This window comes from Lissotriton helveticus, chromosome 8 (genome assembly GCF_964261635.1).
Source record: "Lissotriton helveticus chromosome 8, aLisHel1.1, whole genome shotgun sequence".
NCBI classification, from domain to species: Eukaryota; Metazoa; Chordata; class Amphibia; order Caudata; family Salamandridae; genus Lissotriton; species Lissotriton helveticus.
This window is the reverse complement of record NC_136069.1, coordinates 607,357,935-607,579,631: the sequence shown is the minus strand read 5'-3', so window position 1 is coordinate 607,579,631 and position 221,697 is coordinate 607,357,935. Positions and strand designations below refer to the sequence as shown.

Below are 221,697 nucleotides of genomic sequence, written 5' to 3'. Positions count from 1 at the left end.
TATTTGATCAATTGTTTGCGGTTTATTTACGATTGATATAAATACTTTTAATTATTTAAAATGATGAACTAAGCAACTAAACTATAACTATTGGTGTTACAAGAAAATACTCTGACCCGGCATAACACTTAAAACTCTATCGCCATTTCTTTGTGATATATGTTTTCTCCAGTTTAATAAATTAAAGGTCCGCCTTTTTAAAATGCTAGAGGCTTTACTTCTGCGTTATTGACATCTCCATTTCAGTTTTTCCTTAGGTGAAGATGGGCATGCGTCTGTCAGAGGGTGATGAAATGATTTAAACAAAACTTGTCGAGCCACAACCCGAAACTCATGGCCCACTTATCAAAGCCTTGAAGTGAAATTACGAGTTACATAATGAGGAGTCGACGGTTAGATTGATTTGTTTTGTTTAGGTTGAGCACTGCTAAAACCGTTATCGGATTTTCGGAACCGGTAATTAATGTCTTCCTTCCTTTCCCACCTAGCTACAGAAGGTGACGCGAACAAAAATTCTTGCTATGATCGAGTAGTGATTGTTGAAATTCCTAGATTATTCAGTCAATGGCAATACTATTGCTCCGAAGCTATCCTTTATTATGAGAAGGAAATATTTTCTTACCCCCAGCATGGCCGACGTGCAGACACTTAAACATCCCAATTTTCTAGGTCGCGGTCTAGTGTTTGATGTATGTGTACCAAGTCCTTGTCCTGGGCTGGCACTGTCACTAGGGCTCCATGGCGGAACAGGGAGCACTGATGATTCGGAGCCTGTTGGCGAATTGCGGTAAGTTCAACCCTGCCCTCAAGATTTGAAGAGCTTTATCCTTTTGCCATAATCATTCCCTGTAATTACACGAATCATTTTGAAGTGCATGAATACTACCCACCAGCCTGTCCTAATAGCAAAAAAGAAATGTCACAAAACGTTTTGCCCGTGTCATCCAGTGGCAGGAAGAATCATTTGGGTTTCTGATGTCTTTTATGTTTATTCGCACTCCTGGTATATTTGTTGGATTTGCCCCAGCTTTTCCTCACGTGTTTTCAGATGATGAGTTGTAACCAGACGACTATTTCCTCCTTAGGTCGATCAGCGACTACCGTTAAGTTGATTAATATAAACACTCTACATCAAGCACTATGAAAGGTGTAAGCTAGAGAGAACTTATATTGAGAGTTCACGAATATAGCTTTTGTACGGTGGAGAACTTTTCTCAAGCTTTATTAATCTGCAAATATAAAGTAATATACAGAAGAGAGTGGTGTCAGATTCCCTCGTACACGCAACTGCTATAACATGGGTACATAGCTGCAAACGTTTCACATTGCTTATGTGTGACATATTAATGGTTTCAGTGTACTTATGAGTGACATTCAACGACCAAATAAATGTGTGACACTTTGAATGACACTTTCTCGCAAGCAAAATCTACCAATGAAGTCCGTGGAAACAGATCCATATGACAAATTACACCTATTTGAGCAACAAGAAACTCTAAAAAGATGTTTAAACTTTTGCAAAGCCCCTGAAGTTTGAAGCAGACATATTAACTCCCTGCACTAATTTATGGTGAGTCAAAAATGCCACTAGATAAAACTCGATCTTTCTCCAGCTGGAACATCAATCAGTTAACTATGACATTTTTATTGATGCCTGAAAACTGTTGGACATGCAAGTAACTCTGCAGCAGTTTAGGTGCTTTTAAACCCAAAAGTTATTTCTGAGCACAGCACCGCAGCTCAGCGCAGGTACAGCTGAACCACACGTAACAAAAGGATGTCTGTGACTAAAGCAGCAACTCACTGAGCTATCCACATAAAATACAGTCCTGTGATATGATCGTGTTCTAGTCAAAGATTGGTGGAAGGCTTGTTCACTATTAAATATGTACTTTATTAGGAGCTCCAGAAACACCGTTGGTGTTCCCTATCCAGCCAGCAGACAACTGACAGGCAAGGAACACAGCTATGTCAAGGAGCATAGCACTGCTAGAATTTACAATGGAATGTAATATTTAAAGCACCAGTTACAACAATATACATCTTATGAGAATACAACATATCCTCTCTCCTTTAAATAACAATAGAATAATTAGATAGATAATAATAAATACATTAGTATGTGAGAATTAATAACGTCATATTAACTCAAAAGTCTCCACATACATAGTCTTGAAAATACATAGGAGAACATGACGTTCTTTGTGAAACATAACTATTGGCAACTAAGGTCTCCACATACATAGTCTTGGGGATACCTGGGAGTACATCTGTTTCTTTGTGAAACACCTCTATTGGTAACATCTGTAGGAAGGTAGATCCCTGACTATGGTTGCCCCCAACTTTTTGCCTGGTGTTTTGCTGGTTTTCTGACTTAGTTGACCTGGGACCCTGCTATTCAGGGCCCCAGGCCTACTGCTCTCTCTGTAAAATGGATTCCATGTACCTTAGGTACATATCTAAATTGGATACTGAGTCACCTTATCAGTCCCTGTACAGTGTACTTTAGGTACCCAGGGCATAGGTGTACCCAGGGCCTACCAGGGGCTGCAGCATGTATTATGCCACCCCTGGCTGGCCATCCAAATCTGACACAACTGGCTGCTTGACAGCTGGGGCAAGGTGGTGTAATCACCCTTTGCTTTAGATATAGTATACCTATATCTAACCCTAAAATGGACACACAGATCTCCTATCAGTCACTCCTATGGCAGGCCTTAACAATCCTGAAGGCAGAGTGCTTGGAATCGTGTGAGATGGTGCTCTGGCATGAGCTGAGCCTGTCTGCGGCTTTCGGGATCCATCCCTTAGCCGTTTCCATGATATCGCATACCATATACTCTTAAGTGCATTATAATCCTCGCGGTTATGTGCCAACTCTGGTATCGCTTTATCAAAACATGTCGAGTAAGGTGTCATACGAATTGGAATACTAACCCCTCGCCAATTCTGGCGACGGGGTTAGCATTCCACCCTTCTAGAGGGACACGACATGCATGTAACCTATAACCCGGTTAAAAGTCAGACAGAGCCTTAGCATCCACAAAATGGATGCTGCCACCGAGACACAAGTCTGCCCTCCTGCTGCTGGGAGTCCTCCCAGAGCAGGAGATAAGGACAAAGGGTTTCCTGCCAGGGGCGGTGCCAGCACCGTCCCAGACAGGGTTTTGTGTATTGTAGGTAGGCAGGGCTTTAGAGGAAGGTGACTGCACGTGGCACCCCGGTGCTCACTGTGCATAGGCTGGCTGGAACCAGTTCCAGGGTCACTCCAGACCCTGTGCTGGGGAAAAGCCCGCCAAGGAAGTGGGTGTAACCACCCCCCTCCTGGTCCCACCCATAGGGCAGGACCTAGTCGCGTGCCAGCCCCCTTTTACAGGATAAAGGTAGGAACTGGCCCCCTTCCAAATCAGATCATCTTTGAATCCTGAAACTACTTTCTGCGAAAGGAACTCAAGACTTCTTCCTAAGATTTCTCCCTTGTGACTAAGGAGTAGTCACCCTGCATCCGCAGGCACCATCTAAGAACACTGCGGTCTGCTGCAAGTCCTTCCTCCGGAATCCGACTGCCCAGCTCGACGAGAACCGGCTTCCCTGGCACCTCTGACCTCTACCCACCTCTACAGCCCAGCTGAGAACCGTGGGTGCGACGAGACCTCAAGGGACCGGCCATCTGCAAGACTGCACGACTTCTTTTCAGCAAGCCCGCCGAGTAATCTACTGGTGAGTGCTTTGGGGTCCGAGAAGCCCCGACTCTGAGCAGCTCCAGCTCCGAAGTACAGCCCCCCAGCATCTCCACGATCTGCGTGGGGCCCTTCTGCTTTCCGCTGCTCACCGCGTTGTTTGGCTACTAGCCCGGTGGCTTGTGGCCTTCCTGGCGACGCCCGACGACATTTCTGCTGCTGGTCTGGTTGCTCCAGACTGGCCCTTGCTCCCTCCCAGAAGAGGAGCACCCTGGACCCTCCTGGTCCACTCAAGACGCCATTTTGAGTCCACCGCGTGGGCTTGAATTAGCCAAGGCTTGTTGCCCAATCCTGGGTAACTTCGACGCCAACGACTTCATCCTTCGTGGGACAGCTCGCACCTCCATCCTGGTCGCCGACAACGCCTCCTGGTCCGAGAGACTGCAGAGCCCAGCAGCGCCCACTCACCTGACTGCGGTGACTTCGCCCGGTGCCATCCTGGTGCCCACTTAATCACTGGCTAGTGATTCAAGAACTTGGTCCCCTCTGCTTTCAGGTTTTCTTCTTCCTTGATCCAGGCTTGGATCCATCGAACTTTCCTTCACTGGTCGCCTGCCAGCAACTTCTTCCTTCCAGGCTCCTGGTCCGGCAACGAGATCCCCGACGTCTTTTCAGACCTATGCAGCTGCAGCCCCTGGGCTAGGTAACTTCGGCACTCCGGTGTCCCAGCATAGCCTCACTATCCAAGGGTCAGGATCCACTGTCATTTTCTCCCTACCAGGTCGGGTTCGCCCGTGAACACTAACTTTGTGAATTCTAGCTTCCATAGACTTTGTCCCGCATCCCGCGTGAGAGTGCACACTCTGCACCCGAGTCCCCTGGGCCTCCTAGTAGTAATCTAACGATTCCCTAGTCCAGTCCTAGCGATTCCAAAGCCTATTAGAACTGTTACTTACCTGCTAGTAATTCGCATTCCACTTTTAGAGTATATGGTTTTTCGTGCCCCTCAGGCATTTGTGTATAACGTGCTAACTTAAGTATTTTCGTAAGAGTTTTGTTGTGTGCTTAGCTCCCTGTCTCATAAAGAGCCAGGGTAGTCTTGTTATAAATAAATACACTGTTTATTTTCATAACAACTTGTGTGGTGTCCTTTCACTGGGTGTTCAAGGGGTAATGTGATGGTAAAACAGCTGGCTTAACACGCCCTCTAGAGTCTTAGCCTTAGACTGCTCGTATCCATGCTACTAGGATAGCTGGTCTATAAGGTTGACTTACAACCAATCATCAATAAGGGTTGTTTGGACTGATATATAGTGATCACTAGAATAGTGAGCACTGCACATCAGGCCAACTTCTCACAACATCTCATAGGCCATAACTTTCTATCCCTTGAGTGATCGCTAAGCGGTCTTCTAATAACCTTCACAATTCATGTACAAATGAGGATTGAAATTACTAATAGTCTTAGAACTACTACCCTTCTCGTGATCATTGTTTTTCTTATATAGAGCAACTCTCCTCAAGTTCCAATTTTCACTGTTGAACAAAGTAGCATACCCTTTATGCACAGTTCTAACTCTGTATGGACCTCGAAATGTTGTGAAACCACCACAGACCCGTGAGCTGATCGACAGCGTTTTCGTCGCGCTACGCGTTATCTTGAAGTAAGTTTGCTAAACCACGCTCATTGCTGTTTACTGCTAACCCTTTAATTAGTCTCTTGTTTTACACTGGCGGTAATAGTTTGTGTCACACGTCCCATTTATTCACAGTAGTATCGAGCACCTTCTTTAGTTATGTTTTCTAAATCCCAACACCTATAGCACTGGTAATTTTCCCCCACGCGACTTTCGTTGACCACCCACTGATTCCCGCCATGTTTATCTTCCTCCGCAGCTCTCCGTGATCAAGGGCTTCACCGCCCGAAATGCATTGGGGAATGAGTTCAACATTAACCGGCTTAAGCTGTTTTCTCATATGCTGTTAAATATCAGTTAAGGACATTCAAAAGATCGAAAATGAACATATGAAAATAAAACAATTGAACATTGAATCACTCTTGTGATCACGATTGGTGTGCCATTTCGAAGGGGATGTATTCGCAGTACCTGCATACACAACCTGAGTGAAACCACCACTCACACAACCAGGTTTGACTTTTACTAAATCATTAGGTTTTATAGTCCCATCATGCGTTGAAATTTTCTCATGATCTACTTTATGTAATGTAATGTAAGGGACACTTTTATAGCGCTCCTATCACTCCAAGGAGTATCTTGGCGCTCACCCAGCCCAGATGAAGGGGTTGGAGGGAAAAGAGATAACTTGCACTTATGCACTACACATTACACCAGCGCCCTACAGGCAACATCAGATAGAGAGAAGACCCAGGTTTTTAATGCTTTCCTGAAATGCGTTTTTTGAGACCATGATCGTAAGGAGGGCGGGAGTTTATTCCAGGCCTTGGCGCCCAGTACAAAAAGGGATTTGCCACCTTTTGTTACCAGCTTGAATCGAGGGATTGTGAGCAGATTCAGACTGGCGGACCTCAAACAGCGTGTCGGGTGATATCTTTTGAACCCATTACACAGGTATTTAGGCCCTTGCTGATGAAATGCCCTGAAGGTAATTATAAGAATCTTAAAAAGAATCCTTTTACCGATTGGTAGCCAGTGGAGTGCATTAAGTGCTGCTGAAGCTGAAGACCTACGGGGCCAACGTAATACAAGGCGGGCCGCTGCATGTTGGACCATTTGTAACCTATGGAGAACGGCTTTGTTAGCTCCAGCATATAAACCATTACAATAATCCAACCTGGAATTTATTAGGGCCACTGCGACTGTTTTCCTGGCCGACAACGGAGAAGATCAAAAAACTTCCTCAAAGCCTTTATAATCTGGAAGCACGTCCCGGCTACGGCCACCGCTTGATGTTTGAAAGACAGTTGATCGTCGAACTTGATACCCAAGTTACGAGCAGATGTTATAGTGTTGGGGGGGAGCTTCTGCATCAGCAGGCCAACACATTTTTGGGGAAAACAGGTTATGATTCCCGAATTGCAAGATTTCTGTCTTTCCAGCATTACATTTTAAATGATTGTCAGTCATCCATTTAAATGTTGCTGCTAGACACTCCTTAAGGTCATCCTCGGCACCAGGCCGTTCCCTGTCCAACACCAGAATGAGCTGGGTGTCGTCAGCGTATGATATTGTGCTGATCTGAAATGACGCGATCAGTTTCACTAGGGGTACCATGTACAGATTAAAAAGTACAGGACTTAGACTCGAGCCCTGAGGGACCCCGGAACTGACGACCTTAGCTTCAGACTGGTATTGACCCAACACTGTGACTTGGCATCTATTGCTGAGGAAGTTCCTGAGCCATGCCAAGACCTGCCCTCCTACTCCTGCGGCAGCCAACCGGTTCACTAAGATGTTATGTGAGACCGTATCAAAGGCTGCCGACAGGTCGAGTAGGATTAAGACAGCCTTGTTTCCCTGGTCCATGGCCGTTCGGAGGGTCTCTGCTGTAAATAGCAGGGCCGTCTCGGTAGAGTGCTTTGACCGAAACCCTGACTGGTTGGGGTGTAGAATATTGTTTTCCTCCAAAAAGCTCGTCAGTTGACTATTGACGAACTTTTCCACCAGTTTGAACAGCACAGGAAGCAGGGAAATAGGGCGCAGGTTGGATAGGGTGGTAGGGTCAGCTAGTGCCTTTTTCTGTAGAGGCTAGATTTGCTAGAACCATAAGGTCTTTCATCCATGCCGGAATTAATTTGGTACTCGCACAACATCCCCTCATGACTACAAAGGGAACCTTCCCAGAGACAGAATTTTCAGTTGTACGATAAGCCCACACCAAATCATTTACCATCCTTCTCACATCACCTTTATTCGCAACAGCCATCTGGATGACACCATTAACCATGCGGTTGGCTTTCCACAATTCCATTTCCCTGTGGGTTATAAAGAGATGTCCTTTCATGTATAACCCCACAAGATTTTAAGTAAGTAGTCATTTCTGTTGAAATAAGTTGTGTGCCATTGTCAGTGATTAACTTAACAGGATAACCCTCTTCTCTGAAGATTTCACTAAGCACATGAATGGTATACTTTGTGGTAATTTCCTGTACAAATTTTACAATTAACCATTTAGATGTCACGTCAACCATAACTACACCAAACTTTAAATCCAAACTTAAAGAAGCAAAGGGGCCTATAAAACCAAAACAAACAGTGTGCCATGGTAAGCCTGGATTATCAATTTTACCCATTTCCAACTGACTACCAACCCTCAATCTCTTCTCGCTCTCAACGCAACGCTAGAACTTACAATGGAATGTAATATTTAAAGCACCAGATACAATATACATCTCGTGAGAATACAACAGATGGTATGCACTCTTAGCAGCAGGCATATTAATCATCTGCACTACTTTACGGTGAGTCAACTAAAAAATGCAGTAGACAAAATTCTGATCTCTCCGACCGTTTTTTGACTTACCAACTCAGAGCCACTGTCAGTGCTGGGAAAAATGCCTGCTGTCTCGGGCTGGCACTGTCCCTACAGTCAGTGAAGACACACTCCCTACAGACAGCTGCTCAGACAGTCGCTATGATGTGGCCCCTGGAGTCAGTTGCCAGTCTGGAGTGGCACAGTGGGAGAATCAGTGCTTAATTTGTAAAACAAAAAAATGGTGCCAGAGCTCTCGCTGGGAGGCCACTGCATCTTGTACCACACATTGCCATTGCCAATGATAGTAACAACACAACTACTAACCATCACACTCTTACAAGTGTGACCGTACGGACCCAAAGCTATAAGAATGACTTGGATGGCCGGTAATAGTAATTTTTAATGTATATTAAATTAATGATTAACTGTTGTTGTGATCATCTCTAAATTAGGCACACTGCGCCACCTTGTGGCAGACTGTCACAAGCCCCGGTGTTGACAATTAAGTTCTGATGCTGAGCACTGGAAACCACTGGCTCAAATTAAGCACTGGAGATTATGCTCCTCTCTCTTCTGCTGTAGAAGTCAGGCAAGAGCTCATGGCCTGGCACCACTGTCCTTGACCTTTTTAAAAAGAAAAACCAAAGGTGGTGATGGACGGAGCGTTGACAATACAAACACTCACCCCGAGTCAACTGATCTGGGTTTAATCCATCACCGTTCTTTATCTCACTCCGCCACCCCAGTTCAGACATGGCCATATGCAAATCAGTCTGACCCTGTGCCTCATGGGAACAGTCCAGCCCGAACTGCCAAGCCATGTCTTCCCTGGACCGGAATCAAGCTTCCCAGGACCGGTTTCTGGAATTACAGCTGGGCTTGCTTGACTCCAGTGGCAAAGTGAGCAAGGGACTCACGTCTGAGCATACCCTGCCAACTTAGGGCGAACAAAGAAAAACCAAAGGTGGTGATGGACGGAGCGTTGACAATACAAACACTCACCCCCAGTCAACTGATCTGGGTTTAATCCATCACCGTTCTTTAGCTCACTCCGCCACCCCAGTTCAGACATGGCCATATGCAAATCAGTCTGACCCTGTGCCTCATGGGAACAGTCCAGCCCGAACTGCCAAGCCATGTCTTCCCTGGACCGGAATCAAGCTTCCCAGGACCGGTTTCTGCCATTACACCCATCTTCAGCCGGGCTTGGCTGAGTGAGCTAAAGAATGGTGATGGCTGGGGGTGAGTGTTTGATTTGCTCAAGCGCTCCGTCCATCATCCACTTTTGTATCGCTTTGTTCGCCCTAAGTGTGGCAGGGTATGCTCAGACGTGAGTCCCTTGCTCACTTGGCCACTGGATTCAAGATAGCCTGGCTGATGAGGATTATGAATCCGAAATCGGTCCCAGGATGCTTGTTTCCGGTCCAGGGAAGACATGGCTTGGCAGTTCGGGCTGGACTGTTCCCATGAGGCACAGGGTCAGACTGAATTGCATATGGCCATGTCTGAACTGGGGTGGCTGAGTGAGCCAAAGAATGGTGATGGATTAAACCCAGATCAGTTGACAACTTGTCAACCGCTCACAAACTATCTGGTTTCCTCCTTTTGCCGCTGTGATTCCATCCATGAATGTCGGGGTCCCACAGGGCTCAATACTGAGCCCAACTTTGATTCATTTGTATATGGCGAAATATGGAGCCAAAATAGTGTCATATGCTGATGACACCCAGCTGCTGTTTACGTGCGAGAAGGGTGTCGAATTCAACAGCAACTTAATTAACACTTGCCTCTCTGAAGTATTCTCCTGGCTGAGACACAATCAACTAAAGTGTAACTCTGAGAAGTTAGAGATTATTTTCTTTGGTCCACGTCCGTTTGAAGCTTGGCATACCTGATGGCCACAGGACATGTTTCCCCCCCTCGTCCTCTGTCACCAACGTGAAAAATGCAGGGGTCAAATTGAATTGGATGTGGCCCTTTCTATGAAGGCCCAAGTCCAAACGGTGGCTGGGGTCTGTTTTGGGGTGTTGAGAATGCTGCGGAATTTTCTCCCCCTGCTCTCAGTCCCCTATAGGAAAACAGTGGTCCAGGCCCTGGTTGTGTCCAGAGTGGACTATGTTAATTCCTTGTATCTCGGCCTTCCTGAGTACCGTCTGGGCCGATTACAGGTGATTCAGAATATGGCGGTGAGGGCCATTTTTCTGTCAGGGCCCAGGACTCGTACAACTCAGCTTCTGTCCTCTCTACACTGGCTTCCGGTGTGGAAAAGAATACATTTTAAAGCCTTGGTCTTGGTTTTTAAAACATTTCACAAAATAGGAGCCCCCTACCTTAGGAAAATATTTCAACCTTATATTCCACAGCGTACCCTGAGATCTTCTCAGCTTTTGATCTCAGCTCCGAAGGTCCTGCTCTTCCGGGTAGGGGGCAGATCTTTCCAAGCAGTGGCTTCTCGGCTGTGGAATAGCCTACCGTTCTCTCTTAGACAGATCCCTGACCTACTTACTTTTAGGAGGAGTCAAAAAACATGGCTCTTTCAGCTGTGTGCTTTGCTGTTTTCTTAGTGCCGTGACACTCCTGGGAGTAGCTGTGCGCTTTATAAATATTAGATAACATAACATACTCACAAACTTTCGTTCGAGGGCCAAAATTACAGTGTAGTTTGTGGCCGAGGGCCGCTCCAGTGGGGGTGGGGTTAGTTGGGGGCGGGGCTAGAGAAAAAAATCAAAATCTTTCCAAAACAAATCAAAGTGATACTGTAACCTTGTAACGACTATGAGTGATACTTTCTTGCAAGCAAAATCAAGCAAAATGAAACCTATAAATATCAGAGGAATACATACGATTTCCTTTACAGTCCTGTTTAGCATTACAAATGGGCCTTTGCAGACTATTAAAACAGCAACAAATAGTGTTTTTTCTTGTCGAAAGGTGGCTGCCCCACTGGCCGATGTGCATAGTCCTGCACTTTTTAAGTGTGCACCCACGCCAGCCCAGACCCAGGCTCTCAACGCCCATTAGGCTGAAAGGGCTTCAGCAACCCTCCCCCGCGTGTGTGGCAGCCCAGGCTGAGACAACTTCCCGGGCACACACACAGCCGCACCAGGGTACTTCACAGGTCTTTAAAAGGCCATTTACTTGTTAGTAAGGCTTTGTTGTTTTTCACCTCTTCTTAGCGCCCCTGCATCTCCACTCTGACTATCGCTGGAATCGCCCGGTCCCCATGGAGCAGGGTCTCTCGGAGTCCGCGCTTCTGCAACCGGCGGTGTTTGCTGAAACTCTTTATAAAAAAAATTAAATACATAGGTATGGTGTCTGTGATCCAGCGGGCTATAGGAAATATGTCATAAGCTACGCTACCCAACTCCACTATATATACTATCAATCAATAAACACACATAAGGCCCATAAATCTAACATGACATATTATAACCAACTGAATCATGTGACCTAATTAACCTATTCACAATATTATATACATTTATATACAACCATGGTAAATGAATTCATCATACTTTATAACCCTACAAGCTAATTAAGCCACTGTGGCGATAAGATCTAGCTATGAGTAACCTAACCCCATGAAATAACAAGACCAGCTTGTTTTCCAAAGTAAGATTTTTATTAGCTAATCATTTGGAAAATGTATTAGAATTTTTATTAAAGCATTTGTATTTGAATCATTGCAAATAGTTATAACTGTTTTATTTTGAATCAAAATTATTATTGCAAATTAAATATATCAGTTTAGCATTTTTCTAAACCTAAGTCCCTAACTAATGCTAACTATAAGAAAGAATTAAGGAATAAAGTCTTTGAGGGCTCTTACGTGTTCCAAGAGAAGTCCAACAGCATAACGCCCTCATCAAAAGTCCAAAAGGAGAAGCGAATAACTCTTTCACGGGGCAAGAGTTTTTATACCTTTCTACGCTAAACTAATCTAAGAAATTGTATATTTTTCTGCTGAAATCGGAGTCCCATTGGTCCAAAAGTGACAGGCGATGTGTCACCACATTTTAGAATCACAGTTCCGTCACGTTCTTAGAGACCATTGTCCCTAGTTTTCGAACAACGCAGCTTCCTCCAGTTCGCAACATTCTTTGCAAGTAATGTTTTTGGCTTCCTCAGATACGTAGATGTTTCAAGCCTTTTTGCCGGTTCCTGGCCTTGGCCTTGCTCGATTAAGAGACTGTCAGTTCAGCACGACAAATTTACATCATGACAGGAGGAAAACACTGCCAATATGGACTCACTCTAGCTCCAAGCAGATTTTTGAAAGCACGGAAATTCACTAGGCCCAAAGCCTTTTTCATTAACTATCATATAAACAAACACAAAAGAATAATTAATGCGAGAAATATAGTTTGTTCTGTTGCCACCCTCCATTACTAATAATTAACCCATTAGTCTAAATTACCTAGCAGTAATGCACAAATAAAGCAGCATTTTATATCTACCATTGTTCATTTTATCCAGCAGGTTTCTTTATGCACCTATAGAGAGTAGAGTGACACCACATAAACAGGGAAGCAAAATAAGCACATGCCATTTATTTTAAAACAGCTGCAGTTAATTTTCGACATGACAATAGACACGATTAATTTATTATTTTTACAAACAAGGAAATGCAACATAATGCACAATAATGAGCACACATGTTAGTTTCCCGCGTTTTCTTGTGTAGATGTAACTTAAAACTAGGTTGAATTAATACACACATAGCACAATTGTTAACCTTTTTATTTTTATTTATGGAAGTGTGACTTCACGAGTTGAAATGAAAAACATTTCTGAATCTCGCTCCATCAACTCCCTCATCTGGTGATTAACCAATCACCACACCACACCCAAAAATTTGGTAAATTTTTATCTCAAACGAAAATGGTTCAATTTCACTTTGTTAGTATTTTCTAAAGACTTGTTTCAGCAAAATCCTTGCAACTGTCATATTGAGTTCTACGTAACTCCTCAAGCTCGATTTCTCTCTTGTTCTTTTTTGATTTTGTAAATTCTTTTCTTTTCTCTCATATGCTTCTTTCTCTTGTGTAACATGCAACTGATCTTTGTCAAAACTATCACAAAAATTATCACAAACAAAGGTGTTAGAATCTTGCCAAGAACTGAACCACCAATTTCTTGAAACCAGGTTTTAATAGCTTGGAACCTTTTTGAAAGATTTTCTGAAAAATCATTTTCTTCTAAGGGGACTATTTCTCAGTGCATCTCTGAGATGTTCCTAATGTACATTTCAATATTCTTACTCTCGTCTGGAATATAGGTACAACAATGTTGTACATGTAAAATGCCACAGACTCCTCCCTCTTTTGCTAGGAGTATGTCTAAAGCAAGGCGATTTTGCATCACCATCGATCTGACCGCAATGACCTCCACATCCACTAACTGGAAACCACCCGCTGTGTCAGTGGACAATCTGTCAACAATTGTGGATAATTTTCTGATTCTTCCTGCATTCAGAGTTATACCTACAAAGGGTATCACTGCTTCAAAGATGTCTCCCAAAATTTCTGAGAAACTTTCTCTTTTATACCTGTTTGTATGGCTACTGATTTCAAAAGAACCTTCTGCATTTCTATCAACATGAAAAATTTTCGGGAAAACAAGACCAACAAAACATGTCCCGTACCAATGGTGCGGGAGATTATAATAAGCTTTATCTCCACAGATAAAATAGATCCCAGGAAAAATTGGATCTTTGCCACCTTTGAATCCCCAACCTCCCATGATTTGGTAAGTATCCTCACAATTGCTAGCTCCTACAAAATAATTATCAAAAAGAGTATTGTCTCTACTAATGCAAAGCTTGCCACTAATTGGTTTGTCTATGTGAATTGCAACATTATCAAAAGATTTGCCATTAAGCTTAGCATCCTCTTTCTGCCAAAACTTCGATTTGGTCTGTTTGTTATGTTATGTTATGTTAATGATTTGTTTGAGCGCGCAGCTGCCCCAGCCAAGGGGCGTCCCGGCGCTAACCGTATCATTGAACCAGAAAAGGAAACTGCAAGAGAAAAGGACCTAAGTCAGAGGAAAAAGAAAAGTCTTGATGGCTTTCCGAAAAGGGAGAAGCTCATCAATGCTACGGATAGATGCCGGCAGGGAATTCCACAGTTTGGCTGCCAACAGTCGAAAGGAACGACCTCCAACACGGCAGAGTCTGAACTTAGGCGTGTTTACCAGATGTTGGCCTAAGGAACGCAAGTTACGCAGGGGAATATACGGAGTTAGGAATGGACGAAGTAACTCAGGGCTAGTACCTTTCAAGATTTTAAACGCTAAGCAGAGTGTCTTAAACTGGATTCTAGCTTGAATCGGTAACCAGTGTAAGGCTCTGATCGTAGCTCTAGCTGAACATCTGCGGGGCAGTCCGACAAGAGCTCGGGCTGCTGAGTTCTGAATTCGCTGAAGACGCATAATCTCAGCTTTATTTGCGCCCAAAAAAAGCGCGCTGGCATAATCCAAGCGCGATAGAATTGTAGCCTGGATGATAAGCTGCCGAACAGGCGCTGAAAAAAACTTCAGAATAGGGCGAAGGCCCCTCAACACGCCCACACAAGTCGCTGCCACCTTCTTCGTATGGTACTGAAAATTAAGATCTGCATCCAGCCATACTCCCAAGTTCTTGACTACTGGCTTGGAAGCAGGCATAGTGCCTAAGGAGGCTGGCCACCACTGTTCGTTCCAAAGGGAGGTGGTTTTCCCTACCAGCATCACCTCGGTCTTAGTGGCATTTAGTTGGAGGCAATTTTCAGCCATCCATTGGGCAACAGCAGTCATCCCATCTCTGAACCTTGAGGCAGCGGCAGAGGGACCTTCAGCCAAGGTGACAATCAGCTGGGTATCGTCAGCGTACAAAACTAACGTTAGGCCCCACTCTCTAGCCACAGCCGCGAGAGGTTGAACATAGAGGTTGAACAATGTTGGGCTCAACGCAGAGCCCTGCGGAACCCCTTGGCCAATGGAATGGGCTTGAGACCGAAAAGGTGGCGCCGAGACCCGGAAGGATCTATCCGTCAAAAATGCACGGAACCATTCCAGGGCCTGATCCATGATCCCAAGAGCCTCCAGACGGTACAGCAAGATGTCATGAGACACCGTATCAAAGGCAGCGCTAAGATCTAATAGTATAAGCGCTGCACTCTGACCGGCGTCAAGGATAGATCTTAAGTACTCCGTGGAGGCCACCAAAGCTGACTCAGTGCTATACCCGATCTGAAGCCGTTTTGAGACGGGTCCAGAATGTTGTTAAGGGTCATATGGCGAGCCAGCATCTCGTTCACATGAGCCTCGGCTATTTTAGCCACCCATGGAAGCAAAGATATTGGCCTAAAATGCTCAGGCAGGGAGGGATCAAGTGTGAGCTTTTTAAGGATAGGAGAAACCAGAGCTTGCTTCCAAGCCCGAGGTACTATTGAAGTGGAAAAAGACAAATTAAGGATCTGCTGTAAAGGTTTCAGAACAAGATCCATAGAATCCAGAAACTGTGCCGGCCTCAAAGGATCAGATGGAGACCCTGATTTAACCTTATTACAGAGTCTCACAAGATCGTCACGCGAGAGCTCAGGTATCATGGTGAAAGTAGATATCCCCTCTCTAACCGTGACAGGACCTGGAGCAGAGAAATGCTGAGGGAAGGTGGCATAGATTTTCTGCACTTTATTCAAAAAGAAGAGAGCAAGGTCCTCGCATTGTTGTGTAGAGTTTACATGTGAAAGTAAGGTTCTGGTGTTTTTTAGCTCCTGAACAATCTTGAAGATGTATTTCGTGGGGTTCGAGCTATCCCTGATTTTTTCTGCGTAAAAATTTGCGCGTGTGGAGCATATCATTTTATGGTAGTGTTTTAATTTAGCCGAGTACACAGATTTAAGGTCATTGTCATAATCCCTTCTCCACAGACGTTCAGCTCTTTTACACTCCTTCCTGAGTATTCTAAGAGAATCTGAGAACCAGGTGTTAGAGATCGAATTTCGCCCTCTGGCCCATCTAGCTGGAATCAGAGCGTCAAGCCCACCTCTTATCCAGTCACAAAAGGCGGTGTATGCGGTCTCAGGATCAGCCAAATTTTCTACAATGGTCTCTCTCAGGTAGGTGTGAAAATCGTCTAGATTAAGCTTATGCCAAAGCCTTTTAAACTTCAAAGTTGTTTTATTAGATTTTGGGAGTTGTGACATCTTCCAACTGACTTTGATCAAATAATGATCAGTCCAGACCATGGGAAGAGGTTGATCAACCTGAACAGCAGGGATGTTAGAGAAAACCGGATCCAATAGATGCCCTGCGACATGAGTGGCGTCCCGTACCAGAAGGTCCAATTGGAACGCTGCTTTGACCATCTCATTTCTTTTATAAATCGCCCTTCTCTCCTCAACAAGATTCAGGAAAGTCTTTTCTTCAGCTCTCAATTTGCAAGTTAGGTTATTTCTATAAGCGTACTCATAAGTGAGCCCATTAGTGACTAAAAATAATTCCTTCATCTGTTTAGCTCTTTTATGTTTATTTAAAGCATCCTCTATTTTCAGGTTAGCAAAAATCTCATCATAGTTGGAATAATAATATTCCAAACGACCAGTTTGATAAAATAAACTAGCTATCACACTGCAGGTTATGCCATTAGTAAGAGGAAGCATATTGTATGTTACTCCCTCAGAAACAGAAGCAGGCAACTTTACGCAGATGTAGCAATCTTTGACACCCATGACCTTAACATACTCTCCCAATAGCCTTGAAAATGTATTGCTTGAAAAATCACCAACAGACCTGTCCTGATGAACATCTGGTCTGTGATCAATAACCTTGTTAGCTTTGTGTGTTGCACTATGTTTGTCTTGACTAACTGAAGCTTTGCTTGTCATATTGACCTTGTACCTCTCCTTATCGATCCCGAAAGGAAAGATAACAACTGAAACTAACCAGAGCAGAATTAATATGAGCACACATACCAGAGTCATCTTACAGCATTTCTTGAAAATGGAACATTTTGAAGTACCACGCGTCATTGCAAAAGGCATCTTTTTTTTTAAGTCTTATTTACGAAAAAAAAAGAAAACAAATGTTTCTAATTTTTTTTTTTAAACCTCTAAAACCTAACACCCCCATTTAAAAATGTTTTTTTTTAAACTCTCTAACAATTTTTCTTCGACCTTGCGTCACAAATTATTCTCCAACTAAATACAATTTCTTCGACCTTGTGTCACCTAACACAATTTCTTCGGCCTTACGCCAAGAACAGAGACCTAAACTTAATCCTAAATTTTTAACAGGTTAGTAACAGATTAGTACTTCAATCGTTGTCACTATTGTCCTCAATTTCTTCCTGACTGCTACTATTTATCTCAATTACAGGTGGGATTATTATATAAGCCCATTCAGGAGATTTGTATTTTTGATTCGGTTTCAAAACTCTTTTTGTCTTTCTAGAAATCACTTCTATTTTCTTTCCTTTCTCAGCTTTCCTTTCAGGATCCTCCTGACTCGTTATTTCATTCACCTGTTCCTTTGATCTCTTCACTAACCTCACTCTCAACCCTCCGTTTTCAGTTGGCCAGGTCTCTCCTTTTCTCAGGATTTTTCTTTTTGGCTCAGTCACATTACATTCTGTTTTCCACGATCTTTTCTTCACTTTTTCCCTCTGACACTCTTCATCACTCTCTCCAGAGTCACTGTCAGAAATTTCAATTGTTATTCCAGGATCTTTTCTAATCGGCAGTCTCACTCCGTTAGGAACAGTACTCTTTCTCCCATCACTGGTACTCGGTAATTCGTTCTCCTCCAATTCTTCAATCACCTTTAACTTCCCAGATCCGGATTTTTCGTTCCTTCTTTCAGAGCTTGTTTCCTGCTTTTCGATACTTTCTTGGTCTTGTTTCTCAACTTGATCAGATTTTTCTGATTCTTTTGTTTCTTTTCTTTTTCCTTGATCATGTTCTCTTATTTCACCTGTTTCTTTGTCTGCTTCTTCTACTGATTCTTTGTCTTGCAGATTTTCTTCATCTTCAGAATTTATTTCAATAATCTTCAAATCTTTTTCAATCAAATCTTCATTCACAGATGATTTTTCCAGATGTCGACCTCTCTGTCGATCTTCAGTATCTGAATTTCTCTCTACTTCCTCAGTTTTCAGGTGTAGGTATTGGAATAGTGTGACTTGGATGTATCCACCTTTTCAATCCTCTACACTTCACTGCATTTGTTGTTACAAGGATCACCTGCCTCGGTTTCTGCCACCTTGGGACCAAGCAGTTCCTTCTTCAGTGAACTTTTGTCCTCACCCAATCTCCAGGTCTCAGATCATGTGTCTGCACTTTGTCTTTTGATTGTACTTCGGTTCCCACCTGATTAGACACAGAAGTCACTACGTCAGACAGCCGTTTACAATATTCCAAAATCGCACTGTCATTTATGCTTAACAGTTTTCCTACTGGTACAAAAGCTTGTCTCATGACTCTGCCCATAATAATTTCGTGAGGACTCAGACCTGTCTTTTTATCTGGTGTACTTCTTAAAGTCATCAGAACAAGTGGAAGAGCATCTGTCCACTTTATCCCTGTATCCAAACACATTTTTCCAATTCTATTTTTGATAGTTCCATTAATTTGCTCAACTACCCCAGATGCCTCTGGTCTGTATGCACAATGTATTTTCTGCTCAATGTGTAATGCTTCACAGATCAATTTCATCAGTTTGTTATCAAAATGTCCCCCTCCATCACTTTCAATAATGACTGGGAAACCGTATCTTGGTATTATTTCTCGAAGAAGTAACTTTGCCACTGTAATTGAATCACAATGACGTGTCGGAAAAGCTTCTACCCATCTTGAAAACAAACATACAATCACCAAAACATATTTCAGACAATTGTGTATGGGCATTTCAATGAAATCCATCTGAAGTCTGGTGAAAGGACCACCCTCTCGACCTATGATTCCTGTTCCCACAACTGATTTCCTGTTTGGGTTCATTTGTTGGCAAGTCAAACACCTTTGGCAAAGAGATTCTGTAATCGTTCTAAATTTGGTATTAAACCAGATCTCTTTAAAAAGCCTAATCATAGAATCTCTTCCAATATGACCGGGGCCATGATACATTCTGGCCATATCAGCAATCATGCAATTTGGTAAAACTACTCTACCATCTTTGTAAGTCCAAACTCCATCTTCATCTCGTGGCCTACATTCTGCTTTCAACCATGTGTCTTTCTCTTCATCATCAGCTTCATTTTGCAAGTCCCTAATTTCCTGCCATGTCTCAACAACAGATGTTAGCATCAATGAATTTGAACCATAATCTTTGTTTTTTCCCCCGATTGAGTGCAAAATTATTTCTTGCGCAATATTTTGCGACTTCATCTGCATAAGCATTGCCTTTGGTGATAAAATCTTCACCTTTTCTGTGAGCTGCACACTTTATTTCAGCGATTTCTTTTGGCAACTGTATGCCATCAATTAATCTTTTAATGAATTCTGCATTTTTGATTGGTGAACCTGCTGATGTCATATAGCCTCTCTGAGACCAAAGTTGTCCATAATCATGCACAACTCCGTACCCATACTGGCTATCCGTAATTATGGTAACTCAAATCTTTTGCTATTTCACAAGCACGAATTAAAGCAATTAATTCAGCTACTTGTGCTGAACGAATTCCTTCAAGACATGAAGCTTCTTCAACATCTGCTACTGTGCATACTGAGTATGCTGCTCTCAAAACACCTCCTTCTGATCTTAGACAAGAACCATCCACAAAGAAGACGTGATCTGATTCAAGTAATGGTATATCTTTAATGTCCTGTCTTGGCTTGGTACAGTATTCCATGACATCCAAGCACTCATGCTCCACGTCATTTTCATCAATATTCTAAGTGTCAGGTAACAATGTGGAAGGATTTAAATTCACACATCTTGCTATTGACACATTGTCTGATCCTAGAATTATTTTCTCGTACTTTGTCAACCTGTTACTTGTCAGGTGCTGAGTTTTACTTCTCGTGAGAAGAATTTCAACTGAATGGGGAACATAGATCTTTACAGGAAATCCCATTATGATTCCCTCACTCTGTTCAAGGCTAACACTTGTAGCTGCAACTGCTTTTAAGCAACCTGGTAAGGCTTTTGCAACTGGATCAAGAACTGCTGAGAAGTATGCAATAGGTTTTCTCATGTTTCCATGTCTCTGAATTAACACAGACAAGGCACATCCTTCCCTTTCACTGCAATACAGTTCAAATCCTTTTTCATAATCTGGCATGCCCAGAGCTGGAGCTTCACACAGGCTTCTTTTTAATTTTTCAAAAGCTTCTAACTCAGTATCAGTAAGAACAATTGGATCTCTCACGTCTGACTTTGTCAGTCTCTGTAGTGGCTTCGCAATTACCGAAAATCCACTAATCCATTGACGACAGTAACCAACCATTCCTAGGAACATTCTTACCTGTCTTTGTGTTTTTGGAGGTTGCATTCCTTGAATCATCTTTATTCTCTCAATTGTCACTTGTCTCATTCCTTTCGCAATTCTATGACCAAGGTATTTTACTTCTTGTTTACAAAACTGCATTTTTGCAGGAGATACCTTATGTCCCTCTTCTGCCAATTTATTCAAAAGTATAATCGTGTCTGTCACACAATTATCTCTTGTTTTTGCTGCAATTAACAGACCGTCAATATACTGCACTAATGTCGATCTGCCAGGTAGAATTAAATCCTCCAAAGATCTTTTCAACAACTCATTAAAGATAGATGGACTCTCAGTATACCCTTGAGGGATTCTGCACCATGCGAGGGTCCTATTCTGGAACCGAAAAGCAAAGATTTCCTGGCTCTCTGGATGCAATGGAACAGTAAAGAACGCATTGCAAAGATCAATGACAGTATACCATTCTGCATCATGCAGAATCTGGTAAAGAATAACAGCTGAATTGGGCAACAAGGAATAACAATTTGATAAATTTTTCTCAAATCTTGAACAATCCTATATGTTCCGTTTGACTTTTTGATTCCCATAATCGGTGAGTTACAGGGGCTGTTTATAATCTCTTTTAAAACACCTTGTTTGATAAATTTTTCAATTACAGGAATAACACCCTCAATTGTTTCTGCCTTCATTTTGTACTGAGGAATGTTTGGAAATTCTATTCCCTGTTTCACTATAATTTTGACTGGATCAACATGTTTCATCACACCCATCTCATTTCCAGTCAAATCCCAAATTTCATCTTTGACTGTCTTTTTCAGTTCCTCTGGTAAGTTTTCTTTGTCAAAGGAAGGAAACAATTTCGTTTCTTCTGCCTCAACCATTAGCATAGTCATTCTGTATAAGCCATCTTCCTCCATGGTTTGTAATTGAATTCCATCAGGAGAGCAATATATTCTGCAATTCATTTTACACAATATCTCTCCCAAGTAAATTCACTGGACTACTATTACAAACTACAAATCTGTGTTTGTCTTTGAAATTGCCTATTTCTACATTTACAGGCTCAGTAAGGTCAGTCTTCATTTGTTGATTACTAACTCCGACTACTTGGATGGTATCCCCAGAGAGAGGTAGGTTTTCAATTTCCACTGATCTAACAGTAGAACGGGTAGCACCAGTGTCCACAAGAAAAGTGATTTCTACATCATTCACCTTTCCATTTACAAATGGACCAGACTGGTCAACCTCAAGAGTGGCTCCAATTACACACTCTTCCCCCTCTCTCGGGCACCGTCAGAAGCAGTCATCAGAATCACTTCCTTGGTTTCCTGTTAATAAAAATTGTCCTGATGTACTTTGTAAATTTTGTCTTTGATTTCTTATTACCTGATCACATCCGCTGAATCCAATATCTGGATTGTATTTTTGACCTCCCCCACAGTTAGGAAAAGGAGGCAGTGGAATCTGATTTTGTTGCTGGGTCAACTGCTGTTGTAGCTGTCGCTGAAGACTCAGATCGTTTAACTGACGTTGTAGCTGTAGCTGTTGCTGCAGATCAACATCATTCTGCATCTGCTGGTTTAATGGAGTATTTTTAAAATTTCTGGGTGGATTTTTACACTCATTCCTCCAATGTCCAATTTCACCGCAATTAAAACAAGGCATCTTTTGTTTTAATTCTTCAATCTTTTGATTAAACTTTGGCTTGTTAGAATTATTGAAATTATTTTTAAACTTTCCTTGACTCTGATTCTGATTTTGCACAAAATTTCCATTTTTATTGTCAAGGCTTGCAATCTGTTGCTCAGCCACTTTCACCTGTGCCCACATCGCTTTTTCCTTTAACTTTTTCTGTTTAGCCTCCAACTCATCACTGCAGTATTTTGCCTTTCTTAAAATATCATCAACTGAGTTTGATTGGAATCCGACAATGTTATTCCTGATCATTTCTCCAATTTCTGGTCTAAGACCATAAACAAATCTGTAAATAAAGTGGCTCATGTCTTTTTCATCTAATTTTTCATAGCCACTGTATTGTTTGAAAACCAACAATAATCTTTCATAAAATGAATGAACTGATTCTTTCGGTTCCTGATTTGTCCTGTCTATTTTAACCCAGTCAACCTCCTTTGGGGCAATTTTTTGTTTTAACCAGTAAATTACTTTTTCATAAAATTCCATGACTTCGGGTGCTGGAGTAGCTGTCTCTTTAACTCGATCTGTTTCAGCTTTTGGCCAACTCACAGCAATTTTGCATTCTGTCCAGAGATCTGATGGGACGACAATGTCGAAAAAGCCATCCAGATCAATCCACAGAACTTTTGAAACTTTAATAAACCTGTCTACCTGTCGGTACCATTCCACGGGCTTTTCTCTCAACCGAGGAAAATCGTTAGTAAAGAGCAGAATGTCCTGTCTTGTCCAGGGAACATGTACATACCCTCCACCTGCAATTTCTCTCATTGGATACTGTTTAGACAGATTATCCAACCTATCTAATCTCTCTTCTTCTTTCTTTTTGGTCCATTTCACTCTCCATTTACTCAATTCACCCAATTTCTTGATGTAAACAATCAAATCTTTAATGTGTGTAATTCTCCCTCCTGTATTGAAGTTCCCAATGTCCTTTTCTGTAAAATCTAATCTATAGTGCTTTCCCAGATTTTTCTGTTGGCTCAAATCAATTTCTAATTCTGCTGCCAGTTCTTCCAATTGATCGTATTTATTTTTTGTTTTCCATTGAATACTTTTACTGATGAACAGGAGTTCATCATCTCGATAATATTTTAAACTGTCTGGACCAATTGTGCCAATTATTAATTCTTCCAAATCTGCTTTTAATTTTGCAACATCAAGTTTTGGGTTTGATTCTCTTTTCTCAGGAGTCTCAGCATCTGACTCTGCACCCATTGGTGTCTGGTTAAAAGAACTTTGATTAAAAGTCAAGTCAGGCATCCTTGATTATTCATGATTAATTTCAGATAAATCTGAATAACATTTTTCGGCTATTTTCTGAATTTCTGTATTTAATGGAATTGTTAAACCTTTTTGTTTAATTTCTTTTTGATCGAAAACAGGTTGAACAGGACCAATCGTTACTGGAACTGTCACTGCTTACATGCTTTTAGTTATCTGCCTAATTAATTCTTCTTTCGATCGTAAATATTCGGAAGTATTTGCAACTTCTTCATTTCTGTCAGTTTTCATTAAGTTTCTAGGGGATTCCCTTTCCATTGGAAAACTTCTATTTTCAATAAAAGCACTAGAATTTGTTCTTGTCTCAAACTGTTCTGGAGTTCCAAATGATTCAGAATTATTTGGGTACAATTTTGGAGAATCATTTATTGGGGGTGCACTAGGAGTCGTTCCGGCTGAAACCGTTGGAGTGGACCATGAACGAGGCTGTCTCAAAGGGGCATTTTTATTATTTGTTGTATAAATTTCTTCTAAGACTGGATCTTCTGTTTCATTTTCTACAACAACATTATTTTTCTTTTCAGTTCTCTTTTCGCCTGGAGACCCTAAAACCATTTCCCTAATTAAATAGAGACCATCGCACATATCTCCCTGTCTCCACATACGCATTCTATCTTCATGTGTTTCTCGTCTGTAACTCGGTGTTTTTGGAGGTCTTTTTATTCCGTTCGCTTCTTTCTGAAGTTGAAACATTTCATCCTCCCATTCCACTAAAGCTTCAAATTGTGTTGGTCTAGGTCGTGGTACTAGAGCCGACATCTTTTCTCTTAAATTTCTCAAAACCTTTACATTAAATGAACCATCATCCGGCCAAGCTAATACGCCGTCATACTTCGTGTAATGTTTCCAAACATCAAACCACCGAACAGTATGGTAACCATATTCACCTTCCATATACGCTGCAGGTGTCTTGTACTTATGAAGTAATTTACCACCTCGCGTTTGAATTTTCTTGTCGGGTGAAATAAAAATTTTAAATTTTTGAAGTATCGAAGTCTTTTTCTCAACATGTTTATAATAATAAGTCATTTTTAAATCAAATTCGTTTAATCAAAATTTGATCGTAAATGTTTCCTGGTTGTTCCGTACTACCAGCCAATCCGTGCGCAAAACACACCAACAAGCCAATCAGGTTCGAACTACGTCACCACTCTACTCGACCAATAAAAACAAAGCTTCCCACAAAAGCCAATCAGCTTTTAGCTCGACAAAGTCACGTGAGCCAATCAGAGTACAGCTTGTGACGTATAGTACCCAATCTCTGTGCGGACCGTGTGACGTACACAGCCGCTGCGGTTTCTCGTGTCTCACTCTTAGTGCTCACCCCTCCTTCACAAAAACTTTTCACAGCGCCATTTTAAAGACGCTTTTCTCAATGAAATTCGATTAATCAACAACAAAAAGAACAAATCATTTGTCTGTTTCTCTAAATAAGACGATAGTTTTTACAAACACACGAGAAATTCTTTGCGTGGAATAGACGACGCTATTCTCACAGAATATACATTTGCCGATAAAGTAAACTTTTACTCTACCCTTCACACACGTAATAACGAATTCGCTTCCCTTTGAATGCACATAAAGTAGCAATTCAAAGTTTGACTAGAACGGAATTACAAAATCATTTACGCACTTTCAAACAGGAAAACCCTAAAACATACATAAATGAAAACTTCGGTATGGACTCTAACCAACCGTAGTAATCCAGAATCGCTAGTAAGAAAACAACGTTTATTTTCTTCTTTAGGACTCTAACCTTAGGAGAGAAAACAACGCTTATTTTTCTTCCTTAGGACTTTAACCTAATTTTAGAAGAGGAATTTTTCTTCCTCAGGACTCTAACCTTTGGAATGAAAAATAAACACTTACCCTTCACTCAAGTTTAGATATATTCTATTACTCTTTTCACAGTGAGTTTTAGAACGGGCACATTGTCCCTATACTCAAAGCTTCGATTTCATAGACAATCCTCACTATGCATACATTCTATCTGACACACCTATATCCCTAACACGTGCTGCACGACGACAACACTTGTGATACACGACGATACCACTATTCTGAAACAGATCAAATGTACTGTGTGACTTGTGACTTCACGCTGGCCACACTTCTCTGTACCGGTACAACTAGGATTTTTCACACTGCAGGAAAAAACCTTTCGACTACATATAACGTAAATGAACAAACTCAATATATGTTAATCATTGATCCTATGTAACTACCATGTAACATATCGGTTACCATAGCAACCATCAAATCTGCTACCAGGAAATTTGATCCAGCGGGCTATAGGAAATATGTCATAAGCTACGCTACCCAACTCCACTATATATACTATCAATCAATAAACACACATAAGGCCCATAAATCTAACATGACATATTATAACCAACTGAATCATGTGACCTAATTAACCTATTCACAATATTATATACATTTATATACAACCATGGTAAATGAATTCATCATACTTTATAACCCTACAAGCTAATTAAGCCACTGTGGCGATAAGATCTAGCTATGAGTAACCTAAACCCATGAAATAACAAGACCAGCTTGTTTTCCAAAGTAAGATTTTTATTAGCTACTCATTTGGAAAATGTATTAGAATTTTTATTAAAGCATTTTTATTTGAATCATTGCAAATAGTTATAACTGTTTTATTTTGAATCAAAATTATTATTGCAAATGAAATATATCAGTTTAGCATTTTTCTAAACCTAAGTCCCTAACTAATGCTAACTATAAGAAAGAATTAAGGAATAAAGTCTTTGAGGGTTCTTACGTGTTCCAAGAGAAGTCCAACAGCATAACGCCCTCATCAAAAGTCCAAAAGGAGAAGCGAATAACTCTTCCACGGGGCAAGAGTTTTTATACCTTTCTACGCTAAACTAATCTAAGAAATTGTATATTTATCTGCTGAAATCGGAGTCCCATTGGTCCAAAAGTGACAGGCGACGTGTCACCACATTTTAGAATCACAGTTCCGTCACGTTCTTAGAGACCATTGTCCCTAGTTTTCGAACAACGCAGCTTCCACCAGTTCGCAACATTCTTTGCAAGTAATGTTTTTGGCTTCCTCTGATACGTAGATGTTTCAAGCCTTTTTGCCGGTTCCTGGCCTTGGCCTTGCTCGATTAAGAGACTGTCAGTTCAGCACGACAAATTTACATCATGACAGGAGGAAAACACTGCCAATATGGACTCACTCTAGCTCCAAGCAGATTTTTGAAAGCACGGAAATTCACTAGGCCCAAAGCCTTTTTCATTAACTATCATATAAACAAACACAAAAGAATAATTAATGCGAGAAATATAGTTTGTTCTGTTGCCACCCTCCATTACTAATAATTAACCCATTAGTCTAAATTACCTAGCAGTAATGCACAAATAAAGCAGCATTTTATATCTACCATTCTTCATTTTATCCAGCAGGTTTCTTTATGCACCTATAGAGAGTAGAGTGACACCACATAAACAGGGAAGCAAAATAAGCACATGCCATTTATTTTAAAACAGCTGCAGTTAATTTTCGACATGACAATAGACACGATTAATTTATTATTTTTACAAACTAGGAAATGCAACATAATGCACAATAATGAGCACACATGTTAGTTTCCCGCGTTTTCTTGTGTAGATGTAACTTAAAACTAGGTTGAATTAATACACACATAGCACAATTGTTAACCTTTTTATTTTTATTTATGGAAGTGTGACTTCACGAGTTAAAATGAAAAACATTTCTGAATCTCGCTCCATCATCTGCAAGGTCCACGGGCCACCAAGGAAGGCTTGCCAGGCCGCTGGCGGCCCAGGTCCTTAGTATGAGTACCCGTGCTATATATGATATAGCCTATTCTCTGAGCTCAACTGCATCTCCTTTTTGGGATTGTACTACTGATTATCAAGGCCTTGAATATCATGATACAAAAATACCCCAGAATATCAAAGACCAAAATATCAAAAGGTAAGTGAATATAGAGGAAGCAAAGATTTAGTATTCCTAACTCCGTTATGTATGTACCTTGAAGATATATACACCGTCAGATACATATATGTGGAGTTGGGTATAGAAGGTCTATACTTACCTTTCAATATTTTGGAATTGAAATGTTGTCCTCTATATTTGTATACCTCGATATTCTCTCTCCGATATTCAAAGGCATACGATTTTCAGACATTTTGTTGTGGATCTTCAGTGTACTTTAGCCTGCTACAGCGGTATAGCACACTTGCTTCTGAAAGAAGGTATTTGCCGTAAGCGTGTCAACACTGCAAGAAAGAGTAACTTCTGAAAGTTCAGCTACTTTGATGATTGCTAAGAATTAAAAACATATGTTTATGCACCACCTATAAGCTTCAAAGGTTTTTATTCATACATGGGTATTTAAAACCATTGTATGTATATCTTTCTTAGAACATTACTGAAATGCTATAACTATAAAACTAATATGATCAATCCAACTAAATTAGCAATAAATTATATGTAAGGTGCTATTATATTTCTTTAATATTTCAGCATGACTAATGTTTTTCCGGTTACAATTCAATATACTTCCTATTCAATGAACTTTTTCTCTGTGAGGCTCGTTAATTTAAATATATGGCCGTTCAGAACGGTGTTATTCCCATTAAGGTATTCAATAATTGGTTGTACACATTTCCAGACGCCTAAAGAGTTAAGAAAACTGGTGACATATCTCTTCTTCCTGTCAAGAGAGCAGGGCATAAGCAGAATACATGCATGATGTTGATACCTGCCCTTGTTGGCGCCATCTAAATAGATTTCCGTTACTTGTTTTTTTCCATTTCGGGACGCAACACAAATTTGACCTATTTTAAAGTAAGAAAAAAATACCAGACACTATGATAAGGAAGAATGCAAGTCCCAAAATGCATGGGGACTCACTAGGCAGCAATCCTCCTCATTATAAATGCTGACGCTGCTTTGTCTGAGCTTGACCACACCTCCTTTTCAAACATTTTGTTATCTAAGTGTGATCGTTACAAAGAAGGTAAGTGTTAAGTGGTGCAGAGAATAAAGCTATTATCTAGCTGAAGAAATTTGACCAGGAACTTGTGAATAATGAATGGGCACTCACTCTCTGCTTCTGTCTCCAAATCGCATTTGATTACCTTCGAAGAGGGATGAAAGATTATGTGGACCTGACCCACCAAATATTCCTGCTTCTATATGTTCATTAATCTATCCGCCTTTCCGTTTGCCCATGCCACCAGTAATATTTGACTGTATGTGCATTTTTTGTCAGTGTACGTGCTGGTCCATATATTGTCTATGTTTACACGTGTATTGGTATCAAAAGGGCCTGTGGTCAGTTTGCAAGCGTGCTTCTGTATTTTTCTCTGTGTACATTCCTTTCTGTGTACCTGTTGTCTGTGTGCATTGCTGTTAGTATGTCTTTCAGTTGGTGAACTTGAATCATCATCATATACCTACTAGAAATCCAGAAAATTTCAGACTACAACTCAGACTCCGGTAAACTCTGCGTACTGGGGAACGCCATTGAACGCATCCACAGAACAGAACGTAATCTCCTAAATTTTTAGAAGAAACTGAGGGATAATGTTTAGTGGGCCTAAAACCTCGCGTCCCTATGAAATACAACTACCCTCATTCTGTCATGAGGACTTGTACAGCATGCTGGCCACGTCATCTTTCTACTTGACCATGAGGTGTCTTGATGATCTTTAGAAGCTTAAATGGGTACCTATATTTCTGGAAAGTTTAAAAAGTGAGCTCCTTCCAGGCCGCTTCATTCTGTCTCCGTTTAGTGTACCCAAGTACCAGAGGTCTAGACTTGGGGGGGGACACACCTTTTCTGAAGTCACAGCAAAAGGTATGGAACAAACTACTGATTAAACTACACAGGGAAACCGATGTCTTAAAATTTCGGAGGGTTCTTAAAGACTCACTTTTTTGCTCACTGTTCTAAATAGAGGTTGAATAATTCTTTATTTTCTATTTAGATTTTATGTACTAATAGGCAAAGCTGAAACCTTAACTTACATCCAGAACACCCTTGGGTAATCTCATGCTCTACAAAATTAATAATAATAATAAATTAATAGATTGGTAGGTTGCATTCTACAGACGTGGTGTATGGCAAGTGGTTCAATTGTACTAACCAACAAAGCATTCTATGTTCTTTTCCTCTCAAAGCGATGTGGGTTATTCTTAACAAGTAGCATGACATATTTCTGCTTAGTTAAGCATGTTTTGCTGCCCACATCATAAATAATCAATGTATTTTTGTTTGCTTTTCTTATGTTCTTGATATTTTTCCTTTAGATTTTGATAGCACGTTTGATAAAATCAGATCCGCACCACCTGACTTGTTTGCAGAGCTCGTAAGTACATAAATACGAATCCATTGTATGCATACATTTTAAAGGTTGTTTGTACCAATCTGTTTGCGAAGCATACAAGCAAATGCATTTTGTGCAATGGTTTCCTTGATTTGTCAACGTAATACCAAGGCATCTTATTGGTTTGATTTCATTGTGCGAATGTTTTCGCCTCAAAGGGCCAACTGATGGAGATAGTTGTAAAGATTATGGGTTAGGTTAGATTACGATTCCTGTGTTAAAACTGAAAAAAGTAAAAAATAAAATGTTATGTTATGTTATGTTATGTTATATGTTTATTTTTATAGCGCACGGCTACTCCAGGGGAGTGTCCCGGCGCTTTATCAGGCAGCTCAGAATAAAACAACATAACACCGATGCAAAAACAACAGAAACAAAGAAAAAGAAAACAAAAAGAAAAGGGACTCCTAAAGATTAAAAAGCCAAGTCTTCAGGCCTTACCTAAACAAGATCAGGTTTGAGGAGGAGCGTAATGCCAAAGGCAGAGTGTTCCACAACTGAGGGGCCCTCAAACTAAAGGAACGACCCCCAGTGCGTGCCTTCCTCACTCGTGGCACTATGGCCAGGAACAGAGACTCCGATCGCAGTGATCTAGTAGGACGGTAGAAGGTCAACCTGCACTACAGATACTTTGCTCCTGCGCCAAATAGCGCTTTATGTGCCAAGGTCAAAGCCTTGAACATAACTTATTTAGAGCCTTAGGGATACTGGCAACACAAGCTGGTAGTAACTTGCTTGACAAAAGATACAGAATTTTGTGAAGCTAACAAATATTTTTAAATGTATTCATTTGTTGACCGCAATAAAACGTTTTAAAAGTAAAGCAATGTGGTCAGAATAAGCAATATGGTCAGAATAATACGTACTCTAATAAACGAAAATCATCAATAGCCACAGATGCATCTCCATTTGTTTGTTTCACCTTACTTGTAGATGCCATGTTTACAAAACCATTAGTGTATACCCAGGGCAATACTCATACAAGCAATGGGTCTCATGGTCCTTAGTGCTCTGTTAAAGATTTAAGCCAGAGCCTTAATGCTGCTACCTCATTATTACAATCCGACCATGTGGTCTATGATGGTTTGTCATCACAGGCATTTAAAAAAGAGGCGAGCAGTACCCAATTCGGAATTTGTTTATCTGTGTCTTCATGCCCTTAGGTTGTAAGAGAACATCTAGTGCAGCTATGGGCCAGGAAACCGGCCATTGGTAAAGCCCTGTAAAGATGGCTATACCACAGTCTTTTATTTCATTCCAGTTTGTCTCCTTTTAGTGACCTAGGCCAAACCATTAAATCGCCTATCCTCATGTTTTCAGAGCACCAAGCCCCAACGTAGTATGCAGGTCAAAATATGTCCTATCCCTAAGGCTCTAAATAAGTTTTGTAACAGCTTCCCAAGACGTATGTGTATAGCTGCAGTTCACTACAGGCAACCCACCATTACTTATCTGCCAGCTGAATTTTATAAATGTTATGCTTCATTGCTCACACCGCAGTTTAAGCTCTTGTATGAGAGAGCACTTTTGGCTTCCACCCTTTTAGAATCCCAACACAAGGCCCTACTTGTCCCCCTCCCTAAACCTGATAGGGATCTGGCGGAACTGGGGGTCCTAGAGACCATTTGCACTGCTCAACATGAATAACAAAATCCTGAAAAGAGTTCTGGTGGCCCTGCCTAGCCCCTTTAGTTCTGACCCTGGTACACAAGGTTCAAAACGGATTTGTGCCCACACATAACACCTCCCTAAATCTCCGGCGTTTTTTCGGAATTCAGGCTTATGCACCACATTCCTGAGCTCGAGCCAAATGCCTGGTGCTGACCTTGCGAAGCCCTTCGATTCACTGGAATGGACATTTTTATTCATGACACTACATCAATACGGTTGTCGGAGCGCGTATCATAAGCTTGGTAAATTTTATATACTCGCAGCCCCTCACTAGGGTAGGGGCTGGTTCGCTAATATCTGAATAGATACTAATTGGCTGTGGCACCCGGCAGGGATGCCCTCTCTCTCACCTCTACTATTCTCTCTGGCGATTGACCCGCTAGCTGCGGAACTTCGCAGGAGGGGCACGGACTGGAGCATATGGCTGGGTGATGCCCTGCTCATAGTATCTCTGTATGCAGATGATTTGCTGTTGTACCTCTGAGATATTCACAATGTACCGGGTGCGATAGCCAAAATACTGCACCACTCCGCAGACTGCCAGGCCTTCGGTTAAATTGGAGGAAGTCCAGCTTGTTTCCTTTTGTGTCGGACTTCCGGATCCAGGCTTAGTCTTTAATGAAGTAGCGCTACCCTGGCAGTCCACCACATTCCGCTACCTGAGCATTCGCATATATCGCTCCTCGGACGATTTACTTGACGGAATCCTCATGCGATCTCAAATGGTGTTCTGTAAGAGGTTACCATTATCAGGGTTGGGTTGGATCGCATTATTAAAGATTGTGATCCTTCCTAGATTTGTGTACTATTTTTCAAATCTGACCATTTATGTTCCAGCTAAAATTGAACAAAAAATTTGTGAATTTATCTGGAGCAATGGGCACTGTAGGGTAGCATTTAAGAAACTGTATGCTCCTGTCATGTATTCCTATAGGTTCTGAATCGATCCCCCTATTCCTGACCCTATTCTGGTTAAACTAACTATCAAGTTAACTAACAATCAGCCCATGAGGCAAGAAAAGCCCCCATGATGCAGATACCGTTATCTGACGCAGTCACTCTACGGCACAGGAACGTGTTATCTGATTAGGTCATAACGCTTGAGATCTAATTAGACAAGTGACATTCCTCCAGCCCCTGATAAGGCATACGACGTTCTCATAACAAATCAAACCTATGACAACCTGGAAAATCCGTGCGGCCATTGTTTTGATTTCACAGAGAACTTCAGTAAAAGAATGTGCTAACGAGCAAGTCGTATGACATCTTTATTGACGTATCTATGTCCATCCTTACGTCAATCTCGGCACCTTTAAGGTATAAATATTGCCGATCTTGCCCTATGCAAACACACGCGTGGTGACGAGACGGAGCAGCCACCCTTGCCGAAGCCAAGAGCAGAGCAGACCCCGCTGGCAGCAGCCCCGCCTTCCTGACGCGCTGAGAGACGCGCTGCTATCTCCTGCCGAGTGACCCAGCACCGGCGCTTTCGGGCAGCCCTCGCAGGCGGCCTGGAATATCGAGAGCAGAGAAAGAGATACCATTCCTCATTCATCCTAAATTCCAGGTACAGAACTGAATAACCCCTCACAGAGAATTCCTTTAGTTATTCACTTGGCAAAAACAAACTTAACTTAAACTGTAACTTTCTATTCCCGCCCACGCATTAGACTTAGGTCAGGTACACGGGGTAGGCGTATTTAGAAACACCAGTTGAGTACGTTTAGTCAAATGTATATGTGTATGTAAATATATTTTAATCATTTTAAAACATCATATGGCTCAGAAACCATATCAATGTTTTTACAGTATTATTTTATACTATTGCTTTTAATGTATGCACTTTACTTAACTATAAGTATCGCAATAATATCGATCCATTTCTCTTGCATGAGAAAAGAGACTGATCAATAAATAACATCTTTTATTGAACACGCCCGTCTCTTCCTTTTCTCTACAATCTGATGAGACTAAGAATGCACGTACTGACTGAGTAAAATAATTGCCTTGTGCTCACACGACTCTTGAGATACACTCTTGATTAGGGGAGAGCAAAGTTGTCATGTTCTATGGTTGTCAGAAACTAAATCCCTTCTTGTCTAATCAGGGGAGTTAATTCTTTCCTGAACATTCGAGAAAGTTTCTAGCGAACTCTGAGCTACGCTGGCAAACCCAAAACTTAAGTCTAGTATCGACAGTAGTAGACCTAGTTAACGTCTGGCCTAGGCCTTTACTGCTGTAGGTATTATTCCAATGCGCAGAGCCTATTGGGAAGATAGGAACTACACTACACTCCTGTGGATCAGAGAGGGTTGGCCACACCAAACATGGAACTATACTACCTGGTGGCTCAGCTGCAATGGGTGGCCAAATGGCTCTCCAGCCTACAGTTGTCAGACACAGACACCACGTTGTCACCCTGGGTGATGCCTAATATACACCACCTATTTCATCCGATCACTAGAACTGCCGCACAGGGACCCCTATTACTAGATGTTGCGCACCGCTGCTACATACGGAGCCTATACTTGACGCATTCGGTGATCCCATATACCCCTGCGCTGCCCCTCCTAGGCACACCAGACATAGTGCCATCATGTCTGGGGCGGGCCTTACCACCTGGCATGCGTGTGGGCTGTTATCACTGGGCGACATGTATGGTGATGGGCTCTTGCTGTCCTATGAGGTCCTGGCGGGAGGCACAGACTTAACCCTGGGGCAATTTTTGCTTCATAATTCTTTACTGGCCACGCTGACACGTGCATTGGTGCGATCTGCCAACTGAACCAAAATCACACTTAGTAGTACAATATTTACAGGTTAAGTGGACGGGTAGTCACATTGTGCATTGGTTAACTGTATTTTTACTGGCACACATGACGCCTCCGCTGACATGCTTACGAGCCAAATGGGAGGAAGACCACGATCGTCCCTGGACCGGCAGGGAGTGGACATCGATTTTAGTAGGTCCCACACACATCCCACAGAATGCGAAATTCTGGCCCATACAATTTTATATCGTACACAGAGCATACCTAACACTCGACAAAATAAATCGATATTTTTATCGGACAGATGCTGCTTGCCCCAGATGTGCGATAGTTGGGGTGGATCTGCTCCATATGTTATGGCACTGCCCTGCTTTACACACCTACTGGCAGGATATCACATCCCGATTATCCTCCAGCATGGAACGCCCCGCATTTCACGCTTGAGAGGCATATGTGTTGGGTCTGTTCCCCGGACCCTAAAGACATAGGGTTATCTCCCGATTCCTCGACCTGGGCTTTATAACAGCTAAGCGACTTATTACCCTCTGATGGAAGACCCCAGTTCCTCCCCAATTAAGTCCTGGATACAATCAAACCTTGTGTGGGCGCAGGTGGAGAGTGCAGCACTACATAGGAGGGATACCTTAGGAGAGTGCAACTACACACTGGCACAACATTGAGATTCAATACTAATGGATTTCCAACTATCAACACAGACACCAGAATAGGGCACACATGATTGAGGCAAGGGCAGGAAATTGGGGGTTGGGAAGATTACCCAACTATTGCAAAGGCGTTAGGAACTAGTACCAATGTGTTACGGGTAGCCGATGTATGGGTGTGTGGCACTGCTCAGATGTCTATGATCAAATATGAGCGTCAGAGTTGCCGATTATGGATGAGGGAATGACAAGGTTGTATATCATTATGTCTGTAAACTCAAGATGATTACGCCGGTTGAAGTTGAAATTTTTCTTTTCACATAATCAAGAATTTTGCAATGTACACCCTGCCAAGCTGTTGTTTTTGATTCCTACACAGTATACATGTAAAATGCCTTGATGATCCGGTCGACACAGTGGGTAATTGTTTTTAGTAATCCTGGCTCCATTATATACTGAAATTATCATTTGTCAAATTCCACGTTGGAGATTTATACTTTTGGAATCCGAAGCAGGTGATGATTATTTGCCTACTGTAATGTCATGCGAGCTGTTAATGTAGGAGATGACTACAAAAATGCAATAAAGAGATTCAAACAAAAACATTATGTATCTGCCCAATCCAGACTGACTGCTTGGTACCATCTCTCTGTACTGTTTGATGGCTCGGACTTTCTAAAGTTCAGCAGTAGTTTGTACAATATATATATAGGACTTATCTCTAGGGGCCTGGTGCACTGCTCACACAAACTGGTCATAGTTTGCGACCAGTGTGGAATTTTGCGAAGCGACCTATGTACTAATAGGTTGGATTGCAACATTTTGAATTGTAGTGGGTCGCAATCAGACCTCCCTCATGAGGTAGGTCGCAAACTGCAACCCACGCTGATTGGCCACAATCACAGGAATGGTGGCCAGCATGGGTAAGCAGACCACATGTCTATGATTGTACTTAAATAGAGAAAGCTTTTTTAAAAATGCATCCCTTTTCCTTAAAGATAACTGGACTGCATTTAAAGAGTTGTCAGTTGTCCTCAGGACCACTGCCTACTTTCCCTAAAATTGTATTCAACAATCACAAATTGCCGGTGATCCAAAAGGGTTCCCTTCCATTCTGCGAATGGTATCCCCACCCCAAAGTGGGAGTCTGTAACTTTTGTTTGTGATGTGAGTTTGGTATTCAGAAGGGACTCCTACAACACGCCCGTTCAAGTAGTAATTATTTCCGGTCACAATCCCGATTTAACTGGCACATGCATCAATATTGCATTTTGCGATTCCTTAATTGCGATAAAAAAGGAATCGCAATTAAGGAATTGCAAACTGCAATGCATCAAGAAATTGCTAAAAAAATAGCGATTTCTTAAAATTCCTTAATTGCGATTCTCTAATTGAGAATCGCAATTAAGGAATACCTCCCCATCTAGGCCCATAGGAATGAATGGAAAGACATTCTTAATTTGCAATTCACCATTAGAAATTCGCAAATTAAGAATGCAATTTCAAGGGTGCAGGGGTGTCCAAAGGACACCCTGTTGCACCCCTGAAATCTGCTTAGAAGTTCATTTTGCACACACACATGCCCCAAGGGCATGTGTGTGTGTAAAATGGAACTTTGAAAAATGCACTTTAATGCATTTTTCAAAGTTTTCGCAAATTACCATGAAGGTCAACTTCATGGTAATTTGCTCCCCTTATTTGCGAAATCGCAAACTTTTAGAGTTTGCTGCATTGCATTTAAGGAATCTCAATTTGAGATTCCTTAAATGCAATCGCAATTTAAGAAATTGCAATTTTGCGATTTCTTAAATTGCGAAAATTACAAAAATGTTAATGCATCCCAAAAATGGGAATTGCATTTGCAAAAGGCCGAATTTTGCTATTCGCACCATTTGCAAATGCAATTTCCTTTGATGCATGTGCCCCTAAGAGTCAGTAAAACATGTGTTTATTGGAAAATCCATTTTTCTAGTTGCAAAGTCCAATAAAGAGTGTTTGTCACCACTAAAACGGATAGTACATCTCGGTTCTCAATTTTGTCAAGTGCAGCAGGAAGGGAAACACAGATGGAGCAAGTGAAGCTCACCCCACTGGTCCATACCATCTATATTAATCCTAGAACATTAAAGAAATTTAGTGGAGGCAATTTCAAATATGGGTTATCTCTTTGCGCGAACAGCACAAGCCTCTATAACAGATAGGAGAGGCAATAGGCCCAAAAGCAAGGGATGGATGAAAACCAGACCAAAGCCTTGATTCTGGGGAAAATTAACAACACACTAGGCACAATGGCTGAAGTAACAATTTTCCACGCTGACAAACTAGCGGTACAAATCACAATTTTACAGACAATAGCCACTTTAATCACAAGAATTGGTGGGAAACTGGGTCATTTGAACAACTTAATTGTAAGAGCACAGGAATCAGTGCGTGCGGATGAAGTGCCAAACTGTGCGCATGCAGTCCCTTAAGAGAAAAGCTTGCAAGCCTTCTGGAAATAATGACTATTTTGATTGAAGATCTGAAAAAGGAGTCAGCAAAGCGAAGAACTGTTTGTGGATTTATCCAATTTCAAGGCCAAATAAGGAGGCTCCTCGGGTAATGGGAATATTTGAAGCCCTTGAAGCACCAGTTGTGACCAACTCGGAGTGTGTAACCTGAGGTGGGGGTTGGAGGCAGCAGACAATCTGTCTGCAAAACTTTAGCCAACTGGGCTAATTGACAAGGATATGCTAAGTCACCAAGTTTCATACCCAAGGAATTTATAGCTGGCCCTCCCTCAAAAAGAGCTACAGAAGGTGGGGCGACAGCACTCTAGAGGCAGCAGGTGCACTGCTGCTGAAACAAAAAACATACAATTTAACAAAAGCAAAAGGCTAAATTGTATTACCTGCCAGCAGCAGCAGGAAACACAAGAGATACAAATTGTACTACGCTCCTGAAATTGGTACGAGGCAGGGATTGAGGGGGGTGGGGGGTAAAAGGGTAGGACAGCCTATTAACTGCGTTAGAAACGGACTGAATTCCAATTAATGTATTGTACAAACTGTCATCTCTAACAAAATATTGTTGTAAGAATGGATGTCCATCCAAGATTTATAAAAGATAGATGTATTCATAGCATAAGGATCCCATCCATAAGATGGGTCTGAACAACAGCAAATCCAGGCTCCAACTGCCTGTCCTAAGCTCATAACACAACATTCTTTACATGTACATTCTAAGGCACCTAGCAACAGCAGGATGCCACACATCTCCTATCCTTAAAACAAAGAAATAAAGAAAACCAGAAAAAGCAAAACTTATTTAACATAGTCACGTAGATAATGAGGAGAATGAGTAACTCTTGTAGACTTACGAGTCGAAGGTGAAAAATGTCGATGATCAGATGTCACAGTAGTAGAAGATCCCTTTTGACCACGTATATCTTCCTGTCGTGATGCATTCTGTCGCGAAGTTGAAGAGGAATCAATAAAACGATGTGCTAAATCTTTCCTAACCACCACTACCCTGTTCAAGTTCCAAATACGGTGGTCATCAGTCTTAACTGCGTTCTTGAAGATCTTAATAACTCTCATAGGTTTCAAAAACCTTGAAGAAGATTTTAAATTAGAGGGATTCTTTATGATAACCCAATCACCAATTTCAACCAGGGTTCTTTTTACACATTTCTTTACATCATGATGTTGTTTCCTTGGCTCAATCTTTTTTGACTCTGCTAAAGACCAATCACTGTTTTCATTCTCATTGAATAAATTAGGTTGCATATCATTTACCCAAGATGGTGTTACTAGTGTATTTGGACATCTGCCTCTAAAGAGTTCAAAAGGCATTTGTTTTGTTACAGCATGCGGTGAAAGTCTGTAAACCTTCATCTTTTCAAAAATTTCTGTGCCCCAATCAAGACCTGCAGATTTTGCAATGCCAATAGTTTCTTTACGGACTCGGTTGAATCTCTCAACCATGCCGTTGGTTTCTGGGTGGTACAAAGCAGATTTGTTGTGTAAAATACCATGTTTGAAAAGAAATGTTTCCATTTCTTTAGAAACCAGTTAAACCCCATTATCAGTGAGAATGGTATTAGGTATACCTTCTCTTTCAAAAATTTTCTCCAAAAAAGAGATGACATGTTTAGTTTCGATACCCCGCGTAATGGCTATCTCACGCCATCTTGAATAGGAATCAATGAGCACAAAAACATACCATTCAGAGCCTGAAGAAAACACAGGACCAAGGATGTCTAGACCAAGTTCCTTCCAAGGTGCATTTGGGCGCTCTCTTATGACCATGGGTTCAATTTTAGGTTTTGCCACCTTATCGCTTAACAAAAGGGGGTGGTGATGGACGGAGCATCTGAATCAATCAAACACTCACCCCCAGTCAAAAGATCTGGGTTTAATCCATCACCGTTCTTTAGCCCACTCTGCCACCCCAGTTCAGACATGGCTATATGCAAATCAGTCTGACCCTGTGCCTCATGGGAACAGTCCAGCACGAACTGCCAAGCCATGTCTTCCCTGGACCGGAAACAAGCTTCCGAGGACCGGTTTCTGGCATTCCAGCCGTCTTCAGCCCGGCTTGCTTGAATCCAGTGGCAAAGTGAGCAAGGGACTCACGTCTGAGCATACCCTGCCACACTTATGGTGGCCAAAAGCGGTACAAAAGGGGGTGGAATCCGAAACCGGTCCCAGGATGCTTGTTTCTGGTCCATGGAAGACATGGCTTGGTAGTTCGGGCTGGACTGTTCCCATGAGGCACAGGGTCAGACTGATTTGCATATAGCCATGTCTGAAATGGGGTGGCTGAGTGGGCTAAAGAATGGTGATGGATTAAACCCAGATCAGTTGACTGGGGGTGAGTGTTTGATTTGCTCAAACGCTCCGTCCATCATCCCCTTTTGTATCACCTTATTGCTTAAAGCACACTCAAATCAATCTCTGATCTTACGCTCCGCTTGTAGATCCATTCCTGGCCACCAATACAATAATCCCAGCCTTTCTTTGCATTTAGAAACTCCTAAGTGTCCCTGATGTTCTAATGAGATAAGCTCTTCTCTAACAGAACTTGGAGGAATAAGCCTCATTCCTCTTAAAAGTAAATCATCTTACACAGAAAGCTGATCTTTAACATGCCAATATTTATCAGCTCCCGTACCATCCTTTGGTTTTAAAGGCCAACCATTATTTACATTTTTCATAACTTGCAATAACACTGGATCTTCAAACTAATCCTTCTTCCACCTATCTTTTCCTACAATACACTCATCAATTGCACAAACTAACTCATCATCTTCATCAACCTCATCATCTAGAATATCCTCTTTAACCGGAACCAAACGGGACAAAGCGTCAGCAATCTTGTTGTCTACACCAGGTAGGTACTTCACATCAAAATCCTAATCCTGTAGTCCCACAACCCATTTCGTAATTCTGCCAGAGACTGCATCAATACCTTTCTTTCTTAAAATCTCGCACAAAGGTTTGTGATCAGTTCTAATCTCAAATTTACCTCCTCAAAGCAAATTCTTTAGCTTTTTCACCGCCCAATACTCAGCAAGAGCCTCCATTTCAATCACAGAATAGCGTAACTCGGCTCCTCTCAAACTTCTAGACAAAAACAAGATAACATTTTCCTGATCACCATCTCCTTGTAAAAGAACTGCTCCTAAGCCTTTAAGACTCGCATTAGTCACCAAAACAGACTCTTTCTCAGGATCAAAACTACTCAGTTTGTGGATAGAATTCAACTTTTCTTTAATTACACAAAATTCTCTTTCGCATTCATCATCCCAAACAAATTCAAAGCCCTTCCTAAGCAGAGTTCTCATGTGTGCACACAATGAGGCAAAACCATCAACAAATTTACTATAGTATTCTGCCATACCTAAGAAGCTCATCAACTCTTCCTTACTAGTCGGATAGTTCAATTTTAGAATAGCAGTAATCAAACTCTCCTTAGGCATAATTCCAGCAGCAGATATGGTATGTCCCAACTAATAAATGGATTCTCTTCTAAATTTGCACTTCTCAATTTTCACAGTTAGTTTCAACTCATTGAGTCTGAGTAAGACTTCCATAACTCTTTCATCGTGTTCCTTGTTCCTTCAAAACATTCTCTAATGCCCTCTGAAACACTGAAGCAGCCGAATCTAGGCCAAAAGGGAGTCTTACAAAAGGAGTCATGAATGCCGGTAAATCCTTGGATTCATCATCTAACCTAATCTGGTAATAGGCTGACCTCAAGTCTATCGTACTGAATACTTTGGCTCCTTTTAACAACATCAACATGTCAGAGATTTTGGGTAAGGGGTAGCGATCTACCACAACGTTCTTATTTAGTTTTCTGAGGTCCACACACAGACGGAGGGAGCCATCAAACTTCTTTGTGGCGACCACCGGAGCAAGCCAATGCGTTGCCTCCGCCTCCTCAATTATGCTATCTTCCTTCAGGCGTTGTAGTTCATTTTTAACTGGCTCCCTGACAGCTACAGGTGTATTACGAACTTTACAACAAGAGGGCTTTGCCTGATCATGCAAACGAATGTGGTGGATATAATCTTTTAAGCAACCCAATTTTTCCGAAAAAACCTGAGGAAACTTTGCTTTAAGCATGTCAGTAAATTCACCGTCAGAAGATCGATGAATAGTTGAAACAGAGATAAACTGAAAATTGTCTTTCAAAATTATGGGAGGTGAAGAATTCGGATCAAGCATGACCCCAAGATCCCTTTGGTTAAACCAACTTAAAATGCTATCACCCTTTTGTGATATGTAAATCTTAGCATTTGTCAATCTGTTTTTGTAATCAATAGACCGTGGAAATAGGCAAAAAGTTTGATTGGCTCACCGCCATAAGCAAATGGTCTAATGTCAGGTTTGTATATTTTTACCTTGTATTTTAAGTTTTGCAAATAAAATTCTTTGGACACAATAGTAATTTTAGCACAGAGTCAAAAAGAACTCTAGTAGCTTTGCCATCTACAAGAATTTCATCAAAAGGACAAGACTTAGATTCCTCACTACGAATTGCTTGAACAAGTATTTGACCACAGTCAACCTCTTCAGAGTCACCATCAATACCTTCAGGGTCATAAAAAACTTCATTAACTTTGCCTCTGTAAGACCTCCCTTTGCAAACAGCAGAAAAATGTCCCTTTCTTTTACACTTAGAACAAGTAGACTTCCACCCAGGACATTGTCTGTCGTTGGCAAAGTAACCTAACTTTCCACAACTAAAACATTTCACATTTGAAACATTAAATTTGGGAGGAACACTGGATTTGTTAGAAGAGTCACTATGAGTTACACTTTTCGTTACATCCTTATGATTTACATTTTCTTTGTTAGGAGTTTTAATAACATGTACAGTGCCTTTATCTTTATATTCACCATTTTTCTTAATGACTTCAACACATTTTATAGAATACTCAATTCTTTTAGCAATAGTGATGACATCATCTAAACTTGATTTGTCTTTCTGCAATAACTCCTCTCTAACACGTTCTATACTACAGCCTAACATGAATTGATCACGTATTCTTTCATCTATAGAAGCACCAAACTTGCAAGAGGAGGCTAATTTTCTGAGAGCGGTTATGTAGTTTTCAATAGTTTCCTCCTCCTCTTGGGTCCTACGTCCAAAATGATATCTTTCTAAAATGGTTGAAACTTTAGGCAGATAGTGTTTATCTAATTGAGCAATGCAAGTCTCATATTCATTTAGACTATTATCATTAAGGTCAGGAAGATGATCAAACACCTCCTGACCTTCTGATCCTAAACAGTATAACAATAACGCAGTTTTTCTCTCTGCGCTTAAGGAAGAACCAAATACTCTGGCGTATCTTTTGAATACTTTTTTCCATTTTTTCCCCCTTATGGGTGGATCGCTAGGAGAAGTAAAAAAAAATGGTGGAGCAGTTACATTCTGCATGTTACCTTAAATGCAAAAACAGTAAATAACCTTAAAAATGTCACAGTTCTAAATAAACTGTAATAGGAAATGCCTTTCACAAAGTAAAAAGAAAAATAAATATTAAAGAAAAAATATATATATACTGACCCCTAGCAAGCTCTAAAAAAGCAGGACTGAAAATGCACAATATAAAATTTGAAATTGAAATCAGTGACTTGTCTTAAAGAATTGTACATTTAAAGTACCATTAAAGCATAAAACCCATCATAAAGTAACAAATCATACATCTTTTGCAGAGTGTCACTGTCATCAGGTGTAAACAATCAAATGTGGATATGTATTGTTACCTTGAAAATCCACATTGAAATCCACATAACCCAACAAAATGAAGAAACGATAAAGATAGCTGATCGCGTTGCTAGGATACAGGTAATCAGAAACTTAAAATGGTCGCCACGTAGCAGACGTCATCACGTGAATGCCTGTGTAACGCGTCATACGCTGGAGAAGAAGAAGACGAAGTTACGTGATGAATAGACTGGATTGTGAAGGCGATTTTCACCCACCGCCGCAGCAATGATTGGACTCGATTTGCTGCTTTCCCCTGCTTATCGGAGCAACGGCCCCCCCTCCAGCTGGTCATTATGTGTGTGGGCGCCCTGAGAAGATTATGTCGATCCCGATGGCGGTGAGTGTCTCCTGCTGCCCATGCTGGGATTGTTTGCCTGCTGATTGATTAGCTACACTACCTTTTCCCAGTCGGATACCTTGATCCACCTACACCTGTGACGGAGAGATTGAGTGCATTTGTAATTTAAACTGGGCGGGCCTGGGTCGAGTATTGTGATGCTATTTCAGTGCAATCCGGTGCGGGACTCTCTACCTCTGGCTCGCCCCAACTTCCCCCCGGCCTCTTGTCTATACTGCGGCCCTCTCTCAGGCTGTCTGGCCTGCCACCCGTCCGGCTGCCGCTTTGGGGGCCTCTGCCACTTCCGTTTTGCCCTGTGGTCCTGCAACATGAGTCGGATCTCCTGGATCACTCCCCCCTCGCCCCCCTGCAGCATGGCACCAATGGCTCCAGTGCTCTGAATGTGCTGCTCATGGCTCCCGGAGGCCACACATCTTCCAGGGTGGTTGTATCCACACACAACCCACCGGCTGCCGTGGCAGCGCCTCACGGCCAACGCGTGATCGCAACAACACCTTCACCACCTTGCGCTCTCTGACGCCCTCCGTGCCGGATGACTACAAGCTCTCCTAGATGGCGACGTGCCTGCGGCTGGCCTCCAGCGTCATCTCTCACCTGGGCTCCCACCTTCTCTCCTGGATGTATTGACTTTTGTTCTGTCCTGACTGACACTTGGCTGCTGTTTTCGGACAGTTTCTCTGGACTCTAGCCCTCCTACCATGCCCTCGGCCTTAACCCTTTTCCCCGTGGATGATCCTCAAATGTTTCCTCCCTTTTGTGCTTCCCCTTCTCTCCATACCCTTGCATCCCTCCCACCCTCCCTTTGTGCTGTGACAGCATCCACATTTATGGAACTCTGCTCTTTGACTTATTGTAATAACTCTAATTAATGGTATTTGCTTTAGACCTGGCACCATATACCATTCCTATGTGATTTAGAGATTATTCAGTCATATCCCCTCCCTATGTATATAGAGATAACTCTAATCACTAGTGTATGCAGTAGACCTTTGTATTTTCTTCCACTCCTATGTGACCATTAGAGTATTTCCGGTCATATCCCTTCCTATGTATATAGAGATAACTCTAATGTCTAGTCTCAATGTGACTTTTAGAGTATATCCATGTGTATCCCTTCACTATGTATATAGAGATAACTCTAACGACTAGTCGCCTATGAGACTGTTAGAGTATATCCATGTGTATCCCTTCCCTATGTATATAGAGATAACTCTAATCACTTGAACATGCAGTAGTCCGCTTTGTTCTTTTCCATTCCTATGTGATTTTTAGAGTATATCCAGTTTTACCCCTTCCCTATATATATAGAGATAACTCTGATCACTAGTTTATGCAGGAGTCCGCTTTGCTCTCTAACATTCCTATGTGACTCTTAGAGTATATCCATGTGTATCCCCTCCCTAAGTAGATAGAGATATCACTAGTATATGCCTAGAGTTTATCCTTTTGCACCTTCTCCTTGTGTGACTATCTCTTGTACATTTGCAATTTTTTTCTGTTGTACCTGTTTTATAACACATGTAATCCTAAGTATAGCCAGGTGTATCCCTTCCCCCGTGTGAAGAGAACCCTATTCACTAGAACAAAAAGAAATGTGTTCCTTATGTAACGTAACTGATTCTATGTAAAGTGCTTTGATAACATGTAACGGAACTGGTGCTATGTAAAGCGCTCTGATAACCTAATCGGTTCAAGTTCGCGCTATATAAAACTCTAAAAATAAATAAAATAAATAATAATAGACGTCGGAGCTGCTCTGGAATGATGCAGGACGCGACCAAGGAGGAAGACAGTATGACGATGTCACGGACTCTACTGTAGAATTCCAGGAAGGTAGGGTTCTTGGAATGGAGATAGTTTCAAAGAAAAATAACTTTCTCATAGCAAACGCCGCGTGTGCCCCAAAACAAAAAAATGCTCGCACCGAGACCAACTCCCAACCCCAACTTCAGAAAAGATGAAAGGGGGCGAGTGTGCGGTGAAATCCTTGCCCAACAACAGTAAAGAGCTAACAATGATCCCGCACCGAGATTAACTCCCAACCCCTTCCATTAAGATGTACCTGGGGCGAGTGTGCGGCGAAGATCGTTTTTTAAAAACCAAAAATTTTATGACTTACTATGAATCATAACGAGGCACGGGACACAACGCAATGATTTGCAAGGCCAATTTGGTTCAATAAAAGTAAAAAAAATCAAAAAAATATCTTGCCTATTTGATGATAAATAATCCAAAGCAGGCAAGAGCAGTCAATGTTGAAAAAAAAATGAAATGAAGTGTAGCGGGTTGGAGTGTTCCACTTAAAGCAGGAAACAGTACCTTATCCAGGGAAGAAACTTCTGTTTCTTTTCTTGAAATGAAGGAAATCTTGTTTAAAATGATGATTTTGAGATCCTTAATGCCATCCCATCTCCTGTCGCCAAATCTAAGAATGGATGTCCATCCAAGATTTATAAAAGATAGATTTATTCATAGCATAAGGAACCCCTAAACCCGGAACTTGCCTAAACAATGGGGAATATAAGTGACAAGTCAAGCAGTGATCAAATATCTGGTAATGTTCTTACCTATGTTGCCAATTATTGGCGAGTAATCGGGCTACTGATTGGAAGCACAACACAGACCAAAGAAAACACAGGAATAAGTACTAAAGGGCACCAAAAATGCTAGGAGACTTCCTGAAATCTCAGAAGGTGCTCTAATAATAAAGATAAGCCACTCAAGGGAATGGCAATCATGGTCACCTAGAGCATTAAATATCTGCCATGTTGACCACTCTAAGAATAAGCTCATGGAATATAAGTGGCCTAATTGAATCTGAAAGAAAGAAAGAGGCAATAGGTCAACTGAGGCTTGCTGACATCATTTCATTACAATAAACTAGGGTCCTTCAGTCACCCCTCTGGCATGACTTCACAGCTTATCCCTGGCAATTGACTCGCAGGTAGGGAGGCATGCTTCAGGTGGAGTTTCGATCTATGTGAAAAATTAGCTGGTTATAATGACAACAGTAGCTGCCAAGGAGGAGGGATACTTTATCATCCTTTTTGTAACCCAAGTTAATAAACCAAATCCCAGTACTATCCTGTCACCCATTATAGGGAGTATTTACCTTTATCCAACTATGGGCAGAAGGGAGTTAACATTTGCATCACTCCTCCCAACATTAACAGAACTAAAACTATCTCATCCAGAAGCAATGTGGGTAATAATGAAAGACTTTAACGCCAACCTAATGTGCGCAGGGCTAAACGACACGCTCCAGGACCTTGAAGTAAAATCTGGGCTATACCGTTGATCCAATAAACCGGGAACAGCACTAGATGACGGATGTATGATGGTACAACGCGGTACATAACACCGCAGTACCATCACAACGCAGCTTTTACAACGCAAGCCGTTACCACGACTTGCGCTGTAGGGTGCTGGACTTAGGAATAGTATGATTTACTATTCCAAATCCAGCCTAGGTACAGTAGGGAAGGTGTTGGTATAGTAAATCACACTATTCCTTAGTCTAGAGCTCCCTCCAGCGCGAGTCGTGGTAACGACTGGTGTTCTAAAATCTGCGTTGTAATGGTACTGCGGTGTTCTGACCGCGTCGTAATGGTTGTTTCCCCTAGATGACACTTTAAATAAAATGTGTTATCAAAAGAGACTAGCTTAAATATGACCAATATTGTTAGGACTCTGATTAGATTTGTCATGGGCACCTCGTTGGTGAGTTCATGAAGCCCTCACCCACCAACCTGGTTGGTGGCATGCTTCATCATCAGGCCCACCCAGTGACACCTAATGTGTCCCGGGTGTGCTGCGACGCCTGATTACAGCGGAGCTGGTATTTTACTGAGAATGCAGTGTGAGGTGTAAAGTGAAGTGTGAGTTAAAACGGCTTTGCGAGGGTCCCAGTACCCGAGGGTAAATTACATTTTAATAACTGGGCCCCCGTCAGCGGTTAAAATAAGGCTTGGGGATGTTTAAGGGAGGCGAGTTACTACCTCCTACATCCATCAGTTGGTCGACATGTTTCAGCCAGTGCCTTAAACTAAATCTGGCTTTCCTCAGGACCTTTTTAAAATAGAGTATAGTGCAGGATAAAAAGGAGTGTAATCCAGGCTATGTGTTACACTCACTAAGGTGTTTCTCTAAGTGTGAGAGGGGATTCCCTTCTCATATATGCGCTAAGATTTTCCAGCCAATGCTTCCAGGAGTGAAGCGGTAAGAGGTTGACCAGCTTTTCTGGTCAGAGCCTGCCTTGTACCTGTTGCACCGTCCTCGTACTCCTGGAAGCATTGGCTGCAAAATCTAAGCGCATATATGAGAAGGGAATCCCCTCTCACACTTAGAGAAACACCTTAGTGAGTGTAACACATAGCCTGGATTACACTCCTTTTTATCCTGCACTACACTCTATTTTAAAAAGGTCCTGAGGAAAGCCAGATTTAGTTTAAGGCACTGGCTGAAACATGTCGACCAACTGATGGATGTAGGAGGTAGTAACTCGCCTACCTTAAACATCCCCAAGCCTTATTTTAACCGCTGACAGGGGCCCAGTTATTAAAATTTAATTGACCCTCGGGTACTGGGACCCTCGCCAAGCCGTTTTAACTCACACTTCACTTTACACCTCACACTGCACTCTCAGTAAAATACCAGCTCCGCTGTAATCCGGCGTCGCAGCACACCCGGGACACATTAGGTGTCACTAGGTGGGCCCGATGATGAAGCATGCCACCAACCAGGTTGGTGGGTGAGGGCTTCATGAACTCACCAACGAGGTGCCCATGACAAATCTAATCAGAGTCCTAACAATATTGGTCATATTTAAGCTAGTCTCTTTTGATAACACATATAAACTACGGGGACTCGGACTAGCTTTCTAGTCCTCTCTCTTGATACGCGCACACTTTAAATAAAATGCCAACATATACTAAATGTTAGGATTGAAATAAAGACTCTGGCTGCTGACACCCACTTTTCGTGTTTCGGGGTGGCTACACTGGTTTACATCTTGGTGTCTTTATCCCACTTCCAGTATATAAGTAAGTTTGAAGTTGTTCCAACTCTGGCAAGTGGCCATTCAATGCTAACATGTGAAGTCTTGGCCCTAAGAATTCGCTGACCGAAAGTACGCCGCAGTGAAAGGCAAGGGGATTTGGAACCTATCAAACGAATAAAATGCTTGCCGTGGCCCTAGTATTGAAGCTGTTGACAGAACAAGCAAAACCAATAACTAGGCAGCAGGACGTGCAGGCATGGAAGGAAAATGTGCAAAACATTTCGGCAGTAATGCTGTATGAATCAGGCATTCCCTCAATCTATCTTTCTCAACCAGTTGCCAAAGAAATATAAAAGCAGCTGATGAAGCTAAGATTTGGTTTAATCCCCTTTAAAGCATACTGGTATGGCCGGAGGAATCTTGAAGACTACAACAGGCAGGGCAGACTTTGTTCAAGGGGTAATGAATCCTTGTCCCACATCCTCTGCATTTGTGAAAAGCTACCCCTGTTAAGAAAGTTGTGGCTGCACTCAATATTGCGAATAATAAATACCAGGGCTTGTCAGGACGCTGTACAACAAAGCTTAAACGGCGAATCAACTCAGCTAGCTGCCCAGTTTCTGAAATTCCTTAAAGACACTTTAGCAGCTCTGCAGTTGACTCTGTCCCTGTTGAAGGACAGATAGCACTGCCATTACAGGCGAACCATGTTGACATGCTGCAAAATAGTTTTCACTTTACCTGGCTCTTAAGAGACGGGCTTCTTATTAGAGGCCAAACTTGTACCTTCGGCATTTAACAAACTGTCCTTTAGAAACAGCAGAACTTGGAGGTATGCAGCACTTTAACGACACTTGCCCGTCTGGGGGGCGGTTTTCTTTTCTAAGAACAGCTTTTTTAACTGTATATATGTACTTATTAACATATGAGTTGTATACATTAATCTCTGAAGAATCTTTGGCACCACTGTAATGATTGTAATTAATACATCAGTATAGAATGATCTATCTATTGGTCTCTTTGCAAACACACAGACTTCACCCTCTCTGTGACCAATGGTGTGATACCCCTTAGCCTTCCAAACCAATACATTGATTTCTCCAGCTACTGGTGCATACTCTCTTGCCTCCCTCACTCCTCCCATAGTTTTACATTGGAACACAAATAAGAACTGTAGGAGAAATAGTAATATAAACCCTTCCACAACTTTAGACTGGCTTTGCCCAGTAGCACAAATCCTCATTACTGCCTGTCCCTTTAGGAGAATGTCCCTCACTGTCATTTGGAACACTGCTTATGCCAACAGATCAGATTCTGAATCGTTTTCTTTTTGCCTCCGATTACTCCTCAGCAGTTTATTGTAGAGCAACATAATCTGTAATCGAAGTCTACCCTTTCTGTGGGGCATTTTAGGGATCTGAAGTTGTACTTTAGATGCACCCATTCCCGATAACAGGCTTATTTGAAGGGGCCTACATTTTAAATTAGAATTAACCCAAGTATACGGAAAGGCTTGGAGATGTATATACAGAAACGTAGGCAACAATGCAATTTTACATAGTAAAAGCCTCTCAATTACTCGTAAAGGCAATACAGTCCAGAGCTATTGAGCCATGTGAGGTCATCTGTACTCTACCCAGATTGAGTTGAAATTATATGTTGTGGTGATGTGCATCACTAATGCCCAAATATTAAAATATTGTGTGTTGCTATTTTAGCTGTAATTGATGCAGTTCTTTACCAAGATTTGGCATTGCTCCTACTGGAAACAGCCCAGATTAGTCTTTTAATTTGAAGGCCAGACATCGGATCACAATCTCAATTATTTTAACGTGATGGGACTTCCAGGGACATCAAATGTGGCCATCTTCCTAAAGAAAGGTTGTCGAACAGATAGTGAAATCAATCACTATTTAAATGCGATCCATTCAGATTTATAATCTATAAATATATTTTATTTAACCTGCTATCCAATGCTCCTTGACCTGCATTTGACACGCCTGTCATAGAGAGAGATGCACAATGTGGTCTTACAGACAACATAACACACAGCCATTGCAATCTGCTTCTGAGTTTAGAAACAAGGTATTTCACAACCTAGGCAAAGAGAAAACCCTGGTTATTCCTTCTATTGAACTAGAAGGAATCAAAACTTTTCAGCCAAGTTGTAATATGCACCACAGGCTTGTTGTACATCAGTTCAACCCTACTGATAAACCAAGGACCAATAAGTATGGATTTCATTGTCTGAAACATAGACTCCCACCTCCAGAGTCAAAGACATGTTTAGCATGAAGGGATGCCTCAGCTATGCGCTCTTTAGGATCTGTGGCTGCTCCAGGACGTTAAAAAGATGACACAAATTCCTGCCCGAACCACTATGATAGCCATATTCATTGAGGCAGGAGCAATGCCATACTTCTAAGGTTAATTATAGATTGTCTGATCAGGGTTCCCTTCATATATTGGTGTCCCCCCTCAGTGTGCACCATTCCTCTGCTGCCTTTCTAAACTCTTAGGGATTCTGAAAAATCAAAGCATCACACAAAGACCAAGTGTCACAAATGAGCTATGACCAATTAGCAAAAGAGTGGTACGGTTATCCTGTCTTTTCGAATCTAAAGGATCTATCTGGAGGAAAACCTATCCCTGTTCCATGGTCGGACTACTTTCTCATTCCTCTTATTTGGTCACCACCCCAATCAGCCTCCTGTACTCATTCAACCTACTCTAAAAATCGTCCCTGGTCTAAACTTTCAGTTGAACAATGGACAGCAATATTAGAGGAAACTATACCAGAGTCCTCGTCAGATGTGGATGTAGCCAATGATTATTTTAATAATTGGGTGCAGAATTCCCTAGACTCTCTTGTCCCAGTAAAAATATTAGAAATAAAAAGGGTGCCACCCACAAACCATGGTATTCCACCTCACTACGGGGTCTGAAACAAAATTGTAAAAAACTTGAGAGAGCTTGGAGAAGTTTCTCTCCAGACAAGAAAAAATTATACAGAGAAAGTATCCACCATTACAAAGCTGAAATTAGAGCTGCACAGGCAGAATATTACGAAAATAAAACGTTAGCTGCTTCCAACTCCCCCGTGAGATTTTCAGTATAGTTAAAACTCTCTCCAAAGTTCCTCTCCCTCCAGTCGCACCAAACACCCCAGGAGCTCAATGTGATAAGTTAGCGTAGTTTTTCTCCAATAAAATTGAAATGATTTATTCGTCATTTCCGGGCGCTAAAATGGATTTCTTAGCCCCTCCAGCCCCTGGTATCTTGGTCTCCCTGGATAAAATCCCGACAATGGAGATGTCTGTCCTAGAAAGCTTTCTATCTAAAGTGAAAAGTGGTTCACCCAATGATCCTGCCCCTTTAGGGAAACTAAAGTTGGTAGCAGGTGTGGCCCTCCCGGTGATATTAAACCTCATTAATACCTCACTCTCTTCGGGGGTAGTGCCCCCCATGTGGAAGGAAGCTATGGTAAAGGCTTTGTTAAAGAAACCAAGCCTTGATCCATTAGACTTGGGAAACTACCGACCCATTTTGCTGCTGCCCGGAATTAGTAAAATCACTGAGAAATCAAGTTTTATCATCTTATCTGGAGACTAATAATCTTCTCCACGTGACTCAGACTGGTTTCCGACCACAACAGGGAACAGAGACGGCCCTACTTTCAGTAGTGGAAGAGTCAAGAAAGATAGTAGATGCTGGCGGTACCGCAGTGGTACTTCTCCTTGACCTCAGCGCGGCCTTTGATACTGTAAATCATCAGATCTTAATTCATAGGCTTAGCAACTTAGGTATCTCTGGAACAGCTCTTGATTGGTTAATTTCCTTTTTGAATAACAGATCTTTTCAGGTATTTGATAATCAAGCCATTTCCAAACGAACATCCCTTCGCTGTGGAGTGCCGCAGGGATCCTCTTTAAGTCCCACCTTGTTTAATGCTTACAGCTGTACCCTAGCTGAGGCAGCTCTACCCTTTGGAGTCCATATAGTTACCTATGAGGATGATACGCAATTGGTGATTGGGCTCAACAAAGCGGAAAGTTCCCCTTTCTGTCTTTACCTCTGCTTGGAGGAAATCGCAAGATGGATGAGTGACTCTTTCCTAAAATTGAACGGGGAAAAGACTGAAATTATGATCCTGGGCAATCAGTCTCCTTACGATCTGACGGAAAGATGGCCTACTTCCATGGGTCCTTTACCCACGCCCAAAACCCAGTTAAAGAGTCTGGGTATTTGGATCGACCATGAATTGACATTTACGGTTGTAGTATGTAGCTAGTTTTGAATTTATGAGCACATTATAAATATATTGGTAAATAAAGCATGGTGTGGTAGCACACTGTAATTTACAGACTGCATAATTTTCTTTTCATGAAGTTTGAAAGATGAGACAAGTCATAAAACCTTTGGCGATACCCAACATGAGAAATGCACAGATAGAATTGCACTGAAAATAAGTTTCTTTGCTTGAGAGGAGAGGGCTCCTCACTCTGGATGTTGAAATAGTAAGACTGACTCAAGGAAATGAGGATGATCAATGCAGTGGAAGCCATCATGTCCTTGAGATCATTCGTCTTCTGGGTAGCTTATTGATGTTGCATAGTGGCTAATGTCTTCCCACGCCAAGAGGATTCTCAATGTGAACTTCATTTTCCTGAGTTAAATGAGCCGCCAATTGCATTACATTTTTGTTTAAAAAAGTCAAACACAAAATGCCCTTCAGTATTGCCTGCCATTTTGTTCTTTATTCAGCGAAATTGTGTTGGTTATTTTATGCCAAGTTTATTTTTTCTTTGCTTAGAAACTGTGAAAATAATTTATACGCGTAGGCATTAACTGCTAAGCCTAGTCTCTTCTATCAGCTTGGCCAAAAGTAAGGTTTTTCTGTTTGTTTTTCAGTGCAGTCAAGTTATTCAACATCTCCAGCGTCACATCCCAGGTGTTGATGTCGCCCAACTATGCCAGGTCAGTTTCAACATACATTGCTGATAAGCAACAACACAGAGGGCCAGCCCATTATTTCTTCACGCATGTGCCAACTTTAAAATATATGCAAAAAAAACAATTGATGGACTGAATGCTGGACAATCTCAAGCATTCACCTCCAGTACATAGATCTGGGCCTAAATCCATCGATTTTTTGCTCACCATGCCATTCCAGTTTGGACCCAGCCATATGCAAATCAGTCTTGACCCTGCTCCCCTTGAGAACAGTATAGCTGGAAACAAGCATCCAGGGACCGGTTTCTGGGTGTCTCCCCTCATCAGCCAGGCTAGCTTGACTCCAATGGCACTATGAGCATGTCTGGTCATACCCTTCCCACTCTAGGAACAAAAGCAAAAAGAACAAATAATGGATGGAATGCTGAACAAATCGAACATTCACCCCAGTCAGAGATCTGGGTTTAATCCATTGTTTTCTTTTTGACTGCATTTTATGGAACATACTGGGGAGGCATCCTGTACATATGAACAGCATGGCTCCAGGCATATATGAGCCCGAGAAAAATGTGCAATTGCGGTAGTGTGTAGACTGATAGGACGTATTAAGAATAAATTACATCCAATGCACCAAAATAGTACCATACTCGTTTTGGCGTTTGAATAAACCCAATCTGTCTACACACCACTGTGAGCGTGCATTTTTCTCTGGCTCATCTGCTCCCAAATCTCTTGTGTGTCACTGTGCCCACTACGCTGCTCTATGCGAGTTGCAACTCAAAGTGTACATGGCAATATGTTTTTAGGCAACCAAATTTACCATAGAGGTACAGTGTTTTTGTCAGTGTGCTTTTGGGAAGCTCTTAACATGAAATATATTATGTTGGAAAATTAACTAGTGGCAAGTTATGCATTCTCAGTCACAGCTGCATTGATGTCCCCTGATAACATGGATGCTGTAGAGAGCAGCTACATCCCTACGTAGTGCATTGTATTTAAACAAATGACTGGAGTGCAGCATTTAAAAAGTACGTTTTTTACAGAAAAACAGCTAATTGCCCTACTACTATGTGAAAACAACTTAAATATTAATGCACATTGAACACTGCAACAATAAATTAGGTTGATATTACAATATCTAGCATAATAAAAATGACTTATCATGTGGGCTAATGAAATAAATGCGATTGCTGCTATTGTTTATCACATTGTTTTACTCTGAGAAAAAGCTTCTCTCGCCAAGTATCTGTACAGATAGTTGTGGGCCTTGAACGCCTGCATACCTTCAAAAAACAGTGCTAATGTGCTATGTACTTATGGGGTTGGGTCACAAAAAGTGAATCACAGTGGGTTTAAGTTGATTAATGTGCTCATAATGAGGTGGTGCAAATAGTAACCCATTATGCTTTGCTGTCATCACAGGGATGGTTGCCCACTGGCATCAGCAGACCCACTATGTCTGTGATTGCTTTTAAATAAAGCAATCTTCTTTTTTATAATGTATTTTAAAAAAAACTTTTACAACCTTTTTGTAGGACTAAGCAGTGGTCCGTGGGACCAGTGTCTACTCCTAAAGAAATGCTTTGTCAACATTCACAAGGGGCTTTAGCCCATCACTTTGCGAATAGGTTGCCACTACCTTTATGTAGTCTCTAAAATATTAATATTTTGTGACTGGATTTCAGTCGCAAAACATGAATACATCCTATAGTGAACTGCTATTTGCAATGGACACCCAAACAGTGATTCAATATGCACTTGAAAACCCAAATTGTCACTTGGGAATGTTGCTCGTGGGCTCATGTCTACTAGGGAATCAGCCACCGGCTACATGTTGGTGTCCCAAAGGAGCAGGACACAGGGAGCAGTAGTGCAGAATTCAGGTCCTTCACGGTCAACATTCCCACCACCCACGCCTACAGCTCCATTTTCTTCAACCATTCGGCTACACTAGCCTCCCTGCCCACACAACGCCTTGTACCAACATTCATGTCCCTCGTGCCCTGCTCTGCCATGCCCACAATGCTGCTGACACTTGTGTCCTCTTCACCTCCTTGCCAGAGCGTCCCTTCTGTTCCCATGTGCCTCCTGTGCCTCCTTTCCTACCTGCTCCTTGTACCTATTCTGTGAGTGGTGGAAGCTTGCACTGCTAACGTTGAGTGTATCCTATTTAAGCTTCAGAAAATCTTTTCACTCTACAAAAGCCAAAACAAATACGTTTATCTACTCTGTATTCCATTTTGTTTGCTCTTTTAGTCCATCCTGTGCAGTGCCTTTCAATTGGGAGATTACATCTGTTCCTCTTTCTGGCATAGATTATCCATAATTTCAATCTTCCAATGTTGGGAGGTGTGCTACAAGTGGCAGCAGTAACAGCCTTGCCAGCCACTTTTAAGAAACATAGACAATACTATTAATGTATTACCTCTTGCAACATTACATGGTGTAGTAAAAGCGCTGAAGAACCTTTTACGGTGAATGGTCCTGTGTATATACTTTTAACTAATACATAAACTATGTAGCTCTAAAACGTGACGAAATCAGAGCACAATTTAAGTTGCATTTTATATTGTTTTGCTATAAAGTCTTGTTAATTAACCTTTTGTTTCTCCCTACAAATTTGTTACCAGAGGTTTCAAACAGCAGGCCTGGAAATTACTGTGGGAGATCTGGGGAAAGTAGTTCATGCTGTGCATTATCTATTCAGGTATGAAAGCCAATATGCCGTTTTTCTTCTAAACAGTATTTATAAATTACCGGTGAGTAGATAGAGTTATAAATCATGATGTGCATTAAAAGAGAAAGGGGAGAATTGAGAAACAAAAATTGCATATTTTGCTAAAAATACGAGCTATCTATTTCATTAGGTGCAATAAAAAAGTTCTGTTCAGTCAGCAATCGTATCCTGAATCTTTTTTAAGTTCAATAAGAATTTTATTAATCATAAAATATGGTATCAATACATAGTAAAACAAGAGAAATGAGGGAGAAGAAGGGGGGGGGGAATGGGAGAACACAAAAAGAAGAATCATGATAAAGTTACAAGAAAAGAAGTCGCATAAAAACTGATCATGGGTAAGAGGAGTAAAAATAAAGGGTACAATATGTATACATTAGAAGCGAATGCAAATGAGTACAAAGCAAATAATCATGCATAAAAGATAAAGGAAATGAAAAGGATATCAAGGGGGTTTGGAGACTTCCTGCTGAGCAGGTGGTAGGCAAAAAGAACGAGTAACACAGTTATCTAAATACATTGTAACAGGAAGCCACAAGTCTGCACGTTTGGTTGCCAATTGGGCAGGAAAAACAAAAGCAGTTTCAAGTCTATGATTATGGCAAACATTATACCACCATGCTTTAAAAGAAATGTCAGAAGAAGTCTTCCAATTAATAGTAATCTGTTGGAAAGCAACAGCTAAAAGCAAATCAACGATGCGAACATGTAGATCAGTCTCCCCCCAACAGGGAGAGAGGCTCCCCAAAAAAAGATGAGCATGGGACAAGGGGATACATGTATGGAAAATGACATTAATTTGAGCCCAAACCTGCAACCAAATATCATGAACATGCTTGCAAAGAAATAACATGTGAAACAGAGTAGCGTGAGGTAAGGAACATGACCAACACGTGTCTGGGACAGTAGAGAACCGCCTATTAAGGGTAGAGGGAGTATGAAGCAATCTGTTGTAAATAAAAAATAAGGACTGTGTCAAGGACGCTGCTCTAGATGCTTTCCGAATCTTTGTCCATATTCTGTCCCATAGTGATATAGGCCAAGATATAGCAAGATCCTGTTCCCACTGCACCTCCACTTTGGACTTAGGTCTAGTAGAGGCATGAGCATGAAGATGCTTGTAGATAATGGATGCCTTAGGAGTAGTGTGCAGGAGAGAATGGAGGCGAAGGGTAGGATCGGAAGGAGGGGATGTCTGGAGGAGTCGTGTGTAGATCTCCATGACCGCTGACTTAAGGAGAAGGTATTTAGGAGCAAAGGAAGAGGGTAGATTAAAGGAGGAACAAAGAGTGTGAAAAGGTAAAAAGTGAGAGTGTGAGAACAACTGCGAAGTCCAGAGCAATCCCCTGGTCCTCCAGGATTGCCAGTAAAAGGGTCTATTATGAATTAAAAGATATTTGTTATGTCAAATGGTAGATGAGAGAAAGTCAGCAATAGTCGCAGGGGGAGGAGGATTGGAAGAAAGAAGGAGCTTGACAGTAAATTTATGAATAGGAGTGGGGATCGAGGAAGGCTTACGTGAAAAAGAGATATACTCAGCAAAGGAAAATGGGGAAAGGAAAAGGCGCTCAACTATAGTACACAAAGGACAGGGGGAGTCAGGATCCTGGAACCAAAAAGAAGCTTTTCGCAACAAGAAGGCCTTGTGATATGGATTGTCAACTACACATTTTATCGCGCTCCCTGACTCCTGCACTACATGCGTGCAGCGCTACTTTTGAATTTGAATCTTTGAGTCGCATCTGCGCTTCTGTGGCTTTTATAGTAATTTGTTGTTTTTTTACCTGTGTTCACTGCCCGCAGACTTGCATTTTAAATTGTGCCCTTTCACCGCTTGTAGAGCGGAGTCCCCTCGTGGCTCTCCTCCCATACCGGCGACGCTTGGCCGCCATCTTGGGGGTGGAGGCTCTCAGCGCGCCACTTCAAGCAGCGCTCTAGTCTCCGGTTGGAGTACAGGTGAGGCTGTATTTAGGGCGAGCCTGTAGTGCAGCTCGTCCTTTGGATTGTCAACTACACATTTTATCGCGCTCCCTGACTCCTGCACTACATGCGTGCAGCGCTACTTTTGAATTTGTATCTTTGAGTCGCATCTGCGCTTCTGTGGCTTTTATAGTAATTTGTTGTTTTTTTACCTGTGTTTACTGCCCGCAGACTTGCATTTTAAATTGTGCCCTTTCACCGCTTGTAGAGCGGAGTCCCCTCGTGGCTCTCCTCCCATACCGGCGACGCTTGGCCGCCATCTTGGGGGTGGAGGCTCTCAGCGCGCCACTTCAAGCAGCGCTCTAGTCTCCGGTTGGAATACAGGTGAGGCTGTATTTAAAGCTCGCCTTTGGCGCGCAGCGGTGACGCGCAGCGGTGGCGCCTGACTCGCGCCGGAGTCGAGCCAGAGTCTGCCCGTCTGCGCCCGTCAGCGTCCCGGAGGCGTACGAGGCGGCGGGCTGGTCTGGGCGATTTTTTTTCGCATATGTAGCTGTGTACGGGTGCATCATGCTTCATTACTCGGGTTCGGAACTGCGTTCTTGGCAACACATTAATGGCTCCTGCCGTAGGGTGTTTCCTGCCCGCCACAAGGGCAAGCATTGCTGCCCTGAGTGTGGCTGGCGCCCGCATAAACATCTTGGCGGGGCTCCGCAGAAGGTGGCGATTAGCGCTAAATATTTGGGCCTGATGCTCAACACTAGATCTCTGGGCCGCCATGCTCTGGACATATTCGATCTGCTGGAGTCAGAAAAACCCCTGTTTCTGATGCTCACCGAGACGTGGCTCGGCGAGGCGTCCAACCCTGATATCGCTACTGCTCTCCCGCCCGAGTATAACATCTTCAGGCAGGACAGGCTGAAGGGGCGTGGAGGGGGGGTTGCACTAATAGTAAAGAAGTCAGCCACCTGCACCATCATCCCCTCGGACGCGATCAAGGATTGTGAATCCCTTGCCTTTGCTATTGCCCTTTCACCACATCAATCGATGAAGGGTCTTCTAGTCTATCGGCCGCCAGGGCCCTTGGGCTCTTTTTTTGAAGAGTTCCAGTCGGTGACTTCCTCTGTGTTACTCACGGCAGAGCATTGTATTGTCGCCGGGGATTTTAACGTCCATATGGACGTGGACACGGATGCCGATGCAATTAAACTGCTGGAGGTCACAGCCCCGCTGGGACTGGTTCCCTATTATGTTGGACCGACCCATGAGAAGGGACATACCCTTGACTTGACCTTCTCTACATCCCCTATAGAGATGCTGGCTCCTATCCAGGTGCTCTGGTCTGACCATAGGTTGGTGAAATTTTATTTCCCGGAAATTAGGAAGCCTCCCGGTGCCCCCCGGCAGACTTCCGTGGGATTTAGGGCACTCCACCAGATTACTCCGGAATTGCTGGCGCAGGCTTGTGCAGACCATCCCTGTGTGTTAACTGGGAACTTAGAGGAGGATGTGGAGCGATTGCAGGTCTGGCTCTCAGAGAGACTTAATGATCTTGCTCCCCTGAGACCCCTCCACAAACCTGGAAAAGGCGCATCTGCCCCTTGGTTTACGGAAGCATTAGCGGCTTCACGGCGGCAATGCAAGGTGGCGGAAAGAGCATGGCACGTGAAATACGACGCAATGGCGAAACTCGCCTACAGGTCTATGGCGAAAGCTTATCATCGGAACATCCTCGCGGAGAAGAAGGCCTATTTCGCGAGAAAAATTGAAGCGGCCTCCAATTCCTGTAAGGAGCTTTTTGCCATTGTGCGGGAGTTTACAACATCTCGCGCAGCACCAACCCAGACCCCCCCCCCCCCTGCGCCTTGGGTCAGGGCGATTGCGGACTTTTTCACCTCCAAGATCCAGCGGATCCAGGACTCCTTCCATGTGCTGGAGCCTGAGATGCCAGGTCGGGCGGAGAATGCCGTTGTTACCCGACCTAACGCAGGTGTGGCCCTGGCAGCTTTCCCTCCTATCTCGCTGACCGCTTCATTTGACCTGATGGCCGGGCTTAAATCAGGTTCCCCCCGGGACGCCTGCCCCGCAAAATTTTTGGCTAGAATGGCAGCTGTCATTAATCCACTCGTGAACCCCCTGTTGAACTGTTCTCTTGCACAGGGTGTGGTTCCCCAGTCCTGGAAGCAGGCTATGATTATTCCCCTGCTAAAAAAGCCTGGCTTGGATGCGGAGGTGTTGGCGAATTATCGACCTATATCGCTTCTGCCGGCTTTTGCGAAGGTCACTGAAAAGCATGTCCATAAGGTGCTTGCCGATTACCTGGAGTCCCACGACCTACTGCACCCCACCCAGTCGGGTTTCCGCACCAATCTTAGCACCGAGACGGCTCTCCTGGAAGTCTCGGAGGCGATAAAGGAGGTGCTGGATTCGGGCGGGAGAGCGATGCTGGTGATGTTAGATCTGTCGGCGGCCTTCGACACCGTCCCTCATGAGGGTCTTCTTGCAAGACTCTCTGAGATTGGTCTCCAAGGGACGGTGCTCCAGTGGTTTCGATCTTTCCTGGCAGGCCGTCGACAAACGGTCTGGGCTTCGGCTTGCTCCGCCGAGATGTTGCCATTGGGTGTCGGAGTTCCTCAGGGCTCTGTCCTGAGCCCAACTTTATTTAACATCTTCATGACCCCTCTGGCGGCACTGGCGGAGTCTTTCGGGGCCCAGATCGTTTCTTACGCCGATGACACCCAGCTCCTCTTCACCTGTGAGAGGGGTGCGGACTTCGATGGAGGTAGGATCCAGGGTTGCCTCAAGTGCAACTCGGATAAATCCGAGGTCCTCTTTTTCGGGTGCAGTACGGATCCGGACTGGAAAGTGTGGTGGCCTGAGAACATGTTCCCACCAGCATGTTCGTCCCAGGTAGCTAAAAACCTTGGGATCAAGATCGACAATGGCCTCACACTACGCTCACAGGTAATCGGTCTCACTGGTACCTGCTTCGGTTTACTCCGGATGCTACGCAAGTTCCTTCCCCTGCTATCGGAGGAACATAGGAAGATCACGGTGCAGGCGATTATAGGCTCGAGAATTGACTATTCCAACGTCCTTTATCTCGGCCTGCCAGAATACCTGCTCCAACGGTTACAGGTTGTCCAGAATTCGGCAGCACGTGCCATCTTTGGACTATCTCGCCGTGCCAGAGCCTCAGGCCTCCTGGAGGCCCTGCACTGGCTCCCTGTCCGGAAGCGGATAATTTTTAAGACTCTCACTCTGGCACACAAAGCCTTGCACGCCTCCGGAGCAAAATATCTTCAGAAAAGGTTGACCTTCTACCATCCTGCCAGGTCGCTTAGGTCTGAAGCCCTGTCCCTTGCGGCGGTTCCTCGCGTGAAGAGAGCCCGCATCGGTGGCCGCTCTTTTAAACTACTAGCGCCTCAGTTGTGGAATAAACTGCCTGTGCCCCTGCGCAGCATTCCTAATCTGTTGGCCTTTAGGAAAGGACTCAAAACCTGGCTTTTTACCTCTTAGTTCTGGCCCCTAGTTAGGTTTTCTTCCTCTCTGGTCTCTTTTTACTTTATCTCCCTGTTGTGTTAGTGTGCAATTCAAAGCGTCGGGACACTCTTTTGAGTAGCCGCACGCTATATAAAACCTTTTATAACATAACATTTTATAACATAACATAGGCTGGAAAGTCCGGAAAATTGACTCCGCCTTCAAGGGCAGGGCGAATTAGCCTGGTGAGGGACATTCTGGATTTCTTGTTATGCCACAGGAAGGAGGATAGGAGCGAATTAATTTTCTGAAAGAATTTGACTGGGATAGAAACATGGATATTGGAAATAGTATAAAGGATGATAGGGGACAGCATCATCTTAATGGTGTCGAGACGACCCCACCAAGACAAATATAGAGGGTGCCATCGAGATGTAAGGTCAGATATTTTCTGAGAACATTTGGTCAAGCACAAGGAAATGGTGTCTGAGATGGAGGGGGTGATGTGCATACCTAAATATTTAATATGAGAGGGACTACAGGCAAAATTAGAAGCACTGAAGTCACGTTTAAAGGTGAACTTCGTCAGGGGCAGAATCTCACATTTGTCATTGTTGAGCTTATAACCAGAAATTGAGGAGTAATTCCGAACTTCCTCTAGGAAAGCGGGAATAGAGTTGGTGGGATTGGAAATAAAGAGTAAAACATCATCTGCTTAGGCAGCAAGTTTGATGGAAGATTCCGCAGTCTGACACCCATGGATGTGGGGATTCTGACGAAGCTTGGACAAAAAGGGCTCTAAAGCGAGGTTGAAAAGGAAAGGGGAAAGGGGGCATCCTTGGCGAACACCTCTACCAAGGTCAAAGTAAGAGGAAATCTGACCATTCGCAAAAACCGCAGCCCGCGGGTGAGAGTACAACAATGAAATCAGGGAGATAAATTTAGGGCCAAAACCAAACCATCCGAGAGCGTGAAAAGGTATGGCCATTCGACCCTGTCGAACACCTTCTCAGCATCGAGGGCAATCGCTGCAAGGGAATGCTGGAGGTGAGAGGACTTCGACAATATGTTGATTAAAAGTCTGGTATTATCAGTGATGTAGCGACCTTTAACAAAACCAGACTGTTCTTCGCCTAAGAGGTCAGGGAGTACATGGTCCAACCTTAGCACCAATGCCTTAGCAAAGAGCTTGTAATCAATATTGACAAGGGAAATGGATCTGTAATTTTTGCAATATTGCACGTCCTTTCCCTCTTTGGGTATTAAACAAATATGTGCATCGGAGAAGGTTCCGGAGGAGTTATCCAAAGCAACAAAGGTGTTGAGAAGAGAATGCAATTTCGGGATTAGTAGGGTGGAGAAGTGGAGATAAAATTCAACAGTAAACCCATCTGGGCCAGGAGCTTTATTAAGTTTTAGACATTCCTTCTGCGAAATGTCATGCTCTAATAAGGAAAGATCAAGAGGAAAGTGTGCAGGCTTTTGGATAGTAGAAAAGAAGTGTGTGAGGGAGTCAAGTGAAGGTTGGGTTTCAGAAGTGTATAGGTTGTTGTAGAAGCGGGAAAACTCATTAAGGATGTCGGTGTCCTTGTGCTGTAAAATAGAGTTTGTATCGTAAATAGATTCAGTGTTCAATCTGTTGTGCTTAACCTTCAAATAGTTGGCAAGAATTTTCCCAGCCTTATTTCTCCCACCATAAAACTTAGCACTGGATTTCAATAAATATAGGGAAGCATCTTCTGTGGACTTCTCATTAAATTTCATCTTGGCAGCGACAAGAGCTGTCAGACTATCTTTTGAATGTGAGGTGAAGTAGACATGTTCCAATCTCTTAATGTCACAAAGGAGATTTTTAGTGTAGAGACGGGCAGATCTGCGCTTCTTTGCCCCATAGCTAATAATAAAGTCACGCGCTGCTGCCTTGAAAGCATCCCAAACTGTGTGTTTCGGGAGGGAAGGGGTATCATTATGCAAAAAGAATTCATCAAAAAAGGCATTGAAGGAAGCAGTGAATTTAGGGTCCAGAAGGAGAGTATTATTAAAACGCCACCGCTTAGGTCCATCAGTCTTAGGAAGCACGTCAATGCTAACTACGACAGGGGCGTGATCCGAAAGCAGAATCGGACCAATTTCTGCAGCAGTGAGTGTTTGAGCTAGAGTATGAGAAACAAAAATATAATCAATCCGCGACTGAGATTGGTGGGATGATGAGTAAAAAGTAAATTCCCATAGGGTCGGATTACAAAGCCGCCAGGAATCGACAAGCTTATGTTGGGAGATGGCGTGGGCGAAGAGTTTGTGTGATTTATTGGGAACATAAGTGGTATCAGAATTCCTACAAATAAAAGGATCTAGGGGATAATTGCAATCTCCAGCTAAGATAAAATGGTCATCCATAAATTGGGTGATACGTTGAGAAAACGCAGCCCAAAAAAGAGGATCGCCATTGGTGGGAGCATAGACATTAAGAAGGGAGATTGAAACACCTCTGAGCGATAGTCTGACATGCGTCCATCTGCCATTAGTATCCGAGTCTTGGGAGAGGATTGTGAAAGGGAGGGATCTGCGACATAAAATTGCTACACCATTACGTTTAACATCACCTTGTGAATAAAAAACTTCACCCACCCAACCCCTCCTAAGCTTCGCAGATTCTACGTCAGAGAGATGGGTTTCCTGGAGAAACGCAACATCAACATTCAATTTGGCAAGATGTGATAGAATACGCTGACGCTTAATTGGAGAGTTAATACCCTTAACATTCCATGATACAATGTTCAATGACATACTATAAACAATAATCCATAAAATACATCAGAAACATATTCAGAATAAAAACCCATGAATAAGGATGAGGAGGAAAAAAATAGATAAAAAAGAGAGGAAGGATATAAAATGGAGATGAGTAAAGAAAAAAGGAAGAGGAGAACAATGATAATAAGAGAGTATGCAGGTAAAGTGAAGAAAGTGAGAAATAAAGGTAACTGTAGAGGGATCAGATGGAAAAGCAAGAGTGCATAAAAATAACTACAACCTGAAAAAAAAGAGTCATTAGTACAATAGGAGCAAGGAAACGGGAACAAGGGGTAAGGGGTGAAAAACAGAAAACAAGAAAGGAGAAAAAAACAATGAGGAAACATACCTACAGAAAGATAAGACGAGAGGGAAACGAGGGGGGGATGGACCACGTAGGTATGGCAGCGCAAAACAAGCGAGGCCGGGCGAGGATCCAGGAAGACATCATCAAACAAGGAAGGATTCCTATGGAGACCAAAAGGGAAAAACGAGAACAAGTTACAAACGTCGGTGAGACAAAGGCAATGAAGCAAACAATAACAATGTAACATAAGAGAGGTAACAGTCAAACAAGTGAAAACGTTAGAGGAGAAAAGCTGTGACCAAAAACGAGAACACTATAAAGACAAACAAGAGTCCAGCTCAGCCAGGATGTGAGGAGGAAGTGCCAGAGGTGTCCATGGCGGCGGTCTTATGTGCATTGATGAAACTCTGCAGTCGTACCAGATCTTCATAAGTAGTGGTTCTGTTGTTGTATGTGACATTAAACAGGCAAGGATGATACAGGCCATAATGAGCACCCATGGAGCGAAGGACATCTTTCATGCCCAGGAAAGCCTTCCTACGATTCGCAATTGCCTTGGCATAGTCCTGAGCGAAGAACAAAGGGAAACCAGACCATGCTAATTTAGGAATAGCTTTGGCAGCTGCTAGAACTTTCAAAAGGTCAGTATACTCCAAAAAATAGAGAATAACGCCTCTTGGACGTTGTGACATGGACGCAGAAGTAGGTAGGCGACCAAGACGATGAGCACGCTGGATGTTAAGAGCCGTGCCTTCTGGTAAATTAAGCAATTTGGGGAGAAAATATTTGAAAAAGGCAAGCGGGTCTGAGCCCTCAAGACCTTCCACCAAGCCGTAAATGCGCAGATTATTCCGCCTGTTTCTGTTTTCCAATTCCTCCACCTGCTTCTGTAAGGTGCCCACCTGCAAGGTTAAGTGAGAAACTGTGGCTTGAGTTTCCTGAAATGATGTGACAGATTGTTCAACCGAGGAGACTCTCGTTTCGATTTGTGACCAATTATCTGTAAGAAGCTGAAGCTTGGCATTGGTTTCTTCCATGAAAGGGCGCAGTGTCCCGATTTCCTCTAGGAAAGGGGGAAAAGATCTTATCTCTTCCAGCAAATGTTCCATAGAGACAGGTGTGGATGGCTTAAGTGGCGTAGGGGGGTCCTTTTTCAGTCGTTTAACTGTGGCTTTCCCCGGTGTTGGCTGAGAAGAGTCCATGGCTGCTTCTGAACCAGACGATGCGAGAGAGTCCTCCAATTTAGAAAGAGCAGAACATAGTTTAGAGTACTTCACAAAGGCTACCTTCGTTGGCGTTTTGGAGGGTAGGCGCGACATAGATTTGAGTCGTCCCATAAAGAAGCAGCCAAAGAAGAACAACTGCGCAACGTACTCAATGAGCGCAGTACAATAGAAAATGACACCAAGGAGCGTGAGAAATGTGGAGGACACCTCCGGAGACAGAAGAAGGCCCTGCTGACGATGAGATAGGTCACTGCTAAGTCAGAGATACCAATCCGAGGGTATTATGTCGCGGACAAGGGACAGCAGTGGCGGCAGGCATGACTGCAATCAAGAGGTGGGACGGTTTGGCCAATGAAGATGAAATCCAGCAACGGGTGAAGCAAAAGTCAATGGAAGGCAGTAGCGTAGGCACATACATGGTGAGAAGAAGCTGAGGAGTCCCAACTGTTGAAAAAATGAAACTCTTCAGGCCGGGAATATGAAAGTGAAGAGGCCGTAATTGCAGCACAAGTCGTAGAGGGAGGACATCTCAGGTCTGAGGGCAGCGCAGAGGTAGCGACCAAGTGAAGACGTGTGCAGAAAATAGGCGGAGAGCACAGGAGTACGAACAGGCTATAGATTACAGGGCAAACAGCAACTGTGGGTGAGCGCAGTGTCCATACAGTTGAGAAGTGCGTAAGTCAACAAATAAACCATGCAAGAAAGTCTCTTGAAGGATTAGGAAGCCACTGCGCCGATGCGGAGGCGACAAGCAATCTGCCGCATTTATACAGGATCTGAGGAAAGCCAGGAATGTGCTATGCTAATGAGAGGACACATATTGTAAGGCAATGGGGAGACCGCATCAAAGTTAGGAAAGGTGAAAAGCACAGTCACAGGTCGGCATGAAGAAAACAGTGTGCCAGGTTCCACAAAATGGCGGTTGCGCTTAAAATAAAAGTGCTCACACTCACTGGAAAAGCGCCTTGTCAGGAGAGTTACAAAGGGGCTCCAACGGCACTGCAGCAGCAAGGATATTCCAATTACGGCACCTTCCGTCAAAAAGGATTTATCACGTCAAAAAGGAGATGCCGTGGAAGACGCGCACATTCCTGCGAGGGAGCACAGCACGTCAGCTCACCTAAAATGGTGGCCGCGACCATGAAGAGAGTCCTCCGACACCATTCGGCAGATTATGTCGCCTCCGGTGAATGCAGAAACATCTCACGGGTCGCGAAGCACTCCAGAAGGGTTCCGACGTTTAAACAGCGCCTCCAACCGAAAAAAAGGGATCTCCCAGCAGCAAGTCTTCCGGAGCCGCGGCGGAGCCTCACTCAGGCGCCGCCATTACCCTTGGGCGCCAAGCCACGCCCCCCGTATCCTGAATCTTTTAACACCCTAGGGTGAGGAGGTGGGCGCAGTAAGTGATGGGGGTTCAGAAGGGGCCCATATGTTTTTGAATTTATATATAAGCACTGCAGGTATATTCTCCTTGGCATGTATGCGGTAGACCTCATACTGGCCAGGTGCTAGTGGGAATCAAGAGACCTACACATCTGTGCCACTGTGTAGCACACCGCTTGTAGAAAATAGGATATCATTTTTACCTCTACCTGCCTTTTGTCGCTATAGCAAATGTTTTTATTACCTTACTGACAGTCTTATTTTACAGCTCCCTTCTTAACTGGAAGAGCTTGAGGAAACATAAGGCCCATTCAGCCACTTATAGACTGGGTGCCTTTCTCTACTGTTAATTCCCTACCTCTAATACACCTTGAAAAAGAGAATGAAAATAAGTTCCTTCCAAGTATCACTTTATTATTCATTTTTATTTAAAGTACATCAAAGTTTTGTGTCAGACTCTGCTTGGGAAACCACAGGGCAGATAGGAGCTACTACGCCCCAAATGTGGTTGTTGAGGTCATTTGTCACTGATGTCCTGGGTTCAGTCCTATTATGCCAATGCAAACTGAATCAAGTACACCCTTTTTAGGTTTCGCCTGGGGCACGGAGCTCCTAGCTCCGCCCCCAGGAGAAATCTTATGTCTCTACAGTGTACTGCTTAGTCCCGCCCTCTGTTCCATTGGCTAGCTCCATAAATGGAGGCTAGCCATTGGAACAGAGATCTGTCCGTCATGGCCGGACCAGATTCGTGGGCGTTCCCGCGATTTTTTCCGTCTCCGCCTCTGCGATGTCGTCATCGCGGCGGTGGGCGGAGTTTCGTTTTTTTTTTTATTCGTTTGTTTGCCTCATTCCATGCCGACCACGGCCGCCGGAAGAAGTACAGGTGAGTGCTTTCCCGCACCCCCCTCCAACGGAGGAAGCCTTCCCTACCCCCCCCCCCTGTCCGTTCCCGCCCCCCGTCCGTGTGCTTCTCCCCGTTCCCGCCCCCTCCCGCTGTCCGTGTCCCACTTGTAAATGCTTGTTTCCTTTTAGGTATTTCAGTACTCCTGCCGTACCCACCCACAAACTTCACCCAAAGATCCACGGTGTGGTGCTAGCTTCCTTGTAGAATCTTGCAAACCCCGGCAGGGCCCTGGGTGAAGCTTGAGCAGCGGTTCCTGCGGGAGTACGGGTGAGGTACCGGCGACATCCATTTTTTTTCTTCTATTTTCCCCTCTAAGCTACTTCCCCCGCGCAGCCCACAAGTAGCCTGCGTGCCAGGTACATATGCATGAAGTTAAGTGAGAGAACCTATATTTCCCTACATAGTCTCACCGTGTCGATATTTTGGTCCGTGACATTTTTCTCACATTATTATAGTAAGGCTGCATTATTGAGACGATTCTTAGGTGGAACACTTAAAGTGATGTGTACAGAAAATGCCTTGCAATAGGAGCTCTGTTGTGGTCGTTGAGCGGCCTCTGTGTGAAGCCACAGCCCCCAGAAGCCCGAACAGACAGCTTCTGTGGGGAGATCACAGCGCCTGCAGCAAGGCTGCCAGACTTGCACGGCTGCACAGGCGTGGTGCAGAAACACAGGAAGTGCCTCGTGCATCGCGGAAGTGCATCCCACAACCCCAGTGCGGTTCCTGGACTTCATACATGTAAAAAACACTTCTAAGACGGAAGAGCGTTCCAAGAATCTGCGAAAACACCCCAAATATGTTGCATGCCGCAAGGAAAAGAAGCGAGGCTCACAATATGTCTTGAGCACGGTCCAAAGGAAACCACAGCTGGTTGTTGACATGCAGATGTGTCTAGTTTCCCAGTCCCTTGTGGATGTGAAACACATGACAAACAGCGTGTTCATGGAAATAATGAAACATTTACAACATGTGAGTGCGCAGAAGTGTGCCAGCCGACACTGGTGTCACCCCCGCCCCATAGGCCGCTCCTTCAGGGGGCAGAAGTGACGGGACGTTTCATGCCCACGCGCACAGCGCTTGCACCCTTCAAAGCGCTAGATTAGAGAGACGCGTGCCTAGCACGGGTGAAACTTGTAATGCAACCAGCAAGCACGCAGAGCTGGCGTTGCCCGCCCTGTCCCATCGGCCATGTCAGCCCCCGAGGTCTCCGCTTGCACACACTGCCTCAAACCCCAACAGCCGGGCTGGACTTTGGCGCAATGTAGCCTGGGGGGCTCGCCCACCTGCTGCTGGCGAATCTGCACCAGCCGCAGAAGACTCACCTTGGCGGGGGTGGCAAAGCAGTGTGAGTTGTGTGATAAACGTAGAGCGCCCTGAGTATTTCAGCCTTGCAAAATAACGTGCTATAAATAGTCACGGGGTCGAGGCCTCCCCACTGTCCCCATGTGAGAACCATATAAACAGCCCCGCCCCCCCCCCACGCACCACACAGCACACAGTTCCTGCCCCCGCAAGCCCCATCCTCCGTCCCTCGCCCTGCTGCCCCTTGACACCGAGAAGAGGGTGGGGGCATGTGAGGGCGGGGCACGCGCCCCACCAGTGCTGCTCACTGACTGAGCGCCTTCATGGATGAGAGGCGAGCAGCTCGTCACTCGGCGCTAGGTCCCTGCTTTAAATCCCCCCTCCGTCCGCAGACAGCAAGACATGCTCTGTCGTGTATGGCGTCTGGTTGTCACCTCCTTTTAATTCAGCCCCCCTCCCAGCACCCTCCCCCCACGCCTCCAATATATTCCCTTGCATCCATGCCCCGGCGGTAGTGCCCTGGGGAGTGCAGAGTGACTGGGGAGTGCAGAGTGACTGGGGAGTGCAGAGTGACTGGGGAGTGCAGAGTGACTGGGGAGTGCAGAGTGATTAGGGAGTGCAGAGTGCTAGGGAGTGCAGAGTGACTAGGGAGTGCTAGGGGGTGCAGAGTGACTAGGGAGTGCAGAGTGACTAGGGAGTGCTAGGGAGTGCAGAGTGACTAGGGAGTGCAGAGTGACTGGGGAGTGCAGAGTGACTAGGGAGTGCAGAGTGCTAGGGAGTGCAGAGTGACTAGGGAGTGCAGAGTGACTGCAGAGTGCTAGGGAGTGCAGAGTGACTGGGGAATGCAGAGTGACTAGGGAGTGCTAGGGAGTGCAGAGTGACTAGGGAGTGCAGAGTGACTGCAGAGTGCTAGGGAGTGCAGAGTGACTGGGGAGTGCAGAGTGACTAGGGAGTGCAGAGTGCTAGGGAGTGCAGAGTGACTGCAGAGTGCTAGGGAGTGCAGAGTGACTGGGGAGTGCAAGGGAGTGCAGAGTGCACGGGAGTGCAGAGTGCTAGGGAGTGCGAGGGAGTTCGAGGGAGTGCAGAGTGACGAGGGAGTGCAGAGTGACTAGGGAGGGCTAGGGAGTGCAGAGTGCTAGAGAGTGCAGAGTGCTAGGGAGTGCAGAGTGACTAGGGAGGGCTAGGGAGTGCTAGGGAGTGCAGAGTGCTAGGGAGTGCAGAGTGACTAGGGAGTGCTATGGAGTGCTAGGGACTGCAGAGTGACTGCAGAGATTAAGCTAATGACAATGTAAATGACAATGCCATTTATGTATCTGTTTTCAAAACCAACACATAAATACACATTTTGTCATTTATAATGCCAATAGCTCTAACTTTTCCAAAGGCGAAACCATTGCATTGTAAATGCTTGTTGTAATTGACACTCTGGGTAGCACAGCTGAGCAGTCAAAAGCTTCCCATGGAGGTAGCGTGGAAACAAAAGCTCTACTCCACAGTCAGTTTGACACAGTAAGGCAATGAGAGGAGTTGGCCTAACGGCTAAGGCACTCGACCTCGGACCTGGGGATCTGGGTTCGAGTCTCGGTAACGACGCTAAAACCTCCTGTGATTCTGGGCAAATCAATTAATCTCCCCGTGCCTAAAAATGAAAGTGTGTGTCCTCATGTAAAACGTAACTTGTGCTATGTAAAGCGCTCTGATACCTGATTCGGTTCGGGTCTAGTTCGAGCTATATAAAACTCTAAAAAAAATGTTCAGTCTAGTGCTTATCTTAGTAAAAGGCATGTACTGTAATGACATATCAAAACATAAAATTCAGTGGACTGACCTATGTGGTTCTGATTCAAACTACAGTTGCTAGGTAAACATTTACATACTCTATGGCACCATCCGCACGATCTAGGAGTTTCTCTAGTGCATATAGGACTTTTGCAGAAGCGTATGCTTGGATTTGGTACAGGTGCATTTCATTAGGTCTTCACTTATGTGGATATAGTTGTAGTTCAGCATAACAATTTACACACAAAATGGAATTGCATAAGTAACTGTCACTGTTTCTTCTGTAGAACACTAGCATGTGTGTCTAACTCAGGCGTTTGTGTGTTAAGCCCCATTATCTGCTCAAGTTGCTGCTGTTCTGTTGTACTGCGCTTTCATTGCTGACACTGGGCCCCGGAGGCAGCTTCGCTTGGGATTCACGCTACGTCGGTTGAGCAGCACAGAAGACCTGAGCTATCGTAGGCCGTCCTGACGGATGTGGCCAGGATCTGAAGGGTGCTGGTTGGGGCAGTTGCAGCCTCCAGGCATAGATCACACAGGTGCTCATCTGGCATGTGCAGCCTCTGGGCAAGAATCTGGGAAGCTCCTCCACTGAATTTGCTTGGAGTCGAGCAGAGGCACCAGGCCGGCAGGAGTGGCAGATAGTACACGGTTACTTCTCACGCTCGATTTTTTAATACATCCTGCTCTGGCGGCCATGATAGGTGACTGGGAGACCCTGCACAATGTGGGTCAGCGCCGCTTCCAAACGAATTCAGCATCTTATGGGTATTCCTCACGCCAGGCTCACATTCTTCTCCTACTGGACATTCTATCCTCTTGCATGACTAAGTACCCTTCTTCCCCCTCTTAGCAGGTATGCAGGTTTCTGGGTACCCGGCAAACCTTCAGCTAGTTGTGAAGACTACTTTCTGGTAATGTGCCCTCGCCCACGCGAGAAATGGCAAGCACGTAGCATCGCTGATTACACAACAGCTGTTCATGTACTCTTTGAAGCGCTCCCTTCTTTGGTCAAGTGTAACTTGGAACTGGAACAAAGAGAAGATGGATCCCGCTTTTATACACATGGTCCATGCAGGGCATGTGGATCCACAGTCTAAGGTTGTAGAAATGGTTTTGGTTGCTAAACCAGCTTTGTGCTAGGTGATGGCTCTTTGATTGTGGTAGTGGAGTATCAAGCGTCAAAGTAAAGTGGGAGAACACTGCACCTGGCTACCATTAACCTTCCTGAAGTAATAATCAGGGATAGAGCAAAGGGCAGCCCCTGGATAGAAATGGTAATCACCTTGCACAACAGAAATGTTAGTCTCACCCTTCACCCAACTATCCACCAAACTGTGGTCCTCAGGAGGAACTAATCAGCAGCTTTTTGCTAAAAAGAAAAAGGTCCTCATTGCATTTCTAACAGCAGCCCTGCCCCCCTTCTGTCTCACTCAGTATCTGGATCTCCACCTTCCTGTTACAGGAACGCAGTCAGTACACTGCTACTGTCTGCATATGCTGTAGCATCCTCCATCTTGTGCCATTGATATGCTAAACCCGAATTTATCCAGAAAGGATCTCATCGGTCCCAGTACTCAGACACATACCTCAGTCAGTAAGTACGTGTATGTTCTACACACTCTGCACATACATGCACTTGACACACTCACAGAATGTCCACACAAGCAAGGCTCTGGGGTTCACATAACAGCAGACCTTTACCTGAGAAGGGCCAGTAGACTCTCCTGTTTTTTTCTAGAGTTTTTAGCCATAGGTCAACCTTTCTGACATTGATAAACTTCGTAGTCTTCACAGCTAATCTTTACATTTCACACAAACCTTGGTATAGTTGAAGAATATAACTAAAACTTTCCTCAGACTCTCCTTTTTTTCTCTTCATTTCTTATATTTTGCTGCTTAAGGCGTCTTTAGTCTGACGAAGGCACATGATCTTCCCAGAAAACATTTTCTACAAAGAACAGCTTTTAAGGGTATTGATCTAGAACTGTTAATAAATAAATTGTAGCAAAAAGTTCATTATTACAAATGTAATTAAATATTTAATCTATTTTCCCAATGTTGTTGCTGCTAAACACACGCTCTACTACTAATTGTATTCTTCTGATTTATTTTCAGCTTAGCAGCAAAACACAGTCTTTCTGCAGAAGAACTGTCGACGGTTTTGGTTGAAGCCAAAAGCCCATTGCCAAAACAAACGTTGCAGGTCCTACATAGCGTGTGGAATGAGCAGGGTAAATCTTTGTCGGTGTCGGAAGAGGCTAGAAATGTAGTTGCAGGCGGTCAGGTGAGAATTCATTCCTTATTTTTTAGATTCCTTGCAGATGAGGTGGCATTTAAGTTTGTGTCCCTACTTATCTCCCATTATCTTATTCTTAGTTTCATTTCTGTCCCTTTTTTCTATTTTCTCCAAACATGGATAGTCCTAGATTTTTAGGTCTCGGCCTGCGAAATACTGCGCACATGCGCAGTCGAGCTGGCGAGATTTAATGAGGTAGGGTATTTTCTACTAGCGATGTTAAGCCCCGCCCCTCTTCTCCATTGGCTGGCGTCACCGTTCATGCAAAACGGTGGCCAGCCATTGGAGAAGTGGTCCTAGTGACGTTCTTCTTTTTTTGTAAGCCCCGTCCTTTTCAGATGGGGTTCCTTGACTTACTGCTAGCGTAAAAGGTTTCTTATCTTCTTTATGGGTCCGGATGTCCCCATAAAGAAGAAAGGAATCTTTTATGCCAGCAGGAAGTCAGACGCTTGTCGGGCACTTGTTACATCTAATATTCTCCAGAGCGTGCGTGTTGGAGAACGACAAAGTTCAACTGGGTAAAGAACGTTTCAAAGCTTTTCAACCTGTTACGCAATCAAAGGAAAAACGGATTAGACACAGGATACATTGTGAGGCTGTGAAATATGTGCTTAAACGCGGGATACATTGTGAGGCTGTGAAATATGTGCTTAAACACGGGATACATTCTGAGGCTGTGAAAAATGTGCTTAAAAATAGCTCCGGAACAAACCCTGTTGAAAAGCGGCCCCCTCTCCTAGGATGACGACAAGGGCCGGAGGGAGGGAGTCCGTGACCGCGGGTCTTGATGCCAAGGCGGCCTTGGGTGAAAGCAGAACCGGGGCCCACGGGGTGATGCGCGCGCACCGCACCCACGAAGTGCCATGCACGTGGCTTAACACGCGCACTGTGCACACAGACACCACACGCACACATGAACGCACACTCACCACACGCACTAAGTGCATACGAGTACACATGCGCCTCACGCAAAAATAAACAAACACTGAATGCATGCTCCTACAAATACAGAGAGTGCATAAATAAACACGCGGACTGGCATAGGCACAGCAAGCACATGCACGATGAGAGTAGTTTAAATGTGTATATGAATATGTACCGTACCCATACACACAGGGATACAAATAGCTCCGGAACGAACCCTTTGAAAAAGCGTCCCTCTCTCCCAGGATGAAGACAAGGGCCGGAGGGAGGAGTCCGTGACCGCGGGTCTTGATGCCAAGGTGGCCTTGGGTGAAAGGAGAACCAGGGCCACGGGGTGATGCGCGCGCACCGCACCCACGGAGTGTGTTCTCGGTATTTATATATTTTTTCCAACTGAAAATCTGTTTTCACTTTTTAGATTATACATTATTAATGTGTTGTTGCTCACTACGATTTCATCGCGAAGGCTTGAATATTTTTGGGTGTTTGGGGGAGGGGGCAAGTGTTTTGAAAGGGAGACAGACGTGAGCCTGGATTTCTTGTCTGTCCTTTGCTCTGTTTTAATCAACAAAGGGGAATTTGAGGCATTTTGTGTAGAAGCGCGTTCTTCGCTGATAACTGTACCCGGAGCCCTGTTCACACACATCGCACGTACAGTAACGTGATCCTGCACACCTCAACGTTTCCCGCCCCAATCTGCCCAAATTGTCCGATGGTTCCTTTGAATTACACCTGCAGTTCTTAAAATAATGCACACACTGCACGCTTAGAAAACTCCATGTTCACAGTGGCATGAAACAGTTAAACCGTACAAGTAGCACGTGGTAGAATGAATTTATGTTTTTTGATACAACTTTACAGAAAATAGTAGTTTTTTAATTGAAGTCCCTCTTTATGTTTTGTAAGACATGGACACTTTTTAAAATCTGCAAAGTGATTAAGGTAAAAATACGATAAACATTGACATTTTTGGGGTATTGATTTTTAATAAAAACTTAACTTGTAAAAACGTGGTATCTGAAAGTGAGGAGGCAAAGCATTTGTTTTCTTCAATTCCTAATCCTTATTATTTTGCCTGTTGTATTAAAACATGTCGGACACATTTAAGCTTTTGGTTACTTTTTCGTAAACTATATTGCCGTGAGTCCTCAGCTCTGCCCTGTGGTCATAGCTTGTGCCCTGGAGTCTGTGCACGGCCGAGCCCTCCGCCAGCCTCACGGCTCCCTCATCCTCATCTGTGCGCTCCGACTCCTGCAGCCCTCTGACCTGCCCCCAGAAGTGTGCGCTCTCAATTGTGCGTCCTTGTTTCTCTGCCCTCCTTCCTGGTCATCCAGGCGTGCGCTGCCCTAAGGTCTGCGGTGCCTTCACACCTGAAAGGTGCGCGGCAGGACACCCAGACACATGCTGCCCGCAGTCCAGCGCCCTTAGAGCCTTCCTTCAGTATCAGACCCGAGCCGCCCTCCCTCGGTGCTGCAGCCCATGCCCTCAGCCCCACACCTGGAGGGAGACCATGTCCTCAACCCCCCTTTCTTTCCAACTCCACTGGACCCACACGGGGCCCTCGTGCAAATGCTGCCTAGGATTTGCAACTTCTGGGTCTTACTAACTGCACTCCCTCCCCCCCCCCCCCCCCCCCCACATCCTCAGGGGGCTCCTTTGCCACAAGTGGATCTCAGACCGCAAAGCATCTTTCAGTATTTATTTCATTATTTGAATTCCGCAGCACCAAACTCTACTAATCACACTACTAACTCTTTAGTACTCACTCTCTAAAACTCTCAAGTACGCTCTACTCACTATGTACTACTCACTCTCTACTACTCAATCTGCAAAAACAGCCTAACCTTACTCCAAACCTTTAATCTTTGCCTAAAGGCACTAGTGCACAAAATGCCATAGGTCTCATCTTTATTACACATAAAGCAATTCTGTTTGTAATTAGGTGGCTTTTTAGCTTTAGCTTTATTAGTGTTTTTCACACTTTCATAAACATAACATGCATATATATATGCGTAGATATATGTATGTGTGTATATAAATATATATATATATTCACTGAAAAAAACATAGGTTTTACACACGTTATAGTTAGGAATTAGCATTTTAAAAACCTTTGAAATTCACTGAAATCTCCAAGGGCTGGAAGAGTGCCAGCCTCCTGTTGAAGTCACAGGGTTAAAGGACTTCATCATTTGCTAAAAGTGCCTGTTGCTGGAACCTGAAAATCCAGCACCTCTGAAGAATCCAGCAATCTCGACGCCGACGGACGCCGCCGAATCCAGCTCGACATCGTGAGTGCATCTCCAGTGTCCCGCACCTTCGACGCCGGCCGCCGGGCCCGATCGACACCAGTAGCGAAGCCGCTGCCGACACCTCGACACCGAGGCCTCTCGACGCCGTGAGCGCTGCACACTCTTGAAACATCATCATCGACATCGACGACGACGCCGTATCCTGCTTCGCCTCGTGAGCGCTGCTCCTGCCTGACATCTGTCGACGCCGCTGCAGATCACCCCGACTCCGAGGCCCGATCGACGCCGAAGACGCGACGCCGGACATCTCGACGTCGCTGATCGTCGTGTGCTTCACTTTTCCAAGGTACTGTGTTGTGGGGGTCTGTTCGACTCCGGGCTCGACGTAGCGCTCCTCGCGGTTGACGCTGAACCTTTGGATTAATTTTGCCTCGACGACGTGTGACTCCTGTGGGGGTTACATTGTTGCCAAGAACTGTGATTTAAAGAAGAAGAGTTGCTTTTGTTACTAAAGACTTTTGTGCTAAGAAGAAACCGTACTTGAACTATTATTTTTCCTTCCAAGAGTATTTATTAAGATTGTGGTATATTTTTGTTGTTATTTGGTCTTGTGCTAAGCCTTATATAAACATCCTTATTTTTATAATACTACTATCGTGTCCATTTGTAGTGTATTCACTTTATTACTGTACGTGGTCATAAATACTTAACGCACTGCCTCTGAGATGAGCCTGTCTGCTTTGCCAAGCTACCAAGGGCGTGAGCAGGGGTTATCTAAGTGTGTGATCCCCTTGCCCTGACTAGAAAAGGTGTGTCCCTATTTGTCAGAAGTGTATACCTCTGCCATCTAGAGACAGCCGCTTCTAACATTGGTGGGTCAGCGGTGAGGATTTGAACTTTGCATTTATGACCCATGTGCAGTGATTAGTGTGCGCTACATAGTGAAAGCAGACCATAGCACAGCCACAATGTTTTGGTTGGATATTCTATTTTTGTTCTCCGCTTTCCTCGAGCTTGATTGTTGAACACTGCCAGTTTTGACCATGAGTGATGCCGGAGTCACTACCCCTGTTGTTGTGGAGGAGTTTGATAGGAGCAAGATAAAGGACTACAAGAGGAAACAGTTAGACCATTTTTGCAAGCAATTGAAAGTTCCTACCACAGGCTGCAAAAACAAGGAGGAATTTCTCAAAGCATTGGAGGCCTGGTTAGAGGCCAGAGATCCCTCTGATGTGGTGGTACCGCCAGAGGAAGGGGAAGAGGTAGCGCCCGTGAATGGGCCTGGGTCCTCTCCCGGAGCCGTGTTTCCTCTTAAGGTCTTTCTCCTGAAGATTTGGAAGACAGGGCGAAGGAGCGAGCATACCAGTTAGAAATGGCAAAACTCAAGATAGAAGGGCAGTTGGAGTTAGAAAATGCAAGAAGCAGGAGAGAATCTGATATGGAGATCAAAAGGTTAGATTTTGAAAAGAAAAGTTAGCTTTTGAGCGTGAGAAAATGGTGAGGGAAATGGAGCTCAAAGCTAAGAATTTAGAATTGAATCCCTCTGGTGGCAGCATCCCATCTGTGCCTGCAGAAAGTAGGTTTTATTTTCCCAAAGATGTGATAAAAGATTTTCATAAGAATGAAGTTATTGGCCAGTGGTTTAAAGCATATGAGTTAGCATTGTTGGCCCACCGGGTCCCTGAGAAGGATTGGGGAGCGGGGTTGTGGGGTCGCTTTGTGAATGAGGGGAGAGATACCCTGTTAGAGATGCCTGTTGAGGATAGGATGTCTTATACTCATATGAAAGATGCTTTAATGTTAAGGTATGGCCTAACCCCAGAAACGTACAGACAAGCCTTTAGAGAATGTAAGAAATTGCCTGGTACTACGTGGGTTGAATATGTGTCATTTTTTTACAGAGCCGTGGATGGTTGGGTAAAGGGCAGCAAAGTGGAAAGTTATGATGCTCTTTATGATCTGTTTGCTTGGGAGCACTTGTCTAATAACTGTTTTCCAGAGCTGCGCCAGCACCTTATTGATAGCAAGATATCAAACCCTAGAAAACTTGCTGATTAGGCGGACCGCTGGGTCAGTACCAGGGTCCCCAAGGGTCCAGTGGAGACTCAGCAAAAGGTGGGCAGGGTCCCCAGCAGAAGAGTGGGGGGGGGACAAGGGTAATTGAGGGAGTTCCAGGAAGGGCCCCAAAGTAATCCCCAAGGGAACCATGGGAAGGGTTCCCAGCCTCCCCCAGTGAAGAAGTCAGAGGCCCGACAGGTAAACCTGTTCATAGGGGCCCCATGACCTTCTATGTTTGTAAGCAGGTGGGACACCGTTATTATGATCCCCAGTGTCCCATGAAGAACTCGAATGCACCACCGCGTGAACCCCCCCGTCAGTTGGCGAGTGTAGCCCTGGGAGGGGAGGAGATGGTTGCCCCTGGTGGGGAGGGCCCCGCAGAGATGTCCCTGGTCTCTTTAGGAGACATGGAAATGGTCCCTCCACCCCCTCTGCCTAGTAACACTAATAAATATAGGCAGTGGGTGACCATTAATGGCCATAGGGTGGAAGCTCTCAGAGACACCGGAGCAAGTGTGACAGCTGTCAAGTGTCACTTGGTGTCCAGAGAGCAGGTGGTCCCTCATGCATTCTACCCCGTGATAGCTGCTGACAACTCCCAGAAAGAGTGTGAGGTAGCTCAGGTTCCCTTTGAATGGGGGGGGGGGGGTTCAGGTACTCTTCAAGTTGCTGTAAGGCCCGCCATGCCTGTTGATTGTCTCCTGGGCAATGATTTGGAGGACTCCCCTTGGGCTATGGTGGAGCGAGAGACACATTTGAAAACGTTGGGTGTGCCAGAGTGGGTGTGTGTAACCACTCGATCGATGACAGCAAGTAAGGGTGTTGATGGGGTCCCAGAGCCTGAAAGTATGGCCCAGGACCCAGCTGTGAAGAGAAGAGGCAGGAGGCGCGGGAAACCGGCCCCCATAATTCCCGTGGTCCATGAGGAGGCAGACCTTGAGGGGGATGCCCTGGAACCCACAGGGGAACAAGTTGCTGAACTGGGAGACCTGCCCGAGCTGACCCACTGGCAGCAGGATGGTGGTCCCTCCAGGGAAGAATTTTGTGCCGAACAAAAAGTGTGCCCTTCTCTTGTGGGTATGAGGCAGCAGGCCTCAGCCCAGACAACAGGTGATCAGTCAGGGTCACATTTGGTCTACTGGGAGAACGACCTCCTGTATAGCGAGCCTAAGGCTGCTGAGCATGGGTCAGCCCGTGTGCTGGTGGTACCCCAGCGCTTCAGAGCCTTCCTACTGGGTTTGGCTCATGACGTTCCGTTAGCTGGACATCTGGGGCAGGACAACACCTATGACAGGCTTGTCACCCATTTTTATTGGCCTCAGATGAGAAGGGATACAGATATCCATTGCAAAACCTGTCAAACTTGCCAGGCAAGTGGGAAAAACGGGCGGAAGCAGAAGGCTCCCCTCCAACCTTTTCCAGTGGTCAGTACCCCCTTTGACCGGGTGGGGATTGACATTGTTGGGCCCCTGGACCCCAAGACAGCCCTGGGCAACAGGTTCATCCTGGTCTTGGTGGACCATGCCACACGGTACCCGGAAGCCATCCCTCTCAGAACAGTGACGGCCCCCGTGGTGGGACGGGCACTGATGGGTGTTTTCTCCCGAATGGGGTTCCCCAGAGAGGTGATGTCAGACCGGGGCACCAACTTCATTTCCAATTATATGAAGTCTCTGTGGAAGGAGTGTGGGGTAACCTACAAGTTCACCACTCCTTACCACCCTCAAGGTAACGGGTTGGTTGAGAGATTCAACCGTACCCTTAAAGGCATGATTATGGGTCTTGAAGAACCAATGAGGCGTAAATGGGACGTCCTCTTGCCATGCCTGCTGTTTGCTTACCGTGAGGTGCCACAGAAGTCTCTAGGGTTCATCCCCTTTGAGCTTTTGTATGGACACCCGGTAAGAGGACCTTTAAGTCTGGTCAAAGAAGGCTGGGAGCAATCTCACAGGAAACCTCCCCAGGATGTATACAGTTACATGCTGGCCTTTAGGAACCAGACTCGTTGCTTCAGAGATCTTGCTCAGGCAAATCTGGAGGCCAGCCAGGAAGAGATGAAGCGATGGTACGACCAGAAGGCCACTCTGGTGGAGCTTCAGCCTGGTCAGAAAGTTTGGGTCATGTCCCCTGTGGAACCTTGTGCACTCAAGGACAGGTGGACTGGACCGTTTGAGGTTGTGGAGAAAAAGAGCGATGTCACCTACATGGTGGACTTGAAGTCTCCCAGGAACCCCTTGCGGGTCCTGCATGTCAACCGTTTAAAGCCCCACTTAGAAAGGTCCGAAGTGGGCATGCTCCTAGCTACAGATGCTGGAATGGAGGAGGAGAGTGAGCCTCTTCCTGACCTCCTATGTGCAAAAGAGCAAGATGGGTCAGTGGATGGTGTTGTCCTCTCTGACACACTGACCCCTGAGCAGCAGAAAGATTGTCGCCAACTGTTGGGACAATTCCCTGATCTGTTCTCCTTGATTCCTGGTGTCACTCAGTGGTGTGTCCATGATGTGGACACCGGGGACAGCACTCCAAGGTCAGAGCATACATCAAGGAGGAGGTCTCCAAAATGTTTGCCTTAGGGGTGGTTGAGTCCTTTAGCAGTCCTTGGGCCAGCCCAGTGGTCATGGTCCCGAAGGCTGCAGCGCCTGGTGCTTCACCAGAACTTCGGTTCTGCGTGGATTACCGAGGACTCAATTCAGTCACCAAGCCTGACGCGCACCCCATCCCCAGAGCTGATGAGCTCATAGATCGGTTAGGGGCTGCCCAGTACCTTAGTACGTTTGATCTAACGTCTGGGTACTGGCAGATCGCCTTGACTGATGGGGCAAAAGAGAGGTTAGCATTCTCCACACCAGATGGGCACTACCAGTTCCGGGTTATGCCTTTTGGGATGAAGAATGCCCCTGCCACCTTCCAGAGGTTGGTCAACCAGGTATTGGCTGGACCTGAGGATTTCAGTGCCGCCTACCTGGACGACATAGCAGTGTTCAGCGCCAGCTGGGAGGAACACTTGCGCCACCTCCAGGAAGTGTTGTTGGCCCTGCACAGAGCAGGCCTCACAATCAAAGCCAGTAAGTGCCAGATTGGGCAGGGTTCAGTGGTGTACTTGGGGCACCAAGTAGGGAGCGGCAAGGTGGCCCCGCTGCAACCCAAGATTGATACCATCCTGCCTTGGACACCACCCAAAACCCAGACTCAGGTGAGAGCCTTCTTAGGTCTCACGGGTTACTACAGTAGGTTTGTCAAGGATTATGGCAACATTGTGCACCCCTTGACTTCGCTGACTTCCAGGAAGCAGCCAAGACTTGTGATCTGGACTGACGCCTGTCAGATGGCCTTTGACACCCTGAAAACTGCAATGTGCACAGCACCCATACTCCAGGCACCCGACTTTTCTAAAGAATTTGTTGTCCAGACAGACGCTTCAGAGCATGGCGTGGGGGCTGTTCTAGCTCAGGTGAATGAAGAGGGCCGAGACTTACCTGTAGCCTTCATCAGTAGGATTACTTCCCAGGGAACGGAGGTGGAGTGCGATAGAGCGAGAAGCATTTGCTGTGGTCTGGGCGCTGAAGAAGCTAAGACCCTACCTGTTTGGGACTCACTTCCGGGTTCAGACAGACCACAGGCCCCTCAGATGGTTGATGCAGATGAGGTGTGAGAATCCAAAGCTGTTGAGGTGGTCCATTTCCCTACAGGGGATGGACTTCACGGTGGAACACCGCCCTGGTACAGATCACGCCAATGCTGATGGCCTGTACAGATTTTTTTGCCTTAGTGATGAGGACTCCCTAGGGTAAGGGTAGTTCTCCCCACATTTCAGCTGGAGGGGACACGTGTTAGACCTGGCATCATTGGCATGAGTCTCTCCTACATTTATTTCTGTTTGCCTCCTCTGTTTACGATGTTTTTGCTGGTATATTGCTTTGGGCACTGTGCCACTGCTGATCAGTGCCACAGTGCAAGTGCTCCCTATGTGAAATTGATGTATTGATTGAATTCCATGTTTGGCTTATTTGGTTTACTGTCAGTCCCTAGTAGAGTGCACCAGGAGTGCTAGGGCTTGTAAATACAAATGCTGCTAGTGGGCTTGCAGCACGTGTTGTGCCACCCACAAGAGCGGCCTAGTAAAAGTATGTCTAAAGGTCTGCCATTGCTAGACCTACGTGCAGTCTGGTACTGTCACGTGGGCTGCGCAAGTAAACCTACTTGCCAGTCCCTAAACCTTCCCTTAACTTCATATTAGTCACCCCTATGGTAGGCCCAAGGGCAGGGTGCATTGTAAGCATAAGGTAGGACAAGCCTGATGAGGTTGGCATGTCCTAATAGTGAATTACAGCCATATTCGTTTTTCACTATTGTAAGGTTACCTGCTCTCCATAAGTTAGAATGGGCTGCCAGGATTATTAATGGTATAATCCTAGCGGGCTCGGGGAGCATGGTGCAATGTCGAGTTTGGTATCCCTGAACTCAGAGTTTAATAACGCATCCGTTTGGGTGGATGGTTTTTGGACTCTGTGTTTGAAAATAGCACTTTTAGAAAGTGGCTATTTTCTTGTCTAACTGTCTAACTGTCTACCGGTCTCTGCTGGTTTGGTGTGCGTGTGACAGGAGCTGGGTGGCTCCAGAGGTCTGAATGAGTCAGTGTGGGGTGAGTGGGGCATTTGCATTGAGAGTAGGGGAAGAGTAGCTCCTGATAGCCTGCCCTGCCTGACACAATGCTGGCTCCACCTCCTGCCAGGCGACTGATGGCTCTGTGCCTGCCAGGGACGATCCTGGCCCCACCTCCTACCGGGCGACTGATGGCCCTGCCCCTGCCAGTGACAATGCTGGCTCCACTTCCTGCTGGGTGGCTGAAGACTCTGCCCTGCAAAGTGAATAGGCCAGGTGCCTCGGCCTGGCAACACCCACAACAAACCCAGGATGGGGGGAAATTCCCCTGCATGGACAAAAGGATCAAAGCAGAAAAGGGGTATAAGAGAAGGACCCCTAAGCCAAAGATTTAGATCACTTCTGACAAGGAAACCTAAACCAAGGACAAGAAGCCTGCTGATCCAAGGACTTGCCTACCCCTTCTGCCAGTGTGCTGTTTGTTGGGGGAATCCTGCATCTACTTCTTTATTTTTGCCAAGGAATCAGGAGAGAGGAACTGAGTGTGTACTCTCAAGCTTTGCCCAGGAAATCTCCAAGGGCTGGAAGAGTGCCAGCCTCCTGTTGAAGTCACAGGGTTAAAGGACTTCATCATTTGCTAAAAGTGCCTGTTGCTGGAACCTGAAAATCCAGCACCTCTGAAGAATCCAGCAATCTCGACGCCGACGGACGCCGACGAATCCAGCTCGACATTGTGAGTGCAGCTCCAGTGTCCCGCACCTTCGACGCCGGCCGCCGGGCACGATCGACGCCAGTAGCGAAGCCGCTGCCGACGCCTCGACACCGAGCCTTCTCGACGCCGTGAGCGCTGCTCACTCTTGCAACATCATCATCGACGACGACGCCGTATCCTGCTTCGCCTCGTGAGCGCTGCTCCTGCCTGACATCTGTTGACGCCGCTGCAGTTCGCCCCGACTCCGAGGCCCGATCGACGCCGAAGACGCGACGCCGGACATCTCGACGCCGCGATCATCGTGTGCTTCACTTTTCCAAGGTACTGTGTTGTGGGGGTCTATTCGACTCCGGGCTCGACGTAGCGCTCCTCGCGGTCGACGCTGAACCTTTGGATTAATTTTGTCTCGACGTCGTGTGACTCCTGTGGGGGTTACATTGTTACCAAGAACTGTGATTTACAGAAGAAGAGTTGCTTTTGTTACTAAAGACTTTTGTGCTAAGAAGAAACCGTACTTGAACTATTATTTTTCCTTCCAAGAGTATTTATTAAGATTGTGGTATATTTTTGTCGTTATTTGGTCTTGTGCTAAGCCTTATATAAACATCCTTATTTTTATAATACTACTGTGTCGTGTCCATTTGTAGTGTATTCACTTTATTACTGTATGTGGTCATAAATGCTTAACGCACTGCCTCTGAAATAAGCCTGTCTGCTTTGCCAAGCTACCAAGGGGGTGAGCAGGGGTTATCTAAGTGTGTGATCCCCTTGCCCTGACTAGAAAAGGTGTGTCCCTATTTGTCAGAAGTGTATACCTCTGCCAACTAGAGACAGCCGCTTCTAACAGGTGTAATGAGGCCACACCCTTTTTTACACCTCTCTGCAGCGCAGCCCACGGGCGCGTTTGTAGAGGGGGAACTAATTCCCCTTGCATACTGGGGGTCCCTGGGGGCCAACTAGCCCACCTGGTACCTCCAATATGCACCAGGGGGCTGCATTGCAGAGAGGTGTAATGAGGCTATGCCCCTTTTTTACACCTCTCTGCAACGCAGCCCCCGGGCGTGTTTGCAGAGGGAGAACTAATCCCCTTGCATACTGGGGGTCCCTGGGAGGCAACTAGCCCTCCAGGAGCCTCCAGTATGCGCCAGGGGGTTGCGTTGCTTTGCCCCGGAGGGCGGCGGTCCCCGGGGCAATATGAGGGGGATTGGGCACCCCCACACTTCTTTATCACCATGCCCCCACAATTTGGTGCCCCTGGGGCGTAATTTTTAAATAAACATACCAGGTTTTAAAAAAAAACATTTTTGGCCTTGGGGGTCCTTGTGGGACCCCATGAGCAGGCCTAGGGGGTCAGGGTGCTTCTACCCTACCCCCTTTTTTGTGTTTTACATGTTTGTTTTTCTGCTTTCTTGTGCCTCGGTCTACCGAGCACAAGATGGCTGCCAACACTTCCTGGTTTGAAGTGTTGAAAGCCAATGAGCATGCAGCTCGTGCTCGAGAAGTTTTAGAACTCAAAAAGGGGGGGCAGGGTAGAAGCACCCTGACCCCCTAGGCCTGCTCAGGGGTTCCCACATGGACTCCCAAGTAAAAAAAAAAATAATTGGGGGGGGAATCGCGGGGCGCACCCCGCGATTTCTTTGAATTGTTTTTGGTTTTTTTTCGCCTCGGGGGTCCCTGTGGGACCCACTGAGCAGGCCTAGGGAGTCAGGGTGCTTCTACCCTGCCCCCTTTTTGAGTTCTACACTTTTTTTTCTGCATTCTTGTGCCTCAGTCTACTGAGGCACAAGATGGCTGCCATCAATTTCTGATTTGGAGTGTTGACAGACAGTGGCAGCCAATCAGCATGAAGCTCGTGCACGGAAAGGTGTGCGCACGGTGCGCGCTTATGGATATATAATTGATTTAACTTTCATTTTCTCAGCAACTACTGGAGGGATTTACACCATTTAAACAAAAGCGTGATCGCGTACCAGACCCTACCATTTTCACAAATTTGGTGTAATTCCGTTCAGCGGTTTGGGCTGTAGCCGTGTCTAATCATCCTATGGAAATTAACATGGGGAAAACACGTTTTGGGACCCCCCTTTTTTCTTGCCCCCCGCTTGACGAATCTTCCCGAGACTTTCAGGGAAGGAGCGGAGCGGAGCGGGCCATCTTCTTTGAGAAATTCGCGGAGATTCATCAACCGGCGCCAAAGTTATTCCCAATAGAATGTTGCGGATTTCCTATGGAAACTAGGTCCTAACTATCACTACCTACTGTCAGTAGGTTATATATATATATATAATATATATATATATAAACATATAAACATCTGCATATCTATATCAATACCAATTTAATGCATACTTACATATACATAGATGCACACATATGCATGTTATGTACATGGGACTTTAAAAAACACGAATAAAAGCAAAACTAAAAAGCCACCTATTTACAAACAGACTTTTGTGATTTTGAAGTGTGATTGTTGCAAAGGTTTTAATAGGATCAAAACAAAAAGACACTTTACATGTGTGATGCACACATGAGAGATATGCACAGAAAATCGATTTCCACGTGTTCTCATTTATGTGTCACGCAGGATTAGCAGTAAAGCTGCATAATTGATACAATAGTAGTGCCCAATTGTGCTCTCTGTAAAAGGCAGTGCTCTAGCACACCATGCTTCTATCATACACTTTGGACAATGGACTCCCCACTCGCCCACCATTCTCCTGTCCAATCCTTTCTCTCTTCCCTTCGCCTCTCTCTACTACTCAATCACTCTCTAGTACTCACTTTACTACTCTACTACACACTCTCTACTCCTCTACTACGCACTCTCTACTACTCACTCTCTACTACTCACTACTACTCACTATTACTCACTCTACTACTAGGTCTCGCATTTGCGAGAGATTAAGCTATTGGCATTGCAAATGACAATGCCATTTATTTATCTGTTTTCAAAACCAACACATAAATAAAAATGTTGTCATTTACAATGCCAATAGCTCTAACTTTTGCAAAGGCGAGACCGTTGCATTGTAAATGCTTGTTTTCTTTATGTTGACTAAATGATACAGGTTGCAATATAGGATTTCCGTTTCATTAAGGACTTTTTTGTATGCTTCACCGATTCCTACAGTACATGCATTTATATTATTAAACTGCAGCACATTTGTCGTTCTCTGATTTTCTGCCATTCATACATTCTCGAATTCACACTGTAAAAGATATCGCAGTGATTAAGTGATTAGTTTTCTCTTTTTGAGAGTTATTCAAGTTTAAAGTGATGATAAGGCGGGTTTGAGAGAGCTGCATGCTAAAAATGACATTGATCCTCAACGTATCTGTCTTGCAACGTAAGGGTCTCGCTATGGAATATGGCATATTCTATTTCCCATGACAGAGAGCTTGCTATGTGTGAAAGGCGTGCTGGAATGATTGATTATGGATGTTGAGATGCTTATTTACAGGAAGTTAGATCAATGTGCACACATTTCAGGGTAATTCGAAATAGATGCATGTTTTGATCACAAACCGATTTCAACAACATAGGTGTAAAATGAAATAGCATTATATCATGCAGACATTTATATACCATATGTATGCATACATGTTCTGGATTTATCCTAAGACTATTTGGTCTGGTTGTACATCGAGTTAATCCTTGTATGGTTGAAGTGAAATAATTTTGTTATATTCTATTTGTGTTAATGGACTACAAAGAGCAGAATACTAAGGTGCAAACTGGGAATTTGGGCGCCTTTTTAAAGATTGTCTCTTGCACCCTGAGCAAGCCTGCAAGTGCTTTCTATTTATTGTAGTCCACTTGACACTTACTTAGGGGGTCTGGGAGACTCTTGAGCCCATTAAATAATATTAGCACAGTAATAAAGTATAAATACATAAAAGCAACAAGTAAAATTGAAACATTTCATTTTAAATGCTGTGCAAATGTAAAGGAATTTGAAATTGGAGGCTACAAATTAAGAACCCTACTCTCAAATTGAAGTTTTGTAGTAATTTAGTACTTTTATTAACGTACTACAAAATGCTATTCACAAATCTGAGTGGAGATCTTCTCTTCCATATCTCCGAAATGTTCTGAGGAAATCTTCACACGTGTACGTTTATTCCTTAGTAGTAAATGTGGGATGGTCCAAGGGCAGTGGTTGAGAAATGGAGTGTATTAACAAAAGAATAGTGGGCTTTAGGGAGGAGAAGCCGGGGTCAAGATAGGGTTCAGGGGTGGAATTTAGAGAAGGCTAGACACTCACTTACAAAAGAGTAAGCTCATTGCTATTCATGAACTGCATTTCTAAATCTAATATAGCAAAAAGTCCCAAAACAGTAGCAAATGTAATCCAACTCAGACCTGGAGTAAGTCCAGCACCACATTTGGCCACCCACAGATACTGCAACACCTGCCCACAGAAAGTAATGGAGGCAGGAACGAAACATGTCCAATGTAGTTGTAGGCATACTAAAGGAACAACTACTTGGACATTTTTATCCCAGATGTCACAAGGCACTCCCATACCATATGACAGAAGTCTGCTGCTGCTGTTCGGCATCTTGATATCGCACTCCTTACAGCACTACCTGCGCAGTAGCCATGATTCCCTAATGCCTGTTGTAAATAAAGCAGGAAAATGTTGGTCTGTCACCATTTGTCCTGGAGCTGCTGCACTCTGATTCGCTATGGATATAATGGGCTCAGAATCACACACTCCTAGACTGGATTTCCCCTACAGTGGAAGCAGTTTCCTACACTTTATACTTCCTGAGTAGAAAGCCGCTCCTGTGAGAATACCTCTCAAACCATCATTATTCTCCCACATGCAGTCTGTACGCTGCCTGATTTTGACATTAAGTCCAGACTTCTCCTAGTGTAGTTGTTCCTGTTGTACCTGGTTGAGTGCCACCCTTAATAGGTACTAACTTGAGATACGCCTTCTGCTACCTGTTCTTGCAGTCCCAAACCATATTGCAACAGAACCCTTTTCTATTATGGGTTAGCTAAAGAATGGGGGGACAGACAGACAAACAGGTCTTCTTGATACACAACATAAATGAGGTACTGAACTTAACAGATCGCCACTTTGATATAAGGTATAACTTCAAACACATGTTGATGTGTGCTTGGATTCATATGAAAATTCTTGCTTATACATTTGTTAACAATGTCCTTTTATTAATATGTTTCCATTCCAGTGATCTGACGTCATACAGAAATAAGCTAATCATGCACCCTCATTTTTAAGGTTCTTAGCAGTACCCATCAAATTCTGATGTTAGATATCTTGCGTATCGATGATATGAGTCTACATCCTTGACAGTTGCCTGATCTTTAAGTCCAGAAGAATCTTAGAATTTCTCCTCCTTCAGTACCAGTTTGTGTGTGAAAACCTGATTCTCGCTCAACAATCCTTTCTGCATTCTCAATGAGATCGGAGTATGGTTGTGGCTCTGCTGGACGAATCTCTCTTGGACTGTTACTTACTGTCATTTAAGACTGTTTGCCTTGAAATTGGACTAGTGACCATCATCCAGGGGCAGTGAGACGGTCAAGTTAATTCTCTTTCTTCGTATGAATCTTATTCACTGAGACATGTTGGTAATCTGCAGCCCCTTCTTTTGAACCCTAATGTACGATAAGAATTCCACATGAAAGAGGAGTTCTCGGGCATGGACTAGAAGTATAGCATATTTCCTTTATAAAATCCCATGTGCTGAAAATGTGTACCCCTAAAACAAGGGTAGCTCAATCCATAACACCTCTCCCAATGTTGATTGTCTAAATCGATCCCTGTGCATTGTTTCCATTTACTTCTCATTTCTTCTAAAATTTCTCTGATTTGAAACTGAGCCCTTGATACCAGAAACTAAGAGAAATATTTATTCTGTCCTCCCTAAACCGATCTTTGACCACATTCCTGGCTGATTTGATGTCGATCCAATTAAGATTAGCAAGGACTGCTATTATTTTGACGCACATATAGAAGTGGCGCCTTGCCAGAGAACAACATCTGGGGGAAGGGTGTCACTTAAAACTTGAACCCTCCAAAAAAATCTTCTATCTTCATTATGCTAAGACCTGCTCATGTCCCAATTATCCCCTTGGTCAGGCAAGGAGACAAGAACCTACAAAAACCTAGCTATTTTTCCAGAATTTATGGTGGGAATACCCTGACTTAAAAAGATCTTCGGATGTACCCACATTTATGTTAGCGTTTTGGGGATATTGGGAGTTTTTGCACACAAGGATAAGTCAGAGGTGTTAATGTATTTCAACATCAGACATAAGGCTGCAGCATATACTTTGCTATTTGGGTCACAATAGGTCATGAACTTCAGCCAGCCGGCATCGGTGGGACATTGCCTCTACCCCAGTCCGTGCCTCACCAGCAGTAGCGTTATGGAGGTAAATCTACGCACGGTGGGCTTGATGTACTACAGTAGGGCCAGGGATGGGTCAGTAGCGAATGGAATACATATCATGGTGAGGATTTTCGTCCAATATACCTGTACACGAGGGTAGGTCCAGGCCAGAGGCGGGATGCCTGGCTTTCACCTTGGGGATGCCCTGTAGGGGCTATCTCACAGGGAAAAACCAGGACGGGTTCCCAAGGCAAGCGCCGAGATGCCTCCCGGTGATTCGAGCGCTATATAAGAACATACAACAACAAAAAAAAAACGTCATTATCTGCACTACACTTTAGACAGTGGTGTGATTGTGTAGGGTCAATTTGAGCCAGGCCCAGTGGTGAAGTGTGTGCATGATGGAGGAATGTATGTTTGTGGTTAGGGGTGAGTGATTAGCTTCATTTGGGAGCAACAATAGCTCTAAGTCTTGTTGGCTAGTGGATGTCCCAGATCATGTTCCCATCTGCCCTGACCCCTCTATCACATTACAGCTTCAAGGCATTACATGCCTGGTACAACCGAGCGACCAGGCTGGTCCCCTCTTTAGTGGTGATCACTAAAGTCAGTGGTGGGAAGTCCTCTGGCTCCAGTGGGTATGAGGGTAGCCTAGCATGCAGAGTGTTGTGAAGGTGCTGGAGTATAAAATGCTCCATATGTGTGGCGTCCACAAAATGGACAGTGTGTGAGTGTGTAATAACATGACCATCTGGAAAGAGATTCCCAACCATGTGTAAGCTGTGAGATCGTGGTGTACGCTGTACTAGTTGTTCCTGCATGAGGGGTAGCCAAGGGTTTTGTGCAAGTGGGAGTGCAGGAGAATAAAGCACGCCCCTACCCAGGCATCGTCGTAATTTCCTCCATGCCCACCCAGTGGTGGATACGGTCTGGATATCAGAAGGTCCTCTCGGTATGCCCAATGAGATAAGAGGACAGCGGGGTGCGCCCTCCCTGAATCGTTTCCGGCCTTGCATATGGTAAAGGAGCATCAGGGTGATACCAATGGTACGTATATTGGCATTGCACCACCAGGCAATAGCGCTGTCAGTCTGGAATGGCAAAATCTCCCCTCTCATAAGGGAGCATCGAGGTGTTCCATTTAATAGAAGGTCTTTGTTCCCCTTATATCAGACAGAGCATAAGGACACTACATATGTCAGGTAAAGGTCAGGTAAAAAATTAAAATCCCCCTCCTCCCAGGATAACCTCCCCTGGCAGGGTGCAGAGAAACCATCCCATCTTCTGCAGGTGACTGGGATCATCACTAACTGGGCCATGCTAGGATCCTACATTCATTTTGCAGGGGCATATGTCTATTGTAACTCTGTATCCTGCCTGATACTATCTGATTCTTGACTACCTTATGGTATTCCGTCTGTAAATCTTTCTAACAAGAATAGCGACACCCTAATGTCAGATTCGCCATTGTTCAAAATGACAGCCCAGCCTTCTCAAATAGCCCTACCAGCTCCCATGGCTGTCATTCATTGACTTGGAACACAAGATCGAATTTCGTGACACACAGCATGATTTCGGTCTCTCCCCCACGTGGCTTTTCTGTTTGCAGCTTCACTTCAGGGATTTCCTAAAGAAGCAGATAGTGAAGTAAAGCTTTTTGGTCGTAACATATCTAGGTTAAATGGAGAGTTAGGAATATATGGTGTATATTTGGTTTGGTTGGAAAATAGATCCTGCTGCAACATCACGCTGTTAGATACTCATTCATTCCTAGCTGGAATGAGGGGTTGTGGGTTACCAAGGACTAACTATTTCTCCTAGTCTTGGTGAGGAATCTAGATTCAAACTTGTCCAGTGTTAAAAGTCCTTGGTTGGTGAGATCGCATTCAATTTTCGCAAGACCTATGTCGATAAACTGATCTGTAGGCAGTCTTGGGGAAAGTGTTGCTAGAAGGACAGACCTGCATACCATGTATTTGGTTTTTAGCTTTACTGCTGTTGCTCTTATAGAGCTCTCTCACTGCTGAACGTAGATAATAAAATACCTGCTAAAAATATTGCGGTGCGACTGTTTCCTCGTCTCCAATCCCCAATCCAGTGAGGTCAGGCTAGAATCATTCAGGCTGCTTACTGCAACTTAATTAATGTGATGACTCAAACCATGACTTTAATGCAATTACTGGCTTATCTTTATTGAGAAGATATTTGAGTCTCCGCAATGGATTTTTTTGCAGTATGCACAAGGTTCAGATTTGGCAACAGGATAACACATGTTGACATAATGTATGCCCAACTCAAGACACCGTTTTTAACTAAAGGAAACCTGCGTGGTTGATTCACTCTGCAGCTAGACACAAGGCATGGGGTCCCACTCTCCCTCACCCATCCTCTATTTTTCTAAGTAATAAAGCCTTAGCCTCTGCCCATTAGCAATAGCATGCGGATAAGGGCCTCGCGGTAGGAGGGTGTTACACATTTATGTAACTGTAAGCAGATGACATGCTTGTACTTGTTCAGAACCCAGTTTTAATAACTCTTCTACTCACCCCTTACATAGCTAAGTTCGGCTTCCTGTTGGGCAGTCACTTCAGCTGGTACAGGTGTGAAGCATTCCACCTTACTTTAATTATATGCCTTGGTTAATTCCAGTGTTTGTGTCAGGTGCTGCCCTGTTCAGGTCATGTACTTAGGAATTCAAGTCTGGAACTCATATAATAGCTTTATATGGGGATACATTCTTGAAGGTGTTGGAGAGCCCTGAGGGTATGGTTGTCCACTAGCAATGAGTTTTACCCTGCTTGACTCACTACTGGAAATCAAGACTTAATTGCATAACGCATTAAAAAAGTAATTTTGCCTGTAAAGAGACCATTGCAGGAAGGTGTCTGTTGTATTTAGATATGCTTGTGAGAAGCATATCTTCTAGAACCTTTTATGTTGTCATGGGGCTTGTGGTGTTCGGGTTCTACTGAGAGGCAGTTGGTACCTCTCAGGCGAAGTGAGAGGAGCGGTGGCTCGTTTGGCATACAATAAATCCAAAGAACCTACATGCTGTGTCTTTCTAGTTCATTTACTATACCAAGACACCACATAATTTTGGCGACGAGGTGTCTAGAAGAAACGAGCTGCTGCGACAGAGCGAGTTTTGGAAAAGAAATTAGTAAAAAAGAAGAAGGAATCATTTATGGAAAATAGAAGATTGAAAAGTGAAGCGAAACTTTATACAGGGCAAAAGGATATTATAAAAAGGAGACCTCATCCTACCTCCTCCAGCGGCTGAGAATATAACTGTAAGGGAAGTTTCAATATTTCCCCAGCGGCGGAAAATTCAAATGAAAATATCTTTTAAGAGGTGAGGAGGTCAGCGGGTGGGTCTTGCCGTTTCTTGCGGTGACAAGGACTGAAGAGCAAACTGATCTTTGGGAGCATTCTCTCTGGCACAAGCTGTTCGCTAGGTAAACAATGAAGAGAGAAAGGGTATTTTGCCAGTACAGGCAGGAATGGGACTCCCTGTCCCCTGAATATATAGATAAACAACAATAAGGGAGTTGAACCGTATGGATAAATCCCAGCCTCAGTAGAGTGCAGGAAAGTAAGTGTGTTAACCACAAACCAAAAAAGGGAGGACGTCCTGTTCGCTACCAGCATCCGTTGGTTGCCGAGGTCCTCCTCCGCCAAGCGGTAGAAGCAAATGATGACGTCTTAGAACTTGCAAGGGGATTCGGCGAGTGAGTAACGTGCATCATCAATGACCTTGCTCTGTGACAGCGTCGGATGCGTGTGCGTCAGACGTGCAAGGGTCACGTCTAGTTTGCTTTTCAGCGCTGTTTGGTGAGAAAGATCGCGGTGTGGAAGCAACGTTGGAAGGAAACTACGGATAATCACGGCGCAGATTGTGGTTCAAGGGGACTGCCAGGAAGTAACCAGGATGATCTCTGCAGTTTAGTATTTTATTGTGAACCTGGATCTCAACCTATTTGTAGTAAGGCTGTGGGATTTTTTTGTTTTTTTAATGTGATCATTTTGCTTGACTTAATTAGTATGTCTTTTTTGTAACCGTGTTGGCGAGCACAGTTCTTCTACACTTTGACTAAAGATAACAGGTGCCTGCATATGAAGTGTGTAGGTATTGCTGGTTCTACCTTTGACATGTTAATTTAAGTTGCCGAAGCAAACAAAACAAAGTCTAGGTTGAAGTAATAGTCAGTGTATTGTTCATTTCTCATCCATCTATATTTTGCTGTATATGTAAAAGGTGTGAAACTGTATATGATTTATTTATTTTTACATACTTTTTATATGTATACGTGTGAGTAACATTTGGGAAAGTACAATAATACTATCTTTTACACATTGGAGAGTTATATGGTTGTGAACCATTACTATGCAGTCTGTAAATCAACCTCCGCCTTTTCTGGAAAGTCCTGGTACGCCACAAATACAATGGAGACAATGGTTTGATGCATTTGAGACATATATCGGTGCCATTGGTGCGTCACGATATAGGGCTGAAAGGAAAAAATATCTTCTTTTAAATTGTTTGGGGTTTGAAGGAAGGGAAGTGTATAAACATTTACCTGATTTGGTTTTGAATGAGGGTGAAATAATTGATGAATATCAAGAAACTGTTAAAAAACTGGTTATCAAATTTGATGTTCAACCAAGTTTGGTTGTGCTGAGGCACACATTTTTTAAGAGAGCACAACTACAAAGTGAGGATGTTGATTCATACTTAAGTGCTTTTCGCAAATTGTGTGCTGAAAGCCAATTTGGAGAATTCCGTGATCAGTTGGTTAGAGATCAATTTATAGCACACTGTAGTGACAAACACATACAGCAACAATTACTCATTATGGGTAATCCTAAATTTGAAGAGATTATAAAAGTGGCAAAGAGTCTTGAACTAGCTCAGAGTTAGATTAAAGAATTAAAAGAAAGTTCCTTTAACAAGGAAAATATTAATGCTGTAGTCTCTCCTTCGTCTAAAAGTAGTAATTCTAGAAAAGATAATATAAATGAAAAAGGTATTTTTAGAAAACCAAACATATGCTACAGGTGTGGATATGCTCCACATGGTAAAGAGAATAGGTTTTGCCCAGGGTAAAATGCTAAATGTCACAAGTGTGGCAAAATAGGCCACTTGGCGAAAGTTTGTTAATCAAACATAAATAGAGCAGAAAATGTTAATTGTGTTGTGAAAGAGGAACAAGTTTGTGAAAATGATATTGTTCAAAATTTCAAGGATATGATAGTTACCATTACTGATGATGGTGTTGTTACTGGGGATCCTTCAGAGTGTATAGATCCTTATGTGGATGTTTTAGTAGGTGATGTTTGTTTAAAGCTTCTAGTGGATTCAGGAGCTAGGATAACTATGATTACCTATCACTTATTCAAGGAATCTTGGGAAAACAGACATTTTTTCCCTCCCGATAGAGCACCTGTTTCCTATGAATGACGCAAAATTGATTTAGAAGGCTACATAGAAGATGTTTTGGAATTTAAGGGAAGGAAAATACATGGCAAAATTTATGTAGCAGTACGTGGTCTGAACATATTAGGTTGGTACCATCAGGGGCTTTTTGGCATGGTGTTGAGACCAGGAGCTAGTGAACAAGTTTTAGTGGTACAGGATATGCCTGGTCCATTGTGTCTGGAGAAGGAGTTTCCTGGAGTTTTTTCTGATTCTCTGGGTAAAATTGCTGGGTTTAAACATAGGATCAAAGTCAAAAGTAATGCCGTGCCGGTGAAACATAAGGTTAGGTCAGTTCCTTTTAGTTTAAGAGCAGATCTCAAAGCAGAATTGGAGAGATTGGAGAAAAATTGAATTATTGAACCTGTGGAGTCAAGTTTGTGGCTTAGTCCCTTAGTGGTCGCACGAAAAAGGAATGGCGAGATCCGCTTATGTATTGATCTCAGGAGTCTTTATAAAGAAATTTGGGTGGATGCTCATCCGCTTCCAAAAATAGGGGACTTACTTGAAGAATTGAGAGATGCTCAGTGGTTTTCAAAGATTGATTTAGCCTCAGCATACCACCAAATCCTATTGGATGATGAGTCAAGACACTACACTGCCTTCAATTCACCCTTTGGGACATTTCAATTTTGCAGAATGACTTTCGGGCTTGCTTCGGCAGCCTCGGTTTTCCAAAGGGTTAGGCAGTGTGTTCTTAAGGATGTTAAGGGAGTAGTCATCTTTCAAGATGATGTGCTGATTTTTAATAAGTATTTAGAGCAACATGATTTCGCTCTCAAGTTGGTTCTTAAGATTTTTGAGGAGAAAGGGATTGTAGTCAAGAAGAACAAGTGTGAGTTTTGGAAGAGGGAAATTGAGTTTTTAGGACACCTGGTTTCAGGAGATGGTGTATGTCCCAGACCTGGCCTAATAAAAGCTGTAGTGGAATGTCCCTCTCCCAAGTATAAAGATGAGCTACGCTCGGTCTTGGGCTTATGTGAATTTTATTCACGATTCATTCCTAATTATGCTAGCAAAATGAAGGCTCTTTCAAACATGCTCCGATCCAATATCACTTTTGTGTGGGATGAGAATTGTCAGGAGACATTTGATTTAGTCAAGTCTGAGATGACCAATGCTAAAACCTTAAAGGCTTATAATCCCAATGTAAGTTGTACCATCACTGTAGATGCAAGTAATTATGGGTTGAGGGCGGTGCTTACCCAAAAATCTGGCGAGAAAGAAGTCACTATCAGTTATGCTTCTAGGGTGTTAAGAGATCCTGAAGTTAACTATTCGGTCATTGAAAAGGAATTATTAGCCTGCTATTGGGCATGTGAGAAATTCAGGACCTTTATCTGGGGAAGAAAGTTTGTTATACAGACGGATCACAAACCTTTGGTGTATATTTTAGGTGGTGATATTCCTGGAAGAGAGAATGTTACGGCAGATATGCTTTCCAGGCTTCCATTGAAAGAAGATGAACCATTGGATGTGGATGAGGATAAAGAAGACTATTTCATAGCTGTAATTGATGCTGTTGAGAATGTGGCATGCAGTAAGAATGAGTGGAAAGAAGCTGTGAATGAGGATTCAACTCTTATCAAAGTCAAAGAATACATTGTGGGTGGTTGTCCTAAAGAGAGGAGTGTGTCATTCAATATTCAACCTTTTTGGAAGGTTGCAGAAGAATTAGCTATTGAAGATGGTGTTGTCATGAGAGATGGTAGGTGTATTCCTCCCATCAAGTTACGTATTAAATTGATAGATTGTGCACATGATGGTCATCTTGGAATTACTATGACAAAGAAGAGACTGAGACTACATTATTGGTGGCCATCCATGGATAGGGATATAGATGAAAGAGTCAAGGAGTGTGTTGTTTGCAGTGGGGCAGAAAAGGATTTGAAAGTCATCACTCCTCCTCTTCAACCTATCTCTTTTCCTTCAAAACCCTGGTTGAAAGTGGGTATAGATTTAGTTGGACCTTTCAATTTTCTTCCACATCATCTTCGTGTTGCTTTTGTTTTAATGGATTTTCACAGCAAGTGGCCGGAAGTAAAGTTTTGTGCGAATCCTACAGCTAACAGTGCCATTTTATTTCTTAGAGAAATTTTTATGAGGGAAGGCTTTCCTGAAGCTTTAGTTTCGGATAATGGTGTTCAATTTGTTAATCAGGAAATTTGCATTTTATTTACTGAATCAGGGGTGAAACATTTGAGGAGTTCTGTCGGACATCCTCAAACTAATGGTCTGGTTGAGAGGATGAACCGTGTGATTGTGGAATGCATTAAATGGGCTAAAAACAACAATTTTGATGTTGAAAATGCATAAAGATCAATGTTGTGGTTTTATCGTACAACCCCACATTCACTTACTAAAATCGCACCGTTTGTTTCCCTCAAAGGTAGGTTACCTACTTCCACACTCTATCCTGCTTGGTTGTTGAGAACGGTTTCTAAAAAAAATTCTTGCACTGTAGATAAAATAGCTTTTAGAAACACGTGTGAGAGAAGCCCAGGATAAAATGGCTGTTAGATACAATTTTAAAAAATCTGCAAAGGAAATTGATGTTTCGCCTGGTGATATGGTTCGCATCAAAAATTCTAGATCTGTTAAGAAAGGTTGCAACAGATTTGGTGAGGGGGTATGTTTTGAAAAAGTGTGTGGTGGAGCTGTTATGGTCAAAGGAGGACACTGGTGGAATGTTGGCAAAATTGTCAAGATAAAAGGAGAAAATGCCAATCTTTCAGGTTTGAAGAATGTAACTTTAAATACTGCTCAAGATATGGGTTCTTCAAAGGTACATGATACGGTTTCAAATTCAGGTTTGAAAAATGCAGTTTTAAATAATGCTCAAGATAGGGTTCTTCAAATGTACATGATATAGTTTCAAATGGGAATGTTTTTCCTAATGATTTTTTTGTGCGTGAGATGAACAATTCTGTAATAAGAAGATCTGCACGTGTTACCCGCCTTCCTTGGAAGCTACGTTAAATAATCTTCACATTGTTATTTCTATTTTGTATTTTATCTGGAAGCTACGTTGAATAATTTTCACATTGTTATTTCTATTTTGTATTGTATCTGCGTTTCATTTTCTTTCGTTTTTTATGTTCTGTATTGTTTTATTTTGTTTAAAGAAAAAGAGGTAATGTTGTATTTAGATATGCTTGTTAGAAGCATATCTTCTAGAACCTTTTATGTTGTCATGGGGCTTGTGGTGTTCGGGATCTACTGAGAGGCAGTTGGTACCTCTCAGGCGAAGTGAGAGGAGCGTGGCTCGTTTGGCATACAATAAATACAAAGATCCTACATGCTGTGTCTTTCTAGTTTATTTACCATACCAAGACACCACAGTGTCTCTTGCTCTGCTGAACGTCTGCAATCAGTCTTTTGCTCCAGGACCAACAATGTCAAATTCTTTGTGACCTACAGAGTTATTGGATGCCAAGATCCTGCCAGTGAGGTCTTCTTGTGTATTTGGAACTTCCCTTCTGAGGCTCGTGGTTACAGAATGTCCAGAGACAGAGGGAGTATTTCTGCCTAATAGTATTGCAGTGGAGTATGTGGAAGAGGAAATGTTTGTGCACCCAGAAAATGAGTTGGTGGGATCTCCTGCAATGGGAAAGTGGAAAGGAATCTGAGGAGCTGGTTTTGAACATTTTAGGGCATTTCTTCAACACAGTATCTCGGGGACTTTCACTTTGTGGTTTTCCCACTCTGGACACCACTGCTTGCTCAGTGTATCCATCCAAGCTTGTAACAGACTTCAAGTTTGCCCCACTGAAAATTTTCGTGGGAATTCTAAAACGTTTTTCAAATGTATTTGCCTGTTCGATAGGATAAAATTGAAATCATTTTTGCAGTACTTCTGCATTAGAGTTCCTTTATCTTTCCCTTAATTTTTGTGTAATTTTTCATATTTTTATTTGTTTTTATAACTAACTTTGGACGAGTTTAGGATTTTTTATTTCTTAACTGTATTACTACTGGTCTACTTGTTGCATTCATGCATGCTACATTTTCGGTCAGGAAGCCCTTGCTGCTTCAGCTTGAAATTCCTCATTAAAAGAAGAAAAAAAAGTTTGTTTTGTCAGTCAGCTACACTACAGATGATATACAGTGGGTCTGTGTGAATTTGAGCTTTTTTGGATTTGAATAAACCAATGAAATATTTTTCTTACTCTGCAGCTTCTTGATTTCCAGTGGAAGCTGGGAATGGCAGTGAGCTCTGATACTTGCAGGTCACTTAACTATCCCTACGTGGCAGTGGCATTAAAGGTGGCCGACTGTTCGGGACACATCACCAGCCAGTGTTTTGAAATGACGATTCCACAATTTCAGGTTTGTGCATTTATTGGTTCATACTCTTGTTTTGCGTAAATGGCGTGTTTTATTTCAGTGCAGTGAAAGTCACAGGATTAATGCACTATGTCAAGTTGTGTACTGTCATGATTGGTCTCCGGGGGCACACAGCTGCAGGGGCCACCAAAATGGACAACGCAGAGAGTCTTTAGAAAACAGTGCATAGACCAAGGTAGACATCAAGAATTAGACTTTAGTTAATCCTCTTTGACACTGTGGGTAGATGTGCACGAGCAGTCCATGCCTATATCACTAAATATGATGTTTGGTGAGACTAGGTACAGTGCAACATAATCATCTCATTGCAATAAAGTATAGATGTCTAGCCATTGTCAGGTGGGTATGAGTGGCTCCATTGTGCATCTGGCTTTTGGGCCTCTTGTGTGTTGGTTTTGGTCTGGAGTGGATGCCCCAGTACACTTGTCAGAGTGGAAAGATATGGAAAAAGAAAGTGACTTCTAGGAAGGTCCCATTCACCTGACAGAAGATAGCCTAATACTTCCAGAGACTAAAATGCCACGTCCATGGCCCAACCCTCAGAATGACTACGATTTTCATGGATGATCCTAATTTTCCTCACTTTACATCCTCCTTCTAGGTGGTTCCTCATGGCATGCATCACACTCTGAATATCTTTATATTTCTTAACTGACAATTATCCTATTCCTTCTCCCTTGGTGACGGCAGCCTTCAGCAAATGAATGGACACATCCTCCACTCACTGATTGAACATGACTCCAAGTTTAGGTTGTGGATGCAGTAATTCTTGTTAAATATTCCTCACTGGTAATTTTACTGTTCTAGGAATTATTATTTTTTTATACTGTTCTGACTTTTCAGTATTAAACGGCCAAAACTCATATATAAAATTTATGCTACACAAGAGCAGTTTGAAAAATAAATAACTAATACAATTAGTCTTTTCCGTAACAATCAAGAATACTTATCAGATTGGAAATTATGACCTCTACCAGGCTACCATCAGCACTGTTCTAGCCAGTTATGGAGTTCACCTGTCTTGTGTCCTGAAATTATGGTCCTAAAATGGTAGTAACTTGTTGGCGAAATTACAATTCCTTTCGCACCATGACAACAAATGAGCAGGCAGTTTCAAAGGAACAGAGAGACTCCTTCTGCAGGACAGTGGCAATTTAGGTTTCTAGTCATCAACTGACTTAGATTTGCATCTTTGCTTCACCAGCAAGAAATTCAAGGCAAGTGTTATCAATGTAACTTTGAATGGTGGAAACAACTCTTCAGCTATCGAGCTGTTTTCAGACTGCTCAACAGCTGAAATCCTGAAGATGTATTTTACGTTTAAGAGTTAAGAATAATTTCTTATTTGCTGCAGCCAGTATTATGCTTTGGGCTAATGAGTTACCTAAAGGAACAGATACATTTGTCCTGCAAATACACGTTTTAGATCATGAAGAGGGATCCGGAGAGTTCCCCCTTTGGCATAGGGCACCTGGTCACCATGACTGGAATGTCCGCTTCTTTGTGGTTGTTACTGACTTACTGGATCCGGCTCAGATGCTGCTGGGGCACAGGCATGGAAGGGCAAGAAATAAGGGCACCTTGAGGGATCTCTGGGTTCATTCATACAGAGGTACGCTGGAAAGTAAAAGGGAACAAGTGAGCAGCAATGAAAGAAAGGGCTTAAGCATGTGGTGCAGGGGACACAACCAGCAGCATGGTGAGCTGTACATGGTCACCTCCCCGGTGCATTCCATATATAAAAGATGAGAGAAACTGGGAGATATGGAAGGATTCCCCAAGCAGGCAGCCACAACAATTGTGCACTGCATGCACTGCTTTCCCGCATAATTTCATCTGCAGTGTTGGAACTGCAGGTGTCCGTGCTGGTGCTGTCTGATCACCACATACCGGAGTAGGAGAACAAGCACGTGTTCATCCTCCACCCCCTGTTTTGTATTTGGAATATCATTGTTATGTGGTTTGGTTTTTGCTGGAAGTATTGGCCTGGTTTTAGGGAATGTGGTTGACTAGTACTCCCTGCAACCGTGCTGGGCCGCATGTTTTTCAGGGAACAAGGAACACTTGTCTTTCTTTGATGCTTTGAGGGGAACATTTTAGTTTAACACGATGTGTTGTTTTCTTCCAAACACCATTATCTCTATAAGGATATCTTTTCGAATTTAGGCCTCATGTTGTGCACTGTATAGCCAAATCAGGTGTCTTTAATGTATTGTCGTAGTAGCTGTTTCTAGACGATCAGTGGAAGCAAACCTAAGGAGATTTGGAGGATTTATTATCCGTCGCTTACCTTTCTTCCTTCTCTTCAGTGATGGGTCTCAGAAAAAATATTAAAACGCTTTTCCTTTTAGTGTAGAACAGCTGAAGAACAGTAATCTCAGATCCAGTACTCAGAGAGGGGATCTGGGACCATATTATGTATAGGGCGCACTTTCCCTGTTTGAGCCCTGGCGCACCTTTTAAGTGGCGCACTGTCAGTGTGCCTCCTGACCGCTTCTTTACCTCTGTGCCCCTGTCTAATACGGTGCAGAGGCAAAGGGATTCCATCATTTGCATGGGACGTGCCCCCATGCATATGAGGGAACACCCCCTACTGATAGCGCTGGCGCTTTATGTGCACCAACACTATCGGTATTACAGAAGGGGCCGCACAAGCATCTGTGGCCCCTTCTGTAATACCGAAGTGCTCCAGGCCACGCAAAGCGGGCGCGAACACCCGTTGTGCCCCTGGGACACTCTCTGTAATACAGCCCCTGGTGATGAAAAATATCTAGATATCTGCGCCTCAAAGCTCACACCCTGTTCGGACATCTAGTTTACACATGCAGGAAAGAAGTAAGACCAAATTCTAGGAGACCACACGCCACTGGGTTTTAATTCAGTCAACGGTGGTGAATGATAAACAGGAATGTGTTTGACTGCAAACGCTCACAGACCCATTTTATCTTTTTAATCTGGAAGCATTGTGCTGTGAAAGTGAAATATTCCCCTCACGCTATAAATGGAAAATAGAAATGCCTCTGAGGTGGAACTAAATCAGTAGATTCCAGATGGCCTTTGCCTTTAGGGGAAACTGTTTAATCAATGTTGCTGCAAAGCAAAAGGCGAAGTGCCACTGTTTGGCATGAAAATTCTCAGCAATGAAAGTGGCAAGAACAGCTTCAAAGAAGGTATAACCCATTCCTGAACACCTTGCCAACGCCGCCATTTTTTTTACAGCAGTGCAAACAAAGGCATGTCCAATCCTAAGGGCATTATCATGCGTCAGAAAAATCTGTCACTCCGATCCCCTTTACATCATACTGGTCCAGCAAGTATCCCAAGGCAAATTTCACAGCAGGACAGTGCATCGTAACAGCAAAATCTAGGAATGGAGCTCTTAAAGTCATAGCACTTTGGTAGTCTAATCTTCCTCCAGACATTATGGACACCGTAATCAAAAATGAACAATCTTCCAGCTGATGTTTTGACAGAAAGCCTGTAGTACTTCTTCAAATCCTATTTAAAAGAAAAAAATCCTTTAGCTCAGTGGGTTTCAAAAAATCGAATATTAATACCTGGCAATGGGAAAAAGAAACCTTAAAAACAGAAACAATATTTTTTTTATTTATGGTTTTTGTTTTGTGTGAACAATTGTGGTTATTTAAAAAAATCACAAAAAGATTTAAAGAAATATGCAATAAATCCTGGGCAGCATTTGAAAACGGACATCATGTGATGTCCGTTATCAAGAAAACCAAAGAAGTCTACAGCAATTGTTTCCCATGGATGCATTGGCAACTCTGACATGCTTAAGGTGTGTTAAGAGGCTTTCGATGACAAGCAGTTGCATAGATAACAGGCCTTCGATTTTCTTTCAATCTCCTGTCGAGATGTGGAAACCAAACTCGGTCTCAAAGAGCTCATTTGGTGGCAACAATTCCACAATGTCTTTTATGGGCCACTTCGGTTATCTGTTGTCTGAGGCTTTCCTGAATGACAGTTCTCAAACCATCTTAGAATAATACCTTCCTGAGTAACGGACAGATCAACTTTGACATTTTTAAACTTCTGGTTTTCACTGTCACTGGTAAGAAGTTTAGAGTGCTGTTACCAAGACTGGTGTGTAATAATGTATTTTAGTTTTAGCATGTCACTATTTTGACTTGTGGCAGTGACCAATTGTTCCAACAAAATGGCATCTGGGGTGCTAAGTTTCACGATGAAATTTATGTATGCTTCAGCCATCTAAGAATGGGTGCCAGGAAGTTATAGAGGCACTCTTGAGAAGTAGTCGGCAGGGTTCTGATCTTTCCCTGGACGATACACGATGGTGTCGTTGTATTGTTGCAATCGCAGTCCCTAAACGTTTAATGCAAGGAGGCATTTTTGCCTTTAGATTGCTAAAGATGGTCAACAATGCATAATGATCTGTGATAAGCGTGAATATGCTTCCACACAATAATGCATGGAAATACATTATTGGGAAGGGTGGCGGTAGTCAAGATGATTGCGTTGCCAAAGTTACTGTATGCCCTCCAACATACCTATATGCTCACACTGCCCCTCCCAACGGACCCCATAGTGATTATTCTGGGTATTCCCAATGATATAGAGCTACCACTAGTCCAGTTGCTGTTTTGTAGCCTTTCCCTGGTGGTGGCCAAGAGAGCTGTGGCCTGTCATTGGGGTTCTGCAGAGAGCCCTACAGTACAGGAGAGGAGAAGTGCTATGGATATGTATGTACCTGCTGAAAAGATGACCTAGCTCAGCAGATGGTAGGGTAAATTTGCCTTCAAGGGATTTATTTAAGTACTCAATTTAGATTATTTATGTACTCAAATCGCAAGGTCAAGTAAATGATTTCCTTGAGTGAAAATGAATTCAAACAATTTTAGGGCTTCAATGCGGTAGTGTATAAGAATCACAGGTGAAAACATTGATTATCATGCAGATTATGAATCATAAGTGCAAAGGTATAAAGAAAAAATAGAACAAAGACAGGTGTATATAGAAAAATATTCACTTTTTATCTTGAGAAATCAAATCAGGGTACTATTTAAAAGAATACAAACAATGTGTCAAGAAGGTAATGGCATAAACTTGACGCCTTCACTATAACAATTGCTAACACTTTTCTTCTTAGTACAAATTAAAACAAATTTCAGAAGAGAATGTGTAGGTTGACCTTTCAGTCTCTACTTTTTCATATCTTAGACCATCTTCAGGACTGATAAATAGTACAGTTGACCCCTGAATTTTATCAGAATCTTGTGACTCAGATGAATGTCTCCTGAGATTTAGGACCCGACATGTATTAGTCTTAGTCTGTCCAAAAGACACGTGTTCAATCTGATGGGTGTCAGATATGAAAGGAGTATGTCATCTACTTTGAGTTCTCTTCCTACCACATTTATTACTTGAGCACTTCTCTCTCTCCTTTGCACGCTCTATACCCCTTGGAGCAACCTACCTTCGAAAATATGACGTGATGAAATAACGGTTCCACCATTTTTTAAATAAAACATATGGTGTTCTGAATTACAGGTTGTTGCACATTTTTCTTCAAGATGTTGTATTAAATACCCAGGAGCTCACTTAATTAATTCTATTAGCTTTGGAAACAATTCATGATTAATCCTACAAAGGAGTTGATTTCTTTCTTTCTAAGAATACTGGTCAAGGACCATTGTTTTTTGTATCTAACTGTACCCAGGTCGCTGATCATTATTGGGCTACCCCATTCTTTGTAATGGCTCTCTCGTACACAGGCAGAAATCAAAATTGGATCAAAGTATGCCATTTCAGTAGCGTTCTCAATAGCTTGTTTGATTTTCTGGAAGCCTTGATCGCATTCATGTGACCAAAGCAAAGAAACATTCTTTTTTTTATCAAGTCTCTTAATGGCGCTCTGACCGTGGCAATCTCTTACTTGTATCTAGAGCATAGGTGGCCATGCCAAGGAATGAGCGTAATATGGAAACATCTTATGAGGAACTGGCAGTTGATAGCTCTTGGACATTAGCTAGATTGGGTGTCATGCCCCCATTAAAAAAGATATGGGCAACAAATTTTAACATTGTCTTATGGAACTCCCATTTTTCAGTATTCAAAGTTAAACTGGCGCAAATGACGCACTTGCATGAGAGCTTTATCGTGCTCCTTCAGTGTAACTCCAAAAACGAATATGTCGTCACTATAATTGAAAGCATTCATGACAGGCTTTATGATACGTCGCATGACGTTTTGAAATAGCTCTGCAGCTAAGACACACCAAAACGTAGTCTTTTGTAATGGAAGAGACCATCATGGTGCTAATGTTTGCAGGCGCCACATTACTACTATCCAAATCATCCATGGGCATACAGGGAAATTCTGGATGAATTTAGTAGCTTCTGCACAAAGAGTGGATTGAAAATAAACATCATCAAAACTCAGTACATGGTGTTTAATCCATGTCGTACAACATGTGCCAAACCCACCTTGAATGGGTCCCCATTAGAGCAGGTCCATTTGTTTAATTACCTTGGCTTTACCCTGAACAAGAAGCTCAATTTGGTGCCACACATTTGAAAACGTAGGCTCAAACTGGAACAAAATGTTGGAGGGTTGCTGAAACTACACCGGAACTCCATTTTCAAACCAGTTACACCGGCAGGCCAAATATACACCCACCAGGCACTCGGTGCTGCCCTCTATGGCTCCGAGATCTGGGGGTCATTAGGACACAAAACCCCTAGAAACAGTTGAGAATAGGTTCCATAGGCAAGTGCTGAGCATTTCGGTCAGCACTCCGCTAGTCCCGTTAAGGATAGATTTGGAGCACAGGCCAATCCAAGAAAGAATCACTGTCGGACAAATAATGTAGTGGAGAAAATTATGGGCCACTCCAGAACTGCTGGGGTGGCCAGGGCCTAGAAGAGATACGTGGCCTGGCAATCTCCCCTGGATCAAATATGTCAGAGATACATTGCTAATTTTCGGGTTAGTCCACCCCTGGAAAAATCCGGGAAGGGGGTATTGATTACCAAATTGGAGCTGAAGAGGCTGTTTAGGAACTTTAAAACTGGTATGCTCATGTCGAGCCTGGCCCTGGGTGCTATGACGGATGCCTTTTTAAGGATAAAAGATTTTTATAAGACTGAGAAGTTCTTAGATAAATTTGAACCAAATCTGTCCAGAAAGCTGTATGTCCAGTTCAGGTATGGGTAATTACCTATTCGAACCATTACTTCGAAATGGGCAAGTGCTGATAGAGCGGGCTAGAGGGAATGCCCATCTTGTGACCTTGGTGAAGAAAACGGTGGTGCATGCTCTGTTCTTCTGTCCCCCTATAGAAGGCCCAGAGCTAAATGGATAATCCCCATTTGCAGAAACCTGTGCACTCCACACTGTGCAGAGGCATGCAGGATTTTATTGTCTTATACCAGCAGGCACATTGTTTTTGCAGTCTCCAGTTTCTTATTTGTAATGTGGCGAATGAGGAGGAAAAATTTACTAACAACGGCCGATAGATAGGACAGCACCCAGGCTTGACCGCTAAGGGAACCCCATATGGGGGTATTCTGTCAAGGTTAATGAGTTTAACAACTAATCATCCTGAACCAAATAATTGCTGAGAACACTGGTACTATGTATTGAGAAGATGGATTTCGTTTTTAGCTTTTTTTGATAATTATTGTATTTTTTTTTTAACTTGTAGCGTTACCTTTGTGCACAATGTGGGTTTATGTTTTATCAATTTTGTCTATTTTTATTGTATTTAATTGATGGCTGGAGGCCACTTTTATGTTTGGTATTATGTACATAGACACATGATTTTGTATGTTTAATATTTTATAATGCATGTCTCTTTTATGGCAATTGGCTGGAATAAAGAGTATTGACTGACTGACCAACGTGTATAGAAAATGTTGTAATGTAACTGGAATTCTTCTCGGGTTCCAACTGATGTTATCCTTTATTCAGATCAAGGCGATGAAATACCTTTGCTCCACTCGTGTTATCCTGTCGGCAGTATGCGGACCTGGATGTCGTTCTCTTTCAAAATGCCTTGTTCGCTTGACACATATCTGTGCGTATGCACACAGCTCCTTCACTGTCCTTTTTGGGTACTACCACTATGGGAGAAACCCATGTAATTGGACCATTGGAACGCTCAATGATATTGTGCTTGAGTAAGGATTCAAGTTCTTTCATCTGTCTTTGAGCAATAGGATGGATGTCCTCATTAACGTGACTTTCATAGTCTTGAGTTTTCACAACCCATAAAAAAAGGAAGGGAATTGACTTACTATTTCGTGATGAGCATTCATGTTATAGTTCACGGATATCAGTCGCATATCAGCAGCTATGCTGAAGCTGACTAAACAGGTGCTTGACTGACGCTGTACCTTGAAGTGCATGAATGGGTGCTTGTACTTTTGTTTTCTTGTGTGTCATCGTTTCTCAAAATGAACTTGACTTTTTAAGAGCGTCGATGCAGCCGACGTATACACTTACGTTTTCAATGGCATAAGCTGGGTAATGGAGACATTTCATTATATTTCTCAGCAGGCATATTATTTATTGACGCACTATTATCAATAACGAAAGGTATTGAACAGCCGTTTACTTTTAGTGTCATTTTCGGACAATGTGTGAATAACTTTGGTGCTTTATCATGTCGACTTTTCTATGACTAGTATGTTTCCTCAAAGGTTGTGTTGCAGGGAATCTGCTGAGTCACAGGACAATGCTTTGGACCATAGTATCATAGTAGGCAGGGACTGACATCCTACCACCTTAGTACCCATGAGCCCAGGACCGACTAGCCATAAAGTCTCACTTGTCCTCCTACTCACTCACAGAGAAGCAAGTGATTAGACACCCCAGAACACAATACTCCTGACTCTCTCCGAAATTGCGGTGGCATGACACACTCTTTCACTCTCGCATTCACAATAAGATCTGACAGACGCGAGAAAAGTTAAAAATATTTATTTTAGCTATTGTGCTCTAGTATGCAGTATACGTGCCACAATAAGTAAGAAGATGCCTAACACAGACGGTCAGCATAGTAAGTAATCCATGAATCATAAAAGGAGCTGCCTTGATATTTAAACAGGGTAAACTACCCCCCCCTCCCCTTCTACAGAAGCAAAGTAATTATATATCAAAAGATCTCTAGGTGTTTGCAGCGGACCCCGTACCTAAGCATGCACAGATGAAAGTTCTACATCTCCGGTGTAGTCGTGATCTCTTCTCTGAAAATCTCTCTCCAAGTGTGCATTTGCATGGCTGTGCATGCCTATATGACAAAGAGTACGGGTTCCCAAACAACAGCTGCATTCGCGTGTTTTGTCTAGGTGCTAGAGCCTGACCAAAACAGAATAACAAGGGGCATTGTTGTTTGACCTTGTCTATGGTGACTAAATCCCGGGACGGAACAGAAAGTAAAAACAACGGCAGGTTCTGTGGGAAACTACAGCGCGGCACACAGCAAAATACGTTTATATAGTAACGTGCACAAAGCAGAATGCAGACTGCAACATGCTCATGCTCACATAGGGAAAACAACAATGGGCCTGCACTGGATATATGACAGCAGCCAGTCCAATATGCACATGTTTTTCTGAGGTAAACATCAACATGTCACAACCATCTTTTTCACTTTCATTTGACATGAAGAACTGTTTGATGAAGATTTAGATGCTGATCGACTTCGTTTGGTTTTGATTTGCCTCAGCTGATGTTGTCGCTAGGCCTTATGGGCATGCATCAAACTTCACCTCTTCAGACAGCCATTTTGTCTTCACACCATGACACCAATTCTTTGCCTTGCAGACAGTTACAAAATCGTTCTGCTTTGCACAGCCTGTGCAGATCTGCCCAATGGGGGACATTTACCTTTGTGTGGAAACAAAAATCTACACCTGAAGCACAACTTTTTTTTCTGTTGAGAAATCACTCTGTACTTTAGCTTACTTATCACGTTCATGACTGACTCACTCTAGGCACCTCTGGTCTAAGTGTCAGCAGCTTGTCGATCAGCACGCTCTTCAGCTCTAGCAACCATGAAAACTCACTAAAAGAGTTTGTCTCAACATTTGTCGTCTGAATGAACCTTAGAAGCATCCATCAATCACTCTGATGCACATAGCTTCCTCATCAATAAATTAATTGAACTTACATTGTTTGATGATTGTATCCATTTTCTCAACAAATTAGTCGATGGTCTCACCAGCGTTCAAGCATTCTTCACTGAAGAATGTACCTTTCATAATCTACATTCAGCATTGGGTGGAACTTTAGATTCAAGGCTGCTTTGATTTGACTGTATGTAATTTTGTCAGCTTGCTGCATTTTCTTTGACTTTTTTTACACCATCACCAGCAAGATTCGTAAGCTACTAGACCATTTTCTTGTTACCTGCTTCTTCTATCACATCAATGAAATTATCAAATGTCTCTATCCAGGCAGACCATCTGTTGGCAATATTTAGCTTTTTGGTGACATAGAATGGTGGCATTGGTTTCAAAAAGGCAGCTGCAATGTAACCATTTATGAGATTGGCTGACACTGAGGGTGGAGTTCTCTCTGTAGTGTCATCCATGCCATCTATAAGGCCCTGTTCTGTGCTGGATTCTGAGTCATCTTGAACAGTCTGTGGAACCTCAACCTCCCTTTTGGCCTCCATGGGAGCTCTGTGTGTCCAGGAGACATTTGGAGTTGTCCTGAGCACACCCCTGGCTTCTTTGGTGGTGTGCTGCTTTGGGTATGGACTGCTCCGCAAGCACAAACCTGTGTGCTTCCTCTGGGGTTCCTTCCCCCAACACCATGGCACGAGGACTCTTATTCAGTTCTGGTAAGCAGATGACTGTTTCTTGTATTTAAATGTTGTTGCTTATAAGCACCTCTTTGTTCTGCCTAACACCCGATTGATCTCTGCCTCGCAACGCTTCTGCTTTCAGTGTTATTACTCCATATAATGTATAGCTTAAGAGTGTGTAGCAGTGCAGTATCTCTCTTTGGAGCCTTCCCAGCAGGTTTTCGGCCAACAATAGGCAGACTTCTAACCAGTGATTTGGTTATCTATACACTTGCTGGGGTTGCAGTTTGACTCCACATATGTCAAACATCGATTCTGCACTTCAATGGAAGTACACGTGGCACGCACAAGCTGTTTACTGAACCACGGCAAACTCTCTGGAAGAGCACTGTCCATTTTCGGGTTACTTATCCCCTATCCTGTCGCCAGTTGTAGCGTCCTCCTCAGCCCGGGTTCTCTGCAATGACTACGCCACACACAGAGCTTAATATAACACATCTTTATTCATCTGTGTGTAACCGCAAACTCAGAATTCCAAACCTGCATTGACTTCACTATGCTCTAATGCGGAGTTCTTCAATCTGTGGGGGGCGCCCCCCAGGGGGGCGCAACACCAACTCTGGGGGGGCACGCACTCGACACGAGGATCATACCTTTGTTAGTCTTTAACTGTCCCACGTCGCAAGTCTTCACCCATTTCAAATGGGATTTTTTTTTATTGGCGAGCTCTGGTAACAGAGGGCTGGAGGATCCTCCACCCTGATCCCTGGTTAATGCCATAACAGCAATAGTTTATCTTATATCTGAAACCCTACGCTGCCGTCAATACCCTGCGGAGTTACTTAAACTGTCTGGGAATGCACCTTGCATTCAGACAACTCGCTCCTCATTCTTGCCCTTCAGTTTCAAGCTCATCCTGCTCTCACAGCGATCACAATGCCCTCACACTAATCCGGATGCACTCACACCAATCACCCGCTTACCCTGTACTCACAGTGATCACTCTGCACTCACAATGCACTTGCGCTGTTCACCCTGTACCTCACCCTGTAGTCACACGAGCACCCTACTCACCCTGCACTCATGTGACACTTCACTCACCTGTCCCCTTTACTGCTCAATCTGCAATCTCCCTCAAATAAGAGCATCACTAATCATACATTTATTCGTCCCACTCTGCACTTACATCCGCACCCAAATCCATATGGTCACCTCCCGCACCCAGCAGTGACTCGTCTTACCCTACTCTCAAACTGTCGCATGGCTCACCGGGCACTCACATGGGCACTTTTGCCACCCACACAGCGCATAGGTTTAATTTGCCTGCTACAAAGAACGTGTGCCATGCAGATCAAAGAACTGAGGGTGAGTAAACAATGAGTAGTGCTATAAAAAACGAAATGTTTGCCCAAAAGGTGCTATAGAGAGATGAGGTGCATTGTTGGTGAGGGGTAGTGAGGAAATTCATGGAAGAGGAGGAAATAGGGGAGGGGCGCAAAAACAAACCTTTGCACTTTGTGCGACCAGTGCTAGGGCCAACCCTGGCTGGGAGTGTTAGCCCCCACCCGAAGTTCGGGTTTAGTTGCGCCCCCGTTCACAAGTATGTGCATGTCGTGCCCCATCGAGGTTTCCGTCCTGATAGAGGCTGCTCTGTTTTTACCCTGATGGCTGGAATAATTCCTAAACAAATTCTTGAAAATACCGTTTTGTTTCATTTCTTTTTAATGAGATTGATGTGAGAGAGCCTATTATTTGCTGAGAAATGTTTTTGTTTCATGCAACAACCATAAAAAAGTTTATTTTAGATCAAAACGGGTCCTCACATATGAGAAAACGGACGATATCACAGATAATATTCGCTGTAAAATTAGTGGTCTGCTGCTTTGTTACAACAGTAAAAACAGACATCGCTATCTCTTAATATTAGATGTAAACATTTTTAGAATTTCGACCATAGCGCCTGTGCAAAAGAGGGTATGGCAAGCTGAAAATGAATCATTTATTCTCAAAGCTGTTCTGAACAGGGGACCCCAAAATAGTATTGACCCGGGCAACTAAAAGACTTAACATGTCCCTGCCATCACAAAGTCTGTCAGATAACATTGCTCTGAAGTAAAATAGACAACATCATTAATTTATTATCAGTTCTATTTTTTTAAACATAAACCTGAAGTGTCCTAAACCCCCACTGCTTCAGGCAAGCAACTTATTGTACCACTAAGGAATTCTCAATTAGGTGTTCGCTCAGCGCCCTCTCTGTGGACTTTTACCTTTGTCTTCGGATTTGTAACTGGTTGGTGGGCAATTATCCCATTATAATGCTGCCTAAAACGTTTGTTAATGTTTTCTAGAGAAGAATTGTTTCTCGTGTACCAACTCTGAGCTAGGGAGTGCTCGAAAAGTCTGATAACACGGTCTCCTTTACAGTCACTGTTTTGGCTGTAAATGTCTGCAGAATATTCAGCTTTGAGAGAAACTGCTCTCAAAACTCCCTTGCCTTTCAGCTCGTCCTATTTATGTGAGATTGGGTTCTCAGCACTTGCGGTATTAAAGACTAAGTACAGTTCAAGACTGGATGTGGAGCTCAACCTGAGGATGACAGTAGCAAAAATCCATCCAGAAATTGACAGTCTATGTGGCTAGAATCCTTCACACCCGTCACATTTACGTTGGTTGTGTTATTATTAATGTATGTCATGTGTAAAACAAAGCATTCTAGTAAAAACAATTCGCACACATTTTATCTTGGAAAATTGTGTTTTGAGCTGTGTAATAAGCCTCTGTCATTTAACCACACCCATTCACCTGCAGTTTACTAAACGCTCTTATTGTGTTGAACATTGTTTGCCGGATATGGCCCGTGACATTCACGTGGTGGTCGTTTATGTACTGTACCAGATTCTTGAAATTTCTGTCTTGTGAGGGAGGTTTACCATCTAAAATAAATCAGCTGGGGGGGCTCAACCTACAATAGTTTGAAGACCTCTGCTCTAATGCTTAGGTCACAGTTCCACGAAGTCCATCAGAAGCCACAAGCATTCCTTCATTGCAAACTCACACAACACCCATCTCCCCAAAATTGACTGTAGCAGGCACAGGCAATCTTCGGGAGAAAAAGAAAGCGAGAGAGGGAGGGGGAACGGAGAGAGAAAGCGATCAGAGAGGGAGGCAAAAAAGAAAGGAAGGAGAGCAGAGAATGGATGAATGGGAAAATAGTGATTGTGCAAGGAGAAGAAGGGAGCAGGCTGGTTTGAACATTTCTGCCATGGCTAATATTAACTTCAAGTTCAGTCTGGTCCTGGTGCCCTGTTTGACTGTGGGGACTTTTGGACTTTGCTAAAAGTGATTTTTTGTGTTGTGATGTAAAACAATGGATAAGTATGCATTATTAACATTCATAAAAAAAAGGCATTAACGGCCAAACAAGATACTCAAACTGGTCAACATATTAAAAAACGTTAACTTCTAACTAGAGAGGCGTCTCAGTCTCTATAACATGAGCTGATTTTTTTCATAATAATGACACCTCATGCCAACAAGCAAAACAAAAAGTAAATTTGCCCAACTACTGTGAAGCCTTCCTAAAATAACATTTGTGCAGCTGTGATAATCTAGCCACGAGCAGCAGAACTGTATTGTGTTTAGATCTTAGGCAAGAAACAGACTACATTTTCAAATAATGTGCATATAATTGTACTTTGTATGGCTCGGCAGTGTAAGATAAACTGTCCCTTTTTCTCCCTAGCGCTACCTGGAAATGAGTTGCTGATGACTGAAGCAAGTGCTTTGTTCTACCTATGAACTCGCATTTTGAATTAAATTTTCGTTTTGCGCTGTCATGTGTAGATCTCACCTACAAATAGCATGCTGAATGCTATCTCTGAATCAAAAAACAAAACTCACAGCCACTTCAAGCCATCCTATTAATTACCATTCATCGGCTACCTTGCCACTCTCATTTGCTTGCTTCTTATTTTATTGCTCTCTTTGCTCTTGAGTTTGTCGCTCTCCGGGAGCATAGCTTTTGAATAGATAACTTGTATTCTTCCACTACACTCATTCAGGGACCCACACTGTTCAATGTGTTTCAGCACACCATGAAGTGTAAGTGTTTTCTTTCTCTTTCCGTTGTATAAAGCTTCCACTCTCAAATACGGCCCAAGCACTCCGCACTACTCCATCCTCCCCCAACCCAGTCCCGGATTACCAAATAGGCAAAGTAGGCACCGGCCTATGGGCTCCACTCCTTTCAGGGGCCCTGTGGCAACAGATCATAATAACATTGATTTGATATTGAAAGACAATTGCAATCAAGCTTTCTTAAATATTGATTCCAAAAGATAGAAAAAAATTCATCAACTTAAAGAAACGAAAACTTTACATTAAAGACTCTATATAGAAAATACTGTATTAATGTAATGTACCCATTTGATAACTTAAAGTACACAAACCAGAGACATCAGATTCACGTAACAGTTTGTCTATTAAAAGCTCATTTTCTGTCAGATGTCAGTTTGAAAAAAGAATTCGGTACATTGGGTATTAGGAAATAATTTGCGAGGAGGGCCCTGAATTTCGACTGCCTAGGGGCCTCCACGGGGTTTAATCCCGCACTGCCCCAACCCCGAGATTATGCATTGCTTGCCCACCATGCTTTTTATTTTTTATTCCTCTTTCCAACCTCAAGCTCCTTTGTTTCTCGCTGCCCGCTTCCCCTTCCTTCTCCCCTTGCTCCTCTGTAACTCCCAAGCTTGACGATGCCATTGGTGTTTTGCCCTTTTTGTGTTCTGTCTGGACCATCCTCTGTGCCACCTTTTATGCTGAATGCTCCTTTTGCACTAACTTCTATTCATCCATGGGCTTGTTATAGGGGTCTAAGAGATTCTGAAAAAAATACTAATATTTCCCTTTTATCTGTTCTTTAGATCATCATTATCAACATCCTCAGTCTTGGTAAATTGATTTATTTCTGTCCATCGTAGCACTGAACGCCAAACTTAAAAATACGTTTCTGAGGCATTTACATCTCACAACATTTCCTTGATCATCTTTACTTTTTTTCCAGAATTTGTTGCCTTTTCTTCAAACTTGAAATAGTTCCATTAGTTCTGCTCTGTTGCCAAAGCAGTTTGCATTAATTAATAAAACATGTGGATCTTGCCCTGTATTGTGTATTTCCTTCCAAACATATCATCCCTTTTGGGCAGTATAGGAGTGCCGATACTAGCCTATGCCTACTTTGTGGCCACCTTCTTTGTTTTTATTCGGGAATGGCTTCAGATTCATGTGACTTTTGATGCCGTTATCTCCATCCTCTGTGACTGACTTGAATTTTATAGAACTTATCCAGGCTTGTGTGGCTCTCTGGGTGCATTGCAGACTAGTCACTCATTGTTTCTCTGTGAACGGATGTAATTTCTACTGAAGATAAGCGCCTATTTAACTACTAAGTGGTGCTTGGGTCATCCTTATTACCAGTGGCAGCTGCTACAAAACAGGGGTGGTGGGGGAGCAGAATGAAAAAAAAATGTGCACTTACCTGGGTACTGCTGCCACTGCTCCTCCGTCCTCCCTCTTACGAGGTTCGGCACTCAGACAGTGACTGGGTGACTGTAATGTTCTTCACCCAGGCTGCGCAATACAGCCGGGTGGAGAAATGCTAAGTTCCCATGACTGTTTGGTTGACCCATGACGGCCAGCCAAACCATTATGCGCACTCAGAGAGTGCCCAGCACTACCCCCCCTGCTCTGGACAGCCCAGTCCCACCCCGCCCTGCACCTAAGCCAGTACAGAAAACGAAGATGATAATAACATTGCGTTATCATTTTATTTTTTAACTGCTCTGAGAGCAGTGGTACAGCACTCGTACGCCTCAGCGGAGGAGCCGCCACTCCTAATTGCACATCGTATGACCGCTGATCATTCACACCTTCGATTATTGCTATGTTTTCTTTGGCTCTATGACCATTTATATGAATATATTATCCATCATTTGTGGAATTTTGGTGCCTCCATAGTCACCCTTCCATATATGTTCCTACATTGTGCCTGCTAGATTTCCTGATATTACTGTAATTTCCTTCCAATCCAGGGCTCTTTGTCATATGTGCCGCTGGCGAACCTTCACCACACTTTGTTTTCCACATTCAGCAGTTTGCCATGTATCTGCAGGAGATTGTCCCTCTTCTGCATCATTCCTACTATGCAGGATATCTGCCTACCTCTTCCAGCCAGAAGCCCATTTGGGAGCCCTGGAGTACAGCCTTAAGTTCTGATTTTCACGCATAGCAGTGCGACACAGTCCGAGAAAGCCAACTCTCAGTTCACATCCCAGTCATTTCCAGGCCCTGTCCCACCTCACGAGTGACTTAGATGGCAGTGCCAAGGTGTGCCACTTGTCTTTACATTTGTGTCACACCTTCTTCCTAGAAGACCACAAACCCCTGCTAAGTCCTGTGAATCCTTAAGGTGGGATGTATGACGTTACAACGCATACTTTTACCACGCATACCTTTACAACGCGGTATTTACAACGAATACCGTTACAACGCATAGCGCTTAGAGGTGCTGGATAGTGGTAAGTATAATTTTCTATTCCAACTCCAGTCCCCGTGGACACTAGGGAAGGTGTTGGATAGAAAATTAAACGTATTACTTACCCTAGAGCGCCCCCCAGCGCAATGCGTTGTAATGGTATGCGTGGTAATACCTGCGTTGTAATGGTAGTGCGTTGTAAAAATGTCGTTGTAAACGTTGCATACCCTTAAGGTGAGCAAATATTTTTTTTTTAATAAGTAGGTAATACTGCTGTGGTACTTTACATACTACAAAATGCAGTTTGTGAATTGCGCCCATAGTTTAAACACACAATAATGACACAAAAAGGGATAAAGAAGTTAAAGAAAACACATAGCCAAAATAGAGTATTGGAAACCAGCCATTGCATTGAAGAGTTCTTTTTTCTAGTCAGGTGTGCATATAGATCTGGCAAAATGACATCACTCACCAGGAGTCGGTGGCTGAAGTGGGATGACCTATTGCCCTGTGCTGTGGTGACCGGAAGAAAACGTCAATAAAAGTTGAACAGACCAATGAATAAAAAGAGCTCAACTAAAGCCTATGTATGCATTTTTTATTTAATATATTTTTATTAAATAATGCTGGTGAGACTGATAAAACATCTTTAGGCGAGATCAAAACAGTTCGGGAAGAAAACTGTCGCTCGCACACTTGCAAACCTTGCTCCTTACCATCAGGTTGAACTGTAACCATCCGCTTCTGATTATTTGATCGAAGGTAAAGCTTTCCTGGATTTCATTTGTTCCCTCAAAAAGTTGCATGGCCAGTTTTATTTGTAAACCGTAGCTAACTAACTCTGCTGTTTGTCAGAGTAGATCCATTATCTCACATGCTAATATTTCGCCCCAGCATGCCCAGGCCGCTGCGCCAAAGCCCTCCCCTACCATTCTCCTGAATTTGACTGGTATATTTGTTTTGAGTTTAGCCTGTGGCAGTATGGTTTGAACAGAAATAGTTTTCCAGGAACACTGGAAACACGGCCAAAAGACATTTGCTCCTCAAACCTAGATAATGCCACTAAGTCAAGAGACTTTAGAACACGTGGTATAGCTAGCCCACGTGTTCAAGTATTGTGTGAAGTGCAGACAAGTACATATTGCAACATTTCACGAATTTTACTTACTTTTCGAGTTTAATGGAACGAACGTTTGAGACTTTATCCAACCCTAGTTTTAGTGCACGGCTTCCATTTTGTTTCCTTTTAGTATACATCCAGCACTCAGCATTGTTTTGCATTGACAGGGCCGTGAACATAAGCTCGGATTGTCGAACAAGTAATCAAAGCTCGTAGCCTATTAATATCCCTTCAGTTTGGCTGGTGTTTGTGTACAAGTTATCTATTTCACTTAGTGAAAATGTACAAATGTTGTTACACAAGGGTGACATGTTTGCAACAGCTGGTATAGAATTATTTATTTGGAATATATATGGTTTTATGTTAAATAACTCACGACCTTCTTTTCCATTTTGTTTTCAGAATTTTTTCAAGCAATTCAAGGAAATGGCAGCTGTTCTTGAAACCGTGTAACCAATTCTTCCAGGCATATTAAATCCCAGTTGCACCTTTTGTGATTTATGTTTTTTTTCTATTAAGCATTTATTTGTTCTGAAGGCTCAGCTTTTAACCCTGTGCTTTATTTGTACTGTATGTTCAAATAAATATCCATAAAAATTGTACATTTTTTGATGATGCTTGAATTTCTTCCATTTCATATATTTTCATCAGGTGATTGATTATGTTGACTTAATAACAATTTTCAGGATATTGTAGTTTGTTTGTATATGTCTCTGGCCATTTTTTCATGAACATTCATAGGCCAAATTTATAAAGCACCTTTCTGTAAGTGTGACGTATTCCTGACCTAGGTATTACTTATCCCTCTATTTTGAGAGGTCAGTCATAATGACTGAAAAACAGTTTGTTCATTGGGCCCTCTGTTTGTTTAAGCAAGGAGGGTATTTGTTTGATCCCTGTAGATTTAGTGCAAGGGTTTGTGTTGCCCTATGAAGAATAATAAATTGCTTCTGGAATTAGTACAAGTTTGATGCTTTTAATGACAAATTGGGCACTCCTTGTTAGTGGTGCTCTATGAAGATATATCTTCTATTACCTTAGCCTTGGACCAGCCCTGTCAGTTCCACCAAGAACAAACAAATGTATGTTCAGCTCTCTACTGGTATTCTGCTTTCCTGGATGGCCCAGACTTGACAGCTGCTTGACCCTCAAACACACATTACCCTTGTGATTGCAGAACAATTCTTACCTCGTTTGTGTTTTCTAGCCATTTTGAATTCATTTAGTTTTACTTTGCCTTTAGTAGTAGAACTAAACATGCGTGTTTAATGTACGAAGGCGTGATGCCGAAACGCGTCCTGTTTAATTTGATTGTGTAATAAACCTTTGAATCCTGGATGTTGAGTTCTGGAGTGCCGTCCATTCTTTTGCCGCAGTAAAGGAATTTGGAGCGTTGATTTTATATATATATATATATATATATATATATATAATGTTCCATCACCAAACAGCCGCCGCCGAAAGTGAAGAGGCCACAGCAGGAGAACCAGTGGGAACAACCTTTATTCAGTCCACAGCAGGTAAGGAAGTAGTACACACCCGCTATCAGGCAAATGCATTTCGGCTATAGATTTAGCCTTCCTCAGCGCCACGGGTGTCGGTGTGTCAGATGGCGGCAGAATTTAACTGACAAAATGTCACGCCCCACCTGATTAGACCAGCTTATATAATATGTATAGTTCAAACATGTCCATCCCCTTTTCTCTAATGTTTTGGAATCTTAATTTTTTTTTCTCCATTTGTATGTAATTTATTCTCCTCTCGGTGGTTACCTAGTTAGCGATAGAGGTGAGAGTTTTACAACTTTTATAAGAATAAAATTTGTATTTTAGACAACTAAACGTGTGTCTGTGTTTTGCTGCAAAATGGAGTGCGTATTTTTACTGTCTGCAATCAAACTTTATTATTCTGTAAATTTGATCTCTAGAATTTTACATATTGTTAAATCTACTGCTCTTGCATCTTGTACTTTTAACATTCTCCAATCTCGTCAATTTTGTCAGCCATGGTGGATAGACTTCACAGATCCATGACTTCGAGGTGTGAATTGACGCAGCAGCACTGTTTGTTAGGAAATATTGTCAGGCCCAAGAAAAGTATGATGTTTTACCACTTCTTACAGCTGGCCTTGGTACTGGCCCGGTGGCAGGTCCCCATTACCTGGATGAGGCTGTGGTGGCCCAGTGGGTCCAGGAGGTCTCGGAGTGGTCTGTCTGAGGAGGTGAGAACTGATGACACATTTCAGGCAGTCCTGGAGACTTGGGGGCGCTTTGTGGATGCTTTTTAGGGGACACAGGCAGTGTGTCTGACACTGGTGGTACTGAGAGGGATATGTCCTTGTCCGACGGGGGGGAGCATGGAGCAGAATTAGAGACACTTACAATTGATCTGAGTTACTGTGTTAGATGTTGACTATGGCACTACCATTATGTGCTGCATTGTATGATTAATAGCTTGAAGGCAGTCTTTTAACCATAAACCCGGTATTTGGAAAGCACGAACAAATCAAGGCTCTGGGGGCCGTCTGGAAGATTAAGCGAGCTATTGCCCAGAGTCACATGGTGCAGGGCTGAGCTGCCGCCGGAGATCGAACCATGAGCCCTGTGCTCCAGAGTCAGCTGCCCTGGCCGCTGCGCCACACCTCTACCCTACCATATTGTAATTAATATTAAAATGATTTCTTGTGGACTATGTACAATGTTGTTTGTTCCCTGTTGGAAAAAACAATAAAAGTTTGTTGAAAAAACATTATCCAATCTCTCCCCACAACCTGGTTTGCCGGGTCAGGTGGCTCAGTGGATTAATGCGTCCACTGCAGGGGCCTGTGTTCGACCTCATGGTCACAGGTTCAAATCCCAGTGTGTCCACTCAGCTTTTCATCCATCTTAGTTGATAAAATGAGTACCATTGAGTTGTGTAACAATAAACATCCGCTATTCAGCGCCAAGATGCCTAAGCGGGAATGTGCGCTTTACAGATACACGTCATGTTATGTTATTTATCTTCTTCAGTTTTATTTGTGTTTCACTTTATGAAGTTATATAAACGCAGAGTGAGAATGACAATGTTATGGTTATTATTGTCATAGCAGTACCAGTTAAATACGTACCAAAAGAGAAAAAAAAGTAGGAAGCGGACATACACCTCCAACTGTGCATCACGTTACTCAGGACCATGTAATCCCTTTGCCCCGCCAGAGTCCCTGTAGGTATCTTGCAATGGGAAGCTTGCATTACTCTAACTGACACTTGGTTTTGTGGCAAGGAATAACCAGGACCACTGGAATAATGCAGCAGGGCAGGGCCAAATATGCAGCAGGGTTGAGTACATTATACAGCATAATGCAACACATTTTGTGATGGTATTACTTCATTATTTTGTAAATTTTACACTTAGTAGCTATGTCCAGGCATTGGTTACTTCTCATTAGTACCAGTTTAACACCCAAATATAGCATTAAACAACAGAAAGGCGACCAGTCAAGCTTTGCAAAGGGCTTTCCACTGCTCTGCAACAAGTGTTGCTGCCTTTTTGACTTCTGAACCGTTTGAGTTTGAAACAAAATTTGTATTTTTGTTAAGGACTGCAGATTATGCAGCAGATGACGGATTATGTTGCAAATGCGGCAAATCTATAATTATGTGAAAAACGCCACAGCCGCATAATTGCATACTTCCAGTGGCCCTTGGCATAACCCTTTTCTGTAGCTTAGAGCACACATACTAGGCTAGATTTTCAAACGCAACTCTAAGCAACTCTGTCTTCGGTTTTCCATGCATCCCTGGTCCAGCAATACAGTATCCACTCCTCCATATGCGTGCAACAGAGGAAAACAGATACACAAATGATAAGCAGAGGATCAAACAACTCTGCAAACTAAGGAAATCCACACTGTTGCGGTTTTTTCATTAATTTTAACAAGTTTTTAAAAAGCGAGAACACAAGTCCCATTGATGAGGACTGACTGAGTGTTTTATGAGTAAAAAGCATAAGAAGCAACACAATATTATGGCATAGCAGGCATAAACCAAAGGGTTTATATGCTGCCTGAGTAATAACTAGTGATTGAGTTTAACCACGCATTTCACCCATCACTTCGTTCTACATGAATGTTTAAAGCAATATTATGTGATTAGCCAGCAGACAAAGGCCTTAACAGCTGACAAGATCCCACCCAAAGGTTTTGGAAACAAAGCAGGAGGGGGAGAATTCCTGCATGTGATTTCCCTGATGAAATTAGGCATTGCAGTCATCTTTGTTTCAAGATGACACTAAAAACTCGTTTGGAATCTGTGCCCAATGCTTCTTAGCTGGTGTGGGCACATTGCAGCTACATAAGCTGTTGATTTAGTTCTAATTTTTGAGACACTGAGTACCACTTTTCATCTTATCCTGACCGGGCCCTCTAAACGTTCGCCCTTACATGCTGATTTTGCTCCCTTACTTTGCAAAGCACCCATCTCTCCTCCTATCACACACATTCCAACCTGCCTCCGCCCTTCCTCCTTTTCTCTGACACAGAATTAAAAACAAAACACACAAACTAACACGTGTCCAGCATCCACCATCACCTTCTCCCTGACCCAGACCTTTTGTCTTTCTCTGTACACTCCACTCTGTTCCTTTCAGTGTCACTCTGCTGTTTACTCAAACTTTGGGGACAGAATGAATCTGATCAAGGGGCTACTAGTGAGGGTGTATGTTGCATGGCAAAGGGAACTTTGGAAAACGGCTACTGCTTTCTGCCACTGTCACAGTTTTGCATCCTCTCTTGTTTGTATCTGCTTGAAACGTCAGGCGTGCCTAATGTGTACTCGTGGAGTGCAGTTGTACCTGTGGGCAGATGACACTCATCTGGCGATTGGTCTCTCCAGCAAAGGAATGGCCACAAACCAAGTCACTCATTTTACAACTTGCTTGGAAGTAGCTAAAAGTTGGATGTTGGTCAACTTTCTGAAGATAAATCCATGCAAATTGAGATTCTGTTGACTGTCTATCTCTCCCTGCTTCTCTAGGCTATTAATTGCACCCCCCCCACGTTATGTTTCTCCATTCTACATGAGCCACATTTTTCAAGACCTGGTTCACCAACTTTCTCTCGGTTCCCCTGTGACGACAGACAAAAGTGTATCTTCCTTCTGCTTGGGGCCCTCTGCCACATTCTGCCTATAATGGACACTAACCCATGTCTGACCGTGGTCAGTGCCTTGATCCAATCAGTGAATTTGTACAGAGATAGTATCTACCTGAAAGTGTCCAAAGCTATGTTTGCCTGCATGTCACTCCCTCAAAATGCAGCAGTATGATTGCTGTGAGGCTAAAAGAAGTGGTGTCATACTTCTCCCATGTTTTGTTCCTTCCATTGGCTTCCTATCTCGAAACAAGTACAGTTTAAAGTGCCCCCTTTCATCCACTGAGCAGTTTACTCTCCTATTCCTGACGTTCTGGACTCTAAGTTCCCTTAGCATAAAGTTGCCTTTTCGCTCAGGTATGCCAGTTTGACTCTTACGGTTGTGCTTACTACACTTGCATTATGCCTATGGAAAAAAAACATGTAGTGACCAAAGGGGATCTGGAGCACTTTCAACAAACAACCTTCATGTGGAACCTTCTGTTCTAAAATTCCAGAAACTTTTAAAGACTTGGCTATTTGTCTGTAATATATGCTGTTTTTTTATTTATTTTATTAAACTATGTTGTTCTTTCCCATAAACAGACAACAAACCGTGTACTTTTCTTGCCTTTGTAGGTTGCTGGAGACCATTTGCAAACTTGTTGATGTAGCGCTCATCTCCCTGTTGTGGCCGCTTGCTATCGTATTCATTCTCCTCACAACCTTAATGTTCCCTGCTGCTTAGCCAGTGAGTGAGGTCATTGGATGGTTGGAATGTTGAGTGTGTTTGTGCTTGGATGAGTGGACAGTTGGAGTGTGAAGGGCAGAGCAGCAGGATGCTGCTCCTGGTGGGGCTTTACATGATTCACTTGTAACCTGATCTAAACCTAATAAAACGACTCCTTTTGTAACCTACAAGACTACATCCTTGAATGTAACACTTCCTTTGCTCCTTATGTCACCTCCTACTTTGCCTGCCCCAAGTGAAAGTCCTGGTGAAAATGGCTATACTAGAGATGTCATAAAAATAATGTACGATTGTTTTTTTGTTTTTCTTTTTATTTTAATCGCACCCCATCAATACCTCTTGCCAACCATTCTATAACATCAGGCACCTATCCCTCCAACCTCAAAATCTCTTACACGGATGGCGCTTATATGCAGTTCTGCTCTGTCACTTCTGGGATGGATGGACGTGGGATCGCTGTCATGAAAAGTTTCTGGATCCAATTTGCCGTTGGGGAGTATTCTAATGTTGAGGAATCTGCGTGTGTGTAGTAATGCAGTCCTTGGTGGCCCTTTCAAGGTAAATCCAAATGTAGCCTACTGAGCCCCATTTATGTCTTGTGCTTGCCTTGCGCTGGATGACACCCTCGATTCACCACTAGCCCCTTGCTCTTTAAATTGCACTAATGTTATGCATTTGACTGAAGAGTTTTTAACCTAGACAGAAGAAAAGTGATTCTTCCCTCCAACAAGACAAATCGTTTTGAGTGAGGTTGTAGTGTCCCTAGGCCTTTACTGTCATGGAGGAACACCTGTTGACTACTGTGCTGTATATGTCTTACTCAGCAATGAAAAACATGTCCCACATTTGTAACTGTTGCTGAAATCCCACATTCACCCCAAACATGAGGTACTTCCTCCCCTTGGTGGCTAATACTACCCACATGCTGCTCGGCACTGCAACGCTCCAAAATGATTGCCCAGCTTGGGGGCTGAACATTAGGCAAAGAGTCAAATGACATGATCCTGTGAGGTGTTGGCAAAGATGATCACCAATCCTGTCAAGGCACACTGACAAGGAAGCAAACAAAAAGGGACGTAGGGTACTGGCTTGGCATCTTTGTGGGAGGTCCGGTCCTTGGTCAAGGCGGCCTGTCGTGACTCCTCTCCCCCTCCTGCCTGGCTCCACCAAATAAGTAACCCGGATTGCAACGTCCACTTACTGCTCGTCAAGATACCTGGAGATCCTGGTATCAGTCTGCCCCTATTCATCTGCAGTGTTTCCCTGTGTTGCAGAGATGGCCTGGTCAGGATGACCCATGGGAATCTCTGCCGACTGGTGGTTCGAGACCAGCCAAGTGCAGGCCTGTCCAAACTTTAGGTCGTAAAAGGAACTGTCTACTTTTACCCTAGAAGCAATCGCCAAAGACCGGGTTCACCAGATGGGTCATTTGATTGCCCACCACTGTCTAGCCCACCCACTCAGAGAATCTTCTAGAACATTGTCATGGGAATCACACACGGCCATTCTCCTGCAGGCTCTCAGTCAGTCAGTCAGTCACGCGTGCTCTCACTCAAGAGATCTAACGCAGACATACTGCTACAGAATGACCTTGATGACTCATGGGTCACTGCACGCTCGCAGTCATCTAAACAAGATGCATAGTCACCACTCACATTCACACCCACACGCATACAGGTGGGAGGGAGGGCCCTACAAGTGAACTCTACAAAGGGTCATTATAGTGTGTCTTCAAAATATGTGATTTGGACTTATGACTAGGCAGTGCCTAGTTTGTGTCAGTAGTGGCAGGTGGTATGTTTCACAACTGTTTTTTTCCTTCATCCACCTTAACCCAGGGCAAGACCGACTTTGACACAGGGCAAGAAAAAAAAGGAAGTATATGGGAAAGATGGGAGGAAGTGAAAAAGAGAGACAGCACAGACAAACAAGCATTGGTAAAGCCAAATAGGTTTCACTTTAATGTGCTAATGCATGTTAACACAGCAATTAACACGTTAAATCAGTCAATCAGGTTTCTTAGAAAGCGCAACTACTCACCCGTGAAGTTCTCAAAGCGTTGAATGGGGGGTATTACATGCATTACATGCAAAAATATTGTTGTTCCCACCAATTTTTGATGACTGTTTTTGCCAGTTCTGTGAAAAAAGTAGCAAAAATGTATGCTTTCTGTACAGAATGCATACATGAGACCTATAATTGAGTGTATTTTTCAGATGTAAAGCCTCTCATGCATTCTAATGGCAGCATTTTCTGAATGGCATAATGATACATCAGACCGCCTATAGCATGGGGGCACTACAGAGCCCGAAACAAGATGGAGGCTTATTAAGAGAGCTCTGTAGGCTGGAGATATAATTCTCAGATACATCCTTTCAAAGTAATCATCTGTCTTTACAGATGCTGGGATTCAGAGCTGCAGGGAGTCAGTCATTGTAAAAACCAGACCTAGAGAGGTGAGAAAGCGACCACTATCCATAGTGAGCACAGCCCACCTCGCGGCATGATGGATCATTAGGGTATGCCCAGAATGCATGGCTTTAAGTGGGCCGGGTCCTCAAAATGCTGGTGCTGGGTCTGGTCCCTATCGGGCTCTCCATTTTTACCCTCACCCTCAGGATGAAAAAAAAAGAATCTTAACTCTGCAGCAGTACCACCCTTCACTGCCTTTGATGCAACTTCAAAGAGACCTGTTATAGTTCTTTCACAGTCTCATCATTACAGAACGGACGCATTTTCAATATGCTCTACAATGAAACCATAGTTGTTGCTTATTGAATTTAGCAATCAATGAGAACTAGCTCTGGTTTAAATTGTTTGTATGTCTGCGGGTGGAGGAAAACCGTTAGGTTTTATGAAGGCCCTCACCCACCAGCCTAGTTGGTGGCATGCTTCATCATCGGGCCCCACCCGAGGTACCGAGTATACCTCAGGTGTGCTTCGACGCCAGATTACTGCGGAGCGGGTTTTTTGGTTCGTGAGGGTGCTGTGAATGTGCTCTGAGTGAGGCTTAAAATGCTGTCCTGGGTGTCCCAAAGATTGTAGGTCCCAGGCTGTCAATAAAAAAAAAGGCTTTCGGACGTGCACGGTAGGCTTATGGCCTCCGACGTCCTGTGCGGTCAACTAGTTTCAGCCAGGCCTTTTCTTCTACTGGCTTTCGTCAGGACCTTATATGTGTAGGGTGTTACAGGGGTTTGTATGAGTTTGTCAGTGCCCTGTGTGTAAAGCACACGCTACGGTGCTTATATGTGCAAGAGGTGTTTCCTCTCGAGTTGTACACCTGATTTTAGAGAACAACTCAGCATGGAGCTCAGCCGGGGGCCAGGACCATGTGCACTTGCGCAAAGTCGCTGGGCCCGCAATGAACCTGTTGTCCGGGAAGAGGCTCCGCTTATTGATCTTATGCAACTAACAACCATTGACAAAGCCAATAGTCCTGGCTTGTCACTTGTATTATATATCTGGGTGTGAATACGAAGCAGACAAATACCAGTCGGAGGGCACACTATTCTAAGCACAAATTTTCAGCTTAGGTGATTCTAAGCCGCGCCCTCAATTACATTCGGCATGCTCCTTTGAGATACCCCCCACAATTTTTCTATCCCATTTAAAGCCTGGCAAGAGTGGATTTGGTTTAGGACGCTAGGATTTCATATCCCTGTGCCATATAAACAAAAAAGTATGCTTTCGTGTAGAACTTCTGCTTCTCATGTAAAGCACATGAATGTCCTCCTGTCAAGTTTGCACTATATATAACTGCAAAAAAGTATAAATTGTGCCTGGCACACACAAGCTGAACTTGGCTGAAAGGTGTTAGGTGCTCTCACAGACAATGGTGAGTGTATTTCAGCACTGCAACCTTACACTGTAACTGACAGCGTGACAGTTCCAGTGTTGGAAGCTCTAGCCGTCAAGCAACATCTCCTTATTCGTGTTGCGCTGTTAGTTAGAGAGTAAGTCTGCAGGATCAAGCCGCCTCTGGAATATACTCACCATTAACTGTCACCAACCCATACCCCAGCATGCCACTAGGAGTACTGGTACTCACTTGACACAAGGAGAAGTCCCACTATTCAATGGGAGAACACTGAGAAGTGTGCCGGTACTCAGTACCAGGGACTACTGTACATTTAAAGCACTGCTGGTAGGACTACCAGAAGCAACAAGAGATGCATGCTAACTCTGGCCGATTGTTGAATCTCGGTGCGGGGTGCTTGTTGCGTTGACAGCCCGCACCCTGTTGGGACAGAGATCCGTAGTGGTGGCGGGGGATAGGAAGTCGTGCCCCTGCTCACTAACATGACTACAGGGAATGGAAAGGTCTGTCCTGATGCAGGTGCCTTGCTAAGAGGGTGTGTGTGCGAGGGGAACATGAATAATAGCTTTCTGCTATTTAAAAAGGAGGGACTTGTAATGAGTGAAAAGAAACAGAGACTGAACCTATCGATATGGCTGAGCGTGGAATATCAGACCTCAAGGATGACACTGCACAAGAGTCTAAAGTGGTGAAAGAAATGGTGACTGAGCTTGAAAAGATCACACTGAAAAAGAAAGACTTGAAGGTGTGATTCCGTAGGAGTAATTCAGAATTGTTGGTCCAAGCGAGGGAGCTTGTTCACGGAGCGCAGGTAATCTTTGTTCCGGATGCAATTCCCAAGTACATTTCCATAGCACCTGCAGAGGAAATAAATAAATAACAAGCGCAGCCGCCAATGCAGCTGCAGCATCCCGCAAGTCGAGTGGTGCGAGCGCGCTCACGCAACGCTGCTCGTAACCGCAAGCCATAGGCCGGAACCCCACAGTGATTCAAGATGCAGCTGCAGCATCCCGCGAGTCGAGTTGTGCGTGCGCGCTTGCGCAGCGCTACTCGTAATCGCAAGCCATAGGCCGGAAGTCCAGAGCGATTCCAATAGGTCGTTTTATCCTAGACCAGCGCATGCCCGCTGCGCTAGGCTCAACCTAAAAATGCAGGTTTAGGCCTGGCAAACGGTTTACCTTGCCAGGTTGAAATGGCAGTTCAAACAGCACTCCAGGCTGAAGTGGCAGGTCTGAGGCATGCTTTACAGTGCTACTTTACTGGGTGGCACAATGAGTGCTGCAGCCCACTAGCAGCATTAAATTGGGGACCCTGGGTACATGTAGTACCATTTAGTAGGGACTTTTAGGTAAATGAAATGGGCCAATTAGGTCTAGGCCAATTTTACAATGTTTTCAAGGCGAGCACAACCACTTTACCAATGATTAGTATGAGTACAGTGCACAGAGTTCTAAAAGCAAACAAAACAGGTTCAGCAAAGGAAGGCAAAAATCTGGGGTGAACTGCAAATTGGTATGCACTAAACAACCATAGAATACATTCGTCAAGGGCACCTTCCAAGGATGCAAGAATTCAATTGGCCTTTCCCAGCTAGAAGGCCCAATGCAATATGAAGTATAAGTTCTCAACCTAGTAGCATGCTACCCTTTCTAGAAGCATTAGGAGGGGAAGGTCATTTTCTGCACTCGGGGACGTAAGGCATTTTTAGATTGTTAAGTACCATTTTGTAACCATGGAGTGATTTACTGAAAAAATGATAAAAACGATTTGAAATTGATGTAACAGGTAAAGTTGTATTTTCATATAAGCTACTAGTCTGAACATAAAAACGATTATGTGAAAATGATGAGTGCAGTCGAGTATAGCCCCAGAATAAAAGCAAGGCATAAAAGGTAGTAAATGCAAATTTCAAATATGTTCACTGCGCTGCAATTTCTACAGTGAAAGCTATAGAAAGTTCAACTTGTTCACTTGTGAGGCAGTATGAAAGCAAGAGCTGTTACCACAACAGAAATTTAAGCTTAAGATAATTGAATCAAATGGGTGCGAGACACTTACTAGAAGAACAGTGCCTGGTATAACTAAAAAAACGAATGATAACTGGCAAGACAGTAATTAAATATGTGTGTCTAACTGGATCACTTTATAAAGTGTGTTACCAAAATGTCTCTTCTGTTTTTCTCACTCCAAGTTAGCAACGCATTTTCAAAGTCAGACAAAAGTGACTGCACAGCTGATAAGAGGGACATGATTGAGCTGGGATTTGCAATTTTATGCATCGTGGGCCAAATTTAATCCAGTTTCTTGTTACCCGTGCATTAAATTTGTTCTGCAAAACTGCTATATCGCTGATAGGTAAAAAGCTGATAATCCGATATCTCGTGAGCTAAGACCAGGGCACAGGTCCTAAAAAAAGAATTGGGGGGACGCTGCCGTCATGACAGGAAGTGACGTCACGAAAGGTGGCTTGCACCATAAGACTCTTTGCCTCCCCCTCGCTCACCCCTTAGCAAATGGAGCCACACATTCACTCTTTGGCCTCTCTGGGGCGAGATCTCGCCCCAGAGAGGCCAAAGAGTGGCTAGTTATCGGCTAGTGGCTAGTTATCGAGCTCGGGGTCAAATAAGTGGGGGGACGCCGTCCACCCGCATGGTACCCCGACTCGAGCCCTGGCTTAGGCGATATGCGGGTTATGGTGTATGCCATTAATGGTCAATAGGCTGTATGTCTTAGAATGATTCAAAGGTGAGAGTCAAATAAGCTGTTCATAATAATAATAATATGGTATAGCCTCTTCCATCGGGTGCTGCTGGCGCCCCTGCAATGAATCTTCTATTATGTTTTACACATAAGTGGCTTATACTCAGAACAACGTGCAGAGGGACCCAGTGGCTCATGTTAACAGGAAACCACTTATCTAGGCATAGGCTTCCTGTAACAAATCCCAGCTCTGAAGTGCATTAGTCCAATATGTTGATTATGAAGAAAATCCTAGTTAAAAATGCCATCTAGTGAATGATGTCTCAAGAGGTTTCACGACCCAACCAGACAGCACCAAACAAAGGAACATTCCTCAATTGATATTGTGGATTATGTAAGGGTGGGAAAAAGGACAAGCTTTATAGCTTTCAGTGGATGGCTCTTTAAGGAAACCCCCAACAGGGATGTCTTCTCCACAAACCTGTTTCTTCAGTTTTTTCCAAATGAATGGCTTTCTTATAATGTTGAGTCCATTGAGATGAATGCCCTTCATGGGGAAACAAATACCTGCATACCTTTTTTTCTGGGATCACAAGGGTCCATTTATTCAGTTGCAGAGGGGAGCCGCTCGCCAGAGAGATTGACTTCTGTAAAGACCTGACAGCGTTGTTTAAAGCCCTAATTATCGTTGCTGCAGGAGCAGCCAACCAGTGTTACACCTGACGGAGTCCCTGTGTGTGGAGAAGCGAGGCCGCAGCGGAGGCGAGAGGCGCGGCCCGGGGACTGCGAGGGACAGCGTCAGTAACATCAGCTGTTCCCTCTTCCCGCGTGAGCCGCGCCCCCTCCCAGTGCCCCGCCCCTTACAAGGCGTTTAAAACCTCTCGCGGCCCCCGCTCCGCGGGAGCCGCTCGCCAGAGAGATTGACTTCTGTAAAGACCTGACAGCGTTGTTTAAAGCCCTAATTATCGTTGCTGCAGGAGCAGCCAACCAGTGTTACACCTGACGGAGTCCCTGTGTGTGGAGAAGCGAGGCCGCAGCGGAGGCGAGAGGCGCGGCCCGGGGACTGCGAGGGACAGCGTCAGTAACATCAGCTGTTCCCTCTTCCCGCGTGAGCCGCGCCCCCTCCCAGTGCCCCGCCCCTTACAAGGCGTTTAAAACCTCTCGCGGCCCCCGCTCCGCGGGAGCCGCTCGCCAGAGAGATTGACTTCTGTAAAGACCTGACAGCGTTGTTTAAAGCCCTAATTATCGTTGCTGCAGGAGCAGCCAACCAGTGTTACACCTGACGGAGTCCCTGTGTGTGGAGAAGCGAGGCCGCAGCGGAGGCGAGAGGCGCGGCCCGGGGACTGCGAGGGACAGCGTCAGTAACATCAGCTGTTCCCTCTTCCCGCGTGAGCCGCGCCCCCTCCCAGTGCCCCGCCCCTTACAAGGCGTTTAAAACCTCTCGCGGCCCCCGCTCCGCGGGAGCCGCTCGCCAGAGAGATTGACTTCTGTAAAGACCTGACAGCGTTGTTTAAAGCCCTAATTATCGTTGCTGCAGGAGCAGCCAACCAGTGTTACACCTGACGGAGTCCCTGTGTGTGGAGAAGCGAGGCCGCAGCGGAGGCGAGAGGCGCGGCCCGGGGACTGCGAGGGACAGCGTCAGTAACATCAGCTGTTCCCTCTTCCCGCGTGAGCCGCGCCCCCTCCCAGTGCCCCGCCCCTTCCCTACACCTTACCTACTTAAACAGGGCCTAGCACGCGCATCGCGGGACGCGCGCGGGCGAAGCCCGGGCAAAGGGCGGGCCCTCTGTGGCCCTCTAGGGGCCTGAAGTGGCCGGGTCGGGCCACCCCCCTAAGTTCGCTCTTCGGAAGTCACAAGTTAAACCTAGGCTACACTCAGAGGAAAGTGGTAGTTAACACAAGTCAAGGATGACTAAAACCTGCAAAACCCCGATGGCCACTCGATCAACCAGCAGATTAAAAACAGTGAGTACACCTTTGCCCACTATAACCGCTATAGATAAAATGCTCCAAAAAACTATCAACGTAGTGGCGGATGCCATTCAAAATACTGAGAGGAGGCTCTCTCTGACGCCTAATCTATGTTTCCCAGATCTGTCCTCACATACTAGTGCAGAAGACCCAAACATGGAGGACTCAGTTTCATCACAGGAGTCCCTTCTTATGCAATCATTTTCAGAACTACCAAGATCGCATATTAAAGAAAAACCCTCTAATTCTTCTTCCACTGACCTATTAGCGAATACCCTGGATAACAGCCTTATGATTCTAACTAGTAGTGCAAATAACATTCAGCAAGAAAAAGATCCTGCTTCTGCACTGAAAGCTCAAACCGTGGAGATTGCCCCATTAGCTATTGCTATAACTGAAACCCAACCGTCAAAACAATGCAACACTCCAAAACTCAAGAGAAAAAGGCCCAGAATCATATTTCCTAAAAGGAAAATCCACCATATATTAGTTAAACCCAAGCGATCGCTCAAAGACATGTGGCAGAAGAATAGTCTAGAGAAACTCCCTGTCACAAAGCGGGGTGGGCCCCTATCAACTTCCCCACTAGTCTACGATGCAAGTGGGTATACCAATCCCAAAACTAGTATCTCTCTAGTTAATGAGGAAACAGGACATATCGAGAAGCAGAGTAGTGCAATCTTGCCAACAATGAGAGAGATCGAAGCCCTAATTAAAACAATATTACAACCCATTCGCCATCAGATCGACAATATAGAAAGGGCGCTGAGTAAATTTGAGAGAGCGCAAAATGACATATCCTCTAGTATCCTCAGATTGCTTAAAACAACTAACATGCCCACAACTTTTGTTCCATCTTCATCCACACTTAATGTAAAAAACTCAATAACAGTGAAAAAAGTAGACAATACATCAAAGAACATAGGAAAGACAAACCATGCACAACCTCAGAGATTACCCTTAACTGTTCACACACCAAATTCTCAACTAGCTCCTACCCCTACTGTGATCCCACACACACCTATGCTTAACACACCTAATACTCAAATAGATGAGGATGATAGCGAGTGGGCTGCAGAGGGTCACCTACCTAGCTCCAACGTAGGTAAATCTGAGGACAAAAGTCGTACGGCCCCTCCCAATGGAAACACCCAACTCAAAGACATTGGAACACAGCCCCCCAGACCTACTACAACATGTCCACTAACACATATTAATCTGCCACCACAGGCCAACCCCTATACAATAGTTATGATTGGGGTGCCAAAACTTGCTGCTAACAGGGAAGAAACACGGGAGGAATTGAGGAACAAAGCAATGCAATGGCTTTCCATACATAGGCCTCTCCCCCCAAATATAACAGGCACCATCCATCATGTCAAAAGAGTAGAGTGGGTGGGTACTCGCTTTAAATCTACAGAGGGTGACTGTATTGTGGTCACCTTCAAATATCTAGGACCGGCGAAATTCATCGCAGGATGGAGAAGCACAGGGACAAAAAGCTTGATTCGAACCATGGGACTTAGCTACTTCTACCCAGTCCGTTCAGATCCCTATAGGAATAAAACAAATTATCACTATATCCCAGAAGGATCTTACAGGACACAGCAGAATAATCAACCCTGGCTGGCCTTTGTCCCACCCTGCCCAGATGCGCCAATGGGCCTAGACCAACATCCATATTCTCACTTATGGGGAAACAAAGTCCATAACTATCAACCAATTGAAACAGCTGAACGCCACGGGCATGGTTACCACCGGGCCTTTAACCACACAACCTCACAATATAATGACTACGGGTTCCCTACAGCCAATCGTTACGATGCTTTCCTCAGCTACGACCTACTGGAGGAGGTAGACTGACTGCCATTTGACCTGTTCCCTGTTTCACTCTCTGCTAAATCAATCTGCCTGGTAGGAAATATGAAGACTCCACTTAAAACTTCTAATCCCCTAGTGGCCATTTCTCCTAATATCACTTGCACAACGAACTCAAAATACTTAGTCAGCCCTAAAGCAAGCCATGATCTGTCCTCCCTAGTAGACGAGGCAGGTATCTCTTGCTTACCAACAGCTTGTAAACCTCATGTATCACCTGTAACTCCAAGAACGAACCTTGTGTTAAGGGACAACCTAGATCTGTGCTCTCCATTTGCTATAACACCTACATCAAACTTAGCACACTATGCCCCTAACACAATCAAGATACTGTCTTGGAATCTCGCAGGTTTGGCCTCAAAAATTATTGACCCGTCGTGGGAAATTTTTGTCAAAAATTACACCATACTGTGCTTCCAAGAAACATGGCTAATAGAAAACAACATCTTTATTGAGGGCTACCAAAGTTTCTTTGTTCCCGCATCTCCCTCCACCAGTGGCAGAGCAAAGGGGGGATTGGCAATATTCATTAGTCTGTCTCTTAAAATGCAGATCAACCAAGCACAGCTGGATAACAGGAACATGCAGGTACTGTCTCTCAGAAGGGGCAAGAAAGCTATAACTCTAATAAACTTCTACAATTCTGTCGCTAATTCAAACGATTGTAACCTTGTTAGACTTGAAAGTTACCTAAATGAATTTGGTTCAAAACTACCACAGGATAAAATCCTTCTTGGTGATTTTAATACACACATTTGCGGTAATCCTCTCTCAACCATCTTGGGATCCTTGGGCTGCGGACTCAGAACAGGTCCCCACTTCACACACTGCCAGCGAGGAACTAAACTAAACACTCTAACGGATACCATGAACTTGACCATGGCACTATCTATGAAAGACGACTCTTTCTCCTTTAAAGTTCCAACCTACAAAGGATCTGAGTCAGGGTCTTTTATAGATCATATTCTTCTTTCTGCTGGTGTTGCCCAACAGGTTTTAAACTTTGACATTATTGAGAGCATCCATAGTGATCACAATCCTTTGCACCTTGAATTGCAATGCGGCCCCTCAGTGCTCCATAAAAATATTAAGGACCCTGGGGCTCTTAAGTTGGTCAACAATAACCGCCGCTTAAAGTGGAACTTGGTAAATAGCGACAACTTGTATGAGGATGTTGCTCTATATTGTGAACATGAACTTAAGCTCTGTGCCTCAAATTCCGCTTCCCCAGAATCTATTTTATCCGCCTTTGCGGTTGTGTCCAAAAGAATAGAGCAACTACTGACGGTAACAACCAAAGGATCTTTTGCTCAACACCCTCGCTGGTTTGATCATGCTTGTTCCTCTGCAAACCGCAAATTAAAAGCTGCTCTTAAAAACAAACCGAGAGACTCTGCACTTATTAAGGCCCTTCGAACAGACTACAAAATGGCCCTTGCCTCACGCAAGAAGTTAATTAAAACTAAAACATGGGAATCTTTGCTCGACCCCTCTACTTTGGGCAACAGTTCAAAATTCTGGAGCATAATAAATAAACCACTTTTCGACAACCCAAATGATGAGAGTCTTGGTACAGTTATACCGGAGGATGACTGGATCACTCACTTTGGAGCTATCTTCAAGAGCGACGCCCCACAGTCTCCAGAACCATTTCATTTACCTGTAAGCAACCCGCTACAATTCTCGACTAAAGAAATTGAATTAGGGATACTTGGTCTCTCCAGTAACAAAGCCCCGGGCCCTGACGGTCTTCCACCTGACCTATTCAAATCTAACATCACTTTATGGGCTCCCATTCTTACATCTGTCATCAATGCCGGGGTCGAAGTAGGGGCTCCTAAATCTTGGGGAGCTTCTACTATCGTCCCCGTTTACAAAAAGGGGGACAGAACAAAAGCGGCCTGCTATAGACCAATCTCCTTGATAAACTCTGTTGCGAAGGTAGTGGGTGGGATTCTACTAAAGAGGCTGAATGCATGGGCCAATCAACACAACATAATGACCCCTGCACAATATGGATTCAGACCAGGACACGCAACAACCACACAGTGTCTGAATCTGTATCTAATTAGTGGTAAATACACCCAAGCAAGAGAGGGAACTTTGTATATGGCCTTTATGGACCTTTCCTCTGCTTTTGACTGTGTCGATAGGAGCAAACTATGGGAAGTCCTGCAAAAAATGGGCGTAGAAAATAATTTGATCGATTTTCTGGCTGATCTACACAACGACACCCGTGCTAATGTGCGTTTTACAAGAGACATGAAAGTAACGAGAGATTTTAAAATCAACCGAGGAGTCAGGCAGGGCTGTATATTAGCACCTTTTCTTTTTAACTTATATATTAATGGACTTGAAGATCACCTGATAAAAACAGACACGGATTACCCTCGAATTGGCAAAACAGGCGTACCGGTCCTGCTGTATGCGGACGACGCTGTTCTTTTATCCAGAACCGCACTCGGACTCCAAAAATTACTGGATTCTTTTCTTCAATTCATGTCCTTACGTGGCCTAAATATTAACAATTCCAAATCTTTTGTCATGACGGTTGGTTTAACTCCCAAAAAACAATACCCCTTCTCAGTCAACGGGGAAAACATTCCACTTACAAAAACATTCTCGTATCTGGGTGTACTTTTCGATCATAAACTTAAATGGGGCCCTGCCATAACTAAAAAGAAAGGCGAAATACTGAGGACCAATTCTGGTATAATGGATTTCGCTCGCAAATTGGGTAACACTCCAGTGTCGGCCGTGTTGAAGCTTTATCAGGCAAAAAGTGTTGCGGTGGCATGTTACGGAAGTGAACTATGGGGGTTTTTACCAGTAGATACCCTAGTAGCTCTCGAAAATAACTTTCTGAAACAGGTTATTAGCTTACCAAAGAGTACCGCAAACTTCTCTATACATGAGGAATTGGGCACCCCGTACCTAGCTGACAAAATTGATGCAAACCCTCTGCTTTGCTGGTTAAGCTGTTGGCGCAATACAGCGATTCCATTAACTCATAACATCCTAGCTGAAGCCCTTACTTGGGAAGGACAACTTAAGTTACCCTGGATGAAATACATTCGTAACTGCTGTAAAGATCTGGGCAGATTAGATCTTTACTTAACACCCCAGAATGCCACCAAGCAAGATGTCAACTTTGTAAAAAACACCTTTTACTTGAAGCGACAACTCTACAGGGAAGAAACTGAGCTCAAAAAGCCCAGCGTAAGGAGCCATGCACTAACAAAGACCTGTGTGTTCTCTGAACCTTATCTATCGTGGAATATATCCAGATACGAACGCTTCCTGCTGAGCAGATTTCGATTTGATCTCTATCATCTGCTTTTAGCTGTACCAAGTGGAGCCCATAGAGGTCAAGTGTTGCCAGCTTGCGGCTGCGACAACAAGTCTCCGCAAGACTTGGCTCACTTTTTATTCCTATGTCCTTATTACTCAAGTCCATGTAATATGTTTTTAAAACCGATGCTTAAAAAGATGAATTTTACACAAATTAAGCCCGCACTTCTATACCTTCAAATGTTGCATGAAGACAGTACTTTTTTTATCTGCAAGTTTTTAAAAACAGCCTTAAAGTATAGATCAAGTATGGAAGGATGACTCTAAATTGAATTATAATACAGATACAATTCCGTCTTGATTAAGTATATGCACATAGGACCACTGCATCATGTCTTTTTAATAATCGCTTATTACTTTTCTCTTTTAAGACTACTGGAAGATATATTTTTCCTTCTATGAATGAACTGTATTTTATTGTATTGTGTGCTTTTATGACTGCTTTCCTGTCAGTCGAATAAAGAAACTTTGATTTGATTTGAATGATGTCTCAAGAGGTTTCACGACCCAACCAGACAGCACCAAACAAAGGAACATTCCTCAATTGATATTGTGGATTATGTAAGGGTGGGAAAAAGGACAAGCTTTATAGCTTTCAGTGGATGGCTCTTTAAGGAAACCCCCAACAGGGATGTCTTCTCCACAAACCTGTTTCTTCAGTTTTTTCCAAATGAATGGCTTTCTTATAATGTTGAGTCCATTGAGATGAATGCCCTTCATGGGGAAACAAATACCTGCATACCTTTTTTTCTGGGATCACAAGGGTCCATTTATTCAGTTGCAGAGGGGCAAACCTAAACCTTTTTTCCTCTTCTATGTATACCTTTTGTTTCCATGGGGAAGCCCACCCCTCTCTTATTTTCCCGCCTTCGTCTCACTTCACCCCTCTTCCTATACCCAAGTAGGTTTCTTCACCCTTCTGAGGAAAAACAGCCCAAATTACAACCGATGCCCAGGCTGCTGGCACAAGACGTCTCTTAGTTCCCATTTTGATCAGTTTACCAAATAAAGAGACGGGCGCTGGAAGCGGGAGTGCAAGAACAGATTTTTATTTCTGATGAGGAGAGCCTGTCATTTCGGACACGCGCACAATGTCTTCAAGAGGTGCTCTAACAAGTTTCTCTGAGGCTCCGTATTTTATACACAGGTTTATGATGCACAAACATTCCTTATTGCAATAAAGAAACTTTGAAGTACGAAAAGGCACGTTTGGAATCCCAGCTTCAGGCCTATTCCCATACCTGTCGCTCGGATGTCGTTTCCCCTCCCAAATGTAACATGTGATTGTAATCTTGCAGCCGGACATTCCAACAGGACATGAGGGCAAGAGGGGGTGGTCAGATCTAAGGTTGGGCAGGCGATAAGATCGGGCACTTCGGTTGGTGTATCACGTTTTGCTATGCGGGGCCAGGGTGGGTACATCCATGAGGCTTTGTTTTATGACTTGGGACCGGGTCGAGAGGCCAGGTGTAGCCGGGGGGGGGGGTCATCAGAAGAGGGGAAGGGTGTTCCTGGGAGGAATGCAGGGGGTGTCGGTCAGGCAGGGGTGTCACTTTTAGAGCAGGGTCGCGCAGAGGGAGAGGGTTTTATGGCCTATGCATGAGAGAGCGGGGGTGTTCAACGGGGGGGGCGTGCTGGGGATTTAACAAACGGGCAGAGAGGCCTTGGTGCCTAAAATGGCTGTCGTGTACGTGCGTGCATGGGCCTATGCTGGCGGGATGATGCGGTCAATGCTTCGCGGTATTCGTTCTGCTTACAGCGAGGGGTATGGTGAACACAAATGAACGCCGCTTATGTACATATACATTGTCATTTTCCACAGTCGCCGCTTTTTAACATAAGTTAGTTCATTTCCGTGTTTATCATAACTGACGGGGTGTACATATAGCCATGTGTGGTCAATGAAATAGCGTTTGTCAATACTGGCGGATTGCATATAACCATGTGCAGTCGATGCGATAGACGAGGTGCAATACAGATGAATTTACATTAGTCGTGTTATATATACGAGTCTAGATATCGGTATACTACTCAGTCGGAGTCAATCAAGGAAATGTTCCGACACATTATGGAACCATGTTCTGACTCTCTCTCCGGCGGTATCAATGTACAGTCAAAAGTGACCGATGAAACATTTATTTTGAAAGCAATACAAAGTGGTTGAGGGAGGAATTCAGTTCAATACAAGCAAGTAGTCAGGGGGGGGGGGGTAGAAAGTTCAGAAAGGGGAGGGGGGGGGTCTTCGCCACAGTGTCTTTTTAGCAGCGAGCCATCACTGGTAGGCTCTAGTAGTTCGTTTTCTTCCGTTGGCGCTGTTGAGCACCGGCGGTGGAGCTATAGGTCCAGCTCGGATCCATCCTTACACGTCGCAGGGTGCGATCTGTCCTCTGCTGTTAGACCACAGTCCTGTTTCCTAACTAATCTTTTTAAGGGTGCCTCATGCTGGGCACCTGCATTTCTTTCTCCTTCCGTGGCAAACCCTATTCTACCTAAATGCTGTTCTTCTTCTCTGAGTCAAAATCCATGTGAAAAAAAGGGGGGGGTTGTCGGATAATCGAGGGAAGAGAGGGCGGAGTGGGATCAGATCTTAGAGACAAACCAAGGGAGCAAAGGATAACGAGCAGGCAGGCCCATCAATCGGGCTCAAAGGGGCGGGGACTTCTGGCATGCGTGGGTCAGCAAGCAGAGGGCTTCAAGGCAGCCCTCCATCATTTCATTTCCCGTGTTTGAGAGTGGTGCCTCGTCCCGCGTCTCGTTGCTCTGCGGCTCCACCTTTGGTCGAGGTCACATGTGCTTCATGATCTGCGGCTAGGCTGTGCGTCACGTCCGGCCCCTCTCCTCCGGTGATTGTGTATCTTTCAATGGGTACAAAACAAGCTTTAGAGAACTGGCAGGAGAAGACATTTATACATTTCAATTCCGCACCCAATCTTAAGTAGTTGGGGATACGTTCATCGGTCACGGTCAGAAGTTATCACTATGGAGTATGTATGCAGGCATTTCTACTGAGTTTGTACTAAGTCTATTTGGCGTTCATTCATGACGTATATGGAGAGAAGTCAGACTCCTATCAACTGCGTATTCCATCAAACTCGAAATCGGATCCTTCGGTAGAGACTCGTCTTTCTAACCCAAGCCCTGGCAGTCTTCTATCATCATGAGAGAGGGACAGAGGCTAAACATTCTTTTCTCGGGGAGCAACGGTTAATCAGGGTCATCAGTTATACTTCGGGATATGGAGCTGGGGTCAATCGGGAGAAACGAGGACGCTTTGGACATCCGTACTTGGGTGCAGAGAGGTGGGGCAATCTGGGCATTGGGGATTGTGTTTCTAACGAACTGAGAACAGAAGGCCACTGACATATAGTCCCCCGATAAAAAAAGGCCAGATTAGGGGACATCAGTCGTCTTACCTGTCCTTTCCTTCTTAGCCAATTCAAGTTCCATCATTTTACAGAAAGGAGAGGTAGTAATATGGCAAATTACAATTGTTTTAGTTTCTGTCAATTTTGCCGAACACCTTTGTGTTCAAAAACCAATTAGGCTTGTGCCGGCGGGGCACACGTTACCACACAAAGGAAGAGGGAACAGGGGGACCCTCAGAGAGAGAGAGAGTCGTCCGCATTTTAAACGAACTATTCGGTACACGTACGACATGGAGAGAGAGAAAAAGAGAGAGAGAGAAACGTGTACAATAATAGGCCATTTAGTGCGCACACAACACAGAACAGCAGGGGTCAAGTTATATAGAAACACAGGCTGAGGGACGACGTAGATCCATACATTACGTACACATGAATTCAGGCGGGGGGGGAATAGTACATGTATTATATACAAAAATCCAAGACAAAACATAGAACAGTACTTGGCCAAAAAGATTTCTTCCTGCATGCTGCGCATCCTTAGTATCCTACTTAATTCATCTGGCTGCCTTTGCTGGTGGCCTCGGTTGCAAATACTTACACCTTTGTCAATTGTTCGGGAACTAACCTGGTCGGGCTAATACTCACGGTGGGATCTTCGAATCATTTTTAGCGAATGGGTATCCAGGCTGAGGCAACGGAGGGTGTCAGTCGGGAGAACAATGGGGCAACTTTGAGTTTCATGTCTATGAGGGTGCAAGAAGGAGGTGGTAAATCTTAAACATTGACAATATTCCTAGTCTTCCAGGAGGAGGGTACTTGGGTAAACCTCACCCCGGAATATTCCTGAACCTTTCCCTATTTAGTTACCGTATGAATTTACTCATGGGTGCACGTCATTCTTGGTTGCATTATTTGGGGTGCCGGTTGGAGTCATATTTTGTCATACTGCAATAACCCGCCAAGTTTCTGCTTCAGGCCACCCTCCCAGTCGCTGGGTTCAGAGAGAGAGACAGTCGTTTCTAAGTAAGGGAGTGCTATATCTTTGTTTGTTCGTCGTGTATAGGCACCATGTTCAGACCCCTTTTCCCCATTCCATCGGCCGTTCGATCATCACTTAAGTCATACATAAAACATTTCTCTTATCAATCCAAACGTGTGCAACGTGTATTCAGTCGAGCTATACACATCAGGGCATACACGCGTGCATTCATATCACACAAATTCGTCACGTTCTCAGGGGCAGTCCCCATAGACAATATACAATTTTTCCGTGCGGAACCATGGCGTGTTGCTTAGGTCTTCTCCATACTTTAGTCGACGTTCCGATGTGACCTGCAGAAAAGAAGGGAAAAAGAAGGGGTGGGGGCAGCGTTTTAAAACACATCCGCGCGCATAAACCCGAAAATGCTTTTACTTACCACATACTCGACCTATCTCCGCGGGATGCAGTCCCTTTCATCTCGGCGTTTAAGCCCAGAGGGACCGGTAGTGCGGGAGAGATAATCATTGATGGACTGTGTATTGCATAGATCGCCCAAGTGTGGTATTACGGATCGTGTGTAGGGAAGGGTCAAAACAAAGGGCAGTCAGTGTAAAGTGGGGGGGTGAACTCGTGCTCTCCTTCGAGGAGGAGGGATGGTCTACAGTGGTACAGGGTCGTTTTTGTTCATGAGGCACGGAAACTAGAGGGGCTAGGTGGCATTCCTTCGGAGTGGCTTAGGGGCATCTGAAACAACTTCCCTGATACATGTGGCACATAAAGTAAAGGCTAAATACTGGGACCTTTATCGATTGCTTTACGTTGCACAAAAATAAAAATATATAAAAAAAACACACACACAACAAACCAGGACCATTCACATTTGCAATATTTCTGTGTACTTTGCTTTTTAACCTTTAAGTAATCGAGTTGCTTCATTTCACCTGTATTTTACTTATATCGGAAACAGTGGCCATTTATTCGAAACTTACCAATCTAAGCGCTACAACTATGTTTGCTTTTCAAAAAAACCTTTATTTAAAAATGTTGGCGCACAAATACGGGCCTACAACCACGTGGGCCGGCCACGGAGCAGACTGGAACTGTACATGAGGGGATATTTATTTGAGGAAAACGTAACGGAGTCGGTGGTCATTGATTTCATAAAGGTGCGACAAGTGCAATAAAATCATATCGAAAATTAATTGTGGGCAAGTACCATAAGTGTCGAAAATTAGAACTTTCAATAATACGGTAATCAATGACGCGTCAGAACTTAATATCAATTCATTGTCCGAATGTTCAATCAGTACCCATCCCTTCCCGCCATGCGCCTCAAACACTGCATACATATCTCATGATATCAAGGCTGAGCAACCGGAACACAACAGGAGTTGCGAGTTTCATTTGTACCGGCGCCATTTTGGGTGAGGTCAGGCAGGTCCAAGTATAGTCAAAATGTCTTCACCAACTCGTGGTTAGACCAGAGCCTCTTTCGGCAGTCCAAAAGTTTCGTTAAAGGGCAACAGAAGGGGTCGTCGATATGAACCATCAGTCAAAGGGGGGAGGGAGGCAACAATCTTTCCTACCGGGTCATACTGGTGTTCCACCGGAACTGATCAAATTGGTAGTCTGCAGGATTTTGGTCATTCAAACTGAGGCTGGCGCCAGCATGAGAGCGCCAATGTCTCGTGGCTACGTCTTGGTCGTTCCGCGGGCAATCATGGCAGTCATTCCCCATCGGGGGGCCCGCGGGGGTCGGGGGCCCCTGCAGTTCTCGTAGAATCTTCAAAGCTGAGGAGAACGCTTCTGGACGGGGGACTCATTTTCTAGCTGACAAGCGACCAGGCCATCTTTGCACGCCAGGCCCAATCCTGCAGAGTCTACCGTCATTTTATGAGTTCCGCGGCAACCGGCAGTCGCTGGATCGCAAGAGCAGACGGACTCCAGCCTGTTGGGCGTGGCGTTGCACCGCAAGAGGGGTGGGCGCAACTCAGCTTGGTGAGTAAGGCGCAGGGGTGCAGCGCTGTGTCCCAAGAGTGGGAGGAACTCAGCTGGTTCGGGCGAAGCGCCGTTGTATCGCAACAGTGGACGAGACCCCGTCGGGTGAGTGGAGCGTTGCTGCACCGCAAGAGTGGACGAACTCTTGTCGGGTGAGTGGAGCGTTGGGAGTGCAGCTGAGGGGCCTCCACCTGGGGAGTTGGGAGAGGCTCGTCCGCGCCGCCTCTCCCTCCCAGTGCACCCCACGCCGTCTCCTGGCGCTGACATTCGTGATGGCCGGACCAGGTGATGAGAGAGGGGGGGGGTCGGAGGCATAAGCAAGACATCCCCCCCATGGCCTGCAAGGCGCCAGAAGAGGATGGGAAGACCAGTACATTCCGGGCCATCCACCCCACGACCTCTCCGGCCGATGGCGGCCAGCTGGGCCCCGCCCTGCACGTGTCGAGGCCTCGTCTTCCGGATGGGCGCAACCGTGGACCTGTTGCACTTCGGGAGCTTCCGGAATGGGGGTAGGTATCTGCTGACTTGTATCTATCTTATGGTACCGTTATTGGGCGTGGCGGGCGGTGGGACAGACATGTTTGGAGCAGTGAGGGGCGGCGGAGCCTAGCTACCTCGTGGCTGCCATGATGTCAAGCTTGGCTTCTCTCACCACTTTCATGTTTCTTATTGCGGGCTATTTCTAACGTTTCTTATTTCTAGCGAAGTCAAAAAAACTCATCAGTGGCCTACTGATTTTGCTCGATTTCTTTTTCCTTCCTTTTCTAGTGTGTTTCGTGCTAAAGTTTTTGTTAACAGGATACGGTGATTACTTCGTATTTTACATATGTCCTTTTTATTAGGGGCGCCCTCCGGTTGAGCCAGATGATCTACCTCTAATAAATGGTCCGGGTGGAACTAGTTTACCAATCAGTGGGGAGTAGATAGGCATGACAGATTACAACGGGGGACAAAGGTCCGCATTACCTACCCTTCACTACTTGCAAAGACTAGACAGAATATTTCTATTCCACGTTATTTGCAAACAGAGAATACCTCAAAAGAACTATTCCTTGAACAATAAATGTCCAGACAATCAATCAATCAGTGGGGAGAAAAACAGGCATGACGGATTACAACGGGGGACAAAAGTCCGCATTACCTATCCTTCGCTATCTGCAAAGGGAGACAGAATATTCCTATTCTTCTCTGTTTGTAGACAGGAAATATCTCAAAAGAGCGATAATCGATAGAAATATCTCAAAAGAGCGATAATCGATAAAAAAAAATCGATAACAAACAATCAGTGGGGAGAAAGATAGGCATGACGGATTACAATGGGGGACAAAAGTCTGCATTACCTACCCTTCACTATCTGCAAAGGGAGACAGAATATTCCTATTCTTCCCCGTTTGTAGACAGCGAATGTCTCAAAGAGCAACAGAGCAACCAATCAATCAGTGGGGAGAAAAACAGGCATGACGGATTACAACGGGGACAAAGGTCCGCATTACCTATCCTTCACTATTTGCAAAGAGAGAGAAACGTTCCTATTCGTCGCTGTTTGCAAACAGAGAATGTCTCAAAGAGAACCAATACTTCAAGTAGCAACCAAGGCTAAATGAACCAATCAATGAACAATACCAGTATTTAAATACCGATTCCAATATAAACAATCAATCACTCAATCAATCAGATGGATAAAGTCATCCTATCAATCAGACGTAAAGACGTCCTACTTAACCTTACCCGGACCGGACCGTGTGGACAGTTCTTCGCCTTCCCTTTCCAGCGCCCGATCGTTCTCTTACTCCATGTTTTTACCGCAGCATTCCTGTGGGATCCCAGTCAGGACAGTAGGTCGCTTGAGAGAGGTCCGTTCGGAATCGGTGAAGTTCATTCAATCGGCAGCCGGACGAGGGCCCTCTCAAGGCAGGTATACTCCAATCGTTCAGATGTTCACCCCATCGTCTGGACCTCTCTTACCGGACCTTATGTTGCTGATGGGCCCCGCGTTGGGACGCCAATTGAGGAAAAACAGCCCAAATTACAACCGATGCCCAGGCTGCTGGCACAAGACGCCTCTTAGTTCCCATTTTGATCAGTTTACCAAATAAAGAGACGGTGTAAGTGCAAGAACAGATTTTTATTTCTCATGAGGAGAGCCTGTCATTTCGGACACGCGCACAATGTCTTCAAGAGGTGCTCTAACAAGTTTCTCTGAGGCTCCGTCTTTTATACACAGGTTTATGATGCACAAACATTCCTTATTGCAATAAAGAAACTTTGAAGTACGAAAAGGCACGTTTGGAATCCCAGCTTCAGGCCTATTCCCATACCTGTCGCTCGGATGTCGTTTCCCCTCCCAAATGTAACATGTGATTGTAATCTTTCAGCCGGACATTCCAACAGGACACGAGGGCAAGAGGGGGTGGTCAGATCTAAGGTTGGGCAGGCGATAAGATCGGGCACTTCGGTTGGTGTATCATGTTTTGCTATGCGGGGCCAGGGGGGGTACATCCATGAGGCTTTGTTTTATGACTTGGGACCGGGTCGAGAGGCCAGGTGTAGCCGGGGGGGGTCATCAGAAGAGGGGAAGGGTGTTCCTGGGAGGAATGCAGGGGGTGTCGGTCAGGCAGGGGTGTCACTTTTAGAGCAGGGTCGCGCAGAGGGAGAGGGTTTTATGGCCTATGCATGAGAGAGCGGGGGTGTTCAACGGGGGGGGGGGGCGTGCTGGGGATTTAACAAACGGGCAGAGAGGCCTTGGTGCCTAAAATGGCTGTCGTGTACGTGCGTGCATGGGCCTATGCTGGCGGGATGATGCGGTCAATGCTTCGCGGTATTCGTTCTGCTTACAGCGAGGGGTATGGTGAACACAAATGAACGCCGCTTATGTACATATACATTGTCATTTTCCACACTTCTTTTGCAGTTGTTTATCTTTACCCCCTATCCTTAACTCATATTTACACAATAGTACCTCTTCCTACATCCCAACTTTTATGCAACGTTCCCTCTCTCCTCTACATTACTGATTAACCTTTTTTTCTTTAACTGATTTTGTGCCATTTCCAAGTCCCTTGTGCCTGTCCCCTTTGCTGGGACACTTTTCTATCAGATTTCCTAAGTAGTTAGAGTAACATGAGTTTCCTCATTTTTTTAAATCACCAAAATGAAACGTCACGTTCCTAGGCTCTTCTGGATGTTTTCATACATTATTTCTCCAAACTGAGGTAGATCTATCAAACTGGTAATTATATATTTAATGAAAATTCAGGATTTTAAATTTGGTGAGGGTATTTTTATATTTTTAGGTTTGGGTGTCTTTAGGTCAAACTTTGATTTTGTGTAAATCTGTGTTCTTAATTACAGTGTGGAGTCTGAATCGTGCTGAATCCCCTCACAACAATTATAAAAAACAAGCATTTGCAATGCAATAGGTCTCGCATTAGGAAATTTTGAGCTATTGGTATTGTAAATGACAAATTTTTTATTTATGTATTGGTTTTGAAAATAGCAAAATTAATAGCTTTGTCATTTACAATGCCCATAGTTATAACTTTCGCAAATGTGACACCTATAGCATTTGTAATGCAATATGTGTTGTATTTACGTGACTTAGATGTATTGATATTACAAATAACAATTACTTTTTTTTATAATAATACTTAAACAAAAGTTATTGTAATTTCTAATGGCAATAGCTTAAACTTTTGTAAATAACTTTTGTGAAGATTATGTTCAGTGTATTTTATTGTGACGAAAATCCAAGAACAGAAGTGAAATATTAACATCTTTTTGTGACATTTGTAATAAAGCTTGAAACATTGAGAGAACATATTTGAACCAGTTGTTGTTGAATGGTTGCACAGATTGATGCTGTGGAGGCGCTGAGTAATGTTGTGGTGGCGACGAGTGATGCTGTGGCGTTCAGTGATGCTGTAGTAGCGTATAGTGATGTTGTGGTGCCCCTGAGTGATGCTGTGGTGGTGCTGAGTGATGCTGTGGTGATGCGATAGATAGATAGAGTGAGTGCGATAGATAGATAGAGTGAAGGTGATAGATACAGGGAGGGTGATAGATAGATAGAGGGAGGGTGATAGATAGAGTGAGGGAGACAGATAGATAGATAGATAGAGTGAGGGCGATAGATAGATAGACAGATAGAGTGAGGGCGATCAATAGATAGATAGAGTGTGTGCGATAAATAGACAGATAGAGTGAGGGCGATAGATAGACAGATAGAGTGAGGGCGATAGATAGAGTGAGGGCAATATATAGATAGAGTGAGGGCAACAGATAGAGGGCAATAGGTAGAGTGAGGGCGATAGATAGCGTGAGGGCAGTAGATAGAGTGAGGGCAATAGATAGAGTGAGGGCGATAGATACATAGAGTGAGGGTGATAGAGTGAGGGCGATATATAGATAGAGTGAGGGCAATAGATAGAGAGAGGGCGATAGATACAATGAGGGCAATAGATAGATAGAGGGCGATAGAGTGAGGGCGATAGAGTGAGGGTGATAGAGAGATAGAGTGAGGGCAATAGGTAGATAGAGTGAGGGCAATAGATAGAGTGAGGGCGATAGATAGAGTGAGGGCGATAGATAGAGTGAGGGTGATAGATATATAGAGTGAGGGCGATAGATAGAGTGAGGGCGATAGATAGAGTGAGGGCAATAGATAGAGTGAGGGAGATAGAGTGAGGGCGATAGATCGAGTGAGGGCGATAGATAAATAGATTGATAGAGTGAGGCGCGATAGATACAGTGAGGGTGATAGAATGAGGGCGTTAGATAGATGGAGTGAGGGCGATAGATAGAGTGAGGGCGATAGATTGATAGAGTGAGAGGCAAAAGAGTGAGGGTGATAGATAGATAGAGTGAGGGCGATAGATAGATAGACAGATAGAGTGAGGGCGATCAATAGATAGATAGAGTGAGTGCGATAAATAGACAGATAGAGTGAGGTCGATAGATAGACAGATAGAGTGAGGGCGATAGATAGAGTGAAGGCGAGAGATAGAGTGAGGGCAATAGATAGAGAGAGGGCAACAGATAGAGGGCAATAGGTAGAGTGAGGGCGATAGATAGCGTGAGGGCAATAGATAGAGTGAGGGCAATAGATAGAGTGAGGGCGATAGATACATAGAGTGAGGGTGATAGAGTGAGGGCGATAGATAGATAGAGTGAGGGCAATAGATAGAGAGAGGGCGATAGATAGAGTGAGGGCAATAGATACAATGAGGGCAATAGATAGATAGAGGGCGATAGAGTGAGGGCGATAGAGTGAGGGTGATAGAGAGATAGAGTGAGGGCAATAGGTGGATAGAGTGAGGGCAATAGATAGAGTGAGGGCGATAGATAGAGTGAGGGCGATAGATAGAGTGAGGGTGATAGATATATAGAGTGAGGGCGATAGAGTGAGGGCAATAGATAGAGTGAGGGAGATAGAGTGAGGGCGATAGATCGAGTGAGGGCGATAGATAAATAGATTGATAGAGTGAGGGGCGATAGATACAGTGAGGGTGATAGAGTGAGGGCGTTAGATAGATCGAGTGAGGGCGATAGATAGAGTGAGGGCGATAGATAGATTGATAGAGTGAGAGGCAAAAGAGTGAGGGCGATAGATAGAGTGAGGGCGATAGATAGACAGATAGATAGTGTAATTATGTGGCATGTAATTATGTGGCACTGAGTGGTATTTGGAGTGTATGTTGCGTTGAGCGCAGTGTAAAGATGTAGCATATAATTATGTGGCACTGAGTGGTATTTGGAGTGTATTTTGCATTGAGTGCAGGGTAATTATGTGGCGTGTAATTATGAGGCACTGAGTGGTATTTGGAGTGTATGTTGCGTTGAGCGCAGTGTAATTATGTAGCACATAATTATGTGGCACTGAGTGGTATTATGAGGAGTGTATGTTGTATTCAGTAGAGTGTAATTGTGTGGCGTGTAATTATGTGGCACTGAGTGGTATTGTTTGGAGTGTATGTTGCATTGTAATTATGTAGCATATAATTATGTGGCACTGAGGGGTATTGTGTGGAGTGTGTGTTGTATTCAGTATAGTGTAATTATGTGGCACTGAGTGGTATTTGGAGTGTATGTATCGTGGAGCGCAGTGTAATTATGTAGCATATAATTTTGTGGCACTGAGTGATATTGTGTGGAGTGTATGTTGCATTGAGTGCAGTGTAATTATGTAGCATATAATTATGTGGCACTGAGTGGTATTGTGTGGAGTGTATGTTGCATTCAGTAGAGTGTAATTATGCGGCGTGTAATTATGTGGCACTGAGTGGTATTTGGAGTGTATGTTGCATTGAGTGCAGTGTAATTATGTGGCATGTAACTGTGGCACTGAGTGGTATTTGGAGTGGTGTTGGAGGTGGTGGTTGTGGATGTGGTGGTGGAGGTGGAGGTGGTGGTGGGTGTGGTGGTGGATGTGGTGGTGGTGGTGGACATGGTGGTGGACATGGTGGTGGTGGTGGTGGACGTGGTGGTGGTTTTAGCGGTGGTGGTGGACGTGGTGGACGTGGTGGTGGTGGATGTAGTGGTGGTGGATGTGGTGGTGGTGGATGTGGTGGTGGATGCGGTGGTGGTGGACGTAGTGGTGGTGGATGCGGTGGTGGTGGATGTAGTGGTGGTGGGTGTGGTGGTGGTGGGTGTAGTGGTGGTGGACGTGGTAGTGGTGGATGTGGTGGTTGTGGACATGGTGGTGGTGGATGTGGTGGTGGTGGTGAGTGGTGGACGTGGTGGTGGTGGTAGAGGTGGGTGTGGTGGTGGTGGACACGGTGGTGGTGGATGTAGTGGTGGTGGATGTGGTGGAGGTGGTGATTGTGGACGTGGTGATTGTGGATGTGGTGCTGGTGGATGTGGTGGTGGTGGATGTGGGGATGGTGGATGTGGTGGTGGATGTGGTGGTGGTGGTGGACGTGGTGGTGGTGGACGTGAAGGTGGACATGGTGGTGGTGGATGTAATGGTGGTGGTGGACGTGGTTGTGGTGGTGGATGTGGTGGTGGTGGATGTAGCGGTGGTGGATGTGGTGGTAGATGTGGTGGTGGTGGGCGTGGTGGTGGTGGATGTGGTGGTGGTGGATGTGGTGGTGGATGTGGTGGTGGTGGATGTGGTGGTGGTGGTAGGTGTGGGGGGGTGGATGTGGTGGTGGTGGAAATGGTGGAGGTGGTGGTTGTTGATATGGTGGTGATGGACATGGTGGTGGTGGACATAGTGGTGGTGGACATGGTGGTGGTGGATATGGTGGGGGTGGTGGATGTGGTGGTGGATGTGGTGGTAGTGGTTAATGTGGTGGTGGTGGTGGAGGTGGTTGTGGTGGTGGACGTGGCGGTGGTGGACGTGGCGGTGGTGGAAGTGGTGGTGGTGGATGTGGTGGTAGATGTGGTGGTGGTGGGCGTGGTGGTGGTGGACGTAGTGGTGGTGGATGTGGTGGTGGTGGATGTGGTGGTGGTGGATGTGGTGGTGGTGGATGTGGTGGTGGTGGTAGGTGTGGGGGTAGACATGGTGGTGGTGGAAATGGTGGACGTGGTAGTTGTGGATATGGTGGTGATGGACATGGTGGTGCTGGACATTGGTGGTGCTGGACATTGGTGGTGGTGGACATGGTGGTGGTGGATGTGGTGGTGGTGGACGTGGTGGTGGTGGATGTGGTGGACATGGTGGGGGTGGTGGATGTGGTGGTGGTGGATGTGGTGGTAGTGGTGGTGGTGGAGGTGGATGGGTAGTGGTGGACGTGGTGGTGCTGGACATGGTGGTAGTGGATATAGTGGTGGTGGACATGGCGGTAGTGGACGTAGTGGTGGTGGATGTGGTGGTGGTGGTGGAGGTGGTGGTGGAGGTGGTGATTGTGGAGGTGGTGGTGGTGGACGTGGTGGATGTGGTGGTGGATGTGGTGGTGTTGAATGTGGTGGTGGTGGTGGGTATGGTGGTGGTGGTGGGTATGGTGGTGGTGGACGTAGTGATGGTAGACATGGTGGTGGTGGACGTAGTGGTGGTGAACATAGTGGTGGTGGATGTGATGGTGGTGGATGTGGTGGTGGGTGTCGTGGTGGTAGACGTGGTGCTGGTGGACGTGGTGGTTGTGGACATGGTGGTGATGGTCGTGGTGGTGATGGACGTGGTGGTGGTGGACGTGGTGGTGGATGTGGTGGACAAGGTGGTGGTGGATGTGGTGGTGGTGGATGTGGTGGTGGATGTGGTGGTGGTGGTTGTGATGGTGGACATGGTGGTGGTGCTGGGTGTGGTGGTGGTGGATGTGGTGGTGGACGTGGTGGTGGACGTGGTGGTGGTGGACGTGGTGGTGGTGGTGGGGGTGGGTGTGGTGGTCGTGGACATTGTGGTGGTGGATGTAGTGGTGGTGGAGGTGGTGATTGTGGACGTGGTGGTGGTGGACATGGTGGTGGATGTTGTGGTGGTGGACGTGGTGGTGGACATGGTGGTGGACATAGTGGTGGTGGATGTAGTGATGGTGGACATGGTGGTGGACGTGGTGGTTGTGGACATGGTGGTGGTGGACGTGGTTGTAGTGGATGTGGTGGACATGGTGGTGGTAGACGTCATGGTGGTGGACATGGTGGTGGATGTGGTGGTGGTAGTAGTGGTGGTGGTGGTGGTGGATGTAGTGGTGGTGGATGTTGTGGTGGCGGTGGGTGGTGGACATGGTGGTGGTGGTGGTGGATGTAGTGGTGGTGGATGTGGTGGAGGTCGTGGTGGAGGTGGTGATTGTGGAGGTGGTGGTGGTGGACATGGTGGATGTGGTGGTGGTGGACGTGGTGGTGGTGGATGTGGTGGTGGTGGATGTAGTGGTGGACGTGGCGGTGGTCGACGTGGTGGTGGTGGATGTGGTGGTACATGTGGTGGTGGTGGGCGTGGTGGTGGAGGACGTAGTGGTGGTGGATGTGGTGGTGGTGGATGTGGTGGTGGTGGATGTGGTGGTGGTGGATGTGGTGGTGGTGGTAGGTGTGGGGGTGGACGTGGTGGTGGTGGAAATGGTGGACGTGGTGGTTGTGGATATGGTGGTGATGGACGTGGTGGTGCTGGACATTGGTGGTGGTGGACATGGTGGTGGTGGACCTGGTGGTGGTGGATGTGGTGGACATGGTGGGGGTGGTGGATGTGGTGGTGGTGGATGTGGTGGTGGTGGTGGGTGTGGTGGTGGAGGTGGATGGGTAGTGGTGGACGTGGTGGTGCTGGACATGGTGGTAGTGGACATAGTGGTGGTGGACATGGCGGTAGTGGTGGTGGTGGTGGAGGTGGTGGTGGAGGTGGTGATTGTGGAGGTGGTGGTGGTGGACGTGGTGGATGTGGTGGTGGACGTGGTGGTGTTTGATGTGGTGGTGGTGGTGGGTATGGTGGTGGTGGTGGGTATGGTGCTGGTGGACGTAGTGATGGTAGACATGGTGGTGGTGGAGGTAGTGGTGGTGAACATAGTGGTGGTGGATGTGATGGTGGTGGATGTGGTGGTGGGTGTCGTGGTGTTGGACATGGTGCTGGTGGACGTGGTGGTTGTGGACATGGTGCTGATGGACGTGGTGGCGATGGACGTGGTGGTGGATGTGGTGGACAAGGTGGTGGTGGATGTGGTGGTGGTGGATGTGGTGGTGGATGTGGTGGTGGTGGTTGTGATGGTGGACATGGTGGTGGTGCTGGGTGTGGTGGTGGTGGATGTGGTGGTGGACGTGGTGGTGGACGTGGTGGTGGTGGACGTGGTGGTGGTGGATGTAGTGGTGGTGGATGTAGTGGTGGTGGATGTAGTGGTGGTGGATGTGGTGGAGGTGGGGATTGTGGTCGTGGTGGTGTATGTGGTGGTGGTGTATGTGGTGGTGGATGTTGTGGTGGTGGTTGTGGTGGTGGTGGACGTGGTGGTGGTGGACGTGGTGGTGGTGGACGTGGTGGTGGTGGACATGGTGGTGGATGTGGTAGTGGATGTGGTGGTGGTGGTGGTTGTGATGGTGGTGGTTGTGGTGGTGGTGGACGTGGTGGTGGTGGACATGGTGGTGGTGGATGTAGTGGTGGTGGACGTGGTGGTTGTGGACATGGTTGTGGTGGATGTGGTGGTGGATGTGGTGGTGATGGGGGTGGGTGTGGTGGTCGTGGACATTGTGGTGGTGGATGTAGTGGTGGTGGAGGTGGTGATTGTGGACGTGGTGGTGGACATGGTGGTGGTGGTGGATGTTGTGGTGGTGACGTCGTGGTGGTGATGGTGGACATGGTGGTGGTGGACATAGTGGTGGTGGATGTAGTGATGGTGGACATGGTGGTGGATGTGGTGGTTGTGGACATGGTGGTGATGGACATGGTGGTGGTGGACGTGGTTGTAGTGGATGTGGTGGACATGGTGGTGGTGGACGTCATGGTGGTGGACATGGTGGTGGTAGTAGTGGTGGTGGACATGGTGGTGGTGGTCGTGGATGTAGTGGTGGTGGAAGTTGTGGTGGCGGTGGGTGGTGGACATGGTGGTGGTGGAGGTGGGTGTGGTGGTGGATGTCATGGATGTGGTGGTGGTGGATGTAGTGGTGGTGGATGTGGTGGTGGTGGAGGTCGTGGTGGAGGTGGTGATTGTGGAGGTGGTGGTGGTGGACATGGTGGATGTGGTGGTGGACGTGGTGGTGGTGGATGTGGTGGTAGATGTGGTGGGCGTGGTGGTGGTGGACGTAGTGGTGGTGGATGTGGTGGTGGTGGATGTGGTGGTGGTGGATGTCGTGGTGGTGGATGTGGTGGTGGTGGTAGGTGTGGGGGTGGACGTGGTGGTGGTGGAAATGGTGGACGTGGTGGTTGTGGATATGGTGGTGATGGACGTGGTGGTGCTGGACATTGGTGGTGGTGGACATGGTGGTGGTGGACGTGGTGGTGGTGGATGTAGTGGTGGTGGATGTGGTGGTGGTGGAGGTCGTGGTGGAGGTGGTGATTGTGGAGGTGGTGGTGGTGGACATGGTGGATGTGGTGGTGGTGGACGTGGTGGATGTGGAAGTGGTGGATGTGGTGGTGGACGTGGCGGTGGTGGACGTGGTGGTGGTAGATGTGGTGGTAGATGTGGTGGTGGTGGGCGTGGTGGTGGTGGACGAAGTGGTGGTGGATGTGGTAGTGGTGGATGTATTGGTGGTGGATGTGGTGGTGGTGGATGTGGTGGTGGTGGATGTGGTGGTGGTGGATGTGGTGGTGGTGGTAGGTGTGGGGGTGGACGTGGTGGTGGTGGACTTGGTGGTGGTGGATGTAGTGGTGGTGGATGTAGTGGTGGTGGATGTGGTGGAGGTGGGGATTGTGGTCGTGGTGGTGTATGTGGTGGTGGTGTATGTGGTGGTGGATGTTGTGGTGGTGGTTGTGGTGGTGGTTGTGGTGGTGGTGGACGTGGTGGTGGTGGACGTGGTGGTGGTGGACGTGGTGGTGGTGGACATGGTGGTGGATGTGGTAGTGGATGTGGTGGTGGTCGTGGTTGTGATGGTGGTGGTTGTGGTGGTGGTGGACGTGGTGGTGGTGGACATGGTGGTGGTGGATGTAGTGGTGGTGGACGTGGTGGTTGTGGACATGGTTGTGGTGGATGTGGTGGTGATGGGGGTGGGTGTGGTGGTCGTGGACATTGTGGTGGTGGATGTAGTGGTGGTGGAGGTGGTGATTGTGGACGTGGTGGTGGTGGACATGGTGGTGGTGGTGGATGTTGTGGTGGTGGACGTGGTGGTGGTGATGGTGGACATGGTGGTGGTGGACATAGTGGTGGTGGATGTAGTGATGGTGGACATGGTGGTGGACGTGGTGGTTGTGGACATGGTGGTGATGGACATGGTGGTGGTGGACGTGGTTGTAGTGGATGTGGTGGACATGGTGGTGGTGGATGTCATGGTGGTGGACATGGTGGTGGTAGTAGTGGTGGTGGACATGGTGGTGGTGGTCGTGGATGTAGTGGTGGTGGATGTTGTGGTGGCAGTGGGTGGTGGACATGGTGGTGGTGGAGGTGGGTGTGGTGGTGGATGTCATGGATGTGGTGGTGGTGGATGTAGTGGTGGTGGATGTGGTGGTGGTGGAGGTCGTGGTGGAGGTGGTGATTGTGGAGGTGGTGGTGGTGGACATGGTGGATGTGGTGGTGGTGGACGTGGTGGTGGTGGATGTGGTGGTGGTGGATGTGGTGGTGGACGTGGCGGTGGTGGACGTGGCGGTGGTGGATGTGGTGGTGGTGGATGTGGTGGTAGATGTGGTGGTGGTGGGCATGGTGGTGGTGGACGTAGTGGTGGTGGATGTGGTGGTGGTGGATGTGGTGGTGGTGGATGTGGTGGTGGTGGATGTGGTGGTGGTGGATGTGGTGGTGGTGGTAGGTGTGGGGGTGGACGTGGTGGTGGTGGAAATGGTGGACGTGGTGGTTGTGGATATGGTGGTGATGGACGTGGTGGTGCTGGACATTGGTGGTGGTGGACATGGTGGTGGTGGACGTGGTGGTGGTGGATGTGGTGGACATGGTGGGGGTGGTGGATGTGGTGGTGGTGGATGTGGTGGTGGTGGTGGGTGTGGTGGTGGAGGTGAATGGGTAGTGGTGGACGTGGTGGTGCTGGACATGGTGGTAGTGGACATAGTGGTGGTGGACATGGCGGTAGTGGACGGAGTGGTGGTGGATGTGGTGGTGGAGGTGGTGATTGTAGATGTGGTGGTGGTGGGCGTGGTGGTGGTGGACGTAGTGGTGGTGGATGTGGTGGTGGTGGATGTGGTGGTGGTGGATGTGGTGGTGGTGGATGTGGTGGTGGTGGTTGGTGTGGGGGTGGACGTGGTGGTGGTGGAAATGGTGGACGTGGTGGTTGTGGATATGGTGGTGATGGACGTGGTGGTGCTGGACATTGGTGGTGGTGGACATGGTGGTGGTGGACGTGGTGGTGGTGGATGTGGTGGACATGGTGGGGGTGGTGGATGTGGTGGTGGTGGTGGGTGTGGTGGTGGAGGTAAATGGGTAGTGGTGGACGTGGTGGTACTGGACATGGTGGTAGTGGACATAGTGGTGGTGGACATGGCGGTAGTGGACGTAGTGGTGGTGGATGTGGTGGTGGAGGTGGTGATTGTAGAGGTGGTGGTGGTGGACGTGGTGGATGTGGTCGTGGTGGACGTGGTGGTGGTGGTGGTGGGTATGGTGGTGGTGGTGGGTATGGTGGTGGTGGACGTAGTGATGGTAGACATGGTGGTGGTGGACGTAGTGGTGGTGAACATAGTGGTGGTGGATGTGATGGTGGTGGATGTGGTGGTGGGTGTCGTGGTGGTGGACGTGGTGCTGGTGGATGTGGTGGTTGTGGACATGGTGGTGATGGACGTGGTGGTGATGGACGTGGTGGTGGTGGAACGTGGTGGTGGATGTGGTGGACATGGTGGTGGATGTGGTGGTGGTAGATGTGGTGGTGGATGTGGTGGTGGTGGTTGGGATGGTGGACATGGTGGTGCTGGGTGTGGTGGTGGTGGATGTGGTGGTGGACGTGGTGGTGGACGTGGTGGTGGTGGATGTAGTGGTGGTGGATGTAGTGGTGGTGGATGTAGTGGTGGTGGATGTGGTGGAGGTGGGGATTGTGGTGGTGGTGGTGTATGTGGTGGTGGTGGATGTTGTGGTGGTGGTTGTGGTGGTGGTGGACGTGGTGGTGGTGGACGTGGTGGTGGTGGACGTGGTGGTGGTGGACGTGGTGGTGGTGGACGTGGTGGTGGATGTGGTGGTGGATGTGGTGGTGGTGGTGGTTGTGATGGTGGTGGTCGTGATGGTGGTGGACGTGGTGGTGGTGGACATGGTGGTGGTGGATGTAGTGGTGGTGGACGTGGTGGTTGTGGACATGGTTGTGGTGGATGTGGTGGTGGACGTGGTGGTGGTGGGGGTCGGTGTGGTGGTCGTGGACATTGTAGTGGTGGATGTAGTGGTGGTGGACATGGTGGTGGATGTGGTGGTGGTGGTAGTGGTGGTGGACATGGTGGTGGTGGTCGTGGATGTAGTGGTGGTGGATGTTGTGGTGGTGGTGGGTGGTGGACATGGTGGTGGTGGAGGTGGGTGTGGTGGTGGATGTCGTGGATGTGGTGGTGGTGGATGTAGTGGTGGTGGATGTGGTGGTGGTGGAGGTCGTGGTGGAGGTGGTGATTGTGGAGGTGGTGGTGGTGGACATGGTGGATGTGGTGGTGGTGGACGTGGTAGTGGTGGATGTGGTGGTGGTGGATGTGGCGGTGGACATGGCGGTGGTGGACGTGGTGGTGGTGGATGTGGTGGTAGATGTGGTGGTGGTGGGCGTGGTGGTGGTGGACGAAGTGGTGGTGGATGTGGTGGTGGTGGATGTATTGGTGATGGATGTGGTGGTGGTGGATGTGGTGGTGGTGGATGTGGTGGTGGTGGATGTGGACATGGTGGAGGTGGAAATGGTGGACGTGGTGGTTGTGGATATGGTGGTGATGGACGTGGTGGTGCTGGACATTGGTGGTGGTGGACATGGTGGTGGTGGACGTGGTGGTGGTGGATGTGGTGGACATGGTGGGGGTGGTGGATGTGGTGGTGGTGGATGTGGTGGTGGTGGACATGGTGTGGTGGTGGAGGTGGATGGGTAGTGGTGGACGTGGTGGTGCTGGACATGGTGGTAGTGGACATAGTGGTAGTGGACATGGCGGTAGTGGACGTAGTGGTGGTGGAGGTGGTGGTGGAGGTGGTGGTGGAGGTGGTGATTGTAGAGGTGGTGGTGGTGGATGTGGTGGATGTGGTGGTGGTGGACGTGGTGATGGTGGACATGGTGGTGGACGTGGTGGTTGTGGACATGGTGGTGATGGACATGGTGGTGGTGGATGTGGTGGTAGTGGATGTGGTGGACATGGTGGTGGTGGACGTCATGGTGGTGGACATGGTGGTAGATGTGGTGGTGGTGGTGGTGGACATGGTGGTGGTCATGGATGTAGTGGTGGTGGATGTTGTGGTGGCGGTGGGTGGTGGACATGGTGGTGGTGGAGGTGGGTGTGGTGGTGGATGTCGTGGATGTGGTGGTGGTGGATGTAGTGGTGGTGGATGTGGTGGTGGTGGAGGTCGTGGTGGAGGTGGTGATTGTGGAGGTGGTGGTGGTGGACATGGTGGATGTGGTGGTGGTGGACGTGGTGGTGGTGGATGTGGTGGTGGTGGATGTGGTGGTGGACGTGGCAGTGGTGGACGTGGAGGTGGTGGATGTGGTGGTAGATGTGGTGGTGGTGGGCGTGGTGGTGGTGGACGTAGTGGTGGTGGATGTGGTGGTGGTGGATGTGGTGGTGGTGGATGTGGTGGTGGTGGTCGTGGTAGGTGTGGGGGTGGATGTGGTGGTGGTGGAAATGGTGGACGTAGTGGTTGTGGGTATGGTGGTGATGGACGTGGTGGTGTTGGACATTGGTGGTGGTGGACATGGTGGTGGTAGTAGTGGTGGTGGACATGGTGGTGGTGGTCGTGGATGTAGTGGTGGTGGATGTTGTGGTGGCGGTGGGTGGTGGACATGGTGGTGGTGGAGGTGGGTGTGGTGGTGGATGTCATGGATGTGGTGGTGGTGGATGTAGTGGTGGTGGATGTGGTGGTGGTGGAGGTCGTGGTGGAGGTGGTGATTGTGGAGGTGGTGGTGGTGGACATGGTGGATGTGGTGGTGGTGGACGTGGTGGTGGTGGATGTGGTGGTGGTGGATGTGGTGGTGGACGTGGCGGTGGTGGACGTGGCGGTGGTGGACGTGGTGGTGGTGGATGTGGTGGTAGATGTGGTGGTGGTGGGCGTGGTGGTGGTGGACGTAGTGGTGGTGGATGTGGTGGTGGTGGATGTGGTGGTGGTGGATGTGGTGGTGGTGGATGTGGTGGTGGTGGATGTGGTGGTGGTGGTAGGTGTGGGGGTGGACGTGGTGGTGGTGGAAATGGTGGACGTGGTGGTTGTGGATATGGTGGTGATGGACGTGGTGGTGCTGGACATTGGTGGTGGTGGACATGGTGGTGGTGGACGTGGTGGTGGTGGATGTGGTGGACATGGTGGGGGTGGTGGATGTGGTGGTGGTGGTGGGTGTGGTGGTGGAGGTAAATGGGTAGTGGTGGACGTGGTGGTACTGGACATGGTGGTAGTGGACATAGTGGTGGTGGACATGGCGGTAGTGGATGTAGTGGTGGTGGATGTGGTGGTGGAGGTGGTGATTGTAGAGGTGGTGGTGGTGGACGTGGTGGATGTGGTCGTGGTGGACGTGGTGGTGGTGGTGGTGGGTATGGTGGTGGTGGTGGGTATGGTGGTGGTGGACGTAGTGATGGTAGACATGGTGGTGGTGGACGTAGTGGTGGTGAACATAGTGGTGGTGGATGTGATGGTGGTGGATGTGGTGGTGGGTGTCGTGGTGGTGGACGTGGTGCTGGTGGATGTGGTGGTTGTGGACATGGTGGTGATGGACGTGGTGGTGATGGACGTGGTGGTGGTGGAACGTGGTGGTGGATGTGGTGGACATGGTGGTGGATGTGGTGGTGGTGGATGTGGTGGTGGTGGTTGGGATGGTGGACATGGTGGTGCTGGGTGTGGTGGTGGTGGATGTGGTGGTGGACGTGGTGGTGGACGTGGTGGTGGTGGATGTAGTGGTGGTGGATGTAGTGGTGGTGGATGTAGTGGTGGTGGATGTGGTGGAGGTGGGGATTGTGGTGGTGGTGGTGTATGTGGTGGTGGTGGATGTTGTGGTGGTGGTTGTGGTGGTGGTGGACGTGGTGGTGGTGGATGTGGTGGTGGTGGACGTGGTGGTGGTGGACGTGGTGGTGGTGGACGTGGTGGTGGATGTGGTGGTGGATGTGGTGGTGGTGGTGGTTGTGATGGTGGTGGTCGTGATGGTGGTGGACGTGGTGGTGGTGGACATGGTGGTGGTGGATGTAGTGGTGGTGGACGTGGTGGTTGTGGACATGGTTGTGGTGGATGTGGTGGTGGACGTGGTGGTGGTGGGGGTCGGTGTGGTGGTCGTGGACATTGTAGTGGTGGATGTAGTGGTGGTGGACATGGTGGTGGATGTGGTGGTGGTGGTAGTGGTGGTGGACATGGTGGTGGTGGTCGTGGATGTAGTGGTGGTGGATGTTGTGGTGGTGGATGTTGTGGTGGTGGTGGGTGGTGGACATGGTGGTGGTGGAGGTGGGTGTGGTGGTGGATGTCGTGGATGTGGTGGTGGTGGATGTAGTGGTGGTGGATGTGGTGGTGGTGGAGGTCGTGGTGGAGGTGGTGATTGTGGAGGTGGTGGTGGTGGACATGGTGGATGTGGTGGTGGTGGACATGGTAGTGGTGGATGTGGTGGTGGTGGATGTGGCGGTGGACATGGCGGTGGTGGATGTGGTGGTGGTGGATGTGGTGGTAGATGTGGTGGTGGTGGGCGTGGTGGTGGTGGACGAAGTGGTGGTGGATGTGGTGGTGGTGGATGTATTGGTGATGGATGTGGTGGTGGTGGATGTGGTGGTGGTGGATGTGGTGGTGGTGGATGTGGACATGGTGGAGGTGGAAATGTGGACGTGGTGGTTGTGGATATGGTGGTGATGGACGTGGTGGTGCTGGACATTGGTGGTGGTGGACATGGTGGTGGTGGACGTGGTGGTGGTGGATGTGGTGGACATGGTGGGGGTGGTGGTGGTGGACGTGGTAGTGGTGGATGTGGTGGTGGTGGATGTGGCGGTGGACATGGCGGTGGTGGATGTGGTGGTGGTGGATGTGGTGGTAGATGTGGTGGTGGTGGGCGTGGTGGTGGTGGACGAAGTGGTGGTGGATGTGGTGGTGGTGGATGTATTGGTGATGGATGTGGTGGTGGTGGATGTGGTGGTGGTGGATGTGGTGGTGGTGGATGTGGACATGGTGGAGGTGGAAATGTGGACGTGGTGGTTGTGGATATGGTGGTGATGGACGTGGTGGTGCTGGACATTGGTGGTGGTGGACATGGTGGTGGTGGACGTGGTGGTGGTGGATGTGGTGGACATGGTGGGGGTGGTGGATGTGGTGGTGGTGGATGTGGTGGTGGTGGACATGGTGTGGTGGTGGAGGTGGATGGGTAGTGGTGGACGTGGTGGTGCTGGACATGGTGGTAGTGGACATAGTGGTAGTGGACATGGCGGTAGTGGACGTAGTGGTGGTGGAGGTGGTGGTGGAGGTGGTGATTGTAGAAGTGGTGGTGGTGGATGTGGTGGATGTGGTGGTGGTGGACGTGGTGATGGTGGACATGGTGGTGGACGTGGTGGTTGTGGACATGGTGGTGATGGACATGGTGGTGGTGGATGTGGTGGTAGTGGATGTGGTGGACATGGTGGTGGTGGACGTCATGGTGGTGGACATGGTGGTAGATGTGGTGGTGGTGGTGGTGGACATGGTGGTGGTCATGGATGTAGTGGTGGTGGATGTTGTGGTGGCGGTGGGTGGTGGACATGGTGGTGGTGGAGGTGGGTGTGGTGGTGGATGTCGTGGATGTGGTGGTGGTGGATGTAGTGGTGGTGGATGTGGTGGTGGTGGAGGTCGGGGTGGAGGTGGTGATTGTGGAGGTGGTGGTGGTGGACATGGTGGATGTGGTGGTGGTGGACGTGGTGGTGGTGGATGTGGTGGTGGTGGATGTGGTGGTGGACGTGGCAGTGGTGGACGTGGTGGTGGTGGATGTGGTGGTAGATGTGGTGGTGGTGGGCGTGGTGGTGGTGGACGTAGTGGTGGTGGATGTGGTGGTGGTGGATGTGGTGGTGGTGGATGTGGTGGTGGTGGTCGTGGTAGGTGTGGGGGTGGATGTGGTGGTGGTGGAAATGGTGGACGTAGTGGTTGTGGGTATGGTGGTGATGGACGTGGTGGTGTTGGACATTGGTGGTGGTGGACATGGTGGTGGTGGACGTGGTGGTGGTGGATGTGGTGGACATGGTGGGGGTGGTGGATGTGGTGGTGGTGGATGTGGTGGTGGTGGTGGGTGTGGTGGTGGAGGTGGATGGGTAGTGGTGAACGTGGTGGTGCTGGACATGGTGGTAGTGGACATAGTGGTGGTGGACATGGCAGTAGTGGACGTAGTGGTGGTGGATGTGGTGGTTGTAGAGGTGGTGGTGGTGGACGTGGTGGTGGTGGTCGTGGTGGTGTTGGGTATGGTGGTGGGTATGGTGGTGGTGGACGTAGTGATGGTAGACATGGTCGTGGTGAACATAGTGGTGGTGGATGTGATGGTTGTGGATGTGGTGGTGGGTGTCGTGGTGGTGGACGTGGTGCTGGTGGACGTGGTGGTTGTGGACATGGTGGTGATGGACGTGGTGGTGGACATGGTGGTGGATGTGGTGGACATGGTGGTGGTGGATGTGGTGGTGGTGGTTGTGATGGTGGACATGGTGGTGCTGAGTGTGGTGGTGGTGGATGTGGTGGTGGATGTGGTGGAGGTGGGGATTGTGGTCGTGGTGGTGGTGGTGGTGTATGTGGTGGTGGTGGATGTGGTGGTGGATGTTGTGGTGGTAGTTGTGGTGGTGGTGGACGTGGTGGTGGTGGACGTGGTGGTGGTGGACGTGGTGGTGGATGTGGTGGTGGATATGGAGGTGGTGGTGGTTGTGATGGTGGTGGTCGTGGTGGTGGTGGACGTGGTGGTGGTGGACATGGTGGTGGTGGATGTAGTGGTGGTGGACGTGGAGGTTGTGGACATGGTTGTGGTGGATGTGGTGGTGGACGTGGTGGTGGTGGGGGTGGGTGTGGTGGTGGTGGAGGTGGTGATTGTGGACGTGATGGTGGTGGTGGTGGATGTTGTGGTGGTGGACGTGCTGGTGGTGGTCGTGGATGTAGTGGTGGTGGATGTTGTGGTGGTGGTGGGTGGTGGTGGAGGTCGTGGTGGAGGTGGTGATTGTGGAGGTGGTGGTCGGGGACATGGTGGATGTGGTGGTGGTGGATGTGGTGGTGGTGGATGTGGTGGTGGACGTGACGGTGGTGGACGTGGTGGTGGTGGATGTGGTGGTAGATGTGGTGGTGGTGGGCGTGGTGGTGGTGGACATAGTGGTGGTGGATGTGGTGGTGGTGGATGTGGTGGTGGTGGATGTGGTGGTGGTGGATGTGGTGGTGGTGGATGTGGTGGTGGTAGATGTGGTGGTGGTGGTAGGTGTGGGGGTGGACGTGGTGGTGGTGGAAATGGTGGACGTGGTGGTTGTGGATATGGTGGTGATGGACGTGGTGGTGCTGGACATTGGTGGTGGTGGACATGGTGGTGGTGGACGTGGTGGTGGTGGATATGGTGGACATGGTGGGGGTGGTGGATGTGGTGGTGGTGGATGTGGTGGTGGTGGGTGTGGTGGTGGAGGTGGATGGGTAGTGGTGGACGTGGTGGTGCTGGACATGGTGGTAGTGGACATAGTGGTGGTGGACATGGCGGTAGTGGATGTAGTGGTGGTGGATGTGGTGGTGGTGGTGGAGGTGGTTGTGGAGGTGGTTGTGGAGGTGGTGGTGGTGGACGTGGTGGATATGGTGGTGGTGGACGTGGTGGTGTTGGATGTGGTGGTGGTGGTGGGTATGGTGGTGGTGGTGGGTATGGTGGTGGTGGACGTAGTGATGGTAGACATGGTGGTGGAGGATGTAGTGGTGGTGGACGTGGTGCTGGTGGACATGGTGGTTGTGGACATGGTGGTGATGGACGTGGTGGTGATGGACGTGGTGGTGGTGGATGTGGTGGACATGGTGTGGTGGATGTGGTGGTGGTGGATGTGGTGGTGTATGTGGTGGTGGTGGTTGTGGTGGTGGATATGGTGGTGGTGCTGGGTGTGGTGGTGGATGTGGTGGTGGACATGGTGGTGGACGTGGTGGTGGTGGATGTGGTGGTGGTGGACGTGGTGGTGGATGTGGTGGTGGATGTGGTGGTGGTGGTGGTGGACATGGTGTTGGTGGACGTGGTGGTGGTGGACATGGTGGTGGTGGATGTAGTGGTGATGGACGTGGTGGTTGTGGACATGGTGGTGGTGGATGTGGTGGCGGACGTGGTGGTGGTGGAGGTGGGTGTGGTGGTCGTGGATATTGTGGTGGTTGATGTAGTGGTGGTGGAGGTGGTTATTGCGGATGTGGTGGTGGTGAACATGGTGGTGGTGGATGTTGTGGTGGTGGTGGTGATGGTGGACATGGTGGTGGTGGACATAGTGGTGGTGGATGTAGTGATGGTGGACATGGTGGTGGACGTGGTGGTTGTGGACATGGTGGTGATGGACATGGTGGTGGTGGACGTGGTGGTAGTGGATGTGGTGGACATGGTGGTGGTGGACGTCATGGTGGTGGACATGGTGGTGGATGTGGTGGTGGTGGTAGTGGTGGTGGACATGGTGGTGGTGGTCGTGGATGTAGTGGTGGTGGATGTTGTGGTGGTGGTGGGTGGTGGACATGGTGGTGGTGGAGGTGGGTGTGGTGGTGGATGTCGTGGTGGTGGATGTGGTGGTGATGGATGTAGTGGTGGTGGATGTGGTGGTGGTGGAGGTCATGGTGGAGGTGGTGATTGTGGAGGTGGTGGACATGGTGGATGTAGTGGTTGTGGACATGGTGGTGGTGGATGTGGTGGTCATGGACGTGGTGGTGGTCGACATAGTGGTGGATGTGGTGGACATGGTGGTGGTGGACGTGGTGGTGGTGGATGTGATGGAGGTGGGGATTGTGGACGTGGTGGATGTGGTGGTGGTGAACGTGATGGTGGTGGACATGGTGGTGATGGATGTGGTGGTGATGGATGTGGTGGTGGTGGATGTTGTGGTGGTGGTTGTGGTGGATGTTGTCGTGGTGGTTGTGGTGGTGGTGGATGTGGTGGTGGTGGACATGGTGGTGGTGGACATGGTGGTGGTGGATGTAGTGGTGGTGGATGTGGTGGTGGATGTGGTGGTGGTGGATGTAGTGGTGGTGGGTTTGGTGGTGGTGGGTGTAGTGGTGGTGGACGTGGTAGTGGTGGATGTGGTGGTTGTGGGCATGGTGGTGGTGGATGTGGTGGTGGTGGTGAGTGGTGGACGTGGTGGTGGAGGTGGATGTGGTGGTGGTGGACATGGTGGTGGTGGATGTAGTGGTGGTGGATGTGGTGGTGGTGGAGGTGGTGATTGTGGACGTGGTGATTGTGGATGTGGTGCTGTTGGATGTGGTGGTGGTGGATGTGGTGATGGTGGATGTGGTGGTGGATGTGGTGGTGGTGTGGATGTTGTGGTGGTGGGTGTGGTGGTGGTGGACGCGGTGATGGTGGACATGGTGGTGGTGGACGTAGTGGTGGTTGGATGTGGTGGTGGTGGATGTGGTGGTGGTGGACGTGGTGGTTGTGGACATGCTGGTGATGGATGTGGTAGTGATGGATGTGGTGGTGGTGGACATGGTGGTGGTGGACATCGTGGTGTTGCACCTGGTGGTGGATGTGGTGGTGGTGGACGTGGTGGTGGTGGAGGTGGGTGTGGTGATGGTGGTGATCGTGATGGTGGTGGACATGGTGGTGGTGGATGTAGTGGTGATTGATGTGGTGGTGGTGGAGGTGGGGATTGTGGACGTGGTGGTGGTGGACGTGGTGGATGTGGTGGATGTGGTGGTGGTGGATGTTGTGGTGGTGGTGTGGTGGTGGTGGTGGACATGGTGGTGGTGGACATAGTGGTGGTGGACGTGGTGGTGGACATGGTGGTGATGGACGTGGTGGTGGTGGACGTGGTGGTTGTGGACATGCTGGTGATGGATGTGGTGGTGATGGACGTGGTGGTGGTGGACATGGTGGTGGTGGACATCGTGGTGTTGGACCTGGTGGTGGATGTGGTGGTGGTGGACATGGTGGTGGTGGAGGTGGGTGTGGTGATGGTGGTGATCGTGATGGTGGTGGACATGGTGGTGGTGGTGGTGGATGTAGTGGTGATTGATGTGGTGGTGGTGGAGGTGGGGATTGTGGATGAGGTGGTGGTGGACGTGGTGGTGGTGGTGGACATGGTGGTGGTGGAAGTGGTGGTGGTGGATGTGGTGGTGGTGGATGTGGTGGTGGATGTTGTGGAGGTGGTGGTTGTGGTGGTGCTGGACGTGGTGGTGGTGGACATGGTGGTGGTGTACGTAGTAGTGGTGGTGGATGGGGTGGTGGTGGACATGGTGATGGATGTGGCAGTGATGGATGTGGTGGTGGTGGACGTTGTGGTGATGGACGTGGTGGATGTGGTGGTGGTGGACATGGTGGTGGAGGTGGTGATTGTAGACGTGGTGGTGGTGGATGTGGTGGTTGTGGTGGGTGTTATGGTGGTGGTGATGGTGGACATGGTGGTGGTGGACATAGTGGTGGTGGATGTGGTGATGGTGGACATGGTGGTGGTGGACGTGGTGGTTGTGGACATGGTGGTGATGGACGTGGTGGTGGTGGATGTGGTGGTAGTGGATGTGATGGAAATGGTGGTGGTGGACGTCATGGTGGTGGACATGGTGGTGGATGTGGTGGTGGTGGTAGTGGTCGTGGACATGGTGGTGGTGGATGTAGTGGTAGTGGATGTGGTGGACATGGTGGTGGTGGACGTCATGGTGGTGGATGTGGTGGTGGTAGTGGTGGTGGACATGGTGGTGGTGGTGGTGGATGTAGTGGTGGTGAATGTGGTGGTGGTGGTGGGTGGTGGACATGGTGGTGGTGGAGGTGGGTGTGGTGGTGGATGTCGTGGTGGTGGATGTGGTGGTGGTGGATGTAGTGGTGGTGGATGTGGTGGTGATGGAGGTCGTGGTGGAGGTGGTGATTGTGGAGGTGGTGTTGGTGGACATGGTGGATGTGGTGGTGGTGGACGTGGTGGTGGTGGACGTAGTGGTGGTGGATGTGGTGGACGTGGTGGTGGTGGACGTGGTGGGTGTGGACATGCTGGTCATGGATGTGGTGGTGATGGATGTGGTGGTGGTGGACATGGTGGTGGTGGACATCATGGTGGTGGACCTGGTGGTGGATGTAGTGGTGATGGATGTGGTGGTGGTGGAGGTGGGGATTGTGGACGTGGTGGTGGGGGACGTGGTGGTGGTGGTGGACATGGTGGTGGTGGAAGTGGTGGTGGTGGATGTGGTGGTGGATGTTGTGGAGGTGGTGGTTGTGGTGGTGCTGGACGTGGTGGTGGTGGACATGGTGGTGGTGTACGTAGTAGTGGTGGTGGATGGGGTGGTGGTGGACATGGTGATGGATGTGGTAGTGATGGATGTGGTGGTGGTGGACGTTGTGGTGGTGTACGTGGTGGATGTGGTGGTGGTGGACGTGGTGGTGGTGGATGTAGTGGTGGTGGATGTGGTGATGGTGGACGTGGTGGTGGACGTGGTGGTTGTGGACATGGTGGTGATGGACGTGGTGGTGGTGGACGGGGTGGTAGTGGATGTGGTGGACATGGTGGTGGAGGACGTCATGGTGGTGGACATGGTGGTGGATGTGGTGGTGGTAGTGGTGGTGGACATGGTGGTGGTGGTGGTGGTGGATGTAGTGGTGGTGGATGTGGTGGTGGTGGTGGGTGGTGGACATGGTGGTGGTGGAGGTGGGTGTGGTGGTGGATGTCGTGGTGGTGGATGTGGTGGTGGTGGATGTAGTGGTGGTGGATGTGGTGGTGGTGGAGGTCGTGGTGGACGTGGTGGTGGTGGATGTGGTGGTGGTAGATGTGGTGGTGGATGTTGTGGTGGTGGTTGTGGTGGATGTTGTGGTGGATGTTGTGGTGGTGGTGGTGGAGGTGGATGTGGTGGTGGTGGACATGGTGGTGGTGGACGTAGTTGTGGTGGTGGATGTGGTGGTGGTGGACGTAGTGGTGGTGGATGTGTTGGTGGTGGATGTAGTGGTGGTGGGTGTGGTGGTGGTGGGTGTAGTGGTGGTGGACATGGTGCTGGTGGATGTGGTGGTGGTGGAGGTGGTGATTGTGGATGTGGTGATTGTGGATGTGGTGCTGGTGGATGTGGTGGTGGTGGATGTGGTGATGGTGGATGTGGTGCTGGATGTGGTGGTGGTGGTGGATGTTGTGGTGGTGGGTGTGGTGGTGGTGGATGCGGTGATGGTGGACATGGTGGTGGTGGACGTAGTGGTGGTGGATGTGGTGGTGGACGTGGTGGTGGTGGATGTGGTGGTGGTGGACGTGGTGGTTGTGGACATGCTGGTGATGGATGTGGTGGTGATGGACGTGGTGGTGGTGGACATGGTGGTGGTGGACATAGTGGTGGTGGATGTGGTGGTGGTGGACGTAGTGGTGGTGGATGTGTTGGTGGTGGATGTAGTGGTGGTGGGTGTGGTGGTGGTGGGTGTAATGGTGGTGGACATGGTGGTGGTGGACGTAGTGGTGGTGGATGTGGTGGTGGACGTGGTGGTGGTGGATGTGGTGGTGGTGGACGTGGTGGTTGTGGACATGCTGGTGATGGATGTGGTGGTGATGGACGTGGTGGTGGTGGACATGGTGGTGGTGGACGTAGTGGTGGTGGATGTGGTGGTGGTGGATGTAGTGGTGGTGGGTGTGGTGGTGGTGGGTGTAGTGGTGGTGGACATGGTGGTGGTGGATGTGGTGGTGGTGGAGGTGGTGATTGTGGATGTGGTGATTGTGGATGTGGTGCTGGTGGATGTGGTGGTGGTGGATGTGGTGATGGTGGATGTGGTGGTGGATGTGGTGGTGGATGTTGTGGTAGTGGGTGTGGTGGTGGACGCGGTGATGGTGGACATGGTGGTGGTGGACGTAGTGGTGGTGGATGTGGTGGTGGACGTGGTGGTGGTGGATGTGGTGGTGGACGTGGTGGTGGTGGATGTGGTGGTGGTGGATGTAGTGGTGGTGGATGTGGTGGTGGTGGAGGTCATGGTGGACGTGGTGGTGGTGGATGTGGTGGTGGTAGATGTGGTGGTGGATGTTGTGGTGGTGGTTGTGGTGGATGTTGTGGTGGATGTTGTGGTGGTGGTGGTGGAGGTGGATGTGGTGGTGGTGGACATGGTGGTGGTGGACATGGTGGTGGTGGAGGTGGGTGTGGTGGTGGATGTCGTGGTGGTGGGTGTGGTGGTGGTGGGTGTAGTGGTGGTGGACATGGTGCTGGTGGATGTGGTGGTGGTGGAGGTGGTGATTGTGGATGTGGTGATTGTGGATGTGGTGCTGGTGGATGTGGTGGTGGTGGATGTGGTGATGGTGGATGTGGTGCTGGATGTGGTGGTGGTGGTGGATGTTGTGGTGGTGGGTGTGGTGGTGGTGGATGCGGTGATGGTGGACATGGTGGTGGTGGACGTAGTGGTGGTGGATGTGGTGGTGGACGTGGTGGTGGTGGATGTGGTGGTGGTGGACGTGGTGGTTGTGGACATGCTGGTGATGGATGTGGTGGTGATGGACGTGGTGGTGGTGGACATGGTGGTGGTGGACATAGTGGTGGTGGATGTGGTGGTGGTGGACGTAGTGGTGGTGGATGTGTTGGTGGTGGATGTAGTGGTGGTGGGTGTGGTGGTGGTGGGTGTAATGGTGGTGGACATGGTGGTGGTGGACGTAGTGGTGGTGGATGTGGTGGTGGACGTGGTGGTGGTGGATGTGGTGGTGGTGGACGTGGTGGTTGTGGACATGCTGGTGATGGATGTGGTGGTGATGGACGTGGTGGTGGTGGACATGGTGGTGGTGGACGTAGTGGTGGTGGATGTGGTGGTGGTGGATGTAGTGGTGGTGGGTGTGGTGGTGGTGGGTGTAGTGGTGGTGGACATGGTGGTGGTGGATGTGGTGGTGGTGGAGGTGGTGATTGTGGATGTGGTGATTGTGGATGTGGTGCTGGTGGATGTGGTGGTGGTGGATGTGGTGATGGTGGATGTGGTGGTGGATGTGGTGGTGGATGTTGTGGTAGTGGGTGTGGTGGTGGACGCGGTGATGGTGGACATGGTGGTGGTGGACGTAGTGGTGGTGGATGTGGTGGTGGACGTGGTGGTGGTGGATGTGGTGGTGGTGGACGTGGTGGTTGTGGACATGCTGGTGATGGATGTGGTGGTGATGGACGTGGTGGTGGTGGACATGGTGGTGGTGGACATTGTGGTGGTGGACCTGGTGGTGGATGTAGTGGTGATGGATGTGGTGGTGGTGGAGGTGGGATTGTGAACGTGGTGATGGTGGACGTGGTGGTGGTGGTGGACATGGTGGTGGTGGAAGTGGTGGTGGTGGATGTGGTGGTAGATGTTGTGGAGGTGGTGGTTGTGGTGGTGGTGGACGTGGTGGTGGTGGACATGGTGGTGGTGTACGTAGTAGTGGTGGTGGATGTGGTGGTGGTGGACATGGTGATGGATGTGGTAGTGATGGATGTGGTGGTGGTGGACGCTGTGGTGGTGTACGTGGTGGATGTGGTGGTGGTGGACATGGTGGACATGGTGGTGGTGGACATCGTGGTGGTGGACGTGTTGGTGGTGGATGTGATGGTAGTGATGGTGGACGTGGTGGTGCTGGGTGTGGTGGTGGTGGACGTGGTGGTGGTGGAGGTGGGTGCGGTGATGGACGTGGTGGTGGTGGACATGGTGGTGGTGGTGGATGTAGTGGTGATGATTGAGGTGGATGTGGTGGTGGTGGAGGTGGGGATTGTGGTGGTGGAGCTGGTGTTTGTGAATGTGGTGGTGGTGGATGTGGTGGTGGTGGATGTGGTGGTGGACGTGGTGGTGGTGGACGTGGTGGTGGTGGATGTGGTGGTTGTGGACATGGTGGTCATGGATGTGGTGGTGATGGACGTGGTGGTGGTGGACATGGTGGTGGTGTACGTGGTGGACATGGTGGTGGTGGACATCGTGGTGGTGGACTTGGTGGTGGATGTGGTGGTAGTGGTGGTGGACGTGGTGGTGCTGGGTGTGGTGGTGGTGGATGTGGTGGTGGTGGAGGTGGAGGTGGGTATGGTGGTGGATATGGTGGTGGTGGGCATGGTGGTGGTGGTGGTTGATGTAGTGATGATGGATGTGGTGGATGTGGTGGTGGTGGAGGTGGGGATTGTGGACGTGGTTGTGGTGGACGTGGTGGTGGTGGACATGGTGGTGGTGGATGTGGTGGTGGATGTTGTGGAGATGGTGGTTGTGGTGGTGGTGGACATGGTGGTGGTGGACATAGTGGTGGTGTACGTAGTGGTGGTGGATGTGGTGGTCTTGGACATGGTGGTGATGGATGTGGTAGTGATGGATGTGGTGGTGGTGGATGTTGTGGTGGTGGATGTGGTGGATGTGGTGGTGGTGGACGTGGTGGACATGGTGGTGGTGGTGGACATCATGTTGGTGGTGGATGTGGTGGTGGTGGTAGTGGTGGTGGACGTGGTGGTGCTGGGTGTGCTGGTGGACGTGGTGGTGGTGGAGGATGTAGTGGTGATGGATGTGGTGGATGTGGTGGTAGTGGTGGAGGTGGGGATTGTGGACATGGTGGTGGTGGATGTGGAGGTGGTAGTGGAGGTGGTGATTGTGGAGGTGGTGATTGTGGACGTGGTGATTGTGGACGTGGTGGTGGTGGATGTGGTGGTAGTGGATGTGGTGGTGGATGTTGTGGTGGTGGATGTTGTGGTGGGTGTGGTGGTGGTGGACATGGTGATGGTGGACGTGGTGGTGGTGGACGTGGTGGTGGTGGACGTGGTGATGGTGGACATGGTGGTGATGGATGTGGTGGTGATGGACGTGGTGGTGGTGGATGTGGTGGTGTTGGACATGGTAGACATGGTGGTGGTGGACGTCGTGGCGGTGGTCGTGTTGGTGGTGGATGTGGTGGGGGTGGTAGTGGTGTTGGACGAGGTGGTGCTGGGTGTGGTGCTGGTGGATGTGGTGGTGGTGGAGGTGGGTGTGGTAGTGGTGGTGGACGTGGTGGTGGTGGACATGGTGGTGGATGTAGTGGTGATGAATGTGGTGGATGTGGTGGTGATGGAGGTGGGGATTGTGGACGTGGTGGTGGTGGACGTGGTGGATGTGGTGGTGGTGGATGTTGTGGTGGTGGTGTGGTGGTGGTGGTGGACATGGTGGTGGTGGACAGGGTGGTGGTGGACATAGTGGTGGTGGACGTGGTGGTGGACATGGTGGTGATGGACGTGGTGGTGATGGATGTGGTGGTGGTGGACGTTGCGGTGGTGGACATGGTGGATGTGGACATGGTGGTGGAGGACGTGGTGGTGGTGGACGTGGTGGTGTTGGACGTGGTGGTGGATGTGGTGGACATGGTGGTGGTGGATGTGGTGGTGGTGGATGTGGTGGTGGATGTGGTGGTGGTGGTAGTGGTGGTGGACGTGGTGGTGGTGGTGGTGATGGGTGTGGTGGTGGTGGACATGGTGGATGTAATGGACATGGTGGTGGTGGATGTGGTGGTAGTGGACGTAATGGTGGTGGACGTAGTGGTGGTGGATGTGGTGGTGATGGTGGTGGACATGGTGGTGGTGGTCGTGCATGTAGTGGTGGTGGATGTGGTGGTGGATGTGGATGTGGTGGTGGTGGATGTGGTGGTGATGGATGTGGTGGTGGTGGTGGTAGTGGTGGTGGACATGGTGGTGGTGGGGGGTGGTGGACGTAGTGGTGGTGGATGTGGTGGTGGTAGATGTAGTGGTGGTGGATGTGGTGGTGGTGGATGTGGTGGTGGTGGATGTGGTGGTGGATGTGATGGTGGTGGATGTGGTAGTGGAATGTGGTGGTGGTGGGGGAGGTGGGTGTGGTGGTGCTGGTGGTGGACGTGGTGGTAGTGGATGTGGTGGTGATGGATGCAGTGGTGGTGGATGTAGTGGTGGTCAATGTGGTGTTGGTGGAGGTGGTGATTGTGGACATGGTGGTGGATGTCGTGATGGTGGTAGTGGTGGTGGAGGTGGAGGTAGTGGTGGAGGTGGTGATTGTGGATATGGTGGTGGTGGACATGGTGGTGGATGTGGTGGTGGATGTGGTGGACATGGTGGTGGACGTGGTGGTGGTGGACGTGGTGGTGGTGGATGTGGTGGTGGTGGATGTGGTGGTGGTGGTGGTGGATGTGGTGGTGGTGGGTGTGGTGGTGGTGGTGGTAGACGTGGGGGTGGTGGTGGGAGTGGTGGACGTGGTGGAGGTGGTGGTGCTGGACATGGTTGTAGTGGACCTAGTGGTGGTGGACATAGTGGTGGTGGATGTGGTGGTGGTGGTGGACATGGTGGTGGTGGTCGTGGATGTGGTGGATGTGGTGGTGGTGGGTGGTGGACGTGGTGGAGGTGGGTGTGGTGGTGGATGTGGTGGTGGTCGACAGGCCCGGACTGGCCATAGCGGGCACTGGGCAATCCCCCGGTGTGCCACATGGGTGGGTGACGGTTTTGGGCCCCTGGGGGCCGTTTTTGTTACAGGGCCAGTTTTGCAGCATAGCTGCAAAATCGGCCCGGTACCAAAATCGGCCGAAAACCGGCCCCGCCAAAGAACTTGGCGGCACCTCCAACCCCCCTAGTGGGGAGGGGGGCCGGTCGAGCACTTTGCCGGGGCCGGTTGGGGTTCCCAGTCCGGCCCTGGTGGTGGACGTGGTGGACATGGTGGTGGTGGATGTAGTGGATGAGGTGGTGGTGGAGATGGTGATTGTGGACATGGTGATGGTGGATGTGCTGGTAGTGGATGTGGTGCTGTTGGATGTGGTGGTGGATGTGGTGGTGGACGTGGTGGTTGTGGACATGGACGTGGTGGTGGTGGATGTGGTGGTGGTGGATGTGGTGGTGGTGGATGTGGTGGTGGTGGACGTGGTAGTGGAATGTGGTGGTGGTGGGGGAGGTGGGTGTGGTGGTGCTGTTGGTGGACGTGGTGGTAGTAGATGTGGTGGTGATGGACGTAGTGGTGGTGGATGTAGTGGTGGTCAATGTGGTGGTGGTGGAGGTGGTGGTGGAGGTGGTGATTCTGGACGTGGTGGTGGACATGGTGGTGGATGTGGTGGAGGTGGAGGTGGTGGTAGAGGTGGTGATTGTGGACATGGTGGTGGTGGACATGGTGGTAGACGTGGTGGTGGATGTGGTGGGCATGGTGGTGGTGGTGGACGTGGGGGTGGTGGTGGGTGTGGTGGTGGTGGTGGACGTAGTGGTGGTGGAGGTGGTGGTGCTGGACATGGTGGTAGTGGACGTAGTGGTGGTGGATGTGGTGGTGGTGGTGGTGGACATGGTGGTGGTGGTCGTGGATGTGGTGGATGTGGTGGTGGTGGGTGGTGGACGTGGTGGAGGTGGGTGTGGTGGTGGATGTGGTGGTGGTCGACAGGCCCGGACTGGCCATAGCGGGCACTGGGCAATCCCCCGGTGTGCCACATGGGTGGGTGACGGTTTTGGGCCCCTGGGGGCCGTTTTTGTTACAGGGCCAGTTTTGCAGCATAGCTGCAAAATCGGCCCGGTACCAAAATCGGCCGAAAACCGGCCCCGCCAAAGAACTTGGCGGCACCTCCAACCCCCCTAGTGGGGAGGGGGGCCGGTCGAGCACTTTGCCGGGGCCGGTTGGGGTTCCCAGTCCGGCCCTGGTGGTGGACGTGGTGGACATGGTGGTGGTGGATGTAGTGGATGAGGTGGTGGTGGAGATGGTGATTGTGGACATGGTGATGGTGGATGTGCTGGTAGTGGATGTGGTGCTGTTGGATGTGGTGGTGGATGTGGTGGTGGACGTGGTGGTTGTGGACATGGACGTGGTGGTGGTGGATGTGGTGGTGGTGGATGTGGTGGTGGTGGATGTGGTGGTGGATGTGGTGGTGGTGGACGTGGTAGTGGAATGTGGTGGTGGTGGGGGAGGTGGGTGTGGTGGTGCTGTTGGTGGACGTGGTGGTAGTAGATGTGGTGGTGATGGACGTAGTGGTGGTGGATGTAGTGGTGGTCAATGTGGTGGTGGTGGAGGTGGTGGTGGAGGTGGTGATTCTGGACGTGGTGGTGGACATGGTGGTGGATGTGGTGGAGGTGGAGGTGGTGGTAGAGGTGGTGATTGTGGACATGGTGGTGGTGGACATGGTGGTAGACGTGGTGGTGGATGTGGTGGGCATGGTGGTGGTGGTGGACGTGGGGGTGGTGGTGGGTGTGGTGGTGGTGGTGGACGTGGTGGTGGTGGAGGTGGTGGTGCTGGACATGGTGGTAGTGGACGTAGTGGTGGTGGATGTGGTGGTGGTGGTGGTGGACATGGTGGTGGTGGTCGTGGATGTGGTGGATGTGGTGGTGGTGGGTGGTGGACGTGGTGGAGGTGGGTGTGGTGGTGGATGTGGTGGTGGTGGACAGGCCGGGACTGTCCATAGGGGGCACCGGGCCATCCCCCGGTGCACCGCATGGGTGGGGGATGGTTTTGGGCCACTGGGGGCCGTTTTTGTTACAGGGCCGGTTTTGCAGCATAGTTGCAAAATCGGCCCGGTACCAAAATCGGCCGAAAAACGGCCCGCCAAAGAACTCGGCGGCACCTCCAACCCCCTCTAGTGGGGAGGGGGAGCCGGCCGAGCACTTTGCCGGGGCCGGTTGTGGTTCCTAGTCCGGCCCTGGTGGTGGACGTGGTGGATGTGGTGGTGGTGGATGTAGTGGATGAGGTGGTGGTGGAGGTGGTGATTGTGGACATGGTGGTGGTGGACGTGCTGGTAGTGGACGTGGTGGTGTTGGATGTGGTGGTGGATGTGGTAGTAGTGGTGGTGGACTTGGTGGTGGTGGAGGTGGTGGTGGAGGTGGTGGTGGAGGTGGTGATTGTGGTGGTGGAGGTGGTGGATGTGGTGGTGGTGGTAGTGGTGGTGGACATGGTGGTGGTGGAGGTGGTGGTGGATGTGGTGATGGTGGTGGAGGTGGGTGTGGTGGTGGTGGAGGTGGATGTGGTGGTGGAGGTGGATGTGGTGGTGGTGGACATGGTGGTGGTGGAGGTGGTGGTGGAGGTGGTGATTGTGGATGTGGTGGTGGTGGACGTGGTGGTGGTGGACGTGGTGGTGGTGGACGTGGTGGTGGATGTGGTGGTGGTGGTAGTGGTGGTGGACATGGTGGTGGTGGGTGGTGGACATGATGGTGGTGGGGGTGGGTGTGGTGGTAATCCTGCAGGAGTCTGCCAGCAGGCTGTGCAAACTTCAGCAGCGTCTAGGCGTTTGTTGCAATGCACGGACTTCACACAGAATTTGGCATCATGGTATAGTACACAATAAAACATTTCTTAGCACATAATTAAATAAGACGCTCAAAAGAGCTCTTTCTGCATCTATGGCAAGTGTGAATGAACTGTGGTACTGAAATTCTGGACCCGTGTCATAAACATCGTCGTATCATGACGATTTTGGTATCAGCAGACCGAGAATGACGAGTATACTATATACAAGTCTTTTCGTCATATTCGAGTAACGAAATCACCCTGAAATCAGGGATTCCGTTCTGAACCCCCAGGTTCCATTTTGTGTACGGCAGCCATTTTGTGGTTGCCCTCACATAGGCCGATGACTAAGACCGACCGAGTCCCTGGACACGTACACCTTTTGCTGACTCCTGTGTGACCTGGGCAAGCTGACTTCGTTGCCTAAAGCCAAACCTGCTCAGCCTGTTTCTTTCCCAGTGGCTGAGCGAGATTAGGGATCAAGCCACAACATGCCATAAACTCTTCATTGCGCACAACTATGTCTAATCTTACTCACACCTGTCTCTGTTTCTTTCTTTATGGCCTGCTTTACGATGAGGAGGTGCCTGATTTTATTAGGGGTCCGTCCGATATCTGATGAAAAGTGTTGGGCCTTGCCGGGTAATTGATTATGGGCTGAACAAACTGAAAATGGGTTTGTCATCATGAATCTGCTTTTCTTTGTCGTAGAAATATGTGAATGGTCAACTGTAAAATAAGGAATGTTTGCCTAAAGCATAATATTTTGTATAAAAAGAGATGGCTGGCTTTGTAAGTTTGAGCAGTCTCCTGAGAATATACACCGTGTTGTACTTCTAGGATACCTGTTACTGACTGCAGCCAATAAATTTGATCTTTGAAGTCACCAAGAAGTCTCTGCATTTCTGTAGTCTGAGACAGGAGAATCCGAAGTCTTTGGGTGTGTCCCCTGGCACCGCTGGGTTCTTAAAAACCCAGTACTTCAGTTGGCACCCAACGTGGGGCGATTTCAGCGGTACCGGTCCAAGCCAGAGGTTCGTGAGGAGCTTCGTGTGAAATTCTGGAGGAAGGCCAACCACTTCATCGACCCCTGTATGTCGTCGTGGTCCGAAAGTCTTTGCTGCGAGGTTCCCCGCTTCCCAACGGCTACGAAGGACTGCTGCCCTGACTATCGCCCTGTCTTGGACCCTTTGATGATTTGTAGAGCGAGACGATAGACAAGGCTTCTGGTGACATCATCGATACCTCAGTTAAGTATGAGTGGAGCGTCTCCCAGTCCTTAGTTTTGGTTCTTAGTTTTGGGTATTCCCTTGGGATCTTTGATTTGGAACTTGCAAGTACCAAAGCAGAGGGACTCGTGTATTCACAAGACTATCGTATTCGATAATCCTTTGAAGTTTGAAGCTAGACTAGAGAGCGAAGATGCCTGGTCTTAGCAGACTTGGACATTTGTTTTGTCTTGGTTGTAATAAGGACTCCCGATTGGAGGACTCGTGTCCGGTTCCTCCGATTGGAACTCCAACCTATGAGCTTTATGTGAAACATGGCGTAGACCCCATCACATATAATGAAGTATGGATCCGATACACCAGGAAGGATGGTGTTCTAAAGTGGCCCCAATATGGTAGTTTTGACACAGAGGTTTTAGATAATCTAGAGGTTAGACTTTTTAAGAAGAAAGCCCGGCCGGCGATGTTTGACTCTTTCCGCCTATGGCGAAAGGAAGCCAAACAGAAAGAAATTAAATTAGCAAAGAGGAATAAAAGAGAAAAGGGTATCTCGATAATGCAAGCTGCTATGCAGTATAAAGATAACGAAGAGGAACAAGCAAGTGAGCAGTTGCACAGGCAACATAAAATGGCGATTGATAAATGCTACCCAGTTTTGTCACCTCTCCAGCAAGATGTAGCAAAAGAACTTGAGAAAGACCCTCTAATGTCACATTTATTGAGTGCGCCACCCCCCTATGCGCAGAGTGCTACTGCACCTCTGCAACCTTTAGTTGTGCAACCTCCGGTTGTTTTGCCTCAGGTTCTTCCACAGCCGCCAGCTCCTCTTCAGTTAGCTCCTACTGCTACGGCGCAGCCCCCTCAAGGGCCGCCGACTTTTCTACCTGCTCTGCCTTTACTCCCTACAACTTTACCTACTGCATCAACTACCTCTTCTGATATTCCTCCTGATACTGCCTCCGCGTCTGCATCTGCGTCTGCCTTGCCTCACTCTGTGTTTCCCCCTGTTCTTTCGTCGACTTCTCCTTCTCTTCGACAGAGAATGACTGACACTGTTGCTAGTCTCCTATCTCCTCTCTTTGGGGCAGCAAGCATGACCCCTGTTTCAACGCGCAAACAGTTGCGTAGTCAACTGCCCGACTCTAGAGAGCGGGAAACATTGGATTATTTGGCACATAAATGGGTTACTGACGCCACAAGATATGAGCTAGAGTCTGTTATGGATGTCTTTCACCAGTGGGAAGCACCAAAGCAGAGATAAGTTTTCGAGAAAATGTGTGCTTTTCTTTGTACGGATTTGGAGGATAATGATTTGGAGCCCAATCCACCTGAGTTGTGCCATGTACGGTTCGAGTTTGCAAAAGGCACGATTGTGGGTTTCGATGTTGAAAGAGCAGTTGCGACATTGTTGTCATTTCGGAATGAGGATATTTCTCGATCGTTGTTTGAGCCTGATCCCTCTGTTAGGAGGAAAGCTAGACAATATCCAATGAGAGAAGTTCCTCCAGTGTGGAAGGAGGCAGTTCAGGCTGATGCTGGTCTTAATATTGTAGCTGTGCCGGCTCACTTTCAGCGTGTTTGGGTACATGTTCCTTGGAAGCGAGCTGAAGTTTTGGCCCTTAAGCAGAATTTGCCTGACCCCCGTAAAAATCCTGCAGGGTATTATAAGGAATTATCACAGACTGCATACTCATGTGTCATGAATCTAGCTGATATAGACATGTTGTTTGGAAATGTTGCTCCACAGCCTTTATGGGGTTTGATTCGTCACACGGATCATGCACAGGAGTTAGGTGATACTTGGGTTAATATTGCTGCTGCAGATGGCCGACAAGTTGGTGGTGCTAAACCTGAGCCTTTAGTTGCAGAACTTCCTGGCAAGATCGTTACTTACATGAAGACTTTAATGCCTGCTATGCGAGTGAATTGGGACAAATTGTCTGCATGTAAGCAGAAGAAAGAGGAAACCGTGTCTGATTTCTTCACTAGGTTTGAGGAAACGTTTATCGACCACAGTGGTCAAGATATGAGTACAGAAGGTGGTCAACGGTTGTTCGTTGACAAGTTCGTACATAATTTGCTTCCTGAATTGTGTAAGAAATTGAAAGATTCAGAGAGTTCTTGGGCCGTTTCCTCTTCAGCACAGATATTGGCTACTGCGCAGTATTATGAAAATAGAGACAAGGATGAGAAGGATAGAGCAGACAAGAAAACTAAAGAATTGAAGACAAAGGTTCTTTTACAACAAGCGTATCCGCCTTGTAATGGTCAGCGTGATTATCAGCAACCTCAGCAGTTTCAGAGAAATTCGCAAAGGTTCGAGTTTTCTCAACCACGTTTTCCTGTAGGCCCTAATCAGTGCGCATATTGTAAAGAAGAGGGTCATTTTAAAAGTAGCTGTCCTGTTTTGTTACAGCGCATGAATGGTGTTCCTAGCGCAAGAGGTCGAGGTGTTCCACAAGCATCTAGAGGTAGAGGACGTGGAGGTTTCCCCCAGAACGCCCGTTCCTTTCCTCCACAAAATTCAATGAATAGTTTTGATCAACAGAATAACGCATCTGGTAGGACGACTTAGTACTATGCTGATGACTACTATTCAGAAGGTGAAAATACGGAAGGTGATGATTGCTAGGACAGCCATAGACAAAGAGAGGGAGTTGTTTCAGTTCCAGTAGATCAGAGTGGACCTTATGTTGAGGTGATTACATCAGGTGTGTCAGAACCTTTTCTGTTGGATACTGGTGCTACAAAGAGTTCTATTATGCACTCTAAACTCCCTGGCACACCTTTGTCTGGCGAAATGAATGTTTCAGTAGGTTTTTCTGGCGCCCCGGTTAGGAACCCGATTTCTAGTCCTATGTCTCTTTCTGTTGGACCTTGTGAATTAGAAGCACCCCTTATTCTGACGACAGGTTGTGGTGAGAACTTGTTAGGATTGGATCTGTTGTAAAGATTGTATGCAACCTTGTATTGTTCTCCTTCAGGAGTACAACTTACACTAGGTAAGAAAGTGGTCTCCCAAATGTATTTGTCGAAGGATAAACTTCCGACAGAATTGTCGTTTCTTCCTGATATTCTTTGGGCTACTGGTCCTAATGATGTGGGTCTTTTGGAAATACCGCCATATGTTGTGACATTGAAAGCCAATGTTAAAATGCCGCGCATTCCCCAATACAAGATCTCTAGTGAAGGTGAAAAGGTGCTATTAGCGATCATTTATGATTTGATTGAAAAAGATGTAATTGAAGAGACAAGAGGCAACGTTTGCAATAGTCCTGTTCTGCCTGTTTTGAAGCGTACTGACCCTTCTCAGCCACCAGTTTACAGATTTGTGATCGATCTTAGAGAGGTGAATAAAATCGTTGTGCCACAATTTCCGGTTGTTCCTGACATCACTGCCCTATTGACTATGATTCCAGCTTCCGCGACTTGGTTCTCAGTGATTGACTTGAAGAATGCTTTTTTCAGCATCCCGATTGCCGAGGAGAGTAGGGATATTTTCGGCTTCAGTTTAGGAGGCCGAAGCTTCTGGTTCAAACGCGCTCCTCAGGGCTACTGTGAAAGTCCATCGATATATAGTCCGGCTTTAAAAACACAGCTTGATACGATTGTTTTACCTGATGGCGCTACCCTTATTCAATACGTTGATGATTTGCTAGTCGCTGCAGATACTGAGGAAATTTGTAAAGAAGCAACGTTGTCGTTGTTGCGTCATTTGTCTGATTTGCATCACAAAGTGTCCCTTTCTAAATTACAGTACTGTCGACAAGAAGTGACCTACTTAGGTCATCTCTTATCGAAGGAGGGAAGGAAACTGACCCCAGACAGAATTCAGGCAATCGCTAAATTGAGTGTGCCAATGACACAGAGAGAAGTGCGTGCTTTCTTGGGTATCACGTCATATTGCAGACAATGGATACCGAATTTTTCTCTGCTGGCCAAACCTTTGGTAGCATTGACTTGTAAAGATACACCGAATCCCCTTCCATGGTCTGAAGATTGTCAGAAAAGTTTTTCCGAATTGCGTGATGCATTATGTTCGGCTCCTGTGTTGGGTACCCCGACTACAGTAAGCCTTTTACACTGTATGTCCATGAGAAAGAAGGTTGTGCATTGTCAGTGTTGACACAGTCTTTTGGGGACAAGCAACGTCCATGCGCGTATTTTTCGTCGACTTTGGATCCGGTAGCTAGAGCGTTGCCGAGTTGCTTGAGAGCCACAGTGGCAGCAGCTGTTTCTATTCAACAGTCTGCTGGTTTAGTGATGAATAATATGTTGATTGTAATGGTTCCACATGCAGTGGACACTTTGTTAAACAGGACCAAGACACAGCACGTAACTAGTGCTCGATTGTCAGGTTACGAGTTGACACTTTTAGCGAGTCATGTACACATAAAGAGATGCAACACGTTGAATCCAGCTACTTTGTTGCCGATTGTAGCAGAGACAGATGTTTCTGAACAGCATGATTGTTTTTTTAGGACAGAAGAAGAAACGAAAGGGAGAGTAGATCTTAAGGACACTCGTCTTGTGGAGTGTGATGGTACCTTATGGGTGGATGGTTCATGCTTCAAGCTTCCGAATGGTGATAAGACTGCGGCATATGCTGTTACGACTTTGCATACGATTGTTGAAGCTGCACGTATCCCACATAATTCAGCTCAAGCAGCAGAGTTGATTGCACTTACAAGAGCGTGTGTGTTATCAAAAGGAATGAAAGTGACCATATATACTGACAGCCAGTATGCATTTGGTGTGGCTCATAGTTTTGGACGATTGTGGAAAGAACGTGGGTTTTTGACTTCGCATGGAGCCAAGATACAGCATGGTCAGTTGGTGAATGAGCTTCTTGAGTCACTTACTTTGCCGTTGCAAGTTGCGATTGTGAAATGCAGTGCACATAAGAAGGTTACTGATGATGTTGGTCGTGGCAATGCATTTGCTGATGAAGTCGCGAAAGAAACAGCAAGGGATGTGATGAGTCGAATGTATGTTGCAGGCCCTGCGAGATGGGTTGGTGACATTGGAATGTGTGAAGATACGATAGAGAGTGTGAAGTCTATTCAAGCTGAAGCTACAGAGAAAGAGTTGAGTGTGTGGAGAGAGAGTACGGGTAAATTGGATGCAAATGGTTGTTGGGTTGAATTGTCAGAACATCAGCGATGGTTGTTACCCGATGCATATGTGCTTGCAGTGGTTACAATGGCCCATGGGATGGCTCACATCAGTGTGAAAGGGATTTGTAAGTTGTTGGCTCCAGTATGGCAAAATGCTAGAATTCCTAAGTGTGCAGAGAATGTGGTCAAGAATTGCATGGTGTGTTTGAAATACAATCCTGGTAGGGGAACCCCAACTCCAGCTGGTCATTTTGCGCCTCCAACGTACCCGTTCGAGGCTTTGCAGCTAGATTTTATCCACATGGAGAGGTGCAACAACTTGAAATACGTACTCGTTGTTGTTTGTGCCTTTTCAAGATGGGTAGAAGCATATCCCCTGAAAGACAATACTGCCCTATCCACAGGTAAAGCCCTTGTCAAAGAGTTTTTCCCTAGGTTCGGCTTACCGAGAATGGTCTGGAGTGATAATGGGAGTGAATTTGTGGGTCGAGTGATGAAGAGAGTATGTGATGGGCTAGGCATACGCCAAAAGTTTTATGCTGCAAATGACCCCCAATCAGCTGGACTAGTAGAGTGCTACAATGGCACGTTAAAACTGAAACTGGCCAAAATACAAGCGAGCTCTGGTCTTAAATGGCCTGATGCGTTACCATTAGCACTTTTATCGACAAGAATGACTGCACTCACGAGTGGGACTTAGTCCGTACGAAATTGTGTTTGGCCGCCCGGCCAACATATGGGGAGTGCCTAGGCCGACAAAATTCAGTGAGATTGAACACCCTGTACTGCTTGATTACTTGTATGATTTGACGGCTAAATTGCGTGTTTTACACCAACAGGTTCACGATACTCTGCCTCAGGACTCTGAAGATCCAGGACACGCTATTGATCCTGGTTCATGGGTGCTGGTCAAAAACTTCCAGCGGACAAAGAATGATCAGCCCCGTTGGACCGGCCCCCACCCAGTCCTTTTGTCAACGAGATCAGCCGTGCGAGTGGAAGGTAAGAAGAACTGGATCCACGGCGTACATTGTAAGAGGGTTCCTTTGCCTCAGCCGTACGACCGGTGGGTCCAGGAGGGTATTGCTGACTCTGAGACTGAGACTGTGCCTCGTTTTCTGCCCCTCAGCGATGCACGTGTAAAAGGAACAAATTCTGAACGTGAAAGTGACAATCTTTTGCAAGAAGCCGTGCCACAGTCAATTCGATTGGACACTACCGAGCCTGAACTTTTGTTCCAAGACCAGACATTATCTGGAAAAAGTCGTTATAATCTGAGGCCGAGAACTATGGACAAATAAATATTTTTCTTTACCATTTTTGAGAAGTGCAGCTCTCTCATCTGAGAAACTTTTTTATTTTTGTTTTTCGAACTACCATCCGGGTTCAGCTGTAGGGTCGCGGGCGACAAGTCTTTGGAGTGCAAGCCGAAGACACAAGGTCGACGGTTCTGGTTGGTTCTTGGGCGTTTCCCTTGGACTGACAGGCGCATTCCTTAGCACGGAACACCCTACCTCCACGAGCAGCAAGGTTAGAGGATGGAGTTTTTCAAGATGGAGAGACCTGCCAAAGAGATGAACTTTAAAGCCAAAATATGTATAATGATGACCAGAAAACGCTTTTTGATATTATGCATTTTCATGTTATTTAGTGTAATGATGTTTTTAATAGGATATGTTTTATTCTCTTTTCAAGTGACATTTGCACCCACTGCACAGCCCATGCCTCCTTCTACTGTTTCCTCACATTCTTTTCACCCTTTTCCTGAACATGAATCCGTTAGGAGATTAGAGTTTATCAATAACTCCTTCGTTCAGCTTTTGCACCAACACCAATTAGTAGTGAACACGACTAACTGTTGGGTGTGTGGTCTTATGCCTCATACTACTGATAAAGGTATCCCTTATCTGGTCCTGCCTTTCAGCCATAATGGTTCTGTGTGGGCATACAGAACGATGTTCATCTATGCTCATGAAGTCCACCCCCTACGTTCTGTAAAAGATAATCCAAAGAATAGTGCTCTAGTTAAGGGTATAGTAGATATGATTAGAGAAGCTACTTCCTATGAGACTATCCCGAGAGATGAGACACTAGCGTATATTGGATGGAACGTGACAGGATATGGAGTTACTCTGAGTGAGAACCAGCGAGCAAAGAGATCCTCCCCGATTTGGATTGTACCCCATCAGGGTCACCTATGTCTGCAAGGTAATGGCAAGAGTCCCGGAGCTCAGTTAGGGAAGAGTATCTGCACTGAGACATATGTTTTTGCATCTCAGACTTCCACTTCGTTCCTAGCAGCTAGGGGTACCTATTTCATCTGTCATGATAGAGCCTACACATGGTTGCCCCCTGACTTCTCGGGCACATGTTTTGTTTCGTTCTTGTTGCCTCCCACCTACACAGCTGCAGCAGATTACCACAAGACAAGGGTAGTTAGAGGTGTCTTCAGTAAGGAAGATACTGCAGGACAAGAATTGGGAGATTTCGTGAAGGGTTTTCTGCCGTTTTGGTGACCCATGGTTAACAGCAGGACCATAAGGCAATTAACGAGGGTGGTTGAATCCACCGTAGTTGAAACTACCGGTGCCCTTAGTAACTTGACTGCTGAGCTCCAATCGGATCGTCTTATGACTCTTCAGAACAGAGTTGCGTTAGATGTCATACTTGCAGACTGAGGTGGGTATGTAAAGTGATCCAATCAAGTTGCTGTGTTTTCATTCCAGATAATGCTCCAACAGTGTACCAGGCCATTTCCAAACTACATAAGATCTCTGAATCTATTCATGTGGGTAACGGAGATTGGTCGTTGATGGGGTGGTTCTGCGAACTGCTATCCGCCTGGGGAAGGAAGATTCTGATGGTCATTGGGATGATCTTAGCCATTCTTTTCCTGTTCTGTCTATGCGTACAGTGTGCTCCTGCTATATGTGGCCTCTGTGCTGCATTATGTATAAGGAAACCTGTATCCAGAGTCGAGCTAAGTAATAGGATGATGCTACAGCAACATCTCAATGATTTTATGAATATAGACCTGGACTCAGATTAGCGTGAGTGTAGGTTAATTGCCTATGTAAGGGCAAAAGGAGGTGTGTGGTACTGAAATTCTGGACCCGTGTCATAAACCTCGTCGTATCATGACGATTTTAGTATCAGCAGACCGAGAATGACGAGTATACTATATACAAGTCTTTTCGTCATATTCGAGTAACGAAATCACCCTGAAATCAAGGATTCCGTTCCGAACCCCCAGGTTCCATTTTGTGTACGGCAGCCATTTTGTGGTTGCCCTCACATAGGCCGATGACTAAGGCCGACCGAGTCCCTGGACACGTACACCTTTTGCTGACTCCTGTGTGACCTGGGCAAGCTGACTTCGTTGCCTAAAGCCAAATCTGCTCAGCCTGTTTCTTTCCCAGTGGCCGAGCAAGATTAGGGATCAAGCCACAACATGCCATAAACTCTTCATTGCACACAACTATGTCTAATCTTACTCACACCTGTCTCTGTTTCTTTCTTTATGGCCTGCTTTACGATGAGGAGGTGCCCGATTTTATTAATGGTCCGTCCGATATCTGATGAAAAGTGTTGGGACTTGCCGGGTAATTGATTATGGGCTGAACAAACTGAAAATGGGCTTGTCATCATGAATCTGCTTTTCTTTGTCGTAGAAATATGTGAATGGTCAACTGTAAAATAAGGAATGTTTGCCTAAAGCATAATATTTTGTATAAAAAGGGATGGCTGGCTTTGTAAGTTTGAGCAGTCTCCTGAGAATATACACCGTGTTGTACTTCTAGGATACCTGTTACTGGCTGCAGCCAATAAATTTGATCTTTGAAGTCACCAAGAAGTCTCTGCGTTTCTGTAGTCTGAGACAGGAGAATCCGAAGTCTTTGGGTGTGTCCCCTGGCACTGCTGGGTTTTTAAAAACCCAGTACTTCAGAACAGCACCATAAACCTCTAAGAAACTAGACCAGAACGGGTAGGAATGCGTACAGTGTAGTTTCTGTAAGGCTTTCCAAAAGTGACCCTAATCAGGACATTACTAAACCTTTCATGTCTATTTTACAACATCTAGATAGCAAAAGACTGGGATCCCTGATGAAAGCGGAGGTGACACCAAAGTAGCAGGAAGCAACATATAATTTATGGGCGCATTACCTCGGCTGTTTAATCGGGTGTGACCTTCAGCGAGCAAAGTCAGAAACGGCGGGTGCGGGGGAGCGGATTCCTTTGAAGTCTGATGCCGGCTGCAAGCAAACCAGCATGAGTGAGGAGAGAGGTAAATGGTGTGCGATGTGCACGCGCCCGCACACATGCATTGTAGGCAATCCGCCTTTGGGTGCATTTTTTAGAGCCCTTACTTAAGTCTCGCTGAGAACGCATGCGCGTTCGCTCAGCAAGACCTAAAAACATAATACCGGCAAAAAAGGGATCACACACCCTGAGCTGCAAAATATTTAAATCCAATAGTTTACTGGGTATAACAGTAGAAGGTCCTGCTGCAACATAGGTAGACACGCCAGAGACCTGATGAGGACACAAGCTAGGTCAGTCAGAACGTTTTGGGGAGCCGTGATTAAAAACTAGTACCAGACCCTGAACCAAAGAATCTGGTTGTAATTCCGGCTACGTAGCTTTGCTGAACTGTGACTTGGGAAATTACTTTTCTTAACTATACCTTCTTTTCCATTCCTTCTTTCCATGATGATCACATTTGAGAGCACCTTGAAAAACATCAGTACTGGATGCACACTGTACAAAAATCTATCTTGTATATGGTTTAATACAGCATAATGTGCGCCATCTATGCCAACAATAAAGTCTTTGTCAAGACAACTGACTTGCATTGAGATCGCTAATAAAATTGTAGTCCAAGCAGAAAAGAGTAGCACTATCAATTCTAATAAAGTCCACGCACTGAAGTGATACAATCCAATGTGCTAAAGTGAAACGAATGCATAATGTTAAAAAATACTTTTTGGAAAAATAAAAATACAAACCTCTAGTTCAGTGGGTGTCAGTGACACTTGCAGGGTGGTAGGTCCAGGCTGAGCTAAGTGAACGATCTCAGGGCTCCTAAGTCTCTGCTGCACTGCTCTTACAGAAAATAATGTTCGTCATGTAACACAGTCCACAAAGAAATATGGGACCCATCACAGCTGTCAATGCAATTGCCCTATTTGAGCGAGGCACAAGAATTGTATGTGTTGGGCAGTTGTGCGCAATCCTACGTGCACCTAGACTCAGCCGGTAACTTCTCTGACTCCCACAGTGTGGGTACAGCATATTTTATTGTGGGAGCTAGGATTACAGTTGTCTGCCCTGTGAAACATGCCATGTCCGAAATGTGCTTCCTACCAACAGCTTTGCCCATAGCACTGGGGACAATACCAGGCCTGCCCCTCCTTTCTGATGGTAGTGACTGAGGTTCAGCAGATTATTGACCAGGAAAGGCAGCAAGGGTATATTTGATCCATGTAGAACTCTTTGGTGACTGTGCATTCACATTCTGTGTATCTTGTAACTAGTAATTTGCTCAACCCTATTGATGCAGTGGAATGATACACATATGGCGTCTGGCCCACCAGCAAGGAGTTTCCAACAGCAGGGTCAGTTGAGGCTCCAGTATTAGAATTTAGGCGCTTCCCACGCCGCTGAATTAGGTGAGATCATTGGAACCATGATTCAAGTGGATGGGTCATCTGGTTTTTGGTAGACCCTTCTGCCTGACTTTGTCCCAAAATGTTTAGAGGCCACTGAGATGAAGGCTACCAAATCTAAGTTGTTCCCAAGGTCCTCCCAATAATGTCATTTTAAAGTGTTCCTGCACCCTTGGGAAAGAGATGTGTGATTCCAGAAATGAGGGAGCTTTATTTGGGTCAACACTCTGTTAATGCAGATTATCCGTCGGATTTTGCATGCCTTTCCTAAGTCAAGTCAAGTCAAGTTCTTGTATGTATATATTTATATGCAATACATACAGTAATACAGTAATATTGCCTGTGTAGTGATGGTTGTGTCAGATAATTTTGACACTGTTTGACAAAACTTTTCCAAGTATAAAAGTCATCCACTACGGGTTCTTTATGGCAGTTGTCATATAGGTCTGTCAATCTGGGCCAAAAATAGCGGACTCGGAATCTCAAAAGTGACATTTCCCATTCTAACTTCCATCTGAACCCCCTTCCAGCTCAACAGAATAGATCCCGCTAGAACGTCTAAGTATTCACACTGCGGCCTGGTGGATGCCACCTTCTTACATCTTGCCTGGGTGTGTTCTGCTGTACAGGGGTTCTGGAGGAAAGTGGTTCACAAGATTGAAGTGGCTACTAGCCACACAGTTTGCTTTACTCCCGGGGCCTGCCTGTTGGGTATGGTGGTGAAGCCCAAGGAGCGGAAGATCCCTTATAAGATTACGCAGCTTGCACTCCTTCTAGCTAAGCGGAGGGTGGTCATAGGGTGGCTGAGACCTGGGGCACCTCAGGTATCGTTCTGGATTAGATGTGTCCTTGAGTGGGGGGTAGTGGAAGAACATCACTTGCACCTGTCCCATACAGATGACAGGACTATCAATGATGTGCTAGCCTGGGAGTTACTACTGGATAGATTCAATGGCGGTGAAGACTCAGACTCTAACCCTGGATCCGGGGATGGGAGGTGAAATTGTTGGTTTTGTATGGGATTTGGGCTGCCAGGTGTGGTTTTGATCTCTACATGCTTGTCTAGCTCTATGTCTTGGTATGTGTTATGCTGTATGTTTTCTTCCCTCTCCTCATAATATTACTTTCTACAATGATTCGAGATGCTCATCATTGGAGACTGATATATTGCTTACTTATGTTGTGCAACATATGTAACTGGGTTTTATTTCTTGCACTGCTTGTGTTGTTGGTTACAGAAAAACTAATAAAACAAAGTTTAAAAAACTTTCATAGGATTCTTTGCTGCTTAATACATAAAAAAACAGCTGAACAGAATTTCACCAAAATAAGGGCCTGATTACGATGGCGGTGAACCCGCCAGCCTAAGGCCATTCCCCGCCCACCAGATAAGGATGGCGGTCATTGTGCTGATGGGCAGAAAGCCACCATGGGTCCGACAGAGGCACTGTCGGACCTGCCCCACATTCCTAGAATGGTGGCGGTGCCTAGCAGGCACCGTCCGCCACATTAGGATGCTGCATCCTGCCAGCCTTTCCAAGGCGGTTCCCCTGCCATGGAAAGGTTTGTGGGGATTGACTTTGGGGGCCCATTGGAGGCCCCACTTGTGCAGGGGCTGATTGTTTGTGCACATTTCCCTGCACCATGTGTCAGGCAGCGCATGGTGCCTGCCACATAGTACAGGGGGATGAAAACAGTACATTTTTAACATTGCGGTGGGTGCTGCAGCCAGCAGCACCCGCTGCAATGTTAAACGTGCCATATGCGGCTGCCGTGGTGGCAACCGCATTGTAATTCCACTTGCGGGACTGCCGCCTTATAGGTGGCCGGTCCCAATCCCCAGGACGATGGCGGACGGACTGAAGTCCGTCCACCATCATAATGACCTCCTTAGTATGTAAGTTGAACTTTACTTAAGGAAGTGCCCTTGCTTGCTTTAGTGTAAATCTGTCCAATAGTTTTTGAGAAATTAATATTAAAAAAATGTACTAGGATGCGAATGAAGGGATTAAATTATAGAGATATTTGCGATGCTATTCTGCGGATCCTCCATGGATTTTCAAATACACGGGGGATTTACAGATCCAATTAAAATTGAATCATTGGACTAGAAAGCTTTTCCTCCTGTTGCAGTGCTCTAATTGGCTGACTGTGAAAGAACATTTTTGATTGGGGCCACTGTTGCCCAAAATGGTGCACTGAGGACCCATTTGGGAAAATAAAAACAAAAAGAGCATAAGGGGACAGGTAAGCCCACCATGATCCTCAAAGCTCTTATGTGCGGGGCCCCAGCAGGAACCCCACATTAAAATTAATATTAAATGATTTTATCATGAGATTTGCAAAACCTGTACCAGATTTTAAAATCCTATACCCTCCCTGGGATCCCACATACCTTTCTGCCATCACACTTCTAAAAAAATATAAAAAAGAATTTAGTACACTACAGCTGCTCTTGGCCACCCTCTAATTCACCAGGGATTGATGGCCTACGACAGCGTGGGTACAGGGCCTGGCCACTCAGGGGTTCGCACCTTTGGTGTAGGCCTACCCACACAGGTAAGATACCATTTTCATATAAGATAATAGGAACTTTGCTGGAGGATTAGGGGTTTTATGTCACATTTGTTTGGTAGGAAAACATTTTTCTCCATTTTCTGACATTTGAAGAGCATTCTGAGTAGCAAAATGATGTGAGAACTATTAAAGCCCACGCCTCCCTGTTTTTTTCTGATCCTGTAGTTTTCAGAAATACCTAGAGATGATAGGACCTTCGGGAGCCCGAAGGCCTGGTTCCACCACTGCTGCCACCCAATTTGAAAACGGTGAGAAAATTGTTCTTAAGAGTTTTGATCTTTAGAGGTCCTGCTGGGTAAGGGAACAACCAGAGGCCCCTGCAAATCACACAGCCTAGGGTTTCTTGCAATACTTAGTTGATAGTGTTCTCTGTGTGCCGGCTGGCCCTAAACCCAAATATGAATGTGATCCCATTTAGAAAGTGAGATGGAATTATGGCCAATTAGGTGTAGATTTGCAGTGCACTCTGGCAAGGAAAATATGCAGGGATCCCTGGAAGTCATACCATCCTTGGGCTCTAGTTTTTACAAATTATCAGGGTTAGTAGGGTTCCCCAGGAGCTGGCCTACACCAGGCCAAATACTGAAGCCATTATCTTTGGAAACTGAAAATTTATTTAGGGCAATTAGAGGAAGCTTGGATGTTTGCATGACATTCTCAGTTAAAATGTGCATGGATCTCTGGAACCCACACTACCCTGGACTCCCATGGTTCTGTAGTTTATCTAAATGCGCAGGGTTGAAAGGGTACCCTGAGTGTTGGCCATCCAACGCAAATCTCGTTTTTTATTGTAGTATTTTTCTATGTTTTGTTTCGTGTGATTGGGTGACGAGCTCCCTATTTTGTTTGTTTCCTAAAAAAAAAGTTTGGGGTCATGTGGCACTAATTAGTTTGACGTTTAAAGGAGTGGGGTGGGGTTACTTATTCACTAGAATGATGTCGCGGAGGGGCACGTTTGGCAGATTTGGCAGTGTGAGAGTTTTGTTGTGCACATAGATTATGTATGTTTAAAATCATCACATTTCAAGTTATTAAGTGGTATTTGAGTTTAGGGAGAGAATGGATGGAAAAAGTTTCAGCAAGCACTCATAGTTATTTATTTATCTGAAACATTTTCAGTTTGATAGCGGCATCACATGGTTCATGGATATTATTAATGTCATGAGGTGTGTTTAACCAGGGGGAGTTTTGATTCTACTATTCTGGTTGTAATGAGACATTCTTTTTAAATATTTTACAGTGACCCTGAAGAAGAGAATGTACTAGAAATGCATTGGGGATGATCTGTATGATGTCACAACTTAATAAAAATGTAATCTTGGAATTTCAATATTGTAGAACATTACAATGTGAATCAAACACAGAAGTTCCGAATACCTACGGTGCGAATTGACTGAATTCCGATAAAAATGGATAAAGTATTGATTAAATTGCTGATAAGACAAAAGTGAGTTTAAAATGTTCAAAAAGTTTCACTTATGAGCCACGTAGGCAGTGGTGCGAATTCGAGGCTGTGCACCCTGCAACAATTGAACAAAGTGTTTATTGGATTGTTTTTGGCTATCCACTGGGCCCATATGTTATGTTATGTTATGTTATTTAGTTTTATAAGGCCCTCAGCTACTCAAGGGTTTCCCGGCGCCTCCTGAAAAGGTCTGAGAACAAATGAAAGATGGAAACCTATTGATTAAAAAGCCAAGTTTTTAACATCCTCCGAAAGTGCACAAAGCTAGGCTCATTCCTTAAAGGCAGAGGGAGAAAATTCCACAAAGTAGGCCCCAAATAAGAAAAGGATCGACCACCTACCCTGGATAATCTATACCTTGGGACCACACATTTTGTCTGATTGGCTGAGCGAAGAGGACGAGGAGGGACATACAATTGAGCAATGGATCTCAAATATTGAGGGGCCTTACCTATTTTAATCATATACATATCGTTTAAGGTCTTAAATTTAATGCGATTCTCCACTTTCAACCAGTGGAGATTGCGCAAGGAACTAGAAACAGAAGTAAATTTAGGAATCTGGAAGAGCAGGCGAGCAGCAGCATTTTGGACAATTTGTAACTTATGAATAACCTCCTTATTGGCTCCAAGAAAAGGATGTTGCCGTAGTCCAGGCGAGAGGTGACCAAAGCCTGGATTACCGTTCTTTTTGTAGAATCCGGCAACATCCATAAAATCTTTTTGAGCCATTTAAGTATGGAGAAGCATGTTGCAGCCACCTTTATGGCTTGAGGCCTCATCGAGAGATGATCATCGATTATAAATCCCAAATTACGGGCTTGTTTAGTAGGCTGAGGGGTGACACCCAATTTAGGAGGCCAGTGTTGGGGGCCCCAGAATTCTTTATTTTTCCCTAAGATGAGCACCTCTGTCTTCTCCCCATTAAGCTTAAGTGAATTGACTTGCATCCACTGCATGATTTTACTCAATCCATCTTGAAGAGAAGAGGGCCTGAAGGCTCCTTTGGCAAGGGAGAAGACTATTTGGGTGTCATCAGCATAGTAAAAAATTGACAGTCCTGCCTCCTCAGCAATGTCAGCCAATGGTTTAACATAAATGTTAAACAATAAAGGGCTAAGAATTGAGCCCTGTGGCACCCCGTAAGGGGAGGCATGGACTTTAGAGACTGCTTTAGTAGAGGAAACCTGAAATGTACGACCATACAAAAAATTTGCTATCCATCTCAAGACTACTCCAGTCACACCAATGGTTTGAAGTCTTTGCAAGAGCACAGTATGGGACAACGAGTCAAATGAAATGAAATTTGATGCAAAAGTTATAAGAAAATACGTTTTCGTGTTACCTTGTGAAGGGAGGGTCAGTTGCACTGACATCACATAGTGCCGCGATTGGATTGGTTGAAACAGCGGGTTTGTGACTGACGCAAATTTGTAAAGGAGGAGTCAGTAGTAAGGAGTGGTACTGAGGTCACAACGAGGCTGCGCTAGTATTGGCTAAACAGATTGCGGGAGCTCGAGTTTGATTGGATGAGACTATAAAAGCCACACTAGGATTGGTGAAACCCCGAATGTGAGCAAGAATCTAATTGGTTGTCAAAATAGAGGCTGTGGTAGTATTGGATAGTGGAGTTTGTATATGGAAATACGATCCAACTTTAATAGGGAATTGTCCAGACAGAAGGTTTTTAGGAATTGCAAGAGACTAATATATAAAAAGTTTGTCTCCTAAAATGTACGAAGAAAAGAGAAAAATTTTGTTTATGCTGAAAATCTAAAATTACTTCAAGAAAGATATACCCATTAAGACTAGAGAGCGAATTCTTATCCCCCCCAAAGACTCCTACCTCATTTGCGATGATGGAAAGAGGCTACCATACCTGTGTGTGGTTAGAAAATTGGATAGAATACACTACAAATGATGGAGTATGAGCTTTCCCAGAAAATTGTACGTTCGATGGAAGAATCCTTCATAAATTGAGAATGTGGATGAATGAATTAGAGCCCAGACCTAGATTAACTCAGTATGAAGCATTAGAAGAATGGGAAACTGAGTCATTTGAGGGCAACAGATCTAGAAGTAGTAGGAGTTATATAGGATTCTTCGCTAATCAGAAGATGAGTTTATGGAAGACATTCTAACGAAAAATCCGCTACCATATAGTAGAACTACTCCCAGTGCCCCCGCCTTGGGAACAACTTTGGTTCCACATGTTGTACATGATCCAATAAATGAAAGAGTACTCCAGGAAAAAGAGAGAGAAGCAATACATAAAAATGGAGAGGAATTGATAGAGAAAATAACCCAATTGAATACACATCCTGAAGCTTTGAGTATACCCGTGACTATAGGTCCCGTTGTTCCATTGTATGGAGATAAAGCAAACTGTCCCAAACTGCCAATTGCAACAACCCTTCTGAATAAAACTCGAAAAGAAATCGTAATAACTGATGACCAAATTAGTGAATGTGATTCAGTAATATCTTTAATGGATTTATCAACAAGGGAACAGATCAATGAAACCACAAGAAAAGTTATACCTAGTTGTTCAAAAGAAGGAAGATTAGCAACATCCTCTGGAGTCAGAAATGCTACAGCAGTGACTCCAGAAGATCTGGAGAGATGGGCACAGGGAATAGAAAAACAAAGTTCAACCCCATAGATTTTGGACATTATCAAATTGAAAGTAGAGCTAGAAGAGATGATAGCTGGAAATGTGGGCATAGATAGGCTAAATGCTTACAGTGAAGAGGAGTTATTGTTTATTTGTCGAAGCATCACTAGAAATGCAAATGTATTTCCAGAGAAATTGACAGATCTTGCCTCCGAGATGGGAATTGAAATAGGGAGATCTAGAGTATTACAGAAACCATATAGAGCAGAATTTACTGATAAAAATTTAGAAAACATGAATGTGTCCGGAAGGAAATTGCAGATTAAAGACTTAATGACCATTTTACAGAAATGGGGAAACTTGGACAGGTGGAAGACTAGGTGGACAAAGAAAAAGGAGGAAGCACAGGCACATATGATCTGAATATTTACTAAAAGAATCAGGAAAGACAGAGAGATTGTGCCCAATGAGAGAAGTACCAGGAGGGGGATATGTACATGTTCCATGAACTCAACAAGCTATTTTGTCATTTACTAATGATTTTCTAAAGTTAAGAGAAAAACCAGTCGAATGGTACAGGCAGGTTAAAAGGTTTGTGAAAGTTTCTAAGGTTTTGTTGAAAGATTTGGATGGTCTGTTTGACATACTGGTGCCTGCTGATTTATGGACAGAATGTAAAGTCATAGTTGATCGGCCTAGTGATGAGTACCCAAGAGATGAGAAAACAGGAGCTCCTTCAGAGGAGGTAATGAAGAAATATCACCAGGTAATCACTTTCTTGAAAGGTAAAATTCCACCAAAAGAAACGGATTGGATAAAAATAGATAGAACAACCCAAGAAATAAATGAGTCTGTACATGCTTTTTATGAACGCCTATTACAGGTATTCATGCAGTATAGTGGGTTTGAGAACATCAGAGATAAAGGTATGGGTCATTTTGTGTATCGTTTTTTTTTTTTTTTTTAATTTGTTTATTGGGTTTTTTGTTTGCATTTACATAAACAATACTTCAGTGATCAATCGAGGTAAACGCTCAGTGCAAAAAAAAATTTTTTACGTCGGTAAGATACAATTGGAGATTAGGGTTCTGTTATACATTTCACAATTCAGGGCCAGTGTCTGTCGATCGTCCCTTTCTGTGTGTTTTGGTAGCGCGTATCGTGTGGCATCCCATCAATGTATCTGCGCACCCCATGGGCGGGATCGTCTCAAATATGTGAGTCTGTTAACTACACCTGTGGCATCATGGTGTCTCTATGTTTGCAGTCAATCCTTGAGTAACATATATGAGTTGCACTCTGTCTATCTCGATCTCGTCTCTATACCCAGTAACTATGGGGGTGAACCAGTGAACTCGGGGGAGGGATGGGTGTGGGGGAAGGACGGGAGGGGGGGTTTACAAGGTCACCTGTGTCCAAGTACAGAGTACATATTCTCCGGTCATTGGGTATATGCCTATAGTGAGCGTCGGTGTTTTGTGTCTAAGTGTCGTTGGGCCGCCGAGTGTGGTCGCTCACGACATGTATGTAGAATCTGTGATATGCTTATGTAAGCGTGGGGGTTGGTGTCGTCGGACGTATCGGGGATTGCGGGGTTGTAGGTGGTTCCTGAGGGCTAGTCGCTTGTGTGAAGGAATATAGTAGTTGCGCCCACTCCTGGGATATGGGATGTTTGCGATGTCCCCGCACCTCCTCCTCCCGGAGTATCTCCTCCTCCGCCTTACCCCATTTATGTACCGCACCGATCCATGCCGCCTCTGGTGGCCCCGCTGGGGTCCTCCAGTGCATGGCAATACTGCGTTTTGCCAGGAGGATTGCTAGTGATAGGAATCGGCATTGCGTTTTCTCAGTTTTCCGTTTGCGGAAAATCCCGAGTGCGCTTGCCTCCCACGTGTGCATGGTGGCAATGCCCGTAACCTCCTCCAGCATTCGATGGATCGCGTCCCAATACTGGCGGATAGTGGGGCAATCCCAGAACATGTGTCTGAAGTCGGCCCCCGGGGTTCGACATCGGGGGCATTCGAAGTGGGTATCCGGGAAGAATCGTTGGAGGCGGCCCGGTGTGAGATAGGCCCTGTGTAGTATGTTAAATTGTATGTTACGGAACCTTGCGTTTCTGGAGACTTTTTTGGGAAATTCCAGGGCTGTTCTCCATTCCCCGTCGTGGACCACCCTGTCGAAGTCTGTCTCCCACTTCTGGCGTAATGACTGGAGGGATGGGAGAAGTAGCGATCGTATCGCTCTGTAAAGCCATGTTACTAGGTGTCTCCCCACCCCCATGTGCATGATCGTGTGAATGACCGGATGTGTCGCAGGCTCCCCGGCCTCCGAGTTCCAATGTGTATTACTGCTATCTAATATTTGCCTATGGAGCAAAAACTGTCCCGGGGGCAAGTCGTAGCGGTCCATCATCTGTTCGAACGTTTGTAACTGTCCATCTTCGAACAGAGATCCGATTTCCGTGATCGCCAGTTCTGTCCAGACCCTAAGTATTCCCGGGGAATAATACGACTCTCTACGAGGAAAACCCACCAGTGGCAACAGAGGCGAATATGGCGGCTGTGTTTTGGACATGCGATGTATACGCATCATGCACGTTCGGGCAACGGACACCTGCCGTGGATATGTCCGCAGAGGTTTAGTGCCTGGCAACAGAAGTCTGACGATCGCGGCCTGCGAGAGAGGGCCGTCAGTTGTGATGATCTCTCCTGTGTGTCGTCCCGCCGTCCAATAAGACAACCACTGGAGCTGGGCTGCCAGAAAGTATGCCTCAAAGGCCGGTGCCCCCAGTCCTCCCTCCGTGGTAGGTAGGTAGAGTGTGGTGAGTGCTACCCGTTTACGACCCCCTCCCCAAATCAGGTCCGTCAGGAGAGTGTTCAGTTCCCCAAAGAATGAACGCGGTGGGATCACTGGGAGATTCGCAAAACTATACAGCAGGCGGGGGACCATAATCATTTTTGCCAATGCCACCCTGCCTATTGGTGCCAGCGGGAGTGTCTTCCAAAAGTTGACCGCTGATCGAAGACCAGCTAGCGTCCTACGGTGATTCCCTGTGTATAAGTCTTCCGGGGTGTGGTACAACCGTACTCCCAGATATCGGGGAGCATCGGCATTCCAGGCCAGTGTTTGAGTACCCATCTGAATCTCGAAGGGGGCCACATGAGGGCTCAACGGGTATATGGAGGATTTCCCCCAGTTGACTTTGAGGCCCGATACCATCGCAAACTCCTCTAGTGTCCTCCAGATGCACGTCAGGTCGCTCGTGGCATCCCTAACATAAATCAGGAGGTCATCTGCGTATAGAGATACGCAGTGCCACGTGTGCGCCAGGGGGATACCCCAAGCTTCACCCTCCCGTCTTAGGCGTATCGCCAAGGGTTCGACCGCCAGGGCAAACAGGAGGGGTGACAACGGGCACCCTTGTCTAGTCCCTCTGTCCACGGTGAATTCCGAGGAGATATAGGTGCCGATCCGGGCCCTGGATTTGAGTTGTGTGTACAGGAGCTTGGTATAAGCGATTAGGCGGGAGCCAAAGTTGTTCTTGGCGATGACGTCGAACAGATATGACCATAGGAGGGTGTCAAACGCCTTTTCGAGGTCTAGTATGAGGCAAGCTGCATTTGGGAACTGGGCTCTGGTTATGTCTTGGACATGGAAGAGCCTACGGAGATTTTGGGATGTGTTGCGGTTTGGCACAAACCGGTTTTGGTCGGGATGGACCAACTGGGGCACGACTTGGGCATACCTCGTCGCTAACAGCTTACCTAGAATTTTACAGTCTGAGTTAAGTAATGTGATCGGCCTGTAGGATGAGGGGAGCTGGGGGTCCCTATGTGGTTTCAGGAACGACACTATTATTGATTCCCTGAGGGAGCGTGGGAGGACTCCCATTCCGAGTGCATCTTCGAACATAATCGTCAGACGCGGGACAAGGTAAGGCAAGAAGGTCTGGTAATACTCGAGGGGGAAGCCGTCCATGCCTGGGGCCTTGTTTCTGGCTAGCATCCCTATCGCGGCCTTGACCTCGGTTTGTGTTAGTTTCCTGTCTAGGTCCTTCCGGAGCGCCGGTGAGACTTGGGGGATTGGCAACGGGATTAGGAAGTTAGACGCCGCGAGGGTGTCGCCTTGGTTAGGGGTCCGGTATATTTGCGAGTAATATGTGTGAAAAACCTGCATGATTGCTATCTGGGATGTTTGGAGATGACCGGCCTGATCTGTGATTTCCGTGATAGGTTTCAGGTCGGGATCCTGTCGCGCTACCCATGCCAAGAGTGTGCCACCCCTGTTGCCCTCCCGGTGCATCCTACCGGCATATTTTCTGAAGTTGTATTTACGCAGGTCTCGCAGTGTCTCAGCATATTTTGATTTAGCTTCTGCTATTTGCCGCTGGGTCACTTCGCCGCGGTCATCTGCTCGTAGCATGGTCGCCAGCTTCTGTTCTGTGTCATGTAATGCGCGTTCTAGCCCTTGTCGTACCCCTAGTATTTGTTGGATGCAGTGACCCCTCGCTACCACTTTGTGTGCATCCCACTCTACGAGACTAGAAGATGCCGAGCCCGCATTGAGTCTGAAGTGTTCCTGCAGGTGTTCCCCGTGTTCATGTGTGAATACCTGATCTGTGAGGCACTCCCGAGGGAGTTTCCAGGTAGGAACTGGGGGGTGGGGTGGTCTCCATCGGAGGGTCAGGGCGTGGGCGTCGTGATCCGACAGTACTCTGCCTAAGTAGTCTGTGTGTCTAGCTTTGGCGTGTATATCAGGTGAGCAGAGAAATCGGTCAAGTCGCACTCGAAGGTCGTGTGGAATGGAGTGAAATGAGTACAGTTTCGTCGTGGGGTTCAATGCTCTCCACGTGTCCGTCAGTGCCCAGTGTCGAACCCATGTATTGAAGAGTTCCGTCTGTCTGTATATCGGTGATCGTGGTGGTGGGGGACGGGACCGGTCGAGGGTCGTGTCTAGAACACTGTTATAATCCCCTCCTAGGAGCCAAGGGGTGTGGGTGTAGTGTGCCAATGTGTTCGTGAGGCGAGACCAAAAGACGTTCTGCTCTACATTGGGGGCATAGATGCTGCCTATCAGGATAGGTTGCCCATCCAGTTGTCCTTCCAATAATACGTAGCGTCCCTCCTTATCTACCACCCTGGATTGTTCACGGAAGGGGACTCCCGGTCTGATCCAGATTAGTGTGCCCCTGGCAAATGCAGAGTACCCTGTGGCACAGATCACTCCCCTCCACTTCCTCTGTAACCTGCCGACTTCCGCTGTCGTCAGGTGAGTCTCCTGTAAGAGAGCTATATGTGCCTGTTGTCTCTTTAGATAGGCATAGACTGCATACCGTTTACTTGCCGTATGCAGCCCCCTGACGTTTAGTGTGATAAAGGTAAAGTCTGTGTTAGGGGGCTTTGTCATGTGATTGTGTCCTTCGGAATGGTTGGCTCCTCCGCCAACACTCGGCTACGTCTAGGACCGCTCTCGCTCACATCACCTCCCTCCATACTTGATTTCACCGTGACCAGAGCACCACCTCCCGTGTAGGTATCAGGGTTAAAAGGAAAGGGGCTTAACATGGTAACAACATATGGGAAACAGTCCCAACTGAAGGGGCCCATTGCAAGGCACGAGGAGCCCAAACTCTGGGAGGGGGTGGTAAGGCGGCGGAACCCCGATCTGGGGCCAAGGCCACTCGCCATAATGTGTCTCTGCGTGTGTGTATGCTACCACCCATACCTTATGCGTGTCTTCTCGGCTTCCGCCGTCGGCTGGATGCTCTTCCATCGCAATCTTACCGCTGGGCGTGTCTGATGTCATCAGATGAGTGTGTCCGCCGTCTGTGGGGTCACCAGTGGCGGGGAGGCGGAACCATCTCTGGAGGTGCGGACGTCGCTCTGGCCTTCATCTTCGGATGTAAAGATGTGGGGGCCTCGATCCACCTCCCGTTCGGCGTTCAGTTGCTCGATCTCCGCCGCTGCCTGTATGGCCTTCCGTCGTTCTGCTATGATTTGTTCCAAGTCTGGGACGCGTTTGACGCTGGGCGACGGTGGTCGGTTCATCTGTGTGAGCATGACCTTTCTGGCACGAAGTCGCCGCCGTCTGCTGGACGCTGTGCTCGACGGTGTGTCCTCGTGGTCCGATCGAGGCTGACTGCGGTGATCCAACCAGTGTCTTGCCTCCGCCGGGTCCGTGAAGAAGTGTGTGGCATCCTCATAGATGATCTTGAGGCGGGCCGGAAACAGAAGGGCATATGGTATCTTAAGTTGACGCAATGCTTGCTTTACGGTGAGGAATGTGGCGCGTTGGCGTTGTACTGCTTGGGAATAGTCCGGGAACACCATCACAGTTTTGTCCTCCACCCTGAGGACTTTCGCTGGCCTGGCCGCCCGCAGGATTGTGTCCCTGTCCTGATAATGCAGAAGTTTCAAAAGGAATGGCCTGGGTGGGAAGCCAGCTCGAGGCCGTCCAGACGGCACCCTGTGCGCCCTTTCCACTGAGAAGAACGGCGTCAGGTCTTGGGTCCGGGTGAACGTTTTTATCCAAGACTCGATATATCGGATAGGGTCTTCTTTCTCCACTCCTTCCGGCAGATTGATCAGACGTATGTTGCTCCGACGGGAACGTCCCTCTAAATCGTCCGCCTTGTGTTCCAGGAAGGTGACCTTCTCCTGCAGATCCTTGATGGCTTTTTGGTTGAGCTGGACCTGAGGTTTTAGTTCTTGGAGCGTGTGGCTCTCCTGCTTCACCTTATCTGCCAGCTTTCTATGGTCGTCTCGCAATAGGGTGATGTCCGAGGCCAGTTCTCCAAACTTCGTTTCCATGGAGACTCGTGAGTGCTCGATGGCCGCCAGGACTTTGTCCAGCTTCGTGGACATGTCCGATTCCTGTATAGTACCCCCGGTCTTCGGTCCACGTGAGGGGCCCGGGGATGGTGATCTTCTCTGTGCCGGCGCCGGTGTCGTTGGCACCGCTCGCTGCGTTCGCCCCATGGGTGGTGCGGAAGACCTACCGGTCCGATCCGGCCCGCCTGATGTGATGCAAGCCCCTGTGTGTGACGGCGCCAAGCAGATCGGGCTTCCGACCTCTTCACCGCTTGTTGTAGTTCTTCCAGATGGGTCCCCTGACACCCGGCTGGGGGGGGCTTGTGGTTCGCCCTCGATATGAGAGGTGGGAGGCTCTCCGAGTGATCACACCCCGTTCCGTCGGATCTTCTATCGTGTCGCCGGGGTGGTCGGGGGTACTCCTTCACTGCTGCCTGCCGCTCCCGGTTCCCCTGCAGAGTATAGTTACAGCTAGCCGGTGCTCCTCCGGTGGGGTGTGGGTCTGGGGCTCAAGTTGGGGAATCAGAGCTCACCTCGGGTTGTTGCTGTGTCCTGTCACCCTCCGTCTCGGGTTGCCAATGGAATTGTCACTTGGGCGCCAGTCTCAAGGGACCCCCACTGGTCGCCATGGTCGTTCTGCACCTGTCCCTCGCGGACTCAATTCGGCGGCGCCATCTTGGAATGGGAAGGTCTCAGGGACATCTGCGGGCGGCCTTTCCGGTGTCCAGGGGTGGTCGGCCGGGTCCTCACCGGCCTCCGCGTCTCCCTGGCACGTTGGGTCTCCAGGGGTCACCTCCGTCCGAGTCTCCCGTGTTAGGAAGGTCCCATGCCGTCTTCTGGGCGCCGGGTCTCCTCGGCGGGTCCTGGTAACGCGACTCCTCCCCCGACACCGCCGCGGTTAGCGAGGGGCAGCGCTCCTCAGATGCGGTGTGTGACGCGCTCCGGGACCCGGCAACGAAAAGGGTCGCACTGGTCACTCGGGACCCTCCTCGTCAGTATCTGGGCGCCGCCATTTTGGGGAGGCTCGGCCGAGGTCCTCCAGGGCCAATGCGGGCATGTCTCGGATCCGCCGTTTTTCCTCGAGGCGTCCCAGGCGGTCCCTGCAATTTCCTACATCTGCTGGTGGTAATCAAGGTATGCGGCGGCAGCTAAAATCATTGGCGTGGCGAGTGGCTGACCGGAGCTCTAAGGGAGTCCGTCCGCCATCTTAGCCAGCTTAGCCACGCCCCCCATTTTGTGTATCGGTTTGTGTCTGGTTTAAGACCAGAAATATGCCAAATGATTCAGCAACATATGTTGTGCTGGCAGGGAAAACCTATTGATGAGATTCTGAAATATGCTAAGTATTGTGGAGACGATATTGAGAATTGACGTAAAAAGCTGGAAGAAAAGGAAATGTGGGCCCAAGTGAAATTGGCAGAACATCAAGAGCTTAAATTAAATAGTCAAGCTGATGATCAAGCAAATTGACAGGGTCACAATGATAATAATGGGGGAAAGCCAAGAGGACGAATGAGTAGAGAGAAAGCAAATTCCCTTGTCATGGGTGCGAAAAATTGGGACATTGGCAAAACGAGTGTAAAAATATTCAGAATAATAATGGCCCAAATCAAAATTTAAATCCACAGACGCAGAATGAGGTGAAAATGAGTCAACCACAGCAAGTTGTTTTAAAAAAAAATGTATTTCACAGAGTTTTATATAGAGCGAACTAGACCCGAATCGGGTATCAGAGCGCTTTACACGAGCACCAGTTGCATTACATGAGGACACATTCATTTTTGTCACGCAGGGGAGATTAAGTGATTTGCCCAGAATCACAGGATGTTCAGCGTCATTGCCGAGACTCAAACCCAGTTCCACAGATTTGAGGTCGACTGCCCTAGCCGTTAGGCCAACTCCTCCCCCCTCATCAGCAGAGTCAGTTGCCACCTGCCCCTATGCCAAATTTTGTGAGCAGAGCAAAGTACAGGGCGACCTAGTCTTATTTTTCCTCCTTCTCCCTCATATTTGTATTCAAAGTACAGCGCGGACACAGGAATTCCGAGAGAAAGTGGTAAGAAAAATTCTATAACTTCAAAGTTTCTTTTGCAGAACAGTTACCTTCATGAGGAAGATCAATGACGGTGCCTGAGGGGGAAGGAAGAGGAGTGCTTACTTGGCACATCCTTACCGGTAGATCAATCAGGTCCATATATTGATGGGAAGGTAGAAGGAAAATATATTAGCTTTTTGTTGCACACTTGCATTCTACTGTGAGAACAGGAGACATCCCAAACCTACCCCTCTCGGGAGAAGCCATCCAAGTAGTAGGTGTTTCAAACAAGCAGATTAGAATCCCAATCACAGGACCCATGGATGTGCGCATTGGAAATTTCAGAGAGATGCACAACTTTGTGGTGTGCGGATTCAGTCCAGTAAACCTGCTAGGAAGAGACTTATTGTGCAAAATGAATTGCACAATTTACTGCACACCGGATGGTGTTGCAATTCAGACCCCTGATGAAGACAGTGTCTATAAAGTAATGCGGGCCAAACAAGGCGCGGATGTAGACGAGATGTATTCAATGATGACAACAGATGATTAACCAGATTAATTCTAATCCATTGTGAATCCAGAGATGTGGGATTTCACTGGAAAATAAGTAGGGTTAATGACAAATGTAGACCCAGTAAAGGTGACTGTAAAAGAAGGTGCAGTCTACCCAAATACTAGGCAATACAAAATGAGCCCAAAGTTAAAGCAGGTTTTGCAGCAGAAATTGATCGAATGATTAAACACAGTATTCTAAAAGAAATTAGGAGCAGTCCTTGTAATTCGCCTATAATTGGCATTAAGAAGCCTAGCGGAAAATACCGGATAGTGCAAGATTTACGAAAAATTTATAAGATTGTTGTGCCATGTTGCCAATAGTGCAAAATCCAGCAGTGATTCTGTATCAAATACCATGGAATGCAGGATGGTTTACTGTAATTGATTTATGTCAAGCATTTTTCTTTATTCCTTTACACCCAGACAGCCAGTATCTCTTTTCATTTAAATTTGAGGACCGTATTTTAGTATGGAATTGAGTTCCTCAAGGGTATACAGAAAGTCCTTCAATCTTCAATCAAATTTTGAAAAAGTGTCTCGAAACACTAGTGATACCCAGATATTCAGTTCTAGTCCAATATATTGACCACTTGCTCATTGCATCAAAGTCGTGAGAAGATTGCGTTACTGATTCAATTGCCTTGTTGAATCATTTGGCTGACGGAGGACACAAGGTGTCTCCAAAGAAATTACAATTTTGTCGAACTGGAGTAAAATATTTGGGACACCAAATTGAAAGAGGAGTGAGAAAAGTGACCCCTGAAAGAATAAAGATAATATAACAAATGCAGTTACCACAAACCCAAAGAGAAATCAGTATGTTTCTTGGTGTAGTGGGGTATTGTAGGCAGTGGATTGTAGGTTTTTCTTTGTTAGCCAAACAACTAATGTAGATGACACAGAAAGGGGCAAAGGACCCAGTAGTGTGGAATGATGAAAGCATGGAAGCTTTTGTGAAGTTGCTAAAATGTTTGTGTGCTCTAGGTATGCTGGATTATACAAAGGGATTTGCACTATTCTGTTGTGAAAGAGAAAATTGTGCCCTTTCAGTATTAACCCAACAACATGGTTGGATGATACGTCCAGTAGCGTACTTTTCTGCTACTTTAGACCCTGTAGCGTCAGCATTACCTGGCTGTTTAAAAGCAGTAGCTGCTACTTGCATGAGTCTTGAGCAAAGTGAGTCCATTGTGATGGGACATCCTGTGAAAGTATACGTTACACATTCAGTGGAAATTCTTTTGACTAGGACACAAACACAGTACCTTACCCCTAGTCGGATGACTAAGTACGAAAGAATCATTCTGGGAGCAAAAAACGTGACAGTGGTCAGATGTACTATACTTAACCCTGCTACTTTATTACCAGATGTACGTGGGAAATAAATAAGAGATGAAGTTGAGCATGACATACAGGAGGAACCCCTGAAAGAGTCAGAACATGAGATATTTGTAGATGACTCATGTATGAGACATGAGGATTAAGTGCTGCTTATGCTGTATGTACATTGGCTGGAATAGTCGAAGAATGTTATTTACCAGGAGTCAAGTCTGCACAATTAGCCTAATTGATAGCTTATATTAAAGCATGCAAAATTGGGAAAAATTGGAAAGTAACCATTTACACTGAGAGCGAATATGGTTACGGGGTTGTGTATGACTTTGGCCAGCTCTGGTTGCAGAGGGATTTCATGACTTCTTCATGATTCCCTGTTGAAAATGGAAAATCTGTGAAAGAACTGTTGGAAGCAATACAATTGCCAAAAGAAGTGGCAGTGGTCGAGTGTGCTGCACATCAGTCAGGAGACGACTATGTGGTAGCTGGCAATCGATATGCTGACCAAGTTGCCCAGTACTGTGCCAAAAATAAAATGGCACTAAACAGGAAAATTGAGACAAGTGGAATCAGATGCCAACTCATGCTACTCTCAGCATTAGAAACATGGGATGAAGTGAGACAATTACAGGTAAGGTGGAAGTGAGTGAAAAGGAGGAGTGCATAAAACAGGGTGTCATATTAGAACAGTGGACGATGTTTGGATTTCCCAAGATGGTAGACCAGTGATGCTGAATTGTTTACTCTCTCAAATGGCCCGAATGTATCATGGAGACACACATATAGGAAGAGACGCCATGATCAAACTTTTTAGACAGGATTGGTACAATCCAAGATTTAGGGCTGTCGCAGAGGGTCTTTGCCAGAGATTTTTAACTTGTCAACAAATAAACCCAGGCAGGAAAACAGTGGTCAGTTGGGGAAGAATTGGAAAGGCAGAAGGACCATTATGAGGTTGCAGATAGATTTTATCCAATTACCACCATGTAGGGGATTGAAGTGCATCCTTGTCATTGTCTGTTTGTTCTCATGGTAGCTGGAGGCATATCCTACTAAAAGAAATGACAGCATAACAGTTGCCAGACTGCTGTTGAGGTAGCTAATTCCGCGGTTTGGTTTTCCAGTAACTGTGGAATCAGATAGAGGATCTCACTTTAATAATGAAATAATTTGATTAATCTGTGAAGCATTTAAAACTGAACAAAAACTGCACTGTGCATATCGGTTGGAGAAGATGCAGTTGCCAGGCAGCCGGATCAAGCACATGATCTAAACCCCGGAGACTGGGTGGTAGTGAAGAATCACACCCGAGAGTCGTGCCTAGCACCCATGTGGGATGTGCCACGACAGATCATACTGGTTACAACAACAGCAGTGAAATGTGCAGCTTTGCCTAACTGGATTTATGCCAGTCATACCAAAAGAGTACCAGCTCCTGAGGAAAGGGAACCACAACTGACACAAGCAGTTGAAGGTGCTGAAGGTTGTATAGCTGAGGAATCTAGAATAACAGATTCTGAAGTAGCTGACCCATAACAATCAAGCACAAGTCAGGAAGACTGGATACCAATGGTTGACATACCTGAGGTGATTATTAAAACGAGAAGCAGAAACAAATTAGAAAGGCAAGAAATTTGAGAGGATCAGACAGGCGTAAAAGAACAAGCTCGGGAAATGGTGAATAAAACTGTTGTAGATCCTGAGCAGGACCAGACAAGGAGAGAGAAATATACTCAGACAGAGGTGAACCAACATATTCACGGATCTGAGGAGGGACAGATAGGATTAGAAGAACACGTTCAGGCTGTAGAAAGGCAAAGGACAGTAAGATCTGAGCAGGACCAGTTAGGAAAAGAAGAACAAGTTCAGGAAGAAGAAGAACAAGTCAAAATAAGACCTGAACAGGACCAGATAGATGAAGAAGAACACGTTCAGGCAGATGAAATCACAACAAGAAGCCCTGAACAAGGACAGATAGTAGATGAAGATAATCAAATTGTGTCACAACATAACGAGATTAAAAGAATACTTGAAAGAGACGAGGAAAGTGAAAGTGCAGTACAAGCCAAAATGGTCAGAAAAGGTGATACTTGGCCAGGTGGTGTTAAAAGATTAAAGTATCACCTAAAAACAATAAGTGAGGAACCTGATCAAGTGCATTAAGTCACTAGTCAGTCTGGACAGTTAATTGAGATCTTCAGACGAAGAAGTCAAAGACTAAGAATCTTGAACAATAAGTTCAAAGACCCTGAATGAACCTATGTGATTCTTGAAGAACTTGAGAATCTAGATTTGAATGAAAAAAGTGACGAAGAAATAATTGCAATTCAGATTGACGAAGGAGAAGTGAGACCTCCTTGAAGTAACAAGGAAGTAAAATGTCATAAAGCAAAATAAAGAAATAAGAGAAATCTTCTTAGCCAAAAATGGATGACGATAGAGTTGCTAGAAGACCAAAACGAAATTGTTTAAAGAAATGCTGTAGAATCTGTATATGTTGCACATTGTTAGTAATCATAGTTTGGCTAATTTTAACAACAGCGATTCCTTATTTAATGATAGTAGAAAAGAAAAATAACACTGACACGAATGAAAAGTTAACTAACATTAAAAGAGATAGAGTAGAATTAGAAGCACCAGATGAGTCAGATTTTCATCATACTTTGACAGATAACGACACTGCTTTAAACGTATTCACCAAGTTATTGTGCCAGTACGTAGACACCATGGAGATTAGTGATTGTTATGTATGTATGAAATTACCAGCTTCAGTAGCAGAAGGTGTAACATATCACCATTTACCCTTAACATATGGCATTTCATGTAGTACATTAACCAGCTTATTTTATAGGACAGGAAAGTTACAGTACTATTACTCAAATTGAGATGTGATATTCTCATTGATTCCTATTAGAAAGAATATGAATCCAGTAGTTGGTAATCAAGATGCACAGTTTAGTGGGGGATTTTTTCTTAACCCAGAAGACAATAGATATAGCAGAAGCACACAAGAATAACTTAACTTGCTCATTAAAAGAAGAAGAAAAAGTATTTTTGAATTTAGTTGACGAAAGGAGACAAGATTTTCAAAAGAAAGCTACAGAACAGAAAAAAACATATTCCATCATGGGCTGAAAAGGAGGAAATTTATACACCTGACAAAACTCAAGCTGCGACGTCTCTAGATTTTGAAAAGAAAGGGAAAATCTGCCTCCATAGATTAAAGACTGACTATAACAATGTATTTATTGGTTCCGGTGAATGTGAACATAACTTTTTAATTCTTGGAGGTTGGGGACTAAAAGGGGGAACAGATCCAGTCTTTCCTGGAGTTTATTATGTGTGTGGGAATAAGAGTTTATTTCAAGCTGCCTGCACGGTGGTACAGAAGTTGCTATTTTGGAATAATATTCCCTAAAGTCTACCATGTAAAAAGAATCACTGGAAGCAATGAAAACACCAACGAACTAACCCGTAGGAAAAGAGCTCGTTTTTCAGAAATAGTAGGCGATATATTTAGTGCATTGATACCTTCAGTGGGAGTCTTCTGAATTCATTAAAAATGTGTAAACTATCCACAGTAGTTGATCGCCTATCAACTGATACTGCTGGAGGGTTCTTAATGATCAATACAGAAATGGTTGCAATGAGATCAATGGTTTTACAAAACCGTCTTGCTCTTGATATATTATTGACAAAAGAGGGTGGAGTTTGTAAAATGCTGAAAGCACATGAAAATTGGAGGATATATTAGAAATATTTTGAAACTGGGTGAAGATTTGAAACCACTGGAAGTTGATAGTGTGTGGAAGAAATTAACAAATAGCATTACCTCAATAGGGACTCGGTTTACTAATATAGGCAAAGTGTTTATAGGCCAAATAATACTACCTATACTTGGAATAACAATATAAGTCTTAGCAATCATGGCCTGGTGCAAAGGTTGTAGAAAGAGAAAGAGATATGAAGTAAATGAAAAAGGGAAGAAAAGAAAATATGAAGAAATCCAATTAGAAGTAATGAAAGGTGAACTATATAAGAAAAAGAAAAATTTAAAAGATAAAAATGAGGAAGGAAATGAAAGGGAATTGAGATGTGTTGAAGTTGGTATATGGATAAGTTATGGGTAATTTTGTGATGGCACAAACGCCATCAGAGAGGCGATTGATGGAGCAAGGACTTGTATAAAAGAGACTTGCTCGATGCAATCCTCTCATATAACTTGTAACTCTGTATTAATAGAGTAATGTGTAAATTAATATGCAACACTAAAATATTTTTGTAAAGACGAAGCTTGCTTGCGTGTTTTACTAACAAGTAACCCGAGTGGAACTTAAAAAGGATGCTAACGCGGGAAACTGTATTGCGCATGCGTCAACTGCATCTACGCAGAATGATGCTCTTTCGCTTGGAGGGAAATTTCTGCACCTGCGCAGTCGCTCTAAAAATGGCCGCTTGAAAGCTCACATGCTAAGCATCTGCTTTACTGAAACTAAAAATAGCTATTTACCAATTGCTAAAGCTGGGAGAGCTTTTAGAAGTAAATGGGATTAGAGTAGAGATAAGTGGTATACAGTGAAATCATTTTATTTTGAAATTAATATGTTTCTTTTTGACCTCTCTAGTAGTTCGTATTTGGGCCTCCGAGTAAGACAGAAGTCCATACCTCACATGACTTTCATGCAGGCGCAGTAATAACAAGCCAAGAAGCCATGATGTCGTTTTTGAATCCCGTCCAAGGCCATCTTTGCAACATGTCCTGGGAACCTGCTGGACATCCTGAATTTTGAATGGAAATGAATATCATATGTATACATTTGTTTGATAAAGATGTGAATACGGGTGGGAAATAAAGCTTAGGGAATAAGAATTAAGGGGCGGGAACATTAAAAAAAGAACCAAAGAAAATACTAAAACTTAGTATAGTGTGATGATCATCCCCCCTTGCCTGTCCAATCAGAATTAGGAGTTTCATAAAGTTGAAACATTAATGGGTGGTACATGAACAATGAAAGACAAAATTGAGGTAGGTTTTAGTTAGTTAACAAACATGAAGTGATGCTGAGATGCTGAGAGACTGGGATGCTGTCTGAGAGCTGAGCGAATGCTGAAGAAAGAATCAATTTGCGGACTTAGAATGTTGAGCTAAATAATTAGAAGAAGATCGCAGAAGAATCGAGGAAGTAAACGATTAGAAGAAGATCGCAGAAGAATCAAGGAGAATGATAGTGTCAGAGAGGGGTGCGACACAGGCGTCGGATCTAGAAAAGGTAATCTATCCTGTCCAGAATCCTGTCCTGAAACCTGCCCTGAAGTCTTTGTCACCTGATCTATCCCAGGTGACTCTTCCAGCTCCTTGGCCAAGAGGTAGGTTTCCACACTATTCTAGGTAAATATACTTCTGTGTAGTATGTCAGTGTACTGCTCTCTCTATCCTCTCCTTTCTGAGTACTGTCATTGTGAAATCTCAATTTAATATAGATGACTGATTATTGGATTAATTGACTTCTCCTTCCTTAGAGAAACGGAGTTCGTACTGTAATTTGTTTTTGGCTCACATGAATTTAACTAGATAAACGTTTAAAACTTTTCCCGAGTCTGTGGTTATTTCAAAACCAGAGAAGTAATCCGATTTATGTACTTTCACCCTCAACTAGTTCCATATAGAGAATGGCCAGATTCGGGGCAAAAATAGCTCCCATAGAGGTACCCCGTACCTGGCCATAGAATTGTCCTTCAAAGAGGAAAAAAATTTTGGTCTAACATATCTCCAATAGTTGTAAGATAAAGACTGATGGAACATTGTGCGGGCGGGGGCGTGTCTCGAGAATTTTCTCAATGACACGGAGAGATTCGAACTGAGGGATATTAGTGTAGAGTGATTCCACATCCAGCGTGCACATGATGCTGGATGTGGGATCAAACAGAAGGTCCTCAATAAGGTTAAGCATATCCGTGGTGTCTTTTTTGTAACATGGCGTATCTGGTACAAATGGTTTTATAAAAAAGTCTATGTAATGCCCAAGAGGTTCCAGCACAGAACCGCATCCTGAGACGATGGGACGGCCAGGGGGGGATTCACAGTCTTTATGGATTTTGGGGAGACAGTATATTACTGGTATGCGTGGGGATTTGGGATTGAGGAATTCAAATTCTTTTTTAGAGAGAAAACCAGAGTCTAGTGCTTCTGTAGTGACTTGTCCAATCAGTTTCTGGATCTCACTCGTTGGATTGTGTGGAGTTCTTGGATTCTTCTGGCAAAGGAATTCACCTTCTTTTGAGTGGGAACCCTGACCTTGTCATAAAACCAGCGGACAAGGGTGGAGCCACGGTCATACAAAGTAAACAACAATATGAAAATGAATGCGTGAGACTTCTACAGGACCGCTGGAACTACGAGGTGCTCCACTCCGACCCTACAGAAAGAATACAGGTGAAAATCCGCACAATGGTGGAGGAAGCTCTGGCCCACAACTGGATCACCAAAAAAGAAGGTGAATTCCTTTGCCAGAAGAATCCAAGAACTCCATATCTATACACCTTACCGAAAATACATAAACGGCTGAACAATCCACCTTGCGGTCCTATTGTTTCTGGAATCGGATCGGTTCTGGAACCTGTATCTAAATTCGCCGATGCCTTCCTACGACCTATGCTCCAAAGAACATCCACCTACCTGAGAGATACTAAGGACGTACTGAACCTCATAGAGGAACTAACATTTGACCCTAACACTCAACTATTAATAAGCTGTGATGTGGAGAGTCTATATACCAGCCTCACACACAACGAGACCCTCAACATCATCGAGGATGTCCTGTTTGAGGATGATTGGGAATACCTAACACCGAGGAATGTGATCATGGATTGCTGCTCATTAGCGTTGAAAGAAAATTTCTTCGAATATGACGGCACCCTTTACTTACAGAAGCACGGGACCAGCATGGGGAGCACATTTGCTCCCAGTATAGTTGGTCTCTATGTGCATAATCTGGAGACCACCAAGATACTCCAACCCAACAACCCCTTCAGACAGAACATAAGAACTTGGAAGAGGTATATCGACAATATCCTCATAATCTGGGATGGTGATGAGCGAACATCACAACAGTTCTTGACATGGCTGAACCTACAGGATGACTTCCTTAAGTTCACGAGCACGTGCTCCAACAGCAGCCTTGTCTTTCTGGACCTCAATATATTTCCCAAAGATGGCCGATTAATGACCACCACACATTTTAAAAGAATTGTTTACTCATGTACCAGAGCTTCCATCCCAAACATTTACGGGACAACCTGCCCAATGGGCAGTTCCTCCGCCTAAGGCGCAATTGCACTGAAATTGAGAACTTCAAAGTTCAATCTAAAGACTTGCGCAAGAAATTGGAAGCTCGTCAATACCCGGAAAAAGTAATCAATCAAGCATTCAAAAGGGCCTGCAACAACTGTAGGGAAAGCCTGTTGGAGGAGAAAATACAGAGAGAAGAAGAGAAAAGACCTATATGTATAACTACATACAACACAAGTTCCACCCAAGTTACTAAGATCATCAACAGACGTTGGAAAATCCTCAACAGTGGCGGCCTAAAGTTACAAAAACCTATGTTCTCCCACAGAAGGGGAAGAAACATAAGAGACATTTTGGTGCACACCAGACCAAAAAATCAAATCAAGAAACCAAAGGGAAATGCTGACTTCGTCCAAGGCCACCACCCATGTGGCAAATGCAAAGTCTGTTGTCTAACGAAAAAGAGTAAAAAACTAACTTTCCGCAACGGTACCAGTTGGGAACAGAGATGCTAAACGACCTGCAAAAGTAACAATGTGGTATATCTTATCACATGCCCTTGCCGTTTAGAGTATGTGGGCATGACCAGCAGGCCGATAAGAACTAGGATAGCAGAACACAAGAGCACCATAAAATGCCACAGAGCAAGTACCAAATTAACAACCCACTTCTTGAACATAAACCATAAACCGGAAGATATCTCCTGGACCATAATTGAACAGGTGGCAAGGGAAGAACACCCGCTGGAAAAGGAACAAAGATGGGTGTTCCGTTTGGACACTAACAATACCGGCCTGAACGACGAAATCCCTTGGGGTCAGCTCTGATGTAACCTTTCAAACATTTGTCTATGGATTTAAAGAGCGAGCCTAAGGTGCAGCCACTTACTGCTTCTAATAAACAAGGTATGCTCCTATGAAGCTTCACCAAGCATCTGCTGGTAGATAGAGAACTACTTAACTGCAACTGGTATATATAGACTCTTAATTTGAATTTGCTTACATCTCATATCGACCCTTTGTCTCAAAAATGCAGAATTAGTCAACTACAACTGGTATATATATGACTCTGGATTTGGACCGCAACTGTTATATATATGACTCTATATTTGGATTTGCTAACATCTCACATCGAACTTCTGTCTCAATTATGAACTCTTAAGGACTATCTCCACTGGCCTTCTATCCTCGCAATTACAATACATACCAAGCGTCATTAGAGTTTTCTCTTTTATATACATAACATTTTTTTGCTCTACCAGCACGCATAAATATAGACAAAAGACTTCTGAGACAGTGCCGGATTTGGCGGTCATTTTTGTTTGCGCACTAGCTTTTGTGGAAGGCTTTCCTACAAGCTAGATCGCGCATTCTTCAAAGGGCTCTAAAAAAGTCATCACGGATCCCCTGTGTACAAATCCTTTTTTCGGAGCGACACCTGACATTAAACTACATTGTGGCACATCCATCTCCCACATGAAATAATTAAAAAATGAGGAGAAAGACTATGCAACTGGGGGACCTGCCCATTCCGTGCCGCGATGAACGGCCATCTTTTCTGTTAGCTTTCCACCTTTCGGGCAGCTCCGGGCTTGACACAGCGCTTTTGAAGGGGAGCATTTCCGGCATAAATATCGAGCCCACTCGGCAAGCCATTGATACCACGGAGCTGCCGAGGGGTAGGACTAATGCCAGCATATCTGTAGCGGTTACGTAAGTAAGACCCTGTCCACGGATCATTAAAAACCTGGTCTGACGAAAAACAAAAGGGCCACGCTTCCTATTGTACAACTCGTGAGACCCTACTTTGTCTTGAATCTTTGCAGTAGACCGCAAGATAGCGATCCCCAGCATACAGACTCATGGTGTACCCAGCATTTAAAAAAACGGTATGTATATACTGTTGGTAATGTGCATGCCCTTTCACTAAGAGGTGTATATCATGCCCTCCCATTACAAACGGACTATTTCTAGCCATTTGAACCCTTAAGTCTCGATGTTTTCACCATGGAACTTTTCGAAACAGCTACCCTTTTTTATCTATTCATTCCTTATGGGTACGCTGTTGAATGTTTGCGTGAGATGTGTTGGGCACTGCCGCATTTGTGTGTGTGATATCTTGGTGGGTTATTATACCCATATTTGGGCGGGTCACCATACCCATGACCTCATGAGCAGAGAAAAATATATCACTGTCTGTCTATATGTTTCATTGATTAATAAGGCATTCACGGCCAACTACTATATGGATACAAGCCACAAGGGTGGAGATACGGACGTGGATTACGACCCTAAGATCTGACTAGTATGTGTGTGAAGTGACCCGAATTACCTCTGCAATAAAAATTATTTTACAAAAAAAAAAAATATGGATACAAGCCACAATGTGACTCACGCAATTTGCAGCCTCTAAGAAATATGTGCTTATATATTATTTTTTTGTACATTTACAATATGTATTTTCTATTTTCTTTTTCCGTTTCCTTTACAGGGACCATAATAGGTCATCAATATTTTTCCGCTTCACCACGGGCCCACTCAAGCCCCGAAGCAAAACTAAGTAGCCGATTTTTGCTACTAGGTTTTAGGACGTTAGGCATATAATACTTAGCAATTGAGTTTCACTAGTAGGGACCATTAGAGGTCCTGATGAGTAAGCAGCAGGGGGCTGCTTACGAAACATGTCATGTCGACTAGGTATTAACACATTCTGTTCTACCACTCCTAACCCCTTTTTAACATTCCCAGCTAGGGAAGCCATTAAATTATTTTTTTCTACTAGCCAGGGATTTTTTAATCTTTTTACTTTCACACATTTAGGTCCCTACACTCCCATCACATATCACTGTCCCACACCACACATAGCCTTTCGTCATTTACATCAGTGCTCCCGCGTAGTTCGTAGGTCGTAGCACGCCCCGCCCCGTAGAGGGACGGGAAGACCCCTATGATGAAGCATGACACTAAGGGATTCTTAGTGTGGGAGGGGTATTTTAAAGGCACATAGTGCTCCTTCTTCGCCACCCGTGAAAGAGAGCCTCTTCCACCCATAAAATTGATAATTCACATAAAAATATTTTACTTCACATTGATAGAATCCCATTGTTTTTTCATATCATATTGGAGGGTGATTCTATCACCACCACCTCTACACTTCCCCTATTGTTTTTTGGACATTTACGTAACTTTCCATCAGAAAGAAAATAACAACTTTGAGATATATCGCATTCATTCATTTCTTTTGTATTATGCATTTATATAGTGCTTACTTTGGCGAGTAGCATGCTACTCCAGAACCCAAAAAAGATTAGTGGTGAGTTAATATAGTGGAATTTGAGTTAATATGAGCGGTGGACATATGAGACTGTTAGTTGGATTGAAATGGATAATAGGGGGATAGAAGAGGGAAGAGTTTAGAAAGTGTTTATTGGGAGATCATAGTAGTAAGATGAGGTTTGGGATGAATATTTAGTTGAGATGGAGGAGGGAGGGATCTCTAGAAATGGATTAGGAAGATCATAGTATTAAAATGAGATTCGGGGTGATCCAGAGAGGGATAGAGAAGGGAGGAGTCTAGAAAGGGTTATTTTGTAGATCATAGTAGTAGAATGAGGATTGGGATGAGTCAGAGAGTGGAGGTAGAGGATATACTGAGAGAGGTATAGGATGAAATATATTGCATTGCAAAGACAATATATCTTGCATAGGCGAAACCTATTGGCTTTTATAAATGTTTGTTTTAATGTAACTTTATATATACCATTGAATTATACAAGGCTACTGTCCAGCTCCACTTCGCTAATTTTCTTAAGAACATCCAGCAGTGGGTTATTCACTGCCCACTCGTCTACTTTCATTAGTGGAAAGGTCTTTCAAATGAGGTGGAACAGAAGACTGATAAACAGTGATGTGTTTATGAAGGAGTTGACACCCCTGCATAGGACTTCAGGGGACCAGGCGGAGGCTTTAAATCACCCTCTGTTGACAGAACAGCATCTCCTGGAGTGAAGGTGGTATGATATATGATACTCCCAAGTGAGAGAAGATGGTGACCCAGTACTTGTCGAAGGATGAACCACTTTAAAAGACAGCCTCGCTAAGTTGAAACGTCCACGAATTAACCTTTTATAGAAGGCAGGTGGAGGAAACTAGACTTATCCCCTTAGGGAAAACAAGGATTTTAATCTTAATTTTAAACATTTTCCTCCACATACTTCAAGCTGGAAGGAAGCACTATAAAATCTAACAATATAAGAACATTTGCACTTCTGACAAAACATGCTGCAGACTTTGTCCTTGTAATGCTACATCTGCTGGTCATGAAAAGCTACCACAGACCAGCAAGCCAGGCAGATTCAACTAATTCACAAAAGTTTTCTATTTTACAGGGAAAGAAATACACTGACATTTACTGGTTGTGCACTTTCATAGGCCTACTGTGGTAGCAACTACCGAAACAATGTCATATACATTTGTCAATTAGCTTTCTCAACTGTGCGTGCAGATCATCATTCAAACCAAAAATATAACAAGCATTGGAAATGCAATAGGTCTCGCATTAAAAAAGTTGGAGTTATTGGTCTTGTAAATGACATATTTTATTTATTTGTTGGTTTTTAAAATTGCTAAATTGATGGCTTTGTCATTTACAATGCCAATAGTTATAACTTTCGCGAATGTGACACCTATAGCATTTGGAATGCAACATGTTTTGTATTTACGTCACTTAGATGGCAGCTCTGGTCGTTAGGCCACATCTCTAGAGAGCAGGAGAGTGCAGCAGGGGAGAGAAGCACAGCAATGCAATAGGTCTCGCATTAGGAAAGTTTGAGCTATTGGTATTGTAAAGGACACATTTTTTATTTATGTGCTTGTTTTGAAAATAGCGAAATTAATAGCTTTGTTATTTACAATGCCAATAGTTTTATCTTTCGCAAATGTGACACCTATTGTAACACAATATGTGCTGTGAGGGTGAGTGAGGGTGAGGGTGAGGGGTTGAGGGTGAGTGAGGGTGAGGGGTTGAGGGTGAGTGAGGGTGAGGGTGAGTGAGGGTGAGGGGTTGAGGGTGAGTGAGGGTGAGGGGTTGAGGGTGAGTGAGGGTGAGGGTGAGTGAGGGTGAGGGGTTGAGGGTGAGTGAGGGTGAGGGTGAGTGAGGGTGAGGGTGAGGGGTTGAGGGTGAGTGAGGGTGAGGGGGAGTGAGGGTGAGGGGTTGAGGGTGAGTGAGGGTGAGGGTGAGTGAGGGTGAGTGAGGGTGAGGGGTTGAGGGTGAGTGAGGGTGAGTGAGAGTGAGGGTGGGTGAGGGGTTGAGGGTGAGGGGTTGAGGGTGAGTGAGGGTGAGGGTGGGGGGTTGAGGGTGAGTGAGGGTGAGGGGTTGAGGGTGAGTGAGGGTGAGTGAGGGTGAGGGTGAGGGGCTGAGGGTGAGTGAGGGTGAGGGTGAGTGAGGGTGAGGGTGGGTGAGGGTGAGGGTGAGGGTGAGTGAGAGTGAGGGGTTGAGGGTGAGTGAGGGTGAGTGAGGGTGAGGGTGAGTGAGGGGTTGAGGGTGAGTGAGGGTGAGGGGTTGAGAGTGAGGGGTTGAGGGTGAGTGAGGGTGAGGGTGAGTGAGGGTGAGGGGTTGAGGGTGAGTGAGGGTGAGGGTGAGTGAGGGTGAGGGTGAGGGGTTGAGGGTGAGTGAGGGTGAGGGTGAGGGTGAGTGAGGGTGAGAGGTTGAGGGTGAGTGAGGGTGAGGGTGAGTGAGGGTGAGGGTGAGTGAGGGTGAGGGTGAGGGGTTGAGGGTGAGTGAGGGTGAGTGAGAGTGAGGGTGAGTGAGGGGTTGAGGGTGAGGGGTTGAGGGTGAGTGAGGGTGAGGGTTGAGGGCGAGTGAGGGTGAGGGTGGGTGAGGGTGAGTGAGGGTGAGGTGTTGAGGGTGAGTGAGGGTGAGTGAGGGTGAGTGAGGGTGAGGGTGAGTGAGGGTGAGTGAGGGCGAAAGGGAGGTGTCGGGCGGGCACAGGGTGTGATTCTCAGGGAAGAGCAGCGCAGATGGGGGGTGGTTTATTACCCATGCATAAGACAGAGAGCGGGGGTGACCACTGCCTGGGGGAGATGCTTGCGAGGGTGGGGAGTCATGCTAAGGATCGACAGCGTGCACAGAGTGGGTCTGGTCAAGGCATCTAAAATGACTGCCGTGCACGACAAAAGTGTGGCATTTGAAAAAAGGCAAGATGGCGCAGACAATGTTTTTCAACACTTCCTGATTTCCTTGGAATCGAACGTTAACAGACGTTGGGGCATATTACCAAAGTTAAGCGATATTTATCCCTAACGATGCTTAGCATCGTCAGAAATTATCGCAGATAAACCTTGCTATTATCAAGGTTTATCGCAAATACGATAAAAAACGACCGCAATGCATTAATATCGCTGAAAACTCCGCGATATTCATGCATTACCGAGCTAATGCTCTTAGCCATGTTATCCACCTCCCATTGTATAACATGCCTTAGAACTGCTCAGGGCAGGTGCTAGCTTTTGGAGATATTCGCGCTTATCGCGAATATTTCCAAAAGTTGATAATAGGAGATAGCGATGTTAGCGACTGTTTCCAGTCGCTAACATCTTGGCATGCCCACTTTGCATGTCATTAGTGATAAATATCACTCACATGCAAAGTGGGGCCCAAGATGGTCGCTATCTCCTACTAGCCGTCGCTAACTGGAGTTAGCAACAGCTAGGTAATACAGATATAATTTTATCTCCGCGAAGCGGAGCGCTGTTACAGATATATATCTTTTTTTGAACGTTAATTTCTCAAAATCCACTGGAGCACATATATTGAGACCTAGCAAAGGCACATCGGACTACCAGTCCCTACAATTTTGCCAAGTTTCGTGCAAATCCATTCAGCCGTTCGATTATTATTATTTTTTTTTTTTTTGCCTCGCGGGGCCCTTTTAAAACCTCCACATCAAACCTAAGAGGTCAAGGAGGATCTACTATGCCCCCTTATGGTCATTTGCCCCTTCGCTTTGGCCTCCTCTTGTCTCTCGATCCTACCGAGAGACAAGATGGCGGCCGCTACGGACTGTTTGCAATGTTTACAGACGCCGGAGAACCAATCAGCTTCGCAAACCTCCGTTACGCGAAGCGGAGCGCTGTTACAGATATATATCTTTTTTTTAACGTTAATTTCTCAAAATCCACTGGAGCACATATATTGAGACCTAGCAAAGGCACATCGGGCTACCAGTCCCTAATATTTTACCAAGTTTCGTGCAAATCCATTCAGCCGTTCGATTATTATTATTATTATTATTTTTTG

At 45.9% G+C, this 221,697-nt stretch overlaps 1 protein-coding gene across 1 annotated transcript; it reads left to right on the top strand.

Moving 5' to 3' along the window:
• The first annotated feature begins 618 nt into the window (after positions 1-618).
• Positions 619-119,523, top strand: COMMD6 (COMM domain containing 6). Its single transcript, XM_078657432.1, has 7 exons — positions 619-787; positions 29,852-29,910; positions 53,566-53,631; positions 56,238-56,314; positions 73,557-73,725; positions 100,307-100,459; positions 119,324-119,523. Exons 1-7 carry the CDS (start codon positions 739-741, stop codon positions 119,372-119,374), a joined length of 624 nt encoding a protein of 207 aa, XP_078513558.1. The 5' UTR covers positions 619-738; the 3' UTR covers positions 119,375-119,523.
• The last annotated feature ends 102,174 nt before the right edge of the window (positions 119,524-221,697 follow it).

What these genes read in the sequence shown, in the direction of transcription:
- COMMD6 (XM_078657432.1), top strand. Translation starts at nt 739, where the DNA reads ATGGCGGAACAGGGAGCACTGATGATTCGGAGCCTGTTGGCGAATTGC. An exon ending in CTGACTTGTTTGCAGAGCTC is followed by an intron (nt 29,911 to 53,565) that starts GTAAGTACATAA and finishes TTTGTTTTTCAG; the next exon opens with TGCAGTCAAGTTATTCAACA. An exon ending in ATGTAGTTGCAGGCGGTCAG is followed by an intron (nt 73,726 to 100,306) that starts GTGAGAATTCAT and finishes CTTACTCTGCAG; the next exon opens with CTTCTTGATTTCCAGTGGAA.